Genomic DNA, 288,358 nt, shown 5'->3' on the forward strand with positions numbered 1-288,358 from the left:
TCTTGTCTGCTTTATTCTTCTTCTTACCTTTCTTCTTCCCACCGTTTTTTGATTTAGCCGTAGATGACTCTACAGCGTGAATATCAGCGGAAACTTCAGCAGAAGATTCTCCTGTCGAGGAGTCTGGTAAGGTTATAATAGGAGAAGAATTCTTTGAAGACTTCTTCTTACTTTTAGTATTTACCGTACCAATCATGCCATCAGCAGCATGAGATCCCGAAGGAGCAGCAGCGATTTGATTTGACTTTGGAAGATCTGGGATCTTTTCGTATAACGTACCTGACTGAGTGTAAACTAAGTCAAGGTACTGCGCTTGAGCAATCACTTGCTCCTCAGTAACTACGCTGGCCTTAGCTACGTCTTCAGTAATTTTCGGTAACAATGATTTAACAAACCATTCAGCTAAGATTTGGTCCGGGATAAAAACTTTCACTAATCGCCTTCGACGTCGCCATTCATGTATATGATCGGAAATATAAGTGGACGTCGACTGTTTTAATGAAGTTAGTAGCTCCGTGCCATTATCATACCTGACCGGCAACTGAAAATGAGTTAGGAACGAGGTAGCTAACTGACTAAAATTGTAAAAAGAGGCCTGTGGTAACTCAATGTACCACTTGGCCGCGAGACCAATGAGCGTACGCTGGAAAAGACGTAAGCGGATCGAATCATCCGAGAAGGAATTTGAAGCACACCAGAGGTGGTAAGTCATCACATGATTTGACGGATCCTCTCCAGACTTACCTTCGAACTTGGGAATGTCACTGGGCAACTTATTCGGCATTGGCGGACAAAACGGAAGATAATTGATCGGATCGTTCGTTAGGCGCGACAAGTCTGGTAAATCCAAAGTTGCGATAAACGGTAATTGCCGATTAAGATCCCTAAAACTCTGAGTCACAAGACCAGTCCCAGGAGGAGGATATCCAGGATAACTTGGAATAGGAAACGCATTCGGGATATTGTATCCTCCCGAAAACCAGGATTAACCGGACCATACTGGGGTTGTTGTGGTTGTTGATAAGTGTACCCAGGATACGGTTGATATTGGTAAACTGGTTGTTGGACAACAGGCCCGTATTGGTACTGTCTCTGGTACGGTTGATAAGCGAATTGTGGTTGACTAGTGACAACCGTACTTAAACCAGGCTGTCCTATAGGCATCTGAACCGTAGTTTGAATCGTGGATCTAGACAATGGTAAAGATGTCTGAGGAGTAGTGGCAGAGACAGTAGAAACCGGAGCTATCGATACTCCAGAAGTAAGTGCGTAGACTAAACAGATGTCGCGGTAGTTGCAGCAGTCGTTTGAGATGGAGTACTAGGTGCAATGGGCGACTGAGTAACTACCGAAGGTACAGAAGTTTGAACACTAGACTGGACTGGTTGCTGGGGTGGACCAGAAACTAAAGGTTGTCCAGTTTGGGATGACAACTGTACGCTTGGCTGCAACACCTATTGAACTTGCGATGGATCCCACACTATGTTCATTCTGGGGTATTGACCCATGACAGGTTGAGGATATTGAGATCCATAACCGGATTGAGGGTAGGATTGATAATTGAAAGGTACATTTCCCGTACCTTGAATATACGATTGACCTTGAGGTGGTTGATAACCTTGACTCGAGTACTGACCTTGGGGTAGATACCCTTGAGGTAAGTACTGATACTGGGGTTGACCTTGGGGTACATATTGAGGCTGGGGTTGACCTTGAGGAATGTACTGTACCATGGGTACATACTGTCCTTGAGGTTGCCCCCCAGACGCAATTTGTGTACCTTGAGGTTGCCCCCCAGGCGTTAATTGAGGCTGCCCCCCAGGCGGTAACTGGCCACCTTGAGGTTGAGAACCGGGAATTGAACCTGACATCATGTAAATGTCTCCTACACCCAACGGTTTATTACCATTGTTTCCAGTTAATAACCCATGTTCAATGGGTTGAGGAGATGCTCCCACAAAAGTACCAAAAAGTGACTGATACCCAGAGGGAACAGAAGGACCGCCGTACAAGAAAGATTCAGGAGATTGAGTGAACACGGACGACTGACCAGACATATTTACAGGAGTATAAATACCTCTGGGTGGATAAGGAGTACGAGGTGGAGAAAAACTTGACCCTGAGTTGTCCAAATAATTAGTTAACGAAAGATACCAAGTAGTACTTCTAGGAGGACTGTAAAAAATGGATTCACGCTCCCTTAGATCAATAGTAGGTTGATCTTCAGGGATAGGGACGCCTATTTCTTCTTCTGGAGCAAGTTCTTCAATAGCTATCAAACCAGAAGGAAGATTTTCGGTGATGACTCTTTCTACCCTAGGTGAATCAGGAACACTAGAAGTTGGAGTAACAGGTTCAGATATTTCAGGTTCTTCGCCTATATCACTAGTAGATGAAAAACTACCAGCAAGCTCGGAAACTGCAACAGCTTCAGGATTATAACCTGTTTCTAGACTTTGGTAATCTGGATGGACTACCAACGAAGACTCTCCTTCTTCAGGTGAACCTACTTTACTGCCACTAGGAGTTACAAGGACTTTCAAACCTTCGTAATGACCCGGGACGTCTTCAGGAGGTTCGCCCCGAAGTCTACGGGACTTCCTCAACAAATCGGCCACGGTAACAATCTCAGGAGACTTGCCCCGAAGTCTACGGGACTGTCTCGGTAATTCAGCCACAGTTAAAAACTTTTAACTACTGCACACGCAAACAAAGTAAAATCTCAAAGCAAACCGCCTAAAGTCTCTAAAGAACCAAACAAATTCGAATCACACGCCTAAAGAATCTAGGGCGTCAAACCATACACAAACAGTAGCCTTCCGGACCGAAAACACTAGTTGGTGATGAAGCCCAACATCGCCGAATTCAGTACAGAAGTGGTGGGTGGAATAGTTACCCCGGCAACCTGCTTAATGAATAGACCGGCACAAGTTCCTCCACTTTAACCGTCTCGAGTGAAGTGAACCCCCCGGAAAATCCAAGTGAGTCTAGCCGACGTCTGCTCCAGGTACAGTGGGATCTTCCCTCCACCGTCACCTCGGGTAGAATCCTAAAGATAATGGTCACTAAGGTTACCAACAACAACAAATATACCTGGGGGAATAGTCTACGACCCGATAGCACGCAAGGGTAGAGTAACAAGCTCAATCCCCTTGCCAGCTCCTTGACAATAATCCAAGGTTTACCGACAAGTGACCCCAGGCTCCTCGACAATAATCTGAGGTTTACCGTTTGTAGTACGTGCGTATCTGGCATCTTTCCCAATGAAGGAGGATTGATCCCCTCACTGGTTCGGACACGGTCTCGTGCTTCTCCTTTAAGAGGAGCTTTCCCAGAGTACAAATGAAACAGTTGGATTTATCCTACCACAAGATGAGCTACTTGTTTGGTTTTACTGTCTTGGAGAGTTAATTACTCTCCTACTCCAAGACACTAGCCTGATCTATATTGGTGTTTCAGAGCCCTAGTAAATAAAAAGTTACTAAGTTGATTTTACTTTAAGCGTTAATTTTTATGGCTTTTCTTTAGGACAAAAGGTAGTGTAGATGAAACTGATGGTGTGTAGACTCGACTGAAATCCACTAAAAAGATGCACTTAGGATGATTTATATTAATTTTCTTTTTCAATGAATTCCCTAGCTAAGAGAGTTGGAGAATGCAAAATTGATATAAAGACAACTTTCTTGGCAATGAAAATCAAAGAAACAAACTCTTTATCTTTTCCAAAGCATACAACACATGACCACTAATTACTTCACGAAAATTCCTTTTCTTTGCAAAGACTCAAATGCTACTAAAGCAAACTTTTCTTCAAAAGAGTTTTTTTGTATTTTTCCCTATATTAACAAAGCATGTAAAACTTACTTTAACAGAAATCAAAGTTAAAAAATCTATGGCAATCAAATCAACTCAATTTCAAAAGAAAATCTAAGAGAAATCACCTAAAAGTAAATCTAATGAGACAAAAGCCTAGCAAGTATGATTCCAGGATGTTTTACTCAGTCAAAATTTAACTAAGGACTAGTTAATGCAGAATCAAAAACCAGTCAAAAACAAAAATCAAAATCTTTTGTTCTTTTTCTTAAGAATAAAATTCAAAGTTTAATCAACAAACTTTTTCGAGATTCGGCAAAGAGACAACACAAAGGTAGGTTTCTCACAAGGGTGGATTCTATGAAAGGCCCGACTCCTAAGAAGACTGAACAAAACCAGGGAGATCCAAGGTTTTACAACTTCTAAAGCCAAAGTCACTACAGGACCAATGCAAAAATCAAACCCTAGGGCAAAATCTCTATGAATTTCACTAAAACTCTTGACACTGATGAAACAAGCTTAGGTGAAGATTTATGATAGGTAACCAGTGGATCTGGGCAGTAAAAACAAATTAAAAACAAAATCTAAGAGGCAAAAAGGAAAAAATTGAAATTTTCTCAATTTTGACAGGGTACGCAGGCAACCTGTTTGCACAGGTGCGTGTACGCTCTGTGCACAAAGCTGCAGTGCGTACAGGTACGCACTGTGCTTAACTCAGAGGGTGCGTACTACTAGCAAAACCAAGAAAAACTAAAATCTAATTTAACCCTAAGCTATCCCACCCAAATACAGAGGCAAACAGCCAAAAACCAGAAAACAAACGACTTTTCTCAAATCAAAGTTTCACACAAAGGAAAAATCATTCACATCAATGGATTCCCCAGCGGAGTCGCTCTGATACCAACTGTCACGCCCCCAAGCCTACGGTAGTCTTTCAACCGTGCCGGCGAGGTGCGGCACCACCGAACGCTTTCTTTTTAACAATACTAACGTTTATGGGCTACGCCTATTCCAACATAAACTTACTTAACTTGTGTTCTTATAACCGAATAAAATGTTATCCTTTATACTTCAACAAAGAACATTCTCATTCATTAATCATCAACAATAAACCGAGAACAATACACAAGTATAAAGGGAGGGGCAACTCCCCGAACAGTCTGCCCAACAAGTGTGAGAGAGACCACCAGTGATGTCAATGGTTCTCAAAGTACCCAGTACAATCCATGAGATGTGAATGAATGAGTTGATGTCACATACCCATACCCATCATTGACTGGTAATCAAGTGGTTTCTACCATGTTCGATATCAACTCATTTATTCGCATGGATAGAATCGTACTATTTCGGGAAGTTGAAATGAAGACCCTGGATCTAGTTTCCACCATCCAGGCTGCGAGGAGTTTTGTATTCATTGTATAGTAGACCAACTATAAACAGATGGCTGCGTCCATACTGTGTCTACACAAGTCTATGACTATGATGTACTGCAAAATCATTCCTGTATCAGAGCAGTAGTTAGTTTGTTAGTTAAAGTTTTTGATCTGAGTATGGGAATGCCTACCTCAGTGATGATATGATCTTATATATGTATTTTGTGTTGAATACTTGCAGGTTCCAACTGGGCTCTCCACAAGATAATCCTTGAAATGATAAAGTACTTCACCCTTCCTAGATGATATGAAACCCTAATCTATTACAGGCTTCGCACTTTAGGGGGCAATCTGTTACACTAAAATTTGTCACCATGACTATTTGCAGTTAGTATGGCTCCATCAACTGTCATACTATCCTACTTGGCAAGTCTCATACCTCTGCTCCTCATGTCAAACTCCAAGAAAGAGAGAAAGTCTTTAAAAATCTATATATCTCTAGGTACGCAGTTTCTCTTAGCCTTACCTGCGTGTATGCACCTCAAGTTCACAATACCTGCGTACTTGTACGCTCTGTCTGTAAAGGGGTGGGTGCGTACTCCTGTAAAGGTCAAAAGGCGCAAGTTTCACTTCAAAAAAGTTACTTGTGGTCATTTCTAGAGCATTCTAGAAGCTTGTTTGATGTGTATTGAGTGCCTCCAGATGGTTCATGTATCCCTATGAAAGAGGAACTTATCCCATCAAGAGGGGAGCTATCCCATTCAAAGAGGGGCTTATCCCATTGATGGTGGACCTGATTAACTTCCTCTAGAGCACTATAAATATAGGCATTGGGCCAGAAGGAGGAGAGGTTGAAAGTTGAATATTCCTAAGGGTAGATGCTGCTGCAATTAGGACTCCCTTATAGAGCTTGAGAGGAGAGATTCCCATCCTTTCCTAGCCTTATTTGGAAGTGGGTGAGCTGATCAAAGTAAAGGAAAACTCTTGCTGGACCCTAGGAGGGACCTGCACAACACTAAGGCTCAGGTTGTAATGGTTTCTTTTGTTTCCACTTAATACAAGTAAACTTATTTTTCTCAACAGATTGTTATTCATGATTTGTTTCATATACTCCTTGGTCTGTATGATGAATATGTGTTATTTTATAAGTTTATCAGGTGCTATGTAATCTTTTGGCTTGTTAGTGAATGCAGGTTTCGAAGAGATGGAGGAGCTCATCCGGATCGGCGAGACTGGACTACTACAAAGCATTGGACTAAAGGTAGTGTTTATTTGTCTTGTTTGTCACTAGAAAGCCTTAGCTTCTAGGGAGGTCGGTTTTGTCCGCAAAATTGACTCTTTCCACATGACAAAATGGCGACTCCGCTGGGGAATCCATTGATGTGAATGATTTTTCCTTTGTGTGAAACTTTGATTTGAGAAAAGTCGTTTGTTTTCTGGTTTTTGGCTATTTGCCTCTGTATTTGGGTGGGATAGCTTAGGGTTAAATTAGATTTTAGTTTTTCTTGGTTTTTCTAGTAGTACGCACCCTCTGAGTTAAACACAGTGCATACCTGTACGCACTGTAGCTTTGTGCACAGAGCGTACACGCACCTGTGCAAACAGGTTGCCTGCGTACCCTGTCAAAATTGAGAAAATTTCAATTTTTTCCTTTTTGCCTCTTAGATTTTGTTTTTAATTTGTTTTTACTGCCCAGATCCACTGGTTACCTGTCATAAATCTTCACATAAGCTTGTTTCATCAGTGTCAAGAGTTTTAGTGAAATTCATAGAGATTTTGCCCTAGGGTTTGATTTTTGCATTGGTCCTGTAGTGACTTTGGCTTTAGAAGTTGTAAAACCTTGGATCTCCCTGGTTTTGTTCAGTCTTCTTAGGAGTCGGGCCTTTCATAGAATCCACCCTTGTGAGAAACCTACCTTTGTGTTGTCTCTTTACCGAATCTCGAAAAAGTTTGTTGATTAAACTTTGAATTTTATTCTTAAGAAAAAGAACAAAAGATTTTGAGCATAATACCCATCATTTAAGCATAATACCACTTTAGGTAAAGTCCATTTCTGGGTTTACCCAAAGAGTCCCCGTCAAAATCTACCAGCTCATAGGCCCCTTTTGCTAGCTTTCGCTTGACAATGTAGGGCCCATGCCACATAGGAACGAATTTTCCAGCACCTAATTTATCGTTAGCTTGATCATATAATAGCACTAGGTCTCCTTCCGAAAAATTTCGAGGGGTCACATTTCGATCATACTGAGCTTTCGACCGATGAATACCAATGATTCGTCAGATCATGATAACTAAAACTTTGTTGATGGACTCAACCAGACCATTTGCTTGTGGATAATAAGGAGTTGAGCTATCATGACGCAAACCAAGCTGGCCTGTAAGTTCTGTCATCATAATGTTTCAAAAATGGTGCCCATGGTCAGTGATTATCGCTTGTGGGACACCAAACCTAGAAATAATGTGATTGAATACGAAAATTGCAGTTGTCTTGCCGTCTGCCTTGAATGTAGGCATCGCCTCGGCCCACTTAGTAAAATAATCAACCGCAAGGATGATATACGCGGAGTCGCCATTTTGTCATGCGGAAAGAGTCAATTTTGCGGACAAAACCGACCTCCCTAGAAGCTAAGGCTTTCTAGTGACAAACAAGACAAATAAACACTACCTTTCTCTAAACATGCATTTAGAATACGAGTAATCAGGTGATTATAACATACCTTTAGTCCAACGCTTTGTAGTAGTCCAGTCTCACCGATCCGGATGAGCTCCTCCTTCTCTTCGTAACCTGCATTCACTAACAAGCCAAAATATTACATAGCACCTGATAAACTTATAAAATAACACATATTCATCATACAGACCAAGGAGTATATGAAACAAATCATGAATAACAATCTGTTGAGAAAAATGAGTTTACTTGTATTAAGTGGAAACAAAAGAAACCATTACAACCTGAGCCTTGGTGTTGTGCAGGTCCCTCCTAGGGTCCAGCAAGAGTTTTCCTTTACTTTGATCAGCTCACCCACTTCCAAATAAGGCTAGGAAAGGATGGGAATCTCTCCTCTCAAGCTCTATAAGGGAGTCCTAATTCCAGCAGCATCTACCCTTAGGAATATTCAGCTTTCAACCTCTCCTCCTTCTGGCCCAATGCCTGTATTTATAGTGCTCTAGAGGAAGTTAATCAGGTCCACCATCAATGGGATAAGCCCCTCTTTGAATGGGATAGCTCCCCTCTTGATGGGATAAGTTCCTCTTTCATAGGGATACATGAACCATCTAGAGGCGCTCAATACACGTCAAACAAGCTTCTAGAATGCTCTAGAAATGACCACAAGTAACTTTTTTGAAGTGAAACTTGCGCCTTTTGACCTTTACAGGAGTACGCACCCACCCTTTTACAGACAGAGCGTACAAGTACGCAGGTATTGTGAACTTGAGGTGCGTACACGCAGGTAAGGCTAAGAGAAACTGTGTACCCAGAGATATATATATTTTTAAAGACTTTCTCTCTTTCTTGGAGTTTGACATGAGGAGCAGAGGCATGAGACTTGCCAAGGAGGATAGTATGATAGTTGATGGAGCCATACTAACTGCAAATAGTCATGGTGACAAATTTTAGTGTAACACAAGGTGTTGGAAAAGATTGGTACGATGGCATATAAATTGGAGCTTCTTGCAGCTTCTCGATTGCACCCAGTTTTCCATGTTTCATGTTTAAAGAAGGTTATAGGCGACAAGCTCCCAGTTCAAACAATATTGCCAGAACTTGACGAGGAAGGAAAAATTATATTGGAACCGGAAGCAGTCACAGAAACAAGAACTCGACAGCTATGAAATCAATCAATTTCAGAGTATCTTATCAAGTGGAAGAACTTATCCGCTGAAGATTCCACATGGGAGGATGAGAATTTTATGCAGAAGTATCCAAAACTACTCAAGCGTTGAGGACAACACTTTTTTGAAGGAGAGGGGCATGTTGGGTCCCTATAATACTAGTGATTACCCCATTACTATTGTAGTTATACCCCTTATTTATATTGTTGTGCCCCTATTACCCCCATGTTGTTATTTCTGTGCCCCATAGAATCCCTCTATTGTTATTTTTGTGGCTTTATATTATTATTGTTAGGTCGGCTGGATTATATTGTGACTCCTTAGACTCCTATATATAGAAAGGAGGTTTTGTCATTTGTATCATCCAAGAATTGTTCATTTATGTAATGTAAAGGAGGTTGCCCCCTCGAAGAGGCTTAATTCTAAGGCGTTGATCTATCTTTTCTATCTTCTCTTGAGCTAGCTTCATAACATGGACTGAGGTCTCACCCGAGGTAGCAGGGGAGGGTGTTAGAACCAGGTTTCCACACCCTTGGGATGTCTGGATGTGGTCTGTAGGTATCGCGCACCGTTCTGCAGCCTCATGCTACTCTATATTCATATAGATCCGAGCCCAGAAGGATTTTAACTTTCTATGATCGCGCAGTTTACAAATCTAATCTATTTGATGAAGTATTGTAACTTAGATCTACTTAGAAGGGTCTTTAAGCAAACATTTAACAGATTTAACCAGTTCACGCACTTAGAATAAACTTAGATTCACATATATTTTTAACATGAGCATATGCAAATCAATTAAATAGTTATATCAACCAGTCATACAGTCAGATTCACGATAACTCAGATTGTAACAAAGAATTCGCAGAAGAAACTTATCTTTATTTTCACTTATCACCAATACATCCAAATCCGCCCTGCGCACTCAGTTGCAGGGGTCCACGCACACAACTGCAGACTATTCCAGGCCTCTACGCACCCAACTGCAGAGCCTCTATCCACTACCCAAGCCCCTGACTCAGACTTACAAATGCTTTCAGAGTGCTTCCCTCAAAAACCCATTACAATTCAAATCCAAGATCATACCCAAAAAGAACTGCCTTTCCTTCATAGAGCCGCGCTCTATTTATACCTTCCTATGGTCCATGGACCAACTTACTTCCTATTATTTTATATTATTTCTTGGGCGGACAACCCTTTGACTCGACCTTTTACATTTCGCGCTCCGCATATTTTGGAGGTTTACAATATTTTGATCCTATTTTCTAGGCTATCAGTCCTAAAACTGTTATGGGGGACCTCCACTACCCAACACTCACCCTAGCTCTTTTTGCTAGAAAATTAGCTTCTACACTAACTGCTACACTCTGCATGTCTTCTAAGGTTGGAGGATTTCTCTCTCTCAGTTGAAAAGCCATATCGTATCAAACCCACCATGAAAATTTATCAAAGCTAAACTAGGTGGGGGTCTGAGATTAACTGGTATTGCATTGTATATATTGTCGAATCTAGTACAATAATCTTGGACTGTTTCATTTGGTCCTCTCTTTATGTTTTCATATTCTGAAAGGATCTGTAGAGGGTTCTTTTTCTTTTCCCATCTATTTAAAAATTGCTGATAAAATACTTCTAAAGTGTATATGCTATTAGCAAGTAAACATCTAAACCATGTTCTTACATTGCCAGCTAGAGTTTGAGCAAAAAGTCTCATTTGGACATCTCCAATATTGATTTCATGTAATTCAAAGAAATATGTCATTTTTTTTGTATGTTTTTGTGTTGTGTAAGTTCCTATGCCATCGAATTGGACAACTTTGTTCTAGTAATCTTGTGGCATGGCACCACGTGGAGCAGGTAACGCAAGAGGATAATATCTATTTGCCATGGCTCTAAGTTGGGCAAGACTAAGAAGTGGGGTTGAGGTACCAAGAGGTGATATAGTGGGTGATAGAGAACTTGGATTAATGGGTGACTAATGTGTAATGATAGGTTGGTGGGGAAGTGAAGGTATAAATGGAGGTGAGGATTGAACTTCAGAGGTGGAAGGGAATAATGGTGAACTAAAGGGAGTTGAAACTGTTTCAGAAAGCTCAGGGATCTTATCAGTAGTAAGGGATGACTAAGGGGAATTTAGAATACACTAATCAATTGAAAGGTTTGCCTTTTTGACTTCAAGATCTTTAATAAACTATAGGTCTAGAACTATGTCATCAAGTGCACTTTCAGACCTAGTTCTAAATAGGGAAAGGTCAAATGACTCATCAAAAGGAAGGTCTTCTAAAAACAACCACTCATCAGGGCATGAATTTGCTTTGATTGAAGGTGTAGGACTGACTAAACTTTCTTGTCTTCTGGATATTCTTGAAATCAGGTTGGGATTATCAAATACTAGGGCAGGGTTTGGATCAGGATTGGCCCTAGTATAATGAGTTCTCCTTGAAGCCAGAGTTTCAAACTTTCCTAGTTACTTTATTTTTATGAAATTTTTGTAAATAACTTCTAATAAACCCTTCAAGAGGCTTGAAATAAAGATTTGAAATTTCTCAAAGGTTTAGTAAAACTGAGGATTTGAGGTCCCCAATATGGTCACCACTATGTTATCACTCAGAAGTCTTCCCTAGAAGTTATCAAAAGAAGGAATGATCTGAGGTAACCACAAACCGATCTTCAGACTCAAGTTCTAGCCAACCTAAGTCCAAATAGGGCTCTCTCTTTATAATTTAACTTTGTTTGGGTGGGATTTTAGGGTAGTTCTTAATGCTCATAAGGTTTTTATTTTGGTTGGGTGGTGGAATTCTAGGAATAGATGGGTAGAGCTAGCTTCTTCAAGCCATTGGGTTATGTAGTCAATAAAAGGATAGCATAACTGGATCAGTTCATTAAAGAGATTGTTTACAGGGTAGGATAGCAAAACAAAAGGCAAATTTTCAAGGGCTGATGGATGGAATGATTCCAACCAGGGTAAAAGGGCACTTAAGATTCCTTGGACCGGAATCAGAATGAGGAACAAGGGGTGATCATAAAAAAAGGGTATTTAAGAATCCTTTGCTACATAGACCACAAGGAAAACTATGGAAGGTAAGGAGCAGATAAGAATTCCCTAGCTAAGATAGTTTAGCAAAAAACATTAAGAATGTAAACAGTCAAGACAGAGTGCATTGAAGCAAATTCTGAAATATCATTCCTAGTTTAACATTCAAATTTCATAGAAACACATATGATTATCAATAAACATAAGGAAAAACAATAATACACATGAGAAAATACTTATTTGATTTTCGCTTTACACAAGAATCCTGTAAAATGTTTGAACTTTATTCCATGATCCAACAAGCCAATCCAGTTTTTGATACAATAAGACTTTGATTTGAATGAAAAGTCTACATAAATGTCTTTGAATCCACCCTAAATACTTCGAAATGTGAAGTATTTATACAAAAAATATTACAAAATATCTCATAACAGTTTGAGATTTAATTAAGGAAATAAAAATATCTTCAAGCATGAAGATAGAGACAGATGGAAAACTGCATCATGTTGTCCCTCTTATTGTGGTAGTGCTGGCTATTGCAGTTGAGTTTTAGCCCTTTAAGATGGCTGATATTTGTACACTAGAATCATCTTTATATTTTATCTTTCACTGACACTGTTTAACCTATTCACCTATTTCATCTGGCTACCATTTAGATTTACTGTGGTAACTTATAGTAAATCTGTCATTTTTTCCCACCATTCATCCTCAAGTAATTTTACCTTGAGCATTATTCTATAGATCTCGTTTGCCTCTGTGTATTTGGAAAAATTAGGCTTGGTGATAAACAAGTGTTTCACCTCATGCTCCAGAAAAAACAGATCCTCTAAAGTATCACACAATACTTTCCCTATTGGCAAGGCCTTGATACTTGAAATTCTTGCTTGATCCTTGGCCAACTTCCTTAATCTATCAGTGTAGTCCAATTGGGTCATAAGCTTTTCATGGATGACCATAGGACTTGGAAGGCCTTTATTCCTCAAAATTTGAAACTTTTCCATGAATCTATCAATGCCCACCTGCATGTTATGGCATTTTTCCTCTAGGTTAACCATAAGGTTTCTTTTGGAAAGAACCTTTTTAACTTCTATGATAGCTTCAGTTCTATCCTCTACACCCATCTCATTAAGTTCATGTATGTTCTTGCTGTTCAAGAAATGGACGGGTCGATTAGCATCCTTAGGCTGGTCTCCTAAATCTTCCCTTACTTTCTTGATAGCCTCAGTGGCCACTTTCACCAATTCTGTTTGCTCAAATATTACTTGAATTGATGGCCAAATATCATTGATAGAGTTAATGATAATGGCCTAGAGCATCTCCTTGGTCTGTCCTAGTGAATTTTGTAGAGTTAAATCTTTTTCTAGGACCTTAATCTTCTCACCCATCCTTAGGGCTTTCTGTGTTTCTTCTCTCTGCTGAATCTGGGCAAGCTTGCAGTTAGTTTCTAAGCTTGCCACTTTCTCCTTAAGCCTCTTAAGTTCTGTTGCCTGGATGGACATTTCCTCTGTAACTTTCACTAACTCTGCTATCTTTTCTATTGAAGTACCTACTGTTGTAGACTCAGTTGTGACTGGCAGTGTTGTGGCAGGTGGAGTTGTTGGTGCCAAAGATGCTGCCAATGTTGAGGGAACTGCAGTTGTTACTGTGGGAATGGAAGTTGTAGAAGTGGTGGCCAATTCACTTTGTTTGGACTGAATCAATGTGTCCAATTCTTTCTCTATTTCTTTCAGCTGGTCATTTAGCTTTAGGACCAAGTCCATAAGCTCTTCTTGTCCTTTTTGGGTCTCCAGGACTGCTGCTGCCTGTGGGTGATGTAATGGTGGAAGCTTTAGTTGCTTCTTCAAAGCAGCTATGTCATCATTTTTCTTCTTTATCAGCTTTTCAGTGGCCTTTACATCTTTGGGATCATTTCCCAACTCAATGATTAAGTCCTTTAAGGACTTGATTCTCGTGTCTTTGGCCTGTGAAGAGGCCTCTTCCAATTGGAACTGAGTTGATATGTTGTTTAGGGAATTTTTCAATTGGTGAGATGCAATGGCTTTCCCTGTCAAGGTGGAGTAAATCATCTTCCCTATCTGTTTGTGCAGCTCAATCTGGTCAATTTGCCAGCACTTCTAAATCTATCTTTTTGAAGTCAGCTGTTGTTCTTGGTTGCTGAGTGGTAGGTTTCACAAACGTCATCTACATTTTTCCTTCTTTCACATCATAGGCTGACATGATCCATGTCTGGTTTTTAGGTGCCATCTTTAGGTATTGTGCATAAGTCTAGGCTTTTATCCTCTCATTCCTAGCCTTTATATCCGTGTACCTTTCTCTGATGTCTTAGTCCCTGTCAGCTGGCATCCTAAATGAGGACACTTTAAAACTCTGCTACCTTTCCAACATCTGAGTATGTGATGTGGAAGGTTCTTGTGTGCCCCTAGAAGGAATGGAAGGCCTGCTTCTTTCTCTTTCTATGCTGGTGGCCCCTACTGTTTCTTCTATAAAATCCTATTCAGAGACAGGATTCAACCTTTGCCTTTTGACCTGGCTGGTCTCTACATATGTCTGTGTGGTTTCTATGCCTGAGGTAGTGGCCTCTTCCCTATTTCTTTTGAGGTTTTTCTCCTCATTTAGAGGAGTTTGCAAGGTAGGGGGAGTACTCATGTTGGTTTCTGGTATACTCGTTTGATTTAGTTCCTCTGATAGGCTTGGTTGTTTTGACTCTTCTTGCACCTGGGATTCTTCTTCTATATGTGATTCAGTTTGTCCCTGAGATTCTCCATGTGCCTGTGATTCTTCTTGGATTTGAGACTCTCCTTGGACTTGAGATTCTCCTAGCACCTGGAGGAAAAAATCCTCATCAAGCCTTTTCTCTAAATCAATTAGAGCATTTTCAACTGCAACTTCAGTGCTATCCCTATCTACTAAAGTATTCTCCACCCATTCCAATTGATTTGCATATTTCTCTATTTCAGGGATTCGGTGGTGAATGTAGGGAGCCATCTTTTTTTTCTGTCTTCTGTTGCAGATGAAGTCATAGTGCTCATATCTCCACATGAAGCTTTGTTTTAGTTTAAGTCTCTTAAGGATTTCCTCTGCTTCTCTTCCAGCATCTCGGCTATTACATACAAAGGGGCCTAATTGATCTTTGATTCTGAGATGGGCCTTCTTTTTGGCCTTAACAAAATGCACCTCATGTGAGTTGATTATTTTCCTGTAGTACTCCAAAGAAAATAACCTCATTGGGAGGTATCTAGGAAATTTATGTGGGGCCAACTCATAGCCATAGATCCTAATTTCTGTGTGATTTTGGTACAAGTACCAATCTCCCACTTTGTGTTGTTTTGACAGCTACAGGATCCTTCCGATATCTGAACTGATTCTTGGTGGAGGACTTCCTAGCAGCATGATTACTACTGGATGTACAAAAATATCTATGAAATCTGTGTATGGATATGGGGAATCATACTTATGGATCAAAGGAGTCCAAAAAGTCACTGTCCGAGGATGACCCTTAGTATCAAGCTTTTGGAGAGTGAAGGGGAACTTGTCAGCTTGGTAATATAAGAAAAGGTGGTACAAAACTGAAGAATACTTAAAAAATTTCTCAGTACTCATTCTAAGGAATTGGTCATGCATTTTGTCAGCTATCAACTTGGCATAATCATACATGACAACAAGAGGTTGTCCTGGAGAGAAAATGGACATGAAGGCCAAGATGATTTCATCTATGTACTCACTAGTGGTATAGCCTAAAACACAAGAGATCATTGCTACTATATCCTGACCAAATGGGGAAAATATGGTAGCCACATATGGGGGAGGGTATTTTGGGATATGCTTTTCTTCCATGATGAAGGCCTGGAACATCTCAGCAACTTTGGCAGTGGTAAGCTTTGGGAATCTGTCTAGTAGGTCTCCAATGGAAATAGGGGTTAAGTTCTGCCTTGGTTGTAGTTACAACATTTCATTGATTGACTCAGTAGTGATGGTGAAAAGTATGGTTTTGTCAAGGGACATCACTGCTCTTTGACTGGGAATGTAGTTTGCATGGCAATAATGGACAATCTATGGAAAGATGTGCACCTTAGGGCATTAGTACTTGGGCAAATTAGACTCCCAAAGACCTATTTTATCAACATGGTTTAGGTATTGGTCTCTGTATCAGTAGTATAGTTTGATAGGGGATTCAAGGATAGAGGTGTCCTTGATTTGGAAATCTTTGTCAGCAAGGGGAAGGTGGTCCAGGTCTAGGTGAGGAGTGGTAATTGGTCTGACATCCATGGCAATTGGGGCTGCCATTCTTAGTTCTTGTGGATTTAAGAATAGGGACGGTAAATTTTCAGTCTTTGAGGTAATGGTGGTCCAATTCCAAGTGGGTTTTATGTTACTAAAGTTCCCTTTAATTTCAATTAAGAAAACTTAGAGACTGGTTCAGAAATTTACAAGGCTTTCAATGGATTCTGGCTTAAATACCTGGAATTTGGAGTAAACTGGGTCTGAAATAGGTAAATGGTGATTCTGAATGGTTGAAAAGGCTTCAATCAGGCTGGAAGGCAATCTGGGAGCTTTTGGCATCTTCTGAGTGCAAGTGTACGTGGGTTGACGACTTTCAATGTTCACAGGCACATGCATGGAAAATTACAGTTAAAAAACGATTAAAATAATGATTTGGGGTTTTTTTGGATTTATGCGCGAAAATTCAATTTGGCGGGTATGGGTGAATAGTGATAGTTTGTCACGTAGCGGGCTGGTAGTAAGTGGTTTACTTTGTACAGCCTTTAGGTGCTTGGCGGTATTAGGGGGAGGCTACCTGATTCCATTCATCGAGCACCATGTAGCTTCGAGGGCCCAGTGGAAAACAGCCCATTTTGGGCAAATATAGTTCATATTTCGGGCCCTTCCGAAATCAACATGGGCCGTCGAATGGGGGGGGGAGATCGTGTGGTGGTCGGGCATGAGAGTTGCACGGAAGGTAATGGAGGGGCCCGGTAGGCATTTAAACACGGTGGTTTTGATTTAATGAGGGGTTTGACTTTAATTAATGGCAGATCAATTAATTATGTCATTTGTGGGGTTCAGATAATATAAAGTTTATATTTCAAACTTTCGGGGTAGGAATATTAATGTTAAAGGGGTTTAATAAAATATACGGGAAAAAAGGGTTCTTTTTTAGGAATTAGTAAATATAAATAAAATCAGAAGTTAATATGAAAAAGGGGGAAAATTGATTGCGCTAAGCATAATTTATTTTTCTAATTCATTTTCTTTTTACATAGAAACATTATAACGTAGGCTAAGTGTATTTTTGTGGGTTTTCATAAAAAGGGGTATTCATGGGGGTGATTACTTTTCCTTAGGCAAATGGTGTTTTAACCTTAGGAAAAGGGATTTATTAGGGAAAATGAATGAACTGAAGGGGGGTAAATGTTTTATGAGGGGATTTTAGTACTTAAGATCTATAAGTCATTGGGCTGAGGGTTCGGTCCCTCCAGAAGTCAGATAAATGCTCTGAGCCCCTTTGACTTAAGATTTTGGGTACTTCAAACTTATTGTGGGAAATTAGTTAAGTAAAGGGTGAAATGAGTGAGGGGAAATTAATTAATTTGACTTTGTGAACTTTATGCCAGTCCAATTTCTCATTCATACTTAGAAATTTCATGATGAGGGTGATAAATATGTTTTTGTCTAACAATCATCACAATTCTGCAACCTTTCTTCTACTTACCCATCTACTCATCCTACCATTTTTACTTCTCTTTATTTGGGTGCATTTGAGCTAGCAAATCCTTATCAAACATTTTTGTTCTTCTTCACAGTAGTAAACTAACTAAATCTAACCTTATTACATCCAAGGGCTCAGATTAAACAGTGGAGCTCCTTTTATTTACTCTACCTAATCTAGATATCTACCAAGATTAAATAGTTTGATCAGATTTTATTCTCTATCTATGAACATGAAATTGAAACATGAAATAGCCAAGTTTAAACATTTGGACTATCATGGATTGTGGAAAAGATTACAAGATGCACACAATCATTTATTTCACACAAAAAGTAAATAGTAGTGGCATTTTGACTTGCACACTTTCATGGTCTCTTATTTTCTTGGGGTTCATACTTTTTCATCTTTTTTGACCTTTTTATTCTTTTTGTCCTTTGATTTTTCCTTTAGGACATACCCTATTTACATTTTTTAATTCTTTGAATATGGAAAAAATTTGCAAAAAGCAAAGGTATGTACATATTACAGGTTTTAATCTCAGTCATTCAAAAATTATGACTGCTATTGGTATAGGAACCTAACAGGGTCAATACCTTGGACCAGATACCTTGGACCAATACCATGGATCAAAATACCATGGACCAACAACTTAGTTTTCCAAGATATACACGCTTTTACTTCTGTGAAAGTGCATGTGTACATATACGCTACTTTTGTTCAGTGAACCTACTTGTATACGCACCTTGGTCAGGATGAACCTGTGTATACCTCTCTTTCTTCATTCTTTGTAGTTTGATCTATAATTCTTTGTTGTTAACCTATTGTACTGTGATCTTTTATCGCAATGAGTTTCCATCAAGGGCAACATCTATGTCATAATGCCAACAATCTCCCCTTTTGGGCTTGATGACAACAACAACACCAAGTCACTCTCCCCCTTTGATATCAAGGGCAAACAATCATGCTCCCCTGAGTACATGCTGAATTCTCTGATATGATGAAATGCACTAGCAAAGTCTGCAAGAAGATTTTCTAAAAGAATAACATGACTCTATAAATTAACTATGTGATGATGACCTTCCTATCACCAATGACTCACACATCCATCTCTCAACCAAGTGGGGATATACCAAATTTGACTCATCCACCCAACCAAGTGGGGATATGCCGATTGTTTATACATGACAAAAACAAGAAATATTACATCATCCATCCCATGCATAGTGGGGTTACAAATTCGGTCTTTTCATGACCTTTACATTAAATGATATACATGACACAACCAATCTAAACAAGACCATGATAGTCATCAGCAACTATCATACACCATATATGATCTGCAACATTAGCAACATCAGGATCAACAGCCTATATATTTCCATCATCAAAAGAGTCACTTGAATCAAAAAAATTATGTGGATCTGTACCAAGATCTTCTAAGATAATGCCAACAATGCATTATTAGAAGCATATGCTCCCCCTGAACCTGTGCTAGATGTTCACTGTCAGATCTGATTATTGCATATATCAGTAAGAAAGATCAAGGCATCATCATCAATTAGATATACATCAAGTTATCAACAACTTATGAGGACCAACATATTTCCACATGTTATCAGTAGATTGTAACCATCATCAAATAGAGCAGATAATTGACATAACCATATGAAACCCCTTTTTCCTGAGTCTAGCCCATTGCTTTTCCTCAAACCAAGATATACGCAACTATGCCCACAGAAACCCCATATGTACACGAATATGCTTCATGAAACTTGCGTATAACAACCTTTCCCTGAAAAATAGGATTTAATAGTAGGATGATGCAGCACCTACTCCCAGCTTTTGTTTGAGATATTCAAATGTCTCTCTGGGCAGTGGTTTAGTGAATATATCAGCAACCTATTCTTTGGAGGGAACATACTCTAATTTGACCTTTTGTTCAAGCACTTGTTCACATAGAAAATGATCTTTGATGGGTATGTTCTTGGTCTTGGAGTGCATGACTGCATTCTTTGAAATACTGATGGCACTTGTATTATCACATAGAACGGAGATGGGTGGAGTACATGTGATCTGAATGTCTTGCAAGGTTTGCATCATCCAAAGTAGTTGTGTGCAGCAATATGCAGCAGGCACATATTCTTCTTCCGCTATAGATAATGCAATTGAACTTTGTTTCTTTCTGAACCAAGACACTAACGTAGAACCCATATAGAATGTACCACCACTAGTGATTTTTCTATCATCAACACTTCCTACCCAATCTGCATCTATATATGCATGAAGAGTAAGATGTGTATCTCTAGGATACCATAAACCAAAGTTTTGTGTTCCTTGAAGGTATTTGAAAATCCTTTTGACTTCCTGAAGGTGTGATTCCTTTGAATTTGCTTGGAATCTTCCAACTATTCCTACTGCATGCATGATGTCAGGTCGGGTACCTGTTAGATAAAGCAGACTGCCAATCATGGATTTGTAAGTTGGTTGATGTACTGCTGCTGATTCATCATTTGAGCTGAGACTGCATCCTGTTACCATTAGGGTACATACTGGTTTAGAATCTTCCATGCTGTACTTTTTCAAGATTTTTTTGAGATATTTGGTTTGTGAAAGAAAAATACCATCTTTATTTTCTTGAACTTGTAGACCAAGAAAATAGGTAAGCTCACAAAGCAAGGACATTTCAAATTCTTGCTGCATTATTGAAGCAAAATTCTGACTCATGGATTCTTCATTGCTACCAAAAATGATATCATCAACATAAACAACAATTATTAGCAATTTATCAATGTCAATCTTTGTATATAAATTGCTATCTGCTGACCCCTTTGAAAAACCGTGTTGGTAAAGATATTTTTCAAGACGGTAATACCAGGCCCTTGGAGCCTGTTTTAGACCATAGAGAGCCTTTCTGAGTTTGCATACAAGTTTTGAATCATTTCCAAGAATGAATCCTTCTGGTTATTCAATATAGACTTCTTCTTCTAAGTATGCATTAAGGAAGGCAAATTTTACATCCTTTTGGTATACTTTAAATTTCTGAAAACTAGAAAGAGCAAGAAACATCATTATGGCTTCAAGTCTAGCAACAGGTGCAAAAGTTTCTTCAAAATCTATACCTTCTTGTTGAGCATATCCTTTACAAACAAGTCTGGCCTTGTTTCTAATAACTTCTCCATTTTCATTCAGCTTGTTTTTGAATATCCATTTAGTTCCTATAATATTCTTATCATGAGGTCTAGGAACTAATTTCCAAGTATTATTCTTTTCAATTTGCTCAAGTTCTTCATTCATGGCCTTGACCCAACATTCATCTTTGCATGGTTCATTTACATTTTGAGGTTCGGTGGAGGATAGTAATGCTAGATAGCTTGAGATTTCTATAATAGCTCTTCTTGTCTGTACACCTGCCTCTTTTTCCCCTAAAATTTGAGTTTCTAGATGATTTTTCTGAACATACCTGGACAGAGTCTTTTCTTCTACCATTATCTCTTCTTCTGGTGCTTCAATGGTTTCTTCTTCAGAATCATTGTAATTTTTTGTGGGAAAAGAATCCCCATCTTCTTCATTGTCATAATCTTCAGTTTTTATCTGTTTTGGATTTTTTCATGCTTCATCAACTACAACATCAATACTTTCAACAATTTTCCAAAGTATTTTATTATAAAATTTATATCCTTTACTTCGGGAAGAGTAACCAAGAAGAATACCTTCATTTGCTCTGGGCTCAAACTTACCAAGTTTTTCATCATTCCTTTTGATATAACATTTGCTTCCAAAAACTTTAAAGTATTTTACTGTAGGAGTCTTACCATACCAAAGTTTGAGTGTTGCTTACCCGAACATTTGCTTGGTTGAGAATAGTTACAACGACGAATGCAACTTTACCCCAGAAGGTTGTAGGAGTTCCAAATTCATCTAGCATAGCTTGAGCCATTTGTTGAATAGTTCTGTTCATTCTTTCTACCACTCCATTTTGCTGAGGAGTCATTGTGGTGGAGAACTTCCTTTTCATTCCATGTTGTTCACAAAAGTCAAATAATTCATCTGAGGTAAATTCCCCTCCTTGATCAGATCTGAGGAATTTGATATTGCGATCTAATTCATTTTCAGCCAAAGCTTTGAAGGCTTTGAAATTTTCAAATGCTTCATATTTATGCTTTAGAAGACCTATCCAACACATTCTGGAAAAATCATCAATCAACAATATAAAGTATTCTTCTCCACGAGGTGACTTTTTCCTTGATGGTCCACATAAATTAGTATGAACAAGTTCAAGAGGCTTACTAGCTGACCCTTCTTTTTCAATGAAGTGAGATTTGGTTTTCTTAATGAATTGACATGGTTTGCATATTGTATTTTTAGGAATGCTAATATATGGAAGATCACGAACAGCCTGGAATCTGCATGCTTTTCTTATTTCAGAAAAGCTTATATGTCCCAATCTTCTGTGCCATAGCCAGTTTTCATCATTTTTGCTTAGATAGCACTATTGTTGTCCTCCCTTGAGTATGTATAAGTTGTTTGGAGTTCTTGTACCTTTGATCACGATTTCTCTTGTATCAAGCTCACGAACAACACATCCGTTTGATCGAAACACCACTTCATTTCCTTGATCACACATTTGACTGACACTCAACAGGGTATGCTTTAGACCATCTACATACCATTCCCAACTTTAACCTTTTGTTTCAAGAAAACAGAGCCTTTACCTTTTCTGATAGCAGGAATTTCATTTCTAAATGAGACATTCTTTTCTTTTTCTAAGGCATTATATGAGTGAATATTTTCTTTGTCACCTATCATGTGTTTTGAGCATCCACTGTCGATGTACCACTGATTTTCTTGTCCTTCTGCATACAAGGCTATACCAAATATTTATGTTTGAGGTTCTTTCCTTCTCCATATTTTGGGATTTAATGGAGTTTTCTCCTTTTGAGATATTTGCCGAAATTTACTCCTGCATTCAGATTCTTCATGGCCAAAGTTGTTACAGATTGAGCATTCTATTTTATTTTCAAGAAGAGAAAAATTATTATAGGAACTTTTCTTGATCCCTGTCACATTCCTTTGATTTTGTGCTTCTCTAGTCATGATGGTTTTGTAAGCAACACATTGATCAACTTTGTGTCCAAAATTATGACATGAGAAACATTGACCATTAAAGAAGTTCCTGCGATTATCGAATCTATTGACCTAGTGATTATAGTTTCTATTGATATTCATCTTTGAAGCAAATTGAGTATGATTTACCTAAGGTTGGTTGTGGCTTCTATTCATCCTTGAAGCAAATTGAGCATGATTTACCTAGTGCTCTGCTTTATGCCTTTGCTGACGATTGTCATACTATTCAATGTTCTTTGCTACATCAAGATAGCTTTTAGTGGAGGTTGACAACTTCTATGATTGAGATGCTTCTTCAGTATATCCAAGACCTGTCTTTATCAGAGGAGAACACTGCACTTTGATAATTTCATTTAAGGTTTTTGATCCTTTAGCAAATCTAATATTGAGAGATTTTGTTTTCTCAAGATCCTTTCTTAGACCCACAATTTCACATTCTAGTTTTTCATTGTGTTTTTCTCTTTCAGCAAGTTGTATGTCAAGGTATCTATAATCATATTCTTTTCTTCTAAATAGATTTTGAGTTTAGAGATTTCTTCATGAAGGTCATCTTCTTCTAAAGCATCCCAAAAATTATCATCTTCATAAGCCATTAGAAGTATATAGTCATTACTATTTTCATCTTCATCACTATTTGATAAACCATCGCTATCTTCATGAGTATAGTAACTCTTTTTACTTACACTTTGTTTTCTATTCCATTTTGCAGATTCCTTCCCTTTATCATATTTATCTTTATGAGGACATTTGGCAGCATAATGACCGACTCTACCACAGGAAAAACATTTGAAAGGTAGTTTACCTCTAAATCTTCTGGAACCCCGTTGAAGCTTTTTGACCTAGGTTTTCATTGATTTCAATATGGAAATATTCTAGATCCTAATATGGTAATATCCTAGATACTAGAATCTAAGGGGAAGCCAAGCAAATCCATGAAGAGACAGGAGCAAGGCCAGTAGGATAGCCAAGCCATAAGTAAGAGGAGTTACCAAAGGGGGCAGATCAAAACATATCACAGGATATCAAAGCAAAAGAGGCATTCATATATGCAAGGAGGTCTTTGAAAGACATTGCCAAGCCAGAGGATCCACATTGGAGCAAGAGGAGCTACAGGAGGAGCCATATATATATGTAATATATATATGCCAAAAATGAGTTCTTAGAGCTACAAGAGAAAATAGAGCGAGCAGAACAAAGCATATATATATGCAATATATATATGCCAAAGAAGAACAGAGCCATGGGAGGCAACAAATAGAGCTATCGGAGCTACAGAGGAGCCATATAGATATTCCATATATAAGCATTTAACAGAGCCCTACCGAAGGAGTATAACAACAGAGCAATATATATACAGGGTTAAAGGAGTGGAGCTATATATGCCATCGGAGAGCATATCGAAGCACAAACATATATATGCATGCATTTAACAGCCATCGGAAGCCATATATGCAACAGATAACACTACAGGAGCAAGAATGTCAAAGAATGCACTATCAGGGAGTAATATAGTGTATATGCAGGCAGATTACACTATCGGGAGCTATCGGCGGCCAAAAACCCATATATGTATGCTTTAACACTATCGGCAGACACAAACCATATATATATGCATTTGCACTATGTATTTGCACTATCAGTGGCATAAACATACATACATAAGAAAATACACTATCGGAGGTGGAAAGTGGACCTAAAACGTTATACATGGGAGTGTTGAGTTGTATCGGGTCCGACACATCGCATCGCTATGAGTGGTCTGTGTTAATGTCGAGCCCTGAACCCTTGCGACTTGCGATTGCCGATGTATATCACATTGGCACTTCGGGAGCAGAGTTACAATGTGTCAAGCAGTCCATTGTGATCGCCGATAGCAATTAGCAATGTCGCATCAGACCTCTGCCAAGGGCAACTCCCGATTACGATACATATACACGCGGACCCACTGCACATTTCAATATGAGTTAATCTATCATCACATCCATCACATATCACATATATTATGAAGCCTTGCCACAATAAAGTTCCAATTGCGATAAAACTGTGGAGGAGTGGATCCGATATAGTTTAGGTGTGGGTGTAATATTTTTGAAGTCCACCATTAGTCTGTTTGCCTGTTTTTCCTGTGTAAATGAATTTTTGTCTTGCATGGCGTTTGGAGGCAGAAATACACTACGGAATGCTCCCGATAGTTTAGGAGGCTGAACTAATGTTGATGGCGATTGCGATCAGGATGTGGCAGGTCCACTAAACGAAACAGTCCCTATGTATGCCTGCTATCATGAGAAAATAGGAGCATTGTTACAGTTTTTTGAATATGTGTCCTCTGCGTATCACTCAGCCCTCACCATTGAATCAACGTGTCCTGTGAGCATGAATAGAAAGAGCAAACCAAAAGCCGAGAATCTGAAGAAGCAAGCGAGCACAGAGGAAATGACAACGACAGAGGAGGAAGCTGATAGGATAAGTGAGCGTTGAGGAAGCCAAAGGGACAGCAAAGAGAGGAAACGATGAGACAGAGGCATGGGGAATGAATAAAATAGGTAAAATAGAGAACAAGAATTTTGTTGAAGGCTGTTGAATGATGTGGAAAATAAGCTGGAGGAGACAAAGGCAACGATAGGATATAGCAGAATAGAAAGAGGGCCGAAGGGCCGATAGGACAACAAATAGTCAAAGGGGAGAAGTAACCAGTAGAGAACATAAGCTTGAACAAAAAGTTGTTCTTTATGCAGAGCTTAGTGCAACTAACAGTAGATTGACTAAAGCTGTGTGAAGACATCATTAGAAGTCATGAAGGGTACTAGACACTCTGTGTGGGCAGTATGAAGAATTGGGAAGAATACTTCATAAGAAGACTAGTTTGTCATTGATGTTGTAGCTTGGAGACTACATTGAATCTATAATCAGACAGAACTCAGTAGAGAAGAGTTCTAAGAGCATAACATTACTATCAAATGAACCTTGACAATATTGGGTCAGAACCCTTGAGGCTAGTGCCTCAGAAGTAAGTAGGATTGGAGTCCTTGGGGCTAGTGCCTCAGAAGCAAGAAGGATAGGAGTCCTTGGGGTTGGTGCCCTCAGAAGTAAGAAGGATTGGAGTCCTTGGTGTTGATGCCTCAGAAGTAGGAAGTATAGGTGTCTTTGGGACTGGTGTCTCAGGAACTGGAAGAATTGAAGTCCTTGGGAGTTGGTGCTCCTAAGTCCAAGATTGGTGTCTTGGAGAAATAGAGTTGGTGCTCTGGAGGTTGGAGCCTCACCAAAGTCTGAGTTGGATCTTGGCAACTAATTGCAACCATCTATATATTGTATCTATTGTACTGCACAATTTATATTAATAAAAGCATTTATTCTTGTTGTTCATCTTTTGTTCTGAATATATATGTTTTAACTAGAAAAAAATAGTCAGAAAAAGAAATGTTGATTCACCCCCCCTCAGTATTTCCAACAACTAGTATAAGATCCAATACCTTCATTCAAAGCCTAACAGCTTAAAGGTTGATCCTTAGAACACAAATGGCGAAGTCAAGGAAGAAAATCTCCAATCCTCCTAAGGATGTGTCTCCCTCTACTAAGAAAATAGAAGACAATCAATTTGAGGAGGCTCGAAGGCTCAATGGGAACTTTAATATATGGGAAGCAAGAAAGAGGAATTTCTTATAGACTCAAGGCATTGAAATCTGGAAATTAGTGATTGTTGATGGCAGGTTGGATGAAGAATCCAAGGAGTACAATGCAAAAGCAATAAAGGCAATCTTGAATGGGCTACCTGATTCTGTAAAGAACAATCTAGGAAAATGTTCATCAGCAAAGGGTATATGGGACAAACTTCATGACCTTCACTCAAAAGGAGCATTGACCATGACCATTAGTCAAGAAGATGATGGAAATCTAGAAAGAAATCCAAAACCCATCATAGAAGTTGAACATGAGAATGATGATGTTAAGGCCAAAACAGACCTAGAAGATGAAGAGAATGAAAAAGGATTTGTAGAAGAACTCCTTGCTCAACTTATGACTACCATGGAAGAGATTAACAATTTGAGAAAGGAAAATTAGGAACCTAGGAAGACAACACTAGTTGGTAACCAAGATCAAACAAGGAAGAAAGTTGACCTCATCAAGCTTCAAGTACAAGAAAGGGATGAAGAGCTTGCCAAGCTTAAGAAGGAATTTCATCAAATAAAAAGAAAGCATTATGAAGAAGTCATATCCATAACAAATCAATTGAATAAAGCAAAGAAGCAGGAAGATACCTTGTCAAGTCAACTTGAACAAAGGCACAAGAGCTTGAACAAACTTGAAGGAGAGATTGGTCAGTACAAGGTAGAGGTCTCCTCTCTCAAGTCTCAACTACAAGAAGCCAGGAAAAAGGCATAAGGAGATGAGAAGAAAATGGAGAGAATTCAAGCAAAGAATGAAGAAATATTCAAAATGAAGTTAGATATCATCTCCCTTAAAATAGAAGCAGATGAAGCTATTCGTATAAAGGAAGAAGCTGAGAAACAACTTGCTAAGAAGAATAATGAGTGTGAAAGATTGGAAGAAGAGATTGTCTTCCTCATAACAAAGGTTGAAGGGATGAACAAAATCTTGAAGAGCTCTCAAGCCTTGGATGACATGCTCAGCTATCACAGATGTCCATCTGATAAATCAGGTCTCAGGTATGCAGGTGAATCCCCAAACAAGAATGAAAATGTTGTGAAGGAGCCAGAAAGAAATGGTGATGCTCCTAGTTCTAACAAAGGCAAGGAGAAAAATCAAGGCTACAATAGAAGAAATCCTACTCCAAGAAGAAATCCAACTCCAAGAAGAAATATAGATGATGTCAAAAATGCAAGAGGCAATGTTATCATCAAAGGATCTCAAGGCAGAAAGGCTTCAGAAGTACATCAAGGAAACCTCCATCTCCCAGGTACCAAAGTTCATTTTTTGGTTATTTTTATTCTTGTACAAACTTTGGTCACATGGCAAAAGACTGTAAAGCATATCATAAAGATAGATGTTGTGGTCCCCAATCATCTCATAGAGATAGATATTATAGTCCCCAACAATCTCCAAGAAACAATTTTGCAGGAAGAAAACATGAATTCTTATTCATGAACAATGTAGAATGCTTCAAGTGTCATAACATTGGTCATATGGCACAAGACTATAACTTAACTTGGGCTCTTATACAAGCTAGAACCATGCAAAAGAATAAATTTACACAAGTATGGAGAAGGAAGGAAATACAATCTAAAAGTCCCTTGAGCTCTCTAGGCAACAACATATGTCATTGGCCTAAATTTGACAATCTAAGCATTTTATGAGAAGACTCTGCCAAAAGGAGATGATGCATATAGTTATGGGGAGCCTGTAATTCTTGATCACTATTGCAGGAGCTATTAGTGAAAAGGATCTTGATGAAATCCTTGTTGAGATATATTAACAATCATTCTTTGATGAAGATCATGTCTCAAGATTACTCCATTAAAGAATAAGATCCGATACATATGGAATGGAGTTTAAAGTAAGAGCAGCTGGCAGCATATAACAAACTGAAACATTGCAAATAGATGCAAATTAGTAGAATGTTTTAAAAGATAGTCACAAATTGTATATCTAAATCTGCTAGTAGAAATAACATGCAAAGACTTGTACAAGAACATAAGGAAAGGATGGTAGTGACTTAAGAAGAAGCACAAAGACACAAATGAACTCAGATCTAAAGAAAGACAGCATGAAAGACAATCTCAGTGGCAGTTTCTCTTGATTCAAACTATGAAGGTCTCTCAATTCTGCTTATGAAGACAACAATATGAATTGAAGCATAAAAGCCTGGACTTGGACACTTGGTGTATAGCTATTTGAAATTTGATTGTAAGAATTGAAGTAGAGCATCTTTAAGCATTGTTGAAGCCATGATAAAGTAGTTCTGAGACATGAAGAGGGAATAATGTGAAAATTGATGATAAAGCATTAATCCTTCTATCTTGAGTAAAAAGAAGAAGAACACTATGACAGGGGGAGTCACAGACCCATGAAGATCTACCATTCATGAAGAACAAAAGCAATTTGATAGGGGGAGTCCCGGAGCACTCCTTTGCCATTGATGTCAAAGGGGGAGAGAAGAAGAATATTTCCATCAATAAAAAAGGGTGAGATTGTTGACCTAGGTTGTCATTGATGTCAATATGGAAATATTCTAGATACTAATATGGCGATATCCTAGATACTAGAAGCCAAGGGGAATCTGAGCGGATCCATGAAGAGACAGGAGCAAGGCCATCATGATAGCCAAGCCATAAGCAAGAGGAGTTACCAAAGGAGGCAGATCAAAGCATATCATAGGATATTAGAGAAAGAGAGGCATTCATATATGAAAGGAGGTATTTGAAAGACACTGCCAAGCCAGAGGAGCCACATTGGAGCAAGAAGCGCTACAGGAGGAGCCATATATATATGTAATATATATATGCCAAAACTGAGTTCTCAGAGCTACAAAAGAAAACAGAGTGAGAAGAACAGAGCATATATATGCAATATATATATGCAAAATAAGAATAGAGCCATGGGAGGTAGTAAATAGAGCTATCAGAGCCATAGAGGAAGTAGACAGAGGTTTCGGTTGCAAATAGAGCTATCAGAGCTACAGAGGAGCCATATATATGCAATATATAAGTGTTTAATAGAGCCCTACCAAAGGAGTATAACAACGAGAAATATATATAAAGGGTTAAAAGAGTGGAGCTATATATGCCATCAGAGAGCATATCAGAGTGCAGACATATATATGCATGCATTTAACAGCCATTAGAAGCCATATATGCCACAGATAACACTATGGGAGAAAGAATGTCAAAGAATGCACTATCAGGGATTTATATAGTGTATATGCAGGCGGATTACACTATCGGGAGCTATCGGCAGCCAAAAACCCATATATGTATGCTTTAACACTATCGGCGGACACAAACGATATATATATATATATATATATATATATATATATATATATATATATATATATTATGCACTATGCATTTGCACTATGGTGGCATAAACATACATACATAGGCAAATACCCTATCAGAGGCAGAAAGCGGACTTGAAACATTATACACAGGAGTGTTGAGTTGTATCGGGTCCGGCACATCACATCGCTATGAGTGGTCTGTGTTAACGTCGAGCCCTGAACCCTTGCGACTTGCGATTGCCAATGTATATCGCATTGGCACTTTGGGGGCAGAGTTACAATGTGTCAAGCAGTCCATTGTGATCGCCGATAGTGATTAGCGATGTCGCATCGGACCTCCACCAAGGGAAACTCTTGATTGCAATACATATACACGCGGACCCGCCACACATTGCAATATGAGTTAATCTATCACCGCATCTGTCACATATCGCATATATTATGAAGCCTTGCCACACTAAAGCACTAATTGCGATAAAACTGTGGAGGAGTGGATCTGATACAGTTTAGATGTGGGTGTAATATTTTTTGAAGTCTGCCCTTTAGTCCTGTTTGCCTGTTTTTCTTGTGTAAATGAATTTTTAGCTTGCGCAGTGTTTTTAGGCAGAAATACACTACAGAATGCTCTCGATAGTTCAAGAGGATGAACTAATGTCGATGGCGATTGCGATCAGGACGTGGCAAGTCCATTAAACAAAACAGTCCCTGTGTATGCCTGTTATAGTGAGAAAATAGGAGCGCTATTACGTTTTTTGAATATGTGTCCTCTGCATATGACTCAGTCGTCGCCATTGAATCAACGTGTCCTATGAGCATGAATAGACAAAGGAAACCGAAAGCCAGGAAGCTGAAGAAGCAAGCAAGCATAGAGGAAATGACAACGACCGAGGAGGAAGCTGATAGGATAAGCGAGCGTTGAGGAAGCTAAAGGGCCAGTGAAGAGAGGAAACCGTGAGAGAGAGGCATGGGGAACAAATTAAATAGGTAAAATAGAGAACAGAATGTTGTTGAAGGCTGTTGAACACTGTGGAAAATAAGCTGGAGGAGACAGAGGCGATGAGAGGATCCAGCAGAACAGAAAGAGGACCCAAGCACCAATAGGACAACAGAGAGTCGAAGGGGATAAGTAGCTAGTAGAGAACATAATCTTGAACAGAAAGTTGTTTTTTATGCAAAGCTTAGTGCAGCTAATAGTAGACTAACTAAAGCTATGTGAAGACATCATCAGAAGTCATGAAGGGTACTAGACACTTTGTGTCGGTAGTATGAAGAATTGGGAAGACTACTTCATGAGAAGACTGGTTGTCATTGATGTTGTAGCATGGAGACTGCAGTGAAGCTATAATCAAACAGAACTCGGTAGAGAAGAGTTCTGAGAGCATAACATTACTATCAAATGAACCTTGACAAGATTGGGTCAGAACCCTTGAGGCTGGTGCCTCAGAAGTAAGTAGGATTGGAGTCCTTGTGGCTGGTGCCTCAGAAGAAAGAAGGATAGGAGTCCTTGGGGCTGGTGCCCTTAGAAGTAAGAATGATTGGAGTCCTTGGGGTTGATGCCTCAGAAGTAGGAAGGATAGGTGTTTTTGGGACTAGTGTCTTAGGAACTGGAAGGATTGAAGTCCTTGGGAGTTGGTGCTCCTAAGTCCAAGATTGGTGTCTTGGCAAGATAGAGTTGGTGCTCTGGAGGTTGGAGTCTCACCGAAGTCCGAGTTGGAGCTTGGAAACTGATTGCAACCATATATATATTGTATCTATTTTACTCCACAATTTATATTAATAAAAGCATTTATTCTTGTTGTTCATCTTATGTTCTTAATATATATTTTTTAACTGGTAAAACAATAGTTGGAAAAATAAATACTAATTCACCCCCACTCTCATTATTTCCAACACATAAGCCATTAGAAGTCTATAGTCATTACTATTTTCATCTTCATCACTATTTGATAAACCATCACTATCTTCATGAGTATAGTAACTCCTTTTACTTACACTTTGTTTTCTATTCCATTTTGCATATTCCTTCCCTTTATCATATTTATCTTTATGAGGACATTTGGAAACATAATGACTGACTCTACCATAGGCAAAACATTTGAAAGGTAGTTTACCTCTAAATCTTCTGGAACCCCATTGAAGCTTCTTGACAAAGTTTACTTCATCTTCTTCTTCTGAAATATCTCTCGATTCATTGAGTTCTTCCTTTACTTTTGTTGAAGCTTTAAATGTGGCTTCTCTCATATTTGATGGGCCTCCTTTTCTCATCTCAAAGGTAGTTAAGATTCTGTGAAGTTGTGTCATAGTGATAGTCTGTAGATCTTGTTTTTATTCTATGGCAGATACTTTTGATCCAAATTTAGCAAACAAGGATCTTACAACTTTCTAAACTAAGGTAACGTCCTTTATCTCTTCACCCAGATTCTTCATGAAATTTACAACCTCATCTATACATAAGAAGTAACTAGCTATAATTTCATCATTATGCATCTTAAGAGTTTCATATTGAATTCTGAGAGTTTGCAGTTTAACACGTTTTACCTGAGAGTCTCCTTCATAGCTTAGAACGATTTTGTCCTATATTTCTTTGGTTGATTTGAGCTGCATAACTTTGAAAAGATCTGATTGTGACAGACTTCCCAATAATGTATTGACAGCCCTAGCATTGGTTTCATATTGCTTTTTACCTATTGTATCTATTGGAATTGCTGATGGAAATGTATATCCTCCTTCCACGATTTCCCAGACATTTGTTCCAAGTGATTGTAGATAGGTTGTGGTTCTTATCTTCCAATAAACAAAGTTTCTCCCATCAAAGATTGGTGCTCTGATGGATCCCATGCTTTCTAGATTACTCATGATGATGGATCTCCCTTCAAGCGATCAAGCTTCTTTTGAAGGACTTGCTCTGATACCAATTATTGGAAATAATACTGAGAGGGGGGGTGAATCAATGTTATCAGATCAATAATTTAATTTTCCAAAAAAATTTGTAGATGCTACTTCAGCTAAGAGAACTAGCATGTATACATGACTATACTTAAAGAAACTAGCGTATATGCAGAGAAATTTTGATTTACCCAATTTTTCATGCATTGAACTTTAACCAGTGTATCAGAGATTTATTAGACAATGCAATAAAATCAAAATAAAGCATCACACATAAGAAACACACATGAATACCAAGATATAAGGTGGAAACCCAATGTGGATGAAAACCACCTGTTGCTATCATCTCTGTCTTCTTTTAATAATAAGAAAATTTGTTTACAATTTTGTACTAGTGCAAACTTATACCAGTACGCAGGCTTCTACCTGCAGAAGGTTACAACCTTCTCTCATTCTCCAGCTTCTACTGGAAGGGAGCTACAATCCCCTAATTCTTGTACTAGCCGATATGTTTACTAGTACATAGGCTGCGACCTACAGAAGGCTATGACCTTCTTTCTTCCTCCAAGGACCACGTTTCATAAATTTTCAGACTAGATCCATCAACAACATCATAACTGTAATTCAATCATCAAATACATCTTCATCAACTAATCACTTTCTGAACCAACCACAACCGAATCAATCAATCACTTTGACAACCCATCAATCTGATCATTCAGAATACTGTCACCAGAATATAGTAACCAAAACCCAAACCAGAACCCAAAACTCTGTAACAACAAATAGAAACAACTGAAACATACTTTATAAGGTATACACTACTTGCATGTGTTGAACCTACATGTGTATGCACTTTTCTCAAGGCCAACCAACGTATACATCTGCAAATATTAATTCATAATTCTGCAGCTATTCCAGACTTCAGTTATACCCAGATCATAATATTTACAGAACAACATATGCATCAGTATTCAGATTTAGAATAAACATGATCAAACCATATAAAGATAATTCATTTCAAGCCTTAAGATCTCGATCCATCATTAGATCTTATCCTCCATCAACTACTAAGGTTCATCCCTGGTTCAAATCAAGCACAACACCATAAGCCAATAACCTGCATACTAGATCTCACACTTCATCAGATATTCGATACTTTCACCACAGGCCTAATGATCTTCTCCTCCTTTTATAGTTTTAGGCCTTTCTCAATACCATGGTCCAAAACCACTTAAGACCAATACCTTGGACCAAACACCTAGGGTCAATACCTCAGACCAGATACCTTGGACCAATACCATGGATCAAAATGCCATGGACCAAATACCTTGGACAAAAACTTAGTTTTCCAAGATATACCTGCTTTTCTTTTTGTGAAAGTGCATGTGTACATATATGCTACTTGTGTTCAGTGAACCTACATGTATACGCACCTTGGTCAAGGTGAACCTGTGTATACCTCTCTTTCTTCATCTTGGTAGTTTGATCTATAATTCTTTGCTGTTAACCTGCTGTACGGTGATCATTCATCTGAGTGAGTTGCCATCAATGACAACACCTGTATCATAATGCCAACAGTAAGTTATGATAGATGGGGTCATTTTTAAGTTTGTACAAGTCGGGAATATCCAATGTTGCCAAAAAAAGGTAGAGTGTGTGATTCCCCCAACTTAGACCAAGGCTATGACATATGACTTGAGGATCCTTGCGGTCCTCCCATCGTTTGAGTCCCAATATTATACATAGGCTGCGTGGTATAGTAGTTGCCTCGGGGTATGGCATTTTAATATGGATTCCCATGGGGATTGTAATGCTGGGGTATAGCATTGCCCCCAGGATAAGCAGTGCCCCCTTGACTCATTCGAGGTTGTGAGTAGGGTGCCCCCATGGATTGGTTGGGACCTCCTTGAGGATTCCCGCCTGCCACAAAACTAACCATATGTCCTTGACTAACATAAGGGTGCTCATGTCAATTAGTGACTCACCATGCATGCTTGAAAATGGAGGGGGAACTATTACGTTTCCCACCGGTATATGCATATTGGGAGTGCCCCCAGATACTTGAATCTGGTGGTTTGAACTATACAATGGATGCCAACCATATTGTTGGTTTAAAGGACCCATGCTAACTGTGTTATATTGAGCGTTAGAAGGAGCGTTTATGTAGCACTTGTCAAAGGTATATAGTTTGACACTATGGGGATAGAGCCTAGCATAGGCTGGGTTCCACTCGTGGAGGGTGTCATATGAGTGTTTTTACCTAGGACAAATGGGATAGAAGGGTTCACCAGCAAAGGTGTGGTGGTGACTGTCGACTGGGGAAGTGGTGGGGGACCAAAAGTGTCCACAAAGTTCCATGACCCATTAGTTGTCGACGGGATGGATGGAAATGTTCCAACTAAAGACATAGGGGGTACAGATGCCACGTGAACCAAGAGTGGGTCTAATGGCTTTGTGATTGGAGGGTTGTAGGGAGGAAGAAATCCTACAGTGAATAAATCCTCTGGTAAACTTGAATCATCGGTTTTCCAAATAGATTCTGTGTGAGATCTTGGAGACTAATTTCCCAAAGATGGGGAATCTGGTTCACTAGAGCTCGGCAGATCTTCCACAATGAGTGGAGGAAGTCCTAACAATTGTCTAGATTGACGACAAGGGCTGGATGTAGCCACGATGACTATTAATTTTTATCAATAAATTTTATCGTGATATTTGTTAAAGTCTCAATGATAACACTCGAGTGCCTAAAAAATAAAGAATAACAATAAAAAATACACTAAGTGGAACAATCAACAAATAGAGGGAAATGACCCTATCTGATAAGAATCGATCACTGGAGATGAAACCCAGTATCACAATCAATAGCAGAGAGGACTTGTTATAGCTCTAATACCACTTGTTATAGATCTGATCCAAAAATATAAGATAATAGAAATAAACCCAGAAATAATAAGATAGGAATAGATAGAAATGATTCACTTTATTGATATCAAACCCTTAAGGTAGGGCAACACCATACATTCACTCCTTAAGGAAGGAGAACACTCCACAAGTGATATTCTTGTTCATACAATATTCCTTCACATCTCTCCATGTGAGATCTCTAGCCTCTATATAGGCTTCATACATACAATACCATGGATCATTACCATGGTTCCCTCATACCATCAAACTAATACCATGGGCCCATTACATTATTACTAACTACTTGTGGTCCCTTACATGATATGGGTTAACCACCTTATTTATTACTATGGCCCATCCCATTATTATATTATTACCTTGGGTACCTCCCTTTGTACCCCATATTATCCCCCCTAGGTATATAACATTCCACCCCCTTAGCATGTTTCGTCACCAAAACATGGGAAGAACACAAATAATAAGATCTACTCAAAAGAGTAGTCCACTGGTACCACGCACGTGCATCTAGCCATCCAAGAGAAAGGTGAACCCTCGCTCTAGCTGGTGCCTCGCTTGCTTGAGATGGAAGTTGATCCTTGTAGCTCTTCTGTATTGATGTATAGTAGGTGGATCGTCTCCCTTCTCAATATGCCATGCAGGGGTTGTTGTCCTTGTAACTAATTTGTTGCCTCTTGTTGGTTGTTTTCATGTTGGGTGATGTGGGTGGTGATATGCTAACGGTGTATCTTTCTTTAATTCACCACCTAATGGAGCCTGATTGGTATCTGGTACATGTTGTGGTGCCTGCTGTTGTTTCTTATCTTCCAATATTACCTCAACCACTGAGTCCTCATCCGATGTAACATTTTCTGCTTCAACCTCTTTGGACTCTACCTGTTTTTCTGGTACCTGGTTTGATGTTTGTGTTTGGTTGTCGACCATCAATGGCTCATCATCTGATATGTCAGTCCCTGGAACATCTTCTACTTCAGCCTGTTTATTAATGGAAATATCCTGTAATGTAATTTTCTTCTTTTTATACCAGAGCTTCAAGAATTTCTTCTGCACATTAATATTGATAGTACCCGCCTCTTCCATCCAAGGGTATCCCAAAACAACATCCACATTAGCCATATCTGAAGCATAAAAATTATAATGCAATACATACTTGTCCATAGAAATCTTCAAATCTTTATAAACTTGAACATCCTCATTATCAAACTGTGTAGTTTCAATGTGTTTTGCTGGAACTTGCAATCTTTTTGCCAAATTAACAGTTATAAGATTTTGCTTGCAACTAGTATTTATAGACACAACGATTTTCTCCTTCTGAATCAATCCATGAACCTGCAATAAAGATATACCAGTAGGACATAACCCCATATGTTTCTCCTTATCTTGTTTTCTAGTATGAGACCATCGGTCTAAAAGGAATTTTTCAAATTCTTCATCAGGCAGGTTGTAACACTTCTTTTGGTTAAGTAATCCCCACCATGTGGCTGCATCCGGATTCCAATTAGACCGATTTTTTTTTTGAAATTGGGTATTTTTCACAAAGAATTCAGATATGCAATTATATTTTGCATATTTTGCCCCAAAATATACAAATATGATCTGCAACTCGTCGACCCAAAATTTCCTGCAAAAAAAAATAACAAAATTCTCCACCTTGGCCCAAGAAAGTGCTCTGATACCACTTGTTACAGCTCTGATACCAATTTTTATAGATCTAACCCAAAAATACTATAGATCTGATATGAAAATATAAGATAATGCAAATAAACCCAAAAATAATTCTCCACTTTTTTGTTGGCCAAATGTACAGTTACGGTTACTCTAGAGCTTTGCTCGAACCTCAGATTGAGGGGCCAAGTACTCTTGTGGAGACGAGCACCCTCCCAAAAACTGAAGACATAGTAGGTCCGTCTATGTTAAGTACCAGGGTAGCCCGTCCCAGTCACCTTGTGTAAGTCCCTAAAAGTCTAGCCACTAAGGATACCTCATATCTTAGACACTACCGGGGGGGACATAGTCGCAGACAGTACGCTATGTGGGCAGGATACCTAAGTCCCCAACTCAGCTCAGAAATCCCCAAAGGGATCCCCAATACATAGAATAACCAAAGGAGTTGCAAGCGAAGGCGGGCTACCTTCACTTACAATCTGATGTTGTCTCGTATTTAGCTCCACTTTGATTGGAGTGGTCCCGGTAGTATGAGTTCAAAAGGAATTTTCGCTCTTTTAATGACACTAGTTTTGGTTTCTGATCTTGGGCAGTTTACTCACACTGCCTGATCTGAATCGGATCCACAAAAGACTGTCAAGAACCTTGACTGTATCGAGTTGAACAAATCCTTGAAAACTCCAAAACAGCGATCAAAAACACCCTGAACCAGTGGCCATAGCAACCGGTGTGGAACGACGAGGACCTCAGTCAAAGTGCGCTGACCGAGGCCCATGGAGACTACGCGGGATGCCAAAGTAGCCCCTGGGAGCCCTGGATCGGGAAAAGGAGCTGATTTTTGATGTGCAATTAGGGCAAAAATGGGAAAGCCTGAGCACTCAGTGGCGTGGGGGGACCAGAGGACCGCGGGCGGAGAAACAAAAAGCACTAAAGGACAAAAGCGGGACCCACACTCTAGAAAACCGGCGGTATTAATCGAGGTTCCCTTGAATGGTAAGAGGTTTTGGAGGAGAGCAGAGCGATCCCACTCAGTGACCGACGCATGGCAGTGGAGGTGAGAGAAAAACCGCCATTGATTGCGCGCTATCGGTCAAGCAAGTCAACCGCGTTCGACGTGCGTATGACGTTGGATTTGGAGGAGCCCAGATCGGACGGCTAAGATTGTGCCCGATGGAGGAAATGGAATCGACAGGGGATTAAGCCGTGTTCTAAAGAGATTTGGAGTCTTTTTTACCACCACAGTGGAGAAAGAACACATACCTAGCGTAACGGAAGAAACGAATCGACGAACAGGCTGGCGTTGTTCCGATGGGGACACGTGGCTACTTCCAAGCGTTCATGATGACGCCGAATAGGGAACTCCAAGCACGTAGGTGGAAGGAAAATTGACGTAGGTGGGAGAGAAATCGAACAGGCATAGAGATCGAATGCCTAAAGCCATGGACATAGATAGTCGAATTGGAGATTCAGAGAGGAGGAATAGAGAGGAGTCCAAGTGACCAAGAGAGACAGTGAATAGTGAACCCTGAGAGGAGGACTGAACACAGAGAACAGTAAAGCCAAGCAGAGGAGACAGAGGGCCAAGCTGACCACAGGCAGCATCGAGCACCAGAGAACTTGAAGATTCAAGCCTTTCCCTAGAGGAATCTGTCCGGACTGAGCATCACATTTTGCTCTTTCCACTGTAGACCAAGGGTCACAAAGTTGGTAGGAAGAAAAAAATTCTGTGAACTCTGAGTGGCTTGGGGAATCCAAGAACCACCCTACTAAGCAAAATCTACTTCAGGAGAACTCACATTGAGTCCCTGTATTGTAATTTATCTACTGTAAGACATAATAAAACAAGGCCACCACTGAAGTTGGACCGGAGACGTAGCCCTGGAGAATAGGGTGAACTCCTTATTAAAAACTGTTTGTGTCTTTGTGTTGCTTACTGTATTTCTCTGCTGTCTTTCCACTTATTTTCTATGTATTGGCAATCTGATCAATCCGTTGCTTAAATAACATAGAACACACACCATCACATGAGTCTGTAATACCTTTTGTTTAATAAATCTTTAACTAAGGTTGATTATCAGATCAAGTGGTATCAGAGCTCTAGGCTATAAGGTTAGACAAGCTTTTTTTGGTTTAGTTGTGAATGCTCACTAGATCAAAGCTCAAATTAGGAGAAGGAGAGTTGGTGGGAACTAATCATGAAATTGGGAGAGTCTATTCTCGGAAGACAATGTCAGAAGAAGGTTCTATAGGACCAGACCCTCAATTCATAGAAAGTTTCCTAGCTATAAAGTCTATGGTAGAAGAAATGTATAGGGACTTTAGAAAGCATAAGGATGAAGATTCATCAGGCTCTAAGCAAGATAAAAAAGAAGATGAATCTCATTCCCATGATCACTCCAAAGGAAAGGGGAAAGAGGAAAGCTTTCTCACACCTCCTAATAGCCCTGCGCATAATAAGAAAGCATCTTTGATTAAGTTAGATGTTAAATTTGATTTGCCTATATATGATGGAGAGCTAAATGCTGAAAAGTTGGACAATTGGATTAGACAAGTTGATGTGTATTGCAGAGTACAAAATATAGACTCAGACAAGAGTAAGATTCAGCTGGAAAGCCTACGCCTAGGAGGCACTGCCTTAGTTTGGTGGGAAGGTAGAACCCAAGCTGATATGAAGAAGCATGGTAAGACTATCTCTGTCTGAAGTGAATTTGTTGCTGCAATCAAAAAGCAGTTCTATCCATTGGCCTACATGCAACAAGCCATGATGATTTGGTAAACTCTTCAGCAGTTGAAAGGGCAAAGTGTACAAGGGTATACTCAAGAGTTCAAAAAGAGAGCATTGATGTTGGGTATCTCATTAGACTCACCAGAGACTCTTTTGAAGTACATTGGTGGTCTACACAGCTACATGAGGCATACCATCCTCATGTTTAACCCCACTAGTATAGATGAGGTATCTGTACAAGCTACTCATTTAGAAGCTAGAGGAAAGAATGGAAATTCATAATTTGGGGGACCATCCCAACCCACTGTAAGCAAGAGCAAGGAGAAAAGGAAGCAGAAGTGGAAAGAAAGGAAGGCTAATACTGCACAAAAAGGCAAAGCTTCATGCACTTTCTATAAAAAGGAGGGGCATGATGATGAGCACTGTTCAATTCTGCATCCAGAGCTAAGACCTAAGAAGTCTGAGGGCAAGAAGAAGAAGACTGCTGCAGCTATTCAGAAAGATTTCGGGTCAGACTCGAGAGATGAAACAATCATTGCAGCCACAGGTATAAAAGGTAAGAATTCTGAAGCATCTACTAGTAATTTTGCTGAATATGTTATTGATGAAGAACATGAGAGAAAAAGACATGAGCTTTTCCATATTCAAGTTATTTCCAAAAATCGAAAGATTGATACTTTGTTTGATAGTGGCTCACAAGTAAATCTAATTTCTGAAGCAATTGTAAATAAATTGGGATTAGCAACTACACCTCATAAGAAGCCATACCCATTAGGATGGTTGAATGATAAAGCGCAACTACAAGTGACTAGACAGTGCAAACTCAAGTTTTCTTTTGGGTCAGCATTTGTAGATGAGGTTGAGTTAGATGTAATTCCTTTAGATATATGTGGAATTGTTTTAGGAAGTCCCTACTTGTATGATAGAAAAGCTATTTTCTATAGAGCTGAGAACAAGTATCTACTTGTTAAAGATGGAATCGAATACTTTGTAAGGGTTCATAAGCTCAAGAATAACTATACTCTCATCAACTCAGGACAAATGAAAAGAATGATAAATTCCTGCAAACACTTCTTACTAATGGTTGTAAAGGAAAGGAAAACTGATAAAACCAATGTATTTGAGGGCTGTAATTCTGATCAGCAAGCTAATATAGAAAAGATTGTTTCCGAGTATGATGTCTTGTTTCAAGAACCTCGAGGTCTACCACCCAAAAAGGGAATAGTACATGATATTATTTTGTAGCAAGATGTTCCTTTGCCTAACATTGGGATGTACATGTTATCTGCTTTAGAGAATGCTGAAATCAAGAAGCAGGTGCAGGAGTTGCTCAAGAAAGAGTTCATCAGGCCTAGCACATCACCATGTGGGTCACCAATCATTTGGGTGAGAAAGAAATATGGCTCATGGAGAATGTGCATTGACTACCAAGCACTAAATAAGATAACAATAAAAAATCGTTATCCCCTTCCTCGCATAGATGATCTTTTAGATCAATTGAAGGAAGCTGTTTATTTCACCAAGCTGGATTTGTACAGTGGATACCATCATGTCAGAGTTGCAGAGCAAGATGCATGGAAGACTACTTTCAAAACAAAGCAGGGATTGTATGAATGGCTGGTTATGCCTTTTGGCCTAACTAATGCTCCTGCTACTTTCATGAGATTAATGAATGATGTAATCCGACCTTTTCTTGATGATTTTGTTATTGTGTATCTGGATGACATTCTGATTTTTAGTAAAACATGGGAAGAAAATTTAAAGCATGTTAATTAGACATTAGATGTTTTGAAAAGAGAAAAAATTTATGTTAAACTCTCAAAATGTGAATTTGGAAAAACCTCTCTAAATTATTTGGGTCATATAGTAGGGGGAGGTGAATTGAAAATAGATCCCTCTAAAGTGGCAGTCATTGTAAACTGGCCTAAACCCAAGTCTGCTATAGAAGTGAGAAGCTTATTAGGAGTAGCACAATATTGGAGGAAGTTCATTTCAAATTTTTCCTCAATTGCAGCTCCCTTACATGCTTTGACAGGATTGAACAAGGTGTTTCAGTGGGGAGGTAAATAGTAGAAAGCCTTCGACACCTTGAAAGAAAAAATTAGTACAACACTTGTACTAGCACTGCCAGATCTACAAAGACCATTTGAGATCCAAACTGATGCCAATGAATATGCCATGGGAGCAGTGTTGACACAACACGGTAAACCCATATGTTATCATTCTGAGACTTTTAATCCTGCAGTACTTAACTATCCTACATATGATAAAGAATTGTATGCATTAGTTCAGAGTGTGAACAAGTGGAAACATTACTTAATGGGCAAAGAAACAGTAATACATACTGATCATCAGCCACTTCAATATCTACACTCCCAAACTAAGTTGCAACAATCAAGACATTACAGATGGATGGGTTTTCTACAACAGTTTCATTTAGTCATCAGATATAAAAAGGGCATACATAATAGGGTCGCAGATATGTTATCTAGACCCATTATAAATGCATCTACCATACTTAAGCATAATTCTGTGCTGCATGAAAGCTACATAGAATAGTATGCTCAGGATATGGACTTTAAGGATGTATATGCAACTTTGAGTCAAGGAAAAAGAGTAGAAGAATTCGACTATCAAGTGAAGGACCGACTCTTATATCATTGTGGGAAACTCTACATTCCACAAACTAAGAGAGTAAAGATAATTAGGGAAGCACATACTTCTCTGATATCATGTCACTTTGGGGTAAGTAAAACAGTTGCACAACTGCAAAGGTTCTGCTATTGACTGAAAATGAATGAAACAGTTTCTAGATATGTAAAGGGGTGTGCTATGTGTGCTAAAAGCAAGCCCAGTAATAGAAAACTAGGCTTGTACACTCCATTGCCAGTTCCCTGTCACCCTTGGGAAAGCATTTCCATGGATTTTGTTGGAGGACTACCCAAATCTAGGAAAGGTCATGATTATCTGTATGTTGTTGTGGATAGGTTCAGCAAAATGTGTATTTTGATACCCTGTAGTAAACAGTTTACAACTGAACAAACTGCAAAATTATTCTTTGAACATGTATGGGTTCATTTCGGATTACCCACTTCTATTGTATCTGATTGAGACACCCAATTTGTGGGGAATTTTTGGTCAAGTCTGTGGGAACTAATGGACACCAAGTTAAAGAAAAGCACAACTTTTCATCCACAAACAGATGGCCAGACAGAAGTAGTTAACAGGAAGGTGATCCAGTTACTGAGAGGATATTGCAGCAAACACCCTAAGCTTTGGGATGAACACTTGTGTTATGTGCAACATGATTAAAATAGAGCCAAACACTCTTCTACCCAGAGATCTCCTTTTGAGACCTGCTTTGGTTTCATACCAAGGTCTCCTTTGGATTTTGTCTTTGGTAAAGATACCATGGTTGATAGACACAGTGATGTGGACAAGGCAACTAGGTTCATTGAACAGATCTAGGAGATCCACCAGGAAGTATAGGAACAGCTGGAAAAGAGCCAGGCCAAGTACAAGGCTAGGCATGATAAGCATCAGATGGAGCATAGTTTTCAAGTTGGAGACCAAGTCTGGCTATATATCAGCAAGGACAGGATGCAAGGTGAAGGTAAAAAGCTAAAACCTATCAAGTATGGACTCCTCAGGATACTTGAGAGGATTGGTGAAAATGCTTTTCGCCTTGATCTACCAGCTTACATGCACATCTACTCAGTCGTGAACGTGGATTGCTTGAGGTTGTTTGAACCTTCAATGGTCGAGGATCCCGAAGAGCAGAGTAAATTACCTTTTGTTGATGACCTGCTACCTGAATATATTAATGAGTTACAGGAAGACACAGTGCTGGACAGGAAGGTAAGGACGACGTGCAGTGGACGGGTGGAATACCTCAGGATTGGGCTTAAAGGTTCAAAGCCAAGCAGTACGAAGTGGATTAAGATTGGAAAAGTGAGACAACAGTTTCCTCACTTAGTCGATGCTTGAAGAAAACTAGCTTTTAGTGGTCCAAAAGCTTTTTCAGTAGGGAGGCCGTGATCCAAATCAAATCCACAAAAGACTGTCAAGAACCTTAATTGTATCAAGTTGAAGAAATCCTTGAAAATTCCAAAATAGCGATCGAAAACACCCTGAACCAGTGGCCATGGCAGCCGACGTGGAACGACGAGGACCTCAGTCAAAGTGCGCTGACCGAGTCCCATGGAGACTGTGCAGGATGCCGAAATAGCCCCTGGGAGCCTGGATCGGGTAAAGGAGATGATTTTTGAATAGGGCCAAAATGGGAAATCCTGAGCACCCGGTCGCATGGGGGGACCAGAGGACTGCGGGCGGAGAAACAAAAAATGCTAAAGGACAAAAGCGAGACCCGCACTCTGGAAAACTAGCGGTATTGATTGGGGCGCCCTTGAATGGTAAGAGGTTTTGGAGGAGAGCAGAGCGATCCCACTCAGCAACCGATGCGTAGCAGCGGAGGTGAGAGAAAAACCGCCGTTGATTGCGTGCTATCGGTCGAGCAAGTCAACTGTGCTCAACGTGCGTATGTCATTGGATCTGGAGGAGCCCAGATCGGATGGCTGAGATTGTGCCCGATGGAGGAAGAGGAATCGACAGGGGATTAAACTGCATTCTAAAGATATTTGGAGTCCGTTTGATCACCACGGTCGAGAAAGAACGCATACCCGGCGTAAAGGAAGAAACGAATCGACGAACAGGTTGGTGCTATTCTAATGGGGACGCGTGGCTACTTCCGAGCATTCATGCTGATGTCAAACAGGGAACTCCAAGCATGCAAGTGGAAGGCGAATCGACGTAGGTGGGAGAGGAACCGAACAGGCATAGAGATCGAATGGCTAAAGCCATGGATAGAGACAGTCGAATTGGAGATTTAGAGAGGAGGAATAGAGAGGAGTCCAAGCGACCAAGAGAGACAGTGAACAATGAACCCTGAGAGGAGGACTGAACGCAAAGAACAATAAAGCTAAGCAGAGGAGACAGAGGGCCGAGCTAACCATAGGCAACGTCGAGCACCAGATATCTTTAAGATTCAAGCCTTTCCCTAGAGGAATCTATTTGGACTGAGCATCACATTTGGCTCTTTCCACTGTAGACCAAGGGTCACAGAGCTGGTAAGAAGAAAAAGAGTTTGTGAACTCCGAGTGGCTTGGGGAATCCAAGAACCACCCTACCAAGCAAAATCTGCTTCAGGAGAATTCACATTGAGTCCCTGTATTGTAATTTCTCTGTTGTAAGACACAATAAAACAAGGCCACCACTGAAGCTAGACTGGAGACGTAGCCCTGGAGAATAGGGTGAACTCCTAATTAAAAACTGTTTGTGTCTTTGTGTTGCTTACTATATTTCTCTGCTGTCTTTCCACTTATTTTCTATGTAAAATCCGATCGATACGTTGCTTAAATAACACAGAACACACACCATCACATGAGTCTGTAATACCTTTTGTTTAATAAATCTTTAACTGAGGTCACTCATAGGGTGATTATCAGATCATTTCCTATCCCAAGATCCTAGCCTGAACTAATGTTTGTTTGCTCTATAAAGAGTTATTGATTGATTTTAGGTAAATTTTATGTGTACTTTTTTAGTTTCTTCGGTAGGGGTGTTGATGTATGATGTGTGGTGGGACTTTGACTCAAAAATCATGCAAAATACAATGCTTGAAAATATTCAATTCGATGAAATAAGTTGTATTCTATGAGTGAGAGTCTTTCATACATTCATATTTGTTCCATGCATCCTAGTCATTAATACACAACATAACCAACAGAAATCTTTCCAATGCTTTCTAACAACTATTTGAAACCAAAATAAAGCATATTTTAACCAACTAAGCAAAAGAATGAATAAAAAAAATGTTGATTTTTCTTTTATAAAAACTTTTTAAGAAAGAAAAAAAAAAAAAAAAAAATATATATATATATATATATATATATATATATATATATATATATATATATATATGTCCTAAAAAAAAATCTTTTAGGACACAGATCTTGCTAACAAAATGCAGCTGTATATCCTCTTTCAGTCCATGAGCAAGTTTCCCATCCCTTTGAGTTTATAGACACAACTGCATGTCAAAATTTGGGTGACTAACGCTCTGTAGTAGTGGCCACAAAGAGTTACTGGGTCCACTAACGCATTGTTTGTGCAGACACAAAGCTTTATAAAGCTCTGTTTACTCTGCTAACCTACGTTAGTGTGGGAAAAGAGTTCAAAATAGGGCTTTTAGGATTAGATCCAAGGCTAAATATGTGAGGGAAGAATGCAGCAAGGTCTTGATGGGCCAAAAAAGGAATGCAGAAGTATTCGAAGGTCTAGAAGGAGGAGGAAACTGAGAACTGTCTGGGTGAACCGGGAACTAAATGTATAGTCCCCAGTGGAGTCACCAATTCTACTATAGGAAAAAATGCATAGTGTATGGAGAATGGAGATACCCTCAAAGGTCTTCCCAGGACCTTTGGCAGACTGTAAGATTATCTGCAGATGTCACAAAGTTACATGCATGTCCATAAACAATAACTAAATATCAAAGAAAAACATATTGATTACCTCAAGCCTCCGTGTAGATTTGTTGGAGAGCGCAATGTAGCTAGGTGGAAGTCCCCTGAGTTGGCTCCAGACCAAGTCCTACACATAGAAGAGACAAGCGTAATCAAAGAATACAATCTTGATAACTAATACATGAATATATAAAAGACATCTAGTTACACATAACTAAGCTACTCATGCTAAAAAGTATTAGACAAACAAGTAAATGAATGATAGTACCAACACCATGGAGTAGATAGTACAAATGCAGTTCTATATTAATGTATGAAGAGTGATTACAACCATCTGTTGCATCATCCTTCCCTTACCCCTCCAGCTTCTCTCTCTCTCTCTCCCTTCTTACCAACTTCTTATGCTTAGATTTGAGACTATGCTCGACAATCAAGTAAGCTATCCTTTCAAATGATCTGACCTCTATCACCATAGCCCTAGCTTTGCTTATGTAGCAATTGAGTTAGGGTTTCCAAGTTCCTCCATGAGTCTCTTAAGGTAAAAGCAATGATGTTGGCATGCTTTAGCTCTTTCCCATTTGCCTCCTTCATTAGGATTTAGAAATCCCACAAATAGGTCGAACTTGAGATGTTTCCTTGCTTTTCTGAGTAGATTTAGGAGGGAATATAGAGATATTTATGAGTCAATTCACTCCTTTGACCTCTAGATGCTCATTAGGATCCACTAACATTGTTCCTGAACCAAAAACTAGAGTTAGTAGGGTCACTAACACTCCCTTAGGCTTATAGAGAAGCTTTATAAAGCATGTTGTTAGTGTTTAGCCAGCATTAGTGTGGAAACAAGGCTTGTGATCTTGGTCTTTGCTTCAGCTATCATGTCTTTCCCCTCTGAGCTGATGAGGGGGTCATTTTGCTGTATAACACAATGTCGGGAATTTCTTAATATGACCATGCAAAAACATCCCTTAACTCTTGGGAAAGATGAGTATAGAGCTTGATCTCTTCTAGAGAACAAGTAACCCCAATATGGACATTTTCAATGACACCAACTTTGACAGAAATATCAATCAGCATCGTTTGGGTAATGTTGCCCATGTTGCCTTCTGATCAAACTTCATGTGTCATGATCGATGTCCGAAGTGGTAGGGTTGGGAACTGAGAAGAGAACTTCTTGATACAAGTAGACATGACCGTCGGGCTAGGTGTTAATGCCTAAATCTACCTCAGGCTGAGAAAGGTAGGTCTAGGGTAACATCAAACCACACTTAACCTAGTAGCTAGCCCTACCAAGTCGGGAGAGGGCTCTCTCCATGTCAATATCAAAGAAAATATGGCAAGTAAGGCTTGAGAGGAATGATATGAATTCTAATTTTAGGCTAGGTATGTTTTCTCAGATGATCTTGTTTGATTTTAATGGTTGGTTGCTGGATCAGAGGGGGAAGGTAGCTTTGGGTCCGGGAAATCAACTCAAATTTGCAGAGGTTTCTATGGGGCGAGGTAGGCAAGTGTTTTAGCACTTTGAAATGAATGTGATGGTGAGCCTAAATACTGGTGAGGAGTTGGAGAGGGCATGAAAATGTCATGAGTCCTCTTCAAACAACAGAAAACATGTAGAACTAAATAAACCCCAAGGTAGAGCACTGAAACACCAATGAATTACACCTTTAAACTTGATTCATTTAGTTATGAAGAAAGAGAGAGATGATGGCACACATAAACATAAGATCAACTGAATTACAAAGAATAACACAATGCAAAATCACATTACCACAAGAAGCCCACAAAATGCTGCAAAACCCTGGTTTATTTCCTTGCCAAACTGTAGAAGTGATGTACAAAGTAGCTCAATGCATCCACAAGAGTCCAACATTTTGCAAAATTCCAACCCATACACTATGAAGTTCATAAAATATATACATTTTCTCATCCTTGTACTAAGGGAATTGAGCTCAACCATTTTCTTCAAAATAGAAATAGTTACATTAAACTTGGACCGAATTTCTGAAAATAGGTGTTCAAGATTAACTCCTATCTCCTAAACCATAGCACCTATTACAAAAATGAAAGATTTTTTGTAGATAAGGTCATGTTGGAGAAAACATATCTCAAATTTTGGAAATTTGTTTCCAGTTTCTCATAATCTATGCCACAAAATCATCTCTAAAATAGAAAATCATTAAAAATTTAAATCTATGAAAATTAGCTATAAATATCTAGTCACATATCCCAATTCATGACACCTGTGAATAAAATGAAAGAGGTTTTTGTTATATGGCTCGTGATTAACAAAACCTCCTTGGGTTTTGCAAAATTACTTTTCATATGTTGTAAAATGGTACCTCACTAAAATGACTAAAACAGTAAAAAATATGAAAAATTTGCTTTGTTTTAATGTAGGCTCCAAATATCACTGTATATCTCCCACATAGTAGCACCTATGCATAAACTGAAGGAGGTTTTTGTTATTTGGTATGTGATTAACAAAAACCTCTTTCAATTTTGAAACATTCCTTACCATTATTTCAAAAATGGATTTTGTACTAAACTTATCATTATGTGCAACAATTGACCTCAAAACATGCATAACCAAGAATCACTCATTCATTTCGATCATATCTTCTAATCCGGGAGCCGGTTATGGTAGTGTGATATACTGTTGGAAATATTTTTCCAAGATTCTTCTGATGGACACACTTGTGACATGTTTTGTGCTGAACATCATGTGCAAAACATCTAACAAAACCAGACATAGTAAGAGCCCATGTTGATCCCTGGTGACAGGCTGCAAAGACTGGAACTAACACCAGGAACAGACAAGGAATGATGATGAGTGTTGTTCCAAGGTACTTCCTCTAGAGACATTATTTTTGTGATATTCTCGTCAGAAATAAAAGTCTCAGCTAAGGGATCGGGAGATTTCGAAGAACAAGCCACGGGGATTGAGAATACGCATCGAGAGATGTTCTTGAAACAAGATGAGTAGAGGATACCGAAGGCAAAGCCGAAACAATTTCCACAAAATTAATTTCAGCAGGACTTAACGGCATAACCTCACCCCATGTATCAACAAGATCTAGTGAGGGAATGACCCAAGGATCAAAATTGACCGAAATAATGTTGACAGAGGCAACATGAGGAGGTGTGAGCGGAAAAATCCCCATTAAGGTAGGATGTTTAAGGAGTCCGGCCCCTGCACTCTCATAAGGAGAATCGGTGTGCTTTACATACGGAACATTTCCATCTGAGGAGGAAGAGGAAAAGAAGGACAGTTGGTCGACTGTGACTATCTTCCGTTGATGGGGAAAACGAATCACACGGAAAGGGGAGGAGGCTGCAACATGCATAGCATGGGTCTAACTTCGTCCGAGTAGAAGATTGTAGTTAAGATTAGCGTCAACGATCTCTACTTCAACATGTACTGTCTTGACCTCCAAAGTAATGGAAATGTTGGGAAGGACACCGAATGGTCGTGAATCGCATCTGTTAAAATCTTCCAAAGTGTTAGGGGACTGGTTCAGAGTAGGAGAACCAATTTCCTTCCAACAAAAGACCAACATGATGCAAGTGGAAGCACCTTCATTGATGACGTTCCTATGAATGGTTTTCTTATTATGATCACCAGAATGAGAAAGGAAATCTGATGAGGTAAAAGCGGTGTTGGAAATACTAAGAGGGGGGGTGAATCAGTATTTATTTTTCTGACTATTGTTTTACCAGTTAAAACATATATATTTAGAACACAAGATGAACAACAAGAATAAATGCTTTTATTAATATAAATTGTGCAGTAAAATAGATACAATATATAGATGGTTGCAATTAGTTTCCAAGCTCCAACTTAGACTTTGGTGAGGCTCCAACCTCTAGAGCACCAACTCTATTTCACCAAGACACCAATCTTGGACTTAGGAGCACCAACTCCCAAGGACTTCAATCCTTCCAGTTCTTGAGACACTAGTCCAAAAGACTCCTATCCTTCCTACTTTTGAGGCATCAACCCCAAGGACTCCAATCCTTCCTACTTCTGAGGCATCAACCCCAAGGAGTCTATTCCTTCCTACTTCTGAGGCATCAACCCCAAGGAGTCTATTCCTTCCTACTTCTGAGGCATCAACCCTAAGGACTCCGATCCTTCTTACTTTTGAGGCACTAGCCCCAAGGACTCCTATCCTTCTTGCTTCTGAGGCACTAACCCCAAGGGTTCCGACCCAATCTTGTCAAGGCACATTTGATAGTAATGTTCTGCTCTCAAAACTCTTCTCTACTAAGTTCTATCTATTTATAGCTTCACTATAATCTCCATGCTACAACATCAATGATAGCCAGTATTCTTATGAAGAAGTCTTTACAACTCTGCACACTGCCCACACATAGTCTTCAATAGCCTTCATGCTCTCTGATAATGTCTTCACATAGCTTTAGTTAGTCTACTATTAGCTGCACTAAGCTTTGCATAAAGAACAACTTCTTGTTCAAGCTTATGTTCTCTATTGGCTACTTCTCCCCTTCGACTATCTGCTGTCATGTTGGATCCTCTCATTGCCTCTATCTCCTCCAGCTTATTTTCCACAGCGTTGAACAGCCTTCAAAAACATTCTTGTTCTCTTTTTTACCTCTTTTATTCGTTCCCCATGCCTCTGTCTCCTGGTTTCCTCTCTTTGCTGGCCCTTTAGCTTCCTCAACACTCGCTTATCCTATTAGCGTCCTCCTCGGTCACTGTCATTTCCTCTGTGCTCGCTTGCTTCTTCAGCTTCCTAGCTTTTGGTTTCCTCTGTCTATTCATGCTCATAGGACACGTTGATTCAATGGCGAGGACCGAGTCATACGCAAAGGACACATATTCAAAAAACTGTAACAACGCTCCTATTTTCTCATGATAGTAGGCATACACAGGGAATGTTTCATTTAACAGACCTTCCATGTCTTTATCGTAATTGCCATCGCCATTAGTTCAGCCTCCTGAATTATCGGGAGCATTCCATAGTGTATTTCTGCCTCCAAATGCCGATACTCCACGGACATGTTCAAGAGGAAAAGTGGCCGAAATACAAAGAGAATGTTGCATATTAAAACAAAACTATACCAGAGAAGGCCTTTTTCAATAATAATATTTATACACTCGACTTTTATATTTTTCGAAGGATTTCATTGGAGTGGTTGTACTAACAGGGAGGTCCCATATGCCATGTCACAATTTCAATCACAATCACGCATTCCTAAAGTTCTTTAATAATGCCCTATTGCATAGCCGATGGCCGATGGCCAATTCCCCTGCTCCGATGGACCGAATGCGATATGGTATTAAACCATAGTTAATATACCCATCGGGTCCACAGCCTTATCGCAATCAGCGATTCCAATGTGGCAAGGCTTTACGGCTTGCGATATGTGACTGATGCGATAATATATTAACTCATATTACAATGTCGTAGTGGGTCCACATACTTTATCGCAATCGGAGGTTTTAATGTGGCAGGGTGATGGCGCATAGCCGAACCGCCGATTAGCGTTGTCGTCGATATACATATATATGCCGATATATATATAAACTTCTCCGCTGATAGTGTGTTTGCCATATATATATGCTTTGGCCTCCATTTGCCCTCCGATAGTGTTAAACACCATATAACTATGTTTTTTGCCACCGATGGGTAAATACATATATATACAAGTCTTTCTGCCTTCGATAGTGTGAATGCACGTATATATAAGTTTTTGCTGCCAATACATGAGGTTGTGGCATATATATGATATGTGCTTCAGATAGTGTATTCCTTTGGCATATATGGCCCCCGAACACTATTTAAATGCATGCATATATATATATATATATATATATATATATATATATATATATATATATATATATATATATATATATATATATATATATATCTAAGTTCTGCTCCCAATGGTGTATTTCGCCTACATATACACTATAATCCTCTCGATGGCTCTGTTTGCTTCCTCCAATGGCTCTGTCTGCTCTGTGCTCTATTAGCTCCTATAGCTCTGCTAACTCTATTTTGGCATATATATATTATATATATGTGTGGCTCCTCCTATAGCTCCTCTTGGTTCTTCTTGGGCATGTATTACATGCAATTCTCCTTCAATATGGCTTCTCTTGCTCCAATGTGGCTCCTCTGGCTTGGTTATCTTGATGGCCTTGCTCATGTATCTTCATGGATCTGCTCGGCTTCCCCTTGGCTTCATGTCATTCTCTAGTATCTAGAATATTTCCATATTGACATAAATGACAACCTAGGTCAATAATCTCCCCCTTTGTTATTGATGGCAATATTCTTCTTCTCTCCCCCTTTTGACATCAATGGCAAAGGAGTGCTCTGGAACTCTCCCTATCAAACTGCTTATGTTCTTCATGAATGGTAGATCTTCATGGGTCTGTGACTCCCCTTATCATAGTGCTCTTCCTCATTTTACTCAAGATAGAAGGATTGATGCTTTATCATCAATTTTCACATTATTCCCTCTTCATGTCTCAAAACTACTTTATCATGGCTTCAACAATGCTCAAAGATGCTCTACTTCAATTCTTACAATCAGATTTCAAATAACTATACACCAAATGTGCAAGTCTAGGCTTTTATGCTTCAATTCATATTATTTTCTTCATAGGCAGAATTGAGAGACCTTCATAATCTGAATCAAGAGAAACTGCCACTGAGATTGTCTTTTTTGCTGTCTTTCTTCAAATCTGAGTTCATTTGTGTCTTTGTGCTTCTTCTTAAGTCATTGCCATCCTTTCCTTGTGTTCTTGTACAAGTCTCTACATGTTATTTCTGCTAGAAGATTTAGATATACAATCTATGACTATCTTTTAAAACATTCTACTGATTTGCATCTATTTGAAATGCTTCAGTTTGTTATATGTTGCCCACTGCTCTTACTTCAAACTCCATTCCAGATGTATCGTGTTAGTGTCGGTATCTTCATCCCTCCGTCAGAGATCAAACCCTCTTGTTGAATTGCATATTAGGTGTCCCGCCTAGTCAGCTGCATTCCATTAGGCGCATGGATCATCTGATGGTAGTGGCTTCTCCTATAGTTTCCCTCATGTCATTTACCTGCTGGCTCATGTTTATTCATCAAAAATTGTATACAATCACCTTTTTGTCTTAAAGATTGCAGAAGTCTTTTCTAGGGTTTCATTGTCATTTAGGTCTAGGGTTTCATCAAAAAGGATTTCAAAAAGTCCAACAATAACTAGCAGGAACATGAGGAGGTTCCAGCATCATTAAATTTCATAATCAAGTGTTCAAACAGGGTATCTTTAGATTTTATTGTACAAATTCATGTAATTTTATTTCCTTCATATGTAAATCACTTCATCTGTAATCCTGGTCACTTTCCTAGCCTCAGTAGCTCCAATCCCCTCCAAAGCAAACAAAACATAAGTCATTCAGTTCATCACAAGCTTAAATAAAGTGAGAAAGCTCAAAAATAGAGTTAAAAAATAAATTCAAATTCCAAACATTATGAAAGTGGGTATTTGTGAAATAAAAATGAAAGGTTCCATGTATATAAGTTATTTCTTCAAATTGAAAAGCTCATTTGCACTCAAAGACAAAGTTGGAAGCAAAGCAAAGCCGTGTTTTAGAGCAAGCAAGAGAAATCGGTGAAAAATTGCCTCAAGGCAAAGGCACGGTGCACATAGCAGGCGAGGCACATTAGGCCGCGATTTCCAATGTTAAACTGAACGGGCGTGACGTGTTGGGTTTGAGGCGTGGTGCATAGAGCCGACAAGCCCGAAATCTTCAACAAATCATTCCAGATTGCCCAAAAAACTTGGATCTTCATTTGTGCAAGTAGGTTGAGCCTTTACCACTGCTAGTGAAACAATTTTTTATGCAATTTATGGTGATTGTTTAAAAAGAAAACAAACCCTATCTCTTGAAATCTCTCAAAGAAAACTATTGCCTAGGGTTTGAACTGTTGTTTTGGCTGCCAAGTCAATCTTGTTATTCCCTCACCTTTCCACTCCCTTACTCATTTTCCCTGATTCCCCTATTCCCTAAATTCACACATTCCTAAAACATCATCTATTCCTACCCCAATTCCCATTTCCCAAAATCCCAAATACAAATTCCCAAACCCTAGTGCTATACCCAAAACTCCTAAATTATTCCCTAATCCCATGTTTCCCTAACTAAACCTTATCCCAACAGTCCCTAAAATCCCTCATTTTTCCCTCCCTCTACAGTCCCTCATATCACTTTTCCCTTGGTCGCAGAAGTAAAAAAAACATCGTAAATCACCTACTTCTCATCAAGAAAACTCATCCACCTAGTAGAGATGGAATCTGATCCCTCATATGCTTATGAAGAGGAGACACACAGTGACTCACCTACAGAAGTACATGCACCCAGGAGGCCTCATAGAGGTGGCAAGCATATTCGAGAAGAACCAACCACTCTTGCTGAGTTACAGGCTTGCCCTCTTGCCATCTCTTGTTTCCAACACCAGCCTTGCTATGAATTTTGTGAGCTAGTTGCTAGAATTCAATTTCATCATGAGTTGGCTTGTTTGTTTGTGCTTCATTTACATGATGGTCAAGCCACTCTAGCTGGTGTCACATTCACATTAACACCATAATCTATTTCACTAGCAACCAGTATTCCTAACATTGGAGAGCAATGGAACAAGAGGTAGGAAATTGACAGGCAACATTATGAACCATACATCAAGCCCGGTTATTTGAGACAACTCAGTAGAGTGTTTCCTTTCCGGTACCTCAAAGATTCTTATGCTCCTTTGATGAAATTGATAATGAAGTATTTCAGCTGTGAGGGCCGGTTTTCCCGTTTATATGCTTATCATATCAGGCTACTGATGCATTTTACCAGGGTGAGAACGATGAACCTCCCCTACTTCATGTGCCGAAACATTGAGAAGATGACCACCCTAGTATAGCACAAGACTCCTCAGCAACAGTTCAACAGTATATATCATTTTGCTCTCATTAAAATTGTAGTCATCCATCAGCTTGGCTTACAGGACATCACTTGGGAGTACTTCATTTCTCGTGAGTTTTTTAGAGCTCCTCAGGGACTTTTAGAGACTGTACATGAGACAGGTGGACCTTCATATCAACATGAGGGTCATGAGACACAGACTACTAGTATGCTGGTGTTTATCACTTATCAGAAGGGCACTAGACAATTGTTCGCAGTAGCTAAGCGAGTATTATCTCCACCCAAGGTGGAAGGGGTCTTGCTTCTGTCATCAGCACAACAGGTTCAGGACAAAGGCAAGAAGCCACTACAGGATGAAGGACCATCAAGTGAGCGGGAGACTGATTTCATTCTCATTGAGGGTGATGATACTGATGTGGGCCTGCAAAGCACAAATCTCAAAGAAATCATCCAAGAGCAGCAGGCGCATATCAATGCCTTGTCCCTCAACTTGGATAGGGCTAAATGGAAAATACACTACCTGGAGCAAAGAAATAAGCAGCTTGAAGATCAGCAAGCGATTATGGAGTTGCAAAACATTTGGGAGAATCACCAAGCTGCCCAAAGGAGGAGGGTGGAGTTCACTTCACTTGAGCAGGAGGTCAATGCCGATCGAGAGTCATGGCTTGAAAGAGCCAATATCCACTTGGAAAGGAGGTTATAAAAGGCCATCAATGAGAATAATATGTTGAGAAACATGGCATATCATTATTTGTCAAGGAATATGGTGTGCCAAGCTAGAATCAGGAGCTTGAAGGCAAAACTGAAGAGAGCATCAAGGAGGCAAAAGGAGCATGCTAGAATTCAGATCTTAGCTGAGGATTCCTTGGCCCAACACAATTCTTGATGAAGAAAACTCAGCCAAATTTTAAAAAATCTAGGGCACTTTTTGCATTTTTGGAATTTTTGGCACAAAAAACAGGATTTTATGCTCTATGCGCCGCGCCACCTGGCGCTCGCTTTTGATAAGAGCCTCCAAATGACAAAAACTCAGAATTTTTGGATTTTGCATGAAAAAATATGCTTTCCTACCAATGGCCAAGAAATTTGGACAGGTTTTGAGCCCTCAAAAAGGTCAAAAACACTCAAAAAATGACCTCACTGCCCCTATTTTGACACATAGGAAGCAATGTTGGGAGAAATGAATTTTGGAGGGTCAAATGGAGGCCAAATTGGAAAATTCCACTTGGGTTGGAAAGTAGACAGGCTGACCTTTCCAACAAGCACACGTGGAGCCAATTTGGACACTAGTAAGGCCTTCAAAAGTGGCTCCAAGCAGGCGCTACACATAGAGAATCAGGCGCGGTGCACAAAGGAAATTTGGCCCAGTTTGACCAGGAATGCTTCGTTTTTCGCCTATCTTTTGCCAATTTGACTTTTTCACTTGATTAGTGTCAAATTTGTGGTGTAATTTAATATACATTGATGGATCATGATGTAAATATGTCAAACTTTCACTTATGGATGTAGATTCATCTGTTTAAAAGCTGTTTGAAACTGAATGAATCAGTTCCCTTATTTCTAGAGGCATGTTGTTCCATTGCCTGATTTCTAGTTCTTAGTTTAGAATTAGTTGAAACAGATCCTAAACATGTGAGCTTGACCCCTAGAGTCTAGGATGAGCTACGGTTTGTCTATATTATGTAATTTTTTAGTCGTTAGCATGGTTGGACTCATGAGAAAGCAAAGAGCTTCATTGTACACTCATATCAGCATTTTGGCTAAGGAATCGAGATCAGGGTTTGCAGCACTCTTTGGGATCCCTGTGGAATTTTTATTTGGTACAGTGATTTCTGCCATATTTGTTTATGTGCTATGTATGACATTATCTATCTTGTTTCTTCCTAACTAAAACAAACAAGAGTGAAAGTAGAATCCATTGAAATTGCAGTGCTCTACTTGAGGTTTGCTTTAGTTTCTTGATGTTTTCAGTTGTTTGGAGAGGATCTATGACTTCTCTTGCCCTCTTCAACTCCTCACCTGTCTAATCTCTCCACCTCATTCGATTTGAAGTGCCAAAATCAGTTGCCTACCTTGCCCCATTGAGATCTCTGTAAAACTGAGCCTCATTCCCCACACCCAAAATCTTATTTTTTCATTTGAGCCAACAAAAACATCATTTTATTCAATCAAACTCTTTTGCACACATACGTAGCCTAATATCAGTAGTTATATTAGTCATCTCAAGCCTTTAGTGATCATATTTTGCTGAGATTGACCCAGAGAGAGCCCTCTTCCGACCTGGTAGGGCTAGCTACCAGGTTAAGCGTGGTTTGATGTTGGCCCTGGATCCTACCTTTCTCAGCCTGAGGTAAATCTAGGCACTAACATATCGGATCTTATTCTTCAATGGAGTACTCCTGAGACATGATCTTCATAAAAGAATGATTATTAATATAGCTCAACAAGGATTTCATCAGGACCCTTTTCACTAATAGCTTCTGCAATAGTGATCAAGAATTACAGGCTCCCCCTAACTGTATGCATCATCTCCTTTTGGCAGAGTCTTCTCATAAAATGCTTAGATTGTCAAAATTCAGGCCAATGACATATGTTGTTGGCTGGAGAGCTCAAGGGACTTTCGGATTTTATTTCCTTCCTTCTCCATACTTGTGTAACTTTCTTCTTTTGCATGGTTCTAGCTTTTCTAAGAGCCCAAGTTAAGTTATAGTCTCATGCCATATGACCAATGTTATGACACTTGAAGCATTCTACATTGTTCATGAATAAGAATTCATGTTTTCTTCCTACAAAATTGTTTCTTAGAGATTGTTGGGGACTATAATATCTATCTCTATGAGATGATTGGGGACCATAACATCTATATTTATGATATGCTTTACAATATTTTTCCATGTGACCAAAGTTTGTACGGGAATAACAATAACCAAAAGATGAACTTTGGTACCTGGGAGATGGAGGTTTCCTTGATGTACTTCTGAAGCCTTTCTGCCTTAGGATCCTTTGATGATAGCCATTGCCTCTTGCATTTTTTACATCATCTATATTTCTTCTTAGAGCTGGATTTCTTCTTGGAGTAGGGTTTATTCTATTGTAGCCTTGATTTTTCTCCTTTCCTTTGCTGGAACTGGGAACATCACCATTTCTTTCTGGCTTCTTCACAGCATTTTCATTCTTGTTTGAGGATTCACTTTCATATCGAGACCTAATTTATCAGATGGACATCTGTGATAGCTAAGCATGTCATCAGAGGCTTGAGAGATCTTCAAGATTTTGTTCATCCCTTCAACCTTTGTTCTGAGGAAGACAATCTCTTCTTCCAATATTTCACACTCATTATTCTTCTTAGCAAGTTGTTTCTCAGCTTCTTCCTTGATACGAGTAGCTTCATCTGCTTATATTTTAAGGGAGATGATATATGAATTCATTTTGAAGATTTCTTCATTCTTTGCTTGACTACTCTCCATTTTCATCTCAGCTCCTTGTGCCTATTTCCTAGCTTCTTGTAGTTAAGACTTGAGAGAGGAGACCTCTACCTTGTACTAACCAATCTCTTCTTCAAGTTTGTTCAAGCTCTTGTGCCTTTGTTCAAGTTGACTTGACAAGGTATCTTCCTGCTTCTTTGCTTTATTCAATTGATTTGTCATGGATATGACTTCTTCATGATGCTTTCTTTTGCTTTGATGAAATTCCTTCTTAAGCTTGGCAATCTCTTCATCCCTTTCTTGTACTTGAAGCTTGATGAGGTCAACTTTCTTCCTTGTTTGATATTGGTTACCAACTAGTGTTGTCTTCTTAAGTTCCTCATTTTCCTTTTTCAAATTGTTAATCTCTTCCATGGTAGTCATAAGTTGAGCAAGGAGTTCTTCTACAAAATCTTTTTCATTCTCTTCATCTTCTAGGTCTGTTTTGGCCTTAACATCATCATTCTCATGTTCAGCATCTATGTTGGGTTTTGGATTTCTTTCTAGATTTCCATCATCTTCTTGACTGATGATCATAGTCAGACTTTGGTGAGGCTCCAACCTCCAGAGCACCAACTCTATTTCACTAAGACAACAATCTTGGACTTAGGAGCACCAACTCCCAAGGACTTCAATCCTTCCAGTTCCTAAGACACCCGTCCCAAAGACTCCTATCCTTCCTACTTCTGAGGCATCAACCCCAAGGACTCCAATCCTTCCTACTTTTGAGGCATCAACCCCAAGGACTCCAATCCTTCTTACTTCTGAGGCACCAGCCCCAAGGAATCCTATCCTTCTTGCTTCTAAGGCACCAGCCCCAAGGGTTCCGACCCAACCTTGTCAAGGCACGTTTGATAGTAATGTTCTACTCTTAGAACTCTTCTCTACTGAGTTTTGTCTATTTATAGCTTCACTATAGTCTCCATGCTACAACATCAATGACAACCAGTATTCTTATGAAGAAGTCTTTAAAACTCTACACACTACCCACACATAGTCTCCAATAGCCTTCATGCTCTCTAATAATGTCTTGACACAGCTTTAGTCAGTCTACTATTAGCTGCACTAAGCTATGCATAAAGAACAACTTCCTATTCAAGATTATGTCCTCTGCTAGCTACTTCTCCCCTTTGATTGTTTGTTGTTCTATTGGTGCTTTAGCCCTCTTTCTATTTTGCTGGATCCTCTCACTGCCTCTACCTCCTCCAACTTATTTTCCATAGCATTCAACAGCATTCCTGTTCTCTGTTTTACCTAATTTATTCATTCCCCATGCCTCTATTTCTCGGTTTCCTCTCTTCGTTGGCCCTTTAGCTTCCTCAACGCTCGCTTATCCTATCAGCTTCCTCCTCGGTCACTATCACTTCCTCTATGCTCGCTTGCTTCTTTAGCTTCTTGGCTTTCGGTTTCCTCTGTCTATTCGTGCTCACAGGACACATTGATTCAATGGGGAGGACCGAGTCATACATAGAGGACACATATTCAAAAAACTGTAACAGCGTTCCTATTTTCTCATGATAGCAGGCATACACAGGGACTATTTCGTTTAAAGGACCTGCCACATCCTGATCGCAATCGACATCGACATTAGTTCAGCCTCATGAACTATCGGGAGCATTCTATAGTGTATTTTTCCCTCTAAACTCCAATACTCCACAGACACATTCAACAGGAAGAGCGGCCGAAATACAAAGAGAATGTTGCATATTAAAACAAAACTATACCAGAGAAGGCCTTTTTCAATAATAATATTTATACACTCGACTTTTATATTTTTCGAAGGATTTCATTGGAGCGACTGTACTGACAAGGAGGTCCCATACGCCACGTCACAATCACAATCACAATCGCGCATTCCTAAAGGTCTTTAATAAGTCATGCCCTATTGCATAGCCGATGGCCGATGGTCGATTCCCCTGTTCTGATGGACCAGATGCAATATGGTATAAAACCATAGTTAATATACCCGTCGGGTCCACAACCTTATCATTGTCGGTGCTTCCAATGTGGCAAGGCTTTACGGCTTGTGATATGCGATGGATGTGATAACATATTAAGTCATATTACAATGTTGTAACGGGTCCACATACTTTATTGCAATCAAAGGTTTTAATGTGGTAGCATGATGGCGCATAGCTGAACCGTCGATTAGTGCTATCACTGATATACATATATATGCCGATATATATAAAAACTTCTCCATTGATAGTGTGTTTGCCATATATATATGCTTTGGCCTCCGTTTTCCCTCTGATAGTGTTAAACACCATATAACTATGTTTTCTGCTGCCGATGGGTAAATACATATATATACAAGTCTTTCTACCTTTGATAGTGTGAATGCATGTATATATATGTTTTTGCCGCCGATACATGAGGTTGTGGCATATATATGATATGTGCTCCCGATAGTGTATTCCTTTGGCATATATGGCCCCCAAACACTGTTTAAATGCATATATATATATATATATATATATATATAGATAGATATATGAGGTTGTGGCATATATATGATATGTGCTCCCAATAGTGTATTCCTTTGGCATATATGGCCCCCGAACACTGTTTAAATGCATATATATATATATATATATCTATATATATATATATATATATATATATATATATATATCTGAGTTCTGCTCCCGATGGTGTATTCTGCCTTCATATACACTGTAATCCTCCCGATGGGTCTATTTGCTTCCTCCAATGGCTTTGTCTGCTCTATGCTCTGTTAGCTCCTGTAGCTCCGCTAACTTTGCTTTGGCATATATATATTATATATATGTGGCTCCTCTGGCTTGGTTATCTTGATGGCCATGCTCCTATCTCTTCATGGATCTACTCAGCTTCCCCTTGGCTTCATGTCATTCTCTAGTATCTAGAATATTTCCATATTGACATCAATGACAACGTAGGTCAATGCGTGGAACATGGTTTTCTAGGTCAAAACAAATGAGATTAGAGTCAGCTAGATCAATACCCCCAATAGTTGATAGTAATGATTTTCGTTGAGAAGGACAGCTTTGAAGGACCTCGAGAGCATACATAGCTAATGGCACCTGAGCCAAATCTTCAACAATGTTATAATGTTGAGTGGCTTGAGTGTTGGGATTGTACGAGGACTTTCGTAGCACACCTCAAGAAGGTGGTTGAATGGCGGAATTAAGATTAGGTCGCTCTATATGGAGAGGACCAGAAATAGACGGGGCAAAAGAATGAGGGGTACCTTGTTTCTCTTTCCTAATTTTAGGGTAGGAGTTTGATAATCGTTTGACCTGGTAGCCATGTTAATCGGTGTATTCATCATGAACACTTGTGAACCTGTGGAAGCGGATGAATGAGGCTGGTCTACCATTGGGTCTGATGGGACAAAAAGGGATATTTTAGGATAGCTGGGGTCCCTTTGAGAAATGAATAACTTCAGATCATCTAGGACAATCCTTAGTATAGTGATCCTCCTCATAGATGAGGCATGGATATTTGGGCTTCCATTGGGAAGCATCGCCAGTAGATGACTTAGGAGGACCTTGTTTCGGCGCATTAGCTTTACCCTTTCCTTTTCCTTTCTTCTTACCTTTAGAGGATTTGTCCAGTCTAGTAGACTAGACAGCGTGAAACTCTAAGGTTTTACTAGAGCCTGATGAATTGTGAGAAGAATCATTGGGAGAAGTGTTGGAGACCAACTTCTGTTTGGAAGAAGATTTTGTAGGGGTCTGAGTCCCTAAACCAATTACTCCATCAATAGGAGGTGTATTCGGAGATTTAGATGTCATTATATCAAATGATGGTTTGGGCGCATTGGGTAATACATCATATAACGTGCCAGATTGTGAATAGACGAGGTTTGGATACTGGGCACGGGCGATGGGTTGTTCCTTGGTGACACATCCACCCATAACAATGTCCTCAATAATTTTGTTGATGAATGATTTGGTGAACGACTCGGTCAACAATTAATCAACAACCTCAAACTTAATTATGCAGCGCCTACGTCTCCATTCATGGATGTGATCGGAGATGTGGGTCACAATATCTTGCTTGAGTGATGTTAGTAGATGGGTGACAGTTTCATAGTGAACCGACATCTGGAAATGTGTGAGAAAGGCCATGGCGAGAGTGTTAAAATCATGATAGGTGTTTCGAGGAAACTCGATATACCATTTGGCTGCAGCACCTGTAAGAGTTCGTTGGAAAAGCCAAAGAAGAATGGAATCGTCAACGTAGGAATTCAAGGAGCACCAGAGGTGATATGTCATCACGTGGGCTTGTGGAGCCTCTTTTGCTTTTCCTTCAAGCTTCGGACAATTACTCGAGATCTTGGATGGAACTGGAGGCCAATATGGAAAATGAAGAATCAGGTCATTCGTGAGCCTAGACACATCTGGCAATTCTAGTGTAGCCAAGAATGGAAATTGGGTATTGAAAGGAATTTGAGGTCGATAAGGGGGCCCAATCAGTGGGGCCCATCCCTACTAGTAAGAATTTTGTCCCCATAGTGGAGGATTTTGTCCATATGGCATTTGATTTTTCCCCCACTGTAAGTTACCTTGCCCGTAGGGAGGATTTTGACCCTAAAAGCCTTGAAACTGTCCGGCCATTGGCTGTTGATAAGAAACATACGAGTTAAAAGGCTGTTGAGCTTGCTGGCCTTGGACATATGGATATTTTGTTGGAAAATACAGAGAGGGGGGGGGTGAACCAGTATTCCTTAGCAATTAGCACTTTTAATTCTTTTCAGAGCCTTAGTTAATCTTCAATTATTATTAATGTTTATGCAGTAATAACAATAAATAAAAGAACACAAGAGGCACAAAGATTTTAGGTGGAAAAACCCCTCTGGGTAAAAAACCACTGAACGCTTTTCTAATAAATTCTTCAATCTTTAGCCCCAACTAAAATGAAAGCAACAACTTCCTAGAATTCTAGAAAAGCATTCTTCTCTAGCTCCCACTAGATGGACACTCCAACACCCGAGATTCTTCAGTAGTCAACTGAATGGATGCCCCAACACCCAATGAGCTACAACTCACCCAAGCACCACCCTACCACCATGAAGATTTATAGGCTTGAACCTTTTGGTGACTTCATGCACCAACCTAGCACCACCCTACCACCCTATAGAAGAATAAAAGAATGGACTCTCGTACCAGGGAAAATGGTCCACTTTACAATGATATAGAATGATGTAGAAGAAGATGACACACTAAACCATAACCCTAACTATAACACAAACACCTAATGATTACCCTAGACCTCCTGACACTACCTCTTCAACTCTTGGCAGATAGACACTTTTACAACTTTTACAATGATGCTTTTACAATGACTCTATAGAATGATACTTTTACAATGTTTGTATGCAGTGTTGCCCACTTGAAGACTTCATGTGGTGAACTTCTTGCTGTTGTTTTGTACCTTGATTGCTACTATTGTCATGCTACCCTTTCTCACTCTTCAGAACATTAGATTATGCATTGAGTCTTATCTTGATGAATATATAATACCTGCAAAAATTCTTCAAAGAAATACCCATGACATGATAATAGCAAAACTTACCTCATCCCGCAGAGCATATGTCAGTGCTAAACAAAAATAACAAATTAGAATACAAAGAACCTAATGCAATTAAGAGATGAACATGCATATACAGAAGATACTTACCTGTAGCTTACCTTTGCTGCATCATTTTGCTGCACCTTGCTCTTTGCTGCCCTAGAAAGTCTTGGTCCTTTGCACCCCTTGACAGCACTTGATCTAGTTTTTTCTTGCCTTCTAGGAGCACAATATTTAATCTGATGTATCTCTGTGATTTCAGATCCCCAATATGTGATCTTCAGTCCTATAGTATCCCTCTAAGTCTTCTTTCCAATGCCATAGGTCTGACCCGATTTGGGCTCTTCAAGGCAAAGTTATTCCCAATCTCTCACAATGACCTAATTATGGACTAGTTCAGTAGAACGAACTTGTACAGCGTGCCAAGTGTCATTATTTCCTCATTCGGCTACGAAATTGATACATAGAAAACCACATTCTATGCACTATCCACCACTTGTTACACAATTCCAATCCTCTTCTCAGAGAGAGAGTTATGACTATTTTCCCAATGTCACTTCGTTGAAATGAAATTCGGGAGCCTACAAAAACCCTAACTTCCATAGATCATATCTCCAAAAATATAGCAAACCAAGATCTGAAATTTTGTCACGACGTTCACCAGGATTGTGAATCAAATGAGTTTTCATTTTAGAATCTACGACTTCACAGAAATTAAGTTATAGCAAAAATGCCACGATCACGCATTTTGGAGGATATATGAGATTTCTTTTTATAGAGTTGAGAGGGGCTTCTATAGAGAATGTTGGAGGGATTTTAGGAGCTTAAAAAATTATTAATTATTGACTATTCAATGACCAAAACCAATTATGAGTGCCATGCCACAACCCCATAGGGTTTTATCCCACTAACTGGGGTTACTAACTTCAAACATGAATATCTCTCAAACCGTGAAGAATTACTTGGCATGCCATATATCAATGGAATCCATCAAGAAGATACTTGACTCAAAATAGAGTAAGTTGTCAAGTCAAAATTCCCTTGCAAGATCAGGGTAGCCCCTAGTGCTACTTGGGTTGACATCAATGACAACCTCAGATCATCTTTAGATCAACATTTTGCACCAGATGTCCCTCAGCATAAGGGTGTTGAACCTGCTACCCTTGGAAAAAAGGGTTTTGAACCTGTTGGGTTGACATCAATGACAACCTCAGATCATCTTTAGATCAACATTTTGCACCTGATGTCCCTTAGCATAAGGGTGTTGAACCTGTTGCCCTTGGACAAAAGGGGTTTGGACCTGCTGCCCTTGGATGTAAGGATTTTTCACTTGCTGCCCTTGGACATAGGGATTTTGGACCTACTGTCCTTAGACAAAAGGAGGTTGAACCTATTGCCCTTGGACATAAGGATTTTGTGCCTGTTGTTGCAGGACTTGACCTTGACCCTGCCCTTGTAAAGGGTAACTCTGTTGATATGAGTATAAGGGTTTTTGTTTCTCGGGTTGAACTTGTTGCTGCAAGGGCTGACCTTGTGGCTATAAAGGCTGTCCCAAGGGTTTTGGACCTGCTACCCTTGGATGTAAGGATTTTTCACTTGCTTCCCTTGGACATAGGGATTTTGGACTTGTTGTCCTTAGACAAAAGGAGGCTGAACTTGTTGCCCTTGGAAATATGGATTTTGTGCCTGCTGTTGCAGGACTTAACCTTGACCCTGCCCTTGCAAAGGTTGACCCTATTGATATGAGTATAAGGGTAGATGCTGCCTGGGTTGACCTTATTGCTGCAAGGGCTGACCTTGTGGCTATAAAGGTTGTCCCTATGGTTGCAGAGGTTGACCTTGCGAAGGCATAGGCTGGGAATTGTGGTGCATACTGCACTTGCTGCTGCATGGTTTGTTGCAACAGTTGTGAGGGTTGCCCCTGCAGTTGTTGCAGTTGTCCTTGCTGTGGCATCATCTAGCCTTACTACTGCATGGATGGCCCTTACTGCAACAAAATTTTCCTTTGTTGTTGCAGAAGTTGTCCTTGTTGCTACAAAGGTACTTGAACAATTCTTGGAATGACACCTTGAAATTTCCTAAACTATATCTGGCCATACCAACGAGGCACGGCAGACAGACCAGGCTAGACATAAGGTCTAGGCTGAGGGATGTAGGGTGGATTAACCATTGCTTATGAACCATATGGAACATAAGGAGGTTGGTACTGAACCTGAGCCATATTAGGTTGCTGGTACTGGATGTTACTTGACCCAGATGGACCAACAGGGTTCGGCTGTTGGTATTGGACATTACTCGATCCAGCAGGATCAACAGGGTTTAGAATGGCACCTGAAGAGCACTGATTCATTCCAACCATGTGAGCTTGCGAGCCACTCACATTGGTTGTACCAGACATCATATAAATAGTCAGACTTTGCCCCCCAGGCGGTGGCACAGCCTATCCACTTACTGGAGGGATCGAATAACTGAGAGAGAAATGACTAGAGACTATCGATTGAACTGGGTAGGTTACCTGGACTGATGAAATAAGAGGATTCAGAATGGTGGGTTGCACTGGAACTGAAGTAACTGCATAATGCAACATCTGTTGGGAGGTCAGGTTTTGAATGAATGGACCTGAGGTAGACATAGCACCAGATGCCTAGATAGGGTTGTGATATAGTGTTGTGCCCTACAACAACCCCCCATTTCATAACAATTTTATCACAAACAATTTACATATGAAATGGGTCCCTTTTAAATTTTTTAATTGGCATTAATAAACTTGTTCAAATAAGGTATGATAATCAAATGAATTTATGCAAAAAACCCTTATTGAGCAAGTGGTAAGCATTTTTTTGGTTAAGTCCAAAGAAGTAATCGAAAGTTCGGTTGCCATCTTGGTTTTTCCCGATGCGATATCGCTATCGGCCATCGGCAATAGCAAATGCACACACAAAAGGGCACATACCTTTCCCTGATGCGACGCGATATCGGCGATCGGCTATCGGCATTCCACTATGTCGTGTGGAAAATGTTTTAACACTCCGGCCCGATGCGATATCGGCTATCGGCATTCGCTAAAAGCAATTGATACACATCTGGGGGTATGTTCGCGTGCCGAATGCGATATCGCAATCGGCTTTCGCTAAAAACTTTCCCAAGTAATAACGCCACACACACACTTCCGATGCGATATGATGACGCTTAATGATGACCTCAGTTCCAAAAGGTGATTATTTCAAAGCATTAAAGTTATATTTAAATCGATTTGACAAAATCACAGATTTCAAAAAGCCGTTAAGTAAAGGGATAAGGTAATGCATGCGTATTTAAAAGCTTTGCCCCTTCGAATTAACGAACAACTACGATTAGACCTTTCAAAGATCTATTACACGCTTTAAGGAGTCATTCGGTTTAATAACTTAAGTAATGGTCATTTATGAAGCTGTAGGCCGTAAAATCACCATCATTACATCTACGGCACCTGCTCAAATCATTAAATCCGCAGCCTCTTTTTAGAATAATCTCGCCACACTTCAAATCATATATTTATCCCGTTATGGATTGTCATTGTTATTTCTTTGTTACGATTTCTCTTGCACTTGTGTAGAATTCAACTAACGAGAGAAGTCTGAATATGATGGGAAAAAAGTCTAAGAAGATGGCAGGTTCTACTGCAACACCCGCCTCAGGCCAAGCTGCTACACCTTCAAGGAAGGGCTTAATCTCAGATACTACATGCACTGGTCTTACTGGTACTACATGGCAAGGGACATACAATTTGCTAGAAGGAGAACAACCAGAAGTGACAGTAACGGAGGCAAGTGTGGATGAATTAAGAAAGTCTGAGGCAACTCTTAAAGATTTGGCGGACTCTTTTCTGCACAGAATAGCAGCCAGGGAACAAGTCCTGCCTTATACTGATGTGGTACGTTGGGCAATTGAAGAAGTTCCTCTCACTAACAGAACCTTCGTTTCTAAGGATAGAAGGATTTTCGGCTCCTTCAAGCCTGAAGACTTAAGACAAATGTATCATCTGCCCAATCCCGAGCAAGTCTATAACAGAGCATTTGTGGAAAAATTTGCCAGAGAGAATGAATCACCAGCCGAACCTCTACGAGAGTGGAGGCAAAATCCAGCAAAACACAAACAAGATATGTCGGGTAAGTACTCCAATGCTTCTCTGGCTTCACCTTACTGCTATGCTGGAATTATGATGTGTAGATTGTGGGGATTTCATGATTCAGCAAATATCCATGTTGATATGGTTCCCTTAATGGAAGCGGCCGTTAATAGTATAATTATGGATTGGGCCACTATCCTGTCTGATAAGTTGGTCTTAGCTATTCGTGAGTTTAGGGCCAAAACCAGAGTCAGTGAGAGGAAAATCCCACCTTTTTATTACTCTGCATACATTATGGATGCCCTTTGTTTTAATTCTGAGTTTCCTGTCCTTGGTTGGAGATGGACAACCCATGACCCAACACCTATTCATTTGTATCATCGTAAATTGTGGAAACCTTCTCACAAAGATCATTTATACCAAATTTGCAATGGTTTTATGGTTCCTGTTCACTATTCTATTTTTGACAGACCTATCCCTAGGATTTCCTATGAAGCCTCTTTTGACCTGCCAGCCGTAGCCCATTGGTTCGGCGAAGAATGTTTTTCTTATATCAGAGTTTTTGGAAGCAAGGCCAGGCCACATGTTCTTCCCGTATACATCCCAGACAAACTGTTGGCCCGAGAAATCTCTTATCAGATAATGTCTGAAGGTGTTACCCAAACTCTCAAAGAGGAGAAGAAGAGAGGATGGCCATCGTTTCCCTTAAGAATTGGAGTTTATACGCTGCTAAATTATAAACATGCAGAAAAGGAAGCAGCAAAACTCCAAATGCTATCTCTAGTTTCTATTCCCAACAGACTCTATGACCCGAACAAGGCTGCTTTCACTGCCTTGGAACAGGCTAAGCTGACAAAGGTGGTTCATCAAGAAGACCAGTTTGACGACCTGTTCATGGGTGCTGATTCAATAAGCCAAGTCAAACAACTTGCTGCAATGAGATATGGAGATATGGAATTAACTGAATTTAATAAACTTAGAAAGCAAAGGTTGCAAACTTTGCCTCTAAAGTTATTATCTACAACCCCAACTTCATCCTCAAGCGAGCCTGATCAGCCAGAAATAAATTTACCTCCCGTTACAATTAGAGAACAGGAGGAAAGTCAAAGAAAACTGCAGGCAGAAAAGCAGCAAAAAGCACAAATTGAACAAGAGCAGAGAAGGCAAAGGGAGATAGAAGAACAGAGAAGGCAAAGGGAGATAGAAGAACAAAGGAAACGAGAGGAAGAAGAAAAAATAAGGAAAGAACTGGAAGATAGGCAGAAAAAGGAATTGGAGGAACAGCAACGGAGAATACAAGAGGAGCAACAGCGGAAGGCATTCGAAGAACAGCAGAAAATTGAAAAAGAAAAAGAACAGAGTAAGCAAATCTCTGTCGATACTGAATTAATTGAGGAATGGAACCAATTTGATTCCATTATAAGTGGTAAAGAAGCCTCCAAAGACTCAGATGCCTTAAAGACTCCCGATATTACTGTTTCTCCGGTTCTTGAAGGAACCAGCGGCCCACCCACAGTACAGAATGTTGAAGAAGTTACTCAGAATCCATCTGATCAAGTTGATCTTCAGGTAGAGGAAATTCCTCCTCTAGACATTTTCTACAGCCCTAAGCATAAAGCCGTTGTAAGACGCTCAAGGAAGAGACGAAGGCTTGATCAACTTTCTGTCTCAAATGAGCAAACAGTCACGGGCAATGTCGTCTGGAAGGGAGAATTAAGTCCCTCTGAAGATTTAACAAAGCTGTCGCAATTCGCGGGAGCTTATTCAGCAGCAACCATTGACAAAGCATCCGAAGTGAGTCTTCTTTTGAAGACTAAAGAGCATGAGGTATATGCATTGCAAGCAGAAGTGATAGAGGCAAAGAATAAAACGACACAGGTAGAAGAACAATTGCTGGCTCAACAACAAGAGAAACATTTGTTAATCCAGCAAATTGAAAAACTAAGGATAGACCAAAGTGACATTAAAGCACGAGAGTTAGCAGAGGCATTATCACAGTTGGAAGCATCAAATGCGCTGTTAATGAAATCTAAAGAAGATCAAATAGTTCAGCTCTCAGCACAACTTGAAGGTATTAAAGGCGCCAAGAGCATTGAAGATTTCAGAACAGAGGCAACTCTGATAAACGGCGCTTTAATATCCCAGATTAGACTTTTGTGCCGACAGCTAGTTGAGGCTGAGTCACTTTGTGATATATCTACAGCAGTATGTAAGCAAATCGAGAAAGCCAGGACTAACTTGGATCAGGCCGAAGATGAAATAATAGAATATATTGAATGGCAAGATACTCCAGAAGGGCAAGCTGCTAATTTAGCCCGAATCAGTGAAACATACAAGAACATACTTTTCATGGAATGGGAAACACAGGTAATGAAGGCAGAGAGGGCAGCATCCAGATGCAAAACAATTTCCACGAACATGATCAATATAGTCAATGATACATTGTATCTGGCTAATATGATTTCACAATGCACACCTGGAAATATAACAACCGCAAATATGCTGGAGCATAAGAATTATCTTAAGCTGGAAGAACAAGGGCGGTTAATTGCTGGAGTAAATACCTTGACCTCCGATGCATACTGGCTTTTCTTGATTAAACCGCATTCTCAAAGGTCGGCTCTCAACTGTCTAACCGACGCTCTCCAATACCTGATTGCCGATTTCCAAGATGCCACATATGATGCACAGCTGACTTCTCGCCTCAATACTCCACCTGAAGTAGAGCCAATGCTGGCTATATGTCAGCGAAAGAGTAAAGGCAAAGAGACAGCTGACTGAAGCATCGCCGCCGACTGCCGATTCACCCAAATTGCAAGATGATATTTGTTGATGCCGATTTCTTAGTTTTCAGTTTTTAGATATTTAATAGTTAGATTAGAATAGTATTTATAGACCCTTTCATTGTTTTGGAAAGGGTCGTAAAATTTTGTAAAAGACTAAAAGGCTGAAGTTTGCACTATTGTGCTTCAGTCCATATTCTTTTTGAAACTCGACCACTGGTCCTTAATTTTACTTGGAATGTTGTTTAAGTAAATTGTGCACTATTGTCGTTTGCTTGGAATGCTTTCTGGTTGGAAGGAAGGACTGCTACATAGCGATTAATACATTGGATTGATCAAACAGCTTGCATGGTACTATTATCTGTATCTGTTCTCTTTTCAGTTATATGAATTGCTGTGTTATTACTTTGCTATTATTGAATACATGTATGTAATACAACAACAGGTCTTCATTTCATATCACTATTGAATGTTTTGAGATTTGTTATCTTTCACCCATGTATGTATCAATGATATAAATGACTGAGTACAGTAATTCGCTATTTTAGCTCTGCGTAACTACTTACGCAGAGCAATCTCAAATGATTAAACATCTATGCTTGTTGTTAGTGTCATCTATATGCCTGTCATTAAGCATAGTTTATTAAACGCTGTACTGTCCGAATTGATAAGTCCCGGGATTAGCTTATAGTTTTTTGCATTTCTTTTATAGTTTAGTTATTTTGTTTATTATCATTTCATATCTTAAATCATCCATCCATCCCGTTCACTTATAATCTTTGGGAAACTGGTCCCGTTATCCCCAGTCGGAGCCACTATTCCAAACGGAAAAGGAGCTGCACTAAGTTCCGGACCGGGTGGTTTCCCCGATGTTGTTGCTACGAATTTCGAGGCCTCAACATTTTTGGCGCTAGAAGGAGGGCCATCAACTGTGAATGGCAAGTAGGTCCAACCCCACAAACCATTCTAAGAGTAATTCCCCCTCCAAACCATCTTCTCCTTCTCGATCACATGCTGGTTTACCAGCACATGATCAAAGAAAAGAAGAATCAACCACCACTGCTCATACCCATAATATTTCAGAACAACTGAGTCTTGAATCCCCTGAAGTCCAGTCTCTAATCCAGAAACTTCAGACCTTCTCCATCTCACCACAGAAATCTGAGATATCAGAAAGCAGTGCGACTTCGCAGTTCAACCTCACTCATCCTCTCACCAGACTTCAGAGCGAAAAACTTGGTATTGAACCCACTGAGTTTCCTTTACCCAAAAGGAAAAGGCCAAAGAAAAACACTGAAGGATCTGATAGTGGAGATTTTTCTTCCACATCTTCCATTTCATCTCCTCATCTGCAAAGTCGACCATCCACTCCTCCATTACAGATTGTTGTTCATCAGGGAATAGGAGCCTCAATATCCCAACCTGTTCACTCTTCATTTTTGATACCTCCTCAAATATCTGGAACCCCGAAAGTAGTGCCAACCCCTGTTGCTAGCACAATGGCAGATCCATGGACTAGGCCAGGTGCAGTCAACATGCCTGGACCATTACATGATCTACCAGACGCTCCCGAAAAATGGTTGCCTAAATTTAATCCAGATAACGGAACCCAAGCTGAAGAACATATTAACAATTTTATGTTAGCAGTCAACTTGAAAGGAGTGACAGAGCAGGATGTTGTTGTCAGACTGTTTCCCTACACTTTACAAGGATCGGCAGGATCCTGGTATTTTTCCTTACCTTCTGGTTTAATTACCAGTTGGAACACATGCCAAGAGGAGTTTCTTACCAAGTATGGAGATGATAGGTCCTTAGCTACTTTAATAAATGATCTCTCCAACTTAAGAATAGAGCATAGGGAACTAATAAAAGAGTTTAATGCTAGATTTAATAAACTCCTGAATAAAATCCCTACTGACTCTAAACCAAGTGAACAAATCAGAAGCGAATGGTATATTACTGCCTTACCTGCCAACATAGCTATTTTTGTAGACAGGGCTGGCAAACCTACCTTAGCTGAAAACATGAAAGAAGCACTTGCTGTTGAAAAGCGCATTAATGCTCTTGAGAAGAAAGCTGCTCTTGAAGACCGAAAAGCTAAAAAAGTCTCGTTTAAAGATGATTCCAAGAAGAAAACCCCAAAGGACCCCTATGATATGGAGGGTTTACAAAAGGTCCTTAAAACATTGTCTAATGAAATGGTTGATATCAAGAAACAGGTGGCTGAAACCTCAAATAAAAGACCATTTAGAACTTTCAAGAAAACAGAGTCAAAGCCACCCAATGTTATATCAAATGCAGACTCAGACCAAGAAGAAGAGGAAGGTGAAACAACTGAACAGACCCATGATGAAGAAGAAGTAGTTGAGTGCCATGGAATGTGGGATTTTATACTCCCAAATTCTGATACTGAGAATGAAGAAGAAGCCTTTCCGGTTACTACAAGAAGTAGAAGCGCTTCTGAACCTACTCAAACAAAAAAGAGGAGCGCAGGTGCTGCCACACCAAAAGAAAAAGTTCTTCCAAAGAAATCTCCGGTAGCAGCCCCTCAAAACCAGCCTCCAATTTCTAATTCTCCTTCAACATCCAAAACACTAGTGGTATCTGACCATATGGAGTATAATATTGTCGATGACATGAAAAAGACCAAGGCAAACATAACTATGTTTGAGCTAGGTAAATTAAAACATCAGCAAAAACTGCTCCTAAGGGAATTTAACGCTGTTCCTTCTTCCCCTCTTCCCAGTTCAAAAGCTGCTAATGATTCAGGACAACCCCCTCCAGATATGGTCGAGGCTACCGATTCGGTTCTGATTGGAGATAGATCCAATTCTCATACCCCACCTTTTTTGCTCACCTATGAAATCTATAATCGAAATCTGCATAACTGTTTAATTGATTCAGGGGCTTCATCCAATATTATGCCAGCTTCAGTTTGTTCTAAGCTGAACATAGAACCCCAGAAGTCAGCCATCCACATTGTACAGTTAGACAGAACCAAAGTTCAGGTCATAGGAGAAATTAATTCCGTGACTATCAGGTTGTCTGCTGATCCTAGAATAGTACAGAGAATAGACATTTTGATAGCCGACATACTTGAATTTTACGGTTTAATTTTGAGCAGAGACTGGTCTGAGAAACTACATGGATACATTTCCACCGATTGGTCACATATGTGGCTCCCCTACAAGGGTAAGCCAAATCAAATAAGGATCGACCGTGAGAAGCATATGACTCATACAGTAACCGATTTCGAACAAGAAAACCAGCCGGTGGCTTTCAACAATAACATTTTGGGAAATTATTCTTCACAATCATTCTTTGGCAATTTTATTGCCCAATCTTCCCCTTTTCAAGTTAATCATTGTACATCTCAAGTAGAAAATTTTTCACAATCAAATTTATCCAAATGCTTTAATGTAGATCAAAAGGATGTAAATATTTCTGATTCTCCTTTATTTTGGTCTTTGTATTTTGATGGCTCTAAGTCCAGCGAGGGCTCAGGAGCAGGTTGCATCTTGGTTAGTCCAAAAGGCGAAAAGACAATGCTTTCTTGTAGATTAGAATTTGAATGTACCAACAATACAGCCGAATACGAAGCATTACTTCAGGGATTATATAAGGCAATTGACCTTAAAGTCCAATATTTAAAAGTATTCGGCGATAGTGAGATCATTGTTAAACAGGTAAGGAATACAATCCATTGCCTCTCAAGCCACCTTAAGCATTATCAAACGTTAGTGCAAGATCTCACTTCACATTTCTCAGCATTCAATATTTTATCAATCCCAAGATCGCAAAACTCAGCAGCTGATTTACTAGCCAACGTAGCTTCCAAACTTCTCCCTTCCGAAGACTATAGTCTTGATAGATTTTCTGTAGAGTTAATTTTTAGACCTTCAGTTCCTGATAACATCACTAGCTGGAGGGTTTTCAACCATGACGAGGATATTCTGCAATTTTTGACCTCTGAAAAGTCCTATGACAATCAAGTCATTGAAGAGGATGAGCATGATTCTCAAATGAAGCAAACATCTCAAGATAACGTTATTCCTAAACCTGTGGTAAAGCTTGAAGATCTTTATGACATTAAAGATAGATTTAAACCTGTAATTAATGCTAAACTCCAGAGCTCTACTCTTAGGTTTGAATTGATTAATTTAGGAACGGCTCAAACTCCTCAGAATGTAAATTTAGGATTAGGACTTTCTACAATAGAAAAGGAAGCATTTATCAAACTTTTAAGAAAAAACAAACAAGTTTTTGCTTGGAAGTATGATGACCTTAAAACATATGATACATCTATCATACAACACACTATTCCTATGCTTCCCGATCAAAAACCAGTCCAGCAGAAGTTAAGAAAAATCCATCCAAATTTGGAGAGCCAGATAAAGTCGGAACTTAATAAGCTTTTAAAAGCTAAGATTATCTTTCCTGTCCGACACTCAAACTGGGTCTCCAATATGGTACCCGTCAGGAAGAAAAACGGCGACATCAGAATCTGTATTGATTTCAGAAATTTAAATAAGGCAAGTTTAAAGGATAACTTCCCTCTGCCTACCATGGAGCAAATCCTTCAATCGGTAGCAGGATCTGAATTGATGTCCTTTCTTGATGGTTTCTCAGGATACAATCAAGTACTGGTCCATCCCGATGACCAATTAAAAACTACATTCAGAACAAAATGGGGAACTTACGCATACCAAAAGATGCCTTTCGGACTCATAAATGCAGGGGCGACATTTCAAAGAGCTATGGATACAGCCTTTAAAGGGTTAATTAACCGAACAGTAGTTGTCTACCTCGATGACGTTACTGTATATTCTAAAAAGAGATATAATCACTTGCATGATTTGAATCAGATTTTTCAACGATGCAAAACATATGGTATCTCTCTTAACCCGAAAAAGTCTTTTTTCGCTCTCAATCAAGGCAAGCTCTTAGGGTTTATTGTATCTAAGGATGGCATTTATGTAGATCCTGAGCGAATTACGGAAATTTCTGAAATTCCTTTTCCACACAATAAAAAATCGATGCAGTCGTTTTTAGGACAAATTAATTTCGTTAAGAGATTTGTTCCAGATTTTTCACAGATTGTACTACCACTGCAAAAGATGATTAAAAAGAATTCAACCTTCAGATGGGGACTAGAAGAAAAGCAAGCTTTTCATGATATTAAACAATCCATAATCAATGTCCCAGCCCTGAATACTCCAAATCTTTCTAATCATTTTACATTATATACTATTGCATCCGACTTATCTTACGCAGCAGTACTAACTCAATTGAATGATGACAATTTGGAAGCGCCCATTTCGTTCTTCAGTTCTAACTTCCAAGGCGCCGAATTGAATTATTCAGAAATTGAGAAACAAGCTTTTGCTGTCTTTAAAGCAGTCAAACATTATCGACCCTTTCTTCTTAAAACCCATACTAAAGTAATAGTTCCTTTCTCCGCAGTTAGGCAACTATTAATTCAAAAGGAATTGGGAGAAAAGAGGGCAAACTGGGTCGCAGCTCTCCAAGAATATGATCTAGAAATAAAGCCAGCAAAATTTGTTAAAGGTCAAGGTTTTTGCAGGATCTTAGCAGGAGCATCAAACATTCCTGAATCAGGTGATACAGAGCAAAATCAAGAAGTCAATCAGCTAAGTATACCGGATTCCGAATCTCAATATTCAGATCTAATCTTTTATTTAAAGAATGGTTATGCACCTACCAATTTGTCCTACAAGAATAAGAGAGCCATTAGGTTGAAAGCTAAAAGTTTTTCTCTTATTAACGATGTGCTCTTCAGGAGAAACTATGATTCTGTACTACTAAGATGCCTTGAGAAACCTGAAGCTCAAAAGGTTTTGCAGGAGCTACACGATGGACCGGCAGGAGGACATTTTGGAGCTGATACAACAGCTCATAAAGTAATTCATGCCGGATATTACTGGCCTACTTTGTTTAAGGATGCTCATGAATATGTAAGGAAATGCATTAAGTGCCAAGCTGCCAGTGGAAGACAACGAAAGCCAGCTTTCCCTTTACAACCAATCAACATTGAACAACCTTTTGAACAATGGGGATTGGACATCATTGGAGAAATTAATCCTTCATCTTCCAAGCAACACAAGTATATCCTTACAGCAACTGATTACTTTACAAAGTGGGTAGAAGCAGTTCCATTAAAGACAACAAACTCGGAAGCAATCATCGAATTTATAGATCAGTTCATCGTAACCAGGTTTGGTGTTCCAAACGCTCTTGTCTTTGATAATGCTTCTTACTTCTCAGGCAATGCAATGATTGATTTCGCTATCAAAAGAGGATTCAAATTAAAATATTCTGCCAACTATTACCCTCAGGGTAACGGCCTAGCAGAATCAACTAATAAAAATCTAATCAAAATCATTAAGCGAACAATTGAAGAAAATCATAAGAACTGGCATAAATCCTTGGTATTTGCATTATGGGCCGATAGAATTACACAGAAAGCTTCCATAGGGACCTCTCCTTTTAATCTTGTTTATGGAAAAGAAGCAGTTGTACCAACCAATCTTCTTCTCCCATCTTTAGCCCTAGTGCAATTTATAGACGAAACTCCTTCTTCTTCCATACAGTTTAGACATGATCAAATACTCAAACTGGAAGAAGAAAGGGACAAAGCCAAGGTTACACATGCAAGACATCAGCAAGTCATTAAAGCAGCTTTCGATCTAGCCTCATCCAGCCCTAGACAATTTGAAGTCGGAGATCTAGTCCTGAAATGGGACAAAGCCCACGAAGACAAAGGTAAACATTCCAAATTCCAAAAACTGTGGCTGGGACCATTTCAAATCTGTGAAAAAGTAGGCCATTCTACATTCATACTTCAAAATCTATCAGGGGTGAGAGATTCTCTCCCTGTCAATGGTCTAATTCTGAAGAAATTCTTTAACTGAGGAGGTAACCCCTTCTCTTTCTAGCTTATTAGTTTTTCATAGTTTGTAGGATTTGTAGGAATAAGAATGTGGGACATTCCCATTGACCTTTCGCTGTAAATAAAAGCTGTCTCGCCATAGTAATATTAATATTTACTTTTTAAAAAAATAGCATCCTGAACCAAGAGAGATCATTTCTAGGAAATTAGATGTCTTTTTATTCTAAGCATTACAGACTCACCTTTGTAAATTTCACTCTGAACAAAGATCTATGAATCATCTTGAGTGGTTGAAATTAGTCCCCAAAGGTTATCTATACAAAAATAGGAGCTAATTCATCTTCAGCATCTTCAACTCTTGAACCTGTCATCCATTTATTCTTAATAAGATAATTGTTCATCCCATTCACCAACAGTTGTTGACGACTCAGAGTGTAATTCTAAAATATAAAAGATTAAAGATAAGAGGTCTTATTACAAGCCTGCTTACCATGTTCATAGGAAAATAATTTAACTGACATTACCAAAACTGCATACCAAACAGGGTAATGGCTTGAAATCTCAAGACAAGGGGTCTCATCACGAGCCAGCTTGTTCAGTTTAATTACTACCCGTGAATGGCATTGTCACCTATCTGGCCACCAAACCAGGACAATGGCTTTTATCTTAAACGGAAAAAAGAAATTGAAATTCAAAAAATACGAGAATATCTTTTGAATTCATTCTGTTTAGTCACACTCTAAGGTGAATGGAACAATGGACAAGAACATGGTTAAAAGGTAACCCTGCCGAGACTATGAACGTTTGCTGGCAGCAGAGGCTCTACCTGTGACAGAGGAGTTTATTTTAAAAGCTGATATGGAAAAGTTTTCTATTTTTACTCTTACAAACCAATAAGGACTTATTTTAATACTCGAAGTGCATTTATAAAAAGAGGAAGTTTAATGAAGAAACCTGTTTTATTTAGAATCGATAGATATCTAGTTATATTAGAAATTTCCTTTCTTTTATGAAGATTCTATTTGAGAAAATGTAAATATAATTGTTAGTTCAGAGATAACTGGTTCTACCAGCGAATCGCCAATTGTTGTGCCCTACAACAACCCCGAATTTCATAACAATTTTATCACAAACAATTTACATATGAAATGGGTCCCTTTTAAATTTTTTAATTGGCATTAATAAACTTGTTCAAATAAGGTATGATAATCAAATGAATTTATGCAAAAAACCCTTATTGAGCAAGTGGTAAGCATTTTTTTGGTTAAGTCCAAAGAAGTAATCGCAAGTTCGGTTGCCATCTTGGTTTTTCCCGATGCGATATCGCTATCGGCCATCGGCAATAGCAAATGCACACACAAAAGGGCACATACCTTTCCCCGATGCGACGCGATATCGGCGATCGGCTATCGGCATTCCACTATGTCGTGTGGAAAATGTTTTAACACTCCGGCCCGATGCGATATCGGCTATCGGCATTCGCTAAAAGCAATTGATACACATCTGGGGGTATGTTCGCGTGCCGAATGCGATATCGCAATCGGCTTTCGCTAAAAACTTTCCCAAGTAATAACGCCACACACACACTTCCGATGCGATATGATGACGCTTAATGATGACCTCAGTTCCAAAAGGTGATTATTTCAAAGCATTAAAGTTATATTTAAATCGATTTGACAAAATCACAGATTTCAAAAAGCCGTTAAGTAAAGGGATAAGGTAATGCATGCGTATTTAAAAGCTTTGCCCCTTCGAATTAACGAACAACTACGATTAGACCTTTCAAAGATCTATTACACGCTTTAAGGAGTCATTCGGTTTAATAACTTAAGTAATGGTCATTTATGAAGCTGTAGGCCGTAAAATCACCATCATTACATCTACGGCACCTGCTCAAATCATTAAATCCGCAGCCTCTTTTTAGAATAATCTCGCCACGCTTCAAATCATATATTTATCCCATTATGGATTGTCATTGTTATTTCTTTGTTACGATTTCTCTTGCACTTGTGTAGAATTCAACTAACGAGAGAAGTCTGAATATGATGGGAAAAAAGTCTAAGAAGATGGCAGGTTCTACTGCAACACCCGCCTCAGGCCAAGCTGCTACACCTTCAAGGAAGGGCTTAATCTCAGATACTACATGCACTGGTCTTACTGGTACTACATGGCAAGGGACATACAATTTGCTAGAAGGAGAACAACCAGAAGTGACAGTAACGGAGGCAAGTGTGGATGAATTAAGAAAGTCTGAGGCAACTCTTAAAGATTTGGCAGACTCTTTTTTGCACAGAATAGCAGCCAGGGAACAAGTCCTGCCTTATACTGATGTGGTACGTTGGGCAATTGAAGAAGTTCCTCTCACTAACAGAACCTTCGTTTCTAAGGATAGAAGGATTTTCGGCTCCTTCAAGCCTGAAGACTTAAGACAAATGTATCATCTGCCCAATCCCGAGCAAGTCTATAACAGAGCATTTGTGGAAAAATTTGCCAGAGAGAATGAATCACCAGCCGAACCTCTACGAGAGTGGAGGCAAAATCCAGCAAAACACAAACAAGATATGTCGGGTAAGTACTCCAATGCTTCTCTGGCTTCACCTTACTGCTATGCTGGAATTATGATGTGTAGATTGTGGGGATTTCATGATTCAGCAAATATCCATGTTGATATGGTTCCCTTAATGGAAGCGGCCGTTAATAGTATAATTATGGATTGGGCCACTATCCTGTCTGATAAGTTGGTCTTAGCTATTCGTGAGTTTAGGGCCAAAACCAGAGTCAGTGAGAGGAAAATCCCACCTTTTTATTACTCTGCATACATTATGGATGCCCTTTGTTTTAATTCTGAGTTTCCTGTCCTTGGTTGGAGATGGACAACCCATGACCCAACACCTATTCATTTGTATCATCGTAAATTGTGGAAACCTTCTCACAAAGATCATTTATACCAAATTTGCAATGGTTTTATGGTTCCTGTTCACTATTCTATTTTTGACAGACCTATCCCTAGGATTTCCTATGAAGCCTCTTTTGACCTGCCAGCCGTAGCCCATTGGTTCGGCGAAGAATGTTTTTCTTATATCAGAGTTTTTGGAAGCAAGGCCAGGCCACATGTTCTTCCCGTATACATCCCAGACAAACTGTTGGCCCGAGAAATCTCTTATCAGATAATGTCTGAAGGTGTTACCCAAACTCTCAAAGAGGAGAAGAAGAGAGGATGGCCATCGTTTCCCTTAAGAATTGGAGTTTATACGCTGCTAAATTATAAACATGCAGAAAAGGAAGCAACAAAACTCCAAATGCTATCTCTAGTTTCTATTCCCAACAGACTCTATGACCCGAACAAGGCTGCTTTCACTGCCTTGGAACAGGCTAAGCTAACAAAGGTGGTTCATCAAGAAGACCAGTTTGACGACCTGTTCATGGGTGCTGATTCAATAAGCCAAGTCAAACAACTTGCTGCAATGAGATATGGAGATATGGAATTAACTGAATTTAATAAACTTAGAAAGCAAAGGTTGCAAACTTTGCCTCTAAAGTTATTATCTACAACCCCAAATTCATCCTCAAGCGAGCCTGATCAGCCAGAAATAAATTTACCTCCCGTTACAATTAGAGAACAGGAGGAAAGTCAAAGAAAACTGCAGGCAGAAAAGCAGCAAAAAGCACAAATTGAACAAGAGCAGAGAAGGCAAAGGGAGATAGAAGAACAGAGAAGGCAAAGGGAGATAGAAGAACAAAGGAAACGAGATGAAGAAGAAAAAATAAGGAAAGAACTGGAAGATAGGCAGAAAAAGGAATTGGAGGAACAGCAACGGAGAATACAAGAGGAGCAACAGCGGAAGGCATTCGAAGAACAGCAGAAAATTGAAAAAGAAAAAGAACAGAGTAAGCAAATCTCTGTCGATACTGAATTAATTGAGGAATGGAACCAATTTGATTCCATTATAAGTGGTAAAGAAGCCTCCAAAGACTCAGATGCCTTAAAGACTCCCGATATTACTGTTTCTCCGGTTCTTGAAGGAACCAGCGGCCCACCCACAGTACAGAATGTTGAAGAAGTTACTCAGAATCCATCTGATCAAGTTGATCTTCAGGTAGAGGAAATTCCTCCTCTAGACATTTTCTACAGCCCTAAGCATAAAGCCGTTGTAAGACGCTCAAGGAAGAGACGAAGGCTTGATCAACTTTCTGTCTCAAATGAGCAAACAGTCACGGGCAATGTCGTCTGGAAGGGAGAATTAAGTCCCTCTGAAGATTTAACAAAGCTGTCGCAATTCGCGGGAGCTTATTCAGCAGCAACCATTGACAAAGCATCCGAAGTGAGTCTTCTTTTGAAGACTAAAGAGCATGAGGTATATGCATTGCAAGCAGAAGTGATAGAGGCAAAGAATAAAACGACACAGGTAGAAGAACAATTGCTGGCTCAACAACAAGAGAAACATTTGTTAATCCAGCAAATTGAAAAACTAAGGATAGACCAAAGTGACATTAAAGCACGAGAGTTAGCAGAGGCATTATCACAGTTGGAAGCATCAAATGCGCTGTTAATGAAATCTAAAGAAGATCAAATAGTTCAGCTCTCAGCACAACTTGAAGGTATTAAAGGCGCCAAGAGCATTGAAGATTTCAGAACAGAGGCAACTCTGATAAACGGCGCTTTAATATCCCAGATTAGACTTTTGTGCCGACAGCTAGTTGAGGCTGAGTCACTTTGTGATATATCTACAGCAGTATGTAAGCAAATCGAGAAAGCCAGGACTAACTTGGATCAGGCCGAAGATGAAATAATAGAATATATTGAATGGCAAGATACTCCAGAAGGGCAAGCTGCTAATTTAGCCCGAATCAGTGAAACATACAAGAACATACTTTTCATGGAATGGGAAACACAGGTAATGAAGGCAGAGAGGGCAGCATCCAGATGCAAAACAATTTCCACGAACATGATCAATATAGTCAATGATACATTGTATCTGGCTAATATGATTTCACAATGCACACCTGGAAATATAACAACCGCAAATATGCTGGAGCATAAGAATTATCTTAAGCTGGAAGAACAAGGGCGGTTAATTGCTGGAGTAAATACCTTGACCTCCGATGCATACTAGCTTTTCTTGATTAAACCGCATTCTCAAAGGTCGGCTCTCAACTGTCTAACCGACGCTCTCCAATACCTGATTGCCGATTTCCAAGATGCCACATATGATGCACAGCTGACTTCTCGCCTCAATACTCCACCTGAAGTAGAGCCAATGCTGGCTATATGTCAGCGAAAGAGTAAAGGCAAAGAGACAGCTGACTGAAGCATCGCCGCCGACTGCCGATTCACCCAAATTGCAAGATGATATTTGTTGATGCCGATTTCTTAGTTTTCAGTTTTTAGATATTTAATAGTTAGATTAGAATAGTATTTATAGACCCTTTCATTGTTTTGGAAAGGGTCGTAAAATTTTGTAAAAGACTAAAAGGCTGAAGTTTGCACTATTGTGCTTCAGTCCATATTCTTTTTGAAACTCGACCACTGGTCCTTAATTTTACTTGGAATGCTGTTTAAGTAAATTGTGCACTATTGTCGTTTGCTTGGAATGCTTTCTGGTTGGAAGGAAGGACTGCTACATAGCGATTAATACATTGGATTGATCAAACAGCTTGCATGGTACTATTATCTGTATCTGTTCTCTTTTCAGTTATATGAATTGCTGTGTTATTACTTTGCTATTATTAAATACATGTATGTAATACAACAACAGGTCTTCATTTCATATCACTATTGAATGTTTTGAGATTTGTTATCTTTCACCCATGTATGTATCAATGATATAAATGACTGAGTACAGTAATTCGCTATTTTAGCTCTGCGTAACTACTTACGCAGAGCAATCTCAAATGATTAAACATCTATGCTTGTTGTTAGTGTCATCTATATGCCTGTCATTAAGCATAGTTTATTAAACGCTGTACTGTCCGAATTGATAAGTCCCGGGATTAGCTTATAGTTTTTTGCATTTCTTTTACAGTTTAGTTATTTTGTTTATTATCATTTCATATCTTAAATCATCCATCCATCCCATTCACTTATAATCTTTGGGAAACTGGTCCCGTTATCCCCAGTCGGAGCCACTATTCCAAACGGAAAAGGAGCTGCACTAAGTTCCGGACCGGGTGGTTTCCCCGATGTTGTTGCTACGAATTTCGAGGCCTCAACATATAGCAATGAGGTAGTAGGCATACCTAAAACCAACTGAGCTAAAGTCATGTAATTACGAGGTAACTGAGGATGAACATTGGTAGGAATGCTTCCCCTGTAAGCGAAACCTTCAGGAGGGAAATGATACTCATGCTCCTCGACTGCGCATGGAGTGGAAACCTCTAAGTGACCTGGAGAGGAGACTGGGATTTCTCCTTCTGATTCCATGGTTGAAAACAAGTGACAAGGGACTACTGAAGATGTTCGAGGGGATAATTCCAAAGAATTACCCAACTAATCGTATGGACTGTATGAATGCTGCGGTGATATTACAATAGCATCAAACAAAGGATTTGGAGGATAAACGACCAGTCCAAGCTAACCTTCAGAAGTCAGCAGACTCTCGGGAGTTTCGATAGGATTATCTGGATATTCTAGGCCAATGTCAGAAAGTGACCCAGTATCTGAAGGAGGGGGAGAATGAGATGACAAAGGTTGAATGCTCAGAACAATTCCAAGCTCAACACCTTGGTCTTCAAGTGACTGTAGCAATTTAGGAAAAGGCTCCTTAAACGATCTTTCAGACAGAGGAGGGGAAGAGGAACTAGGCAAACCTGATGGTTCAGCCATGATGGTTTTGTCTCAATTAACCAGAGAGAGAGATTGATTCCAAGGCTTTAAAATGTATTTAAAGGTGTACTCATGATGTGGTCTAGAAAAAGACTAACATGAATGTTATATGATCGTGGGCAACAATATTTTAAGATGCAAAAAAAAACTGGTGCTCTTTCATGTTTTAAGAGTTAAGAAAGAAGCAAAGGTGACTACTCAAGATGATCTAGGCAAAAAGGATTACCAGGTAACCGTGAACTGCAAAATACCTCCCGATAAACCGAGAAGTATGAGCAGGAAATCTCCTCGAATGTTGTGTTCGGTGTATCACATTTACAAGGAAGAAGACTCGACTTCCTATGGATAAAGGATTGCAACCTAGTGGGATCTCCCTTTATATACACGATGGTACAGGGAGCACAAGTCTATACTAGCATTGTCTAGTGTCGAAGCGAATGACAATTGCTAGGTTTAAAGACGCTGGAACATGTCTCTAGCCTAGACCCTCTAAATGTGATTGTTAGGTTTCAAATGTGTCTTAGGTTAATTGAATACATTTTAGAGTTTATCTTGAAATTATGTCTCGATTTTCAGGCCTTATCGTTGTGACTCGAAAAACTACTATATGCAGCTAAATGAGATAAGACCCTTTCAATTGGATGAATTGTTTAGACTAATGAGAGTAGAAAAGATACTCAATGCAACAAACAAGCAATTGAAAGAAAAATGACCTTTTCACTATTTTTCTTTTTAAAAACAAAATGATGAAAAACTCTTTCCAATTCCTATCTTTCCTATCAAACACAATTCAAGTAATCCTTTCACTAGTAAAGAGAATTCCTTTCTTTTCCAACGCAAATGACGATGCAACTCTAGTCTTCAATGATGCTAACTAATGTAACATATTGGTTCAGAAAACTAGAACCATGTATTTTTCAATGAAATGAGAAAACAAACACTTCAATGAAAAATTTCCAATACAATCAACCTCAAGCAAATGCAAAGCAGAAAAGAGAATTCCTTTTCAAACTAATGATGCAAAGGCTAAACCAAAAACAAGATAAGCAATGTGATCTATGCCCAAAAAGAGATGCTCAATCAACAAACAAAACTTTTCAAACTTGTTAAATGGAAATCAAAGCAACAAAAGGACTAACAAATGAAATGCAAGGAGAAACTTGACTATCGACTTGACTTGCTAAGCACACAAACAGGTGAATGGATGATGACCTAGATGTTCTAGGGCTAGAACACATCCAAGAACTCAAGAAACCAAATGAAGAAAATGAAAACCAAATATTATCGGGAAATCTAATGTCTATGCAGAGCTGCTAGTCCCACTAAGACGGGTAGCTATCTTAGAAACAAACAGATTAAAGTTACTTTCATTTTCCTTTATGAGAAGTAGATAGGAGAAGATCAAAGAATACCAACCTCGATCTTTTGCTCGGTTCTTTGCTTGTTCCTTCTCCTCACCGAAAGGTCTTTGCCGCTTCTCCCTTGGCCACTCCGCTTCAAAGAGTACCTGTAAAGTCAAAGTAGAATAATACCTTCAAAGTGCAGAGATATACAATCATAAACAATATAGGACCAGATATATATTGACTACACAAATGCATATACTATCAACCATACAAGAATGTGGAGGAAAACTTGGATAGCTTTATTGATGTAAATATTAGAAGAGAGGATTACAACCCATTGATCTGACCTAGTGTCATCCTCCCAGCATGAAAGCCCTTCTTCACCTCATGAAAAGCTTAGATCACCCAACACTATGATATTCCACCAGGAAACCAATAGCACTTCCTTACAAGATACAAAATTCTAGCATCTGGATCTCTGGGATGAGGGACCCATATATAGATGATTGCAGGGAGGTGAGTCAGCTTTTGGGATTTTGATTAGTGTCTTCTCTCTGATAGTTCTTGATTCCACTTGGAGATTGATGATCTCTTACTCATCCCTGGGTGAATTCAGAGAGGCAAGTGTCACAGGAGAAGTTTCTGGAAGATTCCATGATCATCCACCTGGCAAACTATCTCTGCCATTTGTCCATTCTCACCCATTGCACCCTACAGAAGGGCTCTCCAGTATGCATCGCACCTTTTACACTGGGCAGGTGAGATGCATCGCACCCTTAGCACTGAGCAACCTGTATGGTCTATTTTTGACCAGTTCTGAGCAGTTTTCTGTGGAGAGCTTCTGGGAGATGATGTAATCAGCTGACCTTGTTCCTTTAGGGCATGAAACAACACTTTTAGGGACTCAAAAGCCCTTGTTTTATGGACATATATTATTGGGTTTGAAGTGCCCAAAAATGTCTATAACAGTTGCCCCCTAAAGCATGAGGTCTTTAATATTTTGATGTCAGGTGAAGTGCTTTATCATGAGGATCCGAGGTTTTTCGAACTGGAAGGCGACCTGTAATAAGATACAATACAATACATTATCTTCATAACATTTTCATGATCTAGCTAAGGCGAGAATTCCCATGCTCATCTTTATAAATTCATTTTCATGTACATAGGATAGACAACCGTCTGTGTGGCAGACTGATGATTCTGATAGAGCCATCATCCTTTGATTTAGATGATCATCTGTGCAGCAATGATGGAAATTTGATGTCTTTATTTTCCTGAATATATCGTAGCCCGAATGGATGAAACTAGATCTGGGGTATTCAAACTCGTCCAATATTCGCCCGAAGTACAAGTCGATCCATGTGAAAAATGTTGTGGAGTCGAACATGGAAAGACATCACCTGATTACCAGCCAATGATGTAAGCTATTAACAGGCACGAGAGGAATCACCAATAATGATGATGACCGTCAAGTTATGACAGTACAATTCACGTGGTGTGAAAATGGGACTTGGCGTCGAACACCACACGAAATCTCTCGGTCGAAGGCCATTGATGTAAACCTGTCGCCGAAAGTGAGAAACTTTCCATTGAGGCATGCAAGCTTCAAAGTACTGAAAGGGTTTTTCCTAGGTCAACTTCTTGGATAATGAGATGATGTCGACAAGAAGTGACCCATCGTAGGAGGGCCTTAATGAATCCCACATCTACAACACAGAATGGAGCAAATGAATTTTGGAGGTGAAAATAATCTTATGATACAGGGTTCAGGGTGGTGGTCATGAAAGAATGAAGTGTAAAGGTATTGCAGTGGATGAGACACAAGATGGGTTGGCGAATTCTCTGATCGAATTCTCTTGAACATATCGGTGACATTGAAATGGATTGGTAGATTTAACCCCAAAGATGGAGGGTATGGTGGACCAATGGTAATATGACCGGTGAATGGGATAACCCAACCCGACTCAATCATGGTGATGGAGTGAAAGTGTCATGTTCAAGAGCGACTCGCTACCAATAAAGTTTCTTCAAGTTTTCTTCCCAATTTTTCCCCAGTCATTGCTAACCAGTACCTCTTTATTTTTATCAAGCTTGAGGATGATAACATATGCTTGTTCTATAATTTACCCTTCAGGCAAACCCATCGCTATGTTTTAACGAGCCTAGCAACAGTGAAACTCGTTCTTGTCTGCATGGACAAGTTTGTCGCTATTGGTTTTAACGAGTTTAATGACAAAGACAACTCGGTCCTTTTTCAATTTTAGAGAGTCTGAAAATGGATGGAAAGGAAACTCCAGTGATCCTTTTTCATCATGTAACCCCTTAAGTCCAAAAAAGTATAAAATAATACGAAAGGGATGAATTTTCGATAGTTTTAACGAGCCAAACAAGACAAGCACTTGATCCTTTTGTGTAATAATCCCCTCAGGTCCAAAAAGATTAAAATTTAGAGGAGAGATAGCACTCCCGGTAGCTTTAACGAGCTGGAGAGGCCAACTGCTCGGCAATCTTTTCATATTTTACGAGTCAGACGAAAAGAGCTTAAAGGAGACTCACCTCTTCAGGAACGAGTGATATTTCCAGGTAGCACCTGATTCCAGGTAAGGTTTGGAATTTTCCAATCACGGTAGTGTCACAAGGATGGCTAACAAAATCACTCTTCGCAGTTGTTCCTCAAAAGGGGTAAACAATCAAATGGAGGCAAATGATCGGCTAAAACAGAGTGGAGGTGATAATGAGAATACGACCAAGGCTCAAGAGCTGATGATAATGCATTCACAATGGTTATTTACCAGAAATTGATTCATTTTTTAATGAGCTTAAACTCTGGGGGGAAACATTTGCTCATTTCTTAGGTTTAATTTTTAACGAGATTGAACTTCGCATAAAAACTGCTCATGATAATGGTCATCGATTATTTGATTTCACTGCTAACACTTTGTTCTTTTGACGGTCATACTACCTGTTCAATTGCTTCATCAAACCTATTAGAAATGAACAATACATGCTTGAAAAATGAGTTAAAACACTAATACCTTACTCGAATTACGTGAAAAGTAATTTAAAAGTGGCTTTTACCCCTCATTTTACCATTTCATTTGAACTTTGGTTTGTTGGAGGGAGGTGCCTTCCCCCCTTGATTTTCACTAGCTAATTCTGGGAGATTCTATGGACGATTCTTGGCACCATCTGGACCAGGTAAGAGCTAAACCTGAGCTCTTCAATTGCATTCCTTCCTTTTTGAATTTTGAGCATATTTCCCTGTTTTTCTGAGCCCCTAGGGTTTGAAAAATTCACCTTGGCTCCATCGCAGCCTTCCTATATTGAAAGGTGTGATGCATATTGGTTTGGCCATTGGGCAGTCAGTATGCATCTCACCCAGTACATTACTAGGGTGCGATGGGCGCAAGAAGGGAAACTTTTGCACTGTTTTCTCATGGAATTTTTTTCCTGTCTTTTGCCAAATCAGGACCCTGACTCTTCTCTTGTTTTTTTTGCAGAGATTCATTGGAGAAAAATGGTTGTTACATGGCGAGAACGTGAGCATGAAGAAGAGGACATGGTTGCTTTACATGATCCGGGTATGGTAACTGCACTACAGAACTGTGGCCTGCTCAAGTTTTTCCGCATCTCTAGCATGAGGTAACAAATCAACTTGTTGCAATATTTCCTTGATGCATGGGATCCTACCAACCAGGTGTTCTAGATCAGAGGCAAATCCATCGCCTTGAATGTCGTGGACATCTATTTTTTGACTGGTTTATCGAGGCGTGGTTCCCCTCTCTCATTATCAGGTTCCGCCCGTGGGGACGAATTCGTGAGAGATTACATTCACCGGTACTGCAGAGAGGGATCTCAGCTGAGTAGGGACAGCAAGATCAACATCCGAGATGTCACTGACCGGTCCTTGAGGACCATTCTATTCACTTTTGCTAGACTGGTTGGTAGTGCGGCTCTTCATGTGGCTAATAGGTCCTATATGCAGTATGCCTTGGAATGCCTTGAACCAAAGGTGTTCAACTAGTGTGACACAGTACTCCCTATGATGAAAGAACAACTGACCAAGGTAAAAAGAAGAAGATCCAAGAATTTCGGCTATGGTTCTATTTTGACCGCTTTCACCTTGGAAAAGATCCCACTGATGCAGCCACAATACATTTCACTTGGTTTACCTCCACCGACTGATCCACAGATGTAGAGATGGGTTGACCTCATGGCCCGACATGCTGGTCGGTCCCAAGTTTCTTTCTCTAATACCTTCTTCGAGTGGTTTAGCCGTCAGGAGATGGTTTATGCCGAGTGTCCATATGTTGGTATGGATTTCCGAGGTGACCCAGATTTGGTGCTGCCAGTTGGTGAGCAGTGGGGTGCTATAGGTAAATTCTATGACCATATCCTTGTTTATTGTTTTTATAATGTTCTTATGTTTTCTTCTATCAAGGCTAATCAAAAAATCTTTTGCTCATGCAGATATCAGACCAGTGCGACCAGCAGTACGCCTGAGAGCACCAGCTGCCGCTCCAGCAGGAGAGGCTGTAGGGAGGGCTATCCTTCGTGACCTGGATGTGGCCGAGACTCTTGCAGCATTATAGGAGCAGGTCGAGGGTCTCACTCTTGGTATCCCAGACGTGAGGACCGACGAGTTGCCTTTGAGGCTGTAGCGACATACTACTGGTGTGCCACGTCGATGGACTAGGCTTTTACGCATGATTGCATAGGTGGTGACTTGCTATCACCAGCATCATTAGACTAGGGTGCCCCCTAGCATTTTGAGTTTTGGGTCATTTGACCGATTTTGTCTTGATCGCAGAACATTATGTACGAACCATAAACACTTATATATATATATATATATATATATATATACATATATATATATATATATATAGATATAGATATATTTTTTATTTTCGGAGATTTATTTTGGTTAAGTTTCATAATCTTGATGAAAATATTGATGGAATGATTCTTTTATAAATGTTGCAAATGTCTATCTAACACATAATTTGCCAATGAGTCTGTTAATGTGTTTAAGTTTCTGGAAATATGTTGATATTGAATAGAATCAAAATGCCTTTCCAAAATCTTGACCCTTAGGAACATGCGATAGATAGCTGGATTCCGTACGGAGTAGATACCGGTGAGTTGTAGAATGACGAGTTGTGAGTCTAGTCTGACGACCAGTCAGCGTATGCCATGCATAATGGCATCAGAGAGGAGTTCTATCAACACGATGTATTCAGCGATGTTGTTTGTTGAACGACCAATACATACCCCTTTGAAACTTACTAACTCATTGCTTGGATCAAAGATGGCCCAGGCCGCAGAAGATAGGTTCCGTGAACTACGACTCGCTCCGTTGGCATATCCAACAAATGATGCCAATAGGTTCGACATCTGCAACACATGCAAAAGTGCATTACCTAACCAAAACAAATACCCTTAGCGAAAACAAAAATGTAACAAAAGCACAGGGCTTACTATATTGAGCTAAGCATAGTAAGGCTTAAGGTACAACCCGTTGCGGGGTTGCGCCAGTGGAATCCCGTCATAATCCACTAACTCATAGGCTCCTTTTGCTAGTACACACTTGAAAATATAGGGGCCCATCCATAAAGTCTTGAACTTACCTGCTCCCAACTTATCGGACTCCTGGTCATAAAGTAAGACCAAGTCACCTTCTGAGAAGACACGGGGTTTGACATTCTTGTCAAACTGTGCCTTGACTCGTTTCTTATGGGATTCGTTAGCCAAAGCAGCATCACAATGGGTTTCATCCAATCGGATTAGTTCTAAGAAACGAGCCTCCTCTTCTGAAGTTTCGGGGAGAAGGTTGACTGCGAGCTTGAGGGACGAGATTTCGCACTGAATTGGTAAGATCGCTTCTAGGCCATACACCAGTTGAAAGGGTGTAAACCTAGTTGCATTCCTCACCAACGTCTTGTAGGCCCACAAGGCCAAGTACAGGATTAGGTGCCAACTCTGTTTATGGACTCTGATCATCCTTTGCAGCATGCGCTTCAGGACCTTGTTGATTGCCTCAACTTGTCCGTTAGCTTGCAGATAATATGGAGTAGAGTTGTCGTGGGATAGTCCTAATTTGGCAGCTAACTCAACCATCATGTGATTGCGAAAATGTGATCCATGATCTATAACTATGGCCTGTGGAACACCGAATCTGGAGACTACATGATTGAAAAAGAAGAGGGCAGTCATTTCGCTGCTGTTGTTTAATGTAGGCATCGCCTCGGCCCATTTGGTAAAATAGTTTACTGTGACTATGATATACCCATGCCCCCCGGCCGAGGTGGGGTTACATGTCATGAAATCTATGCCCCATTTCGCGAATGGCCCAACAACAACTACTGGTTGCAGAGGTGTGGGTGGTATTCTGGTTTTGCGATCGAAGATTTGACTGGAATGGCAACTTCTGACTGTGGTTATGAAATCTTTGAACATTGTTGGCCAGAAGTATCTTGCTCATGAAATCTTTTGCGTCGTAGTGTAACCAGATTGATGCCCCCCACACACGCCTGAATGGCAATCATTCAGGATTTTTTCGGCCTCCTCGTGGGTGAGGCACCTCCGCAGAACTGTATTGACACCACGACGGTAAAGTGTATCACCAACGATCATGTAGTCTTTTTCTTGGTATTGAATCCATCGTTGTTCTGAGCGGGAGGTATTAGACCTATATGTTTGGGTTTGGAGATAGATTATTATGTCTCCAGACCATGGATTCCTTGAAGATATCAGAAACAAAGATTCGTCCACAATCGATTCTTCTGATGTTGCATCATTGGACGACGATGGGAGATCGCATAGTAACTCCGCAAAAACTAGGGCTTTCTTTGATTTGGATTTTATGAATTCCAGATCAAACTCTTGTAAAATTGTTATCCATTTTGAATATTTCCCCCCCAGCAACTGTTGCAACAATATATAAGTCATGGGGTTGCAATCTGACAAAATGGTAGTTTTTCGAAAGAGGACATAATGTCGAAATCTCTGTATCGCTTGAATAGCTGCGAGAGCTAGCTTTTCAACGTAGGAGTATTTTCTTTCCATATCATTTACGTTTCTACTCAAATAATATATAGGATGCTCAATTCCATTGTCTTCTTGAACTAAAACCATTATGATGGTCGTATCCGCTGCAGCCAGATACAGGTTAAAGTCCTTTTGATAATCAGGAGCATACATTAATGATGCTTTTATTATGGATTCCTTTAAAGCATCAAAGGAAGCTTGCGCGACCTGATCCCAGATGAAGGCTACTTATTTTTTCAATAGATGAGTATAACCTTTAGCAAGTTTGCCGTAATTTGGAATGAACCTCCTCAGAAAGTTTGCTTTCCCTTGGAATTTCTGAATCTGAAGCAAATTTGAAGGTGGAGGAAAATCAATGATTGCCTAAACCTTACATGGGTCCAAATGAATCCCATCCTTTGAGACCACAAAGCAAAGTAAATGACTAGAACTGACACAAAACACACATTTGTGTGAATTGAGTCATATCTTGTAGTGTTGGCATCGTAGAAATATCACTCTCAAATGTTGTGGATGATCGGTCTGCTTTCACGAATGAGCCAGAAGATCGTCGAGATATGGTTGAACGATGTTCTTTATGTCATGGAAGGTATAATTCATTGCCCTCTGAAATGTTGCCCCTGTGTTCTTTAAACCAAAGGGTAGCTTGCGATATGCGAATGTGCCCCATGGACAAATAAATGCAGTCTTTGACTGGTCCTGTGGGCAGATGTTAATTTGATTATACCCGGAAAATCCATCCATAAATGAAAAGATTTCAGATCCAGCGCATTCATCAATTATCTGGTCAATGAAGGGTGTAGGGTAGTTGTCTTTCAGACAAGCTTGATTTACATCCCTATAATCGATGCACACTCTAATCATTCCTTGTTTTTTCATTACAGGAACAATATTCGATACCCAATTGGTTAGAGGAACCGGGTAAATAAAACTAGCATGGAGAAGTTTTTCAACTTCTTCCTTGATGGTAGTGGCTTTCTTGGAGTGCACCTGCTATGACTATTGTCGTACTGGTTTAACATTTGGATACATCTTAATTTCGTGTTCAACTATGCTCGAGTCAATGCCTGACATTTCATCATATGACCAAGCAAAGACATCTCTGAATTTGCGAAAAAGAGCATAATATATTTCTAGTTCTGAAGAAGAACAAGATTTGCTGACATGAATATTATCTAAAACATCTATTTTGGTTGAGATATTTATGGTGATAGTCTCTTCAATATTGGACAAGTTTCGTTCGAAATCCACCGTGTTTACAGTATTTGATAGAAAATAAAAAACTAAGGGATGATGAAGGTCACTGGAACTATATTCCTTGTAATCTGGAAGATGGGAACGATGGTGGTAATCTTCCCATGGTGCCCCGTCAATCATCATTGACTGAACAATTCCTTCATCTATAGAATGTACTTCCAACCAAGGATCTAAAGGGGTGCCATATTCCTTAGACCTATCTAACCAAATGCTTGATGAGCATTGATTTGGGTTTGCCTCCCATGCTGAAAACATTGATTGCTACAATATTTCTATTGGGCTTGGAGGCAATACCTGCACATGATCCATGCTAATATCATTTTCGGACATCTTTTGAATAGAAGATATCATATTGCAAGTTCCCACTGTTACCACTTCCGCCAGATTGATTGGAGGTGGTAGGGAAAAAGTCCCCATTAATATAGGGTCTTTTAGTAGGCCTACTATGATATTTTGAAGCGAATGAGGGCTTCCATGGATCATCGGAATCCTTCCCGTAACTTGTGAACTGTTGGGGAGAAATCTTTTCTGGTCGACGATTGTAATACTTCCTTGGAAGGGAAATGCAATCTTCCTGAAGTAGGTCGACACAACGGTAGCCATAGCATATATCCAGGGCCTTCCCTGCAGGATGTTGTAATCGAGGTTTTCGTCGATAACTTCAACATCAATTTCTACTGTTTTCCCCCCCAGTTCGACTTGCAAGTTACTTAAAATCCCATATGGGGTGTATGTTCATCCATCAAATGCTTTTAATGTCGTCGAAGATCGCGACAAGGGTGGAGATCCTAAAGTTTTCCAGCAACTCATCGACATAATACATGTAGATGCCCCCTCATCAATAATTGTTCGATGAACAGTTTTGTTGAGGGCTTTCACTTGAATAAGGAAAGCTAGTTGAGCTGGTAACTGAGGGTCATATCCTTTATGATTAAAGGCCACAAGATTGGAATCCATTGGGTCAATCCCACCTATTGCTAATAATAAAGCCTGCTTTTGGGAGGGGCAATTTTGCAGTACCTCAAGTGTTGACATAGCGGACGGCGATTGGGCCAGATCCTCCACTATATTATAATGCTGTGCTACTCTGGCACGAGGATTAAATGTCGATTTGTGTACTACTCCCTTCGACATCTTTATCATTAGTTCATGAATGATGGGTGGCACAACTCCGGTTGAAGTTGTTGTCAAATTACTAGGTTGATCATTAGCCTTGTTGTCCAACAACTGTGGATTCTCGTAATCTTTATTCCTTGTCGATATCAAAGCATCATTTTGCTGCTTCGAAACAGACAACATTAGCACTTGGGATAGGGAAGCATTGTCACTAGCAACCAGATTTGTTCCTGGACTCGGAAATGGATCAGTCAATACCGTCGAGGTTTTTGAATTCTTAAAGAATTTTCTAAGCTCGGCTTTATGTGGACAATCTTTCATCCAATGATCCTCATCACCTGTGAAGCATGGATGACTTGGTTTCCTATCTCCAGAAGGGTTTGCAGAATATTTTTTAGGAGACGACTTCTCCTATTTTTTCCTCTTCCCTTTCTTTTTCTTCTTGTCCCCTGGTTTCTTTGGTTCTTTTCCTTTGTCAGTCGACATGGCATTTACCTCTGAGGTGAGAAGTTCCTCATTTGCATTTTGACTTGAAACCGTACGAGTCTTCTTTGATGTATCTTTTATGGTTTTCATGCTAGTCGCACCTATCATGCCATCGCTGGCATGAGAGTCTTTGCTTGATTTAGGAGGGGGAGGAACAGAGAATTCTGGTCTAGAAGCATCAGGGATTTTATCGTAGAGCATGCCAGACTGAGTATATATCAATTCTAGATATTGCACACGAGCAATGACTTGCTCTTCAGTGACGACTCCTCCCTTTGCCACATCTTCCGTAATAGAAGGTAATAATGACTTAATAAACCATTCAGCTAGCAGCTAATCAGGAACATATGTTTTTACCATTCTACGATGATGCCGCCACTCATGAATATGATCAGATATGTGAGTGGCCGTTGTCTACTTGAAATTGGTAAGAAGCTCTGTTCCTATTTCATACCTTATGGGTAACTGAAAATGGGTTACAAAGGTTGTGACTAGGGTGCTGAAGTTATCGAATGAAGCTCTTAGCAATTCGATATACCATTTTGCTACTGGACCAGTTAATGTTCGCTGAAAAAGGCGAAGCCTAATCCAATCATCATTTAGATTGTTAGATGAACACCAAAGATGAAAGCTCATCACATGATTTGACGGGTCTTCACCTGGATTTCCATTAAATTTAGGAATATCCGACAGAAGTTTATGTGGAATCACTGGCCACCAAGGGGTGTAAGCAATTGGATCGTTGGTTAGCCGATTTAGATCTGGTAACTCTAAAGTTGCCACCAAGGGCAACTGTTGATTTAGGTTCGGTGAAGCATACCTAGGATAATATGGGATTGCCTGAGCAGTGGGTCTTTGCATACCAGCATAGTGCATTTGATGCTGATAACTTTGGTAAGGTTGATGGGCATAACCACCATGAATGGTTGATGTTGACCGTTTTGAATATATGGCTGCCCATTACTTGCAAAGATTTGGTGCTCAGATCCTTGGTAAACTTGTTGGAATTACGGTTGTTGATATTGCACCAGCCATGGTTGTGAAACCATTTGGTGTTGTCCAATACTCGTTGTTTGACCAAGATGAGAGGTGATGGTAATCGTTTGAGCCTGGGTCACTCTAGTTAAGGAGCCACTAATCGACGATTGTGGTGGCGTCATAGAGACAAGAGGCTATTGTATTACGACCTGAGAAGCTTGAGGTTGGGATACAATAGGCAACGCTTGTACTTGCGACACAGTCACAATAGCCGGCGTAGTGGGGATATTTGACACAGGTAGACTTTGTTGCTTTGAGTATACAACTCTTGGTTGTTGAGGCAGTATTGGCACCCAACCGCTAGATGTAATTCTAGCATAACCTGAATTCTATTGTGAACTATTGTATGTTTGTTCTCCCAGAGGAGACAATGAAAGGGTATATCACCCCCCATATGGTGGTAATCTAGTGCTCAAAGGAATGATTTTCCTTTGAGGACCGGACTGCCCAAATTGACACTGCGAAGGATCAATTTGCTGAGACTCAACATAAAATATTCCAGATATTATTCCGGATGAACAAACGGGAACAGACCATACTATCGAAATAGCCCCTGGATGGATTCCATCCAGCGATTGAGAGCTAGTTGGGACAGACGGTACACCGGCGAACATTGTTGGAGTAACAGCAAGAAGTTCTGCTGCTACTGTGTCAGATGACACAGTCCTAGATGTCGACGGTTGTTCAAACATATCTATTCTATCCAAAAGATTTCCTAGTGATTCTAATGGAACTTCCGATGACGGGAGACTAATTTCTGATGAAGAAGGATATAGGGTGATCCCAACTCCAAAATGCAATGGAGTACTAGATGGAGGATCCTCCACAATCTCTTCTATAACAATCAATCCAGGTGGAAGAGGTAGACCGTTAGGTCTGTAAAATATTTCCGGTGCCGAAGAAGGTATAGATTTTTCAGCGACAGATGTTTGGGGAATAACACCTTCCGAATCAGCTGTAGATGGAGCCGGTGAATAGAAGTGTTTACCGTCACACTAGGATCAGTTCTACTGTCCTCTTGTGGCTGTGGAACTTCTTCTATAGAGACAGGGATACCAGAAATGCTTGGAGTAACCGGAGTCTCTGAGGGTGTCGGAACACTTGTTCCAACCATACCAGGGGACTTTGATCTGGTTAAACAAGTTCACTTTGTCCAGAATAGTTTTGTTTCCAAAGACAAAGATGGTTGACTCATAAGTCTCTGCGAAAAATGGGGTTTCGATTGAATTTCCTCCACAATTGCAGATTACTCAATCAACTAAAAATAAAGGGGAAAATGATTCCGAATTAAATGAATTTTTGACGCTTTGACAAAACTTTCTTTTTCAATTTTTAAGAGTCGAGAAAAAACAAAAGATGACTCTAGTCGCCTTTGATTTTTAATGAGCCTGAAGTGACAAGTGCTCAGATGGACCTTTTCTTTTAAGGAGTCTGAAAATGAATGAAAGAGACTACTCTAGAAATCTAGACAGAGGGAGTACCAAACCAATCGAAAAACTACAGAATACTTTTTATGGTACGGCAGTCAATCTTCCTGAATGTTGTGTTCAGTGCATTGCGATCGATAGGGCGACAGACATGGCTTCCTATGGATAAAGGATATAGCCTATTGTGGTCTCCCAATATATACTCGACGGTACGTGGGAGCACAAGTCCATACTGGCACTTGTCGTCTCAAAGAGGAGGAATCACCCAACCTACGATGAAAGCGATAGTTACCAGGCTTTACAACGCCGAAATACGTCTCTAGCCTAGACTTCTAGATGTTGTGCATTAGGTTCCAAAGCATTTTTATGTTCATTGAATTTATTTTACAGTTGATCTTTCTTAATAAATTTTCCTTTCAGGTTCACCACGTGATGTAGATATATAATTCCTAAAATGCAATCTAAGATGATAAACAATCATTTAATCTTCTTTTTGCAATGAAAATCCTAGCTACTAAAGAAAGAGAGATGATATTCTTTCAACATAGAGCAGAGAGCACACACTAGATGCACTGTCCTAAATCAAACCAACAAGCAGTCTACATGTAAATGCACATGCATGTATTTGTTTTCCACTTTCTTAATGTGTGAATGACATAAAGAATGCTGAGTACAAATCTGAATTATCTTTTCAAAGCGATGGTACTAACAAATTTCTCTTCAAAAACGAAAGGAAGATAATGACGACACTTTGCGACTTGGAATTGAAAACTGCTTTCGACACTTGAAAAACTACTAATTCAAATCAAATACAAGAGTAACTATATAATTGACCATCAAGAATGATAGGATTCTTTTCTTTGACTGAAAACGACTCTTGTGACACTTCCAAATCAAAAGACGACAGTTTGATTATGCTACTTTTTGTAAAAGAGAACTGTAAATGGCGCACAATACATAAAAACATTCACAATTCTTTGTACTATGGAGGTGGAATCATACAAAGGAAGGGAGTTTCCACAGTGGTATACTGATCATAGCTAGCAAAACTCCTGAATAAAGCTGAAGAGAGTGAACAAAGAAACCAAAATCTGGAAGCAGAAGAGGTCTTATCTGATCAACACCCCTGCAACATAGGAAAAGTGTGATGCAGTGCACCTACTGCACACAGGAGGTGCGATGCATCGAGATTCCCAAGAGGAGAAAGTGCGATGGTCCAGGGATGAGACTTCAACTTGGTTCTTGGTCACAGTTTTCAACTTAGTTCAGGGATTTAGGCTGAGCTAATGATAGTCAGTAAATAGAAATCACAGGGGCTGATCTAATGAGGTTACTAGAGCCACCACTAGGGCAATTAGGATGTTTGCAAATCGATTGTTCAGTTTATAAACAAAACCCGGAGATAGACTGAAGCAGCATTGATCTACTTTGCACTTGCATAGCAAATGCAGTTCGAAGGCTAGCTGGCTTAACTTCAGGCTCCGTCTATAAGTTTATAAAGCAAACAAGTATAAACAAGCTATTCGCTCCCCGGTGGAGTCGCCATTTTGTTATCGGGAAGTCTAGTGTCTATGCAGCACTGCTAGTCCCACTAAGACGGGTAGCTATCTTAGAAACAAACAGATTAAAGTTACTTTCATTTTCCTTTATGAGAAGTAGATAGGAGAGGATCAAAGAATACCAACCTTGATCTTTCGCTCGGTTCTTTGCTTGTTCCTTCTCCTCACCGACAAGTCTTTTCCGCTTCTCCCTTGGCCACTCCACTTCAAAGAGTACCTGTAAAGTCAAAGTGGCATAATACCTTGAAAGTGCAAAGATCTACAATCATAAACAATATAGTACCAGATATATATTGACCACATAAATTCATATACTATCAGACATACAAGAATGTGGAGGAAAACTTGGATAGCTTTATTGATGTAAAGATTAGAAGAGAGGATTACAACCCATTGATCTGACCCAACGTCATCCTCCTAGCATGAAAGCCCTTCTTCACCTCATGAAAAGCTTAGATCACCCAACACTATCATATTCCACTAGGAAACCAACAACACTCCCTTATAAGATACAAAATTCCAGCCTCTGGATCTCTGGGATGAGGGATCCATATATAGATGATTGCAGGGAGGTGAGTCAGCTTCTGGGATTTTTATTAGTGTCTTCTCTCTAATAGTTATTGATTCCACTTGGAGATTGATGATCTCTTACTCATCCCTGGGCAAATTAAGAGAGGCAAGTGTCATAGGAGAAGTTTCTAGAATATTCCATGATCATCCACCTCGCAAATTGTCTCTGCCATTTGTCCATTCTCACCCATCGCACCCTACAAAAGGGCTTTCCAGTATGCATCACACCTTTTACACTTGGCAGGTGAGATGCATCACACCCTTAGCACTGAGCAACCTATATGGTCTAGTTTTGACCAGTTCTAAGCAGTTTTCTGTGGAGAGCTTCTGGGAGATGATGTAATCAGCTAACCTTGTTCCTTTAGGGCATGAAACAACACTTTTAGGGACTCAGAAGCCCTTGGTTTATGGACATATATGATTGGGTTGCAGTGCCCAAAAATGTCTATAACACCAAACAAGCATATAAACCAAGCTAAAAGAGATTTCCAGTGAGGGAGAACATAGTAAAAACAAGCTAAGAGACAAAAATCAAAATAGCAAGACACATTGGTTATGATCTAGGGGAAACCCTGATCTTCACCTATAGGAATTGGCGCGACTACCTAACTGAAAAAAACTGCCAGAAGGGGGTCGGCGCGACTGTTTTTGAGAAAATTGCGTTAATCGACGTGACTGTCAGAAAAATAAACATGCTGACAAAGGATTCAAGGAAAAAATTAAAAAAATTCAAAGGCTAAAACCAGTCTTGCCACTGTAAATTTCAGGCTCAGAGCAGTGAACCAGGCAAAGCAGAGAACACTAAAGGAAAACGGTGATAATAGAGAAGTTCACACAAAACCATAAAATGACAATCAATCAAACAGAAGGTTTGGCTCCCTAGTGGAGTCGCCAATTTGTGGTGTAGGTAAATTCTCAGTGCAGACGCAAACAAATCCTCTAGCCCGAGTGTTACACAGTATTTTGTCACTGGCCCCACATCCCATGATCCTAGATAGAGTCGGTCCCTGAATGACATCTACTCTTTTTCATATGCCAAAATATGTGTCCAAATCTTCCATATTACTTAAGAATATTGCCTAAGCTCATTAATCCTGAAGTTGACCCCTTTTTACCCATGTTTCAAAATCATCGCAGGTCATCAGTATCCTTCCTGCAAAGATAGCCCAAAATTAACTAACGTTTTGCGATGTCATCTCTGAGTCTCAGTATTTGACCTGCGACGACCCAAATATGGTGAGTTAGTTCAAACAGAATGCTTCTAGTTGGTTTTGGAGCCGGTTGTTTGGGTCAAAGAAGTTCCCCTCTCCTCATTTGAGAAGGTGGTTCCACCTTTTGAGTAACCTCCCATGAAGATAAGCTTCCTCTACCCTCATTTATGGAGGCTCCTCCTCTTATAAAAGCATCCTCCATGGCTATGATCAGCTAGTTTTTGGAGTGAGCTGGTTAGTAGTTAGCTAGTTCTTAGTTAGCTAATTCTTGGTTTGTTGGATTGATAGCTTACAGTTCGGATTGTTGATAGCCTAGCAATAGCTTGTGAAGTATGAGAATAGCCTTTCATGTTGTGGATTGATAGTGTGAAATGGTTTTATAAGAAGGAAGCCTTGTTGTGATTGCCTTAGTTTCATACTTGTGCTTTTGGGTGAGAGAGAGTCATCAGTCTTTCTGGGAGACCTTTGAGAGTGAATACTTATGGAGACATACTGATCGAACCCTTCAAGGAAGCTTGTGATGTCAAGGTGTGGTTGTAAGCTTTACTATTGTTTATATTAATATAATCAATAGTTATTTCCTATATCATGTATGAAATGTTTGTTGATAGCTTATGGTTCCTTGACTCTATAAGTAGATAGTTCTTTATTGTTCTCTGTTATGTGTTTTTTCGTTTTCATATGTTGTTTCAGGTGAATCATTCATTAAGGAGAAGAAAGTGATAGCTAAAGTGACATGACGAAGACTTCATCAAACACCGGTATAAGGTAGGCCTCTTTAATGATAACTATTTAAGGAATTAGTTATTGTTTTTGTCTTGTTGTGACTAGACGCACTCTAGGGCTAGAGGGGTTGTCTCTGTCCGTAGAGGGAACTTACCTACATCACAAGTTGGTGAATCTGCTGGATACACGATGTTTCGCAACCATTAACAATCCTTCTGTTACATAGTATATTTTCACCGACCCCGCATCCCCTGATCCTGGATAGAGTCGGTCCCTGAATGACATCTACTCTTTGTCGAATACCAAAATATGTGTCCAAATCTTCCATATTACTCAAGAATATTTCCCAAGCTTGTTAATCCTAAAGTTGACCCATTTTTACCCATGTTTCAAAATCATCGTAGGTCATCATTATCCTTCCTGCGAAAATAGACCAGAATGAACTAACGTTTCGCGATGTCGTCTATAAGTCTCAGTGTCTGACCCACAACGACCCATATATCATGAGTTAGTTCAATCAGAATACTTCCAAGTGGTTTTGGCCCTAGTTGTTTGGGTCAAAGAAGTTCACCTCTCCTCATTTGAGATGTTGGTTCTACCTTTTGAGTAACCTCCCATGAAGATAAGCTTCCTCTCCCCTCATTTATGGAGGCTCCTCCTCTTATAAAAGCATCCTCCATTGCTATGATCAGCTAGTTTTTGGAGTGAGATGGTTAGTTGTTAGCTATTTCTTGGTTTGCTGGATTGATAGCTTATAGTTCGGATTACTGATAGCCTAGCAATAGCTTGTGAAGTATGAGAATAGCCTTTCATGTTGTGGATTGATAGTGTGAAATGGTTTTATAAGAAGGAAGCCTTATTGTGATTTCCTTAGTTTCATACTTGTGCTTTTGGGTGAGAGAGAGTCATCAGTCTTTCTGGGAGACCTTTGAGAGTGAATGCTTATGGAGACATACTGATCGGACCCTTCAAGGAATATTGCGACGTCAAGGCATGGTTGTAAGCTTTACTGTTGTTTATATTAATACAATCAATAGTTATTTCCTATATCATGTATGAAATGTATGTTGATAGCTTATGGTTCCTTGAATCTATAAGTAGATAGTTTGTTATTGTGCTCTATTATGTGTTTTGTCATTTTCATATGTTGTCTTAGGTGAATCATTCATTAAGGAGAAGAAATCAATAGCTAAAGCGACGTGACGAAGAATTCATCAAACACCGGTATAAGGTAGGCCTCTTTAACAATAACTATTTAAGGAATTAGCTATTGTTTTTGTCTTGCTGTGACTAGACCCACTCTAGGGCTAGAGGGGTTGTTTCTGTCCATAGAGGGAACTTACCTGCATCACAAGTTGGTGACTCTGCTGGAGATTGATTTGTGTGTTGTCTCATGATTTTGATCTTGTTGTTTTCTATTGAATTACATAGTGTCTCTTTGTTTGGGACTAAACCATTAGTGATTTGGATCACTTGAGTAGATCTGGTAGTCCACCTCACTGTCTAAGTGATAAGCATGGTGTCTTTCCACTGTTTTGCCTTGTTTTACCTCTTTATTGAGATCGTCGTTGTTTAATTCCTAACAGCTGTGACAAATCGCTCCTGTTATCTTAACCCTCACTGTACATTGTGGATATGTCGTGGATATCCCATCATATGGCTATGACTATTCCTGAAATTGGACCGTCACTAATAATAGGTGTACCCTTGTGATGACGTCACTCAATTGCCCGTGTTGTGCTTGCGACAATTAGCAATCATCTCATGTTGTGAGTGTTGTGCCTACGACGATTCCTGTAGGGTTAACTTTTACAACCTTGCCTCCTGAATAGACCAGTGTAGCTTGTCCTTTGTTATTTCTTTCACCTTGTTAAGCTTGTTTTGATTGTATTTACTGAGGCATGTCCTTCTTGGTTCCATTTGTATGAAATTTGGCTTTTTGGACTGTGTGACCTAGGTCTTTTAGGATTCCGTCAAGAATTCGTTGGTTTTGGGTTGCTTGTCCTTTCAAGTTTCTGAACTAGATCCACAACAATCTTGTTGACTTGATTGAAACTATTCTCTTGCTACTTGCCCATCTTCCTAGTTGATCCATAGTAATTGGTCATCAAACTAGCTTGTTGTGTTGATTTGATTTCCATTCACTATTGAAGCATAGATTACATTTCCTTTTGATCAGTCAAGTTGTGCATTAGCTTGTTTGTTATTTATTCCAAAAATAAAAAACATTGCACTCATATAGTATACAAAAATGAAAGCATGTTTGCATTAGTAGATTCTTTATGAATAGGAATTGAAAAGCAAAATTCAAATCTTTCATTTTTCATCATAGTAGTTGTGAGATAAGCGGAAATCGATGCATTGTGTTTCCTATTGATTGGATTACTTGCTTGCCTAATGTTCTTGTATTTGCTTATTATTGTCTTTGTTCGCTTGGAAATGAACTCCTTACGCTCATTTAGGTAGTCGTTCATCGAAAGGAATGGTTTTTTACTCATTGTAGTTGCATACTAGAGATTGTTGAAATACATTTGGTAAGGCCTTGAAATGGAAATTTAATTCAAGATAAACTTTTAAAATTCATTGAATTAACCTAAAAACACATTGGAACTTAACGCTCATATCTAGAAGTCTAGGCTAGAGACGTGTTCCGGCGTCGTTAAACCTAGTGGCTCTTGTTTTCACTGAGGTTGGGTGATTCCTCCTTTGTGATTCGATAAGTGCTAGTACAGACTTCTGCTCCCTGTATCATCAAGTATATGGTGGGAGACCCCATTAGATTGAAATACTTTTACCCTTAGGAAGCCGAGTCTACCACCTTACGAGTCGTAATGCACCAAACACAACATTCGGGAAGATTGGCTGTCATACGGAAAGTCCTTGGCCATTTCTCTTTCTGATCCAAGAGGATCCATTAATCCAATTGCACAAGTGTTCAAAGTGTCGTCATCAGTGTTCATGGGTTTCATTTAGTTTCAACAATGTTAGTTATGATTAGGTTGTTTAGGTAATGTTTATAGGTTTTCATGGCATTCAGCAAAGATGGTTTAGCATCTGGTTTTCGACTTGAGTTCATCGACAGTTCCCCAGGGTTTGGTCGACGACATGTGCTTTGTCGTTCGACAAATAGGATTGGTGTTGTGGAGGTAAATCCCCTCTGCAGACAGAGGCTATCCCTACTAGCCCAAATGGCGTCTAGCAACAATCAAACAACGCTAACACGCAGGTTCCTAATTGCAAATCAAAGACCGGTGATGAGGGCCTACATGGATTCCAATGCTAGTACTTGTAGAAGAGTCGTCGCTCCCGTTCCTTTGCTCTGGCTGGTCACAATCCCCACGATCCTCGTGAACAGACACCTGCACACGCAAAGAACGAAACACACACAAGCATAAAATCCAATAGATGCAACTATATATCAGTCAGAAAGGATATAACTCAAGCATCATTACAAAAGACAATAAGAGTGGAACCATAATGATAGTCATCTATTATTGATAAAAAAAGAAGAATACAACCATAGTTCTGACGTCAAATCCTCCTTTGGCTGGGTGATCAGCAGTACATGCCTTGCAAGGCTTGTTGGGAATGGGGAACAAGCCTCTCTCTCCTTGGTTACTTGGACAAGAATCTCCTCACTTTAGATTTAGCTTCATGGGAATGAAGAAGGCTTCTTGTAGCATGAGCTTAGCAATTCTCAGACTTTGGGACTTGGAATTTGGAACTTGGAGACTAACTTGTCAAAGGAAAAAGGACAAGCTTTTATAGATAGAGGAGAAGGAGTTAGGGTCATCCACAAGATTCATGGGATTGGCTTTATCACTAAGAAGCTTCCATGAGAGGTGGAGAACTACTTCCCTTCTATGGAGATTCGAAGCCCAACTGAACTAACTCAAGATGGAATCAGTTCATGAATAGGTTAGGAAGAACCTTCGTAAGTTGGTTTGTTAAAAACTTTACCCAACTGGGCTAGCGTGAGTGCGACTCTGAGACAGAGCGCCAGCTGGCGCTCCCTCTTTGGAGGATTTCCCACATTGGCACAAGTGATACACAGTGGAACCATGCCAATGAAAAAAGGGCTATTTTTATGGGTATTTTGCAGAAGGTGTCTTTAGGGCATATGAAGTACATACTCAAGGGGATACAATGCAAATGTTTTCAGGTTATGTCACTTCTCACAAGTCCTAGAATAAGTCCTCCAATGTACGGGAGAAGGGGTAACAGGGACGGTGACAAATTACTGTGTAACAGATGCCCCATAAAGCATGAAGCCCAAGAGAGAGAGAGGGGTGAAATGCCTTACAAGGACATGGCCAACTGAAAACACTGCCGCCGGAGAACCTGCATGAAGAAGTGCAATCGATATCTCAAGTACATGATATATGTGGTATGGGTGCAGCCATCCGTAGCAGAGTACATAAAAATCTAGATCCAAGGTATGGGCGCAGCCATCCAGTAAGGATCGATAAGTAGACTCGGGCATGGTCGCAGCCATCCAGTGAATGAGTCATGTAATGATCATAATAATCCACAAAATCGCAATCTGGATCCCAACAGACAAAATCCAGGGTCTTGCGCTCCATCTCGACCCGAACAAGTACAAGTTCAAGCATGCGAATATGAGAGTCAAAGTCGAACATGCAAGAACATCGTTTGATTACAGTCAATAATGAAAACTGTTAACAGACGCGAGAGGTACCACCAATAATGAAAATGGTCCTCAAGGTACTATAGGTACAATCTACGGCGTGCGAATCAGTGAGCCGACGTCGAACACCCGTAGAATCATTCGATCGGAGGCCAATGATGAAAACCTCGCGTCGAACACGAAGAACCTGCCATTGAGGCATGCAGGCTCCAAGGCACCTGAAGGGAGTCTCTAGGTCAACTTCCTGGATAATGAGCTAAATTCGATAGGAAGTGACCTTGATCGAAGGTGGGCCATAATGTTTCCCACATCATCGACACGAGACAGAGAAGGATAAGATGTTTTGTGTGAGGTATCAGAGGGAGGTTGAGTATTCTGCAGAGGTCAACTTCTCTTGAACATATTGGCAGCACGACAGTGGACTTGGCAGTATTTGATATCAAATGATCAGGGGTCATGGTGACAAGGCAATGAGCAGATGAGAGGTCAAACAGGATAACCCAAACCCATGGAGGTAAGTGTAAAAACAAGATGAGATGTCCCCACCCAGACACGAATGCAGACAAGTGCCATGTTCAAGAGCGACATACTGCCGACACGACAATAATTGTGGTTCCATTTTCCCCACCATTGCTGGCGAGTACCCCTTCTTCTGGTTCCACTCCAGCAGGGGGGCATACGATCAGTATTTGCAAGCTGTCCAGGATCCGAGCTCACAAGGTCCGTTCTATTACTACGATTCCGCAGGACATTACCTTTATCTTTCTAGACCCTTGCCATCTCAGCCTGCTGTTGAGGTCTCGGTTCCATTATCCGTTGCTTGGGGTGCCACCACTTATCATGGTGGCCAAGTATCGCCTGCACAACTTCAGGGACCACCTAATCAAGGCCAACCGTCTTACGTGCAAACCTCTTAAGGGCAGCAGTATTACGAGCAGTCTAACCTAGGGCAACCTGGGGGCCCACAAGGACAACCCTTTCAGGGACAACCTTCAGCCTCTGGTGGTCCGTCTTTTACCTATTTTTCTCAGCATTCTGGTAATCCGGGACAACCTTACATGCAACAAGGTCATCCTGGTGTCCAGCAAGGTTACCCATCTGGGCAACCGGGACAACCTTACATCCAACAAGGTCAACCTGGTGTCCAGCAAGGTTACCCTTCTGGGCAAGCGGGACAACCTTATATACAACAAGGACAACCTGGAATCCAGCAAGGGTACCCTTCTGGGCAGGGTGGTCAGCCTTACATGCAGCAAGGTCAACCCACTGCCCAACCTAGTCAACCATCTGGACAAGTTGGTCGACCTCAGGGTCAACCAACCGTCCAGTCCGCTCAACCATCTGTTCTGCAAGGACAACCCTCGATTGTACAAGGACAACCTAACACCCAGCAAGCTCAACCTTCTGGGCAAGTGGGTCCATCCCAAACTCAACCAGGGCAACCTTCTGGCCAGGTGGCCCAATCTCCATCCTTTCAAGGACATCTTTCTGGGCCTACTCAACCGGGCACTCAAATGGTGGTTGCTTCTCAAGCTCAACCCGGTTTTCAGCCCCAGGCTGGGCCCCGGACTCAAACTAGTCTTCAGATGCAAGGTGGGTTTCAATCCCAACCTTCTTACCAAGCATGGCCTGGTCCCCAGGCTCAGTATGGAGTTCAGCAACCGTATGGTTACCAGCAACCCCAGGGGCAAGCTCAGTTGGCCCCGTACCAAAATTATCAACAAATGCAGGTCGCTCCTTATCAGAATTACCAGCAATAGTATGTTGCTCCTGCAGGCCAAGTTGGTAATCAATGGGGTGTTGGGGGGCAAATCTAGAGTCAACCGTCTGGTTATGGCTACAATCCCTATGGACAGAATCCCTATGGACAGAACCCTTATGGGCCAAGCCCGTCCGGACAAAGTCAATGGGGGCAACCACCAACTGGTTGGAACTCTGGTATTACCTCTTATCCATGGCCACAGATGTCCTTCAATCCTCAGTTACCTTTCTTAGCAACATTGGAACTGCCGGATGTGTCCAAATTAACTAATGACCCTATCCTTCATAATCCATTCTAGCCACCAGTTCCAACCAAGATACCCGGTGATTGTCTCAAATTCGATGGCAAAGTTGGAGAAGACCCTCAAGCCCATGTTATGACTTACCACCTCTGGTGTTCGTCAAATTCATGGCTTGAGGATTCCATCCAGCTCCGCCTTTTCCAAAGGACTCTCACCGGCGCGGCTGCTAAGTGGTACATTGAGTTGACTCGCGGATCCTTTCAAGATTTCAACTCATTGGCAATGGCATTTCTAACTCACTTTCAGTTTCCCATTCGGTGTGAGACGGGGACGCATCTCCTCACGTCTCTTAAATAGGACACAACCATGCACATATCCGATCATATACATGAATGGAGACAGTGTCATCGTTTGATCAAGTTCTGGATCCCTGATCAGCTCCTGACCGATTGGTTTACGACCTCCTTTGTCCCTGCAATCACGCGAGACATTGCTATGGGAGCTTGTGTAATTGAAGAGCAAGCTATCGCATGTGCTCAGTACCTCAACTTAGTTTATTCTCAGTCAGGTACCTTATATGATTATTTGCCTGATGCCCCGAGGCCCGAAACATCCAAAGCTCCGCCAAAGCCATCTGTTGATGATGTCATTGGCTCTGTAAATCCGTCTTCGAAGAAATCATCTGCGAACCCTGGGAAGAAAAAATCGAATGCTTCAAGCGAAAACACTTCTCAGGGTGTATCTAATTCTAGAAATACTTCCGAGGTCAACACCATCTAGTCCACCACGGCGGATAAAACCTCGAAAGGAAAAAAGAAGGGGAAAGCAAAGGATAAATCTGAGCAACCCAGACAGGACTTCCCTAAACCTCCACCCGAGGAAGGAGCCAAACGTAAACCAAAGTATCCTTGTCTTATCTGTGACGAGGATCACTATACCAAAGACTGCCCAAGGCAGTCTGAAGTTAGTCGATTGTTGAAAGGTGCTCCCGGGACTCCTGCCATGCTCAAAGAGCCTTTTCCCTCACAGCAAATGCAAATGGTGGCTAACCCATCCTCGTCTTCTTCTCCCTTTGGTTCCCAAGTGTTCATGGCTAGAACGATTCCCGTTCATATTATGACTCTAGCAAAGGAATATCCATCATCCGCCAGGAAGGAGCCTGAGGTCCCCTCAAGCGCTCCTCCGTCCAGTTCTAGTCCGCTCCATATCGAGAGACCTAGCACTGAGACACCTATTCGACCCCCTCCTAAAGGTGTACTCCGGAGATCATCTTACAACCCTAATGCTCATGCTGCCCAGCACTACAGCATCGTTGAGGACTTAGCTCAGGCTCCATCAGCTATGTCCGCTTTAGAAGTTCTCCAGAACTGCCCCCCCCAGAGGAAGTCCTTGCTATTGGCCATCGGTGGCATCAACCCGGCCGACTCGGATTTGATCACGTTTGATCTTGAGAGCCATGTACCGAGATTGCCTCACTAGATTGCCTTCCTCATTCAGGTCATCATCAATTTGAAAACGATTCATCGTACAGTTATTGATGAAGGCGCGTCAACTTGCATAATGTCTGTTGCTTGTTGGAAGGCTATTGGGTCTCCAACTTTGAGTCAGTCTCCAACGACACTGGAAGCCTTTGACGAGAGAGAATCTCGCCCTTACGGTATCCTCCAATGATTGCCGATTACTTTGGAAGGGAAGACCATTGAAGTGGAAGTTGAAGTTGTCGATGATAACCTTACTTACAACCTCCTTTTGGGCCGAAGCTAGACATATGCCATGCGTGCCGTGGCTTCCTCCCTCTTTTGTGTCATTCGTTTCCCTCATTAGGGGAAAATTGTCACGGTAGACCAGCTCTCCTTCTTCGCTTCCTCTTCCGAAGGTAACGTGCCTTTTGTGGAGCATACCTCCATTCCCGTAGAGAGTGTGGGAGCCGGGCTCTTTAAAGACCCTACCCTCATGGGTGTCTTCTCACTCCCACCTCCGAATCTTGCCTCGATCGGTTTGATTTCTGCTCATTCTGATTCCCCATTGCACACTGTCGCTACCCTCGGCCCCTTTGCAAAGGGGGGCATTGATTATCTAGCCAGTAACCCTCGCTCGGTCGGGGGGCATGGGTAGATCATTGGTGTTGTTGATCATTTTACAAAACAGGCCGAGACGATGCCTACACTATCTAGGCCGGTCACACAGCGATGCAATAGGGTAAGTCCCGAAATGGGCTTGACTTGAACAAGTATCATGCGTGCACTCTATTTTTTGTACATACATGTGCTTCTAGCAAGTGTGTTGTGTGTGTGTGCTTTTAAGCTTGCATAAAAATAAAATCCATTTCCAAGCATAGTTTGCATATGTGTTGTCATGTGTGCTTTTGCGCTTGCGTAAAAATAAAATATGTGATTAAATACATTACGCATTGGGTCGTTTGTTATGCAACTGATACATTAGATTACATTTGTGTTAGACATCTGCATAGCATATAAAAACATCATCATATGTAAAAGATCCATCCAAAATATGCATATGTATATATGTGTCGAAATGTTTGCACAGCATGCATCACATAGATCAAAAAATATACATGTTCATCTTAATACATCCGAAGACGACATGTCTCTCAAAAAATATGCATGAAAATAAACCCTAGATGTATAATCCCTGTGGTGCTCATGATAGCACGTCACCGCACGCACTAGGCACTTCAAGAGACAGTGGATGCGACTGGGCACTCCCACTGTATATCTCTGGTACGCTGGTGGGACATCTGCCAGCCGGGCATAATCTGGAATCCCCCGGGCAAGCCCCTCGAGGTTCTGGATCAACTCTCCTCCCTCGACACCCTCTAGCTGAGGGTCAGCTGCAGGCTAGTTTCTCCGCGCAATAGGAGACATGCTAGCTGGGCGTTCTGGGCCAACATCTGCATACACATATAACTGTTGTTAGAACGAACATGTATTAACAAAAAATCATAAAACACAAAATTAAAATGAGGTCATACCTATCTCCTCATCCCAGTCCTCCCCCTCTGGCAGTGGGAGGTCAGGGTCACCGATGAAGTCTGTCCCCGCATACGGCCAGTCCTCCACCACGATCAATTGGCGGCGAAGCCACCCAAAAAACTCAGGTCTGAATGATATTCGCTGACCACCCCCCCCTCTCGGCATCAGTGTCGCCCAACGAGCCAGCCTCAACTCTTGAGGTGCCAGGTCAGGAACAAGGGCCCCTTGGCCCTGGAAGAGTGGCACACGTTCTAAGAAGAACGTCACCAAGATGGAGTCGTACCCAAACTGTTGCAGCTTGCCGCACTTGGCCTTCGTTAGCTGCCTCTTCATATTGGTCGTCACATCTGATGCCCAATTGAAGACCGTCGAACTGAGGCACTCTTTTGCCAAGATCAAGTGGTTCTTCGTAGCTTCGTGGGGTGCCTATGCCCCCAAAGCTCATGTTATGGTGAATAGTAAAGCTCTGAGTGTCAGGTTCTCAACAGTGGGGATATCCACTTTCGAGCTGCCCGACCCATATCTTGCCCCTGGGAAAACTCGAGCCTTCACCTCTTCCATCTTCTCTCCAGATGGCCTGCTACCAGTCAATCGGGGCACCGGCCCTCGTCGCGACAATCCAGTAAGGAAGTAGACATCAGATACATCTAATTCCAATATTTGGTCCCATATCCGGAACACCTGTTCCTGTTCGTCCCATAAGTTGATCAAATACTGCAAGAGCTCTGGCTGAGCTCGTAAATAGGACAGTAGGAAAAATTTCTTGAGCCCACAAGCTCTGAGAGCTTCCATGCAGCCCTCATCTGCTAAAGCCAATGTGTCCACTTGGTCGTGTTCTCTTTCCTTCCATACGATTGCCATTTTTGCCTATTTCCCTGCAATAACAAGGTCAAAACATTAAATTAGATCCTTGGAAAATTTAAAAATGCAGTGAAAATTGCTTTAAATCATTAAAATTTGAGCAAAAAACCCGCGCGGCCGTTGGCACGTACCTTTATGGAAAGTTTCCCCATTGGCGCGGGTCCGTGCTCGAAACCCGCGCCAATGGGCGCAACCCTCATTTTTTAAATCCCTCCCATAAAGGATGAAAAAGCAATTTAAAACAAAGTTGAAACGGATGGAAATGGAGTGGGGAAAGAGACCTCTTACTTGACACTGACGGCGCTCCGAATGGTCAACTAGATCTGTCGCAATCGACACTCGAAGATCGCACACCAAAAGCACTAATGTCACTCTCAAGAGGTAAAAGTGAAAAGTAATTTCTTGTTTTTACCATTTTCACCCATTTTATAGCTTTTTGACCCTCAATAGGTTTTAAAAGTCTTTTTATGAATATTTTAATATTTATTTATGTCAAAAATGGATTTTACACTGGTTTTTGTGCAGCGACAGGTGTTTGTGTGGTTTAGGCGACGAAACGAGTTGTATTTTATACCTTTTTCGGACTCGGTAAATACACGAAAAAGTCACCCTGGAGTCATCTTTCTGCTCTTTTCTGACTCGCTAAACGTGAAAAGAACACCAAGTTATTCCTCTCAACTCGTTAAATGTAAATGAGAGGCGGTCGTCTTTAAACTCTTTTCCGACCGTGTAAAGAAGAAAAGATCGTCGGACCCTTGTCATTTCAGGTTCGTTAACGGTTACGAAACGACGTGATTTCGATTGCTTTTTTACTTTTTCAGATCGAAATCACTACTCATGAAAAGTACTCCTCGATTGTAATGATCGGGCAGTTCTTTCGAGCATTGTTTTATACTTTTTCGGGCTCGAGAGACACAGCTTTAGGAAAAAGGACCCCCCTCGAGTTTACTTTCTGCTGTCTTTTCAAACTCTCTAAACATGAAAAGACGCCGAGTTTTTCCTCTGTTAGGCTCGTTAAAACTTGATGACATTGGATTCCGTTGAAATGACGCTTTACAAGCATATGCTATCCCCATCAAGCTTGTTGATAAAAATAACTGGGGTACTCGCCAGCAATGGTGGGGAAAATGGAACCACAATTATTGTCGTGTCGGCAGTATGTCGCTCTTGAACATGGCACTTGTCTGCATTCGTGTCTGGGTGGGGACATCTCATCTTGTTTTTACACTTACCTCCATGGGTTTGGGTTATCCTGTTTGACCTCTTATCTGCTCATTTCCTTGTCACCATGACCCCTAATCATTTGATGTCAAATACTGCCAACTCCACTATCGTGCCGCCAATATGTTCAAGAGAAGTTGACCTCTGTAGAATACTCAACCTCCCTCTGATACCTCACACAAAACATCTTATCCTTCTCTGTCTCATGTTGATGATGTGGGAAACATTATGGCCCACCTTCGATCAAGGTCACTTCTTTGTTTATCAATAATAGACAACTATCATTATGGTTCCACTCTTGTTATTATTTGTGATGATGATGAGTTATATCCTTTCTGACTGATATATAGTTGCATCTATTGGATTTTATGCTTGTGTTTGTGTCGTTCTTTGCATGTTCAAGTGTCCGTTCACGAGGATCGTGGGGATTGTGACCAGCCAGAGCAAAGGAACGGGAGCGATGACTCTTCTACAAGTACTAGTGTTGGAATCTAGGTAGGCCCTCATCATCGGTCTTTGATTTGCAATTAGGAACATGCGTGTTAGCATTGTTTGATTGTTGTTAGACCCCATTTGGGCTAGTAGGGACCGCCTCTGTCCGCAGAGGGGATTTACCTCCACAACAATTGGTGTCAACATGGTTGTGTCATTCGTGGCAGAGATTGATGTGTCAATAAAGGTATCATCCAAGGCATAAGTTCATTGTCAAGGTTGTCGTTGCAAAGACAACATGAATTGATGATGTGTGTGGGACTATCGTCACATATGGGTTTGTTTCACATTGTGACGAAAGATTGTAAACGAGTTTTTAAATTCTAGACCTAAAACCCTAATTCTACATCTAAAGCTCTAAACACTAAACCCTAGCACTAAACCATGTATTAGTCCTAAAACCTATTTCCTATGCTAAACCCTAACCTAAAAACCTATCGCATATCCCTATGTATCAAAAGTGAGTTCAAAACTATGTGTTAAAACCCTCGGCCTATTGTAATATTAATAAACATTGCAAATTAAATCAAAACATAGTCCTAACCACGTGGGTAGGAGACCACAGCGAAGGACCATGTGACCGGACATAACGGATGACCGTTGGGCGCTTAATCCGTGGGCCTTGGCCATGTGGAAACCACAAGGAATAAACCACAATATGTGAGTGTGTAGCAGCGAGTTCACCGCAGCATCAAACAGTCATAAGCGTAGCAGAAATCGCCACCATGTGAAAGCCAAGGGTAATCACGATGTTAACCGTAGAGTGTTTGGTGGGCGGTCATGGTTAGGCAGTGACAGTGCTATGTGAGCGTCGGGATAACCGCCACCTCCAACCGCTACGGTAAATGGTTAGCGGAACCACCAGGTGAAAGGACCTGATCATATGTGACAGTTAGCCATCACGCCCAGTTAGCACTGACTGCTAATGGTTTTTGCGTTATTCCAATGTTATTTTGGGTTTTTTTATTGTTAATTGATTTTTTTTATTAATTCTGTGACCTAATATGTCCCTTAAGGTGGAAAAACTCAACCTATTCAACCCTTCAAGTTAGCTGATTCATTCTAAAGGTGGATAGTAGGAGGTTATTATGCATTTACAGGCCTATAAAGGCATAATGGTCCATTGGAGATCAGGAGGAGAGTTTTTAGTTTTCATGTGCAGATTCTGGAGGAATAGAGGTGATTTTGTTTTCAGGATTTCAGGAGCATCGGGAGTCGAATTTGGAAACCGTAAGCGGTGTTGGAAAGATGGTTCAGAGAGCTATAGGATGACATAGGTTATAATTTTCTGTGTGCAAGTTCAATCTAACTAAATCACTATGTAATCCACTTCTTCTTCTCATTCCTAATAAAATGGTCGCCCATCTTGAAAGCGGACTCGGAGACGTAGTCCATCAGGGACGAACTCTGTAATCAATATTATTGTCTGGTATATCTATGTTTTCACTGTTTATACTTCTATTTTGCATCTTTCTTATGGTTTATCAGCTGTCGTAAAGTGTTATGCTCCAGCAGTTTTCCTCATTTTCCATGCTTTTGGTTTTCATTCAATTCACTAATGGCTAATCAACTCTACATTAGTATTTAATATATGATCATATCAGATCATATAATTTGGTATCAGAGTAGGTTTTCATTTGTATAGTTTCCATTGATTATTAACCAGGTCAAAGTCACAACGAGGAGAAGGAATCCTTGAGCAGATCAATCCAGAAATTGGAAAGCGACGAGTCGTTCAGAAAGCGACCATGTTAGGATCTGATGCAGGTGAAAACAATAAGACTAAGATGAGTGAGGAATAGTTTCAATAGGCATTATTAACTATGCAATAGATTTTGGGAGAATTGTACGAAGACAGGAAGGTGCGAGATGCGGCATCCTCTTCGAAGGCCTCGAAGAAGGACAAAGATAAAGGGAAGGATGATAAACCTCCTTCACCCCCATCATCTCCATCATCCTCTTCTTCTTCTTCTTCTTCTTCTTCCAGTGGAGCATTTGAAATGGATAAGAAACATAAGAAATCATCGCTTTTAAAAATTGATGTTAAATTTGAGTTACCTGTTTACGATGGTGAAATGAATCTTGAAAAGTTAGATAACTGGATAAAGCAGTTAGAAGTGTATTGTCGCATTCAGAACATTTCTAAAGATAAAACTAAAATCAGTTAGCTACACTTAGAATGGGGGGAACAGATTTAATCTGGTGGGAAAGCAAAACACAGTTAGATGTAAAGAAAAAAAGGAAAAGTTATCTCTTCATGGTCTAAGTTTTTGAAAGCTCTTAGGAAACAGTTCTATCCTTTAGGATACATGCAGCAAGCTATTATTGATTGGCAGCACTTGAGGCAAGGTAAAGGGTAGAGTGTTCAGGAGTTTACTTAGGAGTTCAGGAAGAAAGCGTTGGCGCTTGGTATTCCATTGGATACACGTGAAACTTTGTTAAAATACATCAGCAGTTTAAATTCATATTTGCAGCATACTTTATTAATGTTTAATCCTGATGATTTTGACGAGGTGTGTGTTCAGGCCATCCATATCGAATCAGGTGGTAGACCATTCAAGTTGTCATCTTAGTCATACAAAGAGATGGAAAACAGAGATTCCAGAGATAATAAGGGGAAGAACATTTCGAAGAGAAAGAAATTAGCGATTGTTCAAAAGGAAATACCTACCTGTTCTCATTGCCAGAGAATCGATCATGATGAATCAAAGTGCTAGAAACTTCATCTAGAACTTAAGCCCAAAAAGTTCCTTAAGGTGAAGGATGAAAAGAAGGCTATAGCAGCAATCCAGCAAGACCTCAGTTCAGATTCAAGTGATGAACGGAAAATAACTGCCATGGATACGACAGGTAAAACTTCTGATACTGGTTCAAGTTCGAAATCTAATGTATCTTCTTCAAACATAAATCCTTCACATGAGGATAAACGAGTTTAACTCTTCCACATAAGGATAATTGCTAAGCATACAAATATTGACACAATATTTGACAGTGGATCGCAAGCAAATTTAATCTCTGAGCATATGGTTAATCAGTTGGGATTGGAAACACGTAATCATCCAAGACCATATCCATTAAGTTGGATTGATAAATCAACTCAGATACATGTCACAAAGCAGTGTCGATTAAAATTTTCAATTACATCTAAGTACATTGATGAAGTGGAATTAGATGTGGTCCCAGTAGACATTTGTGGAGTTGTCTTAGGGAGTCCTTATGTTTATAATAGAGATGCAGTCTTTTATAGAAGAGAGCATCAATATCACCTAAAGAAAGAAGGGGTTGAATTTATTGTTAGGGCACACAAAGTCAAATCAAACATGGATTTAATTGTTTCAAATCAAGTTAAGTAGTTTATAAGTCTAAGTGAGTATGTACTCATGATTATTAAGGAACAACATCAGGTTGATTGTTCGAGATGTGAGATTTAGTTTATAGATCAATTGGTTAAGGTCGTTAATTATTTTCCAAGAAATCTTATTCATGAATATGATAAGAAACATGAGATACATTTAATGTCCTATGAATATCTTCATAAAGACAGAATGAATCTCAATTCATTCATTCAATTGAATTCTAGAAATTATCATCATCAGTAGTGTATTGCAGGGAATGGTACATTTGAGTCTAATCAGAGACTTGTTTCAGATGGTATGTTTAATTTCAGTTTCAGGGGTGCAAGTTAGTATTGGGGAAAGTCATTGTTACATTTCTTTGGTATTGCATCATCATTTCATGCTCTTAAAAGTAATGAAACCTCTCTTCAAGTGGAGAGGAAGTCTATAAGTTTTCATGACAAAGAATTTTCAAAAGCAGATCTAAATTCTCCATACCAAGGTTTGAAAACTAATGCATTAACTGGAAGTGTTAGTCAATGGAAATATCAGTTAATAGACATAGTGATTCAAGTAAATCAACAATTACTTAGATACTTTCAGAATCAAACTAAGTTGCAACAGTCTTTACATCATAGCTGGATGAGTTATGGGCAGCAAGTTCACTTAGTAATCAGTGAACAGGAAAGTAAATCAAGTCAAGTAATTGATATGAAATCAAAATCAAAGGAGTCTTTGAATATTTCAATTATTCCGGAAAGTAGATTGTTAATACCAATCAGATGTATTGAACAAAGTTCTACAAACACTGTTTTCAAAGATGTTTTTGAATCACTAACTTATGGTTCTTCATGGAAAGAATCCAATTGCCATGTTGATAACAGGTTTTTTGCCCATCATCGCAAGTTGTTCATACTGCGGATGGAAGAAACAGGTCACTAAATCAAAAGGTATCATGGTCATCTTCTCTAGGTGATTGATCGAATGCATTGGTACATCATCAGGTCAATATGGAAAGAGAGGGAGTTCTACCCTCATCAACTATTTAATTAGTCAAACTTTTGTGGTCCAAAAGCTTTCAAGTGGAGAGGAACGATCCAGGAGGATCCGTCGATCCAATTGCACAAGTATTGAAAGTGTCGTCATCAATGTTCATGGGTGTCATTTAGTTTCGACAGTGTTAGTTATGATCAGGTTGTTCAGGTAATGTTTATACGTTTTCATGGCATTCAGCAGAGATGGTTTAGCATCTGGTTGTCGACTTGAGTTCATCGACAATTCCCCAGGCTTTGGTTGACGACATGTGTTTTGTCATTTGACAAACAGGATTAGTGTCGACATGGTTGTGTCATTCGTGGCAGAGGTTGATGTGTCGAAAAAGGTGTCATCCAAGGCATAAGTTCATCGTCAAGGTTGTCATTGCAAAGACAACAGGAATCAACGATGTGTGCAGGATTGTCGTCACATATGGGTTTGTGTCACATTGTGACGAAAGATTGTAAACGGGTTTTTAAATTCTAGATCTAAAACCCTAATTCTACATCTAAAGCTCTAAACACTAAACCCTAGCACTAAACCATGTATTAGTCCTAAAACCTATTTCCTATGCTAAACCCTAACCTAAAAACCTATCACATATCCCTATGTATCAAAAATGCATTCAAAACTATGTGTTAATACCCTCAGCCTATTGTAATATTAATAAACATTGCAAATTAAATCAAAACACAGTCCTAACTGCGTGGGTAGGAGACCGCAACAGAGGACCATGTGACCAGACATAACGGATGACCGTCAGGTGCTTAAGCCACAGTCCTTGACCACGCAGAAACCGTGAGGAATAAACCACAATATGTGAGTGTGTAGCGGAGAGTTCACCGTGGCATCAAATAGTCATAACCATAGTGGAAACTGCCACCATGTGAACGTCCATGGTAACCACGATGTTAACTGTAGCGTGTTTGGTGGGCGGTCACGGTTAGGCGGTGACAGCGCTATGTGAGTACCGGGATAACCGCCACCTCCAACCGCTACAGTAAATGGTTAGTGGAACCACCAGTGAAAGAACTTAATCATATGTGATAGTTAGCCAGTGCGCCTAGCTAGCACTGACTGTTAATGGTTTTCGGGTCATTCCAATGTTATTTTGGGTTTTTTGTTTGTTAATTGATTTTTTTTATTAATTCCATGACCTAATGTGTCCCTTAAGGTGGCAAAAATCAACCTATTCAACCCTTCAAGTCAGTTGATTCATTCTAAAGGTGGATGGTAGGAGGTTATTATGCATTTATAGGCCTATAAAGGTAGAATGGTCCATTGGAGATCAGGAAGAGAGTTTTCTGTTTTCATGTGTAGATTCTGGAGGAATAGAGGCGATTTTGTTTTCAAGATTTTAGGAGCATCGGGAATAGGATTTGGAAACCGTAAGTAGCATTGGAAAGCTGGTTTAGAGAGCTATCTGATGAGAAAGGTCATAATTTCCTGTGTGCAAGTTCAGTTTGACTAAATCACTGTGTAATCCACTTCTTCTTCTCATTCCTAATAAAACGGTCGCCCCTCCTGAAAGCGAACCCGGAGACGTGGTTTATCAGCTGTCGTAAACTGTTCTACTCCAGTAGGTTTCCTCGTTGTCCATGCTTTCGGTTTTCATTCAATTCACTAATGGCTAATCAACTCTACATCAGTATTTAATATATGATCATATCATATCACTTTCATTTTATTACCAAGGTGTATATGCAGTTTTACGATTTGTCTGGTAAACCTCTTGCCTAGAATTCCAGAGTAGTCACTTTCGTTCCTTTTCGACTCTTTAAAAGTAAAAGGATCATCTGAGCACTTGTCCTTCCAGGATCATTAAACTTCGAAAGCAATAGAGTCACCTTTCGTCCTTTTCTCGACTCTTAAAATATGAAAAGGCAAAGTTTTGTTTCAATGTTCTAAAATTAACTACCCACGAAATATTCTTGGTTATAGTTAGCGTTTCTTTCAAAGTCAATTCCAATGGCAACATTTCCAGAGTCTACCAGCCAAGGTCTCCCCCTAGATGGGAATCTTGGTCCTTTTCCTTCTTTTGGAAATGTGGTGCTCCTTATATGGCAATGTTGTCCCTGCATAGGTTAACCATTGGCCTACCTGTTCTTTGTTTTCAACCTCGGTGGTCTCGAGCATCCCGACTCTTGCTCCACCGTCTCCTTCATTTGAATCACGTCACAATGGTTCTAGGGTTGACCCTTCGCCTTCTTCCCTTATTTCTTCACCCTCCTCTTCTACTTCGCCTGGTGAAATTTCCAAATCCAGTAACCAGGAGGCTAAGAAGAAGAAGAGGAACATGAAGAAGAAGAAGTTAGATAAGTGAGAGGCCAACCATGCAACTATTACTCTGGGTGCACCTCCGGTAGAAAAACCTTATAATCCTCCATGGAAGGTCAAATTTCCTTGTAAGTTGTCCAAGGTGTTAGGATATTCCGACACATAGGAAATAGTTAAGTATAACTTGGTATAGTGTAGAGTTAGGTAAAGTTTGTTTCTTTACTATGTACTTTTGTAACATACAATCCGACGGTTCATTCTCTCCTCGGTATTACCGACACTTGATCCATGGCTTAACACCCGATTGGTCCATGATCTCTATTTAAAGATCATGGAGGGTCATTTGTAGGGTAACCATTCATGAGAGAAGCTTATGTAAATTTTCATTCTTTTATTAATAAATTTCCTGAAGTGGTTGCTTTGGCTTAGGCCGTGGATTGTTTCCCTCTTTGAGGGTTTTAACCATGTCAACAATACTGGTGTATTGATTTTTGATCTATTTGTGAGCGGTGTCCTTTGGTGTTCTATCTGAGGAACTTACCTTATAAATTCCTACATGGTATCAGAGCTATTTGAGGGCCGCATCCGTTGGTGATCCAAATCTGAAGCCGGTAGAACTGCATTCGACTGTTGTTTGCTAGATCTATTGCTTTTGACTACTTTCGAGTCGAAAGGACTACTCTATTGTGTTAGAAGCATCTGTTCCAGTGAGGAACCCATTTCATTTCATGTGAAAAGGTTTCTGGTATCCCCCGCTATGTCATTTTTAAGATCTGGAGGTATACCGTGTTTATTTGCAGTTTGTAGTTATTTTCTCTCTGTTTATTTCACTTTATTTATCTCTTTGTTTTATTACTGGATCTACACCTTTCATTTCTACATATGCTCTTTGCCCTGTGACTCTGTGCGATCTAGGAAAATCAGAAACAAAAAGGAAGTTTTTTTTCTCATGCATATGCCCTTTTCCGCCATGCCATAGTGTGATCTCAAAAAATCGGAAACATTAAGGGAAATTGTTAGTTTCCGGGTAAATCTAACTCCAAACCATAAGGTTTATTTTTTTTGTATGTCCATTTTGGGTTTTGTGGTTTTTGTTTTGCAGGAAAAAAAGAGCTTTCTCAAGTACGCATGAACCCCAAAGCTTCAGTGACTAAAAAAAAAAACCCTTCCTCTTTTCCAAAAATTACTAACCTTTTAAACTAGCTCACTTGGTCCAAAGTTACTTTATGAGAATAGAGGTCTTGAGTTCAAGACTTTCTCTTTGTTGAGATAATTAGATTAAGTTTGGAAAGGGGGCGGATTTTTTTTTAAATATAACATTATCATTCATTTCCGCACATTCCCGCACTTCATCGACATCTTCAACAACTTTTCTTCAAAAAGCCATAACTTCTTCATCTGAAAGTCGTTTTCAGAGCCGTTTTTTTTAATAAACCTAATTTTTTGAGATCTCTCCATAGGAACACTTAGTTTGAGCATATATAGCTTCAGTTTCTGTTAAAATGGAAAGTCCATGCCAAGTTATTCTTAACAGCACCAACAACTTCCAATGGTGGTCCTACATTATGGATTTACTTAGAAGTAAAGTTCTTTACATAATAGCCTCAGGCCAAGAAACCAAACCGAAAGATGAAGATAAGGTAGCCAAATGGAAAAATAGGAAAGATCAAGAACGTGGGTTGATAGGGATGTATATTTCTCCAGACCTTAGATTCCATATCATAGAACTTGATACTCCTAATGAAGCAATGAAACAAATCACTAAAGTTTTTGGAATTAAAAATGAACTTAGAGCCCATCAACTCGAAAATGAGTTGCTTACATTGGACCCCAATAATTTTTCTTCCATTGAAGATTTTCTGTCCAAGTTCAAGACCCTTAGACTTCTCTTGGAAGGTGTTAAGGTTAAGAAAGAAGATGTTAACCTTATCTATTCCATTCTTACTAAGTTGGGACCAGCCTACTCTGTGTTTGTTTCCACCTTTCATTCTACAAGAGAAGCCTTCATTTCTCAAGGACAAGACTACAAGTCCCCTTCCTTTGATTCCTTTTGTGATTATTTAATAAGAGAACAAGAAAAACTCTTACACCTTAGTCTTCTTAATCTTGGAAACTCTTCTAGGAAAGCCTTAGCTACCCAGCAGCAACCAAATTCAAATAATCCTAAGAAGTTGTATCCTAAAAAGAATGGTCCTAAACCAAACAAGGGTCCTAAGCAATTTCAGCCTCAAAATGAAAAATCATTTCAACAAAATGATAAGGCAAATAAAACAAAGGGAAGAAGACTAATAGACATTGCCACTTTTGTAATCAAGATGGCCACTTAGAATCCAAATGCTTTAAAAAGATGGAAGCCTTGGAAGGAGCAATAAAGAAGCATAACATCCATTTGGAGCACTCTTCAACTTCAACTTCATCTTCAGGAATAGCACTTTCTGCATGTGGTTTTCAAACATTTCAGTCTGGATATGCACTAAATTTATCTTCTTCTTCTAATTCTCATGAGTGGCTCATTGATTTTGGAGCTTCTTATCACATGGACAAAAACAAAGCCATGTTTTCTTCTTTAAATGATTGAAGCACCAAAAATATATATGTTGGTGATGATAGATCTCTTAGTGTTGTAGGGACTGGAACTGTTCATATAGACAATGGTCAATTTAATGATGTATTATGTGTTCCAACCTTATCCTACAACCTTCTATCTGTATATCAGATAACTCATTCAGGTGAAGGTAAAATCGTTGAATTTTCACCTCACGATGTTGTAATTAAGGACCTAAGAGATCCTAGATAGATTTTAGCTACTGACATTGCTGATGATTCTACAAGGTTGTATAATTTTAACAAAATTGGGTCATCAAATCTTCCCTCGGTATTTGTTGCTCATAATGATGAAGTGAGTAAACTTTGGCATGAGCGATTTGGTCACTTAAACTATCACTCCCTTCAGAATCTGTGTAAAGAAAATATGGTGACAGGTCTTCCAATGGTATCTTGTAGAGATGGTGTTTATTCCAAATGTGTACTCGGAAAAAATCATTGGGATAGTTTTGAAAAACGTGCCTCTTGGCACGCCTCAGCCCCTTTACATCTTGTGCATAGTGATTTATGTCGTCCACTTCTAGTTGTTTCATTCTCTAGCTACAAGTATTTCTTAACTTTCATTGATGATTTCTCTAGACGCACTTGGGTATACTTCTTAAAACTCAAGAGTGAATTATTTAACATGTTCTTGGCCTTTAAGGCCTTTGTTGAAAAGTAATTTGGACATCAAATTCTTAAGCTAAGCTCTGATAATGGCGGAGAATATGTTAACAAAAAATTCATCAACTTTTGCACTGAGAATGGAATTCAAATGCAACATACTATTCCATATACTCCATAACAAAATGGTGTAGCTAAAAGGAAGAATCGCACCTTAAAGGAAATGGCTAATTGTATGCTTCAATCTAAAGGACTTAATCTTAATTTTTGGGCAGAAGCAATTAACTGTGAAAATTACATAATAAATCACACTCCTACTAAGGTTTTAAAGAATATCACTCCAGAAGAAGCATGGAGCTCAATTAAACCAGATGTAAGTCACTTTCGTGTTTTTGGAAGTGAAGCATGGGCCTATATTCCAAATGAGAAACATAAAGCTTTAGAACCTAAGAGTGAAAAATGTATTTTTGTTGGATATTTTGAAGATGTCAAAGGATATAGACTAATTCCACTTAAGTACAAAAATGTTATCATTAGAAGAGATGTAAAGTTTGCTGAAAATATATCGGCCTACGAGCCTAGTTCGGCGGATGTGCGACCTCTCTCTATCTCTTCTACTTTTGAAAATATTTCTTCTTCAGATGATGAAAGCAAGGATGACAATCCACCCCCACCTTCTCAGGATCCTCCTTCAGCTCCTCAACTTCCAAATGGGTCCGTGATACTCGGGATGTAGCAGGCGCTCTTGTGGGCGATCCTACAGATTAACGACGTACACGTTCTCAGTTCGATAGAGCCTCTTCTTTACTGGCTCAAGCTTCAATGAATTATGATCCTGACACCTTTGCAGAAACTTCAGGCCATCCAGATTGGGACACAGCTATGAATGAAGAATATCGTTCATTATTGGCAAATGATACATGGGATCTTGTTCCTCTACCAAAGGGACGAAAACTTGTTAGATGCAAATGGGTTTACAAAACCAACTATGGACTAGATGGAAAAATTGATAAACATAAAGCTCTTCTTGTTGCTAAGGGTTTTTCACAAGTTGAAGGCATTGACTATACTGAAACCTTCTCCCTTGTTTCCAAAATGAACATAATGCAAAGATCAAGAAGCAGGTACAAGAGCTACTCGAGAAAGGGTTCATAAGACCAAGCACATCACCATGTGGATCTCCAATTGTGTTGGTGAGAAAGAAAGATGGTTTTTGGAGGATGTGCATTGATTACAAAGCACTGAATAAAATACCGATCAAGAATCGTTATCCTCTTCCTCGCATTGATGATCTATTAGATCAGCTGAAAGAAGCTATTTACTTTTCAAAGTTAGACTTACGTAATGGCTACCATCAGGTCAGAGTTGCAAAACAAGATGCATGGAAGACTGCTTTCAAAACAAAGCAAGGGCTGTATGAATGGCTAGTTATGCCTTTTGGCTTAACTAATGCTCCTGCCACTTTCATGAGAGTTATGAATGATGTACTCTAACCTTTTGTTGATGATTTTTTAATTGTATATTTAGATGACATTCTTGTTTTTAGTAAAACATGGGAAGAACATTTGAAGCATGTAAAGCAGACTCTAGATGTTTTAAAAAAAGAAAATCTCTATGTGAAGTTATCAAAATGTTAATTTGGCAAAACATCTTTAAATTATTTGGGTCATATAGTAGAGGGTGGTGAATTGAAGATAGATCCCTCTAAGGTTGAAGTCATTGTGAACTGGCCTAAACCCAAATATGCTACAGAAGTTAGGAGCTTCCTAGGAGCAGCACAATATTGGAGAAAGTTTATTGCTAATTTTTCCTTGATTGTAGCTCCCTTACATGCTTTTACAGGATTGAACAAGGTGTTTCACTGGGGAGGCAAACAACAGAAAGCCTTGAAAGAAAAAATTAGTACAAAACCAGTACTAGCATTGCCAGATCTTCAAAGACCATTCGAGATTGAAACAGATGCCAGTGACTATGCCATGGGAGCAGTGTTGATGCAACATGGTAAACCCATATGTTATCATTCTGAGACATTTAATTCTGCAGTAATTAATTATCCCACATATGATAAATAATTGTATGCATTAGTGAAGAGTGTGAAAAAGTGGAAACATTACCTATTGGGTAAAGAAAAAATTATACATACAGATCATCAACCACTTCAATATTTGCACTCACAAACTAAATTGCAGCAATCAAGACACTATAGGTGGATGGGGTTTCTACAATAGTTTCATCTTGTCATCATATATAAGAAAGGCATACACAATAAGGTTGCAGATATGTTGTCCAAACTAATCATAAATGCATCTACTATACTTAACATAACTCAGTATTGCATGAAAGCTACATTGAACAATATGCTCAAGATGTAGATTTTAAAGATGTATATGCAACTTTAAGTCATGGAAAATAAGTAGAAGAATTGGATTATCGTGTTAAGGACCAACTCTTATATCATTTGGGAAAGTTATGCATTCCTCAAACTGAAAGAGTTAACGTAATCCGAGAAGCACATACTTCTCTAATATCAGGTCATTTTGGTGTAAGCAAAACAGTTGCACAGCTGCAAACATTCTGTTATTGGCCAACAATGCATGAAACAGTTTCTAGATATATTAAAGGGTGTACCATGTGTGCTAAAAGCAAGCCCAAAAATAGAAAACTAGGCTTGTACACTCCACTACCAGTTCCTTCTCATCCTTGGGAAAGTGTTTCCATGGACTTTGTTGGGGGATTTCCAAAATCTAGAAAAGGTCATGACTATTTATATGTTATTATGGACAAGTTCAACAAAATGTGTAATTTAATACCTTGTAACAAGCAGATTATAGCTGAACAAATAGCAAAGTTGTTCTTTCAGCATGTATGGGTTCATTTTGGGTTACCCACTTCTATTGTCTCTGATCGAGATTCCCGATTTGTTGGGAAGTTTTGGTCAAGCTTATGGGAGTTAATGGACACCAGATTGAAGAAGAGTACAACATTTCATACACAAATAGATGGCCAAACAGAGGTGGTCAACAAGACAGTGATCCAGTTGCTCACGGGCTATTGCAGTAAGCATCTCAAGCTTTGGGATGAACATTTGTGTTATGTGCAACATGCTTACAACTGTGCTAAACACTCTTCTACACAAATATCTCCTTTTGAGACTTGTTTTGGTTTTACACCAAGGTCTCCCTTGGATTTTGTCTTTGGAAAAGGCATAGCAGTTGATGGACACAATGATGTGGACAAAGCAACAAAGTTCATTGAACAGATCCAAGAAATTCACCAGGCAGTGTAGGAATAGCTGGAACAGAGCTAGGTCAAGTACAAGGCAAGGTATGATAAGCATCGAATTGAGCATAGCTTCCAAGTTGGTGATCAAGTCTGGCTGTACATCAGCAAAGACAGAATGCAAGGTGAAGGTAAGAAGCTGAAGCCAATAAGGTATGGGCCTTTCAAGATACTTGAGAAAATTGGTGAGAATGATTTTCGCCTTGATTTGCCAGCTTACATGCACATCTATTCATTAGTTAATGCAGAGAACTTGAGACTATTTGAACCTTCATTGATTGAAGATCCCGAAGAGAAAAGTCAATTCCCTTCTATTGATGATCTATTGTCTGAATATCTCAATGAGTTGTAGGAAGATACAGTTCTCGACAAGAAGGTGAGAACTACACGCATAGGGGATGTTGAGTACCTAAGAATCGGACTCAAGGGTTCAAAACCAAGCAGTGCAAGATGGATAGAGATTGGACAAGCAAGGAAGTTGTATCCTCACTTGATTGATGCTTAAAAACCAACTTTTGGTGGTCCAAAAGCCTTTTCAGTGGGAAGGCATGATCCAAATAGATCCTAAAAACCTCTAAGTCTTCTAAAAATTCAAGACTATTGCAAAAGAAGAGCCTTTTAAAAAGTCGATTACACTATCGGGAGGCAAAAACATAGAGAAAACAATGAAAAATAGAGTATCAACAGCTTAAAACTACTTTGCATGGGAGCCATTAGATCTGGCTTATCAATGGTCTAGATCTGATCGGCAAATCACAGTTGACGGTGGTAGGTGGAGGTTATCAGTGGAGACCACATGGTATATGCGACAGTGATCAGTAGGGTCAATGAGGACCATCGATCAAGCGCACAGATCGACAACCCAAGTTGAATCGCGATATCGCAATCGACGATTATAGAGGAGCGCTTACAAATGGCCTAGGGGTATGTGCGATATGCGATTGCAATTAATCACATCGCAACATCACATCGAAACATTACAATGGAGTGGGGCTGATATAAATATAACTTGCGATAGCCAGACCCGATAAAATTATAAGAGATATTTGATATATTTTCAAGTCCGGGAAAAGGGCTTTTTCAATGAAAATTGCATTTTCGTTAAATAAACAAAATACAAAGGAAAAAGTGTCAATGCGATGAAATCGGACCTGAAAGGGTTTGTTAATGCAAATATAAAATATTTCAAGTCCGTCTAAAGCCATTTTACAGGAATTTTTAGTGTTTAATGTATTTTTTAATACAAAGGAAACAAACAGGATTTCGGGAGGACCGAAGGCGAAAAGAGGTTTTGGCTGGGCTCCGCCCGAGCCCATACATTGGCTGCCACGTATCCAGGCCCTAGAGAGAGAAAACCACTCTTTTCAGGCAGTTAACTCCTGTACGCAGGGGCCGCCCAAAATGAACCACATTTGTTGGATCTAAATCTTCCAGATCAACGGTGGAGATGTGATAAGCAACATAAAGGCGGACCCGGCAGGAGTTATAAGGGGAATTTATAATATTTCAAATTCGATAAATGATAGTTTGGTGAATTTCCTGTGTTTTTAGTGTATTTCTTTGTGAACACAAATAATGTTTTTTCTGGGGATTTCAAAGGCCTGATGACCCATTCCATTACAAAACAGGTGGCCACCATCCCTGAAAGCATTTAGCAATGATTGCTAATGCTCAAAAGGGGATCTAAGCAGACAGAGGCTGGGAGCCAGAGAGCCCGAGACGGGGAAATGAACAGACAGTGCCGATTGGCTTTAAAGCCACAGAAGATAGAAGACACAGAGAGGCAGTGATGAGACAGAGAAAAAATAGAGATAGAGAGTCAGTACGGAGAGTTTGTGTACTTAGAAATACTTGGGGGATCCAATTGAAGCCTTGTTGTTTTGTATCTGTTGTGTGAGGCTCAAATTGAGCTCACTTCTGTAAAAAATATTCTTCTGAAGACATAATAGATAGGTCACCACTAAAGGTTGGACCAGGAGACATAGCCCAGGAGTGTTGGGTAAACTCCTTATTAAACTCATTGTGTTTATGTGTGCTTTTCTATTATGTTCTTTAATTGCTTCATTGTCTATGTGTTTCACAATCTTATCGATCCATTGCACAAAGTAACATAGGCAAATCCATGCACATGAGTCTGTAATACCTTAACAATTGCCTAAGATCTCATTATCAAATCAATACTTGTCCTGACCTTTCCTTTGTTGTTGGCCTTATTGCTCGGTTTATGAAAACCCACATGAAAGTCACTGGAAAGCAGCTAAAAGAATACTTCGTTATGTTCAAGGTACAGTTCAGTTTGGGATTCATTACAGTGCAGAAGCATCTGATCTATTGGTTTGGTTTCACTGATTCTGATTGGGCTGGTGACCCTGATGATTGGAAGTCTACTACAGGTTATGTGTTCACTCTTGGTTCAGGACCTATTACATGGGTTTGAAAGAAACAAAGTGCCATTTCTCTTTCTTCAACAGAAGTAGAGTATCATGGTGCCGTAGAAGCTAGTAAGGAAGCCCCGTGGCTTCATCAGATCCTGTCAAAGTTTGCCTTTCAACAGCAGCATCCGACTACACTTTGGTGTGATAATCAAAGTGCCATTCAACTATGCAAAGATCCAATCCAACATCAGCGCGACAAACACATTGAACTGCACATGCACTTCATCAGAAAGCTCATTCACGACCATGTTCTTGAAGTGCAATATTTTTCAACAGATGATCAAGTTGCAGACATATTTACAAAGGCTCTCACAGAGGCGAAGTTTACTAAACTTCGATTTATGGTTGGAGTTCAGGAAGTTGTCACTAATGGGAGATAGGCTATAATGCCTCCTTCCTTCTCCTATTGTGTCATATTTGTACATCCTTCAATCCTATCCCAAGTTTTTCTTAAGGGGGGATGTTAGGATATTCTAACACATAGGAAATATTTAAGTATAACTTGGGCTAGTGTAGAGTTAGGCAAAGTGTGTTTCTTTACTATGTACTTTTGTAACTTACAATCCGATGGTCACGATATGTAGTGATCCAATGGTTCATTCTCTCCTCAGTATTACCGACACTTGATCCATGGCTTAACACATTATTGGTCCATGATCTATATTTAAAAAGCATGGAGGGTCATTTGTAGGGTAACCGTTCATGAGAGAAGCTTATGTAAATTTTCATTCTTTTATTAATAAATTGCCTGAAGTGGCTGCGTTGGCTTAGGTTGTGGATTGTTTCCCTCTTTGAGGGTTTTAACCACATCAACAATACTGGTGTATTGATCTATGATATGTTTGTGAGAGGGGTCCTTTGATGTTCTATTTGAGGAACATACCCTATAAATTCCTACACAAGGGTGACCATTTCCTTCGAGATTGTCCTGGTATTCCCAGGATCTTTGAAGTATGGTCTCGAGATATGATTCGACCATCCTTATCGACCTCTGAAGATCATGTTGATGCTACACCTTCAGTTAGTAGTGGTATGGAGAAATGGAAGATTAGATTCCCCTGTAGGTTATGTGAAGGCGAACATATTCTTCACCTTTGTCCTCTCATGGATAAAGCTTCTACAGTTTTGGAAAACCTTACAGCTCCTTAACCCCAACTTACTGTTGGTTATCAGATGCTTTCTTCTAACCCTCCCCAGATTGGTAAAGAGATTGACTTAGATTCATCTCTTTCCCATCCTGCTCTTCCTGAGCCTGACTGTGTTATGTTTGTTCTCGACCAACCATTGGTCGAAGAAAGTGTCAGCTTGGTTTCGCCACTAGTTGTTCATTCTATTCTAGAAGAGCATAATGATCATACTACTCATGTTCTTCTAGTTTCTTCATATTCTCATGAATCCAAAAGTTACCCTCCTATCCCTACTTCCCTGAAGAGTCCTTCTTCTATTCCTACAGAGCATGGGGGCAATCATATGATACCCTCACCAAGTAGTTCTGTCATTTTCTTCAATTGGAGTCACTTGACTACTTTCCACCTCCCATATTATGTGACTTTTCAAATTAGAGTACATGCCTATAATATGGAAATATCTGGCACTCTCTTGGATGAGGGTGTGTCTGTTAGCCTCATGTCTTCCACTACTTGGCAAGATTTGGGCTCCCCATAGCTTGTGCTTGTCACCTAGAATCTGTTGGCTTTCGACGGAGGAACCAGTCAACCCAGGGATCCTTCCAAAGTTCCCTATTATTTTGGGAGGTAAAACCGTCTATATATATGTGATGGTCATCCAAGGTGCGTTGGATTTCAATCTTCTTCTTGGCCGCGACTATATTTATTTCGTGGGAGCTCTTGTTTCTTCACTTTTCCATGTGGTTTGTTTCCTGCATGATGGAAGAATTGTGACCCTTGATCAATTGTCATTAATTAGTCACCAAATACCTCCTTTGCAACCATCATCCCCTATCGGCTCTTGTTTGGAAGCAACACCTTCCTCGCCATAGGTCAATTATGTGTCTACTTGTTTCATCTCTGCATTTGTTGATGATCATGCAGATGGTCTCGTACATCATGTATTGGGGGAATTAGAACTCAATCTGTCGTTGGTGCCCCATGACATGTATTCCTCCCAGAGCATGGTTCTTCCATCTAGTGAAGACCTCTTGGGAGTCATGTTCTCGTATGGCCCATGAATAGTTTTGTGAAGGATAGTTCTTTTCTTGTGTCGACCTCATTAAAAAATGAAACAATGAGTCCCGAGGATAGTTCTTTTCTTGTGTCGACCTCATTAAAAAAATGAAACAACAAGTCCCAAGGATAGTTCTTATCTTGTGTCGACCTCATTAAAAAATGAAACAACGAGTCCCGAGGATAGTTCTTTTCTTGTGTCAAAATCGTTAAAAAATGAAACAATGAGTCCTGAGGATAGATCGATCTTATGTCAACCTCGTTAAAGAATGAAACGAGGGGTGATGAGCATAGTTTTTGTCTTGTGTCAAGCTCCTTAAAAAATGAAACAAGGGTCATGAGGATAGTTCATGATCTTGTGTCAACCTCGTTAAAAAATGAAACAAGGAGTATGGAGCATAGTTCCTTGTCTTGTGTCAAGCTCATTAAAAATATGAATCAAGGCATCTTGAGGAGAGTTCTTAATCTTGTGTCAACCTCGTTAAAAATAAAACAAATGTCTTGAGGATAGTTCTTTCACTGTGTCAACCTTGTTAAAAAAAAGAAACAACTCCCTTTTCCCAATCGAGTCTTTGATTGAGATGTTGGGCAGCGGATCCCCCCATAGCATGGTTTTGGGGCTTAAAGCCCGAGTGTTGGTCAATATAATGTAAAGACTCCGCGAAATTCGGGCACGGAGCGCGAAAATTTAGGATGAGTCATAGGGTTGTCTGCCCTAAAATAATGTAATTGAATATAAATTGTGTCGGCCTACCCATGGTCCGTGGACCATGGGATTGTATAAATAGAACAAGGCTCTAAGTGTAAAGACAGTTATGAGTTTTTGGGAAAATAATAGAGAGATGAAAAGGCATGGTTAGAGGATAGAAGTGGATCCCAAGGCATTGGGTCATAGTAGTAGGTAAAGGCTCTGCAGCTGAGTGTGTAGAGGCTTAGTAGAAGTCTGCAGCTGAGTGCGCGGACCCTTGCAGCTGAGTGCGCAGGGCGGAGTCAGGTCTATGTTGAACTGAACTTGAAAAGGATCATTAATAAAGCTAAGTTGATTTGGCATATTGTGCATCTGTTTCATAGATCTATATTTTGATGTTCGGCGTTAATGGTATCTATTTATCTATATGCGCGCACATGTATGTATGTTTATGTATGAAAACTTTCTAAGTAATTAATGAACAAAACCTAACTAAGGAAGACTTGGGTAATTAATATTGGTCGCACTGTGGCTGGATCTGAACGAAGCCAATCCCACAAGACACAAGGAGCCCGTTGGTGCGCGTAATCTAGTAAGCGCGAAGGTTCAATCACGTACTTATTGCCCATATCAGACATCCCCAGGGTGTGGAAAAATGGTTCCAGCACCCTCCCATACTACTTCAGGTGAGACCTCAGTCTGCGCTCTGTGACCTATTGTCGAAAGGGCCAGTAGTACTAGGATTTTCTTGGCTAAACTCATTGTTGAACCTGCGTTAGGCCCCATGTAGCCAACAAATGGTTCCGTTGCCGGGACTGGGATTTGCCTAAGGGATGTCTAATGTCATGCCACTGGAACCAAACAAAGAAGGAAATTGAAGAGTGGTTGGACAAGAATATTCACGAGTTTATGACACAGGAAAATAGAACTCCGCAGGTATCTGAGAAAAGGTGGCTGGATCATTACGTGTATATAGAAATCCACGAGATTTTCTTTGCATCCTTTCCATCTGAACTGTATGAGTGGATCGCGAGCTTAGCCGACAGCTAGGGAAGGTGTAAGCTCGACCAAACGAGAGTGTGGACTCTGGAATTAGTGCGCATATTAGAGGCATTAGAAGACAAGATCATGCGAGTTGTGGACCATTGGCTCAACTGGATAATAGGGGGATTTATCACTGAGTTTGCGGTGGACATGGTCGTGAGCTATAGCGAGGCAGAACGACGTTTTCTCAAGGGATCACGAGGTAAGTATATTAAATCTTTGAATACCTGGATTAAGATGTTGTTATGTGAAAAAAGGGTTATGCGAATACATTAATGTTTGGGACGACGCAGAGTGGAAAGACTACAAAGGTAGCGGTGAATTAGCAAACAATCCCTTAATTTCACCTTCACGAGAAAGCAAGGAAGAGCTCGCTCGAATCTCTCCAAGAAGTGCAGTCAGCTTGATAAGGTAGCGCATTCCGTAGTTACCACCTCCACCCATGCCACCACTCGCTTCACCTCCCTCACCTCCATCTCCACCCACTCCACCTCCACCAACCCCACAATTCAGCATGGGGAGCATGATCAAGCTACCCGTATTCAGAGGAGTAGGGAATGAGGATCCAAACCAGTTCTGGTTCGTGGTAAGAGCAGTGTGGAAAGCGCAAGGGATCATGGACAACAACATTAAGAAGGCTACATTTGTGAGCATGCTGCAGGATCATGCATTGACATGGTATATCAAGCACTCTAATGACCACCCAAACGTGGGGATAGCAGAGATCCAGAATGCGTTGAATAGAGAATTTAGCTGTCCAAAATCAGAGACACAGTCAATCATCAGATTTAAAGAGATCTCGAAGCTTCCAAGCAAGACCCCATGGGATCTGGATCAGCGGCTAAAGAGTGTGATCCACGAGGCTAATATGACGCTCACAGATGCACATCATCGTGCATGGTTTATGGCATCCCTGACACCGCACTTGAGCACAACGCTATCACAACAGAAACTTTCCACCCAAGCTGAAGCATTGGAAATGGCGATGAGGTTGCGTGAGACCCCGATACAAGATGCTGGGTTGGGAGTTCAACAAATCCACGCGCAACTACAAAACATCTGCCTGGAAATGCAGAGCTTGAAGTGGGATAGGGCACTGCCGCCAGAGGTGCGCAAGGAAGTATGGTGTGTAAAATGCAAAGGCCAAGGCCATGACAAGGACCATTATCCAGTATTCACGAACTACTTGGCAGGAGGGGGACCAATGCCGTTGAGACCAAAGGCATAAGCAGCGTCGAGTGCAACACCCACATTATGATGCATGATCTGTCAAATAGGAGGAAAACACACGATGAATAATTGTCATTTTTTGCAGAACTATACACAGACTCCCCAGTAGTTGTTTTGCAATTTCTGCAGGTTAGTAGGCCACGATGAACGCACTTGTCGCAGTTACAAGTTAATGATGGATCGGACCCTAGCCTATAGGATGCAGACATAAATGCGAGCCCTTGACCCAGCTGCAGGGATGGCGCACACTGGATTTCAGGGGCAAGGTCGAGGACGAGGAGGAATGGGACCAGGAAGGGGTCGTGGACAGTTAATTTGTTACAATTGCAGAGGACAAATGCACTATGCCTGCGATTGTACCAACCCGATGAGAATATCCTGTTCATACTATGCTTAGTTTGATCATGAAATGATAGATTGTCCTACGTTGATCACACAGATGTACGAAAAAGGGGTACTCTAGCCTCCTCCGACTCATAATATCCAAATGATGAGGTCTGAACTATCGAAGAAGACCAAAATGTGAACATAGTGCTCAGAAGCGCTACGACCACAAGGGAGGATAAGGGGAAGCAGCCCGAGGAAGATACATGGGTTCGTAAGGCTCCTACAAAGGAACTTGGGTTGGACTTGGAACGTGCAAAGGAGACATTCATGGAAGCTAAGAATAGCTTCACGGAGGCCTCCACTTCTGGTAGTAAGGATCAACCAGAGCCAGGGATGGATCCTTCTATGCTCACTACCTTTCTAGAGACATGCATGAAACTGCTGCATGAAAACAAGGTAGTTAAGGGACTACAGGAGTTGATCACTAGGTGTGGGGGGTCAGGAGAACCGTGCGTAGTCCGGAAATTGGGGAAGCATACATTGCGCACTTCAAGGGAGATGAGGTTGACTGTGCAGATTGGTGAGTATGAAATGGATCAGGTAATCCTAGACCTGGGTTCACATGTGAATGTATTACCAAAGCAAACATGGGAATGTATGGTAAGGCACACATTACAGTGGTCCCCTATTCAATTACGAATGGCAAACCAACAGAAGATTTTTCCCATGGGAAGGTTTCAAGGGGTAATAGTTGATATTGAAGGTGTGAGCAAACAGAAGGATTTGAATTAATAAAGATTGTCGATGACAGCAATTCCTATCCCGCGTTGCTAGGAATAGACTGGGCCACTGATATGAATGGAGTCATCAACTTGAAGAAGTAGAAGATGATATTCGAGAAAAAGTCCCTACTCGTAGTAGTCTCGCTAGACATAGCCAAAGGAGCACACTACACTGAACCAGTGCACGACGATGAAAGCGACGATGAGATGGATTGTATTTACTAGATAATGGCGTGAGACTAGGAGTGGGTGAACCTGTTAAGAAACTAGCTCAAGAAAAGATAGAAAAGATAGATCAACGCCTTAGAATTCAGCCTTTTCGAGGGGGAAACCTCCTTTACATTACATCAATGAACAATTCTTGGATGATACAAATGAAAAGACCTCCCTTCTATATATAGGAGTCTAAGGGGTCATATCATAATCAGAGCCAACATAACAATAATAATGTAAGGGCACAATAATAACAATAGTGGCTTCTATGGGGCAAAATATTAACAATATGGGCACTACATGGGTACATCAATATAATAAGTGGGTTGTACTAATAACAATAAGGGGTTACACTAGTAGTATAGGGGCCTAACATGCCCCTCTCCTTCAAAAAGTGTTGTCCTCAACGCTTGAGTATTTCTTGATGCTTCTGTATAAAATTCTTGTCCCCCCATGTGGAATCTTCAATGGGTAAGTTCTTCCACTTGATGAGATACTCTGAAATTGATCGATTTCGTAGCTGTCGGATTCTTGTTTCTATGACTGCTCTAGGTTCCAATATGATTTTTCCTTCCTCTTCAATTTCTGGCAATATTGTTTGAATTGGGATATTTTGCAACTTTTGAATAAGTGGCCATACTTCTTTGCCCTTATTCCATTCATCCCTTGATTCATTTATCCAATCTGGTTGGATAATAGAAATAGCACAAAACAATGCTTCCACGTCCTCATCCTTGAAGAGTCTTCCCATTCGGTAAGGTCGCCATTTTTTAAGTGCATGTAGTATTACCAACATTTCCTTCTCATGAATAGCTTGCTTGAGATGTAGCAGTAAAAATACCCAATCACCTACATCAAAACATTTTTCACTACAATGTTGATCTACCTGTTGTTTCCTTTGATTTTGCACCGAAGTGGCGTTATCCTTTAAATGTTGGAGAACTTTTTGTTGATGCTCGATGTGATCTTTCACTGCTTGAACCTTTTTCTTCTTGATATGTCCTTCTATCTCTAGAGTTTGAGGAGTGGTAATTTATTCCAATCCTTTACAAGATATGGTCGAATTCATTTCTTGATGCTTGATGTGATCTTTCACTTCTTGAACATTTTTCTTCTTGATATGTCCTTCTATCTTGATAGTTTGAGGAGTGGTAATTTCGACCAATGAATTACAAGATATGGTTGGATTCATTTCTTCTTTCTCGATGTGATATTTCACTTCTTGCACCTTTTTATTCTTGATATGTCCTTCTATCTTGAGAGTTTGAGGAGTGGTAATTCTTGCCAATGCTTTACAAGATATGGTCTGATTCATTTCTTCTTTCTCTGGGGTGGGATCCTGGCATATGTCTTCTTCTTTTGATGTTTTTTGATCTTTTTCTTCCTCCTCTTCATATTCTATGTAAAATAATTTCTTCACAGCACACTTATGACCTTTAGTGCATTTGCTATCACAATTGTAATAAAGCCCTTTTTCTCTTTTTTCTTCCAATTATTGTGGTGTAACCCTTGTAGGTTGTGGAAGGCTAGGGGAAACAACACTTCCATCTTTATAGTTGTGAGGGGTATGCTTCCTAGTTTCCATAATCTTGCTTTCCATTATGTCACAAAGCCCTTTTACTCTTTCCAATTGTTGTGGTGTTGCTCTAAAGAAGGTGTTGCTCTTTGTATCCTCATAATGTGCTATCATTTCCTCCGTGAAAATTGACCACGTAACAAGTTGTTTACAAGAACAAAGCCCTTCATACAATAAAAATTGATCTAGTTCTAAATATGAAGATGCAATACATACCTTTTGTAACAGTGTTACACCATGTAGATCAAAATATTGCTCCATCTGAAGTATCCAATTTACCGGATCCTTGCCATCAAACTTCCTCATCTTGCTTTTTCTTGATTTTAGGAGCTTAATCTTGAAACGACTATAACTCTGTATTTTTAGATCTTTAAGTTTTGAAATTGCGATTTGTAGTAGCCCTATATGTCCTCTTTCCAATGCCACCAGTCTGATCGAAATTGGATTCTCAAAGAAAGAGTTATGCACAATCTCCCAAGATGACTTGATTATAAACCTTTCTAGAAGAGCGGACTTGTATGAAGTGCCACGTGTCACTATTTCAACCTTTGGCTCTGAAAAATATCTGCAAGAAACTACAGTCTGTCCTCGTTCTGTACCTTCTTACGAAATTTCAATCCGATGCTCAGAGAGAAAGTTATGACGATTTTCCCCAGGTCACCTGTTTGGAATGTATTTCAGGAGCTTGCAAAAAGACCAACTTCCTCAGATCATATCTCCGCAAATTTAGCACGAAAAGCTCTGAAATTCAGATCTGAGATTCAGCGCGATGTCTTCTCAAATGGTTTTTTTTTTTAGCTTTTGAAACGTCGCAGAAAAAGAAGTTATAGCGAAAATTCCACGATGACCTGTTTGGAGTAGCGAAACCCTAGAATCCAAAGCTCTGATACCAAATGTTATGACACCAGCTCAAGAAAAGATAGAAAATATAGTTCAACACCTTAGAATTCAGCCTCTTTGAGGGGGAAACCTCCTTTACATTACATCAATGAACAATTCTTGGATGATACAAATGAAAAGACCTCCTTTCTATATATAGGAGTCTAAGGGGTCATAACATAATCAGAGCCGACATAACAATAATAATGTAAGGGCACAATAATAACAATAGTGTGCTTCTATGGGGAAAAATAGTAACAATATGGACACTACATGGGTACATCAATATAATAAGTGGGTTGTACTAATAACAATAAGGGGTTACACTAGTAGTATAGGGGCCTAATAGAACCTGACTGCAGATGGGAGAATCTCATGGGAGTGCAACAACTCCTGTACTTCAGATTTAGACGAAGAAGTAGAACACTAGCAGAATCGGTTGCATAAAATGACAACGTTGAATTGAAACATGATGATTAGATCACTAAGTTGTGTGAAAACAAAGGCAAGGGAACTACCAACATATAATGGAGTGATAGCAATGGATGAACTCCTAGACAAATTTGAAAGCATAGTACCGGAACAATAGCGGTACGGTGCGCTAGAATGGGTGTTGTGCACAACACCCGCATGATGGTGGAGTACACAGCAAGAGACCATTGTAAACAGGCGCGGATATAGAAGGCAAATGCACTTATGGTTTGGAAGCCCCCAACATCAAACGAGAGTTGGGCAGCCAGGACGAAGTAGCTTGCGTGCCCACCTGTGTTGATGGGTGCAGACATGTGCTGTGGAAGCACACTCCAGACTAAGGATCGAAAATCAGAATAGGATGCAGCAGCAGGAAAAGTGACACGCCCCACAGAGGTTCCATGTAGAAGCATTTAAGAAGGTATGTAGAATCCTAAATAGGGTTTACCAAGTAGGATGAACTGATTGGGACCTGCGTGTACTAGTGGTCTAATGGGCCTATAAGGCCATGCACAAAAACCTAAGCACGGAAATGATTCTGAAGATGATGAGTAGAGTCAAGGCCATGGTTTTGGAAAGGAATCCTCATGCAATAACTCCCATAATTGGGACAGCATGCGAGGACCAAAACGAAGGGATTATGCAAGCACGCGAGGACCAACATATGCAGATTCAAGAAGCCATTCGGTGAGGGAACCTTGAGCTTCACGAACTCAAAGGAGATTGGGTACGACTGAAGCAGAGAAGCATGTTAATGGATGCAAAAATAAAAAAACTAGAAACCGAAATCGCGCAAGCATTTCCCGTCAATAGAAGGACAGGATAAGATATGGGCAGCCATACCACTACATTAGAATATTGTCGCTAAGAATTTCTGGCTCTGCTACCATGGTTGTGACTACACCTTATCAGACAAAGTAACCATGGGAGCACACCGCATAAGGAAGAATGTGAGGCATTGACTAGTGCAGGGGTAACTGAGGAGGGCCTGTGGACCAGGTTGGAAGGTGAATTGAAGCCTTGCACTGGTGGTGTGACCACCTGACTATCTGTAGGAAGCACAATCTCAGTGCTCCAAGCAGTTGAAAGAGAGTGTGGGACTATAAAAGAGTCTGTATGGGAGCTGCGTGACAAGAAGGTTGTGCGTAGGATCAGTATGACACACGGGTCGTATCTAGGCAAAGGGGGCTACAATGCCACGCGGGTAGGCTGGGAAGTGACCATTGGTATCACTATTCATGAAAAGATGTCCAATTTAAGGCAATGAGGAGTGGGCGGCGAACAATTAAGACACGAAGTCAGAACTATATTTGGGACTATCTGCTGCCAATCTCACATTAATGAGCCAAATAAGGGTGGAATGGTCAAATTTGAATTCAAAAAGGCCTATAAATCACAGGTGGCTCTCCACCAAACAACCCTTGGCATTTTGAGAATTCAGTTGTTGCGCTATCAATTGAGTATGGACCTGACGAATTTGGAGGCTTTGAGAGCAAGTTCAATGTTTAAGACATTACCAAAGGAGACACAAGATTTCCTGAATATAATGATGTCAAAAACCGAGGGAGCCGCGTAGAGCCCTACACTACCGATGGGGGATGCACCAGAAATTCCTAAATCGCTCTGAACACCGAGGCCTAAAAAGGATCCACAGGCAGCAGGACCGGTCCATATGTCTCCACAAAATCCATGGTTCAGTAAAATATCTATGGAAGACAAGGGCAAGACTATTAACCTTGAGACAGATGACAAGGAGGATGATCTCGAAGCGTTCGTAGAAGAAATCAAGGTGGATGAAGAAATGGAGGAAGACATTCAGCTAGTGCATGCTAAAGAAAAACTGCCCAAGTACGTCCCTCCGCGGAAAGGGAGAGTAAAAGTACCAAAAGATTTGGATTCTGTTAGAAGCGCACTCCAAACCTCGTTTCTCCCATATGGAATTTTGTTTGAAGGATCGGTTCTGAGCCACATGCCCACGATGAAATTTGAAGATTGGGACCTTGTGGGCAGCGAAAAGTTCCCACATTTGGAGACCACCCAACTCATGAAACAGAGCAAGGAGGGTTCAGTTATAGCACTAAGGCCACAAAAATGGTTGCGCGGTGTGGAGGAGGCCAGGCTACTCCACCTACTATGGATTCCACACTTACACTGGGCACCAATCACGATCTTTGTCATCAAGCAACTGCTTTTCCTGGTGCACGATGGGTACTTGTGGTTGGAGGAGCCTATTCCTATCACGACAAAGCTTATTCATAGGATTGCTCGGTTTCCCTGTACGGGAAGGGACCCCACGGAAATAGTTGGCAAAAGCAAAGATTTGGTGCTTGCAGAGGCCATGAAGAAGAAATACAAGTTGGAAAAGAAGCAGAGAGGCTATGTAATCAATAGCATTCAAGACAAAGGGTTGCGAGTAGCAACCCAGTTGCTGGTTGGGAAGGTGATGAGAAAATGTCGTGGCAATGAGGTACCAACAACAGTCATTGTGTTGGCCAAAAAATGCACAAAGGGGTATAGTTCAACTGGGCGTAGTTCCACTGTGAGCAGTTTCTAATGAACTGCAAGGAAGCCCAAGAGAAGGGTAAGCCCTTCCACTATGTGTGGTTGCTCTTATCCATCTTGTTAGTTGCAAGCGAATTGCTCGAGGATAGTCAGTTTCTTCCTCTTGACCAGGACTTGCCAGAGGCAACAAAATACATGTCGCTCTGGCGACAAAGGAAACCACGTGAATCCGTGAGACCAAGATCTTCTAGATACTCATGGAGGCAAGCATCCAGATGTGGATCAAAAAAAGGTCGTGCATATCCCCCACAGTGTAAGAAAATCTGCAGAGCTTTGTAGACTTTAAGGCAGATATGCACAATGTGTATATCAAGGTGTGGACGGAACTGGACCAAACTCCCTTTCATCGCAATTGATGATGTTTTTTTCACAGTACTCAACTCATGGCCACTTGAATGGCGTGCCCTAGATCTGGCAGCGTGCGATGAGATAGCGATACAAATACAAAAGGATGTCGCCAAGCTATTGGCACAATAGAAGTGGAACGAGCAGTTTGTCGAGGAGGTAAGGGATTCCCATGAGGCAGCAAGGCCTCCGGAGAGTAGACCAAGGCCACTAAAAAAGCAGCAGTAGCTGGGGCCACCACAACGCAGGAGGAAAGAGGCCTGGACTTGACCACAAGACAGGGGACAGATGACATGGCAGAAGGCGCAGACCCAAGCACAACATCTTCACAATTGAAACAATCATGCGGTACGAAACGAACAGGGCCACGGAAGAAGACCAAAGCTTCCAAGATGGATGAGGAACCTATTACACTGATAGAGGGTGACCTATACGACATCGGTGACACAGTTCACAAGGTCACCAGGGAAGCGCTCTAGGAAGCAATGATGGAGTAGCAGAATGTGTTAGGGGCCCTCAGGGCATAACTGCAGGGACTTCAGGTGTGGCCCCCATAAGAAGGAATGGTAGCTGTCTACAATGCTGTGGGAACATCGGCAACAGAGCAGTTGTTGTGGGCCAAAATGGCCAACACTATCGCACTACCGAAAGGATCACTGATAGCAGACAGCATGGAGGATAGAGCCGCAGTAGGACAAATCAAGGGAATCGGCCTAAACTTAGCTGCCCTTCTGTGGGATATTTTATACCAAATACAGGACGGAGCAATAGCAGAACTCTGCACTAGGGAAGGACATGCAGTGCAAATGCTAAGTGAACAACGAATCAACATCGAGCAGCTTAGCCTACAACATAATGAAGCAGTGGCGCAGAACCAACAGTTGGAGCAGATCATAAAGGAAGCATGTCGCTGCACCCCAGAGCTGGAGATTGCAACAGACCTACCAATAGGAATGCGGATCCACAAATTGGCCAGTGGATTCTGCGAGGCAAAGGAGGAAGCTACGAGGATCTAGATGGACCTCAACCTGCAAATTTTTGAACTACAATTAAAGGCACAATCATCCACGCCCCCAGAATTTCGATAATAGCACACCGACGATGTCCAAAAAGGGTTGGAAGAAATTGAACATGCAGTGCAGAGTTGTACCACTTTGTTGGAAGAATCCTTCAGGGTCCTCACAACCTTACCTAAGGACCCCACCATATAGCAGTTGGAAATAGATGCACGGGAGCTTCAAATACAATATGATAGTGTGTGTGGGATGGCGCAGACAGTAGTCCTGACTCAGCGGCTTGCAAGGCTACAACAGGCTAAGGCATTGAAGGAGCAAGTGGATGCAGCGTGCCAAAAAGAGGCAGTACTTAAAGCACGCATCCATCCTTGGATTGATGAGGCCTTCCTCATCACTGTCGCCATCGAAGGAAAGTTCACACAAATGAAAGTATTGAACACTCTTAGATAGGGATTTTCCTAGGACAGCGAGTATTCAGCTGAGCGGGTAGAGAAAATCTAGCAGACAGTAGAACAATGCGTTGTGGACCTTCGCACAACTCAGGAATAGTTGGAAGGGCTTGGTGCCAATATCGCCGCACAGTGACTCGGGACGAGTCACAATGATTGTGCTGGGGGCTTGTTGGGCAGTGGATCCCCCCATAGCATGCTTTTGGGGCTTAAAGCTTGAGTGTTGGTCAATATAATGTAAAGACTCCGTGAAATGCGGGCGCAGAGCACGAAAGTTTAGGATGAGTCATAGGTTGTACACCATAAAATAATGTAATTGAATGTACATTGTGTTGGCCTACCCATAGTCTGTGGACCATGGGATTGTATAAATAGAGCGAGGCTCTAAGTGTAAAGACAGTTCTGAGTTTTTGGGAAAATAATAGAGAGATGCAAAGGCATGGTTAGAGGATAGAAGTGGATCTAAAGGTATTGGGTCATAGTAGTAGGTAAAGGCCCTGTAGTTGAGTGTGCAGAGACCTAGTAGAAGTCCACAACTGAGTGCACGGACCCCTACATTTGAGTGCGTAGGGTGGAGTTGGGTCTGTGTTGAACTGAACTTGAAAAGGATAATTAATAAAACTAAGTTGATTTGGCATATTGTGCATCTGTTTCATAGATCTATATTTTGATGTTCGACGTTAATGGTATCTATTTATCTATATGCGTGAACATGTATGTATGTTTATGTATGAAAACTTTCTAAGTAATTAATGAACAGAACCTAACTAAGGAAGACTTGGGTAATTAATACTAGTCGCACTGCAGCTAGATCTGCGCGAAGGTAGTCCCACAGGATGCAAGGAGCCCACTAGTGAGTGTAATCTAGTAAGTGCGAAGGTTGAATCGCGTACCTGTCGCCCATATCAAACATCCCTAGGGTGCAGAAACCTAGTTCTAGCACCCTCCCATACTACTTCGGGTGAGACCTTAGTCCGCGCTCTATGGACTATTGACGAAAGGTCTAGTAGTACTAGGATTTGCTTGGCTAAACTCACTGCTGAACCTAGGTCAGGCCCCATGTAGCCAACATGAGATCTCGTAAAATTCCACTCGAGTCCTTCCTAGATCTCAAAAGTAAACCTTCCTTATATCCACCTAGTTGAATGCAATTAAGCTTGGGGGGCATGTACCTCGATTGAATCATTATGCTGGGGGCATGCGAAACTTATTCAAGCATATTTTTTTGTTTCAAGCTTGTATAAACATGAAACTAAATCCAAGTAGAGTTCTCCATGGTTCAAGATTATGTAAAAATGAACCCATGCACCAATGTACCTTGTTGGCTTGGTGTGTGAGCAATTTCTCACTTATTGTGTCCTTTTGCCTCTTATGCAGATGTCTGAAACCCTCATATTCTAAGGTTTTCTTTACGGGTTTGTTGATTAGAAAGGAATTTTGATTTCATCACATATCAACACATTCCTAGAAGATTAAATAAATTAACTGATGCATTTTAAAACCATGTATTAGATAGACATTTGTACAATTTATAAAAATAATAAGCAAGCATTCATACACAGTAAAACATCGATAGGTATATATCATGTGTTGCGCACCGTGGCGCCCAAAAATATATATATATATATGTCCAAAAAATATATGTGTGTTCAGTTACATCACGAGACACATGTCTCTCAAAATCAGTGGAAAAAGAAACCTAGAAGTCTACTCTGCATTATGCTCTCTGTAGCAGACTACTGCCTAGACCACGTGTTTAAGTAGCCAGTGCATCCTGTTCGACACCCCTGTGGTATGTTGCTGGTATTGCATGGGAATCTCCTTGAATCCTACATATTCTAAGATTCCCTCAGTTAAGCCCTCTAGGTTACGGGCTATCTCGTCCTCAGCCTCTCCACCTGGAGGCGGTAAGTCAATCTCCCTGTCAACCCTCTAGGAAATAGGAGATAGACCTATGGGTCTCTCAGGTCCAAAATCGAACATAATAATTAGGACATATATATTTAAAAACCTAAAATATTACAGAATATTTGTCAGTCAAACTGAGTATTTCACCTCTCTCGTCCCACTGTTCGCCAGGAGGAAGCGACATGTCTGGATCACCCCTGAAGTCCATCCCAGCATATGGCCAATCCTCAACTATAACTTGTTGACAGTTCATCCACTCAACAAATTTTGGACCCCATGATACAGGTTGGCCACCGCCTCCTCACGGCATCACGAGAGCCCAACGAGTAATCCATGTCTGTCATGGTCCTAGCCACCCCATCATTATGTCCTGTCTCTGGAGGAATGGTACTTGTTCCAACATGAGCGGTACTAAGATTGAACCGTAGTCGAACTGTTTCATCTCGCCCCGATGGCACTTGGTTAGTTGTCTCTTCATATTGAGAGACACAGCCTCCGCCCAGTTAAACATGGTAGGATTCAAACAGTCTTGGGATAACTATAGTTGAGTCTTGGTCGCCTCATGCTAGGCTTGGGAGCCAGCTGCTCTGGTAATGTTGAATAGTAATACCCGTAGTGAAAAAGCACTAACAGTGGCAATCTGTAGCTTTCCACTTGTTGGTTATTTCCATGCTCCTGGGGGGCACACTCTTGCAATAAGTGTGTCCAAAGGGTCTCCCATAACCCAATTTCCCACCATGTGGGGCATCTCCCCTCTCCTTGACAACCCACTCAAAAAGTAGATATTCGTGGCATCGAACTCAATTTCTTTCCCGCAGATTATGAATTTTCCTTCTGTCGGATTCCATGCTCGGATCAAGTACTCTAAGAGATCCAATTGTGCTCTCACAAGTGGTGTCAAGAAGAATTTTAACAACCCACAGTTTCGCAGGATGTTCAGCCAATGAGGATCTTCCATTCCCATCACATCATCATTGTCATGAGTACATTCTTTCCATACAAAAGCCATTTATTGTCCCTACATGCACAAACATACCTTTGTCAAATGCCATCCATCCATTTTCATCCTTTGAAACTACTTATAAATGAAAAAAATTTGGTTTCGGTGGTCATCACATATTTTTTTAAAATAATTTTGATGAGCTGATTTTCACAGTGTAAAAACTTTTGGGTCATCGCAGGTGTACATCAATCTCTTGTGAGGATCCTGTTTTTGCATAGTGTCAATTTCTTGGTCGTCGCAATCTCGAGAAGGAAACTTGCGATAACTGAGGTGGATTTTTAATCCAAAAAATCACTCTAAACCACGGCTCAAAACATGAAATTGAATCCTATTCTCGCATAAAAACATAGGTAAGGCTATGGAATTTACCTGGAAGTAGCGTGACAAGCAATGGATCCCTGAGCCTCCTAGAATCGATCACCAAATTTCACAAGGTATGCAACGGTAGAAGTTTTCTTTACCATAGTAAAAACACAAGTAAATAGATTTTTACCAAAGTGTTTCTTTTATAACCTTTTTTTTAAAACTTAGGGTTTTCATTAGGGTTTTGAATTAGGGTTTTGATATATATTTGCGTATTTTTGTGAGATAGATCTTATGCTTGAGTTTTATTATGCAGCGACAGGTGTTTCAAACACTAGCGATGATTGATGCATGAATTATATACTCAGTAAATACTGAAAAGTCCTTTCTGAGTCAACGTTAAGCTCTTTTCTGACTCTTGAAACCTGAAAAGATTGCCAAGCCCTTGTTGTTTCGAGCTCGCTAATGGTTGTGAAACATCGTGTATCCAGTAATTTTTTTACTTTTTCGAACTAGAGGAACTATTTACGAAAAGTACTCCTTTACTGAAATGGTCAAGCGATTCTCTCAAGTATCATTTTCTACCTTTTTGGGCTCGCGAGACACCAACATAAGAAAAGGGCCCATCTGGAGTTTTATTTTCCGTGTCTTTTTCAAACTCTCTAAATATGAAAAAGACTTCGATCTTTACCTATTTTGGACTGGTTAAACCCTAACGACATTGGACTCATCGCCATGATGAAACTCGAGCTTCTCCTCCCTAGGGCTCGTTAAAATATCACTGGGTTGGATTTGTCCAAAGGACAAACTTATATTGCAAGCATATTCTATCCCCTTCAAGCTTGTGTTTCAAAAATAATTGGGGTACTCGCCAGCAATGGTGGGGGAAAATTTGGAAATATTTTTTTGATTACCTACAACAGCTTGTCATTCTTAAACATCGACACTTTGTTTCTTCTCGCCGGGTTTGGGATCTCCTCACTTCGTCATTCGCCTTCTGGGGTTTGGGTTCTTCATTTTTCCTCATTCCATTTGATCCCTACTGTCTCCTCATGACCTTTGATCCCTTGGTATGAAAATGCTGCCACATTCCAGAGTCGTGTCGCCGATATGTTCAAGAGCTTAATCATTCTACAGTATGCACCCTTACATCCTCCTCTGATTCTCTGTTTCATCCATCTTCATCTTGTTCCTTTGTCTCGTGTTGTTGATGTGGGAAATATTATGGCCCTCCTGCAATAGATCACTTCCTGTCGACATCAACTCATTATCCAGGAAGTTGATCTAGAGGCTCCTTTCGGGAACCTTGGAGCTTGTATGCCTCAATGGAAAGTTCTTCGCATTCAACGACAAGCTTGCATCATTGGTCTTTGATCGGGTGATTTCATAAGTGTTCAACTCTAGGTCATTCTTCACACTTTGTGAATTGTACTAGAAGTACCTTGACAACCATTGACATTATTGGTTCACATCATTGGCTAGTAATCAAGCGATTTTCTAGTATGCTCGACTTCAACACATTTCTTCGCATATTAGAAATTGTACGATGGACAGGTTGGGATTCAAGACCCTGGGCTCATATTACATAAGTCCAGGTTGCGTGGATTATTTATACATGACTCTTTTGATTGGATGGCTACAACCATACCTAATTTTTTCTAGATGGTTGTGACCATACCTGTGTTTTCATATGGGATTTTTGACTGGATGGCTGCATCCATACCACAGACTAGTTCTATTTGTCTTTTGGATGGTTTCACCCATACCTTGACTATGTGTACTTCTTTCACTATCAGAGATATCAGTTGTACTTGCGTCTGCAGGTTCTCCACGATGGTGTTCTAGTTTAGTTATGGTTTTGTAAAGCATTTCACCCCTCCCACTCTCTCGGCCTTCATGCTTTAGGGGGCATCTGTTACACAGTATTTTGTCACTGACCCCGCATCCCCTGATCCTGGATAGAGTCGGTCCCTGAATGACATTTGCTCTTTGTCATATACCAAAATATGTGTCCAAATCTTCCATATTACTCAAGAAGATTGCCTAAGCTTGTTAATCCTGAAGTTGACCCCTTTTTACCCATGTTTCAAAATCGTCACAGGTCATCAGTATCCTTCCTGTGACAATAGAACAGAATGAACTATCGTTTCACGATGTCATCTCTAAGTCTCAGTGTTTGACCCGCGACGACCCAGATATGGCGAGTTAGTTCAAATAGAATGCTTCTGGGTGGTTCTAGAGCTAGTGTTTTGGGTCAAATAAGTTCGCCTCTCCTCATTTGAGATGGTGGTTCCGCCTTTTGAGTAACCTCCCATGAATATAAGCTTCCTCTCCTCTCGTTTATGGAGGCTCCTCCTCTTATAAAAGCATCCTCCATGGCTATGATCAGCTAGTTTTTGGAGTGAGCTGGTTAGTAGTTAGCTAGTTCTTAGTTAGCTAGTTCTTGGTTTGTTGGATTGATAGCTTACAGTTTGAATTGATGATAGCCTAGCAATAGCTTGTGAAGTATGAGAATAGCCTTTCATGTTGTGGATTGATAGTGTGAAATGGTTTTATAAGAAGGAAGCCTTGTTGTGATTGCCTTAGTTTCATACTTGTGCTTTTGGGTGAGAGAGAGTCATCAGTCTTTCTGGGAGACCTTGTAGAGTGAATGCTTATGGAGAAATACTGATCGGACCCTTCAAGGAAGCTTGCAACGTCAAGGCATGGTTGTAAGCTTTACTGTTGTTTATATTAATACAATCAATAGTTATTTCCTGTATCATGTATGAAATGTATTTTGATAGCTTATGGTTCCTTGACTCTATAAGTAGATAGTTCATTATTGTGCTCTATTATGTGTTTTGTCATTTTCATATGTTGTTTCAGGAAAATCATTCATTAAGGAGAAGAAAGCGATAGCTGAATTGATATGACAAAGACTTCATCAAACACTGGTATAAGGTAGGCCTTTTTAATGATAACTATTTAAGGAATTAACTATTGTTTTTGTCTTGCTATGACTAGACGCAGTCTAGGGCTAGAGGGGTTGTCTCTATCCGTAGAGGGAACTTACCTGCATCACAAGTTGGCGACTCTGTTTTTCACGTTTCAAGATTTAGAAAAGAGCTTAAAGTTTGTATTGGCTCCCCAGCAGAACGAAGTTGGTTTTGGAGCTTAAAGTTCTTATTGTGCTCTATTATGTGTTTTGTCATTTTCATATGTTGTTTTAGGTGAATCATTCATTAAGGAGAAGAAAGCAGTAGCTGAAGCGATGTGACGAAGACTTCATCAAACACTGGTATAAGGTAGGCATCTTTAACAATAACTATTTAAGGAATTAGCTATTTTTTTGTCTTGATGTGACTAGACCTACTCTAGGGCTAGAGGGGTTGTCTTTGTTCGCAGAGGGAACTTACCTACATCACAAGTTGGTGACTTTGTTGGATACACGACATTTCAAAACCATTAACAATCCTTCTATTACACAGTATTTTTTCACCAACCCCTGCATCCCCTGATCCTGGATAGAGTTGGTCCCTGAATGACATCTGCTCTTTGCCATATACCAAAATATGTGTCCAAATATTCCATATTACTCAAGAAGATTGCCTAAGATCGTTAATCCTGAAGTTGATGCCTTTTTACCTTGTTTTGATTGACAATCAATCAAATAGAAGGATTGGCTCCCCAGCAAAGTCACCAATTTGTGGTGTAGGTAAATTCTCAGTGCAGAGACAAACAATTCCTCTAGCCCGAGAGAGTGGGTCTAGCCACAAATAAATAATCTATGGAAAATATCCTTAAGCTAGAATAAAATAAGAGGGCCTACCTATTAGAATGTTATTCTGCTTGGTGAGGATCCTACTTCCTTACTCCATCTATCTTCCGTTTCCTTCCTTTGAATACCTGAAATAAGCAAACAAACAACAACAACAAATGTGATAGCATACAATATTGTATTCAGCCTACTTAACAAGTCAATGAACATTAAGCCATAAATATGTAAGATAACACTTCATGTATGAAATCAATCAATAGTTGTATTCATATAAATTCAGAAAGTGAATACAACCAACACCTTGACATTATTGGTCTCCTCCAACGTATCCGGGTTCTCACACTTCTGCTAGCATCTCATGGATAGCCCCAACAATGGAATTTTTTAGGCCTCTTCCCTTTAGTCTCAAACCAAACTGAAACACACTATTCTCCCTCAAACATACACTAGAAAGCTACAAGCCATAGATGTCTTGTTGATAATTCATACTCACTCAAAACCAGTTTAGCTTGGGAAAAGAGAGGTTTATATAGCTTGGATCGAGGGGAGACGGTTCCTCTCATCATGGGAGAAGGCCTTACCTATTGGGTTTGTTCCATTCTAATAGGGGAAAGGAGCCCAAACTAACTTCTTCGGCTCCATCCATCCCAACCATCTTCCAGACTTCCATTACGAAGGTTCTAGAACTAGAAGCTTCGACTCCATATTTAAAAAACTTGCCAAAAGAGGATCAACGTGACTAGAAAAGGGCTTAGTCGCTCTGCACGACACTAGTTCTAGTTTTAATCTCTGCAAATCAGTGTGAGGAGGAAACTAGTCAGTAGCACCGGTCTTGTAAACTAGGGTAAAAGGCTGATTCTTGGGAAATGATGCAAAGGGGAATTACTATACTCATGAAGAGGGACATATTGGGAGTTTCTTCATGGTGGGAAAGCATGTAGGGTTCACTGTAGAGGTCCTCCAGGATCATGGACGGGGAGTACAAGGACAGTGACAAAAATTTTTGTAACATGCGTCGATCTTAGTCTTCCCGGATTAGAAAAAGGAATCTCATGTGCATGTGGACACGTCACGTACTGCACTCGAGGAAGTACTGACATAGTACAATGAGGGAGAATTGGACCATCCTATAGCATTTGCAAGTGAAGTTTTCTAAGGCTAAGAAGAATTATTCAATGACAGAGCGCGAAGGTTTGGCTATGGTGTACATGCTCCAGAGGTTCAAACACTATTTGTTAGGAGGACACTTTAAGATGTATACAAACCATTATGTATTGAAATACCTGGTCAACAAGCCTGTGTTGGGGGGGAAATATGCAGGTGGCTGTTGTTGTTCTAGGAATATGATTTTGAAGTTATCGTGAAGCCAGGACAATTGAATGGGGGTCCAGATCATTTGTTGCACATTGAAATAGGAGAGGAGCCTACCAATTTGGAGGAATTACTGCCTGACGCGCAGCTCTTTGCGGTGTGCAGTGCAGACAGTCACTTTGAAGATATTATACACTTCCTGACAACGGGAACGGCTCCAAAGGGGTATACTAGCCAACAAAGGAAGGAATTGGTGGTGCACATGGTAGACTTTTCTTTCATTGCAGGGTATTTATATAAAATGGGCTCGGATGAAATTTTGTGGTGTTATGTACCTGATTTTGAATGGAACAACATCCTTACTAAAGCTCATGGAGGAGCCGTGAGAGGAAATTATGTAGGAAAAGCTACAACGCAGAAGATTTTACGTGCTGGGCTATCGTGGCTAATGCTTCATAAGGATTCTAAGGCTTATTGTAAGGCATGTGATGCATGTCAAAGTATGGGTAGGCCATTGCAGAGGGATGAGCTGCCTCTAAATCCGTAGATGTCATTACAACCATTTGAAAAGTGGGAAATTGACTTTGCACGACCAATTCAGCCCCTAGGAAAGAAGACGGGTGCGCGGTATATCATCACCGCGACTGGGTATTTGACCAGATGGGTGGAGGCATAACCTATGAAGGATTATATAGGGGAAATGGCAGCAAATTTCATCTTTGAGAATGTACTGACTAGACTTGGTTGCCCAAAGATTTTGATGAGTGATCACGGTACACATTTTCTTAACGAAACGATCAGCACGTTGACGGAGGAGTTCCAGGTTTATCATTAGAAGAGTATGCCATATCATCCGTAGGCTAATGGGACAGTGGAATCATTTAACAATATATTGGAGAACGTGTTGATGAAGGTCTGCAATGCACAAAGAAATGACTGGGATGTGCACATACCCAAGATGCTATGGGCTTACAGGATGACTTGCAAAAAGCTCACTGGACAAACGCCTTTCAGGCTGGTTTATGCTGTAGAAGCTATGATGCTGATGGAGTACATTGTACCTAGTCTATGCATAGTGACATTCACAGGAACGGTGGATCACGGAGCCCTAAAAGAAAGCCTCGCGCAGCTGACAAAGCTGGAAGAAGATAGGTTTTTGGCTGGATTCCATCGACAAGTTCAAAAGGAGAGCGAAAAGGCATGGCACAATCGGCACATCAAACTTCTCACCTTCAAGGTAAATGATTTAGTGTTATTATATGATAGCAAGTTTGATAAATTTCCAGGAAAATTTCAGATGCATTGGCTGGGGCCATATCTCATCAAGGAGATTACCAATGGTGGAGCATCTCAGTTGGTGAAGTTGACTGGAAAGCCATTTCCAGGGAAGGTAAATGGTAGCCAATTGAAGCCATACAACAGGGATCCATCCAGATGACTATATGGCAGAAGCATAGTCTTAGCACTCCAGGCAGCTGAAAGGAGGCGCGGGACTATAAGCTACATAGCCCGAGGTATAGATCTGCACAACTAGGGGACTGCACGAAAGGGAGGAATGTCATAGTATCATGAGAAGCATGAAGGGAGCTGTGCTATTGGAGGAGCGACCACATAGGGTCACCAGGAAGTGACCGTTATGGTCATTTTTCATGATTTGACAGTGATAAAATGGCTAAATGGAGCGGGGGGCGAAATTTAAGTCAGAATTTAAGGGAAATATCTGTGAAAATCTGTCACCAACCTAGTATTTATGAATAGATTTTGTGGGGAATGGTCGGATTCAAATTTGAATTTTCCTATAAATTACAGATGGACTTCCAATGGAAAACACTTAGAATTTTCATAATTGAGGTGTTGAGCTCTCAAGCGCACATGAACCTTGAGAGTTTGGAGGCTTTAGTAGTGATCCAAAAATGGATCCTAGATAAACCTCTAAGTCTAAAAGACTTCATATAAGAGGTAAAAGGTGCCAAATGGCACAAATCCTTTGTAAATTAGAGGAAAATTAAAGTTGTAGGCTACTCTCAGAAATAGTCTCATTGCAGAGATCTCCTCATTCCGAATCCAACGCAACTTGAATGGGTGAAAATAGACTTCAAATGGAGAAGTTATCACAAAAAGAAGTTCCCCTTTGTTCTTTGGGAAAAGAGGCAAAAATCCTTTAAAAATGGGCAAAAGATGCTTATAAGGGAAAATCACATTGCACGAGGCAAAGAGGACGACTTAAGGTCGGACGGAAGGCACCCCCGATCAACGACCTCCGATGATCAAATCGGTGGGTCAGATCGGAGGCAAATGGTGTATACCCAAGGCATAGGTCCCGGGTCGATGCGATGGTGCGATCGCCAAAATCGGTGGATCGCAATCGACGATGCCACAAGGCAAAGGTGAGACCCTGGGCCAAGTGATATCATGATTACTGATATCAGTGTTGGTGGATCGCATCAGCATAGGCCACGCCATATGACTTATGCTGAGTCCACACGATATATGCGATGCGATGAAAATGGACCCGAAAGGGTTTGCAAATGAAAACATATAATCTTTCAAATCTGGCTAAAGCCATTTTGACGGGATTTTGCAATGTTTAATGTATTTTTAAAATACAAAGGGGAAACCATGAAACATGGGCATTGCGACTTGCGATAGCGATTTCAGGTGGACCTGATGGAAAATAAGGCGGAGTTCATAATTTTTGAAGTTGGATAGATGTGTTTGGGTAGATTTTTACAGGCTTTCTGTGTATTTTCCTGTGTAAGTAGAGAAATGATATCTTTGGGATTTCAACGCACCAGTGGCCTTTTTCCATTGTAAAACAAGTGGCCATCATACCTTGGGATGTTAGCAATGATTGTTAAATGCTCCAAAAGGAAGATGAAGGGGTAGCGACCAGGAGCCAGAGAGCCTAGGAGGGAAAATGAAACAACAGGGCTGATTTGGCTTAAAAAGCCAAAGAACGATAGAGACAAGGGTTGTTGAAGGTTGTTGGGGGTTGTTGCTAAAAGCAAAGCTAAAGCAGGAGACTAAGGCGAAAAAGAGCAGAAAGAGGCAGCGCAAAAGGAAAAAGAACAGCCTAGGGAGTCACTTGGAAGTCAAGTGAAAAGCCAAGAGAGTTGTAAAATGATAGAGGGCCAAAGAAGCCAAAGCCAAAGAGCCAGAGCTAGAGCCAAAGCCGAAGAGCCAGAGTTAGAGCCAAGAGCTAGAACCAAGAGCCAAGAGCCAGAGCCAAGAGCCAGAGCTTCAAGAGCCAGGGAATGACATGGTGTCTGAACCCACTGTTTCTATGTAAAACAGTAGGAGTTGAGCCAAGAGCTTGTAAAAAGGACTTATACCATAATCCCAGAGAGCCTAGTTGAGTTGACTAGAGCTCATGGAGATGTAGCCCAAGAGTTGTGGGTGAACTCCTAATTAATATTGTTGTTCTGTGTGTGTTTCATTGTTGCATTGTCATTGGCATAATGACAACTTCTACAAGTGGGTCCTCAAATTCTGCTTTCTTCATAAGATTCTTTGATGAAGACACAAAGCAAGAATTGTCCACCATGATGGATATTGTGAGAGAAATGTATGAGGATGGAAGGAAGAGCAGCATGCTTAGAGAGCAATTGAATTCCATGAAGGAAGAGAAGTAGTTGCTTTCTGACAAATTACAGGAAATGGAGAGGCAAATTCATATTGCAAATATGAACCTGAAAAGGATGCATGAGTTGGAGACACAACTCTTTGTTGCCCAAGAAGCCTTAGGCGAGTATCAGCTTGAAGAAGAGGTAAGCCATTCCAGTTTGTCTTTAAATTCCTCTAAGGATGCTTATATTGGTTCTTTTGAAAAACATACTAGAGGCATAGGTTCCAAGCTAATGTCCAAGATGGGCTATGAAGGAAAAGGCTTGGGTAGACATGTACAAGGTATTGTTGAGCCAATAATGATTGAGGAAAGGCCTAGGTATTTGGGTCTTGGCTATGGACAAGCTTATGGAGAAAGTTCCAAGGCTGCCATGAAGGCCATTGAAACAGCTCCAAGAAGGAGTTGCATTATAGAGTGTGAAGATTGTATTTAGGAGGAATGCAATAGCTTGAAACATCATTTATAGGATGCAGGTGTTCAGAAGCACACACTTGAACCAAAGAGTTGAGGAGACTCTGACAGCCTTGAAGAGATTGATGGTGTTCCAAAGGGAGCCACTTCTTCATTTGCTTCACCTCCTCATGAAGGCAATAGAGGTGAAAGAGAAAGGTATAGATCTGGTTCTAAACATATTCCTTTTGATTTTGCAAAGCATGATAAATTTCCACATATGTATGGGAAAAGAATTGCATGTTTTTGTGGTTTGGATAACCATAATGTTTCTAGATGTTGGAAGAGAATGGCCACATACAGGAAACTTTTGAAGGAAAAGAAGTAAGAAGCCAAAGGTCCATTGGACAAGGAAAATCATGTTGTCAAGAGGATGCACATGCAGTGCACTTACTGCCATAAGCAAGGACATCTTGCTATAAAATGTTGGAATTTGAATCCAGCAATGCTTCCACAAAAGCTAAAGAAAGTGGAAAGAGAAGATGGCAGAAATGGAAGTGAAGATTCCATGAATGATTTGTCTCAAAATGATTCACATGATGATGCTGATGTGTAGACAAAGGTAGTACCTTTGAAAGGGATTGGTAAGGAATGGTTAGAGTTCTTATCTGATTAAGGTTGCATGTCTATTGATGCATCTATTTTCATTTCTTTGTTAATGAGATGCAAGTTGCAGGTTCTTATCAAGAAGGTGAAAGGAAAAAGTTGAGTAGGAGACTCACTTTATTGTTGAAACATTATATTTCATTTTAGCTTTGAAAGTACAGAGTACTTAATTGAAATTTGAAGTATGAAATGCATGCATGAGCAGGAGATGCATGAACATAGGGATGTTGATGATTTCCTTGTTTTTGAGCATGTATGTGTAATTAACTTGCAGGGTTGATTGCTTTGACATGCATATGATGCCATGTTGACTTGGGAGAAGTTAACTTGGTCTCCAAATGGAGATAATGTTGAAGTGTTTTATCTTTTGAAAAAGAGTCCTAATGGTCTTTTTCTACATGCTTGACTTGAAGGGTCATTTGTTTAAAGGCATGTTTTGTGGGCTTGTTATCTAGTCCATCATTTGTATGAAGATGAAGACATGGAGGTGTTCACAAGCTGTGAAATCTGTTTCTTTTGTTGAAGCAGGAGTTTAAGCCATCCAATTGTTGTTTGTGTTTCTGTTGTTGTTAACAGTTGTTGATGACAGCTTGTCCAACAGGTACAAATGAAAGTTTTGTGGAGCAGATGTACTTCACTTTTGTTTGATCCACCTTGGATCAATGATCAAGGTAGAGGAGTTCAAACTACCTTCTATGATCATTTCAGCAGGAGTTCTGCAAGAAAGCAAGGAGGAAGATAGTTCTTCCCAAGAAGACCAGCCCTTCCAAGAAGGGAAGTGGTCAGAAACTTTGGTTTAGAGGCACTATGCAAAGCAAGTGTAGGGAGGATGAAAGAAAAGGGTGAGTCACTCTCATTTACTGTTCAAATTAATATATCAGTCTTTTGGAGACCAAAAGTTCTCTTAGTGGGAAGGTGTGATCCAAAAATGGATCCTGGATAAACCTCTAAGTCTAAAAGACTTCATATAAGAGGTAAAAGGTGCCAAATGGCACAAATACTTTGTAAATAAGAGGAAAATGAAAGTCACAGGCTACTCTCAAAAATAGTCTCATTGCAGAGATCTCCTCATTCTGAATCCAACGCAACTTGAATGGGCGAAAACAGACTTCAGATGGAGAAGTTATCACAAAAAGAAGTTCCCCTTTGTTCTTTAGGAAAAGAGGTAAAAATCCTTTAAAAATGGGCAAAAGACCCTTATAAGGGAAAATAGCGTTGCATGAGGTAAAGAGGAGGACATAAGGTCAGGCGGAAGGCACCCCCAATCAGCGACCTCCAATGATCAGATCAGAGGCAGGCGGTGTATACCCAAGGCAAAGGTCTCGGGGCAATGCGATGGTGAAATCGTCGAAATCGGTGGATTGCAATTGATGATGCCACGAGGTAGAGGCGAGACCCCAGGCCAAACGATATCGTGATCACCAATATTGGTGTCTGCGAATCGCGTCAGCACAGGTCACGCCATATGACTTACCCTCGGTCCACGTGATATATGCAATGGATGAAAATGGACCCGAAAGGGTTTGCGAATGAGAACATATAATCTTTCAAATCTGGCTAAAGCCATTTTGATGAGATTTTGTAATGTTTAATGTATTTTTAAAATACAAAGGGGAAACCATGAAACATGGGCATTGCGACTTGCGATAGCGATTTCAGGTGGACTCGATGGAAAATAAGGTGGAGTTCATAATTTTTGAAGTCTGATAGACGCATTTGGGCGGATTTTTACAGGCTTTCTATGTATTTTCCTATGTAAGTAGAGAAATGATATCTTTGGGATTTCAGCACACCAGTGGCCTTTCTCCATTGGAAAACAAGTGGCCATCATACCTTGGGACGTTAGCAATTATTGTTAAATGCTCCAGAAGGAAGATGAAGGGGCAGCGACCAGGAGCCAAAGAGCCTGAGAGGGAAAATGAATTGACAGCGTCGATTTGGCTTAAAATGCCAAAGAACGATAGAGACAAGGGTTGTTGAAGGTTGTTGGGGGTTGCTACTAAAAGTGAAGCGAAAGTAGGAAGCTAAGGTGAAAAATAGCAGAAAGAGGCAGTGCAGAAGGAAAAAGAACAACCCAGGGAGTCACTTGGAAGTCAAGTGAAAAGCCAAGAGAGTTGTAAACTAATAGAGGACCAAAGAAGCTAGAGCTGAAGAGCCAGAGCTTGAAGAGCCAAAGTCAGAGCCAAGAGCCAGAGCTTTAAGAGCCAGGGAATGACATGATGTCTAAATACACTATTTCTGTGTAAAACAATAGGAGTTGAGCCAAGAGCTTGTAAAAAGGACTTATACCATAATCCCGGAGAGCCTAGTTGAGTTGAGCCCAAGAGTTCTGGGTGAACTCCTAATTAATATTGGTGTTCTGTGTGTGTTTTATTGCTACATTGTCTCTGCTGCTTTATTTATTGTTATATGTATTTATATATCAATTTTAGCACATTAAATTAAAACACATAAATAGTTTTAATAAACAACACTAGCATACACCTTCTGTTCAAGCACATATTTAATTCCACACTAGTTAATCATAAAGACTTCGGAATAAATAAGCTTTAAAAGTGGGAGAGGTTCTTGTAAGTTAGATAAGAAGCCTAAGTGCCCCATTTTCAAATCAAGTAGTGAGTTTATTTTTTGAGAAATTGTCGAAGGAAACTCAAGAGCTCTTAACTAACATCATGTCGGCACCCATGGAGACCGCAAGTGTTGAAGAAGTGATGGTAGCTGAGGGAGCTGCCCCAGAGGTAGCAAGTGTAGAAGTACCTGCACAGGTACCCAAATTGCCGAGGTTGCCCAGGTCGAGGCCTGTGCTGACCAAAGAGGGTCCAAAACCAAAGAAGGATAAGTAGAAAGTGACGTAGCCGGTGAGTGCATCGCCTAGAAAACACCCACAAAAAGATAAGCCCACTACACAGGAGAAGGGCGAGGTAGTAGACCTAGAACCCAACAATGACATAGAAGAAATTGCTATGGGCATGGAAGATGTTGATATGGGTGCAGAAGACATTGACATTGAGGGGGTAGACCCTATATCCAAGTTACTAGAATACGTTCCTCTGCGCCGAGGCAAGGTGAAGGTCCTAAAGGACCTCGATGAGAGAAAAATCTCACTTCACACACTGTTGCTACCAGACAAGATCACATTCGAAGGCCCGTGTCTGGTGTGCATCCCCCATTTAGACCTTAAGGAATGGGACCTGGCAGATACTAAGCAGTTTCCCCACTTAGAGACTGATGCATTCATGCACCGCGTCTTCTATAAAGAGTTTGGTGTGACTGCGCTAGCGCTGAGACAGTGGCTAAAAAGAGTGGATAAGGCAGGACTGTTGAACCTTCTATGGGTGCCACATTACAACCACACGCCCATAAATTTGATAGTGATCAAATAGATGTTATGCTTGGTGCATGATGGGTGTCTGTGCTTAGGAGAATTGATACCGATCACCGGCATGCTAATCCATAGGATCACTCTGCTTCTTCATTTAGGATTAAATCCGACCATGGCATTTGGTGGAAAAATAGGTGAGCGCAACCTCGTGAAACGAATGAAGGACAAGTTCAAGATTTCCAATAAGGTACGTAGCAACTCCATTTCCACCATAATCGACCCCATGGTCAAAGTAGCCACCGAGATCCTAGCTGGGAAAATAATGAGGAAGTGTTGCGTAGATGAAGTGTGGGCATCGGTTGTGTCATTAGCAGCCCAATGTGCAGAGGGTGTACAATTAAACTGGGTGCACTACCTCTGTAGCGAGTTCCTCGCAAATTGTAGAGAAGCGTAAGACCAAAGCAAGACATTTCATTATGTATGGCTATTGTTGTCAATTGTACAGGTTTCATGGGAGTTACCAAAGGACAGTCTGTTGCCTCTGATTACATTAGATCTATCAGAAGCAATGAAGTTCGCTTCACTCTGGGCCATAAAGGACCCCCAAAGGGTCAAGGATAATAAGATATTTTGAGTCTTGATGGAATCAAGCATCCACGCTGCAATGAACCACAAGCCACAGTTCTCACCAACTGTCTTTGTGCAATTTTCCGAATATGCGGAGTTCAAGGTGAACTTCCACTAAGTTTCCATCAAAGCGTGGAAGGACCCTAAGAAAAAATGGTATGATCTTCCATACCTGGTGACTGATGATGCAATCTTCGCGGTCCTAGAGAGTTGGCCAATAGAGTGGCACACGGCCTCAAAGTTATCATCTAGATCTAGTAAGTCTATCAAGAAGCGAAAGAAGGAAGAGGCCAGGTTAAAGATGGAGCAATTTGTCGAAAGAAGGAAGAAGGAGGTCGAGGACAAAGCCAAAGTAGAGCGCACTACCAAAACGCAAGCAGAAGGGGAGGAAGAAGAGGAAGAGTGTGACTCTGACAGGAGCCAGAAGTCGCCTTCCCTGCAGGTAGAGGAGGAAGAGAAGCACTCAGAACAAGGAGGAGCAAACCTGGAAACTACTCCATTCTGGGTTAAGCGCACAAGGGAGTAGGAGAAAGTAAGGCCGCAAAAGAAGTCCAAGGCCAGCAAGTCATCACTTGACCCAATCACTTTGACTGAAGGTGATTTGAATGATATTGGGGACACAGTGAGGGACACGACCATGGAACTGCTGCAACAGTTTCAGAAGCAATAGAAGCAGGCCTTTGTCGCCACTCATACGGATCTGCACGAGCTACAAATCTAGGCCACTCAAGTGTAGAACAGTGTGGGGTGGAGCAGCACGACGCCAACTAGTTTGGCGCCTGGAACTTCAAAGGCAACAAAGATGATTTGCTCAATGGATCCCCAGGCCATCGCGCTAATGTATGGGGCTTTGACCGCAAAAAAAAAAGCTGATAGGCCCATTGTCAGCATTCTCAAGAAGATTGGGCTAATGTTGGCCATGCTTCCAAGCGAAGCCCTTCACACCCTGCAAGACAATGTGATCACAGAACTTTGGGCTCGGGAAAAACGCACACTGAATGTTATCAGCAAGTAGAAGGTGAAAAATTCCTAGATGGTTGTATGGAAGATGTCTGTAATTGATCTCCTTAATAATATCACGGAGAAGAATGAGTGCACAACAACCGTAGTAGCTGAGGCATGCAGAACTGTTACAAAGTTGAATATCCGTGAAGATGTGCTAGTTGATACTAGAATTCGGAAGCTCATTGCAGGTGCATGCGACGCATGAATAGAGCTGGCTAAGGTTTAGTTTGAACTAAACCTTAAGATCACAGAGCTCAAGTTGAGGGCCTAGCCTTTGACTCCACCAGAAGTCAGAAAGCAGTGCAAGGCCACTCTCAAAGATGTCGTTGCAATTGTCAATGCTGTAGTGCATGAGTGTACTGCACTCTTCGAGTAGTCTCTTGAAGTAGTCGCCAGCCTACAGGAAGATCCCAATGTACAGAGGCTGGAAACAGAGGCATGGGAACTGAAACAGAGATATGAAGAGGTTAAAGTGACGACGTGCACCGTCATCATCACGCAGAGGTGGGAAAAGCTATAGGAAGCAAAGGCACTCAAGGAATGGGTGGATGAAGCACAACGCAAGGAGGAAGTATTGAAGGCTAGGCTGAGGCCTTAGCTGGATGAAGCATATGTGCTCATGGCCACCATCGAAAGAAAACTAGCTAGTTTGCAGGAAAAACAATAGAAAATACAGGCAGATAACATAGGACCAGCAATAGAGAATCTCGTCGAGCAGGTGAAGTAGCAGTGACATAGTGCACCACCGAAGTTGCAGTGGTATAGGTGGAGCTGGGAGGTCTTCGTGGCAAGATCTTCATGCCCACAGAGTGACTCTAGGGCGAGTCACAAGTTTTGTGTTGGGGGCCTATTGGGAACAGGTCCCCTAGGGTTAATTTTGGGGTTAAAAGCCCAAGTTTTGGTGCTAAAGGCCCAAGTTTTGTATAAAAAATGTAAAGTCTCTGCATTTTGTGGTTATAGAGTGCGAAGATGTAAAGAGTCATCAAAGGTTTCCACCCTTAGTTTAGGTAACTTATATCAGCTTTATGAGATCCACCCTTGATCTGCGGACCATGGTAATTTATAAAAAGGAGAGTCTTAGAACAGTCTAAGGCAGTTCTAGGTAGTTTTTGGAAATTTATGAATTTAATGGGTCTATTAAAGCTAAGAGCGAAGGGTCTTAGCATAGGAAAGAGGCTATCCAACTGAGTGCATAGAGGCCTAGGGTAGAAGTCTGCAGCTGAGTGCACGGACCCCTGTAGCTGTGTGCGCAAGGTAGTCAGAGTTTGTAAAGGAGATATGAACATCAATAAAGACAATTATTTTGGAAATACCTGTGTATGAGCTATTTTACCTCTATTATGAATGTATGAGATTATGTTATGTTGAATACTGGGTTTATGATTTAATGTTGTATTGATGTGCGTCTATGTGTTTTACTTTGTTATATGAACTCAAGTAAGAATATCTGTTTACGCAAAGCTAATCATAATGCATGTTGAGGTTATCCACCACTTAAGCTAATCAAGGTAAGTACAACAGTAAGAGTAGTCACAGAGGCATGAAAGTGTCTAAATTTCCTATCTATGGTACTCAAAGGATGATCATAGACCTCCGCAAAGGTCTCGAAGCCGAATAAGAGAAGTATATCGATAAGCCCTAAAGGTTTTATCGGTCTGCGCGAAGGAAGGGTTAGGGCATAAAACGACGTCACTACCATCTCAGGGTGCAGAAACTTGGTTCTTGCATCCCCCCATATTGTTTCAGGTGAGGCTTCAGTTCGCATTCCAGGGATTGATGCCAAAAGGGCCAATAGTGTAGGGATTTTCTTGGCTAATTAATGTTGAACCTAGGTCAAGGCCCATCAAGCCAACAATACTTTCTTCAACACTTTGTGTCATACTTACTTTAATGCCACAATTGCCGATCCATCTGCCTTAAGAGCCATGTACCATGCTATTGAGGTTGTAAAGTAGCAATACTTTTACTCTTGAAAGTGCTACAGAACAGCGGACTCTGATGCTCCTTAGCCCCCTTTAGTTTTGCCTCTTTCTGCTTTTCTTATCATATGGTCGGGGGCTATAGCCAGGGGCTTAGCCCTCGTGCTAAGGCCTTTGGGCTCCCCTTTGGGGGCCTTTTTCCTTTTTTAAATAGAATACCACATCTCGGCGCTTGATACGCTTTATCTTTGACATATCCCTTTCTAACTTGCGATAGCAAACTGGTGGGATCGGGCCCACCAAATATATCACAATCGCAAGCCCAAAGAGGGGCACCTTTTACCTTATTTCTCAGTGCTGACTGACTGTTCGGACATGGGAGCTTTATAAGCCTGATCACATAATATGTCATGTCTGAGACGATCCCCACTTATCGCAATCGTAGGCTGTGAGAGACTAAGGTGGAGGAGCGCTTTAACTTGTGCGACCTGTTAACACCCAGGTTGTTCCCTATGACTCCCAAGGGAATACGGCCAGGGTAACCACTAACCAAGCTTTGGATTACAGGTCCTAGCCTACCTGTAATCAGAGAGGGCTCTCTCTTTAAGATTTAACTTTGTTTTGTGAGGATTTTAGGCTAGTTATGAGGTCAGATTGTATTTGAGGTTTTGGTTGCGAACTGTTGTTGTGGGAAGGGCATGAAATGTTTGGGAGATGTTAGTCCATTGGGCATATGGAGTCAGAGAGTTGGGACAGTCCTGTGCCTGTAATGGAGAAAGTTTTACTGCAAGGCTAGATGACTATTCTTAATATAAATTCTGATTATTGAGTGAAACAGTGGGAGATGGAATTATAGACAGTGTGATAACAAATTGAACAGCAATTTCCACTTAGTAGCATACATGAATTACTAAATAGAAACTGTGAAATATTCAGGGTTTATTGGAGCAGTTAAGAATTCCAATTACACAACTGAGCCTATAGAAAATATTTATAGCAAGGACAGATTGAAATCAGGGTGTCTCCATGGACAAATCCTGAGCTATTCTTTTTCTTTCCTCCTAAGGTTAGATTAACATGTGAAAGATATGAGTTAAACTGATAATAAACATGAAAAGAGATAGAGAGAACTTATTATATCAAGACACAGCACTAGAATCCTGCAGCATTCAGTAGTTCCAAGACAGCAAGCTTCAGTAAGACCAACTTCTGCAAACCCCAAAGCCTTTCTGTATTATCTCTTTCTTGAAACAACAGAAGTAAACAACAACCCCCAAATGAACTGCGTGGGGGAGATTTTATACAAAAATATCAAGTAAAATATCTAGAATGATAGTTATTGAGCAATAACTATCTCTACCAACTTTGTTCAGTGAAGTTATTACAAAATTTAAAGCTTGTAGTAAAGGCACATAACAGCTGTTTGCTGTTTGTCAGTTGATGATGACTTTTGGGCCCAAGGGGCGGCTGCGTTAATTCTTGGATGGCTTCTGCTGACAACAGCTGCTGTAGATGACACGTTGTGGCTCTGATGCCTTTGGGATGCTGACCTATAATCTTTGACCTGTGGCTGCTGATCTGTGACTTTTCCATTGATTCTCTGCTTGCGGTAAAACGCATTTGATTAGATTTATTTTGTCAAATCACAGCAAAGTCCTTATCATATCTGTCCACCATTGATCAGTGGGCATCTGATGCCTTCGCATCTTGAGGAGTGTCTCATCTGCATCTGTATATTTGTAGTAATTAGGGGGGACTTCAAACAGATGATTGATTTCATGTTCTATATAAAACAGATTTTCTAGTTTATCATACAGCTCTTGTCCTGTGAGCGGCCCAGTTCCTTCCGAAGTGCTAGATGAGGTAGTCAACTGATCAGTGATGTAGTTGTTGACTCTTTTTGCATATTTCTCATGAGAAGATAGCCTTCCTGCGCTGTTTAGTAAACTGGGGAGTCCCCTGTCATATAATGCTGTGATCTTGGCACCAAAAGCATTTACCTCTGCTTGAATATCCTGACATTTTCTTTCTAGTGCCTGTACATAATTTCTGAGGGTGAGTACCCTTTTGATCAGCAAAATTGTATCAGTTCTATCTCTGATACCCATGTTTGCTAACTGTATGCCAGTTTTGTTGTTCAACACATTGATCATTCTAGTAGCTACATCTGGCATACTTCCTAGAGAAGCTCTGGCTTTTTGACTTTCTGCATAAGCCTTGCCCAGCAAATCCATTTTCTCATGGATGGTCTCTATATATTGCCATTGGTCTGTGATTGATTGACCAATCTTTAACCATATGATTTTCTTGAGTTCTGTTATTTCTTTGCCCATGTTCATCTCTTTCTCTAGCTCTTTGATTTTTCTTTCCAAGGTCCTTACTTCCCTTGTCTTTTCTGCCACCTGTTGCTTGGATTTATCATGTTTCTCATTAAGTGTGACCAATTTCTCCTTAGCTTCATTCAGCTCTGCCATCTGGGCTTCTAGGACTTTAATTTCATTCATCAACTTCTGCATATCAAGGCTTGGAGCCTGCTCTGATGTTGGTGCTGGTGCTGATGTTGATGGAGCTGTCTCAACTGTCTGCACTGTAGGAGGAGTGACAATTTGAGGGGGTTCCTCAAGGTCGATTACTTGCTGAGGGGGCTGAGATGTTTGGCCTCCTTGTTTCTATTGTAGGGCTGCCTGCAGTGCAGCCTCTGTTTCTACCAATTTTCCCTTTGTCTGGGCAAGTTGTTTATGGAGTGATACCAGCATGGCTGCTACATCTTGGTCCTGCCTTCGCTGGGCAACCTCTTCTGTTTGAGGGTGAAGGGTTGCTGGGATCTTTATCGTCTTTTTTAAGGCTGCAATGTCTGAATCCTTTATCTTTAGCAGCTCCTTTATAGCTTTAGGGTCCTTTGGATCATGCCCAAGCTCTATGATTATATCCTCTAAAGACCTTATCCTGTTGTCTTTAGCCTGGGAGGATGCCTTTTCTAACTCCAATTGTGCAGTGGTATTATTCAAAGAATTCTGCAATCTATAATTTATCAATGTTTTGTCTGCTAGGGTAGCATACACCATCTCACCCGTCTGCTTATGCAATTCAATTTGGTCCATTGGGTGGATGTCCTTGGACAAGATTTCCAAGTTTGTTCTTATATAATCAGCTGCAGACTGTGGCTGCAGCGCTGTGGGCATGAAATGGCTCATTATCATTTTGCCCTCTTGCACATCATATGCAGACATCAACCTCTGCTGGTTTGTGGGAGCCATTTTCAACAAGAGATTGTACAGTTGTAACCTCACCGGTTCATTTTTGGTCTTGATGTCTATGAATTGTTTCTTTATGCTAGACTCACCCTTTCTTTGTTGCTCTGAGGAGCTGACTTCTCCTCCAAGTATTCTTTGTTGCTCTTGCTGTAATGAGCTAGCTGATATCTCTGTGATGGGGGGACCCATCTGTGCTTGACCAAAAGGCATCTCCTCCTCTGAAAAAGGATCGAGCCTTTGTCTCTTTTCCCCTTGCTGTGATGTTGCGGTACTAAGGGGAGTCTGTTCCTCCCTATCTCTCTTCTTACCCCTCTCTTCATTGATGGGGGTTTGGAGCGCCGAAGTCTCCACTGTAACATTCTGTACTGGGGCCTCCTTTTCTTGCATTTTCTCATCATTAGGACCAAGAGCCTCTGCCATTTCTTCCTGTTGTTTAGGATGATTTTCAGGCTGTTCTTCTTGGTCTTCTGGCTCTTTTTCTTGGGCTGATCGCTGCTCTTCAGGGGCCTTTTGCTGTTCTGTTTCCATGCCTGTATCCTTAGCTGAAGTCTCTGCTGTAATTGGGGCTTGGACTGCCTTTTGTGGAGCTGTGGATGATGAGGCAGCTACTCCCACTTGAGTGCCTGGAAGAGAAGATACCTGTGAACAAAGCTCTAAGTCAGCCAACTTTTGGAGATTTCTTATTCCTCTTTGAGCTAATTCTTCTTGTGTAGTAGCCTCTTCTAAGGTGCCTTCCTTCCATTCTAGTTGATTTGCATATTTTTCTATGTGAGGCAACCTTATGTGATCATAACTGGCCAGCCTATATCTGACCCTTCTTAAGCTTATGAAATGATTGGGGTCGTATGGTACCCAAAGGAAGCTGGTCTGTAAGCCAAGGTCATTTAGCATGCTATCTGCCTCTTGCCAAGCTTCCTCCCTTTTATTGTAGATGAAGGGGCCTAATTGGTTTCTGACTTTAAGCTGTGCTTTCTTGCCCTTGCTTGAAAAATGGAGTACATCAGCATTCCCAAATTGCCTAAAATACTCAAGGGCAAACAATCTCATAGGCACATATCTGGGCAATCTGTATGGGGCCAAATCACACCCATATATTCTGATAACTGTGTGGTTTTGGTAAAAATACCAATCCCCAATGCTGTATATCTTGGACCACTGAATAATTCTCTGCATCTCATCAGTTAGTCTTGGAGGAGGTGAGCTCAGAAGCAGAGACATGGCTGTGTGGATGAAGAGGTCTATAAACTCACAATAAGTGTAAGGGGAACAAGACCTACAGTGGAAAATAGAGGACCAATAGACCACTGACCTTGGATTGCCTTGTGCATCCATTTTTTTCACAGAAAAATGAAATTTCTCATGCTGATAGTATAGGATTAAATGATAGATATAGGAGGTGTATCTGAACACCCTTTCTCTTTCCAAGTCTATCAATTGCTCATGTATTTTATCGGAGATGTAAGTGGCATAGTCATAACAGATTGGGGGCTTACTAGGGGAAAACATGGCCATTATCACCAGCACAGTTTCATCAACAATTTCTATTGAATTATAGCCCAATATGGGACTAATCATGTCTGCAAGGTCTGTGCCCAATTGATTCAGGTATACATGATGGATGGGAGGGTACTTCATGGTCTCAGAGGTTGAATCAACGAACAATTGATTTATCTTGGTGATTTGAGCATCTGTCAGCTTGACTCCTTGTTTTATCAGATCCATCATTGATAAAGGAACTAATTTCTTAGCAGTTTTGAAGTTTAGCATTTCTCTAATGGCTGCAGGGGTGACATAAAATACAACTGAGCCTGAAGGGTCAAGCACAACCCTCTGAGTGGGGTCATAGCAGGCAGCACACAGATGGATTAAGTCAGGAAACACATTGACCTGAGGGAGCTTGAAGATGGGGAGGAAAGAGTCCCAAATGCCCAATATATCAAGTCCACTATTATGCTTAGTTTTCAATTCATTTAGCAAGTGAATGTGGTACTTGCTCTTCATTAGCATTTCCTTTGATATTTGGTAATCTTTATCTGCTAATGGTTGCCACTCCAACTCTCTCTGAGGGGCATTCAATGGAGCAATATTCAGGGCAACAGGTGCTACTGGTGTATCCATGTTTTACAAGTGAATTTGGGTTGAATTTCGACTATTTTTGGGAGAAATACCGTCCTGCGCGGTAGGTGAAGTAATTTGCTGAATTACAGCCCGTTTCAGAGCAACAGGGGTGTAATTGGGCACAATTGGCCGGTTAAAAACTGATGGAATTGGTTTTAAGGGGTAGCAGGCCTATTTCTCTAGAGAAAATGGTCAATTTTAATGGTTTTTTAACAATGCAGGACGAAACAGAGCGCGCAGCTGGGGAATTGACAAATACCTGGTTTAATGGTGGTATTTGAGCTTGGTTGCAGTCGAATTCTGGGCGGCAGCAGCTCTGAATGGTGTTGGTAAGGTGCGGCAGCAAAGGACGTGAAAATACATGCAGGAGGCAGAGCAGAAAAACACGGAAAATATGCGCAAAAATGGCAAAATTCGGCCAAATATGGACTTTTTGGCGTTGGCGCGAAAATTTGGATGACGTCAGCATGACGTCATCAGGTGGGGTCAGGGTCGGGTGACGTCAGCATGACATCATCGGGTGACGTGGCGGCCTATGAGTGGTCCACGGGGACTGCATAGGTGGCGTGACAGCTCGGAGCGATGGCGGGCGGGGGCGCTGATGCGGCGGTGAGGTGGCGTGACGTTGGCATGACAGGACAGCGAAAAACTGGAAGCGGTAAGCGGTATGATATCGGACCGCCCTTCATACGGAAGCGGGAATGTCAAAGGGCCACCCGATCCGGTAATATGGCGACGCGTGCCCCCGCCCATACGTCGGCAGACGTCAAATTTCGGAAGCTAACGGCAGTACATCGGGGCCGCTCCGAAATTGATGAGGGCCGTCGGATGGAAAAGCCCAGATCCGACGGCTGGCGGGAGGCAGAGTTGGCTGGACGATACGGAAGGGTGGGGATGATAAAATATTATTATTTGTTAACATATGCGCCCGGCGGGACATTAGAAAAGGGGTCTTTTGGGTTTTTTACAAGGCTGTTTTGCAAAATGAAGTGGGTAAATCATTTCAGAGGGTTGTGGAGGGAAAAAAGGGGTAGGGCTTAGGTTATTAAACTGACCAGAGGTCAATTTAATCCCTTACTTTGGACATATGGCTATAGTGCCAAGGGGAAGGGAATATACATATTGCTGGGGTTTTATACACCATGGTGTTATAGTAATAGGGAAAGGGAAATATAGGGAATTAAGTAATAAGAAATTAGGAGTTAATATGAGTGGAAAAGGTGGATGAGGGGGAAAAAACACTAATTTTATATGAAATCAACTTAGTTTAGGAAGTAGATCAAAATGAAAAGAATTTTTACACAAGAAATGTGGCTTTTAAAGAAACAAGAATCAACAAAAGACTTTGACTTCTTCCATGAGCATAGGTAGTATTGGGATATTAGTAATGAGTGTAATGGGGGTAATCAGGGGGTTAGACATGCTTCATTGTATTGCTGCAAAACTGCTGAATGAGAGACCTGCACTGGCGCCATGTTTTTCCTTTGCTTGAGGCCAGTGACAAAAAGGAAATCATGCTTCTGCAACCCCATCTACCTACCCACTCTAGTGCCTAGCATTTTTTGTTTCTTCATAGAGGGTGCACTTAGACTTGCAAACCCTTATGTGCCTTTTCTTTTCTTTTGGCTTTTTCTTTTGATTTTCTATCTAAAGCTAGCCTTATTACCTCCAAGGCCCCAGATTAAACAGTTGGGAACCTTAATTTTCTACCTAACTACTGGCCTGCCAAGATTAAACAGTTTGGACAGGCTTCTTTCTCTATTCTTATGAAAAGAAATTGAAATATGGCATGATCCAGATTAGGCTGTTGGACCACCCATCAAAAATTCAGTCAACATCAAGCTATGTACACATATTTCATTCTCTTGGAAATATGGGATCTTTGCATCACCAAAGCAGAGCATATTTGGAACTTTCTTTGCCAATCATGAAAAATGAAACCTATTGGTATAGGTATCTAACACGACCATCGATCACTGATCTATGGGGGTGATGTCATCACTACCACGTGTCACCTTGTGATTGGTGACACATGTCACCCAGGAATGCCCCCATAAGACCCCTAACCATGCCAAATTTGAATGCCACATGTCCTCCATACTACCACATCATTGATGACGTCAGCTACCATGTCTGCTATAAGTGCCAATCATATCTTGCCATGTGTCCCTCTGAAAGATAGAGAAAATGGACTGCCTAGCCTTTGTTTTTTCGTGAATTCCTTTGTTAAATAGAATCATCTCCTTTCCGTTGATTTAACACTATATCACAAATCGATGAGATCGCAAGGTTTTTAAGTTAGAACCCCTCTGCCACGTCGATCAATGATATGTGAGATTTACTGTGAAGTTGTGGGATGCAGGATCTTGGCACTGTGGTACTACGGGACTGTGGGATTGCAACATTGAGGGACTGCGAGGTCATGGTACTGCGGGATCGCAACACTATAGGACTGCGAGGTCACAGTATTGCAGGACTGCAGAACGGTGGGATCGCGGGGCTGCATGACTGCGAGATTGTGAGATTCCGGGATCGCAGGGCTGCGGGACTGCGGGATCGTGGGATTCCATGATTTTGATTGTCTCATGGTCCTGCGATATGTGATTTTCCTTTGTATTTGGTCCTTTCCTCCTTGCTTTCTTAGTTTTCAAAGGTTATATTTAATCTACTTTAACTTCTGATCCCGTAATCTATTTTTGGACTTCCATATACCATTGGAAATCTTATCACGAGCATTATGCAATGGAGTGGGACTGACTTGGCTCTTAGAGCTTCTGTGGCTGGGAAGATAGCTTCAAACTTCACTTCTCTTTGGCAACTTTGATCGATAGAAGACACATTTAGAAATGAGTGACAACATGATGAAAGGAAGAACATAAGTATTGTGGGAGTTGCACGAGTGATGTTACATGATCAGAGCCTACCATTACACTTGTGGGTTGAATCATGCAACACAACTATTTTTTTGTAGAATAAAAGCCCTCATCGAATTCTCAGGATGAGTACACCAAAATAAGCTTTTTTCAGGTAAGAAACCATATGTGGCATACTTCAAGATCTTTGGCTCATCAGTCTATTGTCATTTTACCAAGGATGCATGGAAAAAGCTAGAGCCAACAACTGAGTTAGGCATATTTATGGGGTACATTGATACACCTCACAACTATCAGGTGTACCTACACTCTAATAGGACAAAAATGGTTTGTAGAGATGTAAAGCTAGATGAAGAGAAGGCCATGAGATGTTCCCTTGAGAGGGAGCTTCAGTTACATGAAAATAAGGAGATTTTAGCTCCAAAGGAGGAACCTCAGGTTGATGTGGAGCAACCACATACAAAGGAGTAGAGAATGGAAGCAATTACTCGTGCAGAGACTTCCAGAGATGGAAGAAAGCACACCAGAGAGGCTAAAAAATTGATGCATGATGCTAGAGAGAATGTGGGAGCACCGACATCACAACGTAGGCAGAGGAGGTCACCAGATTGGCACACTGGCTGCATGGATCTAATGAGTGAGAGTGTAGAGGTTAATCCATCCTCCTTCAAGGAAGAAATGCAACAAACAGTATGGGTTGATCCCATGGTTGAGGAGTATGACTCCATTATCAGAAAAAATGTTTGGGAAGTGGTCCCAAGACTAGTAGGAAAGTCAGTGGTGAGTTCCAGATGGCTTTACAAGGTAAATCAAGCAGCAGATGGGAGTGTGGAGAAACACAAGGCTAAATTTGTGGCCAGAGAATTCTCTTAGGCGGAGGGAATTGATTACAATGAAACCTGGGATATAAGATACATTAGATGGATTTGAATATAGTGTTCCTCAATAGTATGATTGAGGAAGAGGTGCATATTTAGAAACCAAAAAAATTTGAGACCTTCAATAGAGATTCGCATGTGTGCATACTCAAGCGAGTACTGTATGGACAAAAACAAGCACCTTGTGCTTGGTACCCCAAGATTTACAACCATTTCACTGGGTTGGTCTTCACCAAAAGTGAAGCAGATGTAGACCTTTACCATATTGTGGTTGAAGGTAAATTGTTGATTATAGTATTATATGTCAATGATTTAATTCTAATAGGTTATGAGAAGCTGATAAAATATTGCAAAGAGGATCTTTCAAGAGAATTTGAGATGAAGGATCTAGGGCTCATCACAAATGAAAAAATGGCAAATGGCTTGCTTTTTTTGGAATCTCATGGCCTCCTCTCAAAACCCATTTAATCGATTTTCTCAAAGAGAGCACAAATTTTGAGAAAAAGGAGAAAAGGGGGTAAAACATCATCATTCTGCCACTGTTTTTGATAGGCGTTGCGCTTCTGGAGACACATTGGGAGAATGAGTTTTTGAAAGCCTTACCATGTGTTATTTTCAAAAAATAAAGGTGTTCTCGAAACTAGACAGGCAAGCTAGTTGACCATTCTCTCAGAGCAATGTGGACTTTAGGAAGGCACCTTAAATAGGGCTCAAAGTTGGTGCTGTGCTTCTGCAAATTTCTGAGTTTTTATTTTAAATTTCACTGTGTAATTTCCCAGTTTTCAGTTTGACTTGGTCAAAGTCAAAACTCATGATGTAATTGAAGTACTTCAAGGTTAGATGATGTAATAATGAAATAAATAGACATGATAGGTTGTTTTTTATGGTTAATTAGGCCTCATTAGGGAAGAAAAATTCAAAACAAAGTCTAAAAGAAGAGTTTGTATTTGACCTTCTCACTCTTACCTATTGGTTGAGAGAATCTTGGAAATAGGTCCACCACCCAGGATTCAACTCCTGAAGGTGGGGAAGTTGTTTGATTGAGTCTATATGTATAATTTCTCATTTAGAGATAGGGGTTGGACTTTTGTGGAGAATCTTGTACCTTATGTTCTCTTACAGCTAATACAAGAGCAGTTGCAACTATATTTTAGGAATTCTTGTTCAGTGAGTCTATGGTGTTGTTTTCTTTTCCTATCAGTTTCTAATGGATAAATCATCTCTATTTTCATGCTTTATCTTCTTCCTATGAATTTCCTTGCAGTTATATAGATAGAAATCTTATATTTAAGCTCTGTTTATCTAGAAATCATGCTTGTGTTTCTTTTCTTCTAAAACTAATGAATTCATGCTTTTACATGCTCATTATGTTTTATTAAACTCTCAGACCTATACTACATTGACAACACTTTAAGTTCACCATAGCACACTGATATCTAGCTCCTTTTTATACTTGTCACTGCATACTTGAAGCCTTGACCTAATTACCTGCTCTAATCCCTAGTCCAGCAAACCAAAAACCCTAAATTCACAAATACCCAAACAAGACTTGTTTAAGTAGCCTAAAACCTATTTCTTTTCAGTTATTCATTGACAAATCCTTAGAGAGATCCCTCTCTAGTTTAGTAGGGCTAGCTATTGAACTGAAATTCATTCGAGGTTACCTTTTTCAATCTCCTCCTCAGCCTAGGAAATTGTAGGGGATAACATTTTTGGCTCCGTTACCAGGGAAACGAGTGTTATATCTTCCCTGGGAAAGAGCAATAAAGATTAGATCTGATTGCTAATGGTGAACATTGATCAGATACAAAAAGGTTGTGCATCTTTCACTTGGCGACTCTAGTGTCGAAGAATCCAAAGGTTTAGAATTCTAATGGTGACTCCACTATTCAAAAACTAGTAGTTTGAAGAACTTCTTGGTGACTTAACCTTTTTCAAAATGGATTCAACTGCTAAAATGTATGCTCCTATGAATCGAGCTCATATTCTTGGTTTTCTTAATCATATTCCTTTTATAGATTGGCAAACAGGGCTGCCAAAGTTTAAAGTTCAGGATGGAGAAGATTCTACTTTGCATTTGGTCAAATTTCATTTTTATATTCTCAGATTAAAGACGAAGTTCATGAAGATTGTCTGATGAAGATATTCATGGCCACCTTGGAGGAAATCGTGAGGAAATGGTATAAGAGTCTACCATCTTCTAGTTTATGTTCTCTAAAGGATTTTCATTCAATTTTCTTTCAACATTATCAAAGATGCAATTTTTCCTTATCAATGATGGATAGATGTTGTGAGATTTCTGAAAATTTTATTAAGAATGTATGGAAGAAGATATATTAAAAGTCCTTTACAATTTTTCCTCCCAATAAGAAAAAACAGCTTCCTCCTTGGATTAAGAAGACTGGGATCAAAATAGAGAAAGGCCTATTCTTGATCTTGAAAATGAAAATCACCAAGCCAATGTTGCTTTCTATAAAACTCAATGTTCTCCTCTATTTGAAGATGAAACAGATCAGCTTTTGAAAAACCATGTTATAGCTCAAGTTAAGGCACGTTTGGAGTGCTCACACAGTCAATAATGTGTAAGTGAAATTTCTTCCATTATTGAAAATGAAAATATGGGTTTAAATGATGACAGTCATGAGACTCATGAAACTATACATGAAGTTGTTGTTAGTAAGCCAATTTTCGATGTAGATTTCCTGCAAGGAGATCAACTAACAGAGATTGTTTTCTTTCATGAAGAGGATAGGGCTGAAATGTTTAATAATATTGAAGAATGTTTTCTGTTCAAGGATGATTTAGACTATGAATTGGAAGAGTATGAATATGAGATAGATAGTATGCTAGAGATAGAATCAGAGTTGCTCATTCTTGAAGAATTTATAGCCAACGCTCAGCTAGCAGAAATTCATACTTCCCTATGCCTTCCTATGGATCAGCAACCAAGTATTCTTTTGGATCAAAATGAAAGGAGTACTAATATTTTTGTTGGATTTCAATATAAGGTAACATTTCAGATTTTTAAGGATCCTTACACAGATTTGTTGCAGCCATCTGGGAAGATGAATTTTGTTGTATTTATGGATCATGAGCACATGTTTAGTGGACACTTGGAGTGGCCTAGCTTTAGTTTTTCTGCCTACTCAAGGAAAGTGTGAGTAGGATTCAAGTAAGTAGCCATTTGCTGGATTGGTTACACTCGAGGGATCATTACACGTGATTGTATATACATCTTCAGCAGGTGGGCAGTTATCATCGAGATTTGAAGCACGAGGTGAAGGCCCTAAGATCCCAATGGTCTGCTGCCATAAGTAAGTTCAGTCGGTTTGTTTTGTTTATTGTTTTTCAAAGTCAATTAGTCAGTTTCAGTTTAGTTTTCTGAATTTTGACTCCATTTCCCAATGAATAAGGCTACTTGGTCTACGGTGTTCTTGACACCTCCAAGGAGCTGCCATCGCCAGCTAGAGCCAATGTTAGTGTCAGTCTTGTCTACCTGTCACCAGTGATCAAATATGATTTTACAAAGTCTGTTAGGGGTCTCAAGGTCAAATTTTATCATGTCACTAGGTTTTCAGAGTAAAATTTGGTCACTGGCTAGTTTGTCTAGGAATGTCTCCATTCTTGTGAAAAATCTCACATGTTGGTCGCCTACTTCACTCAAATGAAGGAATCATAATAAAGATGATGTTTTCATCAATTAATTCATCATCATTACCATTTCACTCAGTCTGATATCTTCATTAGGTCATTAGGGTTTCAAGGTCCATCCTCATTCCATGCATAAACCCAACATTAGATGAGTTATGATAAGCAGCTCTTTACACAAGTTTTATAAATTTTCGTAAGTTCTTCATGGTTGAAATCTCAAGGTTCCAAAAGAACAAGTCTCATTGTTCAAAAAGAAAAAAAGAAGCTCAGGTTTCAACTCTTCAAAGTGGCCTAGTTTAAAAGGTGAAAATCATGTTTTGGAAAGGTATGTGGGGCCCATTTTTATTCAAAAGAGAATCATTTTTTTCCTATAAAAGCCCAAAAAGTCCAAAACTTGTTTTATTTACTTCCTAACCTCCTTTTTTCATCGAGCTCTCCCCTCCATTGGTTAAAAAACATGGGTTTCCTAAGCAAAATTGGACAAAATCTCTTGGCGTTGCGCTTCTGGAGGCTTCTGGAGACTGTGTTGCGCTTCTAGACAGTGCACTGCGCTTGTGCCAAAGCAGCCCAAAACTCATCCAAACTCACCCAAATTTCGATTTTGAGCTTGCATTCCTACTTCTTGCTATTCTAATCTTGTTCACAAGTAAGTATCATCCTTTTGCTCACCTTTTTCCTTTGGCAAGATGAATGCAAATGCAAGTTCTCTTCATCTAGGGTTTAGGTGAAATTTTCATGTTGCAAGCACTAGTGTAACTGATGAATTTGGTTAGTTTTGACATTAAAACATGTAAATTTTCCACCTCATACCTCTGTACATGTTTAAAGCACCCTTTGATTCACTAAATAACTTATCAACCCTCAGATTACCTCACCATTACATAAACCCTAGCTCATACCTAGCATTTTGGGCAGATTTCCTAACAGCACTATTTCTAAATTTCTCCTAATCATTTCTTCCCCTCATTTCACTCCATTTAAACTTCATAAGTTTCTTGTAGTCCCTATTCATCCCCCAAAATTCCCCTACCATCATTTCCTTTCCCCAATCCCCTCATTTCATCATTTCACTCATTCCTCACTGTTTTTCCATTTTCCTATTATGTAGGGTTTCTATCACAATGGAGGGAGATTCTTCACAATCAGAAAAGAGAAAACACCATAAAGAAGGTAAAATTCGTAGATATGAGCCTACCAACTGCAATGAAATCAATTCATCGCCATTCACCAAGCAGTGTTTTGAAGATGTCAATTGCCTAGGGTTTTGCAAAAGGGTGTGTGATGTGGGTTTCCATGAATAGTTAACTGCTTGGATTGCTACCAATATGAAAGGGGAAAGGGCCATCATAGTAGGGTTAGAGTTTACATTTTCAGTGGCTGCCATTTCTCTTGCCACAGGGATACCTGATCATGGAGAGTACTAGTTTAAAGGTATGAGCTTGGACCTTGAACATTACAGGTCTTTCTTGAAATCACCCTATAGAGAGACCCATACACACATCATCTGATTCAGTCACCTGTTGGAGATGTATGTTCCATTGATGAAGGTTGTAATGAAGTTTTTCACCTGTGAGGGAAGATTTTCTAGAGTGTATGCATATCACATCAGGATTCTAATGCACTTCACAACTCAAAACCTCTCAGCATGTGTAATTATCTATGTAGAAGCCTTCTTAAAATGTCTGAGAAGGTACAAGTGAAAGACAAAGAACACTACCCTAGTATTTTTCATCACATCTTGATAAAGATTATAGTTTTCCATCAGCTGGCAGGGAAGAACGTGACATGGGATTCATTCATAAAAACAACTTTGCAATGGCATGAAACTACTTTTTCAGTTCATCATCAAAACATATCAACACAATAGGTGAAGGTAGGATCGTCAGGAAAGTCAGTGTAGGTTAACAAGGCACCTATAATTGACGTGACTAGAATATATCAAAGAGGAAAAAGGCTTGTGTTTACTTCTCAGGTTGAGAAAAGGGTCAAGCCTTCTACATCAGCAAAACAGGGATCACATGTACAGGATGAAGACCTAATTGAGGATTAATTTGAATTGGTGGACTTGGAAGAAGCAAATGAACCTTCAAACATGCAACAGATTATCAAAGAGAAATATTCTCATATCAGAGAAATCATGGACAATATGGTAAGACAAAGGTTTGTTATCTCCTTCCTTGAACAAGAAAACAATCACCTTAAGGCTAAACAACTCATTATGGAGAAAGAGAAATCCAAGGTGTTTAAGAAAGGGGGCAAAGCAAAAGTAGTGTTGGAGCCTAGTGAAAATGAGGAACTTGAAAAAAAAGTTAGGAAAAAGAAGCCAAGGACTAAGGGACCCAAAAAGGCACTGAAGGAGGAGAAAGGACATAATCTGCTAGATGTAGACATGGATGACAGAATTGCCTTGGAGATAAATGACGATAGAAAGTATTGGATAAATAAGGTCAATGACCATTTAGAAAATCTTCTTGACAAAGAAAACATGGATAATCGACTATTGAGGCACATGGCACATCATTATCAAACCAGAAACATGATATGTAACATCAAGCTCAAGCAGTTAAAAAATAAGCTAAAGGAAAACCTAAAGGGAAAAAATGAGAGAGATAACTTGGAGATGCTTTTTGAATCATCCATGGGGGCATGAAATACCTCATTTTTCACTTCGTGACCAATTTTGAAGGTTTTCTGTGCATTTTTGGTTTTTTGACTATTTCCGTGCCAAATTTAGAAATTGAGCTAGTCACAAAAGCGCAGTGCCTTGGCACCGAACGTTTTCCTCATACCTCCAAATGAAAAATGGCTTACATTTTTTGAAATATCATGGCCTCCTATCAAAACCCATTTCATCATTTTTATCAGAGAGAGCTCAATTTTTGAGAAAAAAGAGAAAAAGGGGTAAAATATCATCATTTTGCCACTCTTTTTTACCGGCATTGCGCTTCTGGAGACACCTTGGGAGAAGGAGGTTTTGAAGGCCTTCCCATGGGTCATTTTAAGAAATTCAAGGTGTTCAAGAAACTAGACAGGCAAGGCTAGTTGACCATTCTCTCAGATCTAAATTTGGACTTCAAGAAGTCATATTAAAGTGGGTTCAAAATTGGTGCTGCACTTCTGCAAATCTCTAAGTTTTTATTTTAAATTTCACTGTGTAATTTCCTATTTTTCAGTTTGACTTGGTCAAAGTCAAAACTCACGATGTAATTGAAGTAGTTCGAGGTTAGATGATGTAATCATGAAATAAATAGACATGATAGGTTGTTTTTTATGGTTAATTAGGCCTCATTAAGGAAGCAAAATTCAAAACAAAGACTAAGAGGTGAGTTTGTATTTGACATTCTCACTCTTACCTATTGGTTGAGAGAATCTTGGAAACAGTTCCACCACCTAGGAATTTTACTCCTAAAGGTGGGGAAGTTGTTTGATTAAGTATATATGTATCGAATGAAAGGGGTTGGACTTTTGTGGAAAAGCTTGTACCTTATGTTCTCTTACTGCTAATACAAGAGCAGTTGCAACTATATTTCAGGAATTCTTGTTCAATGAGTATATGGTGTTGTTTTCTTTTCCTATCAGATTCTAATGGATAAATCATCTCTCTTTTCATGCTTTATCTTCTTCCTATGAATTTCCTTACATTTATATATACAAAAATCTTATATTTAAGCTTTGTTTATCTAGAAATAATGCTTGTGTTTCTTTTCTTATAAAACTAATGAATTCATTCTTTTACATGCTCATTCTGTTTTCTTAAACTCTCAGACCTATACTACATTGACAACACTTTAAGTTCACCATAGCACACTGATATCTAGCTCCATTTTATATTTTTCACTGCATACCTGAAGCCTTGACCTAATTACCTGCTCTAATCCCTAATCCAGCAAACCAAAAACCCTAAATTCACAAATACTCAAACAAGACTTGTATATATAGCCTAAAACCTATTTATTTTTTAGTTATTCATTGACAAAACCTTAGAGAGATCCCTCTTTGGTTCAGTAGGGCTAGCTACTGAACTGAAAGTGGTTCGAGGTTACCATTTTCGATCTCCTCCTCAGCCTAGGAAATTTTAGGGGATAACAAGGTCAACAAAAGTTTCTTGGTACAATAGGAAGTAGAGATCAGTTTCAATCAGTTCAACAGAAGTAGATTATATGGCTTATATTTAAGCAAATTATGAGGCTATCTAGGTGAGGAAGATCCTTATTGGGTTCTTTGTTTAGCAGATGGATCCTATAGTGATTTACTGTGACAATCACAATTGTATAAAACTCTCTGAGAATCTAGTTTTTTGTGACCGGTCCAAGCATACTGACATCCAATATCACCATCTATGAGATTGTGTGCATAGAAGAATCATGTTGCTGGAGGACATTCCTAAAAAGGAGCGTGATGCATATATTTTGACAAAGTATTGTTAAGATGCAAATTCGAATTTCACAGAGGTAGGATTAGGGTAGCATATAATCCCTTTATTGTTGAGAGGGAGTGTTGAAAATGCAACAGGAAAATCCTAATTTAATTTTGTCCTTGAATTAAATTAGGAATTAAATTGTAATTCCACATCTCATGACAACTTGTAATAGTTAACTAAGTTAATTTGACTTATTTGGCTCAATTAATTCATGTTGAGGGTCTAAATTGAGTCATGTAGAGTGTCTCCTACTTTATAGGATCCCTGGTTAAGTTTATTTTGAGTAAAAATAATTTAATTCATTCTAACTGAGTTAACTTCAGTTAAACTAGTTCCAATTGATGGATGAATTAGCGGTAGATCTAGTAGTGGGGTGTAACCATCAGTGATCAACTAGTAAACTGAATATTCACTCATAATTAACTCATGCATTTTAGATCAAAGAAAGACCCAATTGAAATTGGAGTTTAGGGACAGTTTATTATCGGTTTTATAATCATCTGAATTGTACAGGTGGTGCATGCAATCAGAGGAAGGCCTATGAGGATTTTGCAATTCATATTTGTGTAATTTCCCAATTAAATGTGGGATAATTCCATAGGAAACTGCGAAAGAAAATAGGAGCTTGGCAGGCAGCAAAATTGGCTAAGTATGGGCTTGACCTTGTCTGGGAAGCAGTGATATAGATAGAGATAGTGTAGAGATTGCTCGGGCTTGAGAAAAGCATTGTAATCTTCTCATATTTTCTGATTAATGAAATATATAGATAGCAGGGGTTTTTAGTTGTAGTTTTCCCCATAAAATCATTATGTTATGTGTGATTGAATTATTTCTCTTTTATGCCTCGTGATTTCATCGATCGTTTATTGTTTCCACTAAAGAGTAGAGTAGATTCAAGTTAATTGTTTTAGCATATTATAATTTGCAGTTTGAATCTAAAAGGAATTTCTACATAATGACCTCAGGAAACAAAGTCTCAAGTGTTTTAGTTTCAAGTGTGTCAGATTCACCAGCAAATGAAGTGATCTCAGGGTCAGTACTCAAAAGGAAAGATGATTCTTGTAGATTAGATTCAGGAGGGACCAGAAGTAGTTCCCAAAGTTTTTGATTCGGTAGTTTGCATTTTCTTATGCTTCTGACAACGACCATGAGTAGTCATTGTTGGAAGAGGACACTTATTTTTCATTCTATGCAAACAAGGGAGAGGACGGGTGTGTTCTTCCATGTTGGATTAATAAATTTTAATAGTTAACATGAAAATAAATCAAAAAAAGGGTAAACTAGGCATAAAGGTTTACCAACCAGCCATGAACTGCAATATACACCTTGGCTAACCAAGAACTTAACGTACTTGCAGGAAATATCCTTGAATGTTGTGTTCGGTGTATCACGGTATACAAGCTGACCAACTCGATTACCTATGGTGAGGATAGGAACCTATGGTGGACTTCAAAAATGTACTCGACAGCACGTGGAAGTGCAGTTCATAGTAGTGTTTTCTAATGTGTAATTGTTCGATGAGAGTGTTCCAATATAATTTTCATTCATGGAGTGTTGATTTTGGGTAGCATTGGATGTGCTCTAGCCATGAAAATTGGTGGAGAGGTTAAAGCACATGAGATATCCAATACCCAGAAATGGTTTGGGCAGATTCTAAACAGTTTGGGAGATAGTAAAATAATTAATATTTTTAATGAAGTCCCTAAGTCTAAACTTAGGGAAAATAAAATATTAATGTGAATTAATATAAAACTGTGTTAGAAGGGTCCAAAATTCATGGATCAAGCCAAAGTTAATCTTAGCTATTGATTAGGGATTTAATCTCGACCGTTGAATTGTCAACGAAAAAAGTATAAGAAGAGGCTTGAGGGTCACTTGGAGAACACACTGAGTTGATCAAGATTTCGATTTTCTGGGGCAGGGTTTGCCGAGGAAGTCAAAAGAGTAATCAGAGTTATAGGTGAGGGGAAGTGAATATAGAAGTAGAGAGGTAGAGATAGTACCAGGAGGATCAGCGCAGAAGCCAAGAGAGAGGGACGCAGAGCCAACCAGAGGTTCACGCAGAGCCAGCCAGGACTTACGCAAAGCCAGCCAGGAGCTGCGCAATGCCTTAGAGAACCATCATGGGTGAGGCAGAGGATCTAAGACCTGACACAGTGCCTCCAGAAGCTGACATAGGGTGAGCTAGGGTGATGTTGAGCAAACGCTGGGCCAGAAAGGGCTGACACAGGGGTTTTCATGGGGCAGATTGGAGCTGGGAGTTGTCAGAGTGTTTATCCAGGGTTTTAACCGAAACATCTATCTCTGACTGAGAGGTACTACTGCCGATATTATTCTCTATTGGGTGAGCTGGTTTTGGCACCCATATTGTATTATGAAACTGCTTAATAATTAAAACCCTCAGATAGTTGCACTGATTTTCCTGCATTAGGTTTTTCCGGGGACATTGGTCCAAAAACAATGGTGTCACTTGTGTGCTTGTTTTGTTTCCTTCAGTTGATGATTTGTAATGTGTTGAGCATGTACTTGTATTTATTTTCAGTATTTACATGGTAAATAACTTGTTAATTAATCAGAAAAAGTAGGTAGAAATAAATTAGAAAGTACATGAAATATTTCTAACAGATAGACTTAGAAATTCCAACATGGTATCAAAGTGTGGTTGCCAATCATAGGAGAACTGAGGACATCAGCTGAGCAGAGTAGTAGCAATAGAAAACAGTTGTCCTGAGTGACAGAAGTTGTTCCTAGCAGAGAAGCAACAAGGAAGGGGTGATGTAGTGCTTGCGTCATCAAGTTTGAGCTGGGAAGAGGATTAGCGCAATGCCAAAGGAGACCAGAATCGAACTATGTAGTGCCCTATCATCTTTATCATTCAAGAAGGATTGACGCCCATGGCCAAAAGGTGTTGATTTTGTTGGTGCTGGGATTGTGCAAAGCCTAGAAACTCTAACCTTCAGTTTGTTGGGGCTTAGGAGGTTGTGGGTAAGTTGCAGAGTGAAGTTGGTGGGGTACTGTAGTCAGAAAAGTACCTAATAGGGCAAGACCAAGGAGGAGGGAGTTGCTCCTAAGGATTTCTAGCCAAGAAATCCAGATCAGTGGTGCAGCTGCACTAAGGATCGGAGTGGGGGCATCTCTACATTGGCAGAGGTGTTTCCAAGAGGGAAATCGAGGCTCAGAGGGAGTCACACTGAGAACTTCCAGAAGGGAGGTAGAGGAGTAGCGAGATGGCAGTGAACGGGGTAAGAGACCAAGATAGACTGGATAGAGCCTCAAACTTCGTAGCCTAGAAGACTAGAATCTTATCTATTCTAGACAGGAATCGTGTCAAGCACTTCACCTTGAAGATGATAGCGATCCCAGTTGACCCAGCTAAGAACGACAAGTATGAGGAGGCATTGGCGAGGGCCAAGAGCATCATCCTTGACAGGGTCAAGAACCATGTAGTACCACATATTGCTGAAAAGGACACGGAAAATGAGAAATGGGAGGCCTTAAAGAAATTGTAGTATCATACCTCTGTGCAGAGAAGGATTCTACTAGAAAATCAGTTGTGATCATACCAGATGTAGAAGAGAGAATAGATCAACACCTTCCTCGGTCGATTGAAGGAGATCCAAGATCAACTAACTTCCATAGGGGCCACGTCGGATCAAGAATTGATGGTGAGAACAACCCTAAACACAGTGTCTGAAGACTGGGAGGTGATTGTCCAAAGCATACTGGGCAGGGCAACCCTTCCATATTCGGAGGAAATGTGGGTGACTCTTCGCCAAGAAGAGATCAGAAGGCTAAGCAAGGTAGGAAGCAGTGGCAAGGGGATCATAATCAAGAAGGAGGAAGAGGAGGATGCTACCCTAGCATCTGAGGGAAATCAGGAGAAACAGAAGAATAAGGACCTCTCCAAGGTCAAATGCTTTAACTATGGGGAACTGCGTTACTATGCGAGCCAGTGTCTGAGGAAGAAGAGTAAAGGAGAGGCTTATGAGACCAAGGTTGTGCCAGCAAGGGCGAAAAGGGAAGTGGAGACAGATGATGACTATGCCATGAGTGCTCACATGCCACTTGAGCAGAAGTGGGGATACATCGAGTTGTAGTCAAATAGACTACAGGCGATGAGGGGCAGGATCCTTGAGGTACCAAACCTCTTGGATTATACCTGGCTACAGGAGCCCTGAAGAGGAGTAGCAGTATTGGCGGATGTGGATGGAGTGATAGAGAGAGCTACAATGCAAGAATCCCAGGACAACGTGAGGCAGTAGTGCAAGATGCATAGAGTTGTTGCAGCAGCGTAGAGGTCTGAGAGGGAGCACTTTTCAGCGACAGAGGAAGTTTCAGCATCGAGGGTGTCTCTAGCCTGATAGAGATGTTATAGTTGAGAGATCAGTTACTTACTTCTCAGTAACTGAGTTGCAGTGTAGCAGTTAGCAGTGGCATTGTTATGGGCAACACAATGCACCATGATGAGAGGGGTTGCCCTACAGATGCAGTAGTGGCAATGGCAGGGAAATGGGTAGTAGTACATGATGCAATAGTGCAAAGGATGTGGGATAGAAGGCCTAACATTGGCACAGGGACCGATGTCGGATGATCAAGGCGATGCTCAGTGAGGAGTATTACTAGAGCAAAGTCCTCACTAAGAGGGAGTGTTGATTTGGGGTAGCATCGGATGTGCTCTAGCCATGAAAATTGGTGGAGAGGCTAAAGCACATGAGATATCCAATACCCAGAAATGGTTTGGGAAGATTCTAAACAATTTGGGAGATATTAAAATAATTAATATTTTTAATGGAGTCCCTAAGTCTAAACTTAGGGAAAATAAAATATTAATGTGAATTAATATAAAACTGTGTTAGAAGGGTCCAAAAAGCATGGATCAAGCCAGAGTTAATCTTAGCCATTGATTAGGGATTTAATCTCATCTGTTGAATTGTCAACGAGAAAATTATAAGAGGAGGCTTGAGGGTCACTTGGAGAACACACTCAGATTATCAAGATTTCGATTTTCTGGGGCAAGGTTTGCTGAGGAAGTCGAAAGAGTGATCAGAGTTATAGTTGAGGGGTAGTGAATATTGAAGCAAAGAGGCAGAGATAGTACTAGGAGGATCAGCGTAGAAACTAGAAGAGAGGGACGCAGAGCCAGCTAGATGTTCACGCAGAGCCAGCCATGGATCATGCAGAGCCATCCAGGAGCTACGCAGTGCCTCAGATAGCCAACGTGGGTGACACAGAGGCTCTAAGGGCTGACGCAGTGCCTCCAGAGGCTGACTTAGGGTGAGCTAGGGTGACGCTGGCCCAAAAAGGGCTAACGCAGTCCCTAGAGGCTGACGCTGGGGTTTTCATGGGGCAGATTGGAGTTGGGAGCTGTCGAAGTGTTTATTCGAGGTTTCAGTCGGAACATTTGTCTCCGACTAAGAGGTACTACTGCTGAGATTATTCTCTATTTGGTGAGTCAGTTTTGGCACCCATATTGTATTCTAAAATTGCTTAATAATTAAAACCCTCAGATAGCTGCATCAGTTTTCCCGCATTGTGTTTTTTCAGGGACATTGGTCCAAAAACAACAGTGTCACTTGTGTGCTAGTTTAGTTTCCTTCAGTTGATGATCTGTAATGTGTTGAGCATGTACTTGTATTTATTTTCAGTATTTACAGGGTAAATAACTTGTTAATTAATCAGAACATGTAGGTAGAAATAAATCAGAAAGTACATGAAGGATTTATAACAGTTAGACTTAGAAATGCCATCATGGAGCACCATCCAATATACCCAAAGGCACGTGGAGTACATTCTAATACACTTACATACATGGAACGAAATATCACCCCTGGAATACAACGCTAGCAAACAACGACAACTCCTATGTTTAACGATGTTGAAACATGTCTCTACCCTAGACCTCTAAACACTTTCATTAATGTGACAATTTGTCCTTGGGTTGATTCAAAATATTTTAAAGTTTATCTTTTATTAGGTTTCAATTTCATGGCTCAGCGCAAATTTCACCTGAATATCCTAAAATGCAAACTAGCATGAACAAATGGAACCTTTCTCTTTCAATGAGAATCTATCTAAAGGAGGGAAGAGATAAAGAATATGAAACAAACAATAACTAAGTGAAATTCCATAAAATGCAACTTTTCCAATTCAAATTTACTGACAAAACCATAGATGCCAATGCAACGATATTTTTCTTTTCAATTTCTTCTTAATTTTCAAATGAGAGAAAACTAAGTGCATGTCTAAGCACTGATAAAAACAAACATTTCAGAACGATGAATGGAACACAAATTCTTCAAGTACTCAATGACTAAAAAAATCAACTTTCTAATGACCTAATGAAAAGAATAAAGGAAAATCTAAGCAAATTCTCATCAATTGCAATCAAAACCATAAGAAAACCATATGGAGGCCTTCTGAGAGACACTAAGGCATTGAGGGACACAAGAAAGAGTAGGTGGAAGAAGGCTAGATAGAGAGAAAACCAAAACATGGAAAATTTTTGCATGAAACAAGGATCAACGTAGGTGCTTAAGGGGCACCAATACTCTGCAATGTAGGCACATAGAGAACTGGGGTGCACTACAACACACTGTCTCCATACAATAGGGTGCACTGATCAAGGAATCTCAATTTCCGACACATAAAATGAAAAGAAATCTCAAATATAGGTCTTCCTATGTCTAATCAGGACTGATTGAAATTATAAAGATCAAAACAAGAGGAAAAATAGACACTAAGGGAAAAGAAAAACCACAAAGGGATTGAATCAATCCCCAGCAGAGTCACCACTTTGTTATATGGAATCTACGACTCTGAACATAAGTGTCTTCTCTAAGCCCGGTGGACTGACCTAGAACAACAGAAAGAAAAGGGCACAATGTCTTCCTTAAAGTAATTGAAGGATGGGATGTGGCCTACCTAGAATTTTTCATAAGCTTCACCCTTCCTCGGCTTGTGCGCTCCAATCCTAGCTCTGATCGGTATAATTAGAACATGCACAATAAAACAAGACAAGTCAAAGATCTATGGCATATATGTAGCATAATACAATTACTTCATTCAATAGATCAACATGGTCTTGAAATATATGAAATCATAACATCATATATAGGAAAACAATCTACTCTTTGTATTAATAGCAATGGAGAGAGTTATAACAAAAAGTCAGAGTTAATCTTGTAGAAGAGCTCTCCAAGTTGACTTGTCCTTTCCTTGCCACAAATTATGCCTCTTTTTCACCCTAATGCATGGAATAATGACTCTCAAAGCAACAACATGAGGGTAGAATAAATCTCCAAAATCCAACCCCTTGCCCATGGATGGATGTAAATATATAGATGAGGGAGGTAGTTCATGAATTCTTATCCATTTACCAATCTATGCTTGAGATCCACTTGAGATGGGAGGATGAGCTCAAGGGATAAGAGGTGAAAAATCCAGGATAGGATAGGATAGGATTCGAGACTCTTATCAAGGTAAATGGTTGAAACAATCTCAGGAAGGTTCTGGAAGAGGAAGCTTCAAGACTAAGCGACCTACTAGTGATCAACGCAGGTGCAGAGAGGGTCAATATGGAAGTCAATGCTAGTGCGTAAAGGACCAGGGTGTGCTGGGCCTTAAAAGCTTGGAAACTCAACGGTCAAGAGAAAAAACTCTGGAATTTAGGAGAGTCATTATTAGGGCTTTGTGTAGGGATGATGACAAGATGTTGAAGGATGTGAATTGATCCCACTTGAAGGCCTATTGACATCGCACGGAGAAGAGTAAAACATTTCTTTATGAGCACAATAAAAAACTACGAGGAAGTGACACGAAATTCATCGCATCGCATACATTAAGAAGCGCCCATAAATGAAGATCTTAAGAAATATCCGATGGCCGATATGAGACATCACATATCGCAACATCGCATAAACAGCACACAATAACTTAACAAATTGCAACGATCTGCGATCTGCGATCTTGTGATAAATGCGATCTGTGATCTGCGATCTTGCAATAAATGCGATCTACAATCTTACGATAAACGCGATGCTGCGATTCTGTGATAAACTGATCAGGAAACTCTGCGATGACACATCTTGATAATGCGATCCGCGATGCTGCGATGCGAGTCACAAAAATCACCCATCACAAATTTTCCTCGGCTCAGCATTCAAGAAAAGCTGTCCTTAATCAAAAATTGGGCGCGCGCCTTAAAGGAAATTAATGAATGTACGCCAAGGTATTCATGAAGGACAGTGTTGTGTTTTTCGAAGAGTCAGTTCACTATGGGTGTCATGATTTTATACATTCGTAGAGATTAGAACTTTCGTGTCAAAATTTATTATCATTACTCTTTTCCTTTGCGTGAACTGCAGGAATAAACAACATGAAGCAATGTGCAGGAAACATCTAAGGAAAAAGGGAAAGCATCAATGCTCGGAGAATAGAGAAGAGATGTCCCCATGAATGGATACAGCATTGCAACAGAAATGCAGATTTCAGAGTATTACTGAACAGATGCTGATATCAATAGGTGATCCGACACTCAAGGTCAAAAGCTCACAAAAGCAGCATGTTTACAAAATTTTGAAACTTATGCCCAGTAAAGGAAAAAGCGCTAAAGGCGGAAAACGCACCAGAAAGGCCTGGATTAAAGAACGGAGGCAGTTTTCGATGCGCGATTAGCGCCTAGCGCTAATTGTGCATCGCTAAGAAAATTGTTCAGAAAGCAAAGTCCCTAACTTGCTTAGTCATCCACGAGTCCGGAAACCGAGATAGCAAAAGCAGAAGCAATTTGAGAGGAATTTGGGTTGTTACCAAGTATATACGCAGTAAATTTGCCCAGCCAGAGGATGATTCCCAAAAACATCTTCTAGTTTACTAAAAAGTGGTGCCAGTGCTTGCCATTTCTATTTGCGTAGCTCAAGAAAAAGCAGAAAACAACCAGCTAACTCTTCCCAGGCGAATGTTGAATGCTCACAACATTAAGGAGCAAATGCAGAAATAGTTAGGAATTAGATTCAATTTTTAGAAATAAGTTCGCTTAGATAAAGGGTGGTCATTTAAACCGTATCCTAAATTTATGTAATTAAGTTACTTAGTTAGCAGTATTTAAACCCTTCTCATGCATTTAGAGAAGGGTCCAGAAATTTGTCAAAAACTTGTCCTCAGAACATGCACTTTTGCACCCTCAGAGGAGGTTTTGATGAATGAATGGATCAAGTTTTATTAATGTTTGCATTTGATATCTGCTACTGATGTTGCACTTCCGTACTCTTGGTAGATATTAGAACAAAGAGAGATAAATCATTGTTGCTTGAAGCTTATGAGTAGGACCAGTCATAAATGGTACTTTTATCTCTTGACCATTTCTTCTTATATTCTTAAAGTGATATACAGTTTTTAGTTGTTTATATGTTATTACATGAATGTTTGAGTTACCATTTGGCACTTTTGTACGATGGAGCCATTTATTTATGTTTGATATATGAATAACTTATTATGCGATATGCTGTTCACAACTGTTTTGCCTAAATTTTTATGCAAAATGGTTCATCTTAATTGATTTCCATTCTTATGATGGCTGAATGATCTTTATTACCAGTTATTATTTGAAATCTATTTAGATCGCATAATAGAAGAAATACATCCCGGGTTAGCATAGATTAGATGTGTTGTTTTCATTAGATTACAATAGCATAGAATTAGATTAAAGTAGCTTAGATTAAAACTCTTAGATCAGCATCATCCAACTCTGCACACACACACACCCTTAGATTGGGAAACTGGTCCCATTATCCCCAGTCGGACCCGCTATACCAAATGGATAAGGAGCTGCCAACCAAGGTCCGGACCGGGCGGGTATCCCCCTTGTTGTCGACCCAATTTTCGGGGCTTCAACATATTTGGTGCTAGAAGGAGGGCCTGAACTATGAATGGCACCTAAATCAAAATCTAAATACCATTCTGAGAGTAAATCGCCCTCATCAACTCCCCTGACTTCTTCAGTATATTTAAATCGAAAGTCAGAAGTCGCTCGAGTATCAATCGCTGCTACACACCTTGATATTTCAGACCAATCTACCATTAAACCTCCTGGAGTTGAATCTCTGATTCACAAACTTCAGGGATTTTCTATTTCTCCTCAGAGGTCTGATAAATCTCAAAGCAGTGTGACTTCACAGTACAATCCTGCTCATCCCCTAACCAGGTTAAAGAGTGAAAAATTTGGCATCCAGCCAACTAAGTTGCCTCTTCCCACTAGGAAAAGAGCGAGGAAATCACCACAAGAGTCTGACAGTGAGACTCTTTCGTCTACATCGCCCATTTCAACTACCTCACCGCGAAGTCAACCGCCCACACCTCCATTCCAAACCATCATCCATCCGTCTACCGGAACTCCCACAACCCCTCTTCAATCCTCTACGATCATAGTATCCTCATCTTCCCAGCCACAGAGATCATCTTCTGCACTTTTCTCTACTAGCAGCTCAACGATGGCCCAGTCTCCATGGAACAACCCTGGGGCAGTTTTAATGCCCGCACCCTTGAGTCAAATACTGGCCCATCCTGAGAAATGGCTGCCCAAATTCAATCCAGAAGTAGGCATGCTAGCAGAAGAACACATAAACAATTCCATGCTTTCTATCAATCTCAACGGAGTTACTAACGAAGATGCTGTTGTTCAGCTTTTTCCCTATACACTGCAAGGGACAACCGGGTCATGGTATTTTTCATTACCCTCCGGGTCTATCAGAAGTTGGGATATCTTCCAGAATCAATTCCTTATCAAGTTTGGTGATGACAAATCAACGGCAACATTAATAAATGACCTATCCAATCTTAAAGCCCAAGCTAAAGAACCTATCAAAGATTTCGACTTACGGTTCAATAAAATTCTCAACAAAATTCCCACTACTTCTCAACCCAGCGAAGAAGTATGATGTGAATGGTATATTACTGCTTTACCATCAAACATAGCAATCTTCGTGGATAGAGAAAATAAAACAACCTTAGTTGAAAACATGACAGAGGCGATAGCAGTAGAGAAACGCGTAATAGCCCTGGAAAAGAGATCCGCGATAGAGGAACGCAAGTCTAAAAAAGTCACCTTCAAGGAAGACTCCAAGAAGAAACAAACAAAAGACCCTTTCGATTTGGAAGGATTGTAGAAAGTATTAAAAACCATGTCTAATGAGATGGTGGACATAAAAAAACAAGTAGCAGAAACTTCTTCAAAAAAGCCATACAGAGCTTTTAAAAGAGGTCCTTCAATAGATGCAAAACCACCCAATGCCATCTCCAATGCTGAAACTAAGGAAGAGGAAGAAGAAGAAAGTGCCACTGAAGGGCAGACCGATGACGAAGAAGTTGTGGAATTACAAGGAATGTGGGATTTCATCCTCCCACAAGAAGAAGATCAAGAAGTATTTCCGGTTAGCACACGAAGCAAAAATCAGCTTGATCCTCCCCAAACTACCCCTAAGCAGAAGAGCGCAAGCCCTACAACAAAAGATAAAGTCGCAACAAAGAAAACAACCACTAAAGCGACTCAATCTAGCCCAGTCCAAGCAGATCAAACAACTCCATCAAAAACACTGATAGTGTCGGATGAAATGGAGTACAATATTATTGATGACATGAAAAAGACTAGGGCTAATATTACCCTTTATGAATTGAGCAAATTGAACCATCAACAGAAGATAATGATGAAAGAATTAGATGCCGTGCCTACTGTACCTTTGCCTACCGTTGTACTCTCTCAAGCTTCCCACAACATGGGAAGACCTCCAACTAACGCGATCAATAAGATTGATCCAAATGATATCGCCTTGATTGGAGGAAGATCAAGATCTCACACTCCCCCGTTTCTTCTCACTTATGAAATTTTCATTAAAAATCTGCACAATTGTTTGGTAGATTCCGGTGCTTCATCAAATATTTTACCCAGATCAATATGTGCTAAGTTAAATGTTCAACCACAAAAATCCGCAGTGCACATAGTTCAGCTTGATCGATCTCAAGTCGAAGTGATTGGTGAAATTAATCAAGTAACCATAAGATTGTCATCTAACCCGAAGGTATGTCAGGTTATTGACATTCTAGTGGCTAATATCCCAGAATTCTATGGCTTAATTCTTAGCAGGGATTGGTCCGAGAAACGCCATGGATACTTTGCAACCGACTGGTCGCACATGTTGTTACCCTACAACGGTAAACTGAATCAAATAAAGGTTGAACGAGAGTTACACCAGAAATACATAGTAACAGAATTAGAGGGAGAAAATGAAGCAGTATCGTATAACAGCAGTATCATAGGCAATTACTCGGTAGATTCTTTTCTCGGTAATTTCAATGCTCACACATCACCTTACTTAGAAAATTCTGTTTTGTCCCAAGTCGAAAAATCTTCCCAAACTGATGGTTCAAAGTGTGTTAATTTTGTAGATGAACCTGTAAATACATCTTTGTTTTGGAAATTATATTTCGATGGCTCCAAATCTAAGAAAGGAGCAGGAGCAGGATGCGTTCTAATTAGTCCAGAAGGAAACAAGACCATGCTTACGTGCAAACTCGAATTCAATTATACAAACAATACAGCAGAATATGAGGCCTTGGTGCAAGGTCTATACAAAGAAATCGAGTTAAACGTCAAGTATCTTCAAGTATTCGGAGACTCTGAGATTATCATCAAACAGGTATGTAACACTATACATTGCCTATCAGGTCATTTAAAACACTATCAATCTTTAGTGCAAGATCTGACTGAGCATTTCATAGCATTTAATATTTCTTCAATCCCGAGACTCCAAAACGCAAGCGCAGACCTTTTGGCTAACGTAGCCTCTAGGCTTATTCCCTTCGAAGATTTTAGTCCAGATAGATTCTCAATAGAATTAATCTTTAGACCATCCATCCCTGACAACATTACAAATTGGAGAGTATTCAATAATGATCCTGATATTGTAAATTTCCTCACTTTTGAAGGATCCTACTCCAATCAGATAATTGACGAAGACCATCACGATCGACAAATACAACAAAATAGCACTGATAATGTTATACCTAAATCGGTGGTTAAGTTAGAAGACTTATGCGATTTGAAAAATTGATTTAAAAGGTCTACCAATTCAAAGCTCTATAGTCCAACTCTGAACTACGAATTAGTAAACCTAGGAACCGATGATAAACCACAAAACGTTAATCTAAGCATCGGCCTAGTCCCTGAAGAAAAACTAGCGTATATTTGTCTTTTGAGACAATATAAAAATGTTTTTTCCTGGAATTACGATGAGCTGAAGACGTACGACACTTCTATCATTCAGCATACTATTCCTATGATTGACAACGAAAAACCTGTCCAACAGAAACTGAGAAAGATCCACCCCAATTTAGAAAATCAGATAAAAACTGAGCTAAATAAGTTATTAAAAGCCAGAATAATTTTCCCCATCAGACATTCCAAATGGGTCTCCAATATGGTACCCGTTAGAAAGAAAAACGGAGATATTAGAATCTATATCGATTTTCGGAATCTTAACAAAGCCTGTCAAAAAGACAATTTTCCTCTTCCACCTATGGAACAGATATTACAGGCAGTAGCAGGCTCAGAACTGATGTCTTTCTTGGACGGATTTTCAGGATATAATCAAGTTCTAGTGCATCCCGACGATCAGTTGAAAACCACATTCAGAACTAAATGGGGCACATATGCATATCGGAAGATGCCATTTGGTTTGATTAATGTCGGCGCTACATTTCAAAGAGCCATGGACATCGCATTTAAGCGTTTAGTCAATAAATCTGTAGTAATTTATTTGGATGATATAACAGTGTACTCCAAGAAGCGAAGCAACCATCTCAAAGATTTAAAACAAATCTTTCAACGATGTTTAAGGTATGGGATTTCACTTAACCCAACGAAATCGTTTTTCGCATTAAGTGAAGGAAAACTTCTAGGATTCATAGTGTCAAAATCTGGTATTCACATTGATCCTGATAGAATCAAAGAAATCTCTGAAATATCTCTACCTCATAATAAAAAAGCCATGCAATCTTTCCTTAGTCAAATCAATTTTGTAAAGAGATTTGTCCCAGATTTTTCACGAATTGTGTCTCCTTTGCAAACCATGATTAAAAAGAATTCAAATTTCAAATGGGGTCAAGATGAACATGAAGCATTCAACCTGATCAAACAATCTACTATTAATGCTCCATCTTTAGCAACCCCGAATTTTTCAGAATCTTTTGTTTTGTACACATTTGCCTCAGAGAAATCATATGCTGCGATTCTAACTCAAACAAATCAAGAAAAAGTGGAAGCCCCAATTGCGTTTTTTAGCTCAAATTTACAAGGTGCTGAACTCAATTATTCAGATGTGGAAAAACAGGCCTATGCTGTTTTCAAAGCGGTCAAATATTTCAGACCTTTCTTACTTAAAACCCATACTAAGATCATAGTACCGTTTCCAGCGGTAAGAAATCTTCTAGTACAGAAGGATATGGGCAAGAAAAGAGAAAATTGGATCACATCTTTACAGGAATACGACCTTGAGATCAAACCAGCAAACATTGTAAGAGGTCAAGGCTTCTGCAAAATGTTGGTTGGAGCATCGCAAATCTCTGAAATTTCATCCGAAGAGATACAAATGTATGAGGTAAGCTTAAACGATGCAGAATCATTGTATGCTGATATCATTTATTATCTTAAGAACGGGTATGCTCCATCACACCTGGATCACACTAAGAAAAGAGCTCTGAGATTGAAATCTAAACAATATCAGCTCATAGATGATATTCTTTTTAGAAAGAATTATGATTCTGTTTTTCTTAGATGTCTTGAAAAAACTGAAGCTGAAAAAGTTTTGCAGGAACTCCACGATGGACCAGCAGGCGGACACTATGCTGGAGATGCTACTGCACACAAAATTTTACGTGCAGGATATTACTGGCCTACGCTGTTCAAAGATTCACACAGTTACATGAGGAATTGTCAAGTCTGCCAAACTACTGTTGGAAGACAAAAGAAGCCGTCCCTGCCACTACAACCGGTAAACATTGAGCAACCATTCAGTCAGTGGGGCTTGGACATAATAGGTGAGATCGTTCCTCACTCTTCTAAGAAGCATAGATACATCCTCACGGCAACAGATTATTTTACTAAATGGGTAGAAGCAGTTCCTCTCAAGACAGCTAATTCTGAAAAATATTATCGAATTCATAAATCAATTTATAATCACTAGGTTTGGATTGCCAGCGGCTTTAATGTTTGATAATGCATCATACTTTTCTGGAAATGCAATGACTGAGTTTGCACTTAAAAGAGGGTTCAAACTAAAATATTCGGCCAATTACTATCCGCAAGGTAATGGGTTAGCTGAGTCAACAAATAAAAACCTAATCAGGATTATTAAAAGAACAGTTGACCAGAACCAAAAGAATTGGCATAAAGCTTTGGTAAATGCTTTATGGGCAGATAGAATAACAAAAAAAGCTTCGATCGGCACTTCCCCCTTTAATTTAGTTTATGGGAAAGAAGTGGTTCTTCCAACTCACTTAGTCATTCCCTTTTTGTCTTTAATACAATACATTGATGAAGTACCTACTTCCTCCATACAAATAAGACAAATGGAAATAATTAAATTAGAAGAGCAACAAGAACAAGCTAAGAAAACCCATGCTCATCATCAAGCGCTAATAAAGTCCTCTTTTGATTCAAACATAATGACCAAAAAAAAAAAAATTCAGATGGGAGATTTAGTTTTAAAATGGGATGAGGCTCATGAAGAAAAGGGCAAACATACAAAATTTCAAAAGATGTGGCTTGGTCCTTTTCAGATTGTTGAAGTCATAGGTCCATCAACGTTTGTCTTACAGGATTTAGCAGGTAGAAGGGATTCTTTGCCTGTTAATGGACAAATCCTTAAAATATATTTTCCATAGAAGATTATTCTTCTATTTTGTAGAATAGTTTTATTTTTCTTTTCTTTTCATAATAAAACCAGTTGTAAATGGTTACTACCGGTATTCATGAAAAGACACCAATTCTCTTTCAGATTTTGAGCTTTTCGCTTGTATAAATAGAAATTTTTTGAAAATCTGATCTTTATTATTGACAGATACAGTTAAAAACTTTAACCTAGATATGATACTAGTTTCAACTTCAAAAAATTTGATGAAAGTAACCTTTAGCGAAGAAATTGTTTTATATCAGCACAATGAAAGGTATCAATAACAAAATAAAGATTCTCTGTAAAACTGCTGTTTTCAAACTCTATTATTGTCGTCCAGAGCTTTCTTAAGGAAAACAATGATTTCCTCCCTGTTAAAGAAAATCGCAGCATTCAGAGGGACAATACAAGAAACACTATATCTCAAAGAATAAGAGGTCTCATCACGAGCCGGCTTATCATGATCACAGATATTATAACTTTGCTGACTTTGCCAAACACTATCCATCAAAACAGGGCAATGACTCAAGATTGTTGAAATCAAAAGACGAGGGGTCTCATCACGAGCCAGCTTGTTCAGCAAAAGTGTAAATCGAGTGAATGACTGTGTCATAATTTGGCTACCAAACCAAGACATTGTTCTTTAAGAATAAAAAAGGAAAAAGTGTCAATGTGGATTTTTCTTTGAAGGTTGTAGATAACCTTAAGCAGGATAAAGGATCATTGCTGGGTAACAGGTAACCCTGTCGAGGCTATGGACGCCTGCTGGCAGCAGAGGCTCTACCTACGACAAACGAGCATATTTTAAGCTAGCACACAGAGAAGACTTTATTTTATCTTTACAAGACCAAGTAATGGCTGATATAAATACAAGGACAAGCCTGAGGAAGCAAACAATTAGAATAGAAAGAGGTTGAAACAAAATATCATTGGTGGAATAAGGCATAATGTACTCTATCTGTCCATAACAAAGTTTAGATTTATGAAAATTTTTCCGTTTTGGAAGTTTAAAAAATTCAATAGAAAAGCAGAGATAATTGGTTCTTCCAAGTGAATCGCCATTGTTGTGGCCACGAACAACCCCCCTCCTTCTTTAGTATTAGTAATAACACTAAACAAGTGGGGACCCTTAGTAAAAAATTCAAAAAAAAAAAATTATAAAATTTTTTGTATTATACTCCTTTCAAAATACATCGCACGGAGAAGAGTAAAACATTTCTTTATGAGCACAATAAAAAACAACGAGGAAGCGACGCGAAATTCATCGCATTGCATACATTAAGAAGCGCCCATAAATGAAGATATTAAGAAATCTCCGATGGCCGATATGCGACATCGCATATCGCAACATCACATAAACAGCACATAATAACTTAACAAATTGCAACGATCTACGATCTGCGATCTTGCGATAAATGCGATCTGCGATCTTGCGATAAATGCGATCTGCGATCTTGCGATAAATGCGATCTGCGATCTGCAATCTTGCGATAAACGCGATGCTGCGATTCTGTGATAAACTGATCAGGAAACTCTATGATGACACATCTTGATAATGCGATCCGCGATGCTGCAATGCGAGTCGCAGAAATCACCCATCGCAAATTTTCCTTGGCTCAGCATTCAAGAAAAGCTGTCCCTAAACCAAAAATTGGGCGTGCGCCTTAACAGAAATTAATGAATGTACGCCAAGGTATTCATGAAGGACAGTTTTGTGTTTTTTGAAGAGTCAGTTCACTATGGGTGTCATGATTTTATACATTCGTAGAGCTTAGAACTTTCGTGTCAAAATTTATTATCATTACTCTTTTCCTTTGCGTGAACTGCAGGAATAAACAACATGAAGCAATGTGCAGGAAACATCTAAGGAAAAAGGGAAAGTGTCAATGCTCAGAGAACAGAGAAGAGATGTCCTCATGAACGGATACCGCATTGCAACAGAAACGCAGATTTCAGAGTATTACTGAACAGATGCTGATATCAATAGGCGATCCAACACTCAAGGTCAAAAGCTCACAAAAGCAGCATGTTTACAAAATTCTGAAACTTATGCCTAGTAAAGGAAAAAGCGCTAAAGGCGGAAAACACACCAGAAAGGCCCAGATTAAAGAACGGAGGCAGTTTTCGATGCACGATTAGCGCCTAGCGCTAATCGCACATCACTAAGAAAATTGTTCAGAAAGCAAAGCCCCTAACTTGCTTAGTCATCCACGAGTCCGGAAACTGAGATAGCAAAAGAAGAAGCAATTTGAGAGGAATTTGGGTTGTTACCAAGTATATACGCAGTAAATTCACCCAGCCAGAGGATGATTCCCAAAAACATCTTCTAGTTTACTAAAAAGTGGTGCTAGCACTTGCCATTTCTATTTGCGTAGCTCAAGCAAAAGCAGAAAACAACCAGCCAACTCTTCCCAGGCGAATGTTGAATGCTCGCAACATTAAGGAGAAAATGCAGAAATAGTTAGGAATTAGATTCAATTTTTAGAAATAAGTTTGCTTAGATAAAGGGCGGTCATTTAAACCGTATCCTAAATTTATGTAATTAAGTTACTTAGTTAGCAGTATTTAAACCCTTCTCATGCATTTAGAGAAGGGTCCAGAAATTTGTCAAAAACTTGTCCTCAAAACATGCACTTTTGTACCCTCAGAGGAGGTTTTGATGAATGAATGGATCAAGGTTTATTAATGTTTGCATTTGATATCTGCTACTGATGTTGCACTTCTGTACTCTTGGTAGATATTAGAACAAAGAGAGATAAATCATTGTTGCTTGAAGCTTATGAGTAGGACCAGTCATAAATGGTACTTTTATCTCTTGACCGTTTCTGCTTATATTCTTAAAGTGATATACAGTTTTTTAGTTGTTTATATGTTATTGCATGAATGTTTGAGTTACCATTTGGCACTTTTGTACAGTGGAGCCATTTATTTATGTTTGATATATGAATAACTTATTATGTGATATGCTGTTCACAACTGTTTTGCCTAACTTTTTATGCAAAGTGGTTCATCTTAATTGATTTCCATTCTTATGATAGCTGAATGATCTTTATTACCAGTTATTATTTGAAATCTATTTAGATCGCATAATAGAAGAAATACATCCCGGGTTAGCATAGATTAGATGTGTTGTTTTCATTAGATTACAATAGCATAGAATTAGATTAAAGTAGCTTAGATTAAAACTCTTAGATCAGCATCATCCAACTCTGCACACACACACACCCTTAGATTGGGAAACTGGTCCCATTATCCCCAGTCGGACCCGCTATACCAAACGGATAAGGAGCTGCCAACCAAGGTCCGGACTGGGCGGGTATCCCCCTTGTTGTCGACCCGATTTTCGGGGCTTCAACAGGACAGTAAATATACAATAAAGAGTGGCATAACCTTGAGTACGCCTGAGAAGAGGGCTAGTACACATGGATTTCATTCTAGATCTACTTCTAGGAAACATCATCACCATCATTGTGTTGTAGCAGTTACAAACGCCCTCCAAAATTTTGCATATGCTTCGATTTTGGAGCCTTCCTTCTTATCCACAATAGATAATCTCACACTAATCAAGGTATTCATGCTTTGATTGAGACTTATATTTTATTTTTCACTTGTGTTTGTTAACTTAGCTGATTTTTTTAACTCACAAGTTGATCTCCCAACTTGGTCTCACAATAGTTTTGGGCTTGCCTCCAGAAACTACATAATCCTTGAGGGAAAGAAGCCTTGATTATGGGAATTGTGCAGTCCTAACTATCAGTGAGCCTTGAGCTCAAAAGATGCATAGTCATGGGAGGCATTCCAACACTGAGCCCATAAATTGAGCAACCCTCAATGAGGTCAAAAACTACGCAGTGCACTGAGGCAGAAACTTGCCTAGTTCCCCATAACTATACAGTTTGTCCCAATAGTTTTCATGGCAAGTTTCCCAAGTAAAAATAAAAAATAAAATAATCATCCATGAAAATAGGGATTTATTTTTAGTATCCAGGAGGAGACACTTGCACTATTTTAGGAAACATCCGCCAAGTGTCATTTTTTCCTTGATTTTAGGCAAGCGCGTCATAAACCCTAATTTGTCCAAATCTATTTAATCAACACTTCCAGAGCTCATTTTCACATTTGATCTTGGAGATATAGCATTACCAAAAAGATGAGGGAACCTTTGGTGTGATCTTCGTCGCTTTTCTAGGTGATTTTTGCTTTTGTCATCTTTTGTCGCTTTTTCTGTCACTTTTTGTTGTTTGGCTTGTGTGAGTGATGTTTATCTTATTTCTCTTCATGGTTTCTGGTGTTTTGACTTGTTTTAAATTGTAGAAGTGTTGTTTTAAGTTTTAGATAACCTTTCCCAAGTGTCACATTCGTTTTCCTGTTTTGCACCAATGGTCGTTGTTGCGGTGAATCTCCTCACTTATTTCATTTTCCTTATGTTTAATCAATTGATGAAATTGATTCACATGAATTTATCTACACTTAGTAATATCTTCACTCAACTTCAAAATATCTCTTAACTCTGCTTGTTTTCAACACTTCCCTTGGGCAAATCTGGGTTTCCCTTTGCTAGTTTTGACTTTGCCCAGTTGGTACTATGTAATCCTAAGGCTCAAGTGATCCAAGTGTATATTGGTGGCCACCCACCTATTCCTCTTGGACCCCCACCATTGTTTCTTTCAGTTTTTCAGTTTCCTTAATTGTAGCACAATTTACTATTTTTGGCAGTTTTTCGGGTCCTGAAATTTCAGTGTTGTTTTGAGGCCCTAAACGATGTTTTTTTGGCAATCTACCTTTGGGATATTTCATTGAAATCATGTTTTAGTTGTATTCCTCAGAGATATATTTCCAATGAGGTATCATGCACTTCAAACAAAGATTATATGACCAAGTTACGACCCTGGGAAGTTGGTTGCCCAACTAACCCCAACAGGGCCCATAAACTCTTGGTGTTACATCTCCTTGGGTTAGGGTTTTGGTTGTTTATGGTTTTCTCTTATTGTTCAATAATAAAAAGGCCTTTGAGACTCATTGTAACTTAATTAAAAGGCATGTAGCTGCCACATCTCTTCTTAGAGATAAGCTACCATCGCCCGAGCTAGTCTCATTTCTATTCTGTTTGTAAGTATATTTCATTATTTGATATTAATGAAAGGAAGTGTTATTTCAGCTACATCTCTGTATTTATGGTTATATATATAATTTTTTATGTTCCTGCTTAAATTCATATCAGTGGTATCAGAGCGGTTTGCTCTTTCTCTGTTTTTCTTTGCATGTCTACAACGAGGTCAAGATATAAGGAGTTAGGGCTCGAACTTGTTGAACCTTTGCAAGACCAACCTTGTAAATCCAAACAGCCTCCCATGGCGAAAGAAAAGAAAGACGATGGAGCAGGAGATCCTATCAAAATATTGCTCAAGAAGGCCCTTGAGAAACAGGAATGCTATGATGGATAACTTTGCCCAGATCCTTCAACAGTTGCCCACCGGTGGCATATACACATCCAACAGCCACTCTCGTGGCTCCACACCTTTTAAGGTACAAGTAAACTTTGACATTCCCATATTTGAGGGCAAAATAGATGCAGACTCCATAGATAAATGGTTGAATCTGCTAGAAGGATATTTTTCTATTCATGATTTTTTCAACCGAGAAAATATTATTTTTTCTCTTCTAAAAGCTGCCCCCCACGTCAAGGATTGGTGGGAAACCTATTGTGAGTAGAATGATGAAAGTACGACCTCACTATTTTCAGCCTCTCCCACTTGGAATTCATTCTGGTACACCATCAAGGAGTAGTACTACCCTGTCTGGAGCTACGAGGACAAATACATAAAGTGGACCAAATTGTGGTAGGGAAGGGACCAAGATGTGCCGGAGTTTACCAATGTTTTTCATACCCTTCGCACGAAGTTGGGTATCAAGGATTCAGAGAAGAATTTGGTACTCAAGTATTGCGGCTACCTACATAGATAGATCTAGGATGAGATGGAGTTCCTGGACATCTCCTCGCTCGGCACGGCGTACTGATACACTGTCAAGATCTAGCATAAGTTTAAATAGAAGAAGTGATACTTTGGATCTGTGAATCTAAAGCAAGGCAAAGGTGCCCCCAAACCAAAGAACAAAGGAAACATCCAAGTCAGGATGGTCCAGGGCAACCCACCAAGGCCACAAGAAAAGGACAACACTGTGAAGTCGAAGAAGGACATGGGAAAGTGGTGTGAGTTCCATAAGAGCTCCACCCACAACACAAGTGAGTGTTGGGCCAAGAAGTCACTGGTGGTCGAGAGGAAGGCTTCAGAATCAGATGCATGTTTTGACTCTAAGTTAGAACCCAACAAGGGGAATGATAAATGAAAGAAGATTATTGATGTGGAGCCCAACACCACCGTCGCCACCAAAAATATCCAGAAGGAGGAACCCGAAGATCCAGAGGAGGAGGAGCATCTCTTCCACTCCTAGATGTGGGTAAATGGTTCCCCACTATAGTTCATTTTCGACAGTGGGAGCCAAAAGAACCTCACTACAGAAGAGGTCATGAAGTAGCTAAGCTTACCAACCACAACACACCCACAACCATACATAATCGGGTGGCTTTACCAAGGATGGGATCTGCACGTGAGACAACAATGTCGCCTTCCATACAACATCAAGCCCTTCACGAATGAGGTATTATGTGACGTTTCTCCCCTTGATGTTTTTTATGTATTATTAAGCCAACCATACTTGTGGAAGCGACATGATGTGTATGAGTCAAGGCCTCACTCTATTATTGTTACATTGGGAAATAAGTTGTATAGGATACCGGAGGTATCACCGCCTATGCCATCTCTCTAGTTACTGCAAAACAATGCAATACACTCATTTCAAAAACCTAGAAATTTGTTTTCCTAATGATATGCCTCGAGGAAAGAAGAAGACAGTTGCCACCACCTCCAGATAGCGCCCCTTTGTATTACAATAGAAGATGGACAAGGTCATGGAGGAGTATGAGGACATCTTCACCTCCCCCGCAGGAGTGCATCTACACTATCAGGTCAAGCACTCCATTGATCTGACCCCAGGTGTGTCATTACCCAATGGACCAATTTATCAACACCCCTTTCTAGAGAATGATGAAATCAAGAGGAAAATTAAGGATCTACTACAGAAAGGTCACATTTGGATGAGTTCATCACCCTATGGGAGCCCGATCTTTTTGGTACAGAAGAAGGATGGGACTTGGAGACTCTGTATTGACTATCAGGTACTGAACAAGATCATTGCCTGGAATAGGTACCTGATCCCACAGATTGATGACCTTCTGGACCAAATCAAGGGGGGGGGGGGGGAATATTTTAGCAAGATCGACTTGAAGTCTGAATATCACCAAGTACCAATCGAACCCTTCGATGTGTCAAAGACTACCTTCAAATCCAAGGAGGGCCTTTTTGAATGGTTGGTTATGCCTTCTAGGTTGAAAAATGCTCCTTCAACCTTCATGAGGTTGATGGATGACATTTTGTGACCATTCACCAACTCATTTGTAGTGGTATACTTGGATGACATCCTTATCTTTAGCCAGAGTTGGGAAGAGCATCTCCACCACATCCGACAGGTTCTCCAAACACTGCGGCAACGCAAGCTGTGTGCCAATTTGAAGAAATGAACTTTTGGCATGACCCAGGTTTAGTATGTGGGATACATTATTGATGAACAGGGGGTGCATGTGGATCCAGCCAATATCCAAGTCATTTGGGATTGGCCAGCCCTAACCACTCTGACAAAGCTCCATAGATTTCTAGGTCTTGCCAATTACTACCTCGGGATCGTGTTAGGGTTTTCTCATATCACTTGGCCCTTGAGTAAAGTCACAAAAGGAGGAGAGAAAGAGAAATTATTTTGGTCTAAATATCAACAAAAGGTATTGGAAAAATTGAAACGTCACCTTTGCTCTGCACCAGTGCTCACATTACTAGACTTGCAACAACCATTTGAGATCGATACAGATGCCTCTGACTATGCTATTGAGGTAGTCCTTACTCAACAAGGGCATCCATTGGCATATCACAGTGAGACACTTTCAAACACAATCTAAAATATCCCACTTATGACAAAGAGATGTATTCCATTGTGCAGGCCTGCTGATAATGGAAGAATTACATTTTGGGGAAGGAAACGATCATCCACATAGACCACTGACCCCTGCAGTTCATACAGATGCAAAGGAAATTGCAGAATGATCGCCATCAGATGTGGTCCACATACCTACAGTAGTTCCATTTGAATATCAAGTACAATATGGGAAACACAAATAATTTTGCAAACTGCCTCAATTGACCACCGATCATGGCATTAACCACCGTGCTCAACTCTTGTGGGCACGAGACATCTAATTGGACACTTGCCTACAAAAGCGACCCATAATTCAGTGACACATACCATACACTCTTGGAGGGTCAGCAAGTTCCAGATTTTCACCTCTATGATGCTATGTTATGCCATCTAAGACACCTTTGTGTTCCTTCTAGCGATCATGTGAAAATGATTTGGGAAGCGCACTACAGTCAGGCCACTGGGCATTTCGGGGTCGAGAAAATGGTGGCAGTATTACATAAGTATTTCTATTGGCCGAATCTTCGACAGGATGTCAGGAAGTACATTAGATCTTGCACTGCCTGTGCCATTTCCAAACTAACCATAAAGAAGCAAGGTCTATATACTCCACTACCTACCCCTAATCGACCTTGGGAATCCATCTGCATGGATTACATGTCAGGCCTTCCCTCTACTAAGCATGGCAATGAATGTGTTTTTGTGGTCATCGATAGATTCTCGAAGATGGCCATTATAGTGGCCTGCAAGAAGAGTATCACAGCAAAAGCCACTACTAAACTCTTCTTTGAATGAGTGTGGGTACACTTTGGGGTCCCATAGTCTATCATCTTAGATCGGGACAGCAAGTTCCTTAGTAAATTTTGGTCCAGTCTCTGGTCGATGCTGGACACCAAACTCACTAACTCGACAACTTTCCATTCCCAAACTAATGGCCAGAAAAAGGTCGTCAACAAGATGATCATACACATTCTGCGCATGTACAACTTAAAGAATCCATGCACATGGGATGAGAGCCTCCCCTATTGTTGGGTGTGGAGCTTGATTATCTTCTTTATTCAGAGGTATCACTGCATTGGACCCCAGTTCATAATGTGGCGAAAATGTCGACCGTAATATCTTCATTGCAAGGGAGGTCCAGGGGGGGGGGCCGACAATGATTTTTAGGAGCCCCCCCCCCCCCCCCCGGTGGGGGATTGGGGGCAACACCCCCTAAGCTAAAAATAGATGTAAATTTTCCTTGTAAAATGTTGTAATTTCATAGTCAATGTGGGCCGTTCATTAGGCGGAGATCTGACTGTAGAAGTTATGTTTAATTTAGGGTTTTTTTTCCTAGAAGGAAACCCCTCATTATATATGAGGGCATTGTATTGCATCTATGCAGATTTGTATTCTAAGTGAGAAAGAGAGAGGATAATGTGTGAGAGCGAAGAGGTAATTACAATGGATTTGTTGTAGGTTGTATCTCTTCAATTTGTTGGATAATATAAAAGGAAGGACTGGTTGTTTCTCTGTGGGTGTAGCCTAGATTGGGTGAACCACATATATCTGTGTCTCTCTTGTTTTATGTGTTTTCTATGTTTATATTTCTGCAATATATTTTATGTGTTCCATTGCTATGTAATATATAATTTTCTAACACCTATGTCTAGCACAGCTATAATCGGGCTCTCCACAACTCGACTAGCCACATCCCTTTTAAGGTGGGCTTTAGATTCCAGCCAATATGTCCCATTTATGTGTCCATACCATTTGCAGTGACTCAAGCAGATTCAGCTCATGTCCAGTCCGAAGCTGACAAGGCAAATAGCTTCATTGAGCACATTCAACAGATCCACCAATAGGTCCATGACATACTGGACAAAGCCAATTGTTATCGGGAAAACTAATGTCCATTCAGAGTTGCTAGTCCCACTAAGATGGGTAGCTATCTTAGAAATAAACAAACTAAAGTCACTTGTGTTTTCCTTTATGAGAGATAGATGAGAGAGAAGCAGAGAGTACCAACCTCAGTCTTTCGCTAGTCTCCTTGCTCGTTTCCTCTCCCCCTTGATAGAGTTTTCGCCACTCCTTTCTTGCTTGTCCCGCTTTAAAGAACACCTGTGGAGTCAAAGCAGCAAAATACCATCAAAGCTAGAGATCTATGACCATAAACAATGTAGGATTAGATGTACTTTAACCATATAAATGCATGTACAAATACAAGATTCAGAGATGTACAAACATATGGAGGAAAACTCAAATAGCTTTATTGATAGAAGTAGTAGAAGAGAGGATTACAACCAAGCTATCTGATCCAGCATCATTCTCCCAGCATGAAAGCCCTCTTCACCTCATACAAAGCAAGATCACCCAACAATGTCTTCAAAGAGAAACCAACATCACTTCCTTGCAAATTACAAAATTCTGGCCCCCTGGATCTCCAGGATGAGGGATCCATATATAGATGTTTTCAGGAGAGTGAGTCAGCTTCTAGGATTTTGATTAGTGTCATTTCACTGATAGTTCTTGGTTCCACTTGGAGATTTCAAATCTCTTACTCATCCCTGGGCGAATTTAGAGAGGCAAGTGTCATATGAGCAGTTTCTAGAAGATTCTATGGGTTTCCACCTAGCAAACTGCTTCTGCCATTTGTCTGCTCTCACTCATCGCACCCTACAGAAGGGATTTCCAGTATGCATCACACCCCCTAGTGTGTAATAGGTGAGATGCATCACACCCTATGCATGGAGCAGTCTGTATGGTCTAGTTTTGACCAGTTCTGAGTAGTTTTTCGTGGAGAACTTCTGGGAGATGATGTAATCAACTGACCTTGTTCCTTTAGGGTATGAAACAACACTTTCAGGTGTTTAGAAGCCCTTGGTTTGTGGACATATGTGATTGGGGTTGTAGTGCCCAAATATGTCTATAACAGTTGCCCCCTAAAGCATGAGGTCGTAAATCCTTTGATGTCGAGTGAAATGCTTTATAATGAGGATCTGAGGTTTTTCAAACTGGAAGGCGACCTGTAATAAGATACAATACAATACATTATCTTCATAATATTTTCATGATCTAGTTGAGGTGGGAATTCCCATGCTCAGCTTTATAAATTCATATTCATGTACATAAGACAGACAATCGTTTGTGTGGCAGACTGATGATTTTGGTAGAGCCATCATCCTTTAGTTTGGATGATTATCTATGCGGTTGTGATGTACATCTGATGTCTTTATTTTCCTGAATATATCACAGCCTGGATGGATGAAACTAGATCCGGGGTCTTCAAACTCGTTCAATCTTCGCCTGAAGTACAAGTCGATCCATGTGAAAAGATGTTCTGATGTTGAACATGGAAAGACATCGCCTGATTACCAGCCAATGATGTAAGTTGTTAACAGGCGCGAGAGGAATCACCGATAATGATGATGACCCTCAAGGTACTGCAGTACAATTCACGTGGTGTGAATACATGAGTTGATGTCAAACACCATGTAAAATCTTTCGGTTGAAGGCCATTGATGTAAACCTGTCGCCGAAAGTGAAAAACTTGCCATTGAGGCATGCAAGCTTCAAAGTACTGAAAGGGTTGTTCCTAAGTCAACTTCTTTGATAATGAGCTAATTTCGACAAGAAGTGACCCGTCGTAGGAGGGCCTTAATGAATCCCACATCTACAACATGGAACAGAGAAAATGATTTTGTGGAGGTGAAAACAATCTGATGATATAAGGTTCAAGGTGGTGGTCATGAAAAATGGAGAGTGAAGGTATTGCAGCGGATGAGGTGTTAGCTAGGTTGGTGAATTCTCTGAGTGACTTCTCTTGAACATACCAGTGACACTGAAATGGATTGGTAGCGTTAACCCCAAGGTGGATGGTACAGCGGACCAATGGTGATATGACCAGTGAATGGAATAACCCAACCCAACTCAATCATGGTGATGGAGTGAAAGTGTCATGTTCAAGAGCGACCTGCTACCAATGAAGATATTCAAGTTTTCTTCCCTTTTTCCCCAGTCATTGTTGACTAGTACCTTTTTATTTTTGTCAAGCTTGAGGAGGATAACATATGATTGTTCTATAATTTGCCCTTCGGGAAAACCTATCGCTATGTTTTAATGAGCCTAACGACAGTGAAACTCACTCTTGTCTGCCTGGACAAGTTTGTCTCTATTATTTTAACGAGTTTAACGACAAAGATAACTCGGTCCTTTTCAATTTTGGAGAGTCCAAAAAGGGACGGAAAGGCAGCTCCAGTAGTCCTTTTTCATAATGTTATCCCTTAAGTCCGAAAAAGTATAAAATAATATGAAAGGGATGACTTTTCGATGGACTTAATGAGCCAAACAAGACAAACACTTGATATTTTGTGTAATAATCCCTTGGGTCCAAAAGATTAAAATCTAGAGGAGGAATGGCACTTCCGATCACTTTAACGAGATGGAGAGGCCAATTTCTTGGCAATATTTTCATATTTCATGAGTTAGATGAAAAGAGCTTAAAGGAGACTCATTTTTTGAGGAACGAGTGATGTTTTTGGATAGCAACTAGTTCTAGGTAAGGTTTGAAACTTTTCAATCATGACAGTGTAAAGAAGGTGGCTAATAGAATCACTCGTCGCAGTTGTTCCTCAAAAGGGGTAAATAATCAAATGGAGGCGTATGATTGGCTAAAAAAGACTGGAGATGATGGTAAGAACATGACAAAGGTTCAAAAGCTGATAATTATGCGATCGCAAAGATTATTTACTGAAGGTGGGTTCATCTTTTAATGAGCTTAAACTTTGGGGGAACATTTGCTCATTGCTAGGTTTATTTTTTAACGAGCTTGAACTTCATGTAAAACTGCTCATGGCTAGGTTTATTTTTTAATGAGCTTGAACTTCGCGGAAAACTTCTCGTGCCAGTCATATAATAAGGATGTCTCATCAGTAGGTTCATTTTTTAGGGAGCTTGCCCCATGCGCAACTTTGCTCCTGAGCCTTTCGTTATGCAAGCTAGGAATGACCAACCTACGAGTTTAAAGGGTTAAGATCCTACAAACTAAGAAAATAAATGTTTGCTTTTCACTTGCATGCAAAAAGGTTTGCATTCCCCCAGGTATAAAGTAGAGTTTCTAGGTCACCATATGGAAGTTCTTGCATTAGCAAGATTTTTCCATCCACGTCGCATACAAAACACTTCCTTGGCGATGTCCATCGAAATGGACAAAGGTGACTGTTGTTAGTGCCAATCACATAACCTTTGACGGGGGAATACTTTTCTAGTCCAAATCCATTTTCCTAAATGGACAGGGGTATCAGACTAGTCATATTCCTACACGGAAACCTACCTTATATCTGGGATTTTCCTGCCGAAGAAGACTAGGGCGCATGCCTCCTGGGTTTCAATCACAATCACCGAATCACTCGCGATCATCAAGTGGACGGATTGGAGATTGATTAGGCATTCCTTGTGCAAAAAGACTAGTTGGGGATGGCATTTGACTAATAGCTGTGTTTGAACCAAGGAATGAAAGCTGATCAACTAGGTGGACCACTCTGCCTTCATGTGGAAAACACATCACTTGGAAGAGTGAGGAAACGATAGCTCCCATGCTATAAATGTAGTCACGCCCAAGGAGTAGATTGTAATCTAGAGGTCCTTGGACTACCATCACATTTAGATGAACAATTTTCCTTCTCAAAGTTATAGGAAAATTTGGGATGATCCCTAATGGTCGACTAGTTCCTTTGTTGAAGCCTATCAGATTTCGAATCTCAGGCAGAGCAATGGTGAACCAAGCGCTTTCCAAGCAGTTGAGGAAAGGATACTCATAGAAGCCCCTTCATCTATGATAGTACCAACCATGATCATTCCATAAGCTTGTACTATGATTTAGAATGGTACATTAGATGGTAGGCAAGGTCTACCTAGTAGATTTCAATCAAAGGAAACGACTAGATTGCTTGGAGGTGAGACTGAATAAATGGCTAGATAAACCTCTGATGAACTTCCTTCCTACGATAAAGGAATGGGTAGATTTCCCCCATGTTCATCGGAGTCTGTGTTTACGAAAATAATTTGAATGGTGTCGTTCCCATTCTCTTTGGTGACAGTATCATCTGAAGGTGGACCCTCTGAAGACAAGATTGGGTCGACTGCCGTCTCGACCTGTTGACTTTGGTCCAGTGTGGACTCAGAGGGTTTTTCTTCAATGATAGGTGCTTTGACTGACAACAACGGTGTGCCAGTTGGATTTTCAACTAGTGATGGACTTGGCAAGAGTTTCTTGTATCCAGGAGGAAGTTGTTGCGGTGATGCAGGACGGTTATCCAATACTCTTTTAGCTTCGTCTAGGAAAGGACAACGGTGGAGGACATGATTGCCTTCACACAGTCTACAAGGAAATTTAGATCTTCCTTTCTTTTCATTGACTTCGTTTTCGCTAGTTGATGGTGTGCTTTCAACATGATCGTCAGTGGTTGAAGACACCAGATTGTGCAAGCAGGGAGACCAGTCCCTCAAGATTCGTGGGATGCATGGACAATCTCGATGATAGTGGTCTCCCTTGCAAATGACACATGGAGATTTAGGTTTGGAAGGTGCAGTGTGTGGAATTTTGCCAGACGATGCATGGTTGCCCCCTTTCGTCGTTAGATTCTTCTTCTTCTTCTCCTTCCCTTTCTTCTTCTTCTCAGTTACTTGGTTTTTAGTATTACTAGCTTCATCAAGAAAAGAGGAAGAAGGAGAGGGAGAAACAAACGAAGTAGAAGGTGGGGGAGTGACTTCAGGGTCATCTGGTTGCTAATTTGATTGCTGAGGAATTGCGGTGTTTTGAACAACAAAGGTCGAGAAAATCCATACTGGCAGGCCAATTGTGAGTCTTGGAAGGGACAATGTAGCCATGTGTGGAGCACCAACATCCCCCCAAGAGGAGAAAGGACTAGGATTCCCCCCAAGGGGAAATCCTTGATTGGTAGACTCTATTTTCTCAACCTAAGACCAACGGGGGAATAGTGACGTTATTCTGATTAAAATAAATTTTATGATGCTTTAATACAACTTGCTTTTTCAATTTTTAAGAGTCAAGAAAAAGCTAAAGATGACTCTAGTCGCCTTCGATTTTTAATCAGCCTGAAGTGACAAGTGCTCAGATGGACATTTTCTTTTAAGGAGTCTGAAAAGGAACGAAAGTGACTACTCTAGAATCTAGATAGAGGAATTACCAAACCAATCGCAAAACTATAGAATAATTTTTCCAGTACGTCAGTCAATCTTCCCGAATGTTGTGTTCAGTGCATTACGATTAATAGGGCGGCAGACACGGCTTCCTAAGGATAAAGGATGTAGCCTATTGTGGTCTCCCAATATATACTCAACGGTACATGGGAGCACAAGTCCATATTGTCACTTGTTGTCTCAAAGAGGAGGAATCACCCAACCTACGATGAAAGCGATAGTTACCAGGCTTTACGACGCTGGAATACGTCTCTAGCCTAGACTTCTAAATGTTGTGTGTTAGGTTCCAAAGCGTTTTTATGTTCATTGAAGTTTATTTTACCGTTGATCTTTCTTAAGAAGTTTGCCTTTAAGTTTCAGCACGTGATGTAGATATACAATTCCTAAATATGCAATCTAAGATGATAAACAGTCGTTTACTTTCTTTTTGCAATGAAAATCCTAGCTACTAAGGAAAGAGAAATGAAATTCTTTCAACATAGAGCAAAGAGCACACACTAGATGCACTTTTCCTAAATCAACTTCAGCATGCAGTCTTAATGCAAATGCACATGCATGTATTTTTTTTCAATTTCCTTAATGTGAGAATGACAAAAAGAAAACTAAGTATAGATCTGAACTATCTTCTTTCAAAGCGACAATACTAACATTTTTCTTTTTAAAAAACGAAATTAAGGTCAAGTTGACACTTTGCGATTTTGAATTTAAAACTGCTTTCGACACTTTAAATACTAATGATTCAAATCAAATACAATGGAAAAAGTGTAATCGACTATCTAAAAGAGGAATGCTTTATGACACTCTTTTTCTTGACTGAAAACGACACTTGAGACACTTTCAAATAAAAAGACGACAATTCAATTAAGCTACTATTTGCTAAGGAGAAGTGTAAATGATGAAAAATAAATAAAAACATTCACAATTCCTTCTGATGGAGGCTGAATAATGCAAAGGAATATGGTTTCAATAGAGATATACTAATCATAGACAACAAAACTATTGAATAAAGCTGAAGACAATGAAGAAAAAACCAAAATCTGGAGGCAGAAACAGTCTCATTCAATCATTGCACCTGTAACACAGGGAAACATGGATGCATCTCACCTGCAACACACGAGAGGTGCAATGCATTCAGATTTCCAAGAAGAGACAGTTCGATGGTCTAGGGACGAGACTATGCTTGGTTTTATTCACAGTTTGCAGCTAAATTCAAGGATTTAGGTTGAGCTAATGATAGTCGGTAAACACAAAGTATAGGGGCTGATCTAATGAGGTTATTTGAGCTACCACTAGGGCACTTAAGATGTTTGCAAGCTAGATGTTCAGTTCATAAACCAACCCGGAGATTGACTGAAGCGTCGTTGATCTACTTTGCAGTTGCATAGAAAAAGCAGTTCGAAGGCTAGCTGGCTTGACTTTAGGCTATGTCTGTGGTTTATAAAGCAAACAACAGTAACAAAACAAACAAAATATTTGCTCCCCAGTGGAATCTCCATTTTGTTATCGGGAAAACTAATTTCCATTCAGAGCTGCTAGTCCCACTAAGACGGGTAGCTATCTTAGAAACAAACAAACTAAAGTCACTTGTGTTTTCCTTTATGAGAGATAAATGAGAGAGAATCAGAGAGTACCAACCTCAGTCTTTTGCTAGTCTCCTTGCTCATTTCCTCTCCCCCTTGATAGAGCTTTCGCCACTCCTTTCTCACTTGTCCCGCTTCAAAGAACACCTGTGGAGTCAAAGTAGCAAAATACCATCAAAGCATAGAGATCTATAACCATAAACAATGTAGGATCAGATGTACATTAACCATATAAATGCATATAAAAATACAAGATTCAGAGATGTACAAGCATATGGAGGAAAACTCAAATAGCTTTATTGATAGAAGTAGTAGAAGAGAGGATTACAACCAAGCTTTCTGATCCAGCATCATCCTCCCACCATGAAAGCCCTCTTCACCTCATACAAAGCAAGATCACCCAACAATGTCTTCAAAGAGAAACCAACAACAATTCCTTGCAAATTACAAAATTCTAGCCCCCTGGATCTACAAGATGAGGGATCCATATATAGATGTTTTCAGGAGAGTGAGTCAACTTCTGGGATTTTGATTAGTGTCATTTCACTGATAGTTCTTGGTTCCACTTGGAGATTTCATATCTATTACTCATCCCTGGGCTAATTCAGAGAGACAAGTGTCATATGAGCAGTTTCTAGAAGATTCTCTGGGTTTCCACCTAGCAAATTGCTTCTGCCATTTGTCTGCTCTCGCTCATCACACCCTACAAAAGGGCTTTCCAGTATGCATCGCACCCCCCATGTGTAATAGGTGAGATGCATCACACCCTATGCATGGAGGAGTCTGTATGGTCTAGTTTTGACCAGTTCTGAGTAGTTTTTCGTGGAGAACTTCTGGGAGATGATGTAATCAACTGACCTTGTTCCTTTAGGGTATGAAACAACACTTTTAGGGGTTTAGAAGCCCTTGGTTTATGGATATATGTGATTGGGGTTGTAGTGCCCAAATATGTCTATAACACCAATGCTAAGTACAAGCAGCGGCATGATCAACATCGGGTGCCACACAAGTTCCAGGTGGGCAACAAAGTTTGGTTACATTTACAGAATGAGAGCCTTGCTAGGCCCCACTGCAAGATTCGCCCACTTCAATATGGGCCATACACCATCACTAAGGCTGTGGGAGATAATTCTTTTGAGCTCAGCATTCCCCCATTCCTTGGCTTGCACACAGTGTTCAATGAGGATCGCCTTCAGCTATACTATCCACCATTACTGGACACATCCAACATTGTAGAATAGCTCACACCAATAGAGTTAAATCTTGACTGCATGGAGCAAGCTAGAACTGATTAGATCAAGTACATGCATATCAAGAACACTCGCCAAAAGAAGATCCAACTGTATCAAGTTGTTAAAGTCGTCCAACTCCTGCACCAAGGAAAATGGCTCCCTAGGGACCAAGTTCAACGGAAGTTTCCTCATCTCATTGAGGAACTCAACACAATGGAGACCATTGCTTCCTAAGGGGGGACGAATGATCCAAGTGGATATTGGTGGCTACCCACCTATTCCACTTAGACCCCCACCATTGTTTCTTTCATTTTTTCAGTCTCCTTAATTGTAGCACAATTTAATATTTTTGGCATTTTTTCAGGTCTTGAACTTCCGAAGCTGTTTTGAGGCCCTAAATGACGTTTTTTTGGAAATATTATTTTGGGAAATTTCATTTAAATTTCATTTTAAGTTGTAGTCCTTGGAGATCTCTTTCCAATGAGGTATCATGCGCGTCAAACGGAGATAATATGACTAAGTTACGACCCCGGGAAGTTGGTTGCCAAACTAAGCATTCCCATTCTGTTTGTAAGCATATTTCATTATTTGATATTAATGAAAGGAAGTGTTATTTTTATTTCATCTCTATATTTATGGTTATATATGTAATTTTTTCATTCTTTTTTAAATTCGGATCATCAAGCCACAAGCTTGGCCTATGGAATTGCGTAGTGTGTAGCCCAAGCTCGCTCCAACTGCGCAGTTCTAGGAGCTAGCCTGTCAGATTGGCCACTGAGACTGTGCAATGCGTAGCTTCTCCCATTCCTATGCCCAGGCTGAACTGCACATTGCACAGTTTCAACAATCAAGATTCCACCTTAGTTACTGGATTGCACAATGCACAGTTGCTACAGGCAGCCAATCCACCCTATAAGGAAAGAATATGCAATCCTTCCCATATAGTGCCTAGTTTGCTTCTTGAACTTGCCTTGTAAGTTGTTTTGCTTAAAATTGACATTTTCTTGCCATGAGTGTCATTTTTGTCCCACAAGTACAATATTTGTGGAGCACCTCTCCAGTAGTAACTGTTACCTTGGCATATAAGAGAGTTGCATCAAAGGAAACCATTGAGAGAAGTATTGGGGAAGTAGTTGAGCAAGCATAAATTGATTTGCTAGTGTATGCAGATACTTAGTTTTTTATAGAGAAGGAACCATCACTGACATGGAAATAGATTAAAGACACATTTTCAAATGACTTTGAGGTAGAATTAGAGGATCAATAGGTTTATCTCAGCATCCAACAGTCAGGGCTATATAAGTTTGCATGCATGTATCCTGCCTTCCCATGTGCATATATCATCATCTGGATTGTCTCACACATGGATGAGAAGAGAATGACATTGAGAAGTGCCAACGAGTACAATCTTGCCACCTTTCGGGCAGAAGACTTTTAGTAGATGCATCACTTTCTCAAGCCAATAAAGTGCATGGATTCAATCTTCTATGGAACCCACAACTATGCGAACATAAGAGACATTATCAAATGTCGGGTGAAAGAGCCATCAAAGTTTCGATAGAAACCCACCCATGTGTACAAGACAAAGTCCCTCAGGAAGGCTTATCATCTCTTGGTCATCATTGCTTGTAGAATCCATGGCCAAAAGAGCACTGAAACCTTTTCTAAAGGGTGGGCAGTCTTAATGGACTAGTTGGTGAACAGTGGGAGGTCGTTCAAATGGTCAGATTTGTTGGCTCATGTAGCACATGCTTGTAATCCACCAGAGGGTGAGCGAGCAAGATTCTATATGTCTGCATACTTACTAGATGTAATCTGTGTGTAGCAAGGCATCGAGATCCAAGAGTATGAGAGAAAGAGAGAGAATAATGAGAGAGCTCCAAAACAAAACTAACAAAAGGTTACCAACTAATCCTCTAAAGCCTTTTTATGAATGAGGCCTCTATTTTCTTTATTTTCCATTATTTTCCTTCATTTTCCTCCTCACATGCAACTACATCAATAGCTACATCGAGATCAACAACTACATCATATTTTCTTGCAAGTACTGAGTTGCATGTATGTTTTCTTCACTAGTTTTGGCATGCATGGAACATGCATGTGGTTTCATGGTTGTGATCTGTCATTGGCATGGAGGATTCCCTAGATTGACAATAGATTGCCTATCCTTGTCATTTCTTGGATAGCCATGGTGATTGTGGGTTTACTTTCATTGTTTGTTTTTGGTTGGTTCTCATGTTTCCTTAGCTTGGGTTTAGTTACTAGTCCCATAGCCTTGGTTGGAAAAATGCTCTGGAGCCCTTGGTGGGTTGAGTTACTAGTCCTAGAGCCTTGGTTGGACAAACACTCTAGATCCTGGTGGTAGCTATGGGTTGAGTTACTAGTCTTGGAGACTTGGTTGGAATAAATTCTCTGGAGCCCTGGAAAGTTGGGATAGAGACCGATCAGATGATGGTTTTTTGATGTCTGACCATGAGATGGAATCATTATTTGATGGGTTGAGGTGGATGACCTCTGGAAGCCCTCGATGAGTTTTCATTGATTTGTTTTATGAGATCCCACATTCATGCTTGGAATATGGCATGGGGGTGAATGGCTGAAGAGAGATTTGGCTTAGCCATTCTATGGTCAGGTGGAACGTGGAAGTCCCATCTCGAGTTTGGATGTTGCATCATTAATGAAAGGTTATTTATCCTTATATTTCCATGAGAATTTTGATTGATTGTATGTGGTCTATATGGCCGCAATTTCATGAGTAGTTTTGTCCCTATTATGTTGGTTATGTATGTCTTTATGACAACAGCCATGTATGGCTTTCCTCATGTTTTTACTTGTAATTGAATGATCAATGTATCTATGACCTAATGGATGTAATTTCAGTTGATGTGTTGAGGCATAAATGGTTCTTAGATATTCTCATCTAAGTATAAGGCCCCTATGCTCAAAACTGTTAATTACACCTGTAGATTACACATTTGCAATATGTTTGACAAAATGCCTGTCATGGCTAGTAGGGGTCCAATCAAGGTCTTGAACAAGTATTTTTTTAGTACTGTTATTTCCATGTTATTTTACTGATCTGAAGAGATGGTTCCATTCTGGGTAGTGACCCGGGATCTGGGCCTAAAAAAGTGGCTCAAATCCCTGAGTCACTGGCATAACACTGAAAATTTTGGTCTCTGGTCGCTAGCAGGCAAGCTTTTGAGAGCAACTTCAAGTTTTTGGTCGCACTCATGCCTATAGCATGGGAGCGACTGAGCCTTAAATTGTCTAAAAGCTCAGTGGGACCCCAAGGCAAGATGTCTAAAGTATTAGATTGGTTCTTGAGGGTCCTATAGCGGATAATTAGTGTCTATATGGTGTGTTTCCATCGGTTCCACTTCCTTAACGTGGCTTAGGAGGTCGGATCATATCATAGTGGCCTCTCGTCACATGTTTACCCCAGCTGGTCGATTGCTCGAGTAGATGTGGGAGGAGGGTGTTACAGAGTGGTATTAGAGCATGGTTCAACACTCAAAATGGATGGGCTATGTGTTGGTCATGCATGCATGTTAGTTGCATGTGTGTCTCTAACCCTTGAATTCCATGTGCTTGTTGCATTTGAATGATGTTGTTCATGGTTGCAGTGATGTCGTCACGTGAAATTTGAGTTGTTATTGTGAAATGCATTGTTGTGAGTGTATAATTGGTTACATGTCAATTTATGTCGCTTACATGTATCGTTGCAATGTGTTCAGTTAAATTCTTGTATGCTTGGTTGCATGTATCATTCTTGCAAGTTTGATTTCAAGTATTTTTCAATCATGCTTGGTCATATGTGTTTATGCATATGTGTGGATGGTTATGCATCGCTTATGGATGTTCATGTTTGCATGTGTGTTACACAACATTTTGTCACACCTCCTACAATTCCCGGTGACGTACTCTGAAGTGCCCGAAACATGACCATTATGCAGTGTACTCATTCATATATGCAACTCAGATCCTCCCCAAGACATTGATTGGAAAATGCCTTGAGCTTCCCCTGAAGGAAATAGCTCTAAAACCATAATTTGAGAATCGTCGCTCTTATGAGACTAAAAACAGTGATGATCACCTATTGCACTATACTTGACCTGTGATGTCATCGCTTTGTTCACTTTTATACCTGTGATGATCCCAAAAAGGAAATTTTCCCAAAGAGGATGACAAGCTGTTAGTTTCAGTCTTTCCATCCTTCCTCCAGTGATCAAATATGCTCTTACAAAGTGGTCTCAGAGTGTCAAGGTCAAATTTTGTCATTTCAAAGAGTCTTCAAGCAAAATTTGGTCACTAGGCATTAGGTCTAGGGTTTGTTTTCACTCCTTCTAAACTTTTCCAAATGTCGGTCCATGTCATCATTCAGCTGCGTCTATCATCATTCATTGGGTTGTCCTCATCATGACAGGTTCCATTGGGTCATTTTACACCTTGTTCATGCTTTAGTTGCACCTAGGCAAGGTCATTTCCCTCTCCTAGGGTTTTGAAACTAATTTCTCTTGGACGGTCAAATCATCGGCAAAACTTGTATCCTGATGTTCATACACCTTCCCCTATCCTTAAAGTACCTTATCAAATGCTTCCCATCACTGAGATCCCCCAAATTCCTCATTTTTGCGCAAACCCTAGTTTCTTGCTACAACTTGGCAATTTTCTAGGTTGGGCCTATGTTTTGCCCTTTTGGACCCCTTCCCCTCACTAAATATCTGAGATTCCACTTTCCCCGCTTCCTAACATCCCTCCCTACTCCCCAAAATTTCCCCAATAATTTACAAGCCCCTCATCCCCTTCATTTCGCTTCATTTCCACAAAATTCCTTGTTTCACACATCGGGATAAGTTTCACTCAAATGCTGTTTCTGAGCAATAAAAGATGAATTTTAGAAAACTGAGAGAGGTTTTGTCCACAACAGGCCAAGGAAGAAAAATTTCCTTCACTTTTTACACAGGTGCCATAGTTTTAGAGAAATGTCAAAAATACCGTTGCCTCAGGAGAATCGAATGCACCTCTAAAGTGACCTTGGAAAAATCACGTTTTCTTCTAGCTTGGTTGGCCAAATGACTTTCTTAATGATTCAAATGATAACTAGACACAAATACCTTTCCAATGAGATATCATGAGCTCAATTTGGAGTTGAGGAAGGTATTCAAAAGTTGACTGCAACAGCACTCTGCCTTGATGCAGCCTCATTTGGCACATTTTGACCAGTCTTGGGAGATTTGATTTTTGACAAGGCAAATGAACTCCAAATTGAAACATTCTAGTTGGGATGGAAATTAAACTCAAAGACCTTTCCAACGAGCTATCCTGCTCTTTATTTCGATACCGGGAAGGCCTCCAAAAGCCTCCTGCAAAAAGTGCTATGCACTGAGATGGGCGCTACGCACTCAGGTGTGCGCTACGCATTGGGTAAATTTTTTTTCTCCTTCATCCAGATTCATGCCAAATTGCCTCCAACTGCTTGCAAGTAGGTTCTTTATGTTTTCTTAGTGAATTTTAGACATGATTATGGTGTTTTGAAGTGGATAAACAAGTGTGAAATGTAAAACCCTATGTTTATTTCCAAATTCACTTCTTAGGGTTTGAAACAAATATTAGGGACTGTGTGGGTTAATATATGCCTATGTCATCTATTTTCAGTGGTGTCCATGCTCATTGTTAACCTTAGCCTCACACTCTCTTTTTCCCATTACATCCCTGCTGTCAGTGTTATGGCCATTGTCATTTCCACCTCTTTTCTACACACTTGTCAAATTCCTTCATAATCAAAGCAATGACTGTTTTTTCATGCAAACTCATTTGACAAAACTATTCTCATTGTGGCTTTCCTATGATACTTGGATACACATGTGACATATTTGGAAATTGCGCCAAACTCTCATTCTTCATCTCATTGAAAGTCAAACAGACTTTGAAACACCATGAAGGTGGATAGACAGTGACTTTACAACTGAAACTGCATGCACCAAAAGGGCACTAAAATGTCGAAAAGGGAGGATAGACTCTGAATCTTGGCCGAAGCCTCTTTGGCTAAGCATATCACTTGATAAGGCACCTTCAGCTCAAATTTCAAGAAATTTGGAGAAAATTTTGTCAATTTTGAAATTTTTGGTTAAAAAACAGGTTTTTTGGCTCAACGCGTAGCGCGCCGCGCGCTACCCTTAAGATTGGGAGATCCAAATCACGAAAGGTTTGAATTTTTGGATTTTTCATGATGAAATACACCTTCTCAGCTACTGGCAAGGCATTTCATCAAGGTTTGGGTCCCCAAAAGGTCAAAAAACATGCAACAAATGACCTCACTACCCCTTTTTGGACACACAGGTAGCAGCCTTGGGAGAATGCACTTTTGGAGGGGCAAATGGACATCAAATTGGAAAATTCCACTTGGGTTGGAAATTAGACATCTAGGGCTTTCCAACAAGCCAACCTGAGCTCAATTTGGATGCCGGGAAGTTCCCCAAAAGCAGGTGGAAAGGCGCACTATGCATAGGACTCAGGCGCGCTACGCATCAAGATTTTTTGCAAAATTTTCATCTTCAGCTCAGGAAACGAAGCCAGTTTGACTAGTTTTGACTTGTGATGGGATTTTTCACCCTCCTTGATGTAATTAATGTAACTTTATGTTGACTTGACACTTATTTACCTATTCTAGATGATTCATTCATAAAATAGCAAAAATTTAATGAATGAATTGGTTTCCTAGCTTATAGAGGCAAGTTGTTTTGACTGCCTAGATTGTAGTGCTTTGTTTAGAATTGGTTGAAACAGCTCCTAGGATGATGAACTAGACCCCTAGAGGCAAGGGAATGTGTTAGCTTGCCTATATTATGTATTTTCTTAGTCATTTTCAGGGTTGGACTCTTGGGAATAGCTTGATACACTATTGTACATATTTTATCTGCAATTTTGGCAAAGGATAGACCAGGGTTTTGCAGCACTATTTGGGATTCATGTGGCCTTATGTGTTGATGGTGTGTTTCTCTCAGTACTTGTAAGTTGTGTATGTGTATCACTTTCCTTATTTAATCTTCTGCAATTAAACAAATGAAGTGTTAAGGTAGAATCCATAAATTTGCTATGCTCTGCCTTTAGGTTTGTTTAATTTTCCATGTTTTCTTCAGTTTAAGGAGAATCCTTGAGACTTCCTTGCTCTCCTTAGCTCCTCACCTGTCAGGACTATTCATTCACTCACTTTAAAGGCATCAAAACAATCGCCTATCTTGCCCCAAGTAGACCTCTGCAAAAGCTGTGCCTCATCCCCGCACCCAAAATTGCCTTTCCCTTGAATTCAACAAAACTTCAAAAAATAAATTCCATAATCCTTGTACTTCATACCTAGCCTAAAATTAGTCATCAATTCAGTCATCTCGAGCCTCTTTGATTACCTTTTGCCGAGATTGACCGGAGAGAGCCCTCTCCTGTCCTCGTAGGGCTAGCTACGAGGCTGAGCGTGGTTTGATGTGGCCTCGAGTTTTGCCTTCCTCAGCCTGAGGCAAATTCGAACGCTAACATAGTGGCGACCATACTGGGGAAGAACAAATGGTTTACTTGTTGATGTCATTTGTTTTATAAGCTACAGACGGAGCCTGAAGTTATGCCAGGTAGCCTTCGAAACGCTTTTGCTTTGCATTAGCGGAAGTAGATAAACGCTGCTTCAGTCAATCTCCGGTCTAGCTTGTAACCGTGACATTTAACTTGTTAATTACCCCAGTACATGCATCAAGTTCAGATCTGATTGTTGATGGTGGACAACGATCAGGCATAAGAAGGCTGAAATCATTCACCTGGCGACTTCATTCACTGAAAAATCCAGAGATCAATGCTTCATGGTGACTTCACTGCAGGAAGATTAGTAGCTTTGAGCTTTTCAAGATGGATCGGGTTGCAAGAAGATATGCTCCCATGAGCCGAGATCACATCCCTGGTTTTCCAAATAAAATTCCGAAGGTAGATTGGTCAAGGAATTTGCCAAGATGATGGTAGGAAGGACGTTGCTCTACATCTGGTTAGATTTCACATGCATATTCGCAAGTTGAAGGTTGATTTTCCTGAAGATTGCTTGATGAAGATATTCTTGGCCACTCTGGAAGGTAAAGCCCAATCTTGGTATGAAATTTTGCTGCCTGCTTGTATTTACTGTTTAAAGGATTTTCATGCTATGTTCATTGAAAGATATAAGGACTCTTATCCATCATTAAATTTAGTTCAAGACTGTTGCAAGCATGCTTATAGTTTTATTGAAAGCCTTGAGAAGTTTTATGAAGATGATAATTTCATGGATGAAGAGATCATGGAAGCCCTGTATGAAAATCTGTTTCAGCAGCACACAAAAATCTTAGAGGATACTTGTCAAGATCAGCAGGCTGAAGATTTCCATATGGTTGAAAATGATGAAAGAGAAAATGTTGTTTCAGATCTGTCCATAGAAGAAGACATCATGCAAGTAATGCAGGAAAGTAATGTTCCAATCTCAGAAAGTGATGATGATAAATCAGATCAAGAGATAAATTGTGATGAGGAAAAACATGTTGTTCCGGATCTCATAAAAGAGAGTTGTATTGTCGCGGCTGCCTCAATGAAGAAAACAGAGTAGCAGACCTAAATGCTCTCATCTCACCAGCACTAGATCTTCATGAGGAGGTAGTTCATTTCCTCTGTGAAAAACAAGACAAGGTCTTCGTTCAAGTAAGTGAAAAGGTTTCTCTGGATGAATCTATGGTAGCTGATAGAAATGTTAGTGTTGGGTTTTACGAAACATCTGAAATTTCTTTTCTCATGATTGATGAATGTAATGAGAATCTGGCTGTCATATCATATGAGGATGACCTACCATATATTCAAACTACAAAAGATCAGACCATTCAGGATTTCATTTCAGATTCTTCCTCATATGTCTCATGTTTTGAAATGTTATTTCAAGAGGGGATCTGCTCATCTACTTGTTCAAAATTTTTTGAGGACCAGGAACATACTCTTTCTGGAGTACATGATGAAGGCAAATCAGAATTTGAAACAAAGGAAACCTTGATCTTTCAGCAGGAGGTGGCAATGGATCTTCATGTTTTTTACGATCCTCTAGCAAGTTTGTTGCAGCTAGCAGTGAAAGTGTTTATTACAGTGTTTTGTTGCAGCCATGGTCAACTATGTTTTTGGATGCCCAGTGATAGGTTTGTACTGTTGACCAGAAGATCTGATAAGAAGAATCAGTCAAGAAGCCATCTTCTTGATTGGTTGCATTGGCATTTTGATATAGTTTGATGGTATATTGTCTTGTAAGAAACACAGGTGGTTGTCATCATGATTTCAAATCTTGATGGACTGCTGCCCTTCAATAAGCTTTGTAAGTTCTTGTTTTAGTTAAGTCAGTCATGAGTCATTTGTGAGTCAGTTTTCAGTCATGTAGGTTTCATAATTGAGTCGGTTTGAATCAAGTTTCAGTCAATAAATGTGTCAAAGTTTTGTGTTAATTGTTGGAATGATGACTCCATCGCCCAATGGACGGAGGCACTATCTGCTCTCCCAAAGATCTGCGGTTCTTGGCACCTCCAAGGAGATACCATCCCCATTGGAGCCAATGTTAGTGTCAGTCTTTCTAGCCTTCCTCCAGTGATCAAATATGCTCTTACAAAGTGGTCTCAGAGTGTCAAGGTCAAATTTTGTCATTTCAAAGAGTCTTCAAGCAAAATTTGGTCACTAGGCATTAGGTCTAGGGTTTGCTTTCACTCCTTCTAAAGTTGTCCAAATGTCGGTCCATGTCATCATTCAGCTGAGTCTATCATCATTCATAGGGTTGTCCTCATCATGACAGGTTCCATTGGGTCATTTTACACCTTGTTCATGCTTTAGTTGCACCTAGGCAAGGTCATTTCCCTCTCCTAGGGTTTTGAAACTAATTTCTCTTGGACGGTCAAATCATCGGCAAAACTTGTATCCTGATGTTCATACACCTGAGATCCCCCAAATTCCTCATTTTCGCGCAAACCCTAGTTTCTTGCTACAACTTGGCAATTTTCTAGGTTGGGCCTGTGTTTTGCCCTTTTGGACCCTTTCCCCTCACTCAATATCTGCGATTCCACTTTCCCTTGCTTCCTAACATCCTTCCCTACTCCCCAAAATTTCCCCAAGAATTTACAAGCCCCTCATCCCCTTCATTTCGCTTCATTTCCACAAAATTCATTGTTTCACACATCGGGATAAGTTTCACTCAAATGCTGTTTCTGAGAAATAAAAGATGAATTTTAGAAACCTGAGAGAGATTTTTGAAAACAATAGGCCAAGGAAGAAAAACCTCCTTCACTTTTTACACAGGTGTCATGGTTTTAGAGAAATGTCAAAAATATCGTTGCCTCAGGAGAATCGAATGCACCTCTGAAGTGACCTTCGGAAAATCAAGTTTTCTCCTAGCTGTGTTGGCTAAATGAATTTTTTTATGATTCAAATGATAACTAGACACAAATACCTTTCCAATGAGCTATCATGAGCTCAATTTGGAGTTGAGGAAGGCATTCAAAAGTTGACTGCAACAGCACTCTGCCTTGAGGCAGCCTCATTTGGCACATTTTGACCAGTCTTGGAAGATTTGATTTTTCATAAGGTAAATGAACTCCAAATTGAAAAATTTTAGTTGGGTTGGAAAGTAGACTCAAAGACCTTTCTAATGAGCTATCCTGCGCCTAATTTTGACACCGGGAAGGCCTCCAAAAGCCTCCTGCAAAAGGCGCTACGCACTGAGATGGGCGCTACGCACTGGGCCTCACTGGCCAGTGTAAAAATACACAGGCGCTACGCACTCAGGTGTGCGCTACGCATTGGGTAAAATTTTTTGCTCCTTCATCCAGATTCATGCCAAATTGCCTCCAACTGCTTGCAAGTAGGTTCTTTATGTTTTCTCAGTGAATTTTAGACATGATTATGGTGTTTTGAAGTGGAGAAACAAGTGTGAAATGTAAAACCCTATGTTTATTTCCAAATTCACTTCTTAGGGTTTGAAACAAATATTAGGGACTGTGTGGGTTAATATATGCCTATGTCATCTATTTTCAGTGGTTTCCATGCTCATTGTTAACCTTAGCCTCACACTCTCTTTTTCCCATTACATCCCTGCTGTCAGTGTTATGGCCATTGTCATTTCCACCTCTTTTCTACACACTTGTCAAATTCCTTCATAATCAAAGCAATGACTGTTTTTTCATGCAAACTCATTTGACAAAACTATTCTCATTGTGGCTTTCCTATGATACTTGGATAGACATGTGACATATTTAGAAATTGCGCCAAACTCTCATTCTTCATCTCATTGAAAGTCAAACAGACTTTGAAACACCATGAAGGCGGATAGACAGTGACTTTACAACTGAAACTGCATGCACCAAAAGGGCACTAAAATGTCGAAAAGGGAGGATAGACTCCGAATCTTGGCCGAAGCCTCTTTGGCTGAGCATGTCACTTGATGAGGCACCTTCAGCCCAAATTTCAAGAAATTTGGAGAAAATTTTGTCAATTTTGAAATTTTTGGTTAAAAAACAGGTTTTTTGGCTCAACGCGTAGCGCGCCGCGCGCTACCCTTAAGATTGGGAGATCCAAATCACGAAAGGTTTGCATTTTTGGATTTTTCATGATGAAATACACCTACTCAGCTACTGCCAAGGCATTTCATCAAGGTTTGGGTCCCCAAAAGGTCAAAAAACATGCAAAAAATGACCTCACTGCCCCTTTTTGGACACACAGGTAGCAGCCTTGGAAGAATGCACTTTTGGAGGGGAAAATGGACATCAAATTGGAAAATTCCACTTGGGTTGGAAAGTAGACATCCAGGGCTTTCCAAAAAGCCAACCTGAGCTCAATTTGGATGCCGGGAAGTGCCCCAAAAGCATGTGGAAAGGCACGCTATGCATAGGGCTCAAGCGCGCTACGCATCAAGATTTTTTGCAAAATTTTCATCTTCAGCTCAGGAAACGAAGCCAGTTTGACCAGTTTTGACTTGTGATGGGATTTTTCACCCTCCTTGATGTAATTAATGTAAATTTATGTTGACTTGACACTTATTTACCTATTCTAGATGATTCATTCATAAAATAGCAAAAATTTAATTAATGAATTGGTTTCCTAGCTTATAGAGGCAAGTTGTTTTGACTGCCTAGATTGTAGTGCTTTGTTTAGAATTTGTTGAAATAGCTCCTAGGATGATGAGCTCGACCCCTAGAGGCAAGGGAATGTGTTAGCTTGCCTATATTATGTATTTTCTTAGTCATTTTCAGGGTTGGACTCTTGGGAATAGCTTGATACACTATTGTACATATTTTATCTGCAATTTTGGCAAAGGATAGACCAGGGTTTTGCAGCACTATTTGGGATTCATGTGGCCTTATGTGTTGATGGTGTGTTTCTCTCAGTACTTGTAAGTTGTGTATGTGTATCACTTTCCTTATTTAATCTTCTGCAATTAAACAAATGAAGTGTTAAGGTAGAATCCATAAATTTGCTATGCTCTGCCTTTAAGTTTGTTTAATTTTCCATGTTTTCTTCAGTTTAAGGAGAATCCTTGAGACTGCCTTGCTCTCCTTAGCTCCTCACCTGTCAGGACTATTCATTCACTCACTTTAAAGGCATCAAAGCAATAGCCTATCTTGCCCCAAGTAGACCTCTGCAAAAGCTGTGCCTCATCCCCGCACCCAAAATTGCCTTTCCCTTGAATTCAACAAAACTTCAAAAAATAAATTCCATAATCCTTGTACTTCATACCTAGCCTAAAATTAGTCATCAATTCAGTCATCTCGAGCCTCTTTGATTACCTTTTGCCAAGATTGACCAGAGAGAGCCCTCTCCTATCCTCGTAGGGCTAGCTATGAGGCTGAGCGTGGTTTGATGTGGCCTCGAGTTTAGCCTTCCTCAGCCTGAGGCAAATTCGAACGATAACACAAGCTTCATGATCTAGAATCTTCTAGAGTGGTGAGTTGGAGGTTGTTCAACGTAGATGAGGTTGAATTCTCCCAACTTGGCCTCTTGGCCTTATCCCTATGAGCTACCTCCTTGAGATGAGGACCTACTTCTATCTTTGGAGAGATCATAACTCCCTTTCCCAGCCTATATATTCATCCTCTCCCATTCCCAAATGGTTGGCCTATGCTTATTTTCACCCTTATGCTAATATTGTGCCTATATGCTACTCATTTGGCTCGGAGAAGGAGTGCTTGTAGAGCTTAGCTTGGACTTGGAAATTCATTCAAGGAGAGCCTATCAACATTAAGGCTTGGTTGTATGCTTCCCCTTATTTTTTATTAATATACAACTGTTGGTTCATTTTCCCTAAATGTGTATGCTCATGTATCATTTAGCTTAACATTCCTTGATCAATTAAGTAGGTTGCTTTTGAATATGCTATTTGTATTTGCATGTCTTGTTGTGTCTTGATCTCTTGTGCAGGTGCATAAATGCTAAGAGCAGTAGGAACAAGCCCGTGATGCAAGAGATTCAAGGTCTTCAACAAAGGATATTGAGATAGCATCAGAACGAGGTAGGTCATCTTCTTCATCTCTCTTTTCAATTGCAACTTAGAAAAGTGTCTGGTAGATTGTCACTTAGGTCGCTAGACCCACTCATTGGGCTAGAGGGATTGTCTCTCTCCATAGAGAGGATTTACCTAGACAATAAAATGGTGACTCTACTTGAGAACCTATGATCCTTTCCATTCAATCCTTCACTTTGTTTTTGTGATGAGGTTGACCAACCGTCCATTCCCAGACTTGTTTTCTTGTCTGTAACTATTTTAACTTTTGAAGAATTCTTCGGCGAAAATCACATGGAGAATTTTTTGTTGACGCATTTCGAACCAACCAGTGTGGTTCATCGTCAGGACAAGTTGAATGAGTAGATCTGGATATGCACTTTAAATAGACAGGGCAGAATATCCAATGACTCAGATTTCTCAATAAGGTAACAGCTAAAAAGACAACAGCTCGATTTAGCCTGATAACGGCTAGCTTGACCATGATACGGGGTATTATATTAATTTATATTATTTATTTATTTTATTTATATAAAAGATATTTCAGTTATTAATATAGAATAAATTAATATATAATAAGTAAATCATAAAATTAATTAATTACAAAAAAATTAATTTTAAATATATTAATAAACCTAAATTAATTTAAAATTGTTAGAAATGTATACTAGAATAAGTAAAATTAATATATTATAATAAGTAAATTATTAAAAATAAATAAATAATTTCAAATATATTAATTAATAAGAATAAGAATAAAGTTAATTTTGAATTGTTAGATAAAAATATTAGTTAGTTATAACGGCTAGTTTGACCATGATAAGGGCTAGTTTGATAAGGTGTATTTATTTAATTAATTAATTAATTAATTAATTTTTATTTTTTTTAGAAAATTTGGTTATTAATATAGAATAAATTAATATAATATAATAAGTAAATCATAAAATAAATTAATTTCAAATATATTAATATATTAATAAATTTAAATTAATTTAAAATTGTTAGAAATATATAATAGAATAAGTAATAATAATAATAATAACATAAATAGATAAATAAATAATTTCAAATATATTAACTAATAAGAATAAAATTAATTTTAAATTGTTAGATAAAAATATTAGTTAGTAATATAAATATTCGTCAAAAAATTAGAGAACCCCATGGCTAGAAATATAAAAATTAATTCAAGGTCTATTTAATGGTAAAAAATAGTATTTTAAAATTAACTTTATGTAAATTAAGTTTAAATTGAAAATATATATATATATATATATATATACATATATATATAAATGAATAAATAATAATAAATTAATAATATTAATAATAATAATTTTATCATATTAAAATTAAATAATAGTTTAAATTAATAATTAAAATAGATTTAAAATTAATTTTCTTACATAAATTAAGTTTAAATTAATAGTTAAAGAGTTTTCACATAAAAAAAAAATTAAAAAAAAATAAAAAATAAATAATAAATAATAATAATAAAAAATAAATAAATTACCATATTAAAAATTAATTAATCGATGAAATAAGGGAGGAAAAGAAAGAAAACGACTAGGAGGAGAGGGTTGGGATCCAAAAATTACTGATCTTCCTGCTATCCTCTCTATTGAGATTGTTCGGTCTTTTTTCAATCTCCACGACTTCTCTAAATTTCCGGTGATGGAATTGTGACACTCTAGCAATCACACTAGCCTCCTCGATGCAGACATGATGATTGGTTTTCTCCACATGCTCTGCTAAAGCAGAAGACTTAGTTCTCATATGCTTGAGGTCAGCTACGTGCTAACTAATCCTTTGATTAATGGAGCGACCAGTCTCACCAATATAGGGGGTCCCACAAGAACAAGGAATAATATAAACCCCTTTCATGTCCTTAGGGTCAATGGGATCCTTTACAGATTTGAGGGATTTACGAATGGTGTTGAGAGGTCTAAAAGATGCGGGGACATTATGCTTCTTAAGAACCCTCACAATCTTATCCGTGGTCCCCTGAACATACGGAAGATGGACACTAGGAATCCGCTCTTTAGGCCCTCTTTTGGTTAACGAATTCTTAGCTGCTTTGAGGAAAGCCTTTTGTCCCAAGTGTCTACTATAACCGTTTTCAACAAAGACATTAAGGAGGTGGGATTTCTCCTCCTCAAAGCTCTTATCATCAGAGATCCTTAAGGCACGAGTTGCAAGGGTGTTGAGAACCCCCAACTTCTGGGCCGGGAAATGGTGGGAACTAGCATGAAGATACTGCTCCGTATGAGTTTTCTTGCGAAACACTCGGTGGGAGAGGGAACCATCCTCATTCTTAGAGATAAGAATATCAAGGAACGGGAGGCAACCATTAACCTCTTGTTCCATAGTGAACTTAATAGCTGAGGATTGATTATTGAGATGATCGAAGAAGAGATCTAACTCCTCTTGGCCGTGAGACCAGATGACATTAGTGTCATCTACATACCTTTTCCAAAGTTTGGGAAGGAGACGGGCTGAGTTCAGAGCCTTAGATTCAAAATCCTCCATAAATAGATTAGCAACCACAGGGGATAGGGGTGAGCCCATGGCAACCCCACAAGTTTGCTCAAAGAACTCTCCTTCAAAACTGAAAAAGGTTGAGGTGAGGCAGATCTCAACTAACCGAGCGGTATCAGGATCAGTAAGACGGTTGATCACATCCATTGCCTCATTTATAGGGATGCAAGTGTAGAGGGAAACAACATCAAAACTGACCAGAATGTCTCCAGGGTCCAGTTTGATGTCCTTGAGCTCTTCAATAAAGGAGGCTGAGTCTTTCACGAAGGATGTTGTACGACCAACTAAGGGCTTAAGCTTCAAGGAAAGAAACTTAGCAAGAAGATAGGTAGGACCTCCAATGGTGTTGACGATAGGCCTAAGGGGAGCTCCTTCCTTATGGATTTTAGGGAGCCCATAGATTCTAGGCGTGATAGGATTGCTCTCAATGAGTTTATGGTGCAGGGAACTCACTGAGTCACAGGATTTAATAGCAAGGGCCACAATCTTGGAGATCCTCTTTAACGGGTTTTTGGGAAGCTTCTTATAACTACCACTATTGTGAAGATGATCTAACATTTTATTGCGGTAGTCTTCCTTGTTAAGAATGACAGAAGCCCCCCCCTTGTCAGCCTTCAGAACAACAATATCTTTGTTCTGATTTAAGGATTTTAGGGCTTCAAATTCATCTCTGTTAAGGTTGCTCCTAGGAGGCTTAGCCTTCCTAAGAATAACAGCACAATCCTGCCTAATAGTATTCTTAATACTATCAGGTAAGCCCCGAATTCCATATTCTATGTCACAAATAATGTCATCAACAGGGATCTTTTTAGGGGCCAAGGCAAAGTTTAGACCTTTGCTTAAAACGTTAAAAACAGAAGCGGGAAAAGAAAAACTAGATAAATTAATAACTTTATTATTAATATGAGAGGAAGAGGGAGGGTTAACATCACTTAAATGACTCTTCCTCGATTTAGAGTTAACGTCTCTATGTAAGTTAAGCCTTGTTAACTTATTATCATAGTTCATTATCCTCCTATTCCTAGAGCAATATTTATTTACTCTTTCATTATTATTTACCATATTAATATTATTATTATCAATATTAGTATTATTAATAGTGTTATTATCCTCATTATTAACAATGAAATTGATCTTATTACTATTATTATTAATATTGTCAACTTTATTATTATTATTTTCATCGCAAATATCATTAATATTATAATTATTAATATTATTATCACCATTATTAATAGTATTATTATTATAATTATTAATATTTTTTTTTTCTCAGTAAAATTAAACTATTTCTATTGAGTAAAATATAGTACAATCATGAGAGACAAGAAACCGGCAGACCGGAAATGATGAAACTATCAACCTCGGTCCCGGAGAAGGAGTGAACCAATCACGGAGCTACAACAAATAACTTGAGAGCAAAAACTGACTATTACCCCACAGGGGCAGTGACCTCAACACGGTGTTTTTTCCCTTTCTTTGTATTGACTTTTATCCAGCCATCCTGGGGAGTGTGAGCTAAAACAACTTGAAGACTGGAATTCTCCATCAGGGAGATCTCCTTATCTGATTCAGAAGAGGAGGTCTCATGGACACGTTTCTGGGAGATTGCTGTGACAGTGTTGTGCGCAGTTGTATCTGTGGACGGATCCATCGTCTGAGGCGCCTGGTCCGGTTCTGAATCACTGTCCTCATCTTCCGAGCCTGAGGACTCCGAGCTCACTGCTGGCGGCGGAGAACAAGGGGTCCAACGCTTGGGTTTGGACTTTGTAGAGTTGCCCTTTTTCGATTTTGCTGGCAGCGATGGGCAGGAATTCTGCAGGTGCCCTGTTAGGTGACAGTGGCGGCAGCGGAAGGCGGTGTTTTCGTAATCCAGGTTCTGGGTCCAGACAGAGTCATTGATCTTGAGATTGATTTGCTCTGGCAGTCCCTTGCTTAGATCTAGCTCCACACATATTCTAGCATATGTGTAGAGACCTTGTTGTTCCCGCCTGTAATCTCCCATTAAAAAGTTGCCCAAGGTGTTGCCTATGCTCCTATAGACTGCTGTATGCCACAGGTGAACTAGAAAGTTTGGGAGTCTGATCCAGACAGGGGCTTTGGTAATGACTGCAGAAGCTGGGTCAAAATCTGAGAACCATGGAGTTATGAAGAGTCCTGCTGAACCCATGAACCAAGGACCTTCTTCTAAGGCCTTTTCATAGTGCTTGAGACTGTCGAACAGAACTATAAAATATCCTTTTGAGCAGAAGCAGACCTTGCAATGGTGAGTCCAGTTGTCATTGATCCAGTCATAAAGGTCCTTAGAGCGAGGCCAAAGCCCATTGAATCTGCAAATGATGGCCCTTTCAGCAAATCTTTGAATGTCATCTGCAAGGTCAGAGTGGGAGATCTCAACAGAGGGGACCTCCTCTAGCTTGTCAACCAGAAAAGGCTTAGGTTTGGGAGGTTCAGGGGAGTTGGGTATCTCAAAGCGAACTGCTGCTTTGTAGGAGTAGGGAGGAGCAGAAGAAGATTGACCTGCAGCGCCACCTCTCAAACGAAGGGAAAACACTAAAGAGCTATTATTTTTTATGCTGTAAGAAGAGAGGGGAAGATTATCATCGAGTTGTTTACCTTGAAATATAAGTCTCTATAGGGCAGAGGGGATCCCGAATCGACGCTCCAGATTTACTTTGAGATTCTGCACCAGATCTGAAGGGTGTACCCATTGCAGAGTGGTTTTGCCTAAGATCTGTGTGATTTGAACCTGAAAGGGGGCAGAGAAATTTTCTGAAACTTTTTGAAGCAGCACAGGGCCAGAGGCTGTAGGGTCTCCTATCTCTTGACGCACTGGAGGCAGAGGGGGAGGAAAAGGCTTCTGCCGACGGATTGCATGCCCACAGATCTGGGATTTTTTAAGGCTTCTTGTTCTTCTGGGCTTCTGATCTGGTGGTTCAATGGCAGATCTGAGCAGCTGACTGCCATCCGTGGTCAAGACGCCCGCTCCAGATCTGTGCATTGACCCGTTAATGGCGTCCACCGGGGGTAATCGCTGAAGCTCTTGAAGGAGGACTGCTCCAGGTGGAGGATCAACTTAGCGTAGCCGTCGAGCTGTTCTGCTAATAAACCCCCGGAGACCATGTCCCTCGCTGACTCCGACCAGCCCTCGGTCACATGGGGTAACAAGAGTGGGTCTTCTGTGATTTTCCTTTTCATCTGCACCAGATCAACCAGGTCGCGCTGGAGAATAATGCGGTTGTCCTTTTGCTGGAGGAAAGCGAGGAAGAGGTAGTTGTCACCGAAGGCGCCCAGCGCGACTCGAGCCTCCGACGTGAAGGCGAGGCGAGGGTCCAGGGCCGATCTCCATACGCTGAAAACGGCAGAGGCAATGGCACGGCTGCCGGTGCTGAGCTTTACCAGGCAGCGGATAGCAATGTCGTTGGGGAGGCCTGAAATCCATTCACCCTCAGCATTTGTTATTGTGAGATTCGATCCTTGGCATTCCATGGAGGACATTGTCGAAAAAGATTTCTCTTCGGCCCAAAACAGAGGGAGGGGAGCTCTCGAAAGGCGCTTGGAGACATTCGGAACAGAGATGATCGCATGGACCAGCAATCCCCGACTGAGACACGCTTCTCCAACATCGGCAGGGCCGAGCAGGGGCCCGACGGCGGCCGAAGGAGAGGCGGCGGCGGCATAGCTTCTAGGGTTCATCTTCAGAGCCGGCCTTGTTTTAACTAATATTATAATTATTATTATTATTGTAAATACTATTATAGTTATAATTTTTAATATTATTAATATAATTACTATTATTGTTATTAGTATTATTAATAATGTCATCATTTATATTATTATTGCTATTAAAAACTTCATTAGTATTATAATTATTAATATTATTATTGTTAGCGTTATTGTTGATATTACCCATATTAATCATATTGTTATTATTACCATTATAATTTTCAATATTACTAGTGTAACCAACATTATTCAAAGGATCGAAATCCACCATATTGTTAATTCCTGCTTCACCTATATTACTCTGACCATAAACCTGCTCAAAAACACATAACTTACCAAGGTGGTCGATGGCAGAGTCCCGGCTCACATGATAAAAAATGCGGGAAGACGGATTCGGATTCGGATGGACTCCGTGGGTGCCAGAACCGATGAGAACAGCGGAATCATAGACCATACCTGAGCGGTCGATGGCAGAGACCTGAGCACCTGCGCAGAAGCTGAACTCATTATCGCGGGAAGCCGGATTCAGATGGACCACGCCGGTACCAGAACAAGAGAAGGGGACCTGAGGAACCACGTGTTCGGACCGATCCTCGTTGCAACGAAGATAAGGGTCTACGGGAACCTGCTCACCCGACCGCAGATCAGAACAAACGGAAAGAAGAGGGCTAGGGTGACAGTTTTGAGTCTGGAGAGACTCAGCATTATCCCCCACGCAGGTACACCAATCGGTCAAGCCAGAATGGGAAGAAGCCGAGCCGCCGGTGCGAGGAATAACCTCCCAGCAGGATACCGCTGAAGGGTTCGGATGAGAGCAGGCTGCCCCATCTGACTCACTGGACTGCACAGACGAGTTAGCTTGCCTAGAATTATGAAGAACCCAGCTCCGAAGTGCAGATTTTTGATTGGCAGAAAGCCGCACCTGGGAGACATGATCTACTGAAGAGACCGGTTTGGTAGATCTACGAGCCAACCTCTGAAATTTAGCAGCTAGTTTAATAATTTACTTATTATAATATATTAATTTTACTTATTCTAGTATACATTTCTAACAATTTTAAATTAATTTAGGTTTATTAATATATTTAAAATTAATTTTTTTGTAATTAATTAATTTTATGATTTACTTATTATATATTAATTTATTCTATATTAATAACTAAAATATCTGTTATATAAATAAAATAAATAAATAATATAAATTAATATAATACCCCGTATCATGGTCAAGCTAGCCGTTATCAGGCCAAATCAAGCTGTTGTCTTTTTAGCTGTTACCTTATCGAGGAATCTGAGTCATTGGATATTTTGCCCTGTCTATTTAAAGTGCATAGCCAGATCTGCTCATTCAACTTGTCCTGACGATGAACCACACTGGTTGGTTCGAAACGCGTCGACAAAAATTTCTCCATGTGATTTTCGCCGAAGAATTCTTCAAAAATTTGATATGGATCACAGAAGTCTCAATTCAATAACTATTTTAACTTTCTGGTAATTTCTTTAAGGTTATTAATTTGTGCTTCTCTTGAAGATATTTTGTCTTTTCTTTATATTGCTTTACTATCGTGGTTTTGTCCCTGATAGTCGCAATGACATCATGGATATGTTGATTACAGTAGTGATGATCATTTCTTTTCTTTTAACAAGTGCTATGATATTAGAGGTTAAATAAAAATAGGGTTTGTCTTCTTGTTTTCAGTATGTTGCCTTCTGTCAGTGGCTTACTAGTGTGATTTTAGAATCCTTGTCTTGCTTGACATGTTTGTCTAATCAAAATTGCCTCTTGATTTGGTTTAAGTGTGTTTGGATCTTGATTTGCCTTCTAGGGTTTCTAGGACTTCTAGGGCATCCTTCATTCACTCATTGGTCTTCTCTTCAGGGATCAATTACCCTTGTTCAAGGAGTCTTTTTGTGTCTGGACATATTTTTCATGTCACTTTTGGTTATTTGGTATAAAATTTGTTTTCATTAGTGTTGACTCGAGCAGATGCTTTGAAAGTCACCTTAGTTATGTTTGGCAAGCAATATATTGCAAAATTGTTTGTTTCGATTGAACTGAAAGGAAGTATTTTCTTTGAATTTTGTTTCGAAAAGTGAAAGTGAAAGTGTTTATCTTTTAAGTAGTTTTCAAAGAATTTGTTGCATTCAAAATCATTAATGTGAAAATTATTTCATGATTATTGAGTTGTTTGCATTTTATTGTGCTCTTTTGCACTAGTTTGCATTGATTGCATCTTTAGCAAAAAGAAAAGATTATCATTTCTACGACATTGAATTTGTTAGTAGAATGAAAAATTAGATTTCATTTTATTGCATTGAAAAGTTTGTATTGATGCTTTTGGATTGTTTGATGAATTGATTGGTTGTTTCTCTTCCTTTGTTAGAGTAGCCTTCATTGAATGAAGAGTTTCATTTTCATCATTTAGTTGCATTATAGGAATAGGTGACATCGTTGAGCCCTTGAAACTGAAACTTAATTCGAATATAAACATAAAATTTACCTCAATGATTTTAAGGAGCATTTGAAACATTAACGCTCATACTTAGTGGTTTATGCTAGAGGCGTGTTCCAGCGTCTATAAAACTTAGCAGTTGTTGTTCGCAATACTCTTGCATTATATAGTGCTAGCACAGACTTGTGCTCCCCGTACCGTCGAGTATATAAAGGGAAACCCTCATAGGTTGAAAAAATTTATCCATAGGAAGATGAGTCTACCGCCCTATGAACGTGATACACTAAACAGATCATTCGGGGAGATTTTCTGCATGTACATCAAGTCCTTGGTAAATTTATTTGCTAAGGTGTATATTGCAGTTCATGCTTTCTTGGTTCTCCTTTTTGCCTAGAGTTACCTGAGTGGTCATTTCAATCTTTTTTGACTCCTTAAATTTGAAAAGATCATCAAGCACTTGTCCTTTCAAGCTCATTAAACCAACGAAAGTGACTAGAGACACCTTTTCGTCCTTTTCTCGACTCTTAAAAGATGAAAAGGAAAAGTTTTTGTTTCTAAAAATAATTTCCCATGATAAACATGTCGAGACCATGTAGTTTCTTCTTGCCCCAATATTGAGTAAATCATTGTAAATTTTATTTTTAATCATCCCTCAACAAATCTCCTTTCCTTTTTTGCTCTTAAGAGAAAGTCATCATGGCTGAACCATTGAGTTCACCCCAAATTTCCCCTTCGTTGTCTGATACTAAAGGGTCCTCCCAAGGAGTTCATCCGGAGCTTCCTCAGTCACTTGAAGATCAAGGTTTTGAACTTGGGATTATTCCAAGTATCCAACCCATGTCTTCTCGTCAACCACCGTCAGATTCTTGGTCACCTCAAGAATACGATCCTAAGACCCTTGACAAGCCTATACAAACCCCTGAGAGTCCGCAGAGGCTTGTTATTCATCCACCAAATTTGTTATTTTATCATGTTGTGATATCTCCTCAGCATCCTTACAGTCCTTGCGATTAGCCTGGTATTCCTTTGGAGTTATCTCTTCGCACATGTCATATACCTCGTCACCATTTGTTTCCACCTATTGTATCTCAAAGATGATAATGATCAGCAATCATGCTAGGGCATCTAAGATATTTTTTTTGGGGGGTTTTGTTTTAATTTTTGGAGGACCAATGTATGAAACAAATTTAAAATAGTGATGTCTAACCTTCTTGAATAATACTAATATTAACCAAAGGGTTGCTATTAAAATCCACAATGATTTAGCTTATCCGGTGATGAGTAGAAACAGAAAGATGATATGACTATTACAGTTTTCAAATATAAAATTAAAGAACCATAAGTAAGAAAACCTTCAAACAATGTTCAGAAAGTTTGACAAAATATGCCCAAGATTACAAAGATACTGATGATTTTATGATTTAGAGGGAATTACTTAAACAAACAGTTTTTATAATTCATTCTCTTTAAAGATTATCACTTTAGAAAAAATATATGAGTGAATTGAGACTCAACTACTCCTATCTGGTTATCTTTGTAAAACTTAAGAATATGAAGAAAACACAGTGAATGAAAACTAGAAAACTTACAAGGAATACGAAACTGTATGAATCAAAATTCAGAATCCTTTTCTTTGGTATTAATGATTCAGAAAAAGCTGAGTACATTTAGTGCTTACAAATGTTTCTTCAAGGGTGCAACCCTTAATAACTCATTAAAGAGAGTTATTTATACAATCTTAGAGCTAAGAAAATATCTTAAACAAATTTACAAAAATAGATTAATACAAAATCAGGAATATGAACTGATAGTCGATCTGTCACTATTTTGGTGTTGAACTGTTGATGACTGTTCCTAGAAATGTTGAATGTTGTTGAGTTGTTGATGATTGTCCCTAGAAATGTTGAATTTTGTTTGATCCTCCTTTTAGTCAAGTAAATCAGTTAATTGTTCCCAGTGTTTCTTAACTGGGATAGATAACTTAGTCACCCTTCGATAAACCTCATCCATTTCTATATATTTAGTAAAAGTGGGTTTTACTAAAAATATAGTTTGATTTCATTTAGGATGAAAAAGGTATCTCTGAGTGCATTCAGCACAACTCTTGGTGTTGCTACACCTCTTATGTTTGAAACTGTAGCTGCATTGGTACTGACCTCTGCAAGTTTTCAGACATATTCTTCAATGGGCATTAATTTATCATTTATCACCAACATAGAGGGCAAACCCTTGCTAGTCAAGGGTTCCAACCTACTGAAAAAATGTTGAACTATGACATTAACATTGCTGCATTTCTCCTCCAACTGAAGAATGAAATTTTTATTTGTAATAATCTTCTTCACTTCTAGTATGGTTGTTTTCCTATTATTAATACCTAATTTTTCAAGCTCATAGCTGTCTTTAGAACTCAGAAAATTGATTATTTCAGTGGCAACTTCTAGCATGTCCTCAAGTTCCTTGGAGATGGTTTCAATAGCTTCCTAAGCTTTCTCCAACAAATCCTTTTGATCAAAGATTATCCTAATATAAGGCCAAATATCTTTGATTGATTTAGTAATCTCTTCCCATAACATTTCCTTTACCAATCCCAGTTTATTTCCAAGGTAAGATTCTTTGATTTCTTTTTGCAATACCTTAATTTGACTTTTTTCCCTCTGCAACTCAGCTTCATGTGAACTTTCTGCAACTGCTTTCATGTGTTGCAATGTCTTCAGTTGATCCTGTAATTTCTTCACTTCCTCTGTCTGAATAGACAGATTCTGAACAACTTCAGCAAGTTGTTCAACTCCTACTGTTGTTCATGTAGTTGTTGTTGTGCCTGAGGCAGAAGCTATAGTTATAGAGACTGTTGTAAGAGGAACTACATCCATTGGAATATTGGCCCTTTTTACAGTTTCCTCTTTCTCTTTGACAAGTTTCTCCATTTTCTCCTCCATCTATTTTATTTGCAGATTTTGTTCCATGATGAGCTTCATCATGTCAGATTTCTAAGTCTCAGTTTCTTCAATCTCTTTAGTCATTGGGTCCTCTGAAGCTGGCAATTGTAGTTGCTTCCTTAATGTTGAAATATCAATATTTTTTGTCTTGACAATTTCTTCTCCAACCTTTATATCAGAGGGATCATATCCCATATTCAGCACCGGATCTTCCAAAGCTTTGATTTTGGTGTCTTTGGCCAATGAGGAAAATTTCTCAAGCTTAAGTTATGACTGTGTATTAGCCAAGGTAACCTGCATTTTTTACAGACTCATGGCAGTGTTAGTTAAAGTAGAAGCAATCATTTGACCAATCTGTTTGTGCATCTCAATTTGGTCAATTGGGTGTACATATTTAACATCAAATTCAAAGGAGGTTTACTTTTGGTAACGTGTAGCAGTCCTGAGCTGTGGAATCTGAGCTTGTAAGAAAGCCATATGCATTTTACCTTTCTCAAAGTCAAATACTGAAAGAAGTCTGGCTTGAGAACTGGAAGAATGTTTCCATAATTGAGTATAAGTATTCAACTTTAACTCCTCATTCTTCTTCTTAATTTCTTTGAAGACATGAAAAATGTCATCTTCTTTATCCTTTTGACTGCTTTCACTGGTTTGAATCACCTATTGTTCATGAGATGTGGTGGAATGAGTGGGAGACTGAATAGTTTGTCCACCAGACTGTGTGAAAAGAGATGTTTCTCCAAGTCCATCAAATGTTGTTTTCTATAACTCAATAGTTTCACTGACCTTTGAAGAGAGCCTAGGTCTCTTCTTTCTATGTACAATTCTAAAACCTTGACTTGATGCTTTAGTTGTAGGGGATGATTGTTCTTCCCTCCTTCCTTTAGCTGTATTTTCCTGTGCAAGTGGAGTTTGTACATTCGAAGTAGAGATTGTCTGTTCTTCAACTTCTTGAAGGGTGTTCCCCTTCCACTCTGACTAATTTTTGTACTGCTCGATTTCAGGCCTGGTAGTGTGACGGTATGTAGTGTATTCATTTTCAACTCTGAGCCTATAAATCACTCCCATTGGGTCAAAATACCAAGTGAAGCTGAGGCCAAAATTCATTTGCTTCAATAACTTGTCTGCTTCTTCTCCTGTTGCTCTATTATTACAGATGAATGGACCAACCTAAGCCTTTAGCTTGAATTGTGATTTCTTCTTTGCAACCACAAAATGTATTTCTTTTGCATTTAACCTCTGCCTAATATATTCTAATGCAAAAATTTTGATAGGGAGGTACTTAGGAAGCTTGTAGGGTGGAAGCTCACAGCCATAGACTTTGATCTCTGTATAATTTTGGTAAGGATGCTGTTAGGATTCCAAGAAAATCTCATAGGTTGTAGCTCGAAGATGCCTGGAAACATATAAATTCAACTATTTTTGCAGGTTTAATGGAAGGACTGATGGTTTCATTCAAGCCAGATAACCACTTCTACTCCGTTGCACTCCAGAAATGCATGAACACCCCCAGAATACAAGGCTTTAGACCACCAATTTCTCACAGTTTGAGGTATTAGGTGAATATGGAGAATACTAACCACACCAGCAGATGCACAAGACCATGTGATGGCTGACTGCAACTAGTAAAGAAGTCTGTAAATCTAATCTACTAATGCAAAGATAGGATGACAGCTCTCCTGCATTAGATAGAAAGAAACCTAGACAACCTATTCAATGATGCATACAGGATGCTAGCACAGAGATAAGATGACAGTTATCTAGTGCTAAACATCAAGAGACTAAGAAAATAGTATATCAGGCATAGCTTAGAACAAAGGGAGATGGAAAGTGAGCAATTAAAAACAAAAGAAGCTTGTATTAGCTTAAAATGAAGACGAGACGCTACAAGTGACAAAATATCTACAGTCTCCAGAAGTTGAACTTTACATCAAATGCCAACCCTGATTACATCTTGTTTCTGAGTATTTATAGATTTACATTACAAGGGCACTTGGCCATTTTAGGTATGGAGGGGTCATAATTGACCACCAACCGCATTTAACTGCCTGATGGAGTCTCTGAATGCGTTTGCTTGCTTCAGTGGATAAATCTGATTTGTTCAGGTGTTGTGTTGTCCCTTTAGATGGTTGGAATGCTCGTACTAGTGGAGTCCATGACTGATAAATTCAGTTACAGGGTCATGTTTTTCCTTTTCTCCCTTCGGCCATGCTTCTTGTTAAATATGGTGGTTGTGAACTTGACTGTGACTGGTACTGGCAAGCTGGTCATCTCCTTGCTTGGGCAAATAGAATGGTCAGAGGGCGTGGAATGTATGGGCGAGTGGATGATTTGGATGAGCGGGAATAATGGTTGTCAGATCATGGAAATGGATGGCGGAGATGGCTCGGCGAGGCTAACGGCCGAGGTGGGAGTGAGGTGAATTGGGGCCATCAGATCCTTAGTGGACAGATCAGACAATGATTGGGCTATAGAGCTGCACGGTCATTTAACGGGCGTGAGCGGATTTGTCAGGCGTAATGGTTTCTATTGCACCACTTTCGGGCCCTAAGCGGTAAAAGCCGAGAGTCGCGTGATTCCATTCAGCGATCGACACATAGCAGCGAATGAGAGAGAAAAACTGCTCTCAACGTGCACTAACGTTCGATTGAGTTGCGGACCCGACAAGAGCGAATGCTGTCGGATCTTTACGGAGATGATCTAACGGTGGGAAATGATTGAGATGATCACTTTATCGAGTGTGACGAGAGCCATTGAATCAGCGGGGTAATCAATGATGTAGAAACGATGAGGGGCTATTGAGCACATGAGGGCATATGGTTGAAGTTCTATGGTGGGTTTGGACTTTGCGCTCAAGGCTTAAAGTCAAAAGGGGCTATTTGTAGGGCTTTTAGGAGGCAAATAGGGGAATAGGGATAGAGGAGAATAAGCAGGGTGGAGGAAAAAGGGAGAAAGTGACCAATGTGAGCCTCTCTCTGAATGTAACCAATCAGCCCATGATTACATCTATGCCTTTAGAAAATCAACATTGCACAGTAGAGCTAACACTGGCTCCTTCTAGGGATGAAATCCTCCCTGTGAGGTTTCAAGAACTGTAGACCACTGCCTTTCCTACAAAAAAAAATGAGCAATAATTCCTAGTATTCCAATGGGCATGGAGTCTAATCAAGCCTACACTAGAACTTGTAAAAAGAACATATTTACAACACTGAAGCCTAAAGGATTTAAACAACATAAATCTTCAAAAACTGCCCATTGACTGGACCATCAAAAACTGTTTCTCCTTCCATACTTTGCAGTATGAAATTGTTGTTCCCCTAGATCTGATAAATGATAAAAGGTCCAATCCATAGAGCATCGAACTTCCCATGATTACCTTTCTTTTCCTTCAGTGCATCCCATTTAAGCACCAAGTCTCCAACTTGAAAATGGTCCCTCTTTTCCTTTTTGTCAAAAGCCTCCTTGATTCTCTTTTGATGTGCTACAAACTTTTCAATCAGCTGATCCTTGATCTGGTGAACTTCTACCAAGTCACTAATCCCTTTTTCCATGTCATCTTCCTCATTCTACTCTTCCTGCAAGAACTTAGCCATAGGGAGGGTCAACTGAATTGGGAATATGGCCTCAGTGCCATATACCAGCTGTTACACAGTAATTTGTCACTGCCTTCATCCCAGTCTTCCTACTGTGTCATGTGTCCAAGTCATACATGCTCATGTTAGACAAGTGCTCTCTGATGTTGCCAAATGACCCACTTTTCCAAAGGTTTCTGCATCATCGTGTCTGTTTTCCAAATAAACGCGCTGATGGGCGCTCTAAAACAGTCCAGAAGCACTGCCATCACGGAAGTACACATGATTCAAGCGATGGTCGAATTTCATGTGCCAACGCCACTATCACTTGTAGTATCCTGCGATGACCTGACTATCTCTATTATGCAATAGCGATGTCAGCGCGGTAGACTAGTTATGTGCCTGTGATGATCCAGATTGGGCGAATTTGTTCCAACAGTCGGCCTTCCAGATGACTCCAGACCTAGTTGTTGGCCTTGTTTATGTCGCCCTCCTTTCTCTGGCATGGTTGTTCCGTCATTTGTGCTACCTTCCTTGGAGATAAGCTCATCCTCCCACCATTCATGGAGACTCCTCTCCTATTTAAACTCTCACCATTGCTATGTGCTGCTAGTTTTGATAGTTTGGAATTCTTAGTCTTCGGAGTGTTGCTGATAGTATTGTGAGCTTGTTAGATAGCTGGTGTGAGTGAGACAAGTGTGGATTTGTTGATAGCTTGAGGAAGGTTTATGAAGTGCTTTTTACCTTGTGTAAAACTTGTGAGTGAGAGAGACTTGTGTATTGGGAGATCCACTTTCAAGAGTGAATGCTTGAGGAACATGTTGGCTGGACCCTTCTGAGAAGGCTTGCGACGTCAAGACCTTGGTTGTAAGCTTACTCTATTTCATAATTAATGCAATCAATGATGTTTTCCTATGTCTTGTATGCAGTGTACTAGATAGCTCATGACTTCTTGACTTTATGAGTAAATAGATCATTTGTTGTATCCGATTACGTGCTTTGTTGTATTTCCTTTGCTTTGTTTCAGGTTAATCACTCATTAGGAGAAGCAAGCGGAAGTTGGAGTAGCACAACAGAACTCCCTTGACCACCAGTTGAGGTAGGCCTCCAACTTGAACTATTTAAGGAAAATTGTTGTTGATTTGTCCTTGTTTGTGACTAGACCCACTCTAGGGCTAGAGGGGTTGCCTCTGTCTGTAGAGGGAACACTTTCCTGCATTACAAATTGGCGACTCCACTGGGGAGCTAGCCTTTGTTCTTTTCTTCTTTACTCTTGCCTTGAGTTTTTGTTTTGGTCTCCCTTGAGATTTTGGGATTAGTTACCTATTTTCTAAGTTCCCTGGCCTAATCTGGGAAATGTCCTTATTTTCTTAAAGATTGATTGCTTTTGATTTGGGAGTTTTTGGCTCGCCTATTGCTGTTTTGAACATCATCGCGTTTTTTAATTTAACAGTCACGCTGTCATCACGTCACCCCTTTTGTAATATCCCTTCCATCGCATTATTACACCTAACGATCGTGACGGTTCTGTAAATCGGACCATCGCAGAAAAGGTGTGTACTTCTGCGCTGACGTCGCTTTGTTGCTACGTATTGTTCTTTATCAGCGCTTTATTGCCAGTGTATTGCCCGCGCTGATTGCTATAGAATTGAATTTTTTCAATTTTGCCTCCTGAATCCATCAGTCTTACTAGTCCCTTGTTGTTCTCACTTGGTTGATGATTTGTTTTTCACTGTTTAGAGGCTGAGACACTTTTTTGTGAGCTTTATTAAATGAATCTTGTTTTTCTTGCTTTGTGACCTAGTTTCATTGTTTCAATTCTTTTGGATCAATTTCACTTGGTTGCCTGTTTGCAAAGATTCGTTTGCTGCTTGCTGTTGGTTTGATTGAACCTTCCCCTTTGCTTACTTTGGGTTGATTGTTTAGTGATTGTTATCGGACCAATCTTGGCATTGTTTTGATTTCTCTTCACTACCCAGACATAGATTACAATTGTTTGGATCAACCGTTTTTCCACATTTGTTTGTTGCTTATTGGTTTCTTTAGATTAGAGGCATCAAATTAAAAAAGATTGCGTTTTCATTTAGCATGCGAAAGTGAAAGTAAATTAGCATTTCAAGTTGCATATTGAAAAGAGAATGATTAGATCTCTCATTGGTAGTATCCGTGCACTTTAGGAATTGATGTCTGCTTGCATTGAGTGACTGTTTGTTGCCTTGGTTTTCTTGGTTTGGGAATGATCTCTCTACCCTCCCATAGGTAGGTGTTCATCAAAGAAAAAGGATATTTCATTCATTCTAGCTGCATCCTAGGTTTTGTTATATACATACGGTAAGGCCTGAAAACTGAAACATAATCCAAGATCAACTTTAAAATGAACTGAATAAATCTAACAATGCATTGGAACATAATGCACACATTTAGAGGTCTAGGCTAGAGACGTGCTCTGGCGTCGTTAAACCTAGTCACTTTTGTTTTTGCTTAAGGTTGGGTGATTCCTCCTTTTGTGACTCAATAGTGGTCTAGTACGGAATTGTGCTCCCACGTACCGTCTAGTATATGGGGAGACCCCACTAGGTTATCATCCTTTATCCATAGGAAGCCGTGTCTGTCGCCTTACAATCCGTAATGTACCGAACAGAGCATTCAGGAAGATTGACTGCCGTACCGAAAGTCCTTGGTTTTCATATGACTGCCAAGGTGTATATGCAGTTTTACGGATTTGTCTGCTAAACCTTTTTTCCTAGTTCTCCAGAGTAGTCACTTTCGTTCCTTTTCGAACTCCCTAAAAGAGAAGGTCCATCTGAGCACTTGTCACTTCAGGCTCATTAAATATCTGAAGGTGACTAGAGTCATCATTTTTCCTTTTCTTGACTCTTTAAAGATGAAAAGGTCAAGTTTTGTTCCTGTGTCTTAAAATTTATTCAGCCGTGATTCACATTTACTCGGTTAGATCTTGTTTGCGTTACCTTGAGTAGGGTTCTTTCTTGTTCTCGATGGTGACATTCCCCGAGTCTACCGGCCAAGGTTTTCCCCCAGATGGAAATCCTGGTCTGTTTCCTTCATTTGGAAGTGCTGGTGCTCCGTATATAGCAACCTTGTCTTTGCCTGGGTTAACCATCGGTTTGCCCGTATGGTTGTTTTCAACCTCGGTGGTCCTGAGTGTCATGACTCCTGTTCCACCGCCTCCTCCTTCCGAACCAAGACATGTTGATTCCAAGGTTGAGCCTATGCCTTCTTCCCCTGTTTCATCCTCCTCCTCTCCTCCTTCGCCTAGTGAAAGTTTCACATTAAGTAACCAGGAGCCTAAGAAGAAGAAGAAGAAGACGAAGAAGAAGAAGAAGTCCAATAAATCCAAGGCCACCTGTGCAGTTACCGCTCCGAGTTTCCCAGGTCGAATCACCTTCTGCTACTTCGCGGAAGGTTAAGTTTCCTTGTAAATTGTGCAAGGGTGACCATCTTCTTCATGATTGTCCTGGCATTCCAAGGATCCTAGAAGTATGGTCTCACGATCCAGTTCGTCCCTCATCGTCCTCTGAAGCTCAAGGTGATGCTATTCTAGCAACTGGCAACAGTAAGAAGGAAGGGAAGATTCAATTCCCCTGTAGACTGTGTGAAGGCATCCACCCCCTTCACCTTTTCTGCTCATGGATAAAGCTTCCGCCATTTTGGAAAGTCTTACAGCTTCTTCACCCCAACTTCCTGTTGGTTATCAGTGGCTCTCTTAAGACCCTCCCTCCATTGACAAAGAGATTAACGTAGATTCTTCTCTTGTCCCTCCTTCTCCTTCAGAGCCTGGTTGTGCTTTGCCTGTTCCATACCAACCATTGGTTGGAAAGAGTGTCGACTCAGGATCACCACCTGTTGATCGCTTTGTTTCGGAAGAGCGTCATGCTCATGTTCTTTTCGTCTCATCAGATTCTCCTGAGTCTGAAAATGACCCTCCTATCCCCGCTGGTCAAGAGAGTCATTCTTCGGTTCTTGTAGAGCAGGGGGTCAATCATACGATTCCCCCACCAAGTAGTTCAGTCGTTTCCTTCGACTGGAGTCATTTGACTACATGCTGCCTTCCATCCCATGTGCCTTTCCAGATTACAGTACATGCTTATGATAAGGTAGTACCTGGCACTGTCTTGGATGAGGGTGCATCTGTCAGTCTTATGCCTTCCACTACTTGGAAAGCTTTGGGCTCCCCACAACTTGTGCCAGTCATGTAGAATCTGTTGGCATTTGACGGGGGAACCAGTCAACCATTAGGGATCCTCCCAAAGTTTCCTGTTACTTTGTGGGGCAAAACCGTCTATATAGACGTTATGGTTGTCCAAGGTGCTTTAGATTTCAGTCTCCTCCTTGGTCGTGACTATATTTATGCCATGGGGGCCCTTGTCTCTTCACTTTTCTGTGTGGTTTGTTTTCCACATAACGGAAGAGTGGTGACCATAGATCAATTATCGTTCTTCAATCCCCCGGTGCCCCCTGTGCAGCTGTCATCCCCTCTTGGTTCTTGCTCACAAGCAGTGCCTTCTTTTCCATAGGTCAATTATGTGGCTACCCGTTCCGTCTCCACATCTGCTGCTGATCATGCAGATGGTCTGGTACATCATGTACTTGGGGCATTGGAACCCAGTTTTTCCTTACATCATGACATGTCTCCCTCCCAGAGTGTGTTTCTTCCATCCTGTGAAGACCTCTTGGGAGCCACGTCCTAGTATGGCCCATGAACAAGTGTCACGAGGATAGTTTGTTCCTGTCTCAACCTCATTAAAAAATGAAATCTGGTGTCACGAGGAAAGTTTGTTCCTGTGTCAACCTCGCTAAAAAATGAACCAAGGAGTCCTGAGGATAGTTCTGATCTTGTGTCGACCTCGTTAAAAAATGACACAAGATGATCGAGGATAGTTCTGATCTTGTGTCGACCTCATTAAAAAACGAAACAAGGTGTCAGAGGATCGTTCTTATCTTGTGTCAACCTCATTAAAAAATGCAACAAGGAGTCTTGAGCATAGTTCCTTGTCTTGTGTCAAGCTCGTTAAAAAATGAAACGAGGCTTATGAGGATAGTTATTTTTCACTGTGTCAACCTCATTAAAAAATGAAACAACTCCCTATCCACTTCGAGTCTTTGATTAAGATCCCGTAAAATCCAAGTCGAGTCTTTCCAAGATCTTGAATGTGAACCTTCATTCCATCCACCTCATTGAATGAAATGAAGCTTGGGGGGCATGTACCTTGATATGCGTTATTATGCTGGGGGCATGCGAACTTATAACAAGAATAGTTTTTCATTTCAAGCTTGTGTAAACATGAAACTGAATCCAAGCAAAGTTCTCCATGGTTCAAACTTGTGTAAAAATGAACCCATACCTGATTTACATCTTGTGATTGCCATTTATCCACTAAATTTTTCTAGATGAGCCTTGGTTGTTTCATTCCATTTCCACCATCTCTTTGGCTGATCATATGCTTTCACTTGATTGTTATCCTTTCCTGAGGAACTGCAGTGATGAGTGGTTTTATTAGCCAGCCTCTTGACCATTACATGTTTTGAGCAGTTTCCACCATTGCCGGAACCAGTTGCTACCCTTTATACCACTCGTTCCTCTAGGACGAGTCTCCTTTAAGCTCTTTTCTGACTCGTAAAAGATGAAAAGATTGCCGAGTATTTTTCCCTTTTTGACTCATTAAAGAGAATAAAAATGGAGGTCTACTTTCAGCTCTTTTCTGATCGTTTAAAAACAAAAAGATTGCCGTTTTTTCCCTCTTGACTCGTTAAAAGAAGTAAGAGGTGGTCGCCTTTAAGCTCTTTTTCCGACCGTTTAAACACAAAAAGATTGCCGGGTTTTTGTCGTTTCAGGCTCGTTACTGGTTGCAAAACGACGTGCTTCTGACCGCTTTTTTACTTTTTTGGGTCGAAGCTACTACTCATGAAAAGTAGTCCTCGACGTAATGGTCAAGCAATTCTTTTGAGTATTGTTTTATACTTTTTCGGGCTCGAGAGACACAACTCTACGAAAAAGGCCCCCCCTGGAGTTTTATTTTTTGTGTCTTTTTCAAACTCTCTAAACATGAAAAAGACTCTGATTTTTGCCTATGTCGGACTCGTTAAACCCTAACGACATTGGACTCATCACCATGATGAGACTCAAGCTTCTCCTTCCTAGGGCTCGTTAAACTATTACTAGGTTGGACTTAATAATAGGTTTATCATTGATTGTCTATGGTAGCTAGTCACTCTTGAACATCGACACTTTTGCTTCTTGTCGGGTTGGGACATCCATACATCGTCATTTGGCCTTCAGTGGGTTTGGGTTATCATTCTAGCCTCATTCCATTTGATTCATGCCATTTCCATTGAGCCTCTGATCCCTTGGTGCCTAAATGCTGCCACCCCCCTTCTGGAGTCGTGTTGCCGACGTGTTCAAGAGTATAATCCTTCTGCAGTTTACACCCTCACCTTTTCCTCTGATTCTCTGTTTCACCATCTGCCACTTGTTCCTTATCTCATGTCGTTGATGGGGGAAACATTATGCCCCCCCTGCAACGGGTCATCTCCTGTCGACATCATCTCTTTATCTAGGAGATTGACCTAGAGATCCCTTTTGGTACCTTAGAGCTTGCATGCCTCAATGGCAAGTTCTTCGCACCTGACGGTCAACTTTCATCATTGGTCATCAATTGGGTGATTACACGAGTGTTCGACTTCAGCTCCTTTTTCACACTTTGTGGATTGCGCTGGACAGTACCTTGAGAGCCATTAGCATTATTGGTGGTTTCTCTCACGCTTGTTAACAGTTTTCATCATTGACCGGTAATCAAGCGATGTTCTATCATGCTCGACCTCAGTACATCTATTCGCATGTTAGAATCTGTACTATGATCGGACGGGTTCAAGACCCCGAACTCAGATTACACACGTTCAGGCTACGTGGATTGGTTTTATGATTACATGACTCATTGATGGATGGCTGCGACCATACCTGAGTCTTCATGGATGGCTGTGACCATACCTTTATCATCATCATGGTCTCATTAGCTGGATGGTTGCGTCCATACCACAGACCTATTTCGTATGTCTTTTGGATGGCTGCACCCATGCCTAGACTACATGTAATTCATTATCAGAGATATCAGTTATACTTGCGTGCAGGTCCTTCCAGATGGTGCTCCAGTTCAGTCAGTTTCGTAAAGCATTTCACCCCTCCCACTCTTTTGGGCTTCATACTTTAGGGGGCATCTGTTACATAGTAATTTGTCACTGCCTTCATTCCAGTCTTCCTACTATGTCATGTGTCCAAGTCATACATGCTCATGTTAGACAAGTGCTCTCTGATGTTGCCAAATGACCCACTTTTCCAAAGGTTTCTGCATCATTGTGTCTATTTGCCAAATAAACGCGCTGATGGGCGCTCTAAAATAGTCTAGAAGCGCTACCATTGCGGAAGTACACGTGATTCCTGCGATGGTCGAATTTCATGTGCCAGCGTCACTATCGCTTGTAGTTTCCCTTGATGACCTGACTATCTCCATTATGCAATAGCGATGTCAGCGTAACAGACCAGTTATGTGCCCGCGATGATCCAGATTGGGAGAATTTGTTCCAACAGTTGGCCTTCCAGATGACTCCAGACCTGGTTGTTGACCTTTTTTATGTCACCCTCCTTTCTCTGGCATGGCTGTTCTGTCATTTGTGCTACCTTCCTTAGAGATAAGCTCATCCTCCCACCATTCATGGAGACTGCTTCTCCTATTTAAACTCTCACCATTGCTATTTGCTGCTAGTTTTGATAGTTTGGAATTCTTAGTCTTTGGAGTGTTGTTGATAGTATTGTGAGCTTGTTAGATAGCTGGTGTGACTATGACAAGTGTGGATTTGTTGATAGCTTGAGGAAGGTTTATGAAGTGCTTTTGACCTTGTGTAAAACTTGTGAGTGAGAGAGACTTGTGTATTGGGAGATCCACTTTCAAGAGTGAATGCTTGAGGAACATGCTGGCTGGACCCTCCTGAGAAGACTTGCGACGTCAAGACCTTGGTTGTAAGCTTACTCTATTTCATAATTAATGCAATCAATGATGTTTTCCTATGTATCATATGCAGTGTACTAGATAGCTCATGACTTCTTGACTTTATGAGTAAATAGATCATTTGTTGTATTCGGTTACATGCTTTGTTGTATTTCCTTTGCTTTGTTTCAGGTTAATCACTCACTAGGAGAAGGAAGCGGAAGCTGGAGCAGCGCAACGGAACTCCATTGACCACCGGTTGAGGTAAGCCTCCAACTTGAACTATTTAAGGAAAATTGTTGTTGATTTGTCCTTGTTTGTGACTAGACCCACTCTAGGGCTAGAGCGGTTGCCTCTGTCCGTAGAGGGAACACTTTCCTGCATCACACCAGCTTGAATGGATAATGCTCTGTGGATTTCTTTGTGGTCACCCTTTCAGCCCACAATGCATACTTCAGCTTGGAATCCCAGTTCCTTTTGTTGTCCTCTAGAAAATTTTTGATTATCCTTATTAGGGTCTTCTCGGATGATTCTGCTAGGCCATTACGTTGAGGGTAATATGAGGTGGAATGCACCAGCTTAATGCCCATTGAGTCACACATGTCCACCAACTCTTTTGCCCTGAAGGCTGCTGCATTGTTTGTAATCAATTTGTGTGGACAACCAAACCTGGTGAAAATGTTTTCTGTCAAGAACTTCATGACCACATGGTGATCAGCTTTCCAAGTAGGGATGGCTTCAATCCATTTAGTGAAGTAGTCAGTGGCTACTAAGATCCATCTGTGCTGGCCACTAGAATGTGGATTAATTTCTCCTATGAAATCCAAGCCCCACTGTTGGAAAGGACCACTGGCATGAATTGGCTTCAAGGGCAAAGACTTCAACTGTTGTTTTCCTTCAAACCTCTGGCACCTGTCACAAGATTTTACAAAAGAAAAGACATTAGAAAACAAAGTGGGCCAGTAATACCCAACTCTAAGGATCTTGTGGGCTGTGGTTTTCCAATAGTGATGCCCTCCACAGATGCTGGAATGGAACTAGTGCATGACCTCCATAGATTGTTCTTTGTCCAGACATCTCAAAAGGATTCCAGATGGATCCCTCCAATACAACAAGTTTTCATGGATAAATAAATTGGTTGCCCTGAGCTTAATAGTCCTGGCTTGACTCGAACTTAGGCCTGGAGGAACTTCTAGCTTCAACAAAAATTGAACTATTGTAGAATACCATTCACAAGAAGCTATATTTTCTGCCAATGACTAGTTCTAACCTGGTTCAACTGTTTCTTCCCCTGTCTACCCGTCACATGAGCTTGTGCCTATCTAATTCATGTCTAGTATGCCGCAATTTTCTTTAGCCATTAGCTTGGCAAGGCCTTGACCTCTGACCAGCTTTGTGGGTTTTAATTCTACGTTGAACTCAATAAGCTTTGCAATCCATTTAGTCCTTCTTCCATCAACGTCTGGATGCATTAGGACATATTTCACTAAAGCAGAGGGCACATATGCGATTACCTTGGAGTACAGAATGTATATTCTGAAAGATTTCAAGGATTTGATAAGAGCATAAGCATGTTTTTTGATGATGTCATACCTTAGTTCAACATCCCTTATTGTTTTACTGAAAAATGCCACTGGATGCTCTGAACCCTCATCATCTTTCTGTAATATTACTACTGCAAGGGTGTCACCTAAAGCAAAAGAAAAAATATGGAATTCCTTTCTATAATATGGGCTGATCAAAGTAGGAGCTTCCATAATAGCTCTTTTGATGGCTTCAAAAGATCTTGCTACATCAGTCCATTTGATCTCTGATCCATTTTTTAGCATGAAGGTGATGTGGTTTACCAATTCTGCAAAATTAGGAATAAACCTCCTTACAAAATTTATTTTGCCCAGAAAGGATTGGATGTCCTTTTTTAATCTTGGGACATACAAGGTCTGTATTGCTTTTACTCTTTCTAGGTCAATTTTGACACCTGCAGCAGAAACAATGTGTCCTAAAATCTTGCCCTCTTCTAAAGCAAACTATGACTTCTTAGGGTTCACTAATATCCCAAACCTTTTTCACTTTAGAAACACTTTCTTCAAATGCTGCAAATGATCTTGATGGTTGCTAGAGTATACTGTTATATCATCTAAGTAGGCAAGGACAAATTTATCCTTCTCTCCTACAAATGTTATATCCATAGCTCTCTGAAAGGTGGCTCCAGCATTCATCAGCCCAAAAGGCATCTTGGAGTACATAAAAGTGCCCCAAGGAGTGGTGAAAGCAGTCTTCTCTTGGTCATCTGGATGTACAACAACTTGGTTATACCCTAAAAATCCATCCAAGAAAGACATGACTTTGGCTCCTGAGAATTTCTGCAGCAAATGCTCTATCTTGAGCAGAGAATAATTGTCTTTCTTAGAGCATTTGTTTAGGTTCCTAAAATCAATGCACTACCTGATTTCTCCACTTTTCTTCCTCACCACTACCAAGTCGCCTACCCATTTTGAATATCTCAGAGGAACTATGATTTTGGCAGCCAACAACTTCTTGATTTCCTTTTCAATCAGATGGAGGAGCAAAGGATTTATGGGTCTCAGTTTCTGTTTGAAAGGAATGGTGTCTTTCTCCAAGGGGATCTTATGCTGGATGATCTTTTTGTCATAAGTTTTTAGTTCATTGTATTCCCAGGCAAAGACATTAGCAAATTGCTTCATTAAGGTGCAGTACTCAGAACTCTTGGTAGCAGACAAATGAGTGGATAGATTTATATACTTTGGATGATCTAGACTCCCTATGTTATGCTTACAGACTGCAGACTGATCTTCTTCTTGGGCAATCTTATGAGGCACATCATTCTGGTCAAACAACTTCTCTAGAGGCACTAGTCCTTTAGGTATATGATTGCTAGGCAACTGAACAATGCTATCTTGGCCAATTTTGTTCCTTAGCTGGGGACATTCTTCCAAGGTTTCATTCTCTTGATCAATTTGCATTTCAGAGAATTCATCAATGACTTGCAGAAACCTATTTATTTCATCATCATCCTCAAAAAATTTCCAATGTTGGACGTTATTAGGCAAGGAGGGTCTATATTTTATCTGGACTTCATAAACCAATCTAGGGGGCATGGGAGGGATGGACATGCTAGTAGACACAGCAAGGGAATCAACAAGCTGATTTTTGACTCTAGGAATATATGAGATACAAAAACTATCAAAAGAGTCTTTAAGTCTCCATACCTCATCTCTGTATGCTTTTAGTCTTGGGTGCCTTGCTTGGAACGTTCTATTCACTTGCTGAATGATGAGATCAGCATCTCCAAACACCCTTATGTTTCTGATCCCTTTGTCTTTGGCAGCGTTTAAACCAAATATCAAAGCCTCATACTCTGCTATATTTTTGGTGACCTGAAAAGTCAGCTTGAAAGACAGGTATGTGCTTTCTTGCTCTGGGGATACTAGCACCACTCCTGCACCTGTAGTTTCCCTTGAGCATGCTCCATCAAAGAACATATCCCAAACCTGTGTCCCTTCTTCGTCCATGGCCTGGCATACTGGTTTCTTGAGCTACACCGAGGTCCTATGGGATTCTTCAATTTGGAGAATACATGCTCCAATATCAATGTCCACAGCGTAAATGGGATGATTAGTGGGATTCTTCTCATCACTGATGATATAGGCCAGCTGGGCTTCCCTATATAGTCTTCTGCTTTCCCCTCCAAAAACTGGGACTGTGGCATAAGATAAGTCATTTTGTAATGTCTCACCCAACCTCTTAATCCACCCTTTGGAAAGTAGCATGCCAAACTTAGGGGGAAAATCTGCTACCACAATATCCATCATCATGCTCTTCATGGGCAGCTGAGTTAGGGTGATAGCAAAGTCTTTGATTAATCCCAAACATTTCACCTTCTTGGAATCAAAGGAGAATAAATCATGGTAAGGTTTGGTAATGTTAAGGCCTAGCTCTTCCATGACAGCTTTGGGCATCGGATTATGGCTAGCACTTGTGTCTAGTAGACAGTTGTGGAGGGTTTTGTCATGAATGGTCAAGGAGACATAAAATGATGGGGAGCTATTATCAGAGGGTTCAGTCATTTGGCTAAGCACAACTGCAGGTTTATCATCTTGTAAATTCACATAGTCATTGGAGGCTTGTGAGGCTTTTAGCTCAAGGGCATCAAGGATAGGCTTTCTAAAGACATCACTCCTTGCAAGTTCTATCATAGGTACATATATTTTTAACTTCTGGACTTCTGATTCAAAATTGAAAGGGGAAAGGGACTTATTAGGGCCTCTTACCTCTTGAGCTGGTGCTTTGAGGATGACTGGATCAACTGTTGGTTTTTTCTTCTTGCTGAACTGCTGCTCAGTGGGGACAGTAGTTCTTTGGGTAGGACTCTCTTTGGCATTGTTCATTCTTGACTTCAGGTTGTATCTTTTCTATTCTTCAGTCTGTAGGACAACTTCTCTATCCCACTCTTGGCTGGTCTGGTCTTTGAGTAATGACTCTTCATAGGCAGCCAATGTCAAAAAGGTAGCACTGCCCTTGTCTTCCATGCAGTGAATCTCATATTCTTCATCAAAAAGCTCCTCCTCCATGACTACATTCTGGAAAGGGGCCTTAACCCTTTGTTCTTCACTGCATTCTTTACCCCTCTGAATGATCTGCAGTTTCTCATTTGCTATTCTGAATGGATTTGGATTTCTAGGAGCAATTTTGCTCAACCTTCAGCTTGGATATCTCAGCAGCCAATGACTCTATCATTTTAGTCATTTTGTCTATTTTAGGCTCTGAAGATGAAGAAGAGGAGGAAGCCTCACTTCTCTGCCTCCTTCTGTCAGCATGGTCTTTTAGTTTCTCTGCAGCCATGATATTGGATTCCACCTCTAAGGTTGCATCTTGCATTTCAGCTAGAGTAGCACATATTCTTTCTCTTAACAGCAGGCAGAAATAAGAATCAAAGGCATTGGCATAGGTGAGTTTGGCAGAAGTAGGGGTAGGCTTTACTTCAGCTAGTATTTTGTTATACATTCGACTGAATCTCTTATTAAAATCAGACAATGACTCCCCATTTTCCCTTTTGAGGTTGCCAAACTCAGTATGGTAGTATAACAGATCTTTCTTATCTCCCCAATGATTTGAAAACACATCATCTAATGCTTCAATGTCTGCTATAGACCTAGGGGTCATCTCTTTGAACCACTTTCTAGCCTCTCCATCAAGGCTTTGGACAAATACTCTCATCCACACGTCATCTTCACTGATATCTAGGTTATCAGCATAGCTATAGAAAGATTCAAGGTGTTCTTCGACTATTACTCCCTCTGTAATAGTGAACTTAGGCATGTATTTCTGATATTCTCCTGCAAGCATGGCATTCAAAGGAACAGGAAGGACCAGGGGCCCATACCTAGTAGCTATGATTCTCTCCATCTTAGTGGGTGCTTGTGGGCCTGCCATAACTGGGGTAGATGGAAGGGTATTGGTAGTTTTAAAGGTAGGGAGCTGAGAAATGACTGACAAGGATGAAGGAATATGATGGACTATAGGGGAGGTTTTCTTTGGACTAAGATCCAAAGGGGAACTTATTGAACAAGGAGCTTTATGAAGCTCTGGGATTATTTCTTCACTGACAGTGCTAGGCTCTATATTTTCAACATGTATATGCTCAGTTACAAGCCTTTCTTACAGAGATACATAAGATTATTTAGGCTTACCTAATCCTGATGCTCCTTTTTGTGATGTCTTTCTCTGCTTGACAATCTTCTTAGGGTCAGGCACTGGATCAGCTAGTGATTTCTGAGGATTTCTCGGAGTGTGCCTCACAAACTGAGCCAGAACTGTGATGTGGAGTCGCCAAAAGGTTGGTCCTCTAGTAGAGTTGCCAAATAGATGATTACAACCAGTAATGTGTCCAGACTTTGTTTATCATCAAAGCTAGATCTGTGTCATTCTCCCAGTGAAGCTAAGCTTCAATCTCTTTCCCCCGACAATGATGCCAATTATGTTAGGATTCCAAGAAACTCTCCTAGGTTGTAGCTTGGAGATGCCTGGTAACATATAAATTCAACTATTGTTGCAAGTTTAATGGAAGGACTGATGGTTTAGTTAATCCAGATAACTACTTTTACTCTGTTTCACTCTAGACATGTGTGAACACTCCTAGACTACAAGGCTTTAGACCACCAATTGCTCACAGTTTGAGGTATTAGGTGAATATGGAGAATACTAACCACACCAGTAGATGCACAAGACCATGTGATGGCCGGCTGCAACTAGTAAAGAAGTCTGTAAATCTAATCTACTAATAAAAAAGACAGGATGACAGCTCTCCTGCATTAGATAGAAAGAAACCTAGACAACCTATTCAATGATGCATACAGGATTCTAGAACAGAGATAAGATGACAGTTATCTAGTGATAAACATCAAGAGATCAAGAAAATAGCATATTAGGAACAACTTAGAACAGAGGGAGATAGAAAGTGAGCAGTTAAAAGCAAAAGAAGCTTGTATTAGCTGAAAATGAAGATGAGACGCTGCAAGTGACAAAATATCTACAGTCTCCAGAAGTTGAACTTTACATTAAATTCCAACCTTGATTACATCTTGTTTCTAAGTATTTATAGATTTCCATTACAAGGACACTTGACCATTTTAGGTATGGAGGTGTCATAATTGACCACCAACCGCATTTAACTGCCTGATGGAGTCTTTGAATGTGTTTGCTTGCTTCAGTGGATAAAGATGATTTTTTCAGGTGTTGTGTTGTCCCTTTGGATGGTTGGAATGCTCATACCAATGGAGTCCATGACTGATAAATTCAGTTACGGGGTCGTGTTTGTCCTTTTCTCCCTTTGGCCATGCTCCTTGTTAAATATGGTGGTTGTGAAATTGACTGTGACTGGTACTGGCAAGCTGGTCATCTCCTTTCTTGGGCAAACAGAATGGTTAGAGGGAGTGGAATGTACGGGTGAGTGGACGATTTGGATGAGTGGGAATAATGGCTATCGGATCACAGAAATGGATGGCGGAGATGGCTCAGTGGAGGCTATCGGCCGAGGTGGGAGCAGGGTGAATTGGGGCCGTTAGATCCTTAGTGGACAGATCAGATGGTGATTGGGCTATAGAGATGCGTAGTCGTTTAACGGGCATGAGCGGATTTTTCGGGTAGTAATGGTTTTTATCACACTGCTTTCGGGCCCTAAGGGGTAAAAGTCGGGAGTCGCGCGATTCCATTCAGCGATCGACACGTAGTGGTGGATGAGAGAGAAAAACTGCTCTCATCGCACGCTGACGTTCAATTGACTTGCAGGCACAATAAGAGCAAATGCCATCGAATCTTTACGGAGATGATCTAATGGCAGGAAATGATCGAGCTAATCACTTTATCAGGTGTGATGAGAGCCATTGGATCGGTGGGGTAATCAACGACACGGAAACGATGAGGGGCTATTGAGCGTGTGAGGGCGTATGGTTGAGGTTCTATGGTGGGTTTGGACTTTGCACTCAGGGCTTAAAGTCAAAAGGGTCTATTTTCAGGGCTTTTAGTAGGCAAATAGGGGAACAGGGATAGAGGAGAATAAGTGGGGTGGAGGAAGAAGGGAGAAAGTGACCAATGTGAGCCTCTCTCTAAACGTAACCAATCAGCCCATGATTACATCTATGACTTTAGAAAATCAACATTGCACAATAGAGCTAACAAATACCAATCTCCTTTTGTGGCTTGATCAACCAGCTGCAACACTTTCACAATTTCATCACTTATTCTTGGTACTGGAGCGCTGCTCATAAGATTTATGGCTGGATGAACAAACAATTATATGAATTATTTATATGTAAATTCTTCCTTCTCCTTCATTCCCATAGAAGTCCAAAAGATCATTGATTGTTGGTTTCCTTCTTCATCTAGCTTCTGCAAGGTGAATGGAAACTTGTATCATTGAAAATATATAAAAAGATATACAAGTACTGAAGCATACTTGAATACCTCTTCAGTATTGAACTGGACAAATTATTCATGAATGGCCTCAGCTAGAATTTGGCTAAAGTTATAAAGAACAGTGGGTTTGGAACCAGCAAAAAACATAGATAAGAAACCAATGATGGCTTCATTTACATATTGATCATAATTGTAACCAAGAAGATAAGAAAGAATGGTGGTAATTTGCTTGGTTCTGTTGAATCATAGGGAGGGTTTCTTTTAGGTAGAGGGCTATCTGTAGCTAGGAAAAGTTATAGAGTTTGAGCTCTTTTAGTGAAATCTAGCTTTTGATAGGCTTCTGTTAGGCTTTCATGAGAAAAAGGATGAGTTGGCACAATAGTTGGGGCCTACAACATCTATTCAATGGACTAAGCATTGATGGAGCACATAATTTCTCCTATAGGTGAGATGATAACTCTTTGAATGGGGTCATAAGATTCATGGCATTTCCCGAAAAATTCAGGTGCTCTTTGTATCTGAGGGAGATGTAATGAGGAAGGTGGTAGTCCCAAAGTCCTATTTCATAAGTTTGATTAACTAATTGATCCTCCACACAACAGTAGAGTTCAAACAAATCAAATTCAGACAAAGAATCATTGATTTTATAATCTCTGTCGACTAGGGTAGTATGATAGAAGTCAACTTGTGGATGAATGAGAGGATTTGGGATTTCTACAACTTCCTTTCCTTTAGGAGGCATTCTGTTAATTGAATTTGCAAGCTGAAAGTGACAGAAATTGGAAGAATTGGGCTAAAACACAGTGATAATAGAATAGCAGTGTAAGTGAAAATGGATTAGGTGGACATGGATGTCGGCTTGCTTCTTAACAAAATTGAAAATTCGGTTGAATGATTAATTTGTCGTTTTGGTTGCAAGCTAGAAGTATCCAGTGAATTATGGGAATGCACTATGTAGTGGTTTTATGAAAATCAAGGCTTATAATGGATAAAATGGAGCAGGTCCATTAATCAATGGCTAAATCCTCATTAATTCTCCAATAGAGCTAATAAATGGAATATTAATGTGTGAGGGGTGGCGAATTAAATGGATAATGGGCAAAGAGACGGTAGCTGATTAGATAGAGGAAGTGACATGGGAGCGGACGTAGACGATGACGTAGGAGTGGTGGTAAATGGTTGAATGAAAACCGCATTTGGGAGTAAGTTCGAGAGGTAAGTTATTTCAAGATTTTAATTCCTGAATAACTAGGATGGGGGAAAAGCAGTTTCGGAGGGCGGTTTCCAAAACTATCGACTCCGTACCCCCCCCCCCCCCACATTCATAACATTCAGAGGGCAAGGGAGGGCCGAGGAGTGATGTAGGCCGTCAGATCTTAAGGGAATGTGTGGGATGAAGAAGAACATGAATGAGGTTTAATATCGTGAGGCAAAAAGTGATGGTGGGGTCAAGAGTTATGACAGATATGACATGCATGGGGTATTGGCGAATGAATGGATAAAGTGCAAATATTACACCATAACATCGATAGTCTGAAAATACTGATTAATTTAAACCATTCACTATATCCACATGCATGAAATATTCTGATGTAGGATAAAAATCCTTTCATGCTCCAATGGTATTGTTAGCTCCGCTACATGTTGCTGATGTCTGAGGAGCATAAGTAAACATGGTCCTTAGTTCTTGTTCAGAGAAGGTCTACACCGGTTCTCCTCGCCTTTCTCTGTTCCCTTGCCCATTCCCCTCTCACCTCCTTTACACATGCTTCTATCTAAAATCACATAAAGAACTTTTCCTTAAGCCCTGGGCATTAAAACTCTGAAACCCATATAACCGCACACCTTCACGAAATTCCTAATACACCGTTTCCCTGTCACATCAGTTGAAAATCTGTGCGATCACATCCGCGCCATCCGATCAATCCCTGCTGTGATCAGATGACATACACTCCTCCCGCTCCCGCGAGCTACCCTCACTTTAACTTGCGATCAAAGTGGTCTCTGCTGCCATGCGTCGTGCGATGATTGTGATCACAAGCCCTCGTATGATTACCACTCACCCCCCAAAAGTGGTGTGATCAATACCGCTTACCGCCAAAACCATAGTCCCCGCTCGTTAACCTCCACGCATCTCTTCTGCCCGATAACCGTTGGATCTATCTGCCCAAGATCCAACAGCTCGTGATCATTTTGCTCCCATATCCTCCCGATACTTCCCTCCAAGCACTGTCTGTCGTCCATCTGTGCGATCCAACGGTCGATGTCTCTCCTCTGCCCTTCCCGTACATCTGTCATGCAGTCCACTCACCCTTATCATGCCATGCACCCGAAGGACGAAGGCAACCATCTACCTGTACCTGGTGTATTTCCTCCGCAACCACCACATTCAACAAACAAGAAGGTCGAGAAGAAAAAATACATGCCTCGAGTAGATCAACGCATTTAATAGTTATGGAACTTCTTCCATACGACACTCCACCTACTCGAGAAGTACAACAGAGCATCTAAGAATATCAATTTTGTTCATTAAAGCAGGAAGATTGCATCAGAAACTCTATCAGACAGTTAAAGTGGTTGGTGGTCCATTATGACCCCTCCACGCATAGAACATCAGAACATTTTTGTAATCACACTCTATATATACCCAAAAATAGATGTAATCATGGTTAATGGTTATTGTTTTGATATAAGGTTCAACTTCTGGAAACTGTAACTGCTTTGATACTTGCAGCATCTCGTCGGCATTTTCAACTAATACAAGCTTCTTTTGTTGTTAATTGCTCACTTTCCACCTCTTTTTTGTCCTAGGTTGTGCTTGATTTGAATTTTTTCTTGAACTCTTGATGTGTAGCATTAGAGGGGCTGTCATCCCACCTCTATGTTATAATCTTGCATGTATCAGTGAATGTATTAATCAGGTTTCTTTTGACTTAGTGACAGAGAGTTTTCATCCTGTCTATTCACTAGGGAATTATATTTTCAGACCTCTTTACTGGTTGCAGCTAGCCATCACAGGGTCCTGTGCATCTGCTGGTGTGGTCAGTATTCTCCATATTCACCAAATCCTTAAACTATGAGTAATTGGTGGTCTAAAGCCTTGTAGTCTGGGGGTGTTCATGCATGTCTGGAGTCAAGCAAAGTAGGAGTGGTTATCTGGCTTGAATATGCATCATTCCTTCCATTCATCCATTTCCAACATTAAGTTGAGTTTGTGATGTCCCGAGCATCTCCAAGCCACAACCTAGGAGAGTTTCTTAGGGTGATAACATCGATTGGCGCCGTTGCCGGGGAGAGGAGATTAGAGCTCAGCTTCCCTAGGAAACGACACAGTTCCATGCTTTGATGATAGACAAAGTCTGGACACATTTCTGGTTGTAATCATCTATCTGGCGACTCTACTAGAGAACCTACCTGGTGGCGACTCCACGTTTCAGTTCTGGCTCAATTTGTGAGGCATACCCATAAAAATCCTCTGAAATCACTAGCTGACCCAGTGCCTGACCCTGAGAAGATTTCTAAGTGAGGAAAAACATCACAGAAAGGAGCATCAGGATCAGGTAAGCCTAAGAAATCCTATTCATCTCTGAAAGAGAAAGTTATAGCTGAGGATATACAATTTGAAGATTTAAAGCCTGGCATTGTTAGTCAAGGAATACCACCTTCAGAGATTCATACATCTCCTTGTTCAATCAGTTCCCCTTTGGATCTCAGTCCAAAGAGAGCCTCCCATACAGTCCATCAGTTTCCTTCATCTCTATCATCTATTTCATTACTTCCTACCATTCAATCTGCCAGTATCCTTTCACATATCCCAGTCATGGCAGGCTAGCAAGCTCCTACAAAGATGGAAAGAATTATAGCTGCTAGGTATGGACCCCTGGTCTTTCCTGTTCCTTTGAATGCTATGCCTGCAGGAGAATATTAGAAATATATGCCAAAATTCACTGGTACAGAGGGAGTAACAACTGAAGAGCACCTTGAATCTTTTTATAGCTATGCTGATAACTTAGATATCAATGAAGATGATGTGTGGATGAGAGTTTTTGTCCAGAGCCTGGATGGAGAGGCTAGAAAGTGGTTCATAGAATTGCCCCATAGGTCCATAACAGACATTGAGGCATTGGATGATGCATTCCTAAACTAATTGGGAAATAGAAAAGACCTGCTCTACTACCATACAGAGTTTGGAAACCTAAAGAGGGAAAATGGGGAATCATTGCCTAATTTTAATAAAAGATTTAACCGTATGTATACTAAGATACCAACTGAAGTAAAGCCTACCCCCACCTCTGCCAAACTCACTTATGCCAATGCTTTTGACTCTGATTTCTACCTACTTTTAAGAGAAAGAAGATGTGCCACTCTAGCTGATATGCAAGATGCAGCACTGGAGGTGGAATGAAATATCATGGCTGTAGAAAAGCTTAAAATTCATGCTGATAGAAGAAGACAGAGAGGTGAGGCTTCTTCTTCCTCTACTTCATATTCAGAACCCAAGTTAGATAAAATGACTAAAATGATAGAGTCATTAGCTGCTGAGATATCTAAGCTAAAGGTTGAGCAGGGTTCTGGGAAAACAAGGTTTCAAAACACATTTGCTCCAAAAAATCCAAATCCATTCAAAAGAGCAAATGAGCAGTTGCAAATCATTCAAAGGGGCAAAGAATCAAATGAAGAACAAAAGGTTAAGGATCCTTTCCAAAATGTAGTCATGGAGGAGGAGCAATTGGAAGAGGAGGATGAAATTCATTGCATGGAAGACAAAGGTAGTGCTACCTTTTTGACATTGATTGCATATGAAGAATCATTACTGCAGGACCAAACCAGTCCAGAGTGGGATGGAGAAGCTGTTCTACAGACTAGTGAACAACAAAGATATAATCTGAGGTCAAAAGGAAACAATGTCAAGGAGAGTCCGGCCCAAAAGGTTGTTGTCCAGACAGAGTCACAAAATATCAAACAGAAAAGACCAATAGCTGATCCAGTCATCCTCAAAGCACCAACTCAAGAGGTAAGAGGTCCTGATAAGTCCCCTTCCCCTTTTAGTTTTGAGTCAAAAGTCCAGAAGTTTAAAATATTTGTGCCTCTGTCAGAACTGGTAAAGAGGGAAGTGTTTAGGAAGCCTATCCTTGAGGCTCTTGAACTGAAAGCCACATAAACCTCCACTGACTATGTCAATTTGAAAGATGACAAGCCTGCAGTTGTGCTTAGCCCCATGATTGAACCTGCTGATAATAATTCTCCATCATTTTATTTCTCCTTGACCATTCATGGCGAAATCCTCCACAATTGCCTGCTAGACACAAGGGCCAGCCACAATCTGATGCCTAAAGTTGTCATGGAAGAGTTAGGCCTTGAAATCACCAAACCATACCATGATTTATTCTCATTTGATTCAAGAAAGGTGAAATGTCTAGGGTTGATTAAAGATCTAGCCATTACCCTAACTCAGTTGCCCATGAAGAGCATGATGATGGATATTGTGGTGGCAGATGTCCCTCCCAAGTTTGGCATGCTGCTGTCTAGAGGGTGGATTAAGAGACTAGGTGGGACATTACAGAGTGACTTATCTTATGCTATTGTCCTATTTTTTGGAGGAGAAAGCAGGAGATTGTACAGGGAAGCACAGTTGGCATACATCATCAGTGATGAGAAGAATCCTTCTAATCATCCTATTTATGCCTTGGACACTGATTTTGGAGCTTGTATCCTCCAAACTGAAGAATCCCAGAAGGCCTCAATGTAGCTCAGGAAACCAACAAATCATGCTGAGGGAGAGAAAGGAAGTCAAGTTTGGGAAATGTTCTTTGATGGAGCATGTTCCAGGGAGACTGCAGGAGCAAGGGTGGTGCCGATATCTCCAGAGCAAGAAAGCACACATCTGTCTTTTAAGTTGGCTTTCAAAGTCACCAACAATATAGCAGAGTATGAAGCTCTGATATTGGGTCTCAATGCAGCTAAAGATAGAGGAATCAGAAATATAAAAGTGTTTGGAGATGTTGATCTGATCATTCAGCAAGTAAACAAAACATTCCAAGCAAAGCACCCAAGGCTGAAAGCATACAGAGATGAGGTATGGAGACTCAGATATTCTTTTGATAATTTTTGTATCTCATATATCCCTAGAGCCAAAAATCAGCTTGTTGATTCCCTCGCTGTGTCTGCTAGCATGTTTATCCCTCCCATGCCTCCCAGACTAGTTTATGAAGTCCAAATGAAATATAGACCATCCTTGCCTGATAATGTCTAGCATTGGAAATTTTTTGAGGATGATGATGAAGTAAATAGATTCCTGCAAGCCATTGATGAGTTTTCTGAAATGCAAATTGACCAAGAAAATGAAGCCTTGGAAGAAAGTCCCCAGTCCCAGCTTAGAAATAGAATTGGCAAAGATAGCATTGTCCAACTGCCCAACAATCATATACCTATGGGCCTAGTTCCATTAGAAAAGTTGTTTGACCAGAATGATGTGCCTTATAAGTCTGCCCAAAAAGAATACCAATCTACAATCTATAAACATAATATAGGGAGTCCTGATCAGCCAAGCTACATAAATCTATCCACCCGCCTATCCACTGATCAAAGTGCTGAATACTGCAATTTAATGAAGTAGTTCGCTGATGTCTTTTCCTAGGAATACAGTGACCTGAAAACATATGAAAAGAAGATTATACATCATAAAATCCCTTTAGAGAAAGACACCATCCCTTTCAAGTAGAAGCTGAGACCAATAAATCCTTTGCTCCTCCCTTTGATTGAAAAAGAAATAAAGAAGCTACTGGCTGCCAAAATCATAGTCCCTCTCAGATATTCCAAATGGGTAGCCAACTTAGTGGTAGTGAGGAAGAAAAGTGGAGAAATCAAACTCTGTGCTGATTTCAGAAATCTGAACAGATGCTCTAAAAAAGACAACTATCCTCTGCCCAAGATGGAGCATTTGTTGCAGAAGGTCTCAGGAGCCAAAGTGATGTCTTTCCTGGATGGATTTTCAGGCTATAACCAGGTTGTTGTACATCCAGATGACCAAGAGAAGACTGCATTCACCACTCCTTGGGGCACTTTATGTATTCCAAGATGCCTTTTGGATTGATGAATGCTAGAGCCAACTTTCAGAGAGCTATGGATATAGCATTTGTGGGTGAGAAGGATAAGTTTGTCCTTATCTACCTTGATGATATAACTGTGTACTCCAGCAGCCATCATGACCATTTGCAACATTTGAAGAAAGTGTTCATGAAGTGCAGAAGGTTTTGGATTTCAGTCAATCCTAAGAAGTCACAGTTTGCTTTAGAGGGGGGAAAGCTGTTAGGACATATTGTTTCTGTTGCAGGTGTCCGAATTGACCCAGAAAGAGTAAGAGCAATATGGACCTTGTTTGTCCCGAGATCAAAGAAAGACATCCAGTCCTTTCTGGGAAAAATAAATTTTGTGAGGAGGTTTATCCCAAATTTTGCAGAATTGGTGAAGCATATTACCTCCATGTTGAAAAAGGGGTCAGAGATCAAATGGACTGATATAGCAAGAAGATCCTTTGAGTCCATTAAGAAAGCTATTATGGAGGCTCCCACTTTAATAAGTCCAGATTACAGCAAGGAGTTCCATATATTTTCATTTGCCTCTGAAGACACCCTTGCAGTAGTTTTATTGCAAGCAGATGGAGAAGGCTCAGACCATCCAGTGGCTTTTTTCAGCAAAACATTGAGGGATGTTGAGCTGAGGTATGATATCATTGAGAAACATGCATATGCTCTTATCAAGTCTTTGAAAGCTTTCAGAGTTTATATCATGCATTCCAAGATAATTGCATATGTACCCTCTGCTTCAATAAAAGATGTCTTGACATAGCCTGATGCTGATGGAAGAAGGGCTAAATGGATTGCAAAGTTAATTGAATTTAATATAGAATTGAATCCCACCAAGCTGGTTAGAGGTCAGGGCCTTGCCAAGTTATTGGCTGAAGAAAATTGCAAATCGTTGGACATAGACTTCATGGGCATAATTGCAGAAAATGGTCAAACAGAAGAAGAAGCAGCGGAACCAAGGAAAGGACAGTCATTGGCAAAAAATCTAGCTTCTTGTGATTGGTACTCTGTAATAGCTAAATTCTTGCTGAAGCTAGAAATCCCTCCAGGCCTTAGTTCAAGTCAAGCTAGAACTGTTAAGCTCAGGGTAGCAAAATATTGCATTCATGAAAACCTGCTATACTGGAGGGACCCATCTGGAATGCTTTTGAGGTGTCTGGACAAAGAACAATCCACTGAATTCATGCAGTAGTTTCATTCCAACATGTGTGGGAGACATCATTATTAGAAGACTACAACCCACAAAATTCTCAGAGCTAGGTACTATTGGTCCACCTTGTTTTCTAATGTCTTTTCATTTGCTAAATCTTGTGACAGGTGCCAAAGATTTGCAGGAAAGCAACAATTAAAGTCCCTGCCCCTAAAACCAATACATGCAAATGGTCCTTTTCAGCAGTGGGACTTGGATTTCATTGGGGAAATCAATCCACATTCCATTGGCTAGCACAAGTGGATCATAATGTGGGCATAAAATTTTTAACAGAGAATATTTGAGAAAGAAGCAATCCCTACCAAAAAGGTTGATCATAATGTGGGCATCAAATTTTTAACAGAGAATATCTTCACCAGATTTGGTTACCCACATAAATTAGTCACAGACAATGCAGTAGCCTTCAAGGCAAAAGAATTTGTGTATTTGTGTGACTCAATGGGCATTAAGCTAGTTCATTCCACCTCATATTATCCTCAAGGCAATGGTCTAGAAGAATCTTCAAATAAAAGCCTGATAAGGATAATTAAAAAGCTGCTGGAAGACAACAAAAAGAACTAGGATTCTAAGCTCAAATATGCACTGTGGGCTGACAGAGTGACAATCAAGAAATCCACAGGGAATTCTCCATTCAAGCTGGTATATGGCACTGAGGCTGTGTTCCCAATTCAATTAACTCTCCCTGTGGAAAAATTCCTTCAAGAAGAACAAAATGAAGAAGAAAATATGGCAAAGAGGATCACTGATTTAGCAGAGGTACACCAAATCAGAGAACAGCTGGTTGAGAAGTCAGCAGCACATCAGAAGAAGATCAAGGAAGTCTTTGACAGAAAAACAAAATCAGATAATTTTCAGGTTGGAGACTTGATTCTGAAGCATTGTAATTGGTGGTCTAAAGCATTGTAGTCTCGAGGTGTTCACGCATGTCTGGAGTCAAGCAAAGTAGGAGTGGTTATCTGGCTTGAATATGCATCATTCCTTCCATTCATCCATTTCCAACATTAAGTTGAGTTTGTGATGTCCCGAGCATCTCCAAGCTACAACCTAGGAGAGTTTCTTGGGGCGATAACAAGTATTTCCTTTTTCTACCTACCCTTAACTTTCCTAACATTTTTTCACAATCTTAGTCACCTGAGTGCATTTAGACTAGTAACTCAACATTTTCATTTTAATGATTAATCTACTTCTATCCCTTATTTCTTCCATTGACCCAGATTAAACTATTGAGCCAATTTTATTTGCTACCTATTGACAAAAATTTAAATCAAATTCAATCCTGATTAAATTGTACAATTGGATTGTACGAACTAGTGTGGCATTTAAACAATCTGCACACAACTTTTTATTTGCAAAAATAAACTTGACTAAGAGTAGTGGCATTTGGATTTGCAACACTTTCAGAATTTATTATTTTTTCTTTTATTTCTAATCTAACATTTTTTTTTTTGCCTTCCTTTTTTAGGGCATCTATTCTAACATTTTATTTGATATGGACTTATTCATCAGAATATGCCTAACATTTTTTGATTCAATATTCTTTTTGTCCATATCTTAACTTAACATTTTCTTTAAATATTGTTTCATTTTTTGACTAATTGATGCTAACTTACTAAAACCAAAAAAAAACAACAACATCGGCTTCAACTGGGGACTACTTTCTCCTGTAGAATGCAGAGAACCTGTAGATCCATGTGCCTTCTCCTCAGGCTATGGAGTCTTTGCTGTGAAAAACTCACACTGACAGTTTGAAAAGTAAAATAAACCGGCCTTTTTACAATGATAGTTATGAAATCTACTTTAACTTCTCAGTATTGAATGTAATGTTTGAGAAACCTTCCATTAACAGGATAAGTGGAATATATTCCCTCAAGATTTTGTAGCACAAAAGTGTTGTTTCCCTTTACTTCAGCAATAGCTAGAGGTCCAAACCATAGGTTGTCAAACTTGTCATGTTTTCCCTTGTCTTCTCTTCTAGAATCCCATCTTAGAACTAGATCACCCTCCTTGAAGTCCCTTTCCCTAGCTCTTCTATCAAACAGACTCTTCATCTTATTTTGATACTTTTTCAATTTGTATTGAAATTCATCTCTGTTTTCATTTAGTTCAATAATTTGATTTATTCTCCTTGAAAAATCATCAGGTTCATTAGTTGAATCCTGCAAAAACTTCAAAATAGGGAAGGCCAAGTTGGTAGGGAAAATTGCATCTTTCCCATAGACTAACTGAAAAGGAGATTTTCCAATAGATCTCTTTGGAGTAATATTTTTTGCCTAAACTGCATAAATTAGATTAGAGTCCCAACTCTTTTTATGATCTGCTAAAGTATTTTTGATCACCTTTATCAAACTTGTATTGGATGATTTTGAAATACCATTACCTTAAGGATAATATGGAGTTGAATGATGTAGCAGAATCTGATATTTCTGGCAAAGCTCATTCATTTTAACACTGGAAAATGTTATGGCATTGTCAGTAACAATCTGGTTTTGGCAACCGAACCTAAATAAGATGTTTTCTTCAATGAATTTGATTACTATTGAATCAGTAGCATTTCTTACTGGAATTGCTTCCACCCATTTAGGAAAGTAGTCTATTGCAATGAGTATCCATCTATGTTGATTGCTTGAAGTAGGATGAATCTCTCCAATAAAATCTAATCCCCGTTGGAGAAAAGGTGATGAGACTATTGTAGTGATCAATGGAAGAGCTGCTAGTTTTTGCTTACCAACAAACATCTGACAAGGAACAGAACTCCTGAGTTTTGCTCCTACTTGTAAGAACAATGTTTGCCAATAGAATCCTACCCTTAATATCTTAGATGTTGTTGCTCTCCAAGCATAATGTCCTCCACAAAATTCTGTATGAAACTGATCAATGATCCCTTCAGTCTCTAATTCTGTTAAACATAATAATAAGATATTCAGTGGGTCTTTCTAGTATAAATTTGCATTTATGATACAGTACTTCACTGCTTTCAATTTGAGAGTTTTACATTGACTTTTGGAGAATGATGTTGGACATTAAAAATGGATTAAGAAATTTATGATATCTTGATACCAATTTTATAAAAGATATTTCTCATCAATGTGTAGAGAGATGGTCTGATCTGAAGGTAAAGGTTCTTGTGGATTCTTTTCTTCGGGATGATGGGAAGGTTCTTGAGGATTCTCCTCATTCAGATTTTGGGAAGGTTCTTGTGGATTCTCCCCTTCTGCATAGACAAAAGGTTCTTGTGGATTCTTCCTATCTGAACTTTGGGAAGGTTCTTGTGGATTCTTCCCTTGTATTTCCAAAACAGAGTTGATGCCCAACACTTTACAATTAGATTCAGCTAGAAGCTTAGCTAATCCTTGACCCTTTACTAGCTTTTTGGTTTTGATAGTTAGATCAAACTCCAATATTTGAGTGATCCATCTACCCCTCTTCCCATCAATGTCTGGTTGGGTTAAAACAGTTTTTACAGCACCGTTAGGAACATAAGCAATAATGGGCGAATGTAGGACATACATCCTGAATGATTTGAGGGCTTGTATAGGGAAATAGGCTTTCTTCTCAATTATGTCGTACTTAAGCTCGACATCTCTCATAACCTTACTAAAAAAGGCTATAGGTTGGTCATGGGAATCTTCATTATTTTGTAATAAAACAGTAGTAAGGGTTGTTTCAGAGGCAAAGGAAAAGATACTGAATGATTTGGTATAATTAGGGATGGCCAAGGTTGGAGCTTCAGAGATAGCTTTCTTGATTTGATCAAATGCATACCAGAAGAGATAGTCCATTTAACTTCATGATCCTTTCAAATCATATCAGTTATGTCTTTTACAATTTCAGCATAATTTGGGATGAACCTTCTTAAAAAAATAATCTTGCCTAGAAAAGCTTGAATCTCTTTCTTATTTCTAGGTAATGACAATGTTTTAATAGCAGAAACACATTTGGGATCACTCACCATCCCTTATTTTGAGATTATATGGCCTAGCAACTTTCCTTCTTTGATAGAAAACAAAGTCTTTTTAGGATTTAGGGAAATTCCAAATTTCCTACACCTATCAAAAACCTTCATCAAGTGCTTCAAATGTTTCTAATCATAATTACAAAAAATAGTTATGCCATCAAGATAAATGACTACAAATTTGTTTACCTGACCCACAAAAGCTATGTCCATAGCTCTCTGAAACGTTTCTCCAGCATTAGACAAGCTAAAGGGAATTCTATAATACATAAATGTACCCGAGGGTGTAGTAAAAGTTGTCTTCTCTTTGTCTGTTGGATCAACATTTATCTGATTGTAACCTGAAAAGCCATCAAGCATGGAAAGTCTTTGTGCTCCTAAAACCATCTGAAGTAACTGATCCATTTTGGGTAAAGGGTAGTTATCTTTTAATGATGCTTTATTCAAATTCCTAAAGTCCACACAAAGTCTGATTTCTCCATCCTTCTTTCTAACAGGAACTAAATTGGAAACCCAATTAGAGTATCTAAGAGGCATAATAATATGGGCATCTAGCATTTTCTTGATTTCCTTTTCTACAGTTGGTAGAAGAACTAGATTAATCCTCCTAAGTTTCTGTTGATAAGGCTTAGCTTCTGGTTTTAAAGGAATCTTATGTTGTATCAGTGATGTATCATAAGTTTTTAGATCAGCATAGGTCCAGGCAAAAACATCCTTATATTTTTCAAGTAACTTAAGGTATTGAGTTTTGATTTGAGGATCTAAGGACGCACAAATTTTGATGTTCTTAACCTCATCATTTGTTCCAATATTTACTTCCTCTATGTCATCTTGTGGAGAACTTGACTGTGCGTTTCTAAGGACATCATTTTGATCAAATAATTTCTCTAAAGGAATGAGACCTTTGGGGATAAAATTGTTAGATAATTGTATGATATCATGATTGGAAATTCTTGAATTGAAATTTGAACTATCATTTTCATTTGTTTCTGTTCTATCTTCATCAATTTATAGAACTGAAAATTCATCTACAACTTGTAGAAAAGATTATAGTTGTTCATCATCTTCAAATATCTGCCAGTATTTTGGATTTTCTAGGATGGATGGCCTATATTTGACTTGTATTTGATAGAGTACATCAATTTGATAAGGAATTTTAAATGAACTAGCAAAGACAACTAGGGAATCTGCATGAATATTCTCATCTCTTGGGATATAAGTCAAATTAAAAGCATTAAAGAAATTTTCAACTGAGTACCAAACCTCATTTCGATATGTCTAAGCCTACGATGTTTTGTTTGGCAAATATTTCTAATTTTTTTAACAATGAGCTCCGAGTCAGTGAAAACACTCATATTTTGTACCTTTAAACTTTTGGCTAGCTGTAGTCCTATAAGGAAAGCCTCACATTCTACTACATTATTTGTAACTTCAAAAACAAGTTGACATGATTGTGTAATGTTTTCCTTTTCTGGTGAGATTAATACTACCCCAACTCCTGCTCCATCTTTTGTACAAGAACCATCAAAGAATAACTTCCATACGTCAGAATGTTTTAGTATAGGGTTTTCAATTATGTCTTCAATTTTTGCTTGAGAGTCATGTTTGGTTTGAAGAGAGTTGAAAACAGCCAAAATCTTGATCAATTGCATAAATGGGATGGTTCCTTGGTTGATCTTTTTTGCACACAGTATGCACAAATATTACCTCTCTATATAACCTAAGTTGTTCTCCCCCATAGACTGGAATAGTGACATAAGACATGTCCATTTGAAGAGTTCCCCCTAATTTGGCACAGCAAGACCTTGAAAGGAGCATACCAAATTTGGGAGGGATATCTGTGACAACTATATCTAACACTACACTTTTTACTAGGATTTGAGCAAGAGTGACTACTAAATCCTTAATTAGTCCTAGACAACGTACCCTTTTTGAATCAAAGGTGTACAATTCATGATAGGATCTAGTTATGTCAAGATTTAAATGATCCATGATAGTTTTTGGTGTGAGATTATGTGATGCTCCAGAATCAAGCATACAATTGTATAACACTGAATCATTTGTCTTTAGAGTCACATAGAAAGGGACCACTATTTCATCTATCATATCTGACCTAGGACCAAAAACAACTACTGGTTTTTCATCTTGAAGACTACTAACATCACTTTCAGTATCAATCGAGGTGTTTTGTATCCATTTGGAGACTTGATTTTTGTATCCAGGTTTTTTAGAAATTTCTGAAAGTGGTATAGGAATTTTAACTCTTTCTAACTACTTTTCAACATTAAATGCAGTTAAGGCAGTTTTTTCAATTGGAATTGTATCAATTGACTGATTTAATGGTAAAATAGTAGTTGTCTGAGTTTCAATAGATTTGGTACGAGGTTCAATTGTTGGAGGTCCCTTGGGAGGTCTTCCAAGGCCAGATCTAGGTCTAAGATCATATCTTTTGTTCAGCTCTGCAATTAGGAATTCAAATAAGGCATGGTATTTGGAAGCCTGTGAGGAATCTTGGTCTTCTTGAACCTGATTTTGTTGAAAGAGAGGAATAATAGCGGTCTGACCAGAAGAGGTATCCATATTGTTAATGTCTTCAGTGATAGTCATAGTATTGTCATTAGGTTGATGATTATCTATCAGTAAATGATTTGGAACTTGTTGATCATTACTAGGCCTTTGAAGAATTTTTAATGGTAAATTTCTTTTGTATTGACCTTGATTTTGATTTTGAGGTCGAGTGACTGTTTGTTGAACTGTTCTAGGTTGAGTCTCAATCTTGGAAATTCTATTAGATAGATTTCTAAGAAGTGATGTTATCTCATCTATTTTAGAATCTTTAGTTTTAGTCTTAGAGGAAGTAGAGGCCTCTTGACTAGATTTAAGTTTTCTTTGGGCCTTTTCCTCTTTAGCTTTTAAAGTCACTGAGGCTGCCCTATTTGCTTCCACCTCTATAGCATTAGTTTGCATGTATTCAAGAGTTCTTGAAGTTCTTTCTCTTAACATTATAGCAAAATCATCTTCAAAGGCTTTTGAGAACCTAGATTTGGCTGCTGCTACAGGGGGTTTACAATCAGGGGGCATCTTATGATAAAGTTTGTTAATCCTTTTGATAAAATAAGAGACAGGTTCACCAAAGTTTCTTTTAAGTTCTTCAAAATCAGTCAAAAATTAAAGATCATCTTTCTTCACTCCCCATTGATTTTTGAATATATTTGTTAGCTCTTCCCAATTTCTAATGGAATTTGCAGGTAATTGCCTAAACCAAGTTCTCACATTTCCCTCAAGAGACTGAACAAAAAACCTCATGTAAACATTTTCTTGTTCTATGTTCATGTTATCTGCAAAGTCTAGAAATTCTTGAAGATGGTCTTCAGCTGAGGGACCAGTTTCTCCATTATACCTAGGAAGGTGCTTTAAATATCTAGGAGGGAAAGCATCAAGGTTTGGAGGTAAAACTAAAGTTACATATCTTGCCTATACAATGAGTTGGAATGCCATAGTAGAAGGTGGTGTATGAGGTGTTTGTATAGAAGAAAAAGAAGATGAAGATGATGGTGATAGAGAGGGTTAATGACTATGTGGAGGTGAAGAAGGAGGGGATAAACAAGGAGGAGATGTCCTGAAAGATATTAAAGGAGTCTTAATAACTAACTTGTGGACCTGAGAATGAATATCTTCTTTTGTTTCAATAAGTGGATTTGAATATATAGCAAAGGTCCAGGTTATTTAGAAGGAGAATATTCGGGGTGTTCAGAAGTGGAAGGGAATGAATAAGTACTGGGGGATATCAAATCTGTAGGTTTATATTCAGGTAAATGAACACCCATGTCAGACTCAAATTTAGGTGATCCTGGTGGAATTAGGGGTTTTGAATGAGATTCAAGTGAATGAATAAGGAAAGCTGATTTAAAATCAAGTCCCCTATCTAAAAGTTCAGCAACCCTATGTGATAAATGAGTCCAATCTAGATTGGATGGAATGTTACTATAGGGATCAAATTGTAATATATCTTCAGACTACAAGGCTGAAGTGGAAGAAGATGGTTGATGTCTCCTTCTAGAATTGGCCTTTCTCACAAGTCTTTATGGATTTGACAGAGGACTAACTATGTCAGATTCAGAATGGGATCTAGTGTGCTTAAAAGGTGCCAGTTTGATATAGTGGAGTCGTCAAGTGAAGGATTTTGACCTATATAGACCTTTAGTCACCTTAAAGGAATAGGATTTATATTGTTGACCCAAGGAAACTAATCAAATTCGAGTCCCCGGCAATAGTGTCAGATTGAAGTTGTATCACTAAGACGATAATGGTCAACTATCATGCCAAGGCATCTAAGATATTTTTTTTGAGGGGTTTTGTTTTAATTTTTCAAGGACCAATGTATGAAATAGATTTAAAACAGTGATGTCTAACCTTCTTGAATAATACTAATATTAACCAAAGGGCTGCTATTAAAATCCACACAATGATTTATCTTATCTGGTGATGAGTAGAAACAGAAAGATGATATGACTATTACAACTTTCAAATAGAAAATTAAATAACCATAAGTAAGAAAACCTTCAAACAATGTTCAGAAAGTTTGACAAAATATTCCCAAGATTACAAAGATACTGATGATTTTATGATTTAGAGGGAATTACTTAAACAAACAATTTTTATAATTCATTTTCTTTAAAGATGATCGCTTCAGAAATCTTATAAGAGTGAATCGAGACTCAACTACTCCTATCTGGTTATCTTTGTAAAACTTAAGAATATGAAGAAAACACTGTGAATGAAAACTGGAAAACTTAAAAGGAATACGAAACTGTATGAATCAAAATTCATAATCCTTTGCTTTGCTATTAATGATTCAGAAAAAGTTGAGTACATTTAGTGCTTACAAATGGTTCTTCAAGGGTGCAACCCTTAATAACTTGTTAAAGAGATTTATTTATAAAATATTAGAGCTAAGAAAATATCTTTAAAAGATTTACAAAAATAGATTAATACAAAATCATGAATATGAACTGATAGTCGATCTGTCACTATTTTGGTGTTCAACTGTTGATGGTTGTTCCTGGAAATGATGAATGCTACTGAGATGTTGATGATTGTCCCTGGAAATGTTGAATGTTGTTTGATCCTCCCTTATGTTAAGTAAATCACTTAAATGTTCCTAGCGTTTCTTATCTGGGATAGATAACTTAGTCACCCTTCGATAAACCTCATTCATTTCTGTATATTTAGTAAAAGTGGGTTTCCTAAAAATATATGTCTGATTTCATTTAGGATGAAAAAGGTATCTCTGAGTGCATTTAGCACAACCCTTGGTGTTGTTGCACCTCTTATGTTTGAAACTATAGCTGCATTGGTATTGACCTATGCAAGTTTTCAGACATAGTCTTCAATGGGCATTAATTTATAATTTATCACCAGCATAGAGGGCAAACCCTTGCTGGTCAAGGGTTCCAACCTGCTGAAAAAATGTTGAAATATGACATTTAACACTGCTGCATTTCTCCTCGAACTGAAGAATGAGATTTTTCTTTGTAATAATCTTGTTTACTTCCAGTATGGTTGTTGTCCAGTCATTAATACCTAATTCTTCAAGCTCATAGCTATCTTTAGAATTCATAAACTTGATTATTTCAGTGGCAACTTCTGGCATGTCCTCAAGTTCCTTAGAGATGGTTTCAATAGCTTCTTGAGCTTTCTCCAATAAGTCCTTTTGATAAAATATTATTCTGATATAAGGCTAGATATCTTTGATTGATTCAGTAATCTCTTCCCATAACATTTCCTTTACCAAAACCAGTTGCTTTCCAAGGTAATATTCTTTGATTTTTTTCTGCAATACCTCAATTTGACTTTTTTCCCTCTGCAACTCAGCTATGTGAACTATTTGCAACTGCTTTCATGTGTTGTAGTGTCTTTAGTTGATCCTGCAATTTCTTCAGTTCCTCTATTTGAATAGACAGACTCTAAATAGCTTCAACAAGTTGTTCAACTCCTACTGTTGTTCCTGTAGTTGTTGTTGTGCCTGAGGCAAAAGTTGTAGTTATAGAGACTGTTGTAAGAGGAACTACATCCATTGGAATTTTGGCCCTTTTTACAGTTTCCTCTTTCTCTTTGACAAGTTTCTCCATTTTCTCCTCCATTTGTTTTATTTGCAGATTTTGTTCCATGATAAGCTTCATCATGTCAGATTTCTGAGTCTCAATTTTTTCAATCTCTTTAGTCATTGGGTCCTCTGAATCTGGCAATTTTAGCTACTTCCTTAATGCTGAAATCTCAGTATTTTTTGTCTTGACAATTTCTTCTGTAGCCTTTATATCAGAGGGATCATATCCCATCTTCAGCACCAATTGTTCTAAAGCTTTGATTTTGGTGTCTTTGGCCAATGAGGAAACTTTCTCAAGCTTAAGTTGTGACTGTGTATTAGCCAAGGTAACCTGCATTTTTGATAGACTAATGGTAGTGTTAGTTAAAGTAGAAGCAATCATTTGGCCAGTCTATTTGTGCATCTCAATTTTGTCAATTGGATGTACATCTTTAACATCAAATACAAAGGAGGTTTGTTTCTGGTAATGTGCAGTAGTTCTGGGCTATGGAATCTGAGCTTGTAAGAAATCCATCTGCATTTTACCTTTCTCAAAGTCAATGACTAAAAGAAGTCTGGCTTGAGAACTGGAAGAATGTTTCCAGAATTGAGTATAAGTATTCAACTTTCACTCCTCATTCTTCTTCTAAATTTCATTGAAGACATGAAAAATGTCATCTTCTTTATCCTTCTGACTACTTTCACTGGTCTGAATCACCTGCTATTCATGAGATGTGGTGGAATGAGTGGGAGCCTAAATAGTCTGTCAACCAGACTGCGTGAAAAGAGATGTTTCTCCAAGTCCATCAAATGTTGTTTTCTGTAACTCAATAGTTGCACTGACCTTCGAAGAGATCCTAGGTCTCTTCTTGCTATGTACAATTCTAAAACCTTGACTTGATGCTTCAGTTGTAGGGGTGTTACACAAAAATATCGTCACCATGATTATTTGCAGTCAGTATGGGTCTATCATCACTTGTACTGTCCTCCTAAGCAAGTCTCAGACCTCAGCTCTTCAAGTCAAGCTTTGAAAATGAGAGAAAGACATTGAAAATCAACAAAGCTCTGGTTCCGCACTTTCTCTCACTATTTCCTGCGGTCCTGCACCTCCTGTTTACAAAAACTGTGGACCTTCCCACTCTGTCCCTAAAGGAGTGGGTGCGGACCCCTATGAAAGTCAAAAAGGCGCAAGTTTATTCTAAAAAACTCACTTTGGGTTAATTCTAGATGATTCTAGAAGGAATTTTGATGTGGATTGGCTGCTCTTAGGTGGTTCATGCATCCCAAAAGAGAAGGAGCAAATCCCTTGATGAGAGGAGCTATGCCTTTGAAGGAGGGCTTTATCCCTTTGAAGGAGGACCTAGTAACTTCCCTCCATTGCACTATAAATTAAGGCATTGGGCTGGTTGCTAAGGAGGTTAGAAGCTGAACATTTTTTAAGGTAAATGCTGGTGGAATTAAGACTTCCTAGTTAAGCTTGAGAGGAGAGATCACATACCTTTTTGGCTTCATTGGGAAGAGAGTGAAACTTGTCAAAGTAGAGGAGACTTCTTATTGGACCCTGGAAGGAGCTTGTACAACGTCAAGGCACAGGTTGTAAAGTTCTTCTTTGATTTGAATTAATACAATCAGATTCATTTTTCTCAACAAATTGTCTTATGTCATTTGTTTCATGAATTCCTTGACTTTCATGTTAAATATGTTTTATGATATTGGCTTTTCAGGTGCTATTTAATTTGTTTGCTTGTTTGTGTTTGCAGATTCGCGACAAGGGAGCTCACTTGAATCAAAGGCTTCCACAAACTTGCATTGGACCCAAGGTAGGCCTAAAACACTTGTTTGCCTTTGTTTATAAATGCATATTTAGAGAAAGATAGTTTGTGATTGGCTTGCTTGTCACTAGGTCTTCTTTAGATTCTAGGAAGGTCTATCTTGTCCACAAGATCGACTCATTCCGTGTGACAAAATGGCGACCATACTGGGGACTTGATTTTTTCCTTTGTTACTTTAACTTGAGAAACAGTGTTTTTGTTTCTGTTTTTGGCTTGTTGTGTGTGGAATTGGGTAGGTTTAGTAGTTTTTGAATTGTTTTTTATTTTTTCAAGTTTTTGAGAGAGGACCGCACCTGCTGTGTGTAGCACAGTGCGGGCATACCCACACTGTTTCTGTTCTGCACAGTGCGGTACCGCACCTATTTCTACCAGGGGCCTGCGGACCCTGTCAAATTTTTGAAAAACTTAAAATATTTTCATTCAGTCAATTTAGGATTTGTTTATGTGTTTTTAGCCTCTGCCCAGATCTACACGTGACTTGTCAGGAACTTTTCTTAGGTTAATTCCATTGGCATTCTTGTTTTAAGCTTTTATCAATTGGGTGTTTTGAGTCTCTTTTTTGAGAAATTCTTAATTTGATTTCCTTTGGTCATTACTTGGAGGTTTGTCTCAGTCTTTTCACAATTTTGCATCTTTTTGCTTTTGCCTTTGAGTGTTTTTATTTTTTGATCTTTGGAACTCTCACCCAATTTTCTTGACTTGCACTTGATTGGTTCTTAGATTACATTAGAATCATCTTGTGTTTGAGAATTCTCTTGCATAGATCACATTTGCGTAATTAGAATTCTCATTTTTAGAATATGAATGAAAATGTGCATAGATTACATTTGCATACTTTTCAAGTGAATTGTGCATAGATTACAATTGCATAGTTTACATTCTGAAAAATCAATCGTAGATTTAGATCAGTTTTCTTTGATTTGAATTTACATATTTTTATGCTTGTTTTTAACACATAAAAATTTAAAAAAAAATGTTTTGAAATTGATTTGCATTAGTTTTTCTTGATGAAATTAGCGCATTAGAGAATTTGTTATATTTTCTCTTAGTGATCAATTTTTGCATTGTTGGAAGTGAATGGAAACTCTCTCCTTACTTTAGTTAGGATTCATCGAATTGAAAGGATTACATTATCATATTCGATTGCATTCAGTTTTGAGTCGGGTCATAACACCATTGGTTTCATATCCATTTACCCCTTTGAGTAATAACAGCCTAAATAACACAGCGCTTAATTAAAATTCATCTAGTAATTTTTACATTTTTAGGGCTCTTTCCACCAATCTAGCTTAGGCTAGTGTCTTGGAATAGGTTTTAGTTAACTCTCCAAGATAGTAAAACAAACAAGTAGTTGTATCTTGTGGTAGGAGAAAAATCCAATTGTTGCATCTATGCTCTGGGAAAGCTCCTCTTAAAGGAGAAGCATGAGATCGTGTCCGAACCAGTGTGGGAATCAATCCTTCCTCATTGGGAACGATGCCAGATATTCACGTATTAAAAACGGTAAACCTCGGATTAACCATTGTCGAGGAGCCTGGGGCCACTTGTTGGTAAACCTTGGATTATGTCAAGGAGCCTTCAAGGGGATTGAGCTTGTTACTCTACCCTTTCTTGTGTATCGGATCGTAGACTGTTCCCCCAGGTATATTTGTTTCAGTTGGTAACCTTAGTGGCCATAATCCATAGGTTTTTTTCCTAAGGTGACGGTGGAGGGAAGATCCTACTGTACCTGGAGCAGACGTCGACTAGACTCACTTGGATTTTCTGGGGGGTTCTCTTCACTCGAGACGGTTTAGTGGAGAAACTTGTGCTAGTCTATTCATTAAGCAGGTTGTCGGGGTAACTGTTCCAACCGCCATTTCTGTATTGAATTCTGCGACGTTGGATTTCATCACCAACTAGTGTTTTCGGTACGGAAAGTTACTGTTTGTGTTTTGGTTTGACTCCTAGATTTGATAGCGCGTGTTAATTTGTTTGTTTTTACTTTTAGAGGCCATAGGTGTGAATTGTGAATTGTTAATTTTAGTTTTAAATTGTTAATAAAATTCACTAAAGTTGAATATAATGGCAACTGTTCCGGAATTTACCGACCAAGGAACCCCTCTTAACGAGGATCCTAGTACTTTTCCTTTCTTTGTAAATGTTGGTCCTCCTTATATGACTACTTTGTCATTACCGGGATTTACAATAGGTTTTCCGATATGGTTATTTTCAACTTCGTTGGCCCCAAATACTCCAATTGTTCCACCTCAACCGAATGTTCCACCTCAACAAGGTTCACCATCTCAACATCACCAACCTTCTGTTGACCCTTTACCTTCTTCGCCTAATTTTTGTTCCTCCATTTCTTCCTCTTCACTTGGTAAAAGCCTTGATGCTAGTAACCAAGTGGCTAAGAAGAAGAAGAAAGGGAAGAAGAAGAAGAAGAAGAAGAAGCAAGATAAGAAAGAAGTAAACCAACCAACGATGACTGTAAGTGTTAGTTGTGTTGAGGAAAACTCCGACATGCATTGTAAACCCAAATACCCTTGCAGGATTTGTAAGGGTGACCACTTCCTTATCAATTGTCCTGGTATTCCAAAAGTCTTGGAAGTATGGTCAGAAAAATCTCATCAACTTTCCATTGATCCATCAACCAGTGATAGTCAGGTTCCTGGGAAAAAGGGTAAATTTAGGTTTCCTTGTAAGTTATGCAAAGGGAGTCATAAAAATCACATTTGCCCTCACATGGATGAAGCCTCAAAATTGTTGGAAAGCCTTACTGTTCCACAGCAAGAATTTCCAACTGGTTACCGTAAACTTTCTCCCAACCTACCGTCAACTGATGGAGTGATTGATCTAATTTCAAGTACAGTCGATCACACTCTTCCATTGGAGAGTGAAACTCATGTAACTCAGGTTGATGATCCATTAGTTGATCAAGTGGTCTATTCAATTTCACATTCGGTCGATCCCACTTCGCTTTAGAGAGTGAACTTCATACCGCTCAGGTTCTTTTTGTTACATCAGATTCTTCTATGCCGGGGGGCATTTCACCTGTTTCTACAGAACCCCCTCCAAGTACTGAGGTCTTTTCCTTTGATTGGAATAGACTGACAGAACCTCATCTTCCTTCCTCCATCCCTTTCCAAATCATTGTCAAGGCTGGTGGTAGGGACATGCATCGCACACAGGTAGATGAAGGTGCTTCTGTTAGTATTTTATCCTCAACTGCTTGGGAAGCTTTGGGTTCCCATCAGCTTGTGCCTATTACGCAGAATCTGAAAGCTTTTATCAGAACCATTAGTGAACCTTTAGGGATCCTTCCTAAGTTTTCTATTACCTTGGAAGGTAAAACTGTCTGTATTGATCTTATAGTAGTTCGAGGTCCCTTGGATTTCAATTTACTCCTTGGGCGAGACTTTGTTTATGAAATGAAAGTTGTCGTATCGACACTCTTTCGCGTGATGTCTTTCCCTCACAATGGAAATATTGTGACTGTAGACCAGCTTTCGTTCCCTAGCCTCGTTTCAACTACCAATAATATGACACCCCTAAATGTTCCTGATTCTAAAGTGGTATCTACCCCACCACAGGTTAATTATGTGGCAACTGGTCCCATGTTTTCAGTTACCGATGTAGGTGAGCCTCTCACTGTTTTCTCATCTTCCTTTGATTTAGATCCGGTAATTGACATGGAAAACTCTATAGGATTATTTGAACACGATGTTCTTATCCCTTTGGAGTCCCTTGACATGTGTTCCTTCCAGAGAACTATTCTTCCTTCTGATGAAGACCTCTTGGAAGCCATGATCAAGGTGTGTCCATTGACATGTCTTTCTTCCAGTTGGAAGCCATGATCAGTGAGTCGCGAGGATAGTTTTTTCCTGTATCAACCTCGTTAAAAAAAGGAAACAGGTTGTCGCGAGGATAGTTTTTTCCTGTATCAACCTCATTAAAAAATGAAACAGGCTGCCATGAGGACAGTTCTTTTCCTGTGTCAACCTCGTTAAAAAATGAATCAATTGGTCAGAGGATAGTTCTTGTTACTGAGTCAACCTCGTTAGAAAATGAATCAGGTTTGAGGACAGTTCTTTTCCTGTGTCAACCTCGTTAAAAAATGAAGTAGTTGGTCAGAGGAAAGTTCCTGTTACTGAGTCAACCTCGTTAAAAAATAAATCAGGTATGAGGATAGTTCTTTTCTTGTGTCAACCTCCTTAAAAAATGAAACAACTCCCTTTTCAAGTTAAATCTTGAAAGTAAACCTTCATTCCATCCACCTGGTTGAATGCAATGAAGCTTGGGGGGCATGTAACTCTCTTTGCATCATTATGCTGGGGGCATGCGAACTTCTGGAGCATAGTTCCTTGTCTTGTGTCAAGCTCGTTTAAAAATGAAACAAGGAGTCTTGAGCACAGTTCCTTGTCTTGTGTCAAGCTCTTTAAAAAATGAAACAAGGGTAGGTTATATAGGTAGATTGTAGAGAGTAGAAGCGAGGATAGTTTTGTTCCTGTGTCAACCTCGTTAAAAAATGAGATAGGGTGTTAGAGGATAGTTCCTGTTACTGAGTCAACCTCATTAAAAAGTGAATCAGGTAGATTTTAGGATATATAGGTAGATTGTAGAGAGTAGTCATGAGCATAGTTCCTTATCTTGTGTCAAGCTCGTTTAAAAAATGAAACAAGGGTTTTGAGGATAGTTCTTTTCCTGTGTCAACCTCACTAAAAAATGAAACAACTCCCACGAGTCTTTCCAAGATTTCAAAAGTAAACCTTCATTTCATCCACCTGGTTGAATGCAATGAAGCTTGGGGGGCATGTACCTCGATTTGCGTCATTATGCTGGGGGCATGCGAACTTATAACAAGCATAGTTTTTCGTTTCAAGCTTGCGTAAACATGAAACCGGATCCGAGCATAGTTCTTTTCCTGTGTCAAGCTCGTTAAAAAATGAAACAAATCCTCCTCTAATTGAGTCGAGAGTTTGACTAGATCTCATAAATGTTAAGTTGTATATTTAGGTTAGTTATTTCAGTTTTTTGCATAATTTTCTTACAGTTTTAGTTCGAGTCTTTCGAATGATCTCGTAACTGAAACTTCATTCCATCTAGCTATTAATTACCAGCAGTGTACTTGGTTGAATGAAATGAAGCTGGGGGGCATGTGCTCTAGCAGTTATGCTTAGGGGGCATCAAGCACAGTTTTATCTCTGTTTCAAGCTTGTGTAAAAATGAAACTACTTTGAAGCATAGTTTTTCTCTGTTTCAAGCTTTTGTAAAAATGAAACCTATCTCGAGTCAATTTTAGTTATTTTCAAGACTCGTTAAACTCATGAAAATCCCAAGATTATTTTGCTATCTTTCATTCTCATAAAACAAATGAAAATGTCGAGTTCTTTCCGTCTTTTCCTGCTCGTAAATTAAATTGAAAGTCGGCCATATGAGTACATTTTTATCATTTTTTTCGAACTCGTTAAAACTTACGAAAAAGTGAAACCTTGGAGTTTTCTTTTAAGCCCTTTTCAGACTCTCAAAATATGAAAAGATTGTTGAGTTTTTCTTTTTAAACTCGTTAAAACGGAACTAAAAAGACGGTCCACTTACAACTCTTTTTCTGACCGTAAAAACATGAAAAGATTGCTGGATTTTTGTCGTTTCAAATTCGATATTGGTTATAAAACGACGTGTCATTGATCACTTTTTTACTTTTTCGGATCAGAGGCACCAATTACGAAAAGTACTCCTTGGTCGTAAAGATCAAGCGGTTCTCTCACGTATTATTTTATACTTTTTCGGGCTTGGGAGACACAAATTTACGAAAAAGGTCAACCCTGGAGTCTTCTTAAGTTTTTTCAGACTCTCTAAAATTGAAAAACACCGAGTTTCTCCTATACTGGACTCGTTAAAATTTCACAGTAAAGGACTTGTTCAATTACAAACAGGAACGAACCACTCCTTCTCAGGGTTCGAATTTAAACTAAGTTGGACTCATCCGAAGGATGAGCTTATAATCAAGCAAATGTTATCCTCCTCAAGCTTGTCAAAAATAAAGAGGTACTTGCTAGAAATGGTGGGGGAAAAGAGAGAAAAATGAGCCTATTTGTCATACTTTGTAACCACTCTTGAACACGACACTTTTATTCACTTGGGTTGGGAAATCCTTTGCCTAACAGTTGATCAAACCACATTGAAAGTCTTCAGCCAATTTCTGGGTATTAACTTTGGGTCAATTGTCACCAAGCCATCTGTTGTGTCGTTCTGTGTTCAAGAGGTCACTGCCAATAAAGCCATTCATCTGCAAAATATCTGTCATCCATCTTGACCATCCCTGAGTCAGTCCTTGCAACTAAATTTCTTCAACTTGATCTATGATTTCGTGTTGTGGGCTTGCCTACGACGGATCACTTTCTATCGACTTCAGCTAATTATCTAGAAAGATGATCTAGAAATCGTCAGTACCTTGGGATATGCATGCCTCAATGGCAGGTTTCTCACCTTTGACGACAGGTTGCATCATTGACCTTCGATCAAAGGATTTCGTGACATGTTTGACATCAACACATTTATCCACATCTCATGGATTGTACTGGGTACTTTGAGAGCCATTGACATCACTGGTGGTTTCTCTCACACTTGTTAACAGTTTACATCATTGACTGGTAATCAAGTGGTTTCTACCATGTTCGACTTCCACACATTCATTCGCATGGATAGAATCGTACTGTTTCGGGAAAGTAGAAATGAAGACCCTGGATCTAGTTTCCACAATCCAAGCTGTGAGGAATTTTGTATTCATTATATAACGGACTATTCATAAACAGATGGTTGCGTCCATACTGTGTCCACATGAGTCTATACTTGTGATGTCTTACAAGATCATTCCTTTATCAGAGCAGTAGTTAGTTTTCTAAGTCAGTTTTGATCTGAGTATGGGAATGCCTACCTCAGCAATGATATGATCTCATATATATATCTTGCATTGAATGTTTTTACAGGTTCCAACCGGGCTCTCCACAAGATGATCCTCGAAATGATAAAGTACTTCACTCTTCCTAAATGATAAATGAAATCCTCATCTACTACAGACTTCGCACTTTAGGGGGAAATCTGTTACACAAAAATATCATCACCATGATTATTTGCAGTCAGTATGGGTCTATCATCACTTGTACTGTCCTCCTAAGCAAGTCTCAGACCTCAGCTCTTCAAGTCAAGCTTTGAAAATGAGAGAAAGACATTGAAAATCAACAAAGCTCTGGTTCCGAACTTTCTCTCACTATTGCTTGCGGTCCTGCACCTCCTGTTTACAAAAACTACGGACCTTCCCGCTCTGTCCCTAAAGGAGTGGGTGCGGACCCCTGTGAAAGTCAAAAAGGCGCAAGTTTATTCTAAAAAACTCTTTGGGTTAATTCTAGATGATTCTAGAAGGAATTTTGACGTGGATTGGCCGCTCTTTGGTGGTTCATGCATCCTAAAAGAGAAGGAGCTAATCCCTTGATGAGAGGAGCTATCCCTTTGAAGGAGGGCTTTATCCCTTTGAAGGAGGACGTAGTAACTTCCCTCCATTGCACTATAAATTAAGGCATTGGGCTAGTTGCTAAGGAGGTTAGAAGCTGAACATTTTTTAGGGTAAATGCTGGTGGAATTAAGACTTCCTAGTTAAGCTTGAGAGGAGAGATCACATACCTTTTTGGCTTCATTGGGAAGAGAGTGAAACTTGTCAAAGTAGAGGAGACTTCTTGTTGGACCCTGGGAGGAGCTTGTACAGCGTCAAGGCACAGGTTGTAAAGTTCTTCTTTGATTTGAATTAATACAATCAAATTCATTTTTCTCAACAAATTGTCTTATGTCATTTGTTTCATGAATTCCTTGACTTTCATGTTAAATATGTTTTATGATATTGGCTTTTCAGGTGCTATTTAATTTGTTTGCTTGTTTGTGTTTGCAGATTTGCGACAAGGGAGCTCACTTGGATCAAAGGAGCGA

Source organism: Pinus tabuliformis, chromosome 7, assembly GCF_031772625.1.
Source record: "Pinus tabuliformis cultivar Carrire ecotype Pingquan chromosome 7, CPIR1, whole genome shotgun sequence".
NCBI classification, from domain to species: Eukaryota; Viridiplantae; Streptophyta; class Pinopsida; order Pinales; family Pinaceae; genus Pinus; species Pinus tabuliformis.